Source organism: Hyperoodon ampullatus, assembly GCF_949752795.1.
Source record: "Hyperoodon ampullatus genome assembly, chromosome: 2".
Taxonomy (NCBI): domain Eukaryota; kingdom Metazoa; phylum Chordata; class Mammalia; order Artiodactyla; family Ziphiidae; genus Hyperoodon; species Hyperoodon ampullatus.
Window position 1 is genome coordinate 71,459,817 of NC_136915.1, and position 288,358 is coordinate 71,748,174.

Below are 288,358 nucleotides of genomic sequence, written 5' to 3' on the forward strand. Positions count from 1 at the left end.
TCTCACTTTTCAGAGGCCTTTTCTTTCTTTTCTTTTTTTTTGAGAATGTCAATTGGCACCTTAGTGTTTTCCCCAGCTTCACTGAGATACAATTGACACCTGATTTGGCAGATAGTTTTTGGAGTTTATCTCCCATCCTCTAGCAATTGTATGTTTTACTAAGGTAATTAGGGTTCATGCTACTTCCTATCTGATATGTCCAGTTAGTATAGCATCCTCAATATAATAGCCAAATGTAATGGTCTGTAGGATGGCCAGAAAATCAAGGTCTCTCTGGTCTATTATGATAGAGAACAGATCAGAAATAATCCTCAGGTTAGACAGTAAAAGTATATCGCTTTCCTTGCCAGGTAGATGTAAATGGCTTCTGATTATATTTGCTGGTAAAAATAAGAAAAAAAAAAAAAAAAGCTATACCTAAAGCAGTATATTAGCACCAGTGATTGGATACAACATCTGAACTGTAGCTCTTTTGGCATGACTCCTTCTTAAATTTGAAAAACCCAGTCATACTCCAAGACCCATCTGTCTGACTTTTGTGTTAGCCAAACAGGAGAGACAGATGTGAATGAAATAGGAATAATTACTTTTGTTTTTTTCAAATTCTGATGATGTCAGTAATCTCCAAAATTTCCCTAGGAAAGCAGTATTGCTTTTAGTATATTTGGGGGAAGTGAGATATTCCAGTAGCTTCCACTGTGCTATTTCCAACACTATAATGCACACTTCACCAACAGAGGAACTAATGTGGGTATTTTGGTATGTATTAAATATAGCTATTTTCACTATTTATTCTGGAACTAAGAAAATAATCACAATGAGTTTTACTTCAACCAAGATTCTGTTTGTCTTCTGACCTCTATAAACCACAAATCTGTCCAGTGTGTTTCAAGTTATTAGAGGTTAGTATCAATCTGGTGCCAGTGTCCACAAAACTTAAAGGCAGAGTTCTATTCTTTGCCCAGTGCACAGTCACCTTCATGAATTGCTGCATGTCTCTCTGGGAGAAAATGTGGGGATGATTACCGTGTGGCTGCATTGAAGAATGTTTCCTCGAAGAGAGCTGGCTTTCTCCATAAACACAAACTGGTTTCCCCAGCTATCCTAAAGTAGAGCATTTCTGTGAAACATTTTGTGAGCTGAAACGGCATAAAGGGAAAAGTATTTCCCACTTTCTGAAAGTTTGCATGATGCCACTTCACTTTTTAAAAGACCTACATTAGTATCTCTTTTTGCAAACTGAAAGAACTCCAAAGATTTTTGCTTTTAATAAAAAATCTGTTACTTTTCCAATGTAGGTCTATTGTAAAAATGAAGTGGTATAATGCAAACTTCCAGACAGTGGGAGATACCTATATCTTGAATTCTGTGAAATGTCTTAGATCTAGAACTTGAGTAAGAGAATATAAACCCACTACAGCAATTTGAATCAGGTTTCTGCTCACTAAACCTAGAATTTTCCCATTTATAATTTTCAAAATGTATCTTAATAGCTTCTCCACCTAAATTATTCCTAGAGATCCTATGATCAACCATCTATATTTCTACTTGGGACAGTGCTCTTATTATGATCTCTCTCTGAAGTTTATTATAGTAATTGTCCCTACTTTTTGCTAACAGGTAAGCCTCTCTACTACTTCGGCATATCAGTATTCCACTACTGCCATGGAAACTGGGGAGTCCAGTTTCATAACAGTACCTCCCATCATTATCTCCAGCTTCCTAATGGATATTTACAGAGTTTTGAAGAGGACTTGGGGAAAAGTATGTCCCCCATGACGCCCTAGAGTAGAAACTAGGAATCGATTAAGTAGATTCCACATAGCACCTTCATTCCAACATTCTCTGAACCTTTGGGCACCTTTCCTGTTCAGTAGGATCTACAAATTCCAGCATCTCAATTTCATTGACTATAGGCCTGCCTTTAAATCATCATCTTAGAATGCTACTCATATTCACTTACAGTGCTTGAATCAACACAAATCATAAATGCTGAGTGAATGCATTCATTTCAGTAAATTCAACCCATACTGATTTTGCATTTCATGCTGCTTGGCCTAACAACATTAGAGTCCCTCTCATTCATGCTCTCCAGACTTTTACTGATACAAATTGCCAGGATTCTACAGCTCTTTCCTTCTAGATTAGTATTTGCACTTCTCCATTTAAACTATGTTGGCATCTAGATCATCCTCTACCTGGAAGCCATAAAAGAATTGGGAGTTAGGCCTGAGAAAATTGGCATTCCATTGAAACACAACTTGCTCCAACTTATGTAGACAGCAGTTGCTTTTATTAACAAGAAGTTTCAGGTGTATTGGGGAATTCAAATTTCTCACCTTTACCTGTTTTCTTCCATAATGTGCCCATCCCATATCCCAACCTCCCACTCTTTTACAACCATAACAATTTCTTAGCATAGAGATATGGTAGAATTGCACAATTAATTTGCTCTTTAATTCTACTTAGGTTGTGATTAGGCCCTGAGCTTGATCCTATGTCTTTAGGAGATAAGACACTCTCCAAACTGCCTTTATAAAAGTTCCATTTGTGGGCTTCCCTGGTGGCGCAGTGGTTGAGAGTCCGCCTGCCGATGCAGAGGACACGGGTTTGTGCCCTGGTCCGGGAGGATCCCGCATGCCGCGGAGTGGCTGGGCCTGTGAGCCATGGCCGCTGAGCCTGCGCGTCCGGAGCCTGTGCTCCGCAGCGGGAGAGGCCGCAGCAGTGAAAGGTCCGTGTGCCGCAAAAAAAAAAAAAAGTTCCATCTGAACATTGCAATTGGTATCTAAGACAATCAGTGTTTTTTTTTCCTTTGTTGGCATTCTAGGAATGACCACAGAGGAAGTTAGAAAACCAACAGTGTGCAGTATTCCTCCATCAAAGTTAAAATAAACTATTTCAGAAGGATTGAGTAACCAACTATGTCAGCTATTGCTGGTGGGAAAATGAAAATGACTGAAATTTAACCTTTGGATTTAACAGGTTGTGTCATTATTGACGTTAACAAGAGCGGCTTCAGGGTAAAAGCCAGACTTAAGTGGAGATGGAGATAACAGTAGGAGAGTTTCTGGGAACAGTATTAAAATCATATAGTGTTTTCCTGTAACAAGGAGAAAATAAATGTGGTAGTAGCTAGTTGGGGGAGGGAGAGCAGTACATCATCAGCTTTTACCTGGGTGACTGTAGAGTTCTCCTTGTCTTTGCCCTTAATCTTCTAAAGGGTTTTATCAACACTGCAGCCAGTATTTTGTATAAAAATCTCTCCAATGGCTTCTCATTTCACTGAGAGTAAAACCCAAAGTCCTTATAATTGCTTAGAGGGCCCTGCATAAGCTGGATCCTCATTACCTTTTGACTTTATCTTATTTTAGTCTACCTTCCCCACCCCTCTCACTTAATACTCTCAGTTAAACTTACTTTGTTTTTTTTTCCTCTTTATTACATAGCACTTACCATTTCCATCATACTATATAGTGTATGTTATTTAGCATTATTTAATGTGCTTGCATTTACTTATAAAGTTTATTGTTTATTACCCATCTCCTTCTTCTTATATGTAAATTTCATGAGGACTGAGATATTTGTCTGATTTGTTTACTGATGTGTCCCAAACATCTTCACACAGTAAGCACTAAATAAATATTGAATGAATAACCAAATGAATGAATAACTACTTTATAAAGTATAGAGCTCAAGAATTCAAACAATACCAGTGTGAGTAACAATAAATATCAGTATTAGACTTAGGTTCTTTCCTCCCGTTTCATGCTACGGTATGCCTCATTTGTCTGGAAGAATGCATCTGCTTACAGGAAGCACCTAATAGGGCCAAGAAAATTTCTCGAAATTCAAATTCTTCTTAAGACTTCCATTTTGACTCAAAAATGTTGTGATGAAATTTTCAACCTTAATTCTTATTTTACTCAGCCATGCACTTTTAGAGAGAGAAAAACCAGCACAAGGGACAAAAATTGAGGAGGATAGAAAATGTCCTCACAATATGGCCTTGAGGACATAATTGAACTTCTGGTAAATACCTCATTTTTGCTGTTTTTTGTTTTGTTTTGTTTACCACAAATAGTAGCATAAAAATTCTAAATGGAAGAACTGGGTACACTGCTTTTCTTTAAGATCAAGCTACAAAATTCCAATGAAGCAGATTCAGCCATGGACTAATATGAAAAACTTTAGTTTCCTACAGTTATCAGTAGGTCATGTTGGGAATCTGGTACATATATTAATATTTTATTCTGATTATTTCTTTGCCAAACCCTTAAAGACCTTCTCATAGTTCTTAGTGTAAAGTTCAAGTTTATTGACATGTCTTACAGAACCTTAACCTTGTCCTTGCCCAGTTTGCAGCCTCATCTCCTGCTTCCCTCTTCCTTTCTTCCAACCACAGTGACCTTCTGAATAACATGTTCCTCTTTGCCTTTAGGACCTTCAGTTGTTATGTCTATGCTGAGGATGCTCTTGCCACTATTATTTATTTAGTTAACTCTTACAAATCCTTCTGATCTCAACTTTAAAGTTTCTTAGGAAAGCCTTTTCTGACCCAAAGATTAAGTAAGGTCCCCTATTACATTTTCCTAAAGCACCTTCCACCTTCCCTTTATAATTTTATACATTTTGAAAGTATGTATTTATTTTTGTGATTGCTTGTCTAGTTTTCCCTCACCCAAAAGACCAGATTCTAGGTTTTGTGACCACAAGAACCAAGTTTAATTTTTTTCACCACTCTTTTCATTTTACCTAGCATATACTAGTCCCACAATATACATATTAGAAGAAAAATGAATCAAGTTATTAACTAGATAACCCTTTCCTATAGCCCAGCTCTTGACTGTGTTAGTTGTCCCTGTTATGATCTCCATTATTACTCTATTTTTCCACTAGTTGGCATTGCACTTTATGACAATTGCATATGTGTATACACACACACACACACACACACATACATACACACACACAGAGGACAACATGAAGGAAGAAAACATAACTGATTTCCTCTCTATGTTTTCGTTGAAGCCTGTAATACTGTTTGACACATAGTATACCTAGAGCTGTAGTTTTTGTTTGTTTCAACATTTCCCTCTTATGCCGCAAATATTTCTTACTATAAACCTGTTTTCAGGAGAATCTTTGGCCAGGTTATACTTTAGAGTTGTTGCAGTTTAAAAGGTTAGAGTCAGTATCCAAATTCTGCCAAAAGGAGTTTTATTAATAAATGAAATAAAGTCAATATAATGAAAATAGGAAAATTGGTCTAAACACTATATCCCAAATATCCTTAATATCATCTAGTCCATAAAGACTAGATGGGCAAGAATGTATTAACTACTTAAAGTCTAATATAACTTTTCCTGTAAGGTCTGCCACACTACCTCCTACTACATGAGATGAGTTCTCTAAAATACAATTTGCAACTGTGCCCAGGGACAAAATTCGTGTATTATTCTTAGATCTTACCCTAAGTTAGTGCTTGATCTTCACCTGTGGCTTTTTGCTACTCCCTAAACTTAATGATGTACTGAAGCAACCTCATATTGGTTTGAGAGAATGATCTCACCCTATAACAGACGAATTAAAGGATGGCATTTCTTTGTGGTACCTTAAACTTCTTCATTGTTATTTTTAATAACAATCATTAATGTCATTTCAAAAATAAAGTGTTTTAGCTGTGGGGAAGCCACAGAATCAAGTCTTTTTTTACACTCCCTACCACCACAGTTCTGAGAGGATATCAGTGATGCCTCAGAATTCTTCTCATCTTTGAATCCTTTTTTCTGCTTCCTTGTTTTCCTTAAACATTTCTATTATCTAGACAGGCAGAATAAGAACTAGTGAAAGAAAACACTATAATTCCTTTGTCAATTTTCTCCGGATTTGCTCTTCCTTCCCTCTTTTCACCTTTGAACTAATAAATCCACTAAACATTTAAATGTGCCCTGATTGAGTAAAAATATTAAGAAAAAGGGAGATTACAGAAAATACAAATGTAATCATCAAATTATTATTGTGAACTTTCTCCCTAGAATTGGGAATGAGACAAGGATGCAAGTATCCTCACTTCTATTCAAATTTGTATACTTTATCTAACTATCCAGTACAATAAAGCCTAGGAACAAAGGAGACAGAAACAGTATAATGGTTAGATAAAATGAATGAAACTATTATTATCTGAAGGCATGATTGTTTACATGGAAAATTCAGAAGAATCTACCAAAAAACTTTTAGAATTAATAAATGCTTTAACAAGGAGACCGTATGCAGAGTCAACAGACAAATAAATTGTATTTCTACATATTAGCAATATAAGTAACATTGAAATTTAAAAATAAAGTTTATTACAGTAACAGCAAAATATGTCAAATGCTTAAATAAATCTGACAAATGATATGCAATACTTCTAGACTAAAAACTCCAAAACAGTATGAGATAATTTTTTAAAAGAGATAAATAAATGAGTAGGTATACTTGTACGTGGATTGGAAATTCAAAGTATAAAAATGTCAATTCTTCCCAAATTAATCTATAGATTTAGTGTAGTTCCAATTAAAATGCCAGCAAGGGTCCATATGCATGTGTGTGTAAAGGGACAACCAGGTTCTCATACCCATATGGAAATGAAAAGGGCTAAAAATAGTCAAAGCAATCTTGAAGAAGTAAGAAAAACTGAAAAACTTACTCCATTTATCAATATCTAAGATAAAATTACTGTGATTTAGACAATGTGATACCGATGCAACAATAGACAAGTTTACCATTTAAATAGAATAGAGAGTTAAAAAATAAACCCACACATAAATGCTCAACTGATTTACAACAAAGGTGGCACTGGTGCTTTAAGATATGAATGATCTTTTCAATAAATGGTGCTGGGTACATTATATGAGAAAAATGTATCTGGATTTCTATCTCTTACATAACCAAAAATTAGTAAAAGATCAATAACAGATCTGAATGTGAAAAGTAGAGTAATAAAGCTTTTAAGGAGATCAACAGAATAAAATTTTTATGAGGTTAATAGCCACAGATTCTCAAACGAAACTCAAAAAGTGCTAATCATAAAATAAAAAAATGATAACTGATCTTAAATTTAAGAACTTCTGTTTATCAGAAGTCACCTTTATAACATGGAAAAATGTCACAGAATAAGAGAAGATCTTCACTATAAATATAACTGGCAAAGGACTAGTTTCTAGACCATATCAAGTTATCTAACAAATTATTAAGAAAAACAGAACTTATCCAATAGATGGACAAAAGATTTATGGGGACATTTCACAAAAGAGGGTATCCAAATTACCAATAAATATAAGTAAAGATATTCATCTGCTTTGTGATTGTGTATCAGAAAATGCAGATTAAAATCACGTGATACCATAAAACATACACCATAATAATTAAAGTAAAATGATGGAAAATATAAAGTATTAGCAAGCGTTTGGGGTACCTGAAACTCTCATAACTTGCTGGCAGGAGTAGCAATTAGTAAAATCAATTTGTAAGTCTGCATGGCAGAATCTACCAAAGCTAAAAATTTCCACACATGATGACCTAACAATTCTACTCCTAGATTTATTAAATCTACTCTTAGATTTAACAAATCTACTCTAGATTTACTCCTAGATTTACCTACTATAATGTGCATATGTTTGCCAAAGATATGTATGAGAATGTTCAATGCAGCACTTATCATAAATCACCAAACTGACAATTACCCAGATTTCTGTCATTGGATAAAGTGTGCTATATTCACAAAATGAAGCGCCATACTTCTACAATGAGAATGGATAATTCTCAACTACATAGAACAACATGGATAAATTTCAAACATATAATGTTGAGCAAAATAAGTCAGGAAGAAAAATATACACACCAAGATGCATTCAGATATAGTACAAAGACATACAAAACTAATCTATGCTGTTAGAAGTCAGGGTAGAGGCTACTCCCATAGGTATAGTGACTGGAAGGAAACAGAAGCCTCTGTAGTATTATTGGTAATGATCTGAGTTATTTTTTTGTTTGTTTTGTCTTAGGATTTTATCTCAGAGCAATTAGACAAGGCTATTTAGCTAGAAGTTCCATCAAGCTGTATGTTCATGATATGTGATCCTTTTTGGATGTGGATTAAACTTCAACAAAAAATTTTTAAATATTTTACAAATTTAAAAGGAGAGGTTTTATTTTTTTTCATCATGAGGTACCTAATTTTCATTGTGTAATATATTTCTCTTTTATGCTATTATATATATATTTCTTTGAATAATAAGGTTTTGTTTTTATTACTAGACAAAATTCCAATCCAAGCTGTGCCACATTATACACATCTTGTATTATATAACATGAGAGAGAGAGTACAAGCTATTTAATTCTGATATTTCCATTTCTGGAATAAAAACCAGAAGTTTCAGATTTAAGTAATTTTTATTAGAACCACCCATGGCAAAAAAGCAGGCCCAACATGTGTGCCCCAAATTATTCCTGTCATCACTCTTTTCAACATAGTCAGAATACATAATCTTTCACTTTTATGACAGAAATGCATTAACTTATTCAATTTTGCAAGCTTTAAAAATATTATTAAATATTTAAAGCAAAGACCCATCTTAGAAAATGTTATGCATATTTCTCTAATAGAAATTTTATACTGAATTTCTCTGAACAAGCAAGTGGACTTTCTTTTGAAAGAAGGAGGGGAAAAAACCCACAATATTCAAAACACAGAGACCATAAACATATCAATATATACTGTGTTATGAAAATTGAGATTCGAATTTTCATAATGATATTTATTTAAAATTCACATAAGTTCATGTTCCCATGGACTACCTACCTCAGTCTTAGGTAGGTGTTATGCCCCTGGTTGTCAGGGATGGGAGACTTCTCAGTAATCTATCTCTCCTCTAGAAGTAGAAGGACTCTTATGGTCTCAGGACCACAACAGCAAAGATTCCCCACTCCACCAACCACAAATATTCAATGTTTGATATACTGAAACCACATTTTTTTTATATCTGTAAAAAATTACTGTCCTGGTATGTAAACTAGGAACCTTGTTAGGTCAGATGAAAGGGAGTCATTGGGGTGCCTCTCTTTTATAATAGAAGCATATCATCATTTTCTGATTTAATAACTCCATCAAATACTTCCACATTATACACAGTATTTCACACATAGATACCCATGCACTCTTTCACATGTGCACACAGAAACACATACACTAAAAACATAACCCCAAATAAATGAATCAAATAAAATAACACTATCTTTCTAACTGTCTTGACATACTTATGTTACTTCATTCATATTTCTAACTCAGATATTACTTGTAATTACCAGATTCATTAAATTGTCACTATTGGCTTTGTTTTAGGCATTATCACTATAACACTAACCAAAATACCACCAACAACAACTGGTTAATTATTTTTAAGATCTTGTATTTTATTGACTACATCAGGTACATGATACTTCCTGACAATCAAGTAACTTAAATTTTGAAAAACAGGAATCTCCAAGGGAAAAGTGAATGAGATTACTGGCTTTCCTGTAACAGATGCCAAATGCCATACAAGCTAGAGGAAACATTCAGCTGAAATTTTAAATAAATGGCTAAAAGTTGAGTGTGATATCTCACATGTATAGAAACTTGGGATGTTAAAAACACAAGAGGAACTGACATCCACTTAAAGGCTCTTTTCCACAGGATTCACTATATGTTCTCAAGAAAGACTGATAGAGGACAAGAGTCCAAACGGAGTCTTATTTATGATGCAAGCCTAGAGGATGAGAAAAACTAGTTACTGTGGAAAAGACACAAATCCTCACTGGGATTCTTCTTCCTTATATGTCCCACAGAACAAAAGTCTAAAGCATAACAAACACCGTCACCCTCAGGCCATAAATAAAAACCCATTACAGCTAATGGAGGAGGAACAGCAGCAAAAAGCAGTCCCTACTTCTGAGGTGGGTGCAGGAATATATTCTGAGCTGAGACCATAGGAGTCCCTCTACTGCTGGAAGAGAGATAGGATCACTGAGAAGTCTCCCATCCCTGAGAACCAGGGGCATAACTCTTGCCTAAGACTGAGATAGGACCACAGCAGAAGAGATTCTCCACTCCACCAACCACCACGAACCTAGGAAGGGTTATGTAAAGAGTAACAGCAGTCTAACCCTGGGGAAAAATCAAGAGAAATAAATCTTCTCTAAAGATAGGTGTAATGGGAAGACCTAAAACTAAGGGTGGAACAAACAATAGGAAAACTCTCTGGAAGATCAACCCCAACCTAAACACAGGTAACTCAGAGGCATTTGTAACCTGTGGTACACTGAAGGCAGGCATAGCAACAAATCATATCTAACTAAACCCTTAACTAAACTGACTCAAACTTTGAAATTAAGAACAGAAAAAAGAAGGTGTATACATTTCCAAGCATGAATATTATTTACCTAATTTTCTTCTATTCTATGTAAGATGCCTGGATTTCACCCCCAAATTACAAGACACACAAGGAACCAAGAAAAACAACACATGGTGAAGAGACAAAGCAATCAACAAAACCAGATTCAGAAATGAGAAAGCTGTTGGAAATCAGACAGGGAGTTTAAAACAAATTTAGTTAATACATCAAAGGCTGTAGTGGAAATGGCAGACAACATGCATGATCATATGGTAAACTATATTAAAAAAAAAAGAACATAATGGAAATGCTCAAAATGAAATACACATTAACACTGGTAAAGAATGTTTTCAGTGGTCCCATCAGTAGATGATACATATAAAGAACGAATCAGTGACTTGAAGATAGATCAATAGAAACTGCCCAAACTGAAATGCAAAGATGAAAAAATAAAAGATTAAATTTAAAACAGAACAGAGTATAGTGAAGCCAAGGACTGTGGGAAAATATAAATCTAACATACATGCTAGTAGATCTATAAGAGGAGAAAAGTGAAAAAAATGGGGCAGAAGAAGTATTCAAAGATGACAGTGAATAAGATGTTTTTAAAATTAATGAAAAATTTAAAAAGGCAGTTTCAAGAAGCTTAGAGAACATCAAGCAAGACAATTAAAACAAAAACAAACTAGTCATAAGTTATTCAATCTGTTGAAAATCTAAGACAAAGAGAACATTTTGAATGCAGCCAGATAATATAACATATTTCATACAGGTAAACAAAGGTAAAATTTGCATCCGAAATTTTGTCAGTGAATACAACTAAGTGCAATCTTGATTATGCTTAAGAAAGTCAACCCAGAATTCTGTACTCAGGGAAGATACCTATCAAAAATGAAGGAGCAATAAAGACTTCTTTTTTCTTCAGACACAGAAAAGCAGAGAGCTCTTTACTTGAAGACCTAAATACAATGAATTATAAAGGAAGCTGTTCAGTCATAAAAAAATATAATAAACTTTATAAAAAAACCTTTATCTACACAAAGAAATTGATAATATTGAGAGTGGAATAATAAAGATGAATATATATTTTATTTTTTCTTCTTGTAATTGCTCTAATAGATAAATGACTGATTTAAACAAAAATAGTAGCAATGTACTACTATGTGTTTATAGCATATGTAGGAGTAAAATATATGATAAAATAGCACAATGGATGAGGGAGAGAAACTGTTGTAAGATACTTTCACTATACATGAAGTGGTACAGTATTATTTGAAGATAAACTGGGATTACAGAGGCATATTGGGAAGATTAGGATAACAACCACATTTTTAAAAATATGTATATATAATGAGTCACAAGTAAGATAAGATGGATTTGTAAAAAATAATAATTAATCCAAAAATGGCAATAAAAGAGTGAAAGAGAAGCAAAAGCACATGAAAAAAATAGAAAAAAATCAAAATATAGACTTTAATCATATTAGCAAAAGTAAATGTAAATGGTCTAAACACACATTTATTTTAAAGGACAGATTGTTCAACAGAATAACAAAATAAGGCAAGAGCCAACTCTAAGCTGTCTAAAAAATAAAACAAAACACTTAAAGTAGAAAGACACACACACTTTCCAAAATAGCTGGGGTAGCTATATTGATATCAGACAATGTAGATTTCAGAATAAGGGATATTGCAAATTATACTTAGGAAAATTGAATAGTTATAAATGTGTCATTCTACAAGGACATGATAACAATCCTAAATGGATAAGCACCTAAAAACAGAGCTTCAAATTACATAATTCTCTTTAAACTCTTCTAAAGATTCAATTCCAATCCAAATCAAATTCCAATCCAAATTCAAGCAGTGGTGTGTGTGTGTGTAGAAATTAACAAGTTGATTCTAAAATATTTACGAAAATGCATAGGAGCTAGAATAACTCAAAAAGAAGAGTAAAGTTGGAGGATACACACTATGTGAATTCAGGACTCATTATAAAGCTGCAGAAATCAAGGCAGTATGTTATTGGAGAAAGGATGGACACATAGATCAATGGAACAGAATTGAGAATTTAGAAATAAGTCCACACATATATGGTCAGTTGATGTTTGACAAAGGTATAATGACAATTCAATGAAAAAGAATAGTATTTTCAATAAATGATGATGAAACAAGTTAACGTTCATAGGCAAAAAAGTGAATTGTATTCCTCCTTCATACCATATAAAAAATTAATTCAGAATCAATCACAGACCTAAATGCAATAACTAAAACTACAAAACATCTGGAAGAAAGTCTTTATGAGATTGGGTTAGGTGAAATTATATAGACAGAACACCAAAAGGTTGAATCATAAAAGAAAAAAAATAATAAATTGAATTTCATCAAAATTAAGGAATTTACTCCTTGAAAGACACTACTAAGAGAATTAAATGTGGCAGACTGAGAGGAAATAATTTCAAGCACATATCACATAAAATATGTATATCTAGAATATATTTTAAAACTTCCAAAATGCAATACAAAAATTAACAACCAAAAAATAAATAGATAAATATTTAAACACTATTCCATAAAAAACTGTAAATCAGCACATGAAAAGATGTCCAACATCACTAGCCATTTGAGAAATGTAAATTAAAACTACAACTAGATACCACAACAGCCCAATCTGACAATACCAACAGCTGGCAAAGAGGCAAAGCTACTGGAACTCTCAAACAGTACTTGTATAAAATGACAAATTTTACAACTACCTTGGAAAGAGTTGGACCATGTCTTACAAAATTAAACATACGTTTACCACATAACCCAATAATCCTACACGTGGGTATTTACCCTAGTAAAATTAAAACATGTTCTCACAAAAATCTTTATGCAAATATTTAGAGCAGCTTTATTCATAACTGCCCCAACCTGGAAACCCAAATGTCCCTCTTCTGAGGAATGGTTGAATGACCCATGGTATAGCTATAAAATGAAATTCTACTCAGCAATAAAGAGGAGAAAACTGCTGGCATACACAACGTGGATGATTCCATAGTGCATTATGCAATGTCAAAGTAGTCAAACTCCAAATGCTACATACTGAATAATTCCATTAATAATGCCATCTGAAAAAGGCTACACTGTAGACAAAGATAACAGATCAGTGTTGTTAGGGGCTGAGGATGAAGGTAGGGGTTACTTAGAAAGTGCCTCCAGAAAAAAATTTCTGATTTAATGAAGGTGTTCTCTATCTTTATCTTAATGATGTTTCATAACCATATGCATTTGCCACAACTTGTATAACTGCACACCAAAAAGGTTACTTTTACTGTGTCTAAATTGCACTTTAATTTTTTTTAATGGGGAGAAAAACCTTTCATTTAATAAGGCATTCTCAGACACACCCCCATTTAAATTAGTCTCCTCTAAAAATTAGTGCAATTAAATTAAAATTTCAATAATTTGGCCGTATTAAATCAAATCTAGAACATCCTTCACTTACCTCTATTCTATGAAAAGAAATTTATTTCCAAGTAAGAAGCTTGTGGGTTTTATTTTTCCCCAACAAAACATGTTAAATGAAGACAGTATGAATAAAATCAAGAATATTTATTATAGAGTAAAAACTGCAAGAATATAATATGTAGTTGAATACATGTCCAAATATGCTTCCTCACCACATAGTTGCATTCATGTGACTGCTTTTTGAGTGATGGTAAAGCCATTCTTAGTAACTGACTGTATATAATTACCTTTTCAGTGACAGTATGACAATTAAAAAGGCATTAACATCCCATGACTGTAGCCTTCTGAGAAATTTCACACTGAAATTTTGCATAGCTCTGTGCATTTATCTAACCATCATTTGGATCAGATATATCATTATAGATAATATAGAAACATGAAGGGAAAATGCCTCTCATTTTTTTTTTTTTTTTCGGTACGCGGGCCTCTCACTGTTGTGGCCTCTCCCGTTGCAGAGCACAGGCTCCGGATGCGCAGGCTCAGCGGCCATGGCTCATGGGCCCAGCTGCTCCGCGGCACGTGGGATCCTCCCGGACCGGGGCACGAACCCGTATCCCCTGCATCGGCAGGCGGACTCTCAACCACTGCGCCACCAGGGAGGCCCTCTCATTTTTTCTAAGAACAAATTTTATAAATAAAAGATGTTATGTTTCAATTATAGAACAAATTGCAGCTTATAACCAAGACTATTGGAAGATAAGAAAAAGGAGAAATAAAAGTGTTTAACAGTAAGATACAACAGAGAACTTTTAAGCGAAGAACACTTTCAAGAGGTATAGAAAAGATAGAAGCCTTTAAATATAGGATTTCTTTATTAAAAACCACTGGGAGCTGTTGTAAGAAGACACACGTCTTACTTAATAACCTTTTGGGAGTTAACGTATTTATGTTAAGATTACATACATCTCCTTTTTATTTCCTCTACCTGATTCATCAGTACATAGCCTGCAGTTCTGTAGCTACCATTTTTATCAGCTATTCAAAACATTTTGGTTGTCACAAATTCACCAAATAATTGGTCTTTTTGCCTTAATTGATTTGAAATACATGTCATTTCAAAACTAAAGGACAATGGACTCAATTTTCTAATGACAGGAAAATATGGTTTTCAAAGGTTGAATTGATGGGGTTTTGACTAGACAAATGAGCTATTAAGGTCCTTTAAACAATCCATTAGTTGCTAATGGTTTAGGGACATCTGTTGATGACACTGAAGTTGATCAATTTTAGGTGCAACTTTACTGTTGGGAAATTCAACCACCAAATCACTCAGAAATTTAAATGAGGTTAATGCTTGCATGTCTACCTTCTTTGTAGATCACAGCTTCTGACATTTGCTTGTCACCCTCTGTGCCAGAACAATAAAATGATAAGACATGAAAAAGAAAGTTAGTAAATTTTTTTTATTTTAAATTGAAAAATGTAACACAAATGACAATTTTACATTACTTTTCTATAAATTTAGACATTATATGAAATTAACATTTTTTATAATATGAAGCTTAAATAAATAAGGGGGAAAATATAAAAACTTCATCCTTCCAAATTTAACCATATATGTAAAAATAATGCATGTCTTTATTTTTTCTAAATTATATTAACTTTGACTCTGAATATCCTCTCCACGGTGCTGGAGAAATTTAGCCTTGGTCATTTCTGATGCACCTATCTTCCAGTGAAGGGAAGACACTTGGATCATATCAATGCTGACATATGGGGAAAACCCTCTGTTCATCTTTTATCCGTTCTCATGAATACATTGTCCATGCCCCCTGAAGATTATTTTCCCATTTGGCATGTTCCCTTCAGGTCTGATACCAATGCATTTACCAGGCCTTGATACTGACTCTCTTTTCTCTGAAGCCTTGCTTTCTGTTTGAGAAGTTGCCGGGACATAAAATTCTGGAGTCAGCCAGACCTGGATTTGACCCTTGACTCTACTGCTCATTTGCTGTGTGACCTTGAACAAATTGCTTAATCGTTCCAAGTCTCAGCTTCTTCAGCTCTAATATAGGTAATAAAAAATTACCAGAGTGACTGTGCTGTCACCCTGTTGTGGTACTTAATAAGATAATATATGTAAATCACTTAGCGTGCTGCCAAGCATATTGTAATGAAGTTTGGTTATTTGGTAGCTATGTATATATTTCTCAGCATTAGTTCTTCTTAGAAGATATTGACAGAGATCACTGTAAAACAAAATAAATAAAAAACAAAAAGCAAATCACAGAAGTGATATGAGTGAGTTAGCTCATCACAAGTCTTTATACAGCAGCTTGATACAGCATCTATGATGTTAAAATAATGAGCAACTGTAGTGTAATAAATGGAATAAGAGATATTGTCCCTTCTCTTAAGGACCATATAATATAACCAAAGAGACATACATACAAAAATATGGCTGTGTATGAGCATGTTTAATGTTGTGTGTGAAGTGCTAATGGGATACTTTTGTAGGAATTTCCAGCATAAAGTTCAAAATAATGGTAAGATGTCAGATTGAAGCTCAGTCATAGAAGCACTAGTTGAAGAATATAGAGAAAGAAAAGAAGAATTTTTCTTGATTTGTTGTTGTTTTTGAGGGTCTGAGCATGATACATCCACAAAACAGATTTCAGAAGGACAAAAAATAATGAGTTAAGTAGGTAATGAGTGATCACAAATGTAGGAGAACAGAGAAAATAAGAGATAACAGATTTAATCAAGTGTCAAATGCATCCTAGATGTCACATATGACAAATACAAAAACAAAACAAAAAACAAAGCAAAGAAAAAACAAAACAAAACAAAAATACCCTTTGGATTTTTGGTTGAGTTGCTTAGAGAGCAGAGCAGAGAATCTTTTTCCTTCAGTGCTATTAGCTCCAGGCTGACGAATAGGTTTTATTTTATCAGAAACATTGATTGAGCCCCTACTTATGCCAGGCTAATAATAGTATAGTAACAGTAATGAGAAGATAGCAAAAGCTTAATCGCTCTTCAAGGCCCTCAGAGATAATGTTTTGTGGGATGAGGTGGAAGAAGGGCTTCCTCTTCTTTCAGAAATTCAAATCTCTTAATCCAGGTTCAATGAACATGCTTCTAAGAAGCTATTCCATTAGAAAGAACAGTGGTATTATCACCACAGAAAGGGATACTTTAGATTTTGGAGACCTTTCTGTGTCCCAATATCCACCATACAAGGAAGAAAATTATACTACAACTACATAACTCAGCCTTTCACATGCTTTTTTACTTGAGTCTACACCAAGATATCTGCTCATTTCCTGAAAGGAGCCCTAACTACAGAAAGCAAGACAATGCTTTTAAGATTTTCCTAAACTTGATAGATTAAAGGCTGCTCAGCAGGCTCCTTTGGAGAAGCTATTATGGAAATTAAAATGCCCTTTTAAAAATCAAATAAGTCCCTCCCAGAGTTATGTTCCATTTCTATGCCATCTTGTTTCCCTATGAAAAAACAAATGCTTATGGATAATGTTCATTGTGCTGGGAATATCCAAAGCAATAAATGGCTTTTAGAGTTGATTAAATGCTGAAGTGAAGCTTTTTGATAATCATAAGAGCTGACTATTGTAAGTGTACTCCAGTGTCATGAATATTACTGCTAATACATGATAAGATTTTTAAAAGGACATAATAAAGTATAATAAAGAATAGATCACTTCCTTCCCCTTTGAGCTTTGGAAAGAGCTATCTTCTTTTCCTTTGGTCTTTACAATGATAGCAATAGGGAACTCCTTTTAAAGTAGTGACTTGGGAAGGGAGGTTATATAATGAGATTAATAACTTAAAGGAGTGGACTGTGCAATAGACCATGATGAGATTAAAGATGTTTTAATACCAAAAAGGGCTTTGTGTCTTGATGGAGAGAATATAATTTAACATTTGAGGGCTGAGATTGACAGAATCTTTTGTTGATTAATAATGGTGGGTCGGATCGATACACAGCATTGCAGAATGGAAAAGACAGCAGCCTCATGGAGATGTCCGCGAGCAGCATATCTTCTGCAGGCTCTGCTGTGGCTTCCGCTCTCCCCTCAGCACGACCCCGCCACCAGAAGTCCATGTCCGCTTCTGGTCATCGTATTAAAGTTACACTGCCGACCATTAAAGACACCTCTGAAGCTTACAGACCTGGTACAGCCCAGCGCGTGCCCGCTGCTTCCCTGTCTGCTCACAGTATCAGCACCACCACCCCTGACCGAACCCGCTTACCCCGGGGCAGCTCCAGCCACAGCACCTTCCATGGGGAGCAGCTCCGTGAGCGCCGCGGTGCTGCCTACAACGGGCCGCCTGCTTCCCCCTCGCATGAAACGGGGGCATTTGCACACGCCAGGAGGGGCACGTCAACTGGTATAATAAGCAAAATAACGTCCAAATTCGTCCGCAGGGATCCAAGTGAAGGCGAAGCCAGTGGCAGAGCCGACACTTCAAGAAGTACAACAGGGGAACCAAAAGAAAGAGACAAGGAGGAGGGTAAAGATTCCAAGCCACGTTCTTTGCGGTTCACGTGGAGTATGAAGACCACTAGTTCAATGGACCCCAGTGACATGATGAGAGAAATCCGGAAAGTGTTAGATGCAAATAACTGTGATTATGAACAAAAAGAGAGGTTTTTGCTTTTCTGTGTCCATGGAGATGCCAGGCAGGATAGCCTTGTGCAGTGGGAGATGGAGGTCTGCAAGTTGCCACGGCTGTCCCTCAATGGGGTCCGCTTCAAGCGAATATCCGGGACTTCTATTGCCTTTAAGAACATTGCATCTAAAATAGCAAATGAGCTTAAGCTGTAAAGAAACTCAAATTTACAGGATCAGGGAAGATACATCCATATATGAGGTACAGTTTTTGAATGTACTGGCAATGCTTAATGTGATTGGCCTGTGAATCTCCCCATGTAGATTTTGCCCTTACTGCAATAAGGTTATACATAGTTATGAACTGTAAAATTAAAGTCAGTATGAACTATAATAAATATCTGTAGCTAAAAAAGTAGGTTCACATGTACAGGTAAGTATATTGTGTATTTCTGTTCATTTTCTGTTTATAGAGTTGTATAATAAAACAGATGATTGCTTAAAAACCTGTATAGTTGTCTAGATTTCTGCACGTAAATGTACGTTTGATGCTTTGAGTTGAAAATGTTCTTTCTGTTATTTACATTCTGGTGGGTTTTTAAAATTCTAACCTCCGTCATGCAATTTTGAAAATTGAGAATTGTGTCCAGAATTAAAAGTGCACAGAAATAGTCTTTAATTAAAAAAATAATAATAAAATAAAATAATGGTGGGTGCATCTTTCTGAACACTGATTAGTTTGGGAGACTGTGAGAAGAGCATTTTATAGTACTGAGATTATATTAAAATAAAAATATAATAAGTAGAAGGATTATAATGAAATGAACTATTGCACTTTGAGTCAATGTTTCAAATTATATTTCAGATATAAAAAGTGAAATCTACATATTTAAACAAATGTGTATTCAAAGGATAATTGGTACATAATGGGCAGGGTTTTTTTTTTTTTTAAATTTTGGGACTAGACTATTATGACATCTAAAATATATAAGGTATATTTCACTTTCTTTATGTATATTTCACTTTCTTTATGTTGATGAGATATGTTTATACATTGTATCATATTTATATAACTAATGACATTGATAATCATTATCTATGTTTATTGATCATCTTCCAAGCATTATATTAATATTTGCATTTTACCAGTGTGATTTCATTAAATCTTGCAACAGTTCAATAATGTTCATTAGTAGTAACTCCAAGAACTAAGACTCAAACCTAAACTCTCAAAATTCAAAGTCCAGAAGTATATAATATATACGTGTTTTATATATTTATATTTATAATACATTTTAAATATATATAAATTTCTAAAGGACTGATAATTTAATAAGAGAGAAGTCACTTATCTCTATAAAGCTGTAGTAGATAGCTCAAGATCAAGATGATGGAATAGGAGAACACAGAGATGACCTCCCCCTACAAACACATCAAAAATACATCTACCTGTGGAGAAATTCTCACTGAAAATAAACTTGAGACTGGTAGAAATACTCATATAATTAAGACTATAGTAAACATCCACACAGGATTGGGTAGGAAGGGAAAAGAATTATGTCGGACCCTGTGTTTTTGGAAGGGGATACAGAATAAGAGGGGATCATATGGGCCTGGAGATCCTCCCTGAGGGGTGGGTGGTTCAAACCACATATTGGGTGCCCCAGTCTGGGGTCTGACACTGGGAGGATGAACCCCCTTAGCTGGTTTCAAAACCAATGGGACTGACAGCAGAGCTGTAAGAAACCTAGACTCCACTTATGAAGAACACACACACTCTTACTTACTTTAGAAAAAGTAAGGGAGCAGATTGAAACTGCCTGGGACTCCAGCCAGTTCCCTGTGACTGACCCAGTGTGCTCCCCAGCCCAAGCTGACTACCCACTTAGGCCCACTTGCTGCATGGCACAGATCCACACTAGGTTGAAGGCTGCCACAGCTGAGGAAAATGCATGGCTGTGGTGGATGGAGCTGGCTGAGACCCAGCACAGCATCTGAACAAGGTAAGGTCAGTGATGTTTGGCAGTCATGGGGACAGAAGGTCAAAAGCAGTCCAGAACTCTGGAGCTGAGACCACCCAACACATGACCCACCCCATGCTGAGCACTGATCTAGCCCCTCTTGCTCTGTGGCTCACACCTGGCTCTGGCTGTAGCCACTGCATCTACAGCCCCACTTCCTACCAAGGTGTTAGCTGCCAGCACATCCTAGGGGAAGACATGAGTCATGCTCACATCAGACACAGCTCTCCCACCAAAGCCACTGGGCAGACACAGATTGTATAGGGACACTCTCACATAAGGACACTCCCACATAATGACACAACATCAAGACCTGGATAGGTAAAGTTTCACCTAATTTCACAGAGACAGAAGTTAAGCAAAATGAGAAGACAGAGGAAGTTATTTCAAATGAAAGAACAAGAAAAAAAAACACTGAAGAAACAATTAGTTAAACAGAGATAATTTACCAGATTGACTTGAGAGAATTAGCAATAAAAATGCTAACTGAATTAGGGAAAAGAATAGAAGAATACAGTGAGAATTTCAACAGGGTTCTAGAAAATATAAAAAAAAATCAGAACTGAAGAGCACAATAAGTAAAATAAAAAACACACTAGAAGGAATTAAGAGCAGACTATGTGATACAGAAGAACGTATACATGGTCTGGAAGATAGAAAAATGCAAATCACCCAATCAGAACAGCAAAAAGAAAAACTAATTTAAAAAATGACAACAGTTTAAGGAACCTCTCAAGCAACTATTTACATGCATACCAACATTCACAATACTGGGGTCCCATAAGGAGAAGAAAGACAGAAAGGGGTAAAGGGGTAAAAAAAAAATGTATCTGATGAAATTATGGTGAAAACTTCCTGAATTTGAAGAAGGAAACAGATATCCAGGTACAGGAAAAAAAGAGGGTCCTAAACAAGATGAACTCGAAGAGACCCACCCTAAGATATATCATAATTAAAATGAGAAATTTAAAGAGAGAATCTAAAGGCAGCAATAGAAAAATAGTTATATACAAAGGAACCCCCATAAGACAATCAGCTGAATTTTCTGCAGAAACTTTGTAGGCCAAAAGGGAGTAACATGATATACTTAAAATGCTAAAAGGAGAAAACCTAAAACCTAGGATACTCTACCCAGCAAGACTGCCATTTTGAATAGGAGAGATAAAGAACTTCTCAGACAAGTAAAAATAAGAGTTCATCAATACTAAACTGACCCTAAAATAAAAGTTAAAGTGTCTTCTCTAAGTGGAAACAGCTCATGCAGCTGAATATCAAAAAAAAAAAAAAAAAAAAAAAAGACCCAGTCGAAAAATGGGCAGAAGACCTGAATACACATTTCTCCAAGAAAGACATACAGATGGTCAAGAGGCACATGAAAAGATGGTAAACATCACTAATTATCAGAGAAATGCAAATCAAAACTACAATGAGGTATCACCTCACACCCATCAGAATGGCCACCATCAAAAAATCTATAAACAATAAATGTTGGAGAGGGTGTGGAGAAAAGGGAACCCCCTTGCACTGTTGGTGGGAATGTAAATTGATACAGCCTCTATGGAGAACAGTATGGGGATTCCTTAAAAAACTAAAAATAGAACTATCATATGACCCAGCAATCCAACTACTGGGCATATACCCTGAGAAAACCATAATTCAAAAAGATACATGCACACAAATGTTCACTGCAGCACTATTTACAATAGCCAGGACATGGAAGCAACCTAAATGTCCATTGACAGATGAATGGATAAAGAAGATGTGATACACATATACAATGGAATATTACTCAGCCATTAAAAGGAATGAAATTGGGTCATTTGTAGAGATGTAGATGGACTGTCATACAGAGTGAAGTCATACAGAGTGAAGACTGTCATACAGAGTGAAGTAAGTCAGAAAGAGAAAAGTAAATATTGTATATTAATGCATATATGTGAAATCTAGAAAAATGGTACAGATGAAACTATTTGCAAAGCAGAAATAGAGACACAGATGTAGGGAACAAATGTATGGACACCAAGGCGGGAAAGGGGGTGTGGGATGAATTGGGAGATTGGGATTGACATATATACACTACTATGTATAAAATAGATAACTAATGAGAACCTGCTGTTTAAAAAAAAAAAAACAGCAAAAAACAAACAAACAAAGAAAAACCCATTAGTAGCTTGAAAAAAAAAGAAGAAATAGCTTTTCTAATCTCTCTTCATATAGGTTGCTTGTCTATGATGACCATTGTTGCATAGGAATCATTAATTTTGATAAAAAATATTTTTAATGTAGAAAAAGAAGCAAGTATCTGCAGGAATTAAAAAGCACACTAGGAAAGGCAAATATATAGTAAAGACTGTGGATCAATCACTTAAATAAGCTGGCAGGAAGATTAAAAAACATAAAATTATAAAATCAATTATAACTACAATAAACAGGTAAGGGATAAACATGAAGATGTAAAATGTAATATCAAAAACACAAAACAGGGAGGAGAGTAAAAAAGCAAAATGTAGATATATTAGAATATGTTTGAACTTAAGTGACTACCAGTTCAAAATATATAGACATAGTAATAGATCAACATATACAAACCCTATGGTAGCTACAAATCAAGAACCCACAATAGATACACAAAAACTAGAGCAAAAAAACACAAGCATACTACTAAAGAAAATTTAAAACACAAGGGAAGAAACTGAAAAAGAAAAAAAGAACAGAAAAGAACTAGAAAGACAACCAGAAAACAAATAACAAAATGGCATTAAATACATACCTAAATATGTACTATCACTTTAAATTGTCAATGAAGTAAATGTTCCAATAAAAAGACATAGGGTGGCTGATTGCACTAGAAAAGACCCATTTATATGTTGCTTACAAGAGACTCACTTCATAGCTAAAAATACACACAGACTGAAAGTGAGGGGATGGAAAAAACATTTCATGCAAATGAAAATTATAAGAAAGTTGAGGTAGCAATACTCATATCAGAAAAAAATAGACTAAAACAAAGTATATAACAAAAGACTAATAAGGGCATTATATAATGATAGAGAGATCAATATCTGAGAGGATAAAAGACTCACTAGCAAATATTTACCTAATACAGGAGCACCTAAATATATAAAGCAAATATTAACAGACATAAAGGGAGAAATTGACAGTAATACAAAAATAGTATGGGAATTTAACACCCAACGTACATCAATAAACAGATCAGGGCTTTCCTGGTGGAACAGTGGTTAAGAATCCACCTGTCAATGCAGGGGACTCCGGTTCAAGACCTGACCTGGGAAGATCCCACATGCCACAGAGCAACTAAGCCTGTGTGCCACAACTACAGAGCCTGCACTCCAGAGCCCGCAAGCCACAACTCCTGAATCCTGGGCATCTAGAGCCCATGCTCTTCGACAAGAGAAGCCACCACAATGAGAAGCCCACACACTGCAACGAAGAATAGCCCCTACTCACCGCAACTAGAGAAAGTCCGTGCTCAGCAACAAAGAACCAACACAGCCAAAAATAAATAAATAAAACAAATCAGTTAAAAAAGAAAACAAAATGGATCATCTAGACAGAAAATCAATAATGAAACAGTGGTCTTAAATGACACATTAGACCAGCTGGACTTGATAGATTCCTAAAGGACATTCCATCTCAAAACAGCAGAATACACATTCTTTTCAAGTACACATGGAATGTTCTTTAGGATAACAAGCTAGGCCACAAAATAAGTCCTAACAAATTTAAGATGATGTAAATTATATAAAATATTTTTTCCAACAACAATGATATGAAATTAGGAATCAATTACAAGAAGAAAAATGGGAAAAACACAAACATGTGGCAACTAAACAACATGCTACTAAAATAACCAATGGGTCAATGAAGAAATCAAAGTGGAAATCAGAAAATAAGGCAAATTAAGAAAAAAATTTTCCAAAAGCTGTGGGACACAGCCAAAGCAGTTCTAAGAGGGAAGTATATAGCAATACAGGCCTACCTCAAGAACCAAGAAAAATGTCAATAAATAACCTAACCTTCTATCTAAAGGAAATATAAAAAGAAAAATACGAAGTCCAAAGTCAGCAGAAAGAAAGAAATTATAAAGACCAGAGAGGATGGGCAAAAGACCAGAAAAGAGATTTTTTAAAGAAGGCTAAGGATGGCTAACAGGCACATGAAAAGAAGCTCTACATGACTAATCATTAGGCAAATGAAAGTCAATGCCACAATGAGATATCGCCTCACAAGTGTCAGAATGGTTAAAATCAAAAACTCTACAAATAGCAAATGTTGACGGGGATGCAGAAAAAAGAGAACTCCTGTACACTGATGGTGACAATGTAAATTGGTACAGCCACTATGGAAAGGAGTATGGAGGTACCTCAAAAAACTATAAATAGAACTAACATATGATCCAGCAATTCCACTTCTGGATATTTATCTGAAGGAAATGAAAACACTAACTTAAAAATATATGCAACCTCATGTTCACTGAAGCATCATTTATAATAGCCAAGATGTGGAAGCAATTAAGTGTTTATGGTTGGGTGAATGGATAAATATATATATATATATATATATATATATATATATATAAAATAGAATATCATTCAGCCATAGTAAAGTAGGAAATCTTGCCATTTGTGAAAATACAGATGAAACTAGAGGGCATTATGCTAAATGAAATAAGTCAGATAGAAGAAGACAAATAATATATGCTATCACTTATAAGTGGAATCTAAAAAAATGAAACAAATATATATAACAAAATGGAAATAGCTTCACAGATATAGAAAACACATTAGTGGTTACCAGTAGGAAGAGGGAAGATGGGAGGGACAAGATAGGTGTATGGGATTAAGACTAACAAACTACTATGTGTAAAATAGATAAACAACAAGGATATATTACACAGCATAGGGAAATATAGCCATTATTTTTAATAACTCTAAATGGAGTATAATCTATAAAATTTTTGAATCATTATGCTGTACATCTGAAACTAATATTGTAAATCAGCTATACTTCAAATAAAAAAAAAGATCAGAAAGGAAATGAAAAAATAGAGACAAAAGAAACAATAAATAAATCAATGAAACCAAGAGCTGGATTTTTAAAAAGTTAAAAAAAGTTGAGAAGCTTTACCCAGTCTCATCAAGAAAGAAAGAGAGATGACCCAAATCAATAAAATATGGAAGAGGAGAAATAACAACCAATCACCGAAATATAAGAGAATATTATTAACAGTTATAGCCCAACTAATTGGACGAACTGAAGAAATGGGCAAATTCCTAGAAACATAAAAGCTTCCAAGACTGAATCATGAAGAAATATACAATCTGAACAGAATGATCATGAGTAGTAAACTTGAATTTATAATTTAAAAAATTCCCAGAAAACAACAGTCCAGGACCAGACAACTTCATAAGTTATGGAATACAACTTATATGTATTCCACAAAACATATAAAGAAGAGTTAATGCCTAGCCTTCTCAAACTATTTCAAAAAGTTGAAGAGGCGGCTGTCCTGGTGGTGCAGTGGTTGGGAGTCCACCTGCCGGTGCACAGGGTGCGGGTTCGTGCCCTGTTCTGGGAGGACCCCACATGCAGTGGAACAGCTGGGCCCGTGGGCCGTGGCCGCTGGGCCGGCATGTCCGGAGCCTGTGCTTCACAGCAGGAGAGGCCACAGCAGTGAGAGGCCCGCGTATCGCAAAAAAAAAAAAAAAAAAAAGAAAAATGTTGAAGAGGAGAAAACACTCACAGCTTTATTCCAGGAGGCCACCATTACCCTAATACCAAAACCAGAAAAATACACTACAAAAAAAGAAAATTACAAGGCAAAAAAGAAAACTATAGACCAATATCTCTGATGAATATAGATGCAAAAAATCCTCAACAATATACTAGCAAATAGAATTAAACAATATTAAAAAAAAAAGTTCATACACCATGATCAAGTGGAATTTATTCCAAAGATGCCAGGATGGTTTCATATCTGCAAATCAATCAATGTGATGCACCACATTAACAAAATGAAGGATAAAAATCACATGATCATTGCAATAGATGCAAAGTAAGCATTTGACAAATTTCAACATCCATTCATGATAAAAACTCTCATCAAAATTGGTTTAGAGAGAAGTTAATTTAGTAAAGGCCATTTATGACAAACCCACAGATAACATCATACTCAATGGTGAATGCTGAAAGCCTTTCCTCTAAAACCAGGAATAAGACAAGTATGTTCACTCTCATTACTTCTATTTAATGTAGTATTGGAAGTTCTAACCACAGCTATCAGAAAAGGAAAATAAATAAAATGCATTCAAATTGGAAGTAAAGAAATAAAACTGTCACTATTTGCAGATGACATGATACTATATATAGAAAACCCTAAAGTCTCCACCAAAAAACTATCAGAACTAATAAATGAATTTGCTAAAGTTGCAGGATACAATATTAATATACAGAAATCCACTGCTTTTCTATACACTAATAATGAACCATCAGAAAGAAAAAACAAGAAAACTATCCTGCTTAAAATAACATTAAGGGCTTCCCTGGTGGTGCAGTGGTTGAGAGTCCGCCTGCTGATGCAGGGGACGCGTGTTCGTGCCCCAGTCTGGGAAGATCCCACATGCCATGGAGCGGCTGGGCCCATGAGCCATGGCAGCTGAGCCTGCGTGTCTGGAGCCTGTACTTTGCAACGGGAGAGACCATAACAGTGAGAGGCCCACGTACCGCAAAAATAAATAAATAAAATAAAATAACAAAAAAAAATAACATCAAAAAAATTAAAATACCTAGGAATAAACTTAACCAAGGAACAGAAAAACCTATACTCAGAAAACTATAAAACACTGATGACAGAAACTGAAGATGATACCAAGAAATGGAAAGATATTCTGTGTTCTTGGAAGGATTAATACTGTTAAAATGTCCATACTGCCCAAAACAATCTACAGATTCAATGCAATCTCTATCAAACTACCATGGCATTTTTCACAGAACTAGAAGAAATAATCCTAAAATTTATAAGGAACCACTAAAGACCTCAAATAGCCAAAGCAATCTGAAGAAAAAAGAACAGAACTGGAGGTATCATACTCCCTGACTTCAGGCTATACTACAAACCTACAATAATCAAAATAGCATGGTACTGGCACAAAAACAGACACAAAGGTCACTCGAACAGAATAAAGAGCCCAGAAATAAACTCATACACCTGTGGTCAATTAATCTAAGACAAAGGTGACAAGAAAACATAATGAGAAAAGACAGTCTCTTCAATAAGTGGTGTTGGAGAAACTGGACAGCTATTGATACATGTAACAAAATGAAATTAGAACAGTGTCTAACACCTTATGCAAAAATAAATTCAAAATGGATTAAAGACCTAAATATAAGATTGGAAACCATATAACTCCTAGAAGAAAACATAAGCAGAACACTCTTTGACATAAATTGTAGCAACATTTCTTTTTTTTTTTTTTTTGATCTGTCTTTTAAGGCAAAGGAAACAGAGCAAAAATAAACAAATGGGATCTAATTTAAGTTAAAACCTCTTGCACAGTGAAGGAAACCACTGAAAAAAATGAAAAAAAACAACATATTGAATGGGAGAACATATTTGCAAATGATATTACTGATAAGGGGTTAATATCCAAAATATATAAACAGCTCATACAATTCAGTATCAAAAAAATGACCCACTTAAAAAATGACCCACAAAAATCCAGAGTAGGCTTTTCCCAAAGAAGATATGCAGATGGCCAATAGGCACATAAAAAGATAAATATTTTATTATCAATAATATTTAGGGGTTTTGCCCAAAATTTTATGACTATTTCCTGATAATCCAAAAGGCTTTTTTTAGACGCAAATAAATCTTACGTAATAAGTGAGGTATAAGTAAGTTATCCCTGAAGCAGAGGAAAGGACTATTCTCCCACTCTTGTCAATAAGTGGACGTGTTTTGCACATAAAGCAAAGCAACTTTCTTAAATGGTCATGCTTCTCACTGGTGGAAGGGCATGTGAGGTGTTGCTGCAGAAGTTAAAAAATGTGACCTGTTAAGTATTTGATTGTGACCTTTCCATACAGATAATTTAGTAGGCTAGTTATCAGGAGTGTGAGAGAAGAGAAAAAAGCCTAGAGTTTTTCTTTCTGACTCCTGACCCTGACTCCAAACATTGGTCCTAAAACTGACTAAGTTTTCAAGCTTCTGCAGCTGGTACATAAGGCAATTTTGGCTTTGTACAAATGTTATGTCATACTTATTATTAGTACCCTCTTTAGCTTTTACTTTTTCCTCCTTACTGTTTTTTTTCTTTTGCATTCATTTTTTTCCTTATTTTCCTTTATTATTTTAGCTACTTTTACCATTATGTTCTTTTAATCTCTTTGTAATTCTGTTTCTTTTTCAATTTTTATTGAAATATATTTGATGTACAATGTTGTGTTAGTTTCGGGTGTACAGTTTCGGGTGATTCAGTGTGTGTGTGTGTGCGTGTAGTTATATATTCCTTTTTAGATTATTTTCCATTATAGGTTATTACAAGATATTAAGCATACTTGCCTGTACTATACAGTAGATCCTTGTTGGTTATCTATTTTATATATAATAGTGTGCATATTTTAATCCCAAACTCCTAATTTATCCCTCCCCCCACTTCTCCTTTAGTAACCATGAGTTTGTTTTCTATGTCTGTGGATCTATTTCTATTTTGTAAATAAGTTCATTTGTATCATGTTTAAGATTACACCTATAGCATTATCATATGATATTTGTCTTTCTCTGACTTCACTTAATATGATAAGCTCTAGGTCCATCCATGTTGCTGCATACAGCATTATTTCATTATTTTTTGTGCCTGAGTAATATTCCACTGTGTAGGGAAGTTAAAAGACAAAAGTAGTAAAATCATCTGTATACACAATAAACAGTTAAGGGATATGTAAAACAATTAGATATAAAATATGATATCAAAACTAGTGAGGGGAGGAGAGTACAAATATAGGGTATTTAAAATTCTTTTGAAGTTAAGAGATCAGCAACCTAAAACAATCATTTTTATATATATATATATATATATATATATATATAGACTCCTATACTCAAACCTTACAGTAACTGCGAACCAAAAATCTTTAATAAATATACACACAAAAAAGAAAAAGGAATCCAAAGATAACACTAAAGATAGTTATCAATCACAAGAGAAGAGAACAAAAGAAGAAAGGGAAAACAAGACCTACAACAACAAATCCAAAAAAATTAACAAAATGGCAAGAAGAACATACATATCAATAATCACCTTAAATTTAAATGGAGTAAAAGCTCCAACCAAAAGACAAAAACAAGACCTGTACAGATGCTGTTGACAGGAGACCCATTTCAGATCTAGAGACACATACAGACTGAAAGTGAGGGGATGGAAAAAGGTATTCCATGCAAATGGAAATCAAAGGAAAGCTGGAATAGCAATACTTATATAAGACAAAATAGACTATTTTTTAAAAATATAATTGTTTTATCAATTTCACTATATCTAAAACTTCTGAATTTACTATGTCTTTTCTAGGTACTATATTCTTTCTTTTGTCTTTTCTTTCTTTAGCCTTAGGTTTACATATAACTTTTACCTAATTACCTTCCTAAAATTTTTACCAATTTAAGACTTATCTTGGGGTGTTTAGTTTTATTTTTTGTTGTTTCATAGTCTCTTATTCTTAACTATTTTACCTTATATAAAATGTATACTACTTTTACTACTTTTACTCTTTTTTTTTTTTTTATTATGAATTTACTTATTTATTTTTGCTGTGTTGGCTCTTTGTTTCTGTGCGAGGACTTTCTCTCGTTGCGGCAAGTGGGGACCACTCTTCATCGCGGTGCGCGGGCCTCTCACTATCGTGGCCTCTCTTGTTGCGGAGCACAGGCTCCAGACGCGCAGGCTCAGTAGTTGTGGCTCACGGGCCTAGTTGCTCCGCGGCATGTGGGATCTTCCCGGACCAGGGCTCGAACCCGTGTCCCCTGCATTAGCAGGCAGATTCTCAACCACTGCGCCACCAGGGAAGCCCTACTTTTACTCTTTTAAATATTTTATATTTAAAATTTATTTTCTCAAATTTTCTTAGCTCGTGCTTATGTATTTTAATTGTATTTCTTTTAATTACTCATATATATTTAAAAATGAGCAGAAGTTACACATATGCTGTGACTTCTCTTTAACTCTCAACAGTCAAGGTGATTCCCTGCTCTGGGCAAAGTCATTTAGCCATTTTTTTTTCCTTTCACTTAACATTTAATGGGACTTCCTGGTCCCTGTGTAACTGTATCTCTATTAACAAAACTGAATATCTGATTGTAAATCATTAAGATAACAAAAAATCAGAATTTTGCAAAGTAAATCCACTGCAGTTATCCACACTGATAACTTAGAATAAAGTAATGCACAGCTGTCGCTTGGTATCTGTTCAGGATTGGTTCCAGGACCCTGCATACACCAAAATCTGCAGATGATCAAGTCCTTTATATAAAATGCTGTAGTACAGTCAGCCCTCCATATCTGTGGATGGGAAACCTGTGGATACAGAGGTCCCACTGTATTCACATCATAAACAAATTATTTTCCCCTCAGAATTACCTGGGTATTGGAGACAGAGAGGCTGATTTTTAACAGTGTAATTTCACAGCCCTCATCCTATAATACTCTATCAGAATATTTGGAATGTAGGCCTGGAACTTTTCTTTAACAAGCTACCCTCGGTGATTTTTAAGCACACTCAACTTTGACAACCAGTGTTCTAAATTACTCAGCCACTTAATGAAAAAGTATTTATATGATATCTATAATTCCTATCCTAAATAACTGTTGGATACTGGGCAAATTATTTATTCAGAATAATAAAGACATATTTAAAAAGTAACTCTCCAAATTGCAATGTTGAACAATTAAGCAGTTCTCATATGGTTCCAACACTGTACTAGGAAAGAGCATCTTTAGATATTGTCCTGGATCCTGCTTTATATTAACCTGTACCCAAAGTCACCATTAACTGCTTCACTTTAGTTCTAGAAAGCATCAAGTCCCCCAGTAATCCCTCTGTAGTTCTGCAGTTGTGCATAATATTATCAATATCACTATAACTAAGTTAAACTTGTATCACAAGTTTGTATTTGCTCATACACTGTCCTCTGATATAGACTCTAGGCTGCTCCAAAGGAAGCTTTATGTCTTTGTTCTTATACTCTGTGCTAATAACATGTCTATCATAGAATAGATCTTCAAAGAAAAATTTTTCAATGAATAAATAAATTATAACTATTTATTTAAACATAAATTTGTTTCTGCAGATATTGACTTCGATCTCTAATTAATGAAGATAATATGCATTGTTTTTTATTTTCCTCCAAATATAAAAACTGTTTAAAGTTGTAGGTGGAACATATTTCCCCACCCCAGTGATGCTGGACATGACAAAACAATTCGCTTTTGCCAGTGTAGTTTTAGTGGATGTAACACATGTAGAGGCCTTAAATATGCCCACATGGTTCTGTTTATGCTTGTGCTGTAAGACTTTGCTTTAAAAGTAATATGCCTATGGTAGCTGCTGCTCCTTTTGCTTGGATTCCAGAACAAGCAAAATGGAATAAAAGTGCACTGAACCACTGCCTGGATCCAAGTCTCGTCAATATGCAGTCTGGAGCAGAGCTGCCCAGCCAAGTCAGATCTAGATCAGCTGAACCATTGTCCACCAAGAGACTTGTGCCAGTGGGAACTTATTCTTGTTGCAAGAACTAAGTTTTGGGTTAATTTGTTAGCACCATGTTGTAGCAATAGGTTTTTGATGCAATTCTTCTACAGAAGGGCAAATTTACTAAATACAAAAAGAAACATTTTAATAAAGTTATTTAGAGTCATGACATAATGTTGAAAGATATTAATCTGTTCTCTAATTTAGGTACAAGGTAGTTTCATGCATGGATAATAATCCAAGATTCTTCTATAATCTTCACCTTTTTTATCTATTCATCATCTTTTTGTTTACCAGAGGAATTATTAATAGAGCAATGCAGGTAGAAAAGAAGTTGAAAGTTGGTAATCAATGCTATTTAGATTTTAGCTTTTTGTATAATAGTCCTGCTTCCTAAACTCTGCAAAGTTCATTTTTTCTGCTTGAAGCCTTCTCACAAGAAACTTTCCTTTACTGAAATTGCTATAGCACTATTAGCAAGTACCTTATATTTAGCAGTTAATGATATATTATTTTGTATTATCTTCTAGAGGTACCATAGGTAAATTTTATTTCTCTAACCATACTACTAACTTTTGAGGTTATCTGCTAATTTCATTATGTCATTCCATAGTGCCTGAAACAATCTTAAATGTAAAGTATGCATTTCATAAACAGAATGACTATATACCACAATTTTCCTGGCATATTCTCATTTATATCTTTTATATTCAGAATATCATTAACAGCCCTACTCATTCTTAAAGTATCCCAGCTTGGATAATGAATTATCTGGTCAACACTTTTTTTTTTTTTTTTGGCTTCACCATGCAGCATGCAGGTCTTAGTTCCCCAACCAGTGTTTGAACCCATGCCCCCTGCAGTGGAAGCATGGAGCCTTAACCACTGAACTGCCAGGGAAGTCCCTGGTCAACATATTAATAAATAACTGCTGAATGACAAAACTAACCCTGGATAAAGTTATGTGTGTACTATCTACCTTAAAATGGATTACATTCGCAGACATAGCTGACAAGTGTTAATGTAAATGTATCATCTTATTGTGAGTTCTTCTATTTGGCCTAATAACTGAAGAAAAATGGTGGCTAAGCATCTATTTGCCTTCTGCCTTCTAAAGGACAGTATCTGATCTGATATTCATGTTTGGTTTTTCTTATAATGTGATATGCTGATGCTCTAAATCTTTGTTTGTGTAGCAGAAACTCATGGCATATTTCGATTCTATTTATACTTTATTTATATTTCAAAGGCATCAGCCCAAAGTAGAGTGAGTTCAGTAAAGTATACAGAATAAAACACTTGTGGTTAAGCACTTATCAATGCCTTTGGAGTCAAAGAAGCCAGTGAAAAGCTGCAAGCAGAGATGCATTAAAATCAGAAGAAAACCACATAATGTAACCTAAACTTCTGATTTTCCTTCTCAAGAACTTATATGTTTCTCACTGACTTAAGACTATGGGTTTTAATGGGCTATGGAGTATAGCAAGTAGACTTTAGTCATGAAGATCTGAGTTTAAAAGCTATCTTTGTTTCTTACTAACTAGGTGACCTTGAAAATCTCTGGCAATGTTGTTTTTAATTTGTAAATCAGAGAAGTTCATGTCCTCTTCTTTGACTATTTTATGTATTAACAGTTAATGGGAAAAAATGTATAATACTAAATACAGTGTTTAACACAACTCATTGTTGAGAAATGATGTGATTGTTATAAATTAACACTTTTTTCAATGACTAAATCTTATCCCTAATTCCGAGGAGTTATTGGAGTTTGCAGATTTATTTTCAGTTTCTCTGGCAATGTTTTCACTCTAGATTTCCCCTCTCCAAAGGGATGCTTTATTGATGATATAACTTTTTTTTGCACTTATTTTGACTTTCGTTAGGAAAAACTTAACTGCTCCGAACTGTTTAATGGTTTTAGAAGTCTGTAGATAAATGGGAAATGCAGCAAGGGAGGGGCTGAAGGTCCTCTGTTACGACCAGCTCTTGACCAGAATGCACATGCTATCTTGTTTTTATGTGCTGCTCTGCTACTGCTGCTAGAGGGGAACAATGGAACTGTAGATCAGGATGGCCTGTGACAGACTAAGGGGGATCTGAATGTTGAGCTCACATTTATATAATCGAATGCATTTAGTGAAACCTGCAAAATCACAGCAAGGCTGCTGCATACATGGAAGGCAGGACAGACATGCACACTATGTCCTTGACCTGGAACAGGGCCACTTCAGGGTGTTTTTACAGATCAACTTGAGTCCATTTGTAAACTACTTTCCCCAATTCAAGGTAGAAGCAAATGACCAAGATCTTTACAATTTCGAAGGAAGACAGATGTGCCTTCGGGTCTTCTTCCTTAGACCAATAAGAAATATAAGAAATCATGCTGTCTTAATGTTCAAGCAGCAGTTTGTTCTTTCTGTGAACTCTGAAGGGCTTTTATTTAAAACAATTGGAGGATTATTCCTCTATAGAATGGAAAAGCAGTAACAAATCTACAACTTGAACTGAGCTGTAGATACATTTTTGTTTTTGTCAAAATAATTTTGATGTGAAGTAATTCTAGTCTAAGTGAATCCCCCCAGGGTTTACCAAAAATTCAGCCAGTTTAATATGCAATTTAATCTTCCCCTAGCTTTAGATTTTTCACTCTGGAGTTATAACACTGGTGAGACTTATGAATACACAACATTAATTTTACTGTGTTGAAGATGTGAGGTTCAAAAAATGTTTAAAAAAATCCAGCAATATGTTAGAACTAGAAAACAGTTATGAAATCTTATGAAAATAATTGATGCAGAGAACATCTTTCATGACAAAATTGCTAAAGGAAAAGGAAATAATCAATTTTCAAACTTTAAGTCAAATGTTCTTGCAGGTCAAATGGAATCTCTGTGGAGTACTTTTATTCTTAGACAAGGCAGAGGTTTATGAACAGATCTAAAATATCCTTAAGAAACACAGCTTAATCTTATATAGTTATTAAATACTTAACTTTCTTCATAAATCTTAAGGACATCAGTTGTCAGGATGTCTGTGCTCTATGGGTTTTCAGTTTTTGTTCCCTTTAATAGTTTAGAAAATAAGATATGAACTATGAGAATTGTTAAAGAAACAAAAAAGTCTCTCTGTGTTTTCTTTTGAGGGGAAAGGTAATTTGTTAAGAAACCTCCTTGACAGGATGATGAAACATACTTCTTTTGTTTTTTTCCCACCACGTACAGCCATGAGAATCAAACAGAAAGCTAGGCTTACTGTAACACATTGACTGACAATTAGATTTTAAAACCCCAGGAAATAGGATCTCATAATGGTTCCTAATGGGATTCTGAAATAAAGCCTACAACTCTCAGGTATCATCAGGTAGTGAAATTAAAAGAAAAGCACAGAAACTCAATTATTGCTAGAATTGGCTCGTTAAGTCGGTTGCTGTCACAAGTGGAAGATTCTTTAACTCCATGGAAATAATGTGTATTTTTGGTTTCTTGTACCATTAGAGATCATTATGCCTCTTAAAATTAAGAAATGTGAATCAAATTTTGGCATCCTTTACACATGAAAACCTTTTGAGACATTTTCTGTACATCTTTCTCATAAAACAGGGTAATTTTATTAAGATATTTAGGCAATGGAATTTGATGCAATAGTAAATACCTTGAGTATGATGACTTAATTGTAATGTTATTATTAGAATTTCATATTTTACTAGTGTTTATATAATGCCTTATTTTTACATATCATAGCAAGTTGCACTGAATGAGAACATACTAAGAATCTGATGAAACAGTATTGAAAGCAATCAGTATAAGTAAAACTTAAACTTTCAAGGATAACAAGAATGTAAATGCATGCAATAAAAATCATGGCTTATTTTACCATCACATTTTATGCTATGACAGCAATAGATATAAGTGCGTGATTTTTTTTTTTTTCTTTTTGCGGTACATGGGCCTCTCACTGTTGTGGCCTCTCCCATTGCACAGCACAGCACAGGCTCCGGACACGCAGGCTCAGCGGCCATGGCTCATGGGCTCAGCCACTCCATGGCATGTGGGATCTTCCCGGACCGGGGCACGAACCCGTGTTCCCTGCATCGGCAGATGGACTCCCAACCACTGCATCACCAGGGAAGCCTGATTTTTTTTTTTGTTTGATTAAAAATTTGCCCATAGAATTTTATTCCTGAATTTTCCCACAGTCCATAATTAGCAATGATCCAAAAATTAATTAGAAGAATGAAAAATGTATTATTTGGAATATGAATCAGTCACTAGAGATACACAAGTTTCAGCCAGGAGCTCATTATTCTAAAGTTTTTTCAGATGCATTTTTAAGTGAAGTTCATTAATCACAATGTCCTAATAATTTAGACACATTGTTTTTCTTTTGGAGCTGACAAAACGTAATGCCAAAAGAAAAGCTGATTCTTTTTACAAAGAAAAGAACAAGGTTGACTGTTGACAAATATAAAAAGATTCGTGCCTTGAGACTCCCAAGGCAGAGCTTCATCCCTTATATCTATCTAGGCTTGGTTTGTTCTTCAGAAGCTGAATTCTCCTTAGCTGCGGAAGGAGCTACTTTGGGCAAACTCCCTCAAAAGATGTCCTCATTCTCTTTCACAGGAGAAAGTGGATGTAAATAGAAAGAATAAAGAAAAACTCAATGAATTTAGGAGAACCAAGTTGTACCCATGACATGTGCCAGAATTTTAAAATATAAATCATTTGAGCCTAATCAATTTACAAGTTATTATTAATTCTTTATTCGAGAGACCAAAAACTTAATGAGCTTTTACTGAATCCTGGGAGGAAGAGAATTCAGAAAGATATGTTGCTCCAGACAGAAGAATAGAAAATCGAAAGACTTGATTAAGACAATTTGGCTTGCTTATAAAAAGTCAGGAATGTTTTACATAGAAAAAAAAATGACGAAATACACCATAAAGTTAAGAATATTAGAATTTATGTAAAGAAAATTTATTTCCAAAATACTAGGTGGCTATAGCATATCAAATGAAAGTATGAAAAATGTTAAGCCTGTTACATTTCAGAAACAGCCAAGTTTTTGTCTTTTTGGTTTTTTGTTTCTTTTCCCAGGAGAATAAAGGCATCACAAAGTAAACAGCATGATACAAAAGGATTAACAAGGAAGTTAAACTCTTGACATTTGATTTCTAAATTATCACATTGCAACATGAAGAACTACATTATGAGTATTAATTAATTGAAGAGAAGCTTGTGAGTGGGAGATAGGGAAAGAAAGAAAAGTGAAAAAGCTAGTCTGGATATCATCTTTTTCTTTCAAGTACGAAGATAAAGATACTAAAGCAACAGACTATAATGGTTAAATGTATGGTTTTGGACTCAGGCCTGAGTTTTGAGTCCTGCCTTTGTTACACTCTAAATCATTATTTTAAAGCTTATTTCCTACATTTGCAATATGAAGTTAATAACAACAATTGTTTCATATAGTTCTTTTGAGAATAACATTAGATAATTCATTTCAAGTATTTAGCACACTACCTGGCTCACAGAATACATTAAATAAATAGTAGCTATTCTTCTTATTAATAAGTCACATGTACACATAAAATGAAATACATCACTGCTGCTTGAGATGATGGGTTTTTGTGATCTTCCCTAAAATGTTCTGCTGGGGGATTTTATTAAATTCTGAAATCACCAAGTTCCACTCACAAAGCTCACAAATCTTGAGCCCTAGAACACCGCTCTGGCCCTTCAGAAAGGCATTATCAGCTTTCCAAACTAGTGTGCTGCCTGGGCCCAGGTGGACAGCACTTTTTAAATTCACACAGAACTCTATCTTGTCTCAGTTCTGATCACAGTATCCTTCCCATCCATAGATGTATAGTAATATTTCTTAGCCTTGTAAACAGCTCTGCATCTTAGGTAAAAGGAGTCACCTCATTTTTGATTTATGAATTGCTATGGGTTTATTCATATCCATTTTAATTCCTAGAGTTACACAGCTGAGACTTTTCAATCATTTATTTCTGTGGTTCTCAGGCCAGCATTTACCTGATCACCTTGCTGCTGTTTAGCAACAATGCATACTGCAGTTAGTTTTTAATACGTATTTTTCTTTACTCTTTATAGTTAAAACCTGGGTTATTCACGGAATAGAAACAGAGTGGTCAGGAAGTAATCAGATGATTTTAGGAAGCTTAGAACTTTTAATATAACTCTTTGATTCCAAAGCCAATGATGGTTTACTATTTGTGTGACGAATTGTAAAGGGTCTGGTATTTTACCCTACTTGTGAGTTACAAAGTTAATTTGTTATAGTTTCATGGATGCTGGTGAAAAACACAAGATTCCTAGGTCAGAGACACAAGACCTTTCAATATTCACTGTAATAGAAGTAATACGATTAACAGCATTTTTGTAATGCAAAGATGGACCAGTATTATGGCACATGCAGTGGGTTTCATTACAGGAGAAAAATATTAAGCATGGAGAACCCAAATCTTTTATAAGGGACAGTAGTATGCCTGCCCTTCCTTTGTTCCAGAAGAAGATACTATCTCTAGCATATAAAGCTTTTCTTTATATAAACATCCTTGAAAGGACAGTCCAGAACAAAAGGCTATCTGTGCTTGTGTTTGCAAGATATGTAGAAAAAGGAGATACCTACTGAGAACTATCTCCCAGTGACATGGAAAATGGAAGATTTCTTCAAGGGACATATCACTTTTAACCATTGGATGTAGAGATTATTTTTGTAAATTTGAGTAAGTTGTAATTTTAAAGGATTGGCAATCTTTCTGAAAATAAATTCAAAGCTCATATTCTTGCAGGGAGAAGTATTCAAGGGCAATTTCTGCTCATACAAGAAGTGAAGAACCTGAAATTCTAAGCAAGCTCAACTCTCCCCCACTTTTATCCTCTGTTCCCTTTATACAGACAATAAAAAACACTTTACATGTAACTTTGAGCACAGATAACATGGGCTATTACTTCTTGGTTATTCTTTAAAATAATTACTTTTATAACATGCCAATTTCAATATAGCTGGAGTGATTGCCTTTTAAAACTAATAGTAAGAAGATTATGTTTTGAAGTGAAGAGGAAAAACAGTAATTTTTCAGTTAATCCTCACAGGATGAAGATTGAAAAGATGATAACCAAAAATAAATAAATGAGATAATTATAGCTAAAGAAGTTAATTAAAATTAAATGGTTTTTACAAATATATACAATGAAAGGCAAATAGAATAGAGAAAAATAGATCCTCTATAAGTAGAGGAATAAAATTAATGGTGCTATAACACACTTGAGTTATTGAATTCCTTCCTTTCAACAGACTTCAACAGAAAAAAAATGAAGAAAAGAAATGTAAACAATTGAGAAATAATGAAGAATGTAAAAAATGTAAAAAATGCAATTGTTCTTTTCCTTGGGAGCAGGTATGGGAGATTTTAAAAATCATTTATATTAAGCAGCTTTACAAGACTTGATTCCATGAGCACTACGGAATGATGAGTGTACTTAATGAACCAGAGTCTTTTAAATAATCATGAAGAAAGTAATAGGCATCAAATGATTAGAAAGGATAAGTGTATTCAGTGGAAAACATTCAAAATGAAGGTGAAAAATTCAAAGGACAAGTGGAATATTCCTCCGGTGTAAAACTGACCAAAAAGAAAAAAAAAACACTTGATGGCAAAGAAGTAACCTAGAGAATGTAACCACTCAACATAGAGTATAAAATAGCCCCAAATAAAAGAGATAATTTTTAATAAAAGTAATAAATCAATATTGGAACAGGTAGAATGTACTTTAGTGTATCTTAAATTTTAGCTAAATAGATTTTTTTAAATTATAAAATAGTTAAGCATAATCTTAAAACCAATGATTTTAAAAGGAGAGAATGATAGGAGGCTAAAAATTGATTTTGACAGTATATCCATAAATAAACCTGTGGAAAAATAAAGAGGTGTCATCTCCTTAAAGAATCTAACTTAAATGGGTAAAAATAAACATATATGTCCAAAAGGTTGAAAGAGAGGGTACATAACAGAAAAAAATCTTAGAAAATGACATAAAATAGTAATGTTTGCATAAGGAAAATTAAGTCCATAGGAACAAATATTTTGACAGAAAGAAGGCAACAAAAACCTTACCCATTTAGCTCAACAAACTTGTCTGGGCATCTGTTCGTGAAGAGTTGGAGTGAGCTTGTGCTGCCTGGGGAAGGCCAATTGTTAAGTATCATATAATTTGCAAGATGGATGATAAAATATTGGCAGTTTGATGTCAGTTTGATATCAGCTATAATGGGAGCAGTTACAACATGGAAATCAGCAAATGATACAAAATCAGGATGAGTTTTCTCAAGCGGTTTTTCTCTTTTTCACTAGCCATCACGGCAGTTACTAAGAGAGAGAACTTATTACTGTGGGCTGATTCTGCAATATTAACAAATGACAAATTAATACTAAACTTATCAAATCCTTTTGTGCCTGTCTTCTCTATTCAGAAACAAGCTTTAAAAATTGGAAAGGGTAAACTTACTTGGTTAAACAGGGAATTATGGTCTAAGATAATAAAGCTTGATCCATCTGGAATTTTAAAATGTTATTTTTTTCTCAATTATATAAAGAATGAATTCTTATTGTTATGAAAAATGTAAAAATTTAAAAATTTAAAATTTGAAACATCTATAATCCTACTGCCTAGGGATAAACATTGTTAATACCTCAATATATTATATTCAAATATTTAAAAATAAATATATATTTATATATACTCTGGCAATTTGCTTTTGTATACATTTTAGGTGCATAGTATTTTATTGTAATCATTCTTCTATTTTAATCATTGTAACCAATTTTCCATACTTCATGGACATGAATGCTCATCTCCCCACACCTGCTTGGCATCTATGATTATCATTTTTAGGAAATGGGGTCAAAGAGTCAGCATCTGTAAAAGTTTCCTGAATCTGAGGCTAGAGATACTCTACCACTGAAAGCTGTCTGTCCTCGGGAGTAATATAACATGTACCCAGGTCCGAAATTGTTCATCTGAAGTCCATTAGAAGATAAGTTTGAAATTTTCCCCAGATGCTTCAAATGATCCAGTGTATTATTTATTTATTATTATTTTTTTCCCTGTTCAATAACATTATACTTTCAATTCAGTTTGTATCTAGATGAGGCTGGCTCTCCAGCATTGCAGTTAAGCTTAACATGTGCTAAACAAATCTTTGGTGGTAGATATAGTCAGTGTTGTTGTATACCTTTTATAAGTAACGGAAAGCAGTCATGTTCCTTGATCAGCCCAGACATTTCCCATTTCTTGGATTTATACTCTCACCTGCAACTTAAGGTTTGATCAGAATCCAGTACTTGAACTCTCATAGCTGACAAAATTGGTCTGTTATTTTAATTTTCACATCTTATTTATAAGAATCAGGTTAAAAATAATAAATAAGTTCAATGAATAGCTATTGTATTGCCTCCTCTGGGAGTTGTCCATTAACATCTTTTTTCTGTTTTTCTTCCTGGGAGAAAGAGAAAATTCAGTGTAACTCTCACTTGATATCTAGTTAGTCCCCAAGTTCTATAGGTTTTGCCTTTTTCTTACTCAGATTTGTCTCCTCCTGTCTTTCCCCATTGTCATTTTCTCCATCATCTCCCACAGACTGCAGGCTGGTTCCACTACTTGTAAGCTTTCTGCCCACTGCTGCATGAGTAATTGTTCTAAAATAATTTAAAATGAATCATGATATTCTTTTAGGTTAAATTTTTTGTTGGCTTCTTCTGACTTTACAACTACGATCTGGCTTCTAATCTCTAGCCTCATTTTTACCCTAGATCCATGCATGTATTTTATTCTATCAATACAAGATTCAGGAACTCTTTTCAATTCTGTAACAGTCCAGATTTTTTCCCCTCAATGGGACTTTGTTTCTTTCTCTTTAAAGTACCCAGAACCAAACAGAATACTACAGTGAAAATTTTACAAGGAAATTTTCAAACTTCTATTTGATTATTGATTTCTTACTGACTCACATGGCATGTTAATCTTATTATAATGTCAATCCTCATAATTTTTACAGAAGCTGCTATGATGTTTCTTTCATCATGTACTTGTATAATTGACTTTAGGCTACCTTTGTAGGGTATTGATTCACTCCGTTCAATTTCACCTTATAAAATACAGGCTGGAAAAAAATACAAACAAAACAAGGCCTTGGTACCACATACAGTAATTAAGAATTAATAACCTACTAAGGTCCATAGGGTGCTTTATTACTCATAGAAAATATAAACAGAAATATAATTCCCTAAAACAATGTGTTAATTTACCACAAGATAAATACAAAAATTAAGAACATGTGTTTAAAAACCTTTTAAAACAATTTGACATGTATATAATGCCTCATTCATATGCAATTTTGTGTTAGTTGAATATAATAACAAAATTAGGGGCTTGTAAAAAAAAAAATAGAGCCTGCTATGATTTGTTTTTGAATCCTGGTTATGACATCCCTTTGATATATGTGTCAGTTACAAACTTGGTGAAAATGCCCTCTGAATATTCATCAATTACATTAATGAAAAATGGTGTCACAGGCAAGTCAAATAATACCCATGGTAAATCACTAGAAACCTTCTATGTTGCCGTTAAATCATCATAAGCATCTTATGGATATTTTGTTTAGCTAGTTACTAGGTCTATTTATGCCCTCATCCTCCCCAAATTTCCCACCAGTATATAATGAAGAAAAGTTAAATACTGGGCTGAAATTACATTTCCACATATGCCAGTTCTTCCACATTGCCTGATATTCTCATCCAGTATCTCATACTTAATAAAATGTAATAATACTAAATTTTATACTAGTTATATTTTGATATTATTTTTCTGAGTATTCACATGCCATTCTTTGAATAATTTATTCCACATTGTTTATAATCTCTGGCTTCTTCAAATTCTTATGGTATTTATAATAGTTGTACTCACTTTAAGATTCATTATAAATTTTAGCTACGTGTGTGTGTGTGTGTGTGTGTGTTCCCTGCTCATCCATTTTGTAACCTCCACAGGAATAGGGATTATGCCTTTGTAGTCTCTTAACTAAAGATTTCTGGACAAACTATAAAGTTCTAGACTTGGAATAGATAGTAAACACATAGTTGCTGTTTCATTGGATGTGTTGATCACAATAAAACATTTATTTATCTTTCTTGGACTTCAGGAAGAGGGCATTATAGTTTCATGGTATATTTCTAGGCACAATATGAGTACAGTCGTACTGAGGAAGCTGCACAATTGTCAGTCCTAGTAACTGTCCTTGTGACTACCATATCCAGTTTTTCAATAAGTGAGGAAAAACCGTATTTTTTGTATATGTAAGAAAGAAAAGGAAGACAAAACAGTGTACTATTTCAGTATCAATGAAGAAGAGGATATGATGTAAAAGAAGACTTAACTGTTAAAATACACAGCCAGCGCTGGTTGAGAGATAGAGAAAAATCAAGTGTTTTTGGATTTTCCAAAATTATTAAAGATTAAATTGTTGTACTGGCTTCATGAGACCAAATAACAGTTTAGCAGTCCATTTGAGAAAAATAGTAAAGCCTTATTCTGTAATTTTGGAAGCACTAACATTGTTACATCATTAGCATTAATTGTAGGAATGATCTTGCATTTGATAGATGTTAGACAAACTCAACATTTAGATATCAGGTTTTCACAACAAATGCCTATAGTTGGCCTTTCTGATGAAAGAGGTAGCATACGAACCAAAACAGCAGTTCCTGAGATATAATATACATTGTAGAGTTATAGTGTAACATATTAATTATGGGAACTTATACTTGCTGAAGAAAATGAAATGTTTATAGTTCTTTATTACCTTAAAATATTGTGTTTATTAAAATTTGACCCTGGGTATTCTGTTAAATGGAAAACTGACTAGCCCTAGGCTTGTTATGATATTAATAATATGTAGAATTATTACTCCAATACAGAAGAAGAATTGGTTTAATCTCTAAAAAGAAATTAAGAGTTATTATGTTATGAATACACTCTGAGCAAGCATTAATTAAGCATAACATGAGTTAAGAATGCTTCATATAGTTGTTTGCTTGAAATTTTTTAAAAGTTTTAGTAAAGGACATGACATTTAAAAAAAGAAGGTCTACCTGAAATTATTTACAGGCTGATTAATAAATATTTTAAAAGGACAATTCCACTCAGCTTCCATGTTTTATGTCATGCTTGCATTCTAGTACTTTCTACATTACAACATTTAAAATTATTTTCAGTTGTTTTTCCAAGATATCTTGGATGACAGTTACCCTCATCTCAGCTCCATCCCATTATCCACTCCTTGTCCCCGTTGGCTTCATTGATGCCAGAGTGACCTTTCTGAATTGCAAATTTGATCTTCTAACTCATTTCCTTGTAAGCTTTTAACAACAACCTACAGGGTCAAGTCCAATTCTTTAACACTCATAGCTTTCACAGGCTGCCCTACTGGTTTTCTGTCCTGAGCTGGGACTAGTTCTTCCTGATGCAATCTATTCAATGGAGACAAAATGTAACCTTCAGGGTCTTTAGCGTGATTGGAGCTTAGGTGTCCACATGCTTTTGTATGAGCTGTTATCACTGCCCTGAATGGCCTTTCCCAAACCCACCTTATTGGAAAGTCTGATTCCTTCTTCAAAGCACAAGCCACAACCTTAAAAGTGAAGGCTTCTTTGACTTCTCCCTCTTGTAAGTAGAATTAGTAACTTATTTTTCATGACCCTGAGCTACCACAAAACTCTCTCTCTCTCTGGTTGTATATACAATCACTAAATGATCAGAGCAATATAGAAACTATAAACCTTACAGGGTCTTCGATTATTAATTTAAAAGAAATTCGTTTGTTCCACTCTACGTGTATTGTGTATAGATTTTACTAGTTGACCAGTGACAGGATTTTTTTTTTCCTAAATTCACACTCGATTTAGGTGAAATGGGAGCCTGCCTGTTCCCATTGATGTACCTTCTAAGATTTCTGCTGGGCTGGAAAATCATTGTATAGTTTGTATCTTTTTATCCTAGAATATCTGGATCTTATCTAACAGAGTACTCAGTAGCTGCTTTTCTTCTGTTTAGTAACCTTCTAGAGCTCCCTGAAATATTAGTGGTACTCAAATGTGAACATTTGCCTCCTACAATTTTTCTGAGTCCGAAGTATTCTCTCTTCTTTTTTCCCCTATTTCTTTTGTTTAGTTTAGCCAGAGTCCATTTTTATTGTTGGCTGCCAACACTGCAGATTGATTTACAAGCTTAACAAAAATGGTGAGGCTTAGGTTAGGATCCATATTGACTTGCCTCGGGAATTGTTTAGATCTGATACATTTGGCCAGTCTCTTTACTATAAGTAAAGTAATATCAGAAGAAGGAGTTTGCTTATGGGGTGAAGGTAGTCTCCCTTAAATTCTCAAAGTGGGGAAAAACTATATTGATATTTCAAATAATTGTAATTAATGCCAATGTAAAAGTTTCCTTTTTCACTGGCACTACACCCTGGCAGGATGGCGTTTCAGCCATTTTCTCATAACCTGTTTCTGTCTTTCTTCTTTAAATTCTAAGGTAATATCTTTGTACTGGTTAGACAATGTTGGATTATCTATATTGCTTAGTCTCTGGTTCAAACTCTGGTCTCTTTCAGCAGATTTTGTACTATATACAGTATAGTACCAAGTACTCTCTATCCCAGTAGAGATCACTATATGGAAATAGATCCATGTATACCAACAATTGTTGTTTCATTCAACAAACACCATGATAATATTATACACAGGCACTATAGGAGCAGAGAGTGGAACAATAAACTAATGAGTTAGGAAAAATTTTTGAGGAGTTAGCACTTAAGCTGACTTGAAGTTGTTTAGTCAAAGAGATAAAGAATGGCATTGTAGAGAGAACAAAAGAGAAATGAAAGCTTGACCTTTCATGTCTGGAGCACAGGAAGACACACATGTATGTGGTGGTGGTAGGAGGGAGGATAACATATAATTTTATGAGAAAAACAGACTTTGGGACCTGAACCTAGCCAGGAGAAGGAATTTATCTTAACATTCTGGAGAACCATTGAAGATTTTAATTATCATTTTAATGCAGGTAATAGAGAAAAAGAATTAGGTTTGGACTGAAGCATTATGAGTTTAATTGAAGTTCTGGTGGTTTGGAAGTGGCAATGAGACTTTCTCTGCAAGATTTTAAGTAAACAGATGGATATATGAGGCTGGAGCTCCCAAGTAGGATTGGAGATCTAGATATTGGTTGAAAAATTATTTACTTATAAGTGGTAGTTGAAGGCATTGGCTGAGATGAGATCAGCAGAGGAAGTTGTTTAGAGAGAGAGCAATAGAAAGGGAAATAAAGATATCAATCTTTAAAAGAATCATCAAAGATTTATATCCTTTTACAGAGAAAATCTATATCTGGAAATTTACTTAAAGGAAATAATCCTAAATCAAATCATAATGTTCATCACATTCTTAGAGACAGTCATTGGGATATATGTACAGTCCTTTTCTTAGAACTACTGGCCCAATTTCACAAGGGGGCATATTTTGCTGGCTGCCATGTTTGTATATTGCTGATTAGAGTTAGGGAGACACCTGGCACAAATCAAGGCAACAAGATTTTTCCCCTCTTGAAATTTGAACTGAAGGACATGGAGGTTGAATGTTGGGAGAAGAATTTATGTCAGTAACTGAGTGGAAGAGAGAACATAAAAACCATTTCCTATGGTGACCCTCCTAACTGTCCCAGTCTCAGACTCAACTGAAAACTTTGTTCAGCTTTTCCTTAAATTTCCAGGGGTACATACCTTTTTATTTTTTTCCTTTTTCCCTTTGCATAAGCTAAGTCAAATTGGTTTCTGTTCCATACAACAAGAATAGATTAACTAAGAATACATTGTTCATTACAGAGAAAAAGTAGAAGGAAAAAAAAAACTCTTAATGGCCTAACAATAGAATAGTTATATATAGTGCATTTGCTAATCAAAATATTTTGAAGTTACTAAACATCATATCTATGAAGAGCATGTAACAACCTACAGAAAAACTTATATTGCATAGACATATGAAAACTAGAAGAATACAAAATTGTTTATGTCATAAAATGATAATTATTTTATAACCTAAATAAAGGAAAATCAAGTACTGATAAGAATTGTTTGGGAAAAGATAAAAACATTAACAGTACAAATATTTAATTTGTGATAAGACTAAAAATGTCTATTTCACATATAAACACTACCAAATGTAAGACAGATAGCTAGTGGGAAGCAGCTGCACAGCACAGGGAGATCAGCTCGTGCTTTGTAACCACCTAGAGGGGTGGGATAGGAGGGTGGGAGGGAGACACAAGAGGGAGGGGATATTGGGATATATGTATATGTACAGCTGATTCACTTTGTTATACAGCAGAAACTAACACACCATTGTAAGGCATTTACACTCCAATATGATGTTAAAAAAATATTATTTTCTATGACTTCTGAATATGAAAGTAATACATTTTTATTGTAACAATAAAAGTAATAGGAAACCACAAGTAAAAAAAGAAAGTTTCATACTCTCTCAAGATAACCAGTAGTGTAAGAGCTTAACATAAACACATATCATACCCTTGATTAACCCTTGATTAATACCCTTGATTCCTTTCACAAAAAGAGAGCATGTGGTAAAAGCCATTAAAAGAAAGTACTCTTTCTATAACAATATATTCTGGATAAAACATTATCGTTTTTTTCTCCAGTGAAATCCATCCTAAAGTTATATTCTCCTCAGCCCTAAAAATGCACAGAAAATGGAGACATGGAACCCCTCACCACTACTCTCTCCCACACTCACTCACTCTCTTTCCTGAGCCTTTGTGATACCATCCTGAGCAGCCATGTGCCAGAGGAGTGCCAAGGACAGCTCCGTAGTGGCGCTCTGTGGTAATGTTTTCTTTCTTTCCATGAGTGTAAAAAACTGATAATTATGGAATTAGTAAAAATTCTTTCAATGTATATTTTTAAATAACACAATGCAGATATATATTGCTCATGGATGAATATTTATTTTTTCCATGCAAAGTCATGTAACTTAGACATTAGTTAGGGGTCTCTCTGACTTAATATCCAAAAGACTGACCTGGACCTCCATTCCATGCTCTGTAGACTGTACAAAGCCATACTCCAGAATTCTGTGAATTCCTTTGGATATTGCTAAAGACTTTTTCCTGATTCTGCTAAATTTATCTTTTTCTCAAGTATGCCTCTTTCTACTATTTCTTTGTTTCTCCTCTATGTCATTCCACCATCACACAAAGCTGTTGTGTTTGAGTCAACTATACTAGAAGTTTGCAAGGAGACTGAGAGGAGAGTGTCACATGGTAACAGAATGATTTTTTACCTTAGAGGTAAGTACTAGACACTCTCATTCGGCAGATACTGCCACGTTTCTGGATATTTCTTTGTTTCTCTTTCCTTTTAGGTATTTCCCATGCCTAAATGCCTGATTGTTTTAAACAAAGAACCATTTACCTATATTTTGATATTTTTGCTCCTGTTAACTCAAGACATTACATTTTTACCCAATTGCAATTACCTTAATGAAATCATTTCCAAAATAACACGTTGTCTCCCTAAGAGGAATTTGGATGACAATTTTAAAAGAACCATTTTTGACAAATTAATCCATCAATTTTTTAATCCAAATATATATTTTTCATTTTTAAAACCTTGATTTAAATTATATTCGTATCGTGCTATACCATACAACTTTTAGATCCTTCAAATATTAATTACAGTTATTTTAAAGTCCCTAACCCAACATTTGGATGGTTTCAAAGTCTTGATCATGAACTGCTTTATCTCAATAATGTGTTGTTTTCTCTTACATTTTTGTGAGTCTCATATTTTTTTCTCATATTTTTTCAATGCCGAGCATAACTAGAGACTGAGGTAAGTAGCAGTGATGCCTGGAGGTGGGCACACTTGTTCGACCGGGCTGTTAGTGTGTGTGTGGTAGGGTGTAAAGGGAAGGGAAACAGTCTATTTCTTCAGGCAGTGGTGGTGGGCTGCTGCTCTCCTGTGCTTAGTGTGGGACTTCATGTGCTGGACGGGTTTCTCAGTGTTTCTGTTCCACTCTGCTTGAGGCCCTGAACGCCTGCACCACCGAGAGGGCTCTTTCTCCAAGCTGCTACATGTCTGCAGCTGGAGACCACTATTGCATGTTACTTAATGTGAGGTTTATTTTGCGGGATGGGTGGGAGGTTCTTCGTTATCTTAACCCCAGTCTTAGACAGGTCCTTCGAACCTGCTATTTAAGGATGTGACTATCTCAGCATTCCTGTTTCTCTCCCAACCTTAGTAGCAAAACTTTGCCTTGTGTCTGGGATGGTCTTGGGTAGTAGAGAATGGAAACTCTCACCCTTCCCTCAGTAGTTGCAAACATCCGCTTTATTATCAGTGCAAGATCCTGTACCCAAGTGGGTTTCATGCCCCTTCCCTAGGAACTGACAGCTTTCGCTTCCAATCCTCTTTCCACAGCAGAATACCTTCACCTGGGACCAGTGGAAGGAAGGTGTCCTCCTCTTTCACTATACCAGACTATTACCAACGTTACTTGGTGTTATGAACTGAAAGTTTTCATCCTCACCTCCAGCCAAATTCACATATTGAAGTCCTGACCCCTAATGTGATGATATTAGACAGTGGAGCTTTATGGAAGTAACTTGGTTTAGATGAGGTCATGAGGGTAGAACCTGCATAATGGGATTAGTATCCTTTTAAAGAAGAGAAGAAGGCAGGCGAGTGTTCTCTCTCAGTCAGTGAGGATACAACAAGAAGGCAGCCATGTGCACGTCAGAAATGGCTTCTAACAGAACCTGACCATGCAGGCACCCTGATCTCAGGCTTCCCAGCCTCCAGAGCTCTGAGAAATAAATGTCTACCATTTAAGCTGCCTAGTCAATGGTATCTTGTTATAGTAACTCGACTAAGATACTTGGCATAATGGTTGTGGTTGTCTTGGGGACAGCTAAGTATTCTTCTCTTCTCTCAGAGACAAACAGTTTTGCCTCATATGAGGAAGAGTCTGGAGAAATGAGAAGGGTTTTGTGCCTGTCTACCATCGAGGAGGACTTTCTCAACTCCCTGCTCTTTCTCCAGTCTTTGTCGTAATTACAGAATGAAGGCCCGTGGAAAAAAGCTTTTGAATGAGAGCAGACTCTTCTTACGTCTGAGGCTCCTAGAGATTCTAAACTTTCCCACTAGCTCTTTTAAAAGCAACTTCAGTACCGCAAGGAAAAGTTAGAATTACTATATTAAAATTGCATAATCAAAAGTACCCAAGGTAAGGGATCTCTATTATAGCTAAGTTAAGTAGGAGGAACAGGTAATGGGAAATACTCATGTTTCTATCACTTGCTACAGTAGAATTAATAAACACAGGACATTACAAATGAAACGTTTTAGAAACAATATCAAATTCAATGATCATTTATATTATGCTAGGCTCTTTGCTAAAACTTGGGAACATAAGGATTTTAAAAATCATTTTTTCTGAACTTAGAGCTTATGTAGAATGATGTCTATACACATTGGGGACTGGGTTGAACAAGGCTTTTGAGGCATGGTATTTGAGTTTGATTGTAAAGAATGGTTAGGCATTCGTCACGTAGAGAAGGAGAAATTACAGGCTGAAGGAATAGTCTGTGTAAAAGCATGCAATTGTGAACATTTTTTTCCCGAAATGAAGAAAGCGTCTTGCAGCAGTAATATCTACATATTTGTCATATTTCTGTTTGTATTTTTTCCATGAATATAAAATCTGGAAGCCTGCTGCTCCCAATGTAAGGAGGTAAACAACCAGGCTAAGGATCCCCAAACCACAACATTTGTTTACAGCTTTAAACAAACATAAAAAAATCAGGACACATAAAAGCAGCAATACCTTACACCCTCCTATTTTGCATTGCTTATATATCCCGGACTGTTATAATTAAGTAAAGAAAGCTAGAAGTCACTTGTATCTCAGTGAAATAGCTGATAATTGCTAGGTTAGGCTGAAGTGACAAACTTGAAAATCTCAATAGTTATAAGAATTACATGGCCTACTTGCTTAGCACTTTATCCAGGTGGTAGCTAAGGGATCTAGGCTGCTCTACTGTCCTGGAATCTTTCACTTCCAGTCTAGAAGACAAAAGAGCATGTGCATGGAAAAGGCACACCCACACTTGACAGCCTTGGACAGGAAGTGCCACATGATTTCTATCTACCTGCCATTGATCAGAACAGAAACATAATCCTTCATTTGACGCATGCGGGCTAGGAAATGTAGTCTCGTTCTGAGCCCAGAGAAATGAAATAGTTTGGTGAACCACACTATATTTTCTCCTCTCTAATTACCAATTCTAAAAAAAGTCTTTGTCATTTCATAAATAAAACATATAGAAGAGTAAAAAATAAGTAAATGACTTAGGATCATCCATAATCTCATCCTGAGATAAATCTTATCAACATTTCAATTTGTTTTCTTTCCATATTTTTTAAAGTATGTATTTTTCTAATAAAGACCACATTTTATGAAAAGTTTGGGGTTACTTTTTATTACTTAACATAACATGCATTTCCCATTGTTATATATAATTGTATATATTACATATATATATACATAATTTAATGACTTTATATTATCCCAGCATATGTATACACTATAACTTAGTTAACTGTTCTTATCATTGAGTTATTTGTCTCCACTACTTAGTTATAACACAGGGTATCTCTCTACGGAAATCAATATATGAATTTCAGATTATGATGTCCTTGGGATAAATTCAGAATGGTGAAATTACTCTGTCAAAGTATGTGGATATTTTTAAGGCAGTGTAAAACTATTTCTATATAGCCTTTCAATTTTTTTCAATTTAAAATCCTCCTAGCAGTGTAAGAGAGAGTGAATCTTCCAAACCTATAGTTGGTTTGGATTCAGCAACTTGATACTTAAAACTGAAAATATCCCAGCCCATACCACAGAACACACAAAAACTCAAGACAAGAGGGAAATGAAAATATGAACCCCTTTGCTTATGTAATTAACATGAATTTGATTTTCCTAATATAGATGCTCTCCTATGATCTGATTATTCTTCACCAGACCACCTGAGTGATTGGGTTGGTGAACCATCACTTCCTATAATGTAATCCAACTATTAAAAAAAAAAATCTAAGACTTCCTGTCAAGACCAAAGTTATGTGTCATTACTGCATTCTCTCCCTCCCACTTTGTATATATACACATTCTTTGGAGGGGTTGGAGGGGGAGAATAAGAATTCTGACTCTTCTATCAAGCACCCAGATTCACAAAGTCCTCTGGTTTGCATCACTTGGTTATTGTAAACATTTCGCTTTGCCAAGTTTCCTTCATAAATATTGCTAGACTTGTCAGTAGCTATCATTTCACTCAATATGGACATCTTAAGATCTGCCTATGTTTTCAAGTAATCATAATGTTTGTGTGCTTTCCTGATGGGGGTATAGTTTTTCTGCCCTTGATGATGATTGCAAGTTAGTTAACAATTAATAATGTATGTGCATCTGTTTTACTGAGCACACAGAGTAAGAGTGGGTTTAGGCATATACTAAATGAATTCATCTGTGGTACAGACTCCTTTCCTGAGTTTCAAGGAAAACATCCAGAAAGATGGTGTTTATCAGACAACTGTTAACTATTCTTGAGATACACGTTTGGTTAGGAGAAATATATACCCATACAAATTATTTCACTAACTTTATTTTTTTTTGAAAAATTCAAATTTCATGTCCTGAAGTTATCATTACTGGCTTTCTGAATGCCATTGGCAATTGACATGTGGAACAGAAAATACTGGCTTCAGAACCTACAGATAAATAGTTATCTCCCTCTCCACTTTTCTGGAGGGTCCAAGCATTAATACACAGCTGCTCTGGAAAGTGCTTTTACAACCTAATATCTGTAGCTTGTACTTGATTCCTTTGTCAAGCATGTGTTTCCAAACTGGCAGTAGCACACAGTTATGTGCCTATGTGTTTAGAGGGCAAAGTGGAGGAAAATCCCAGTGTGATGCTGCTGGGGCATCGGCCACAAAGAAAGGTTGTAAATCATGATCAGAAGGAGATTGATGATGTTTGTGAAATATTCTCTCAGGGTGCCAAAGAGGTGTTTGTTCCTGAGGCTTAAGAATTATTTTTGTGGAAGGATTTTATCATTAAGGTTGATGATGTGCCTGCAACCAAAGAGGAGAGACAGAGAGAGAATATGAGAGAAGTGAGGAAAAGAAATGGTTGCAAAAAAACAATGGTTAGTATTCCTTTGCATGACAAAAACTTTCATCATCTATCTCACTGACAGTTATGATTTGTTGAAGTTTTCTTCTGGGTTTTTGTTACAAACCTAGAATTTATTGTTTTGTGATTTGCATCTTTATTTCCAAAGGATACCAAACCTCTAGTATTTGGGTACTCTACAAGCATTAGAACAGTTTACATACAGTAGGAGACCATTTTTAAGCAGAAACCCCTGGTGTACAATAAATTAGATCTTTTGGAAGAGGCTGGTTATTCTTTTTATGAGGTGTTAAGTAAGGATGGCCTCACCCATGCAAAAACATTAACTGGCACATAGCAAACACATTCCTATAATTGAGTGTTTCATTTAGCAACGTGCATCACACATGCCCATGGACTAGTATGTGGGATTAAAAAAAAAAAAAAGGATTTAGGGAAAACACACGAAATTTCTAACTAAGTTTATGAATCTAAAAGCTCTTGTGAAAAAAAAAAAAAAGACTTATTAAAAGAAAAAGAGATGACAAAGCTTTTAAAATTATCGTGAAATGCATCAGAATTTTGTTTGTTTTCTTACTGATTTGTTGGAAGAATTCTAGTTAAAAATTAATTTGTAGCATGAAATAGAAGTTTAAAGACAGCGTTTTTTAGTCAAAATCCACTTTCAGTTATTCCCCCAAGACCAACCTTATAAAACAATGAAACATGCTGCGGAATTGTATTTCATAGACTATGGGTTCCTTAGCTATTAAGTATATATGTGCTCCACAAAGAGTAAGCTATATATTCAACGACTCACTTAGAGGGTTCTAACTTAAAACAACAGTGGTTGTTATCAGAGATTGGTGAGCCTCAAAAATTCTTGATTTAGGTGCCCATTTGAGTTAGAATTAGATCATTTGCCAAGACAAACAAACAAAAAAAACACAGACTGTTTGAGGGTTATCAACAGCAGGGTTCAGCATTTTTGAAGTTCTCACTCCTTACCACGCAATAGAAAGTCACCTATGTATACCTTTATTGGAGCATTTTGTGATCAGGTATGCTTTTTTTCAGACAGCAAAATGTGGTAAAATAAAAGGAGCTTGACAACTTGATTCACTCTTCTTCCGGGTTCCCCCAAATAATAAATGATGAATTTATGTGAACTGCTAGATCGGAAAGATAAATCCAGAGAAGGTTTTTCAACTTAACCCAGAGATAAGACATGTGTCATAGTGGAAAAGCCTTGACTCTGAAGTCAAAAACTCCAGTTCCTTATTTCAGCTCTGCATGTCTTAGAGTGTAATTTAATGTCTGTCTGTGTGTCTCATTTTCCTCACCAAAAAAGGGCTTTGACTTGATGATCATTCAGAGCTAAAAATCTACAAGAGTTACTTATAATCTTTTTATCCATTTATCTGTCTGTCTACATCTATATAATGTGAGAGCTACTTATCCTGATAATGACCTAATCCAATAAGATTTAAAAACACAATGCCAAAGATTTTAGTGTAATAGCTACTATCTTAGGTAGCAACAGCTGACTAACATTTAAATGAATTGGCATAAGTTTTTTTTTTTTTTTTAGTAAGTGAGATATTCATAAATAATAACTTTTAAATGCAAATCTCCTAGCAGAGAACCAAAAAATGAGTGGTGTGAACTTATGCAAGATACAATAATATTTAAAGGGCACTTGAGGAAATTGGATGTTTCTTCATGATTAAATTACAAGAATGTTTTTGCATTGCATTTTTTCTTTGTTTACTTTTATTACAAATGCTATTCTTAACTGTAATAATGCATTCTTAAAAAATGATCCGTACATTACAGATATGTCTGGCAAATCTTGTTTGTTCCAAAATATTATTTAATTAGGTTATATTTGGATATTTATAACTATTTACCTAAGAAAGGCTGAGTATCAGTTTCTACCAAAACTATATTATATATCCATTATGATTAATTTGGATATAAAATTATGCTGACATTTTTTCCCAAGAATTGTATATCTTAAGAACTAGTCATGTAAATTTGTATGACTTAGTACGTCATAAAAAAAAAGTTGAAATCATCAAAACCAAGTTTCAATATATATGTGCATGCGTACAAAGCCTGAGAAAGGGAAAAGTAGTCTATGACTGTTGGGAGTTGGTCTGGCTCTAGCAATCAAGCCTAGGTGTAGCTAGGCTCTAACCACAGTACTCAAGGGGAGGTCATGATGTTCTCCTGTTGCATGTATATAATCTCACAGGTCACCAACACCAGACAAGGTCACTACGTGACCATGATGAAGTGGAACATAAATAAGGCACTCAGTAGTCATGGCTGGGCACAAACAAGATTGTTGTGCAAACCATACACAACAATTACCAACATCCCCCCACCCTCAATTAACATCAATGATTACTGCTACTTTTCCAACTGCAATTTTAGCCCCACTTCTTTCTTCCCACTCTCTAGATAAAACTTAAGATGCTCCATCACAGAATTGTTTCTGCTTCCCGAAGACACCCAACTCCAAGTCCTACTTTCTTAACTCGTTCCCTAAAATTACCTAACAGGAGCCCCAAACCTGTAAGTCCCTTCCAATACCCTCTTACTGAGATGTGCCACCATTCCCATGGAGTGTGGTCTCCACATCCTTCACAGAAATACACAATCAATCCAACTCTGTTTGACCATAGGAGTGTTCCTTGATAGTCTATGAGCATGAGACATTGGCAAAATGCTCATGTATACTCTGAGATATATATTTTATGAGTGAAAAATAGAAACCATCTAAATGTGTATAAATAAGGAGTTTAGGAACAAATACACAATTGAGTAAGATTCTATGCTTTACAAAATTCCCCATGAAAAATAATCCACATAATTTTGTTTTCCTAAATACAAAATCAGTACCCAAATAAATGATGTCTGGATTTGCATAACATTATTTCTTCATTCAGATGCAAATTCTATTAACATTAATTCATCACCTTTTATCTGCCAAGCAGTGTGCTAAGTACTTTTCATGTAAATGCTCTATTTAACCCTCATAGCACCCTGTAAGGTAGGTATTTTTATTTTGTATTATTAATCCCCATAAAGCCTAGTGAAGTTGGAGTTTTAAGCCTCATTTTATAAGTAAGGCAATATTAAATGATTTCCCTGCCACTGAATGTCTGAGGCAACAACCAGAACATGAATTCTCAAACACAATAATAATAACTACAATTTATTAATTCACTTAAAAATGTTCGTGGTTCCAATTTTGAGTCAGGTCACTAAACAATAGATGTGGAAATCTGTCATCCTGGATCTTACTTTCTAGTAAAGAAGGACAAACAATAAACAGTACAAATAACTAAAGTATGCAGATGACAATTAATCCTGTATATATATATATATATATATATATATATATATATATATATATATATATACATATAGTGAAGGAGCAAGTCATGAAGATGTCTGGTAGAAGGGGTTGCAAGCAGAGGGTGGCAGCAAGTAAAAAGAGCTAGAGACTGGAGCCTGCCTGGTGTGTCCACAGAACAGCAAGGAGACCAGCTTGTGTGGAGAAACAGGAGCAAGGGGGAAAGTGCAAACGATGAGGTCAGAGGCATAAGAGAGAAGGATAGAGTGGAAATGGATGTTGAAGACCAGGAGAAGCCCAAGAGGATCTAAGTAAAAGAGCTTCAGGGTCTGACTTACATTTAACAGGATCTCTCTGATTGCCATTTTCAGAATTGTATCAGGGAGCAAGATTCAAATCAAGGAAACCAGTTAGGTGGTTATTTCAATAATTCAGGTGAGAGATGATGGCAACGTGGACCAGGGCTGCAGTGGTGGAGGTGGTGAAAAGTGCTTGGGTCCTGGGTGTAGTATTGTGAAGGCAAAGGAGGCTAAAGTGATAGAGGTGGTAAATCATTCACACAGATTACATGGTCCAGGATTTGAAGCCAGGTATTCTGGCTCTAGACCTCAGTTCTCTTCAGAAGTGCATTGTTATAAACCACAAAGTACCATTATGAATTTCTTTTAAATAATAACTTGTTTATTTTCAGTTTACTTCTAAAATGTGGCTGTTTTATAAAATTACCATGATTTTCCATATGATTACTCATGAGTTAAAAAAAATATATTGAAAAATGATCTCATTTGTTAAGAGCACAGAAATTTTACCTCTAAGTAAAATAAATCACTATCAGTTATGTGTTCTTTCTTCAATTAACTGTCAATTAATTAATTATTTTCCTTAGCAAGCAGACATTTTAACGAAACAATTAGGCTTTTATAGAAGTCAGAATACCTGTTTGCTTGTATACTGTCTATCCTTATAGAGTAATTTTTGGTATATATTTTTCTCTTTATCAGTTTCTATTTTTGTATAAGTTGAAGGCTTTTTTCAATAAGTTCTGAAATATATGTCAGAAAGTCAGTGGGTAATTCTTACTCTTTTTTTTTACCTTCTTTAAAGATAATTATTATTACCATTCAGTTTCCTAGGAAGAAACATTCTCTCTGTCAATTCATTTTCTCCATCTGCTTTCACATACTGCAAAATTATAATCATCCATAATTTGTGATAGATTCTTGCCAAACATTGCTAAAACAATTTGGAAAGTGCCAGACAAGGAGACTTGTCAACTAACACACAGTGCAGTTGCTTTTGTTCTTTATATTTTCCTCCAGAAATGTCGAATACGAAAGTTATTTTTGATGGACTTTTAATTTTAATTCCAAAGTAACTATGACAGTGACTTCATTTTTATCTACCTAGAACAAATGACATATTTCCCCCCAGAGGTGGAAACACAATTGATGTGGCACTAAATTGTACAACCCCAAAATAAGACAAACTCAGAAATAATGAGGAGTAATTAGGGTGCGAGCTCCTTAATGACTGAGGCTGTATCTTTTTACTTTAGACTCTCCAAAACATAGTGTAGTTATTGGTATGTAGTATGAACTCTGTACTTGTCTACAAGTTCCAGCAAGAAAACGCAGTTATTCAAATGCCTTAGACTGAAGTAAGGATCTACTCATCTGAGAACATCATCGTTTTTCACCAAGTTTGTAGTTACAAGTATAGGAAAGAATAGTATACGCAGAAAATGGGATTTACCCATCCATCAAGATTGCCTGAACCAATCCTGAAGATAATACTCTGATAGCTGCTGTGGCCAAAGGGCTTTCCTGTTTTACTTTTTAAGTGAAAAAAAATGAATGAATTTATGAGCCCTTACTAGCCGTTTTTCTGTTCTTCTTCAGAGCCATACTTCTCAGATCTGCCTCTACTCATTGTTTCCACATCCTAACCTTCAATAGTCTCTTAACCACTTCCAATTAGCCTTTTCCTCTCCAAGGTTCTAATTGATACCAGCACAGACTCTGTCATACCAAGGCCAATATGACTCAACCTCACACATCACTTGGTGAGATTTACCACCCATTTCTTCTCAAAATAGTTTCTTTTCTAGATTTGTTTAGTCTCTCAATCTCTTGGTTTATCTCTTATTCCTCTAGCCTCTTCTTCACAGTATTTTTTGCTGATTCTCCCTCTTTTATAGACCACCAAATTTTGGATACTCAAGGTCTTCATTTTTAGTTTTCTTCTCTTGTCTAGCTAATTTTTTCTCCCTAAGTTATTTCATTTACTCCCGTGACTTTATATGCATTCCATATGCTGACAACTACATTTCTCTCTCCAGTTTTGCCTTCTTCCTTCACCTCCGCATTCATGTATTTAATTTCCTTTTGGCTATCTTTACTATGGAATCTATAGACATCTCAAATGGAATGCAGCCCAAACAGAACCATTTATTATATCCTGCCCAGATATTTACTTTTCCCATTTTCAAACAGCAGCATAAGCTCAGTTTCTCAGATGAAAACCAACAAACAAAACCAAAGTCATGTTTGACTCCCTCTTTCACTCTCTCCCATCTTATCCATTAGGAAGGTCCCTCAAAATATATATTCTAAATCTGACCACTGCTTCATAAGTACTACCTTAGTCTAATTCATTATCATCTCTGAGCCTCTTTACATCAGCTGCCAAATAATTTGCCATCTCCCTGCTTCCCACTCTTGCTCTGCTATCATCCAACCAGCAGCCAGAATTTTATTTCTAATCTTTAAATGTAATCAAGGGGCTTCCCTGGTGGTGCAGTGGTTGAGAGTCCACCTGCCGATGCAGGGGACACGGGTTTGTGCCCCGGTCCGGGAAGATCCCACATGCTGTGGAGCGGCTGGGCCCGTGAGCCATGGCTGCTGAGCCTGCGTGTCTGGAGCCTGTGCTCCGCAACGGGAGAGGCCACAGCAGTGAGAGGCCTGCGTACCACAAAAAAAAAAAAAAAAAAAAAAAAAAAATGTAATCAAATTACTACCAATAAGTTTGAACTGCAAGAAAATAAAACCTAACTTCTTGCCAAGACACTCAGGACTCTACATGATCTGGACTTCACTCAAAGTCATCTCCCCTACTCTCTACATTCCTTACGTGCCCCAGGCACGTTGCCCTTTCAGTCTGGGGAATACACCCTCTGCATTCCAGTCTCAGAGCACTTGTACCTATACGTTTTTTTAGAACACTCTTCACAGGGATCGTCAAAAACTCTAAGACACAAAGACTTCCTGGCTGCTTAATGTAAAGCACTCTTTCACATACACACAGTCCATCTCAAGGGTATAAAACCATTTCACCTTAATATTGTTTATCATACCTGAATCATTTATTTCAGCTTTCTGTATGTATGTACTTATTGTCCACCTACACTACTTCTGGACATAAGCACCCTGACGTTAGGGATTTTATCTTGAATAACACCCAGTACTTAGAACAGTGACTGAAGTATATTTGTCATTCTGAAAATATTTGTTGGTCATCCTAAAAGCAATGTTAGAACAAGCAGGGCTTGAATTAAGTCTCTTGTACATAGTATCTGATGAATATTTGTTTTGATATTTATATATAAAATAGATTATATATATATATAATATTGATATATTTTACCTCATTTACTATCTTCATAAGTCCACCTTCAGCTCTAGCCATGATATTTATCACAGAGCCCTATACGCAGTGTGCATCTCAAAAACTAAACATATTTCTATATACACTTGAAATAAAAGAGGTAACTTTATCTACTCATATATTTACTATTTTTAATTGCAAAAAAGTTTCTAAAACGTTTTTATGAAACACACTGAGTGTATAACATAGTTAAGGCTGTGATTGTACTCATGCTGTAGAAGATAATCATTTTTAATGAGAAAATTCTAACATATCCTAACCCTTTATTATTTACATAGATATTGACAAAGAAGAGATTGAAATAAAATTTATTTATTTTTATTTTTATTTTTTTTGTGGTACGCAGACCTCTCACTGTTGTGGCCTCTCCCGTTGCGGAGCACAGGCTCCGGACGCGCAGGCTCAGCGGCCATGGCTCACGGGCCCAACCGCTCCGTGGCATGTGGGATCTTCCCAGACCGGGGCACGAACCTGTGTTCCCTGCATTAGCAGGCGGACTCTCAACCACTGCGCCACCAGGGAAGCCCCAAAAATTATTATTATTTTTTTATTGAGAGGCATTAATGCCATTTAGTTAAAACTAAACATTCTCTTAATTGAGAAGTAGGAATAGAAACAGTCCTCTAATTGCAAAATTTCTAATACCTCTTTGGACATTAATTACAATTGAACTTAGGCCAGGGCTTTAAAGCAAGCTAGAATTAATCTCTATGGCAGCAAAGAAAAATTAGAAATGACATAAGAATCTGGTTTGCATGCCCACAGTAATTGCTATTTAGGGTTCACATTCATTAAAGTAGTCAGAATAAGAGTTTGAAAACATTTAGTACACACTGATTTCATAATCTTGTTTTTATTTCCTTTCTGACAAACACACTCATTAACTTTTTGTCCTAATTTTATGACCAATTTATCTTTATACAATTATATTTTATGTCATAGATGTATTCTTTATAGAAATTTTAAAAGAATCCTAATTCATGAACTTAGTCACTATACTCAGAGACATTAGTTGTCTTTTAATTGTAAACTTTAATTTATAAGATATTTCTAGGGCTTCCCTGGTGGCACAGTGGTTGAGAGTCCGCCTGCCGATGCAGGAGACACGGGTTCGTGCCCCGGTCTGGGAGGATCCCGCATGCCGCGGAGCGGCTGGGCCCGTGAGCCATGGCCGCTGAGCCTGCGCGTCCGGAGCCTGTGCTCCGCAACGGGAGAGGCCACAACAGTGAGAGGCCTGCGTACCGAAAAAAAAATTTTTTTTTTCTATAATGAGAAGTCATACAGAATTTGTATACTAAAATAAAAAAATATGTATATATATATATATTATATATAAGATATATAATATATATATAAGATCTTACTGGCAAGATTATTCATTAGGAAGAATTACTAGGGTTATTTATATCAACTATATACATAACTGTGGTAAAGATTCTGAGTAATAACAGTCAGTGATAATGGCTTGATATTCAACAAGTTTATAATCCAATGGGAAAATAGGATAACCACAAACAGCTTCATTAGTGAAAAATATAAGCATGTATAATTTACCACATATAATCATGAAATATCTCAACCATTGTGTTTATTCCATTACGGACACTGTTCAAGTGCTTTACATATTTTAAGCAATTGAATTCTCATCACTCTATAAAATAGGTATTGCTATTTTTCTTCTCTATTTTTTTCTGAATTGTATTTTTATCTACAATCAATATTTATTATTTGTGTGATTACAAAACCAATTACAGCCATTTATTAAATTTAGAAAAAACTGAAACACCACTCATACCATCATTTTCCTGCTTATAATACCTGCTGACGATTTTAGGCCTCAGAAGAAAATCCAACCTGTTAAGATAGAATTCCAAGGCTGTCAATATTTTTCTACTTAAATTAATCTGATTAGTTTTTTTTGCAAACAAATGATCCCCAAGATGTTACTATTCTAAATCTTAGGCAGCAGATCATTTATTTGCTGTTTGTTTATGGTTTATTTGTCTGTTTAATTTCTTCAGTGGATTATACATCATCACAGTTGTTTTGTGTGCATGTTTGGTTTCTGGTTTTGTTTTTATTTTAATCAGTGAAAGGAGAAAGAATGACCAAGGGCAGCTACCATACTGTGATGAATGGGACTCTAGGGAGATAGATGAGTGAAGAACAACATTTTAGGAATTTTTCTGTATATTTCACAATTTAATTCAAACTTACAGGAGTCTGTTTTTAATTTGCATACGTAATGTTTCATGTATCTAATTCTGTATGTTTCATGTTTGACTAAGCACTTTGTTTTTAACCTCCATAGTTGTTGCTATAAGTAATTACTTATCATCAAGTACAGCATATTATTTGCCTGAAAATGACCCACAGATGGGATGGCATTTGGAACTGGAAAGATAGATTGCATTGTAAGATTTATTTATGTTATGTAATAATTTTCTATGTTTATATTTTAAAATAGAACATAGGTGTCAGGGCTACATTGAACACTCCATTAACAGATAGGAGATGGATTAGATAGTTTTAGAGATTATTTGATTTAATAGACGACATTCACCTAATTTAAAAAATAATATTCATTGACCTAAAGACTAATTTAATAATATTATTCAATAGGTTCAATTAGCTTTATAAAGGTGAATCATCTTGATCCACTTCTATAAAATGTGTAAATATGCTGCCATGAATAGTTTTTCTCCATGTACTGTGAAATATTGCCAATTTTTAACCTCACACTAACCATAAATAATGCTTAAATGAGGCTGTAATTTTTGCAATCTGGGGCTATTCACAGATGAATTATTTGGCTAAAAGTGATATCTCTACTAACATAGTCTTGCCTCATTATCTCATTCCAAGATGAACGGAGGGGAGGGAAAGTGTTAAGCTGATTCATACTATTGCCACAGTTACACTATTCTCTACTCAATTGTAATGTTGCTTGGTAAACTAAGAGTGAGATATTTATAACAATCTCAAATTTGTTTTAAATGCAAGAATTTCTCATAAAAAATAGAATACCATTTTTATTCAAAAGTATTCTATTACATTCTTAAATAATCATCTAGAAGAAATTATATTAAATAACTAAAATTGGAAGCACATTACCTATAATTTATATATGTTTTGAGGTGTGAAATAAGAGACGTGTGTTTTTAAGTTTATCCACACACACACACACTCTAGGTTTAAAGTTAAAACTTTATTCCCAGCATTAGAAATACAAAAGGAATACCTTATTTAATTTAAAAAGCTTTGAAAGATTCATCTTCCTGAAAATATTCACAGGTCATGGTGATATGTTAATATCATCTTCCTCTTTAGGGTATAAGATCATTATCTGACTCTTTGGGAATCAATGCATGAATCTTTAGGCACTACCTGTACTATTACAAAAACACACAGACAGGCAGAACACTCTACAACTCACAATCAATACACACTGACTACACAGTTGGCTAATATATGCATGGGCTTTCTATTTAGATCTCTTCAAGAAACTTCATTTGTTATGAAACAAATATGTTTTCTTTTGTTTTGGAAACTGATATGAAAGATGAGTGATAGCGCAGAAATGATGTCACTAGGAATCTAATGCAAGCCACCATCATCTCTCCCCTGTACAACTGACAGAGTCTCTGAAATGTCCTCCCATGTCCATTCTTAGTCCTTCTAATCCATCCTCAAAGAGTAGCCAGAGTCATCTTTTAAAAACCTGAAATCTGATCATATTGTTACCCCGATTAAAACACTTCACTTGTTTCCCATTGTTTTTTTCAGAAAGACTAGAGAACATAGCAAGTTTACTAAGGCATCACATGGTCTGGTTGCTTATCCCCCTCCTCTCTGGATTCATCAGCTCTTTTCCCTCTCCAGGTTAATAACACTCTTGGGTTTTGACCTTCTTTAAACTTACAAAGCACAGTGCTCCTTCTTTCCACAAGACTTTCAAACTTCTATTCATCTCTCTCATCTCAGCTTAAATGTGGCATTCTCAGTGAAGATCTCCATAGTTCTCCGTATTAGCTTAGATGTCCTTGTCAGACACAATCACAACACCCTGTACATTGCCTTCATTTCACTGGTTACCACTGAAATGGCAGAGAAACTTTTATAATATCCATCCCCCTACCTCTTCCAAACTATCAATACATGCATCCTAATGGACATGCCTGTCATTCTCTCTAATATCCTAGAATAGTATTTGACACATAGACACCAAATAAATATTTTTGAATGACTGCAATAGTTGTAAACATGTCTTAATCAGTCATTTTTACTTGTATATCTTTGTTTTTTTTTAGATGTCTTATTTATGTATTGGTTTATATTTTTCAATCTGTACTGAATACCCATAGAGACCTTCCAGATGGCATTTGCTTTATGATTTTATCCTTGACTCTCCATACTGAGTATGACTGATACTCAATCTCATGGTATGCAACTTTTCACCTTGTATCCTAGATGCTCTTTGTGCCCAAGCTTTAGATTCTTTGGAGGCAGGAACTAAGTGCTATTTATCTTTATATCCCCCATTATACCTCACATAATAGGCAAAAAAGAAACACTTAGATTAAATTAGGGAGTGTTGTAGAAGGAAAGAATTTGAGGAAAGGCCTCAAAAACATTTATGCAGAATCCAGATATTTCTACCACCCTCCCTATTGTTTATAAATAAATATAAATGATTTACCAAGTGATTGAGCTGTTGAGTACAGTTTGCTTCAGAGGAGGATTCTTCTCCTCTCAGGCCTGTCATAAATATCCTGAACAGAGTTCATCATAGGAAGAAAAAATATCCCTGAAGAGGTATAGTTAGACTCACCTCAGGCAGTCTGGGATATTTGTTTTGGGTGTCCCACACACAAAAAAATATCAAAAATATAAAAGGACAACATGGGCCCTTTGTGGGGGGGGGGGTAAGACTATATTTTAAGATCAGTTTTGGGTTTACGACACAATTGAGAGGAAGGTACATAGATGGTCCATCTGCTCCACGTTCCCACACATGTGTAACCTCCCCTATTATCAACATCACTCACCAGAATGGTACATTTGTGACCAAGAATGAACCAACATTGACACATCATAGTCGTCCAAAGTCCACACTTTACGTTAGGGTTCACTCTTTGTGTTATACATGCTATGAGTTTGGACAAATATATAATGACATATAGCGATCATTATAATACCTTATGGAGTGTTTTCACTTCTCTAAAAATCCTCTGTGGTCTACCTATTTATCTCTCCCCACCCCACTGCTGGCAACCACTGATTTTTTTTTTTTTTCCTCCATAGTTCCATCTTTTCCACACTGCCATGTAGTTGGAATCATACAGTATGTAGCCTTTTTAGCTTGGCTTCTTTCACTTAGTAAAATACATTTAAGTTTTTCCTCCATGTCTTTTCACAGTTTGACAGATCATTACTTTTTAATGTTAAATAATATTCCATTGTCTGGATGAAGCACAATTTATCTAGTCACCTGCTGAAGAACATCTTAGCTACTTCTCAGGTTTAGCAATTATGGATAAAGCTGCTATAAACATCCGCATGGAGGTTTTTATGTGGACATAAGCTTTCAACTCCTTTGGGTAAATACCAAGGAGCACAACTGCTGAATCATGGCCTTTGAGTTTTCAACATTTATACCAATAAGTGTATGTCCTGAACAGATGTTTAGCACAGCATGAGATATTACTTAGACTTGATATTCAGATTACTCCCAGAAAATGCAATTGTCTTGTATTTTTCAAAGTTTTCTATGCTTAATAAAATATATTGTACAAGGTGAACTGTTCATCTTGTAAGTAAAGATTAATATACACCTAAAGTATCTGAGTAGATTATAATATTCCAAAAAAGCATTTTGATATAAGGCACCAATGAAAAGTGTGTGTGTGTGTGCGCATATGTATGGAAATCCACAGATATCAATATTTATATGAGGCCCTTAGCAACTTAGCAACTGTTTCCTTTCAAGCCAAGTGTTCACAGGTGAAACTTTAATTTTATTATTAAATGTAACAATGGCAAAAAAAAATCCTATTTTTTTCCTTTTTAGCGAGAAGTTCCTTGTTTATTCATCTTTTTTAATCTAAATTTAAATTTTTAGATAGGAAAAAGAATGATTGCCCTTTTGTTCATAGACAGGCAAATTCTGTTACAAACAAAGCAGATGAAAAACAATTAATTGAGAAAGAATGATATAGACACAGAAGATCTTGTTTTCTTCCAAGTATATTATATTTGGAAAAAACAGTAAAACTTGTTACAAATCTAGCACTTCAACCCTGCCCTACCCTGACAATTCTTTTTTATTATTCATTACTAAGCTGAAATAGAGCTGTAAGAAATGTATGCTTCTGGTTAGCCTTTAAAGATAAATATGTCTATCTAATAAATATGAGGTCCAGCTTTGGATCAATGAACTAAGAGCCAGGATTCCTACAATTAATTCATGAATCTTTGACTGATTTTTCCATAGATCTGGGAAGAGCCAGTTAAGCTCTTTATATCTTCCCTTTGCAATGTGAATAATAACATAGCATATACATCACTGGACCCTGTAATACTTTAATTCTTCACAAAAGCACTTTAAAATACTTTGATGGGAAGTACTATATTAAAGCAAATTATTACTGTTATTCATTTAGCTGATTGTAAAACATTGTGAACAAAGGAAAACATGACCTCATTGTATGTTAGATAAGGGAAGTAGGAAATCATTAAGGTAGCCAGATTTCTCGGAGTAAACGATTTCAGTTCTACAAGAAGTTGTCACTGATAGAGACATGACCAGCCCTACTTGATGTGCTTGCACACCATTCACTATGTTAAATCTAATAGGCAATTTCATTTCCTGCATGAAATAGAATTAAAAATTTACCCTTTCTTCTTGGTATTTTGTATCAAAAGAAGCTCATATTCAAAAATCCTTCATGTTGAGACTTCTTACCTAGGGAGAGGCAACAGGTTTATAAATCTTATAATCTAGCATAATTTTCAACATTAATCCTCCCATTGGTTCAATAAAGACATGACATGTGTATTTTTTTAATGTTTTAGTTGTTAATTGAAGTCAACTTTTGTCTAGTAAGATAATGTTCATTTACTATGTCTTTTCTAATGAATTTTTAAAATGTAATTTTTAAGCTTCATTTCCTCTCTCCTGGCCATTAACTGGGGATATTTTTATGCTCCACAAACGAAGTCCTTATGCAAAAATCAAGCTTAACTTTCCTATGCCTTATTGAGAACATGTATCCCCACTTTCAAAGACTACAAGCCATCAAAGATGTGTTGGCATTTTTTCCCTTAAAAGAAACCAGAAACCTCTTGCTTTTGCCCAGTATAGTCATTGATCAGAGTGTTCTTTTAAATTGACTTGTCATCAGAGAAAACCTCATTTTCTTTCTTCCTTCCTCTCTCTCTCTCTCTCCTCAGTGAAGAGGTCACTGATGGGAACAAGAATATATCACAAAAAAGAGTTTAGAATTTCTCCTTGGCCTTTTCAGAAAGCTACATCCAGCTCAAGTTCACAAAACATCACATTTCACAGGACACAGTGCCTTAAAACAGAAAACCAAGAAACTGCAGGGAATACCTATTATCGTTTTACAAAAAAAACATTGCCTTTGAATGTGAGAAAATTGTAAGAATTTACGGTTTATGAATAATTACAATTTTACTATTTAGTGGGTTTATTTGCCTTCTAGAATGGCCATTTGTTCTGATCTATAGGATTCAGGTCAGGTATTATGATGTGGTTTGATTATATTAGGTAGTATAAATAGACTCAGAATAGACCTGTAGTTGCTTGAAAAAATCTCAAAAAACAAAAACAAAACCTTGATTTATTATGAGAAGATTAGAAGAATTGATTTTTGAAGAATAGATTTAAGAATTAAGGGCACATTTATTAAATGGGCCTAGGAAGAACTAAGAAATAGTCCAACCAATATGCTTTGACAGCAATACCACCTCTCTATGGGCTTCAGACAGTATAGGGCTTCCTGCCTGAGGACCAAGATTTCCTTCCGTTCTGTTCACTGCTATATCCCCAGCACTTAGGGCAATGCCTGGAACAAAGGAACACTCAAATATTGTTTAATGAATGAAAGAAAGAGTGATTTCTGCTCCTCTGATTCTTGAATAAGTAAAAATGTGTCCTTAACCAAGTTGATATTTAGTACTTATGACTGCAATCAGTCTAGCATCTGATTAACAGTAAGTAGTAATGCTCCTCAGGTCTTTCTTGGCTACTGGTTTAACAGGATCATTCCTGTTGAGGTATGATTTTTCATTATAAATTACTGTTTCAAAGTACTGCACCAAGGGTTTCTCTACCAACTAAATTTTCTTTTTTGCTCTTTTAACCTTTACACTTGCCTAGAACTTTTCTTAATATACAGATTTTTCTGCCTCTACTCAGATTTTCACATTTAAAATGCAATGTCTTCATTGTTTGTCATTTATGATATCTCTATTTGATATTTCAAGTAGCTTCTGAAATCCCCATTCTTAGCTAAAGACTACCTGGGATAATTTTAAAATAATCCCCCCCCCCCCAGTGTCAACTCTCTTCTTATATATAACAGTCTATACATTTTATATAGATACATGTTCACCTATTTGTTCAATATTTCTTATTCAGTTTGAGCCTATCGCTGGGAAGAAATAAAAAGACCAGAGTAAAGAAAGTTAATAGAAAATAATGAAAAACAAGCTATAAAACACACATTGTTATTCTCTCATGAATTTGAGTCATACTGTGAAAGACTACTGAAGTTTCAATAGAAACTTCTAACTTTCTTTCATTTGTTTTATCAACTTAACAGTTGAACATTGACTCTTTGCTTGGTTATAAAGACAGAAGGCAAAGGAAGACGAGAGCTAACACTCTTTTCCCAATCAGAAGTGGGTGATATGGGATAAATATCGAGTCATAAATATTGTGTTGTTATCAAAGAAAATGAAAAGAGATAGATTGTTGCTGAAGTCCCAAATTATAGCAGATGGGTGATGAGAAATTTCTGGGCCTCAGTTTTCTCATTTACATTAGGAATAATGATAATGTCAGTAATATCATAATACAAAAAATCAGCATATATGAGTCCTTGAATTCTAACCTGTTATTTACCACTCACAGATTCTAAGAGATACTTGCCACAGGACATATAACACTGTTTTTTTTGTTTGTTTGTTTGTTTTGCTTGGGGGTTTTTTTGGCCTTTATATCTAAATTCCTATTTGGCTTGACTAGAATACTGCTTTGCCACTTCAAATTAAATCCTAGGTTAGAAACTTTTATTTAAATTAGACTTACTTTAGAAGTCAAGAGCACAGCTTGGGAATCAAACCTAACAGGGCTGAAATCCAGGTTCTGACACTTTCTAGTTGATTAACTATAGGTATATTAATTTCAGAAACTATTTTCTCTTCAGTAAATCGAGGATACAAAAATTAACTGAACTTCTGAAACAGTAAATACAATAGCATGTACATATAAAGTATTTAAAAAGTATGAAACATATTATGTGCACAACAAAAGGGACACTACTTTTCTAATCACGTAATCTCTTCCTTGGTCTTTTCCCTCAACACCATGGGAGAAAATGGCATGAGGTGATTAAATTAAAACATTTCATGTAAAAGTGGTTCACAAGTGAACAGAGGATTTAGCCAATACAGTTTTATGTGTATTTCTTCATTCCTCATCCTGAAATTGCCACCTAATTAAAGATTGCTTTAGTTGTGTATTACTGAAGACTTATTTTCATCTTTGATTTTACCTTTCAGGTGGAGTGAGATGAACACCCATGTCTTCCCAGAGTCTACTAGAAAAACCACAGTTTTTGCTTTTTTTTTTTTTCATCCTGAGAGCTATTTTGCCCTTAAAGATGTTATCTACCACTGATGTAAATATTTTGTGGATTTGTTAGTTGATCTCTCTCATTCCCTTCTATTTTTTCTAATATAGTCTGAAGAAATAAACAAGCCTAGTATAAAGTTTAGGCCTCCCTAAATCAGGAAAAACTCTACATGGAGTTGGGCTAAATCAGTTTACCCTGTCAAACTTAAATTAAATCACTCCTATTTTCCAACAGGTTAATCAGTTAGCATATGGAAGTGAATTCTTTGTGCTAGAAAGCCAATAGACATGATTTCTTTAGCTACAACCAAAGTATTAACTTCTAGGAGAATCTCTGCAGTCATGACAACTACTATGAAAATGGATTATCATGGTAGGAAGTAGAATATAAGGAGAATAGTATTGGATTTGAAGCCATGCAGATCTGAGTTTGAATTCTAGGTTTGTCTCCTATTTGATATGTATGTAATCTTAAGCAAGTTATTCAAACTGTCAGAGACTTAATTTTCCCTTTTGTGAAATGGCAGTAATATCTTCACTAGATGGTGGCTATGATTTAATAAGATAATATCCAGAAAGCATAGGGCTTGACACATGGTTAGTACTTAATGATTTTATTTTATTTCCCACCTTTATCATAAGTGATAATTATTACTTATAAAACTCTCTTTTATGTGAATGCTTTCAAAGACAATGTACTAAACTTGACAATTTAATGGCTTTAAGAGTAAAGACCCTGCAAATTTGAAGTAGCCAAAATGACATACATTATCTAGAATCAAACTGATTTTTGTGAATTCAGAGCAGGAACATGAATTTTCAAAGCTGTATTTCTCAAATATACTGAAATGATTTTGAGCAGTGTTTGGAGGAGAAATAAGGGATACAATGCAATTTATCTTTTACTTTACTACATAAATTGCATCTGCATAAGACTCATTAACAATGGATTCTGCCAAGACTATGTAATCACTATGTTTTCATCTAAGTTTTCAGTCTTCTGAGGCCCATTAAATGTCATGTTTGAGGTTCCATGGCTAGACATTGACTCCACTGATATTTGAGCCAACCTGTAATTTCTTATTTCAGCATTCATACTCCAAAAACTTATTCAATAAATATTTGCTGGATGTCTAATAGGTGTAATAAAGACCACCATTATCTGTAAACAAATATCAGTTGATGGACAGAAAATGAGACTTATCTTTGCAATCAATATTTAATAAAAACAAAACAATAATTTCTTTATTTGAGATAAATATTTGTAACATTATGAGTTTCTCTTGAAAATGTGTGAGATCATTAGAAATGTGAAGAATTTCTTTGAATACACATAACAAAATATTTATTTATAGTATCAAGGGTTGGCAAACTTGTTTACACAGGTTTATAAAATCTATCAAACTACATTTAAAATGCTTCCATTTCACAAAAGTTAAAAAGTAGGCCTAGCCAAGTACTTAATTGCTTAATTTCATACTTGTATTTACATTTTAATGCATATGTGTTTGATTCATTTACAATCATTTAAATGTTGCTTTTAAATTTATTTACTTTGTTCTTAGGTAATGTCTTTCTTTGTAGGAGCTCAAAGCACTCTATAAATGTTAATGGGCATTTTCACAATACCCTTATGAAAGAGATGGTAGCAATTTCTGTGAATTTCACTGATGTCATTTTTCAAGGGACCAAGAAAATGTTAATACATAAAACCTCAGAATCTTAGTAGTGCTAGGCCCAAAGAGGAATGTGTAACATAACGAAGCAAGCAGATTTCACTCTGGTTTCTCCTTTGCTGTCATCAAAATGATGTTATGAAAATGGTACACAACTGGTTAGAGAAGCTACCATATGTTTTCCTGGGGGTAAGAGAACCTATTTTCTATTTCCTCTCTGCTTCACTGTTGATAGTCATGACCACTAATTCTTTTCCTCTCCCAACTTTCCTCAGGTTAGGGAGTAGATGATAATTGTGCTCGCTTATAAATTGTCTTCCAGAAGTATGCTCCTAAAAAGTTTGGGGAAAAATTAAGCCACATTAATATTTAGTGACTAAGTTCTCAAGTATAACTGAAAATCAATGTTAGTGAAAAGGACAAAACTAACAAGACCTTTTATACTTTGTGTTCCTAACCTAATAACTACCATGTGTTAGAAAAATTTTTTAAATATTTATGAATTGCACTAAATTTATTAAACTGTACATCACTCCAGACACTCCAACATGCCTTTGATATATAAGGTAAATTGATAATTAATGTTTCTTGTGCTTATGAGTTCAAATGGTTACTTCACATAGCACTAGGTGGATAATTTCTGTTAACAAAATCTACAATTTTCACTTTAAAGGAAATTAAAGACTGGTTCCTAAATGATATATAATCTCCTGTGGAAAAAAATAGAACTTACATGATTTTCTGTATTTAAATTTGACTTAATAAAATGCACTCGAGTACAAAAAAAATCTGAATAACATGAGTTACAGTTATGATTATCAAGTAAAGAAAGGGATAGGCAATCACTGAATTAGTGCCCAGAGAGAATTTCACAGTTCGCAAGAGAGAGGAACAGCACAAACAGCCATTCATAAAATCCAAAGCTGTTGCTATATTGAAAAAGAATAATCTTTACAAATGAAAACAGTGCTCTACAATTAATGGTAATATTTGATAGAAACTAAATTCTCTGGGCCTCAACAATTAGATTATCAACAAGTTGGTTAAGGGATATGAGAGGACATCCACTCATGTCTGTACTCTGCTGTGATTTCTGGCTCAGTCTCAACTTATCCTTTTTCTAGTTAGAAAAAAAAAAATGTGAAATTTATCCTATGAAGATGATTTATTTTTTGTATTCTTGCTCTGCAGCCTGTAATTCTTAATTGCTCCAAAAATATCTTTTGAACAGGTTTCTTCTGATTTTCTTTACCTAAAACCTTCCTTTTATATGCATGTATGAGCTCTATAATAACTTTTACATATAAAATAATGTAAAACTAAGACACATAAGAAAAAAATATCAATTGAACACTTAGGCCATCTAATTCTCATTAAATTTCCTATGAGATAGCTCTATTTTTGTTACAATATTCCCATTTTTTAATAAACCAAGAAACAATATTAGAATATTAAGTAACAACCATGGTCACACATCTTAAAATTACTAAAACCTGGATTCACATCCCAAATTTCCTAACATTAGAGTGAATAACACTAAATGCACATCACTGAAATCTAACTGATCATTGCTGATGAATATGTAATAAAGAAAAATTAGTTAACTTTTTGCTTTTTATTTTATTAGTCTAAATAAAGAAATAAAAAACTTCTTATTAAGTTAAATTATCTCAGAAGAAAAACGATGGTGAATTAAAATAATCTACTAAGAAAGACTGGAAATTTTCTAGTAGAAAATTTACTTAAAAAAAACTATTCTTGAAAATATAATTGGGCACACATTAAAATATCATCAAGGTTATTAGAAGCCATTGTTATGATGAAATAAGATAAAAACTAATTTTGCTAAATGGAATCAACAAGGTCTTTAAACACAATTATATTTAAACCATAATAGGAGCACTGAGCTGTTTTATGAGGCAATAATCTGGTTCCTGCGTGGATAAACTATAAGGCTGAAGGCTGGTTAAAGTTTTGCAGTAAGAGAACTGTATTATTGCCTCATAAAATTGTTCAGCATCTTTTTCATTGTGATTATTCTACAAGTCTTTGAGAATTTGCTTTTAAATAAATGTCAGTACTATAGTAAGTACTTATATGAAAAAAAAATATGACAAAGAAACAAAGTGATGAAGGTAGAGAGCATCCCTGTAGATAATAAATAATTGTCTTAGGCCTAAAGAAGTAGTTTTTTGTAATGTGATAAGGTAACAATTCTCAATTTTTAAGATTTTCTTTATTTAAAAAAATACTTTTACTTTCTAGTATGTCTGGTCACCAGTCTCCATAGGCGGGTAATAAAGAGGTCTTTTGTGTTTGTAATGGAATCATCTTCACATGGATGCAATGTTCATATAATTCCCATTAGATAAAAATATGTACTTCCAACTCTATTAAGTTTTTCTTCAGTTTATTGTCTTTACAGGAACATGTTATTAAATTTCATCCTGTTCTTTCACTTTACAAATGTTTGTCATTTAATAATCATCTTCAGTTAATATTTCTGCAATATATTTCAGTGTACTGAAATATGACTTAGGCTTAAGAAGAATTAAATATACATTATTTGAGATAGGTCAAAGACCTTTTCTGTATTTCACTGTCTAACAGAAATTTCTATGTCTACAGATAAAAGTACCGTAAAGCTCTGGATCTATGACCAGTAAGGCATTTTTTTTTTTCACAGTTAACTCTCACTCCCAAAATATACCCCCTTTTCATGCTGAGATAGCCTGGAAGACTATCAAATCACGGCACCTGGCTCAGTATCTAAGACCTTATGGTCTAAGTCAGATTCAAATGTGGTTCCTCTTGATTCAGAAAACTATGAACAAAAATAAATGAATAACCTGCCCTCTATATATTCAATATATAATGATGAAATAGGGACAAGCCAAAAAAAAATTAAAAAGGAGAAAATTGGAGGCACACAAAAGTAAGTAGTTAATAACAATTCAGAAAGCTTGCTGAGCAAATATTGCCAGAACCCCTTAATCTGGGGTAGGGAATACTTCTTTAAATAGGTCTAGTCCTCCATGGGTATAGGTCTCCATTCTGTTTCTTTGCAACAACCTTTATCATCATCCTTCCTTGGCCACATCTGAAAATAACAAGGCAGACTATGTACGTCTTGAAAATAGAGGAGTATTCCTAGTCTGCTTTCTGCCTGGCCAGTGTTGAGGGGCAGATGTCTTTTTCAATATTTGAAAGTCACAGTCTCATTTAATCCAGAATGGTAATAGAGCTTTGTTAAAAATTTATTTTATATATTTTTTAAAAAATATATTTGATCCCAAGCAACTTCATGTGCCATGAGCACAATCCATTTTTTGAAGCACCTTTTAAAATGCACTTCAAAGCAATCACCTATGTTAACAACATTCTATCATGAAATCTCTTTGTCCAACACTACAGATGAGTTAGGTTTATTTTCTGACTTCCAGATTATCCTAAGTGATAGTTTTAAACTCCACTTGTTTCACCATTGTGTAGCAAAGTTGGCCAGTTCTTCATCCCCCGATAACAGTTTCATCACCGTCTGTCACTCCTACCCAAAGCCAATGCCATTATTTTTAGTTCTCATTATATTAGCAATCTAATCCTGTAATGAGTTTTGATTTTAGTTATATTTCTGCTGCACTTATGCTGCATAAAATAAAACTCAAGATATCAGAGACTTTCAACAACTATCTTTTATGTTTCTTGTTAAAGATCTATGCAGCCTCTGGAGGCATGACATCTCTGTAGTCATCTGGGGAATGCTGTTCTCAGTCAGAGAGCAGATGTACAGGATCCCAAGCCAAATAATACAGTATTTTTACTGCCTTTGTTTGTGCCCATCCCCTAATATAGTGCATGGCAAAAGCAAGTCACATGATCAGGGATATACACTCCACATACTTGACTGGGAGTAAGTGCAATGCCCCAAGGTGAAGAATGTAAATGTGTACACCTATTACAAGAAGGGAGCGAAGAATTAAAATAAAAATATACATTTTAGGGCTTCCCTGGTGGCGCATTGGTTGAGAGTCCGCCTGCCAATGCAGGGGACATGGGTTCGTGCCCCAGTCTGGGAAGATCCCACATGCCACGGAGAGGCTGGGCCCGTGAGCCATGGCCGCTGAGCCTGCGTGTCCGGAGCCTGTGTTCCACAACGGGAGAGGCCACAACAGTGAGAGGCCCATGTACCACAAAAAAATAAAAATAAAAAAATACATTTTAGAAGGAATAAACAAATCCACAATCATGGTGGAAGATCCTAACAAACATCTGACTGGAATAAAAAATTAGGTTGAAAGATGTAAGAACACCAAGAATTCTAAAATATAATTACCTTGGTTTATGTCATATAGCTAAAGATATACAGACTTTATTCCAAACACAAATACCTAGAGACAAATGAAAGCACAACAATCCAAAACCTATGGGACACAGGAAAAGCATTTCTAAGAGGGAAGTATACAGCAATACAATCTTACCTCACAAAACAAGAAAAATCACCAATAAACAACCTAACCTTACACCTAAAGCGACTAAAGAAAGAAGGACAAACAAAACCTAAAGTTAGCAGAAGGAAAGAAATCATAAAGATCAGAGCAGAAATAAATGAAATAGAAATGAAGAAAACAATAGAAAAGATCAATGAAACTAAAAGCTGGTTCTCTGAAAAGATAAACAAAATTGACAAACCTTTAGCCAGACTCATCAAGAAAAAAAGGGAGAGGACTCAAATCCATAAAATTAGAAATGAAAAAGGAGAAGTTACAATGGACACCAAAGAAATACAAAGGATCATAAGAGACTACTACAAGCAACTATATGCCAATAAAATAGACAACCTGGAAGAAATGGACAAATTCTTGGAAAGGTACAATCTCCCAAGACTAAACCAGGAAAAAATAGAAAATATGAACAGACCAATCACAAGTACCAAAATTGAAACTGTGATTAAAGGAACTCCCAAAAAACAAAAGTCCAGAACCTGATGGCTTCACAGGCAAATTCAATCGAACATTTATAGAAGAGTTAGCACCTATACTTCTGAAACTATTCCAAAAAAACTGCAGAGAAAGGAATACTCCCAAACTCATTCTATAAGGCCACCATCACCCTGATACCAAAACCAGACAAAGATATCACACACACAAAAAAAGAAAATTATAAAAGTAAATTTAACCATGTTGCAGGAGAAAAAACCCTCAGTAAATTCTACCTAGAAATCATAGAGACAACATTCTTTGAACAATACGAATATAATAGATGTTGACAAAAGGGGAAAAATGTAAAATAAAAATTGAATACATTTGGAAACCAGAAAATAACTCTTAGATCAAAAAGAAAATAGAAATAGAAATTATACCCTATTTAGAAATTACTGAAAATGAGAAGACTCATATCAAAACTCATCAGTGTAACCAGAATATTTCTCAGAGGCAACTGTGTAATCATAAGTGCATTGTTTAGGAAACAAGAAAAACTGAAAATATCAAAATAAGCTTTTCATACAAGAAGTTATAACAAGAATAGCCAAATTAACCCAAAGAAGTAGAAAGAAGGGATTAGTGAAGACATAAGGTAGTGCTTAATAAAACAGTGAACAGGGCTTCTCTGGTGGCGCAGTGGTTGAGAATCTGCCTGCCGATGCAGGGGATACGGGTCCGTGCCCCGGTCCGGGAAGATCCCACATGCCACAGAGCGGCTAGGCCTGTGAGCCATGGCCGCTGAGCCTGCGTGTCCGGAGCCTGTGCTCCGCAATGGGAGAGGCCACAACAGTGAGAGGTCCACGTACCGCAAACAAGCAAACAAACAGTGAACAAAAGGGGCTTGAATAAAATTAAAACTATATTAAATACTACTTAATACACATAAATTTGAAAAATCCAAATTAAATGGAAGTTTAATAGAAAAATGCAAATTCACTAAAATGGACTCAAATATATGAAACACTCATTAAGATCATAGGAAAAAAGCAAAAATTTCCAATGCATGGTTCAAAGTTGTAATACCAACATCAACACTGGATTAAAAATATATATTATATTGCACACAAATATAAAATATAGATAGCCTTCATATATAATCATACAATTAAAGATTTAAAATATTAGAAGATTAACTACAGTAGTACTATAATAAAATACTAAAGTACTACTGATCATGACCAAGTATAACTCATTTCACAACACAGAAGGTGGGCTCAAAATTAAAAGTTTTGATTCAAATTTAAATGTGTAACATAGTATGACCATTTAAAGAATATATATGGGCTTCCCTGGTGGCGCAGTGGTTGAGAGTCTGCCTGCCGATGCAGGGGACACGGGTTCGTGCCCCGGTCCGGGAAGATCCCACATGCTCTGAAGCGGCTGGGCACGTGAGCCATGGCCGCTGAGCCTGCGCGTCTGGAGCCTGTGCTCCGCAACGGGAGAGGCCACAACAGTGAGAGGCCCGCGTACCGCAAAAAAAAAAAAAAAAAAAAAAAAAAAAAAAGAATATATATATATATATATATATATATTTAAAAGCATTGGTCAATCAAACCTCAATAAAGTGGGTTTTTAATGTGTTGATAAATTAAAAATCATTTTAAACTAAAAACTACTAACACATGCCTTTTCCATATATATATAGACGCATGTGTGTGAATGCATACACACACATATCCACATCTACAAAAGAACAATAGAAGAAAACCTATTTTTATTTTTATTTTAATTAATTAATTTATTTATTTATTTTTGCGGTACGCAGGCCTCTAACTGTTATGGCCTCTCCCGTTGCGGAGCACAAGCTCCGTACGCACAGGCTCAGCGGCCATGGCTCACAGGCCCAGCTGCTCCGCGGCATGTGGGATCCTCCCGGACCGGCGCATGAAACCGTGTCCCCAGCATTGGCAGGCGGACTCTCAACCACTGCGCCACCAGGGAAGGCCAGAAAACCTATTTTTAAAGGAAGTTTTATAGAACACGAAGTAAAATTATTAAGAATAAAACATTAGAAGCATTCTTATAAACTTAGGAACAACACAGGTGTGCCTCCTGTTATAGCTACTATCCCAAAAGCATAAAAGTGATTTAATACAAAATAGAGAACAAAAATGTAAAATATCTAGAGTTTAATCCAATAAAATCATACAAGACCAAATGAAGGAATCTGTAAAATTTAGATAGGGAATTCCCTGGAGGTCCAGTGGTTAAGACTATGCACTTCCACTGCCATAGGCCCAGGTTCAATCACTGGCTGGGGAATTAAGATCTCTGGAAGCAGTGTGGCAAGGCCAAAAAAAAAAAAAAAAAAACCAATCTGTATAGGGGAGAAACATATTTTTGGAAGGGAAGACATGATTTTAGAAAGATAACAGGTTACTGAAATAATCTAGTAATTCAGTGTAATCCCAAAGAAAATTCTAAAGGAATACTTTTCATTTTCGACAAGCTGATGATAAAATTGTCAGGAATATGAAATAATGAGACTGCCAAGAAAATTATTTAAAAAGAAGAATATGAAGAAGGTCTTATTGTATCTGTTAAATAACACACTATAAAATCATTTTAGTACTGGAGAATAGAATTGAACAAGATAGGATAGACTAGAATAGAATACAGTAGCATACAATAGAATTAGAACAGAGGAAAAAGTACCATTGAATTTAGGAATCATAAAGTTGGCATGTCAAAAATTATTATGGGGCCTCCCTGGTGGCGCAGTGGTTGGGAGTCCGCCTGCCGATGCAGGGGATATGGGTTCGTGCCCCGGTCTGGGAGGATCCCATATGCCACGGAGCGGCTGGGCCCGTGAGCCATGGCTGCTGGGCCTGCGCGTCCGGAGCCTGTGCTCCGCAGCGGGAGAGGCCACGGCAGTGAGAGGCCCGCGTACCACAAAAAAAAAAAAAAAAAAAAAAAAAAAAATTATTATGACAGTGACTATCCATTTTTGAAGTATACAGAAAATTTTCCTCAGAGGTATTTAAACTAAATGTATAAAATCAAACTCTGAATATTAATATAAAATTGAATATATATATATATTTTTTTTATTAGATAAGGTCTTAGAGAATATTTTAACACTGCTATATGACTACAGACATACTGTTAGAAATTGAAAGAGAATTAAGAGAATGTGGGTAAACATTATATATATAGATAGATAGATAGATAGATATGTATATGTATGTGTGTGCCTATATATATATGTATCCACCTCTCTAATATTCAGAGAAAGGCAAATTCAAACAATATTTTTTTATCAGACTTAATGAATTTTAAAAGTTTGATAGTGTCCATTGTTGGCAAATGTGTGGGGAAATGAGTTCTGTCATGTTGTTTTGGTTAAAATCGCCTTTCCATTGAGGAAAATCGGGTTGTAATTGCTGAATCCAGAAATGTCTCCTCTAGTTTCTATTATAAACCATCACATATCAAAGAGGCACACAGAAAATGTTCACTGAAGCACTGATTGCCATGACAAAGAATGAGAGACAAGGCAAATGTCTATCATTTGGGGAATGTCTAAATAAACAAAGGTACATCAATAAATAGACAGTATGTGCCCATTAAAATTAATGAGATAGATCTATAAATACTAACCTTGAAACACGCTTTTGATATATTGCTAACTGAAAAAAGCAAGTTGCAGTCAAATATGCAGAGCATGACCCATTTCTCAGTGATGAAATATGTAGAGATATGTATGTATTGCACATGTGTTTGTGCTTATGAGGGTGTATATATCCTTACTACAGTGACATTAGAGTAGTAGAGGGAGTTTCATTTATTAATGTTATTACAATTATTATTCCTTGTTAAAATCAAATTTTATTTCCAGCACTCCTTAACTGTAAAGATAAGGGATTCTTTTAAAAATTTAAATTTATACTAGGCCTGGTTCTATAAGAGAAACTGCAGAGATTATTTTTTGAATGAGTATTAAATTTTCCATGCACAATAGAAATTCAATTATTGTTAAAAATATTTTTATCTAAAGATCTAATTAGATATGAATTTTTATATTGATAAATTTAACTTTTGTCAATTAAAAGAAAGCCTACTTTCTACTGTAACAAAAGCAAAAGGCAGAAATTTCCTTCCCACTTTTTTTAGAAACCTCAAATTTGTTACAATGAGAAGATATAGTGGGTTTTACTTGAAATCTGATAAGCAGTATTAGCAACACTAATGATAACCTATGAGGTTGATACACCAATAAAATAAATATGCTGCTTTAGAGCCCTTCTAAGAAATGGTCATTTTTATATATTTACTGGAGAATTTAATTACTAGGGAAATATGTCAAATAATTTTAGGGAAGTTTTTCCTACAATATAATTGTGCCTATCTCAAAGTCAGGGCCTCTGTATTTGTCCATTAATATATTTTTTTGAACTATAAAAGTCACTGCTCTATACGACTTTCTTTTTGGTCCCTTGAGACACCATTCCTTGCTGCAGATCCATGTTTGTACAAATGAAAAGCCCTTAGGATATTTCTGTGTAACTTCAGTGTTCTATGTCACATTAACAATCTGACTTAAGAGCTTGAGAAGAGAAAGTCTGTGTACAGCATTTAAAATTGCTCACTGTTTCAAAAAGCTAGAGGAAAATTTACAGTAAGCTAAGAAGTATGAATAGAATTTGACTCAATAGTTTTGCTGACATTTTGTTATTATCCAATGTAGAACAAATAGAAATGGGGAAACTGAGTTTGAAGTTATCCTAGAGCTGCTGTCTTTAACTTTCTCTGTAGATGGAGACTGACAGTCTGACCTCCACATGACTAACCAAAACATGGAAACTTGGTACCATGGTTCTCCTCATCACCAACTCCCTCGCCCTGGAACCCAGTTCCTGTGATAATGGCAGGTGTTCCTCAGAAATGACAACTCTCTTTCCTTCAGAGCCTGAATCTAATCTCAGAGCCCCTCTGAACACAAGTAGTTGAGATAACTATCAGCAATGTCTTGGAGCTCACATTCAAAATGAAGTATATTGGCCATTTCTCTCCTACATAAACATTTAATTTTAAGTAATTTTGTCTGCTCATTTTTTTCTCTAACAGTCATATATACTCCTGCTAATATACCTTTACTCCTTTTTTCCACCTTTAAAATGTCCTCTTTCAACATTGTGACCATTCAAATCCTCATGATCTTTCAAGGCCAAGCTCATATCTCACTTTTTTTCAAGAAGTCTCTCAGACAATGACCTGGCAGGTCACTACGAGCTCTGACTCCTCTGAAGTCCTTCTTCAGTATTTCTCACACATAGTAGGGAGTTGATTTTATCAAGAATTCTGTTAATTCTCTAACTTATAAATACCACTATCACAGGGAATATGCTCCATAAAGCAGAGTAAAGGGTTACTAACAATAATTACTGACACCTCTAGGTTTTTAATGATTCTAAGTATAGGTTAAAAGACATTACTGTAGGTGATTATTTTTTCTAGCTAAGAACAAATTCCTTTTAATTTTCTTTTCGGGAATAATACACTGGAACAGGATTTCAAAAACTATTCATGAGAATTAAAAAAGTGCAGATGACATTTCAGAACTTCATTTAAAAAATATCACTTGTAGACATACCAAAATACATGTTATATTCCCATGGGATTTAACATTCAAATCAAATTAGAAAATGTTACTTTATAAATTTTATAATAAAATTGCTTCAGCTTCTTGTCAGTGAGCAAAATCCTTTTAATTCTCCTGGTTTGGAGCATGAAGTCTATACTGGTGTAGATCTATTTATTCTGAATTAATTCTCCCTACAAAATAGATTAACATGTACATTTCAAAGATATCGTACTAGCCGAAGGAAGATGGCGGAAGAGTAAGACGCGGAGATCACCTTCCTCCCCACAGATACATCAGAAATTCATCTACACGTGGAACAACTCCAACAGAACACCTACTGAACGCTGACAGAAGACCTCAGACCCCACAAAAGGCAAGAAACTCCCCACATACCTGGGTAGGTCAAAAGAAAAAAAAGAATAAACAGAGACAATAGGATATGGACGGGACCTGCACCAGTGGGAGGGAGCCGTGAAAGAGGGAAGGTTTCTACACACTACAAGCCCCTTCGCGGGCGGAGACTGCAGGTGGCGGAGGGGGAAAGCTTCGGAGTAGCGGAGGAGAGCACAGCAACAGGGGTGCTGAGGGCAAAGCGGAGAGATTTTGGCACAGAGGATCGGTGCCCTCAGGCACACACCAGCCCGAGAGGCTTGTCTGCTCGGCCGCCGGGGCGGGCGGGGCTGGGAGTTGAGGCTCGGGTATCGGCTTTCAGTCGGAGCGCAGGGAGAGGACTGGGGCTGGCGGCAGGAAGAGAGCCTGAAGGGGTTAGTGCACCACGGCTAGCCCGGAGGGAGTCCGGGGAAAGGGTCTGGAGCTACCTGAGAGGCAAGAGGCTTTTTTCCCTTTTGTTGCCTGGTGCGCGAGGAGAGGGCATTAAGAGGGCTGCTTGGGGAGGCGCCGGAGACAGCCGTGAGCCGCGGGTAAGGCGCGGACCTCGGAGACGGGCGTGGGACGCTGGGGCTGCCGCCGCCGCCGCCGCCGCCACGGGGCCTGTGTGCGAGCGCGGGTCGCTGTCCGCCCCGCCTTCCGGGGGGCCTGTGCACCCCGCCACTGCCGGGGTCCCGGGACCCGGGGACGGCTTTCCCGGGAGGGCGCACGGAGCGCCACGGGCTGCTGCAATGTCACGCCGGCCTCTGCCGCCGCAGGCCCGCCCCACACTGCGCGCCCCTCCCTCCCCTCTGCCTGAGTGAGCCAGAGCCCCCGAATCAGCGGCTCCTTTAAACCCGTCCTGTCTGAGCGAAGAACGGACGCCCTCCGACGACCTACGCGCAGAGGCGGGGCCCGGTCCAAGGCTGAGACCCGGGAGCTGTGAGAGCAGAGAAGAGTCAGGGAAATCTCTCTGTGCAGCCTCGGAGGCAGCGGATTAAAGCTCCACGGTCCATTTGATGTGCCCTGCGTCTGTGGAGTGCATGAATGGACAGCGAATCATCCCAAATTGAGGAAGTGGACTTTGAGGACAAGATTTAAGACTTTCCCCCCTTTTTCCTCTTTTTACAACGAATTATCCCAAATTAAGGGGGTGGACTTAGCAAGATTTCAGACTTCTCGCCCTTTTCCTCTTTTTACAACGAATTATCCCAAATTGAGGAGCTGGACTTGGAGAGCAAGATTTTTGATTTTTCCCCCTGCTCTCTTTTTGTGAATGGGTATGTGTAATCTTCTGTGTAAGATTCTCTCTGTATAGCTTTGCTTCCACCATATGTCCCAGGGTTCTATCGGTCCGTGTTTTTTTTCAATAATTACTTTTTAATTTTAATAACGCTACTATATTTCATACTTTATTCTATTTTACTTTACCTGCTCTTTCTTTTTTCCTACCTTCCCTTCCTCCCTCCCTCCCTCCACTCCTCCTTTCCTTCTTTCTTTTTCTTTCCTCCCTCCCTCCCTCCCACCTTTCTTCTTTCCACTTGCTTTTTCTTTCCTTCCTCCCTCCCTCAATCCTGTCTTTCTTTCTTTCTTTCCTTCCTCCCTCCCTCCCTTCTTCCATTCACTCTTCCTTTTGCTTTCATTCCTCCCTCCCTCCTTTCTTTCCTTCTTTCTTTCCATCCTTCCTCCCTCCCTCCCTCCTTTCTTTCTTTCTTCCTTCCTTCCTTTCTTCCCTTCTTCCTTTCTTTCCCTCTCTCTTTCTTTCTTCTACTAATTCTTTCTTTCTACTTTTTCTCACTGTTATTCTGAGCCGGGTGGATGAAAGGCTCTTGGTGCTGCAGCCAGGAGTCAGTGCTGTGCCTCTGAAGTGGGAGAGCCAACTTCAGGACACGGGTCCACAAGAGACCTCCCAGCTCCACATAATATCAAGCAGCGAAAACCTCCCGGGGATCTCCATCTCAACACCAGCACCCAGCTTCAGTCAACGACCAGCAAGCTACAGTGCTGGTCACCCTATGCCAAGCAACTAGCAAGGCAGGAACACAACCCCACCCATTAGCAGAGAGGATACCTAAAAACATAATAAGGCCACAGGCACCCCAAAACACACCACCAGACGTGGACCTGTCCACCAGAAAGACAAGATCGAGCCTCAACCACCAGAACACAGGCATTAGTCCCCCCCACCAGGAAGCCTACACAACCTACTGAAACAACATTAGCCATGGGGGACAGACACCAAAAACAACGGGAACTACGAATCTGCAGCCTGCAAAAAGGAGACCCCAAACACAGTAACATAAGCAAAATGAGAAAGCAGAAAAACACACAGCAGGTGAAGGAGCAAGATAAAAACCTACCAGACCTAACAAATGAAGAGGTAATAGGCAGTCTACCTGAAAAAGAATTCAGAATAATGATAGGAAAGCTGATCCAAGATTCTATTTCCAAGATCCAAAATCTTGGAAATAGAATAGACAATATGCAAGAAAGAGTTAACAAGGACCTAGAAGAACTACTAAAGATGAATCAAGCATCGATTAAAAACACAATAAATGAAATGAAAAATACTCTAGATGGGATCAATAGCAGAAGAACTGAGGCAGAAGAACGGATAAGTGAGGTGGAAGATAAAATAGTGGAAATAACTAATGCAGAGCAAAATAAAGAAAAAAGAATGAAAAGAACAGAGGACAGTCTCAGAGACCTCTGGGACAACATTAAATGCACGAACATTCGAATTATAGGGGTTCCAGAAGAAGAAGAGAAAAAGAAAGGGACTGAGAAAATATTTGAAGAGATTATAGTTGAAAACTTCCCTAATATGGGAATGGAAATAGTTAATCAAGTCCAGGAGGCACAGAGAGTCCCATACAGAATAAATCCAAGGAGAAATACGCCAAGACACATATTAATCAAACTGTCAAAAATTAAACACAAAGAAATCATATTAAAAGCAGCAAGGGAAAAACAACAAATAACACACAAGGGAATCCCCATCAGGTTAACAGCTGATCTCTCAGCAGAAACTCTACAAGCCAGAAGGGAGTGGCAGGACATAATGAAAGTGATGAAGGAGAGAAACCTGCAACCAAGATTACTCTACCCAGCAAGGATCTCATTCAGATTTGATGGAAAAATTAAAACCTTTACAGACAAGCAAAAGCTGAGAGAGTTCAGCACCACCAAACCAGCTTTACAACAAATGCTAAAGGAACTTCTCTAGGCAAGAAACACAACAGAAGGAATATACCTACAATAACAACCCAAAGCAATTAAGGAAATGGGAATAGGAACATACATATCAATAATTACCTTAAATGTAAATGGACTAAATGCTCCCACCAAAAGACACAGAGTGGCTGAATGGATACAAAAACAAGACCCATATATATGCTGTCTACAAGAGACCCACTTCAGACCTAGAGACACATACAGATTGAAAGTAAGGGGATGGAAAAAGATATTCCATGCAAATGGAAATCAAAAGAAAGCTGGAGTAGCAATTCTTATATCAGAAAAAATAGACTTTAAAATAAAGACTATTAGAAGAGACAAAGAAGGACACTACAGAATGATGAAGGGATCGATCCAAGAAGAAGATATAACAATTGTAAATATTTATGCACCCAACATAGGAGCACCTCAATACATAAGGCAAATACTAACAGCCATAAAAGGAGAAATCGACAGTAACACACTCATAGTAGGGGACTTTAACACCCCACTTTGACCAATGGACAGATCATCCAAAATGAAAATAAACAAGGAAACACAAGCTTTAAATGATACATTACACAAGATGGACTTAGTTGATATTTATAGGACATTCCATCCAAAAACAACAGAATACACATTTTTCTCAAGTGCTCATGGAACATTCTCCAGGATAGATCATATCTTGGGTCACAAATCAAGCCTTGGTAAATTTAAGAAAATTGAAATTGTATCAAGTATCTTTTCCGACCACAATGCTATGAGACTAGACATCAATTACAGGAAAAGATCTGTAAAAAATACAAACACATGGAGGCTAAACAATACACTACTAAATAATGAAGTGATCACTGAAGAAATCAAAGAGGAAATTAAAAAATACCTAGAAACAAATGACAATGGAGACACGACGACCCAAAACCTATGGGACGCAGCAAAAGCAGTTCTAAGGGGGAAGTTTATAGCAATACAATCCCACCGTAAGAAACAGGAAACATTTCGAGTAAACAACCTGACCCTGCACCTAAAGCAATTAGAGAAAGAAGAACAAAAAACCCCCAAAGTTAGCAGAAGGAAAGAAATCATAAAGATCAGATCAGAAATAAATGAAAAAGAAATGAAGGAAACGATAGCAAAGATCAACCAAACTAAAAGCTGGTTCTTTGAGAAGATAAACAAAATTGACAAACCGTTAGCCAGACTCATCAAGAAAAGAAGGGAGAAAACTCAAATCAATAGAATTAGAAATGAAAAAGGAGAAGTAACAACTGCCACTGCAGAAATACAAAAGGTCATGAGAGATTACTATAAGCAACTCTATGCCAAAAAAATGGACAACCTGGAAGAAATGGACAAATTCTTAGAAATGCACAACCTACCAAGACTGACTCAGGAAGAAATAGAAAATATGAAAAGAGCAATCACAAGCACTGAAATTGAAACTGTGATTAAAAATCTTCCATCAAACAAAAGCCCAGGACCAGATGGCTTCACAGGCGAATTCTATCAAACATTTAGAGAAGAGCTAACACCCATCCTTCTCAAACTCTACCAAACAATATCAGAGGAAGGAACACTCCCACACTCATTCTACGAGGCCACCATCACCTTGATACCAAAACCAGGCAAGGATGTCACAGAGAAAGAAAACTACAGGCCAATATCACTGATGAACATAGATGCAAAAATCCTCAAGAAAATACTAGCAAACAGAATCCAACATAACATTAAAAGGATCATACACCATGATCAAGTGGGGTTTATTCCAGGAATGCAAGGATTCTTCAATATATGCAAATCAATCAATGTGATACACCATATTAACAAGTTGAAGGAGAAAAACCATATGATCATCTCAATAGATGCAGAGAAAGCTTTCGACAAAATTCAACACCCATTTATGATAAAAACCCTGCAGAAAGTAGGCATAGAGGGAACTTCCCTCAACATAATAAAGGCCATATATGACAAACCCACAGCCAACATTGTCCTCAATGGTGAAAAACTGAAACCATTTCCACTAAGATCAGGAACAAGACAAGGCTGCCCACTCTCACCACTCTTATTCAACATAGTTTTGGAAGTTTTAGCCACAGCAATCAGAGAAGAAAAGGAAATAAAAGGAATCCAAATTGGAAAAGAAGAAGTAAAGCTGTCACTGTTTGCAGATGACATGATTCTATACATAGAGAATCCTAAAGATGCTACCAGAAAACTACTAGAGCTAATCAATGAATTTGGTAAAGTAGCAGGATACAAAATTAATGTACAGAAATCTCTGGCATTCCTGTACACTAATGATGAAAAATCTGAAAATGAAATCAAGAAAACACTCCCATTTACCATTGCAACAAAAAGAATAAAATATCTAGGAATAAACCTACCTAAGGAGACAAAAGACCTGTATGCAGAAAATTATAAGACACTGATGAAAGAAATTAAAGATGATACAAATAGATGGAGAGATATACCATGCTCCTGGATTGGAAGAATCAATATTGTGAAAATGACTCTACTACACAAAGCAATCTACAGATTCAATGCAATCCCTATCAAACTACCACTGGCATTTTTCACAGAACTAGAACAAAAAATTTCAAAATTTGTTTGGAAAAACAAAAGACCCCGAATAGCCAAAGCAATCTTGAGAACGAAAAACGGAGCTGGAGGAATCAGGCTCTCTGACTTCAGACTATACTACAAAGCTACAGTAATCAAGACAGTGTGGTACTGGCACAAAAACAGAAATATAGATCAATGGAACAGGATAGAAAGCCCAGAGATAAACCCACGCACATATGGTCAACTTATCTTTGATAAAGGAGGCAGGAATGTACAGTGGAGAAAGGACAGCCTCTTCAATAAGTGGTGCTGGGAAAACTGGACAGGGACATGTAAAAGTATGAGATTCGATCATTCCCTAACACCATACACAAAAATAAGCTCAAAATGGATTAAAGACCTAAATGTAAGGCCAGAAACTATCAAACTCTTAGAGGAAAACATAGGCAGAACACTCTATGACATCAATCACAGCAAGATCCTTTTGGACCCACCTCCTAGAGAAATGGAAATAAAAACAAAGGTAAACAAATGGGACCTAATGAAACTTCAAAGCTTTTGCACAGCAAAGGAAACCATAAACAAGACCAAAAGACAGCCCTCAGAATGGGAGAAAATATTTGCAAATGAAGCAACTGACAAAGGATTAATCTCCAAAATTTATAAACAGCTCATGCAGCTCAATAGCAAAAAAACAAACAACCCAATCCAAAAATGGGCAGAAGACTTAAATAGACATTTCTCCAAAGAAGATATACAGACTGCCAACAAACACATGAAAGAATGCTCAACATCATTAATCATTAGAGAAATGCAAATCAAAACTACAATGAGATATCATCTCACACCAGTCAGAATGGCCATCATCAAGAAATCTACAAACAATAAATGCTGGAGAGGGTGTGGAGAAAAGGGAACACTCTTGCACTGCTGGTGGGAATGTGAATTGGTACAGCCACTATGGAGAACAGTATGGAGGTTCCTTAAAAAACTAAAAATAGAACTACCATATGATCCAGCAATCCCACTACTAGGCATATACCCTGAGAAAACCATAATTCAAAAAGAGACATGTACCAAAATGTTCATTGCAGCTCTATTAACAATAGCCTGGAGATGGAAACAACCTAAGTGTCCATCATGGGATGAATGGATAAAGAAGATGTGGCACATATATACAATGGAATATTACTCAGCCATAAAAAGAAATGAAACTGAGCTATTTGTAATGAGATGGATAGACCTAGAGTCTGTCATACAGAGTGAAGTAAGTCAGAAAGAGAAAGACAAATACCGTATGCTAACACATATATATGGAATTAAAAAAAAAAATGTCATGAAGAACCTAGGGGTAAAACGGGAATAAAGACACAGACCTACTTGAGAATGGACTTGAGGATATGAGGAGGGGGAAGGGTAAGCTGTGACAAAGCGAAAGAGAGGCATGGACATATATACACTACCAAACGTAAGGTAGATAGATAGTGGGAAGCAGCCGCAGAGCAGAGGGAGATCAGCTCGGTGCTTTGTGACCGCTTGGAGGGGTGGGATGGGGAGGGTGGGAGGGAGGGAGATGCATGAGGGAAGGGATATGGGAACAGATATATATGTATGACTGATTCACTTTGTTATAAAGCAGAAACTAATAAAAATAAAATAAAATAAAATAAAAACAAAACAAAACAAACAAAAAAAATACAAAGATATCGTACTGTCATCTAATCCAGCGGAGAACAGAAATGGACTTTATTTCAAGAAGACTGTAAAGATTTGGGGGAAAGCTTAAATGTTAAAATTTTGCATACTTCACATATTTGAAACACTCATTAATAGATTTAAGTGTCATTTAAGGAAATGCTAGTAATTCACTATTTTAAAGTTAAACATTTATAATGTAATATATTAAATTTATAATGTTATGTTCAACATTGATATAGAGGATCATGAAGCAGGGAGAGGTGTTCATTCTTTTTCACAAAGGACATTCTTAGTGTCAAACCTTAATTTTCAAAAAGTTTAAAATGTGACTCTCAAATAGAGAATAAATATATGTCAAATATTTATTTAATTCATTCATGAGGGAACTGCAAGATGGTAAAGCCAATTTAATGAGTGTTAAGAGACAGAGTGATGTAAATAATTAATGAGGAGGAATGTCATGCTCAAAGAAGTTTGCTAAGTTAAACAGGTTAATGTCCTACAGGGCAATACAACAGTAAACATTAGTATCTAGGTCTATCCATGGTAGGAATCATTTGCATTTCTCCTAGACAAAAACCCATAAGTTAGCATAAAATATAACAAAATCTAGCTTCTAATCAATAGAACATCAAAACAAGGCACAGTCTCCTGAGGAATAATCATTGGAAAGCTCTGTTAGATAGTGTTCCAGAAAAATATGAAAGATATGAAAGATATGCAGTCATGTTAATGCCTTATTTAACTTTTTGGATACTTTTTCTTAACACTAAGAAACATCACTTTTGGAAGTACTTCATTTCTTACTTATATCACTAGCATTTTGAATTCACTTTTTATTGAAACAATCTCAGCCTCTCCCCCCTTCCTCCCCATCCCCCACCCCATCATATACCCAAAGAAAGCTCCTGTTTTTGTTTTCAACATCTTATGAGAATTATTGAGCATACAGAAGAGTAATATACAAAGAAACTGTGTGGCAGTGTGGATGCTTGACTGGCCTCAACCAGTTCTGAAGTGTTGCAGCAAAATTACAATTTATTACATGTTTTAGATCTTCAGGATTACTTTTAAATAGTACAAAGAAAGTCTTATATAATAAATTATGGGGTAAGCCATACTGCTTTGTGAGGCATCTGGCCCTTTTCTTTCTCATCTTTAAAATAATCTAATAAAGATGTTCGTTACTAAATATGATATGATTGAATTTACAGGCAAAATCTCTTTCAGGATATAGACCTGAAGTGGAAGAGGCCATGGCATCCCTTCACAATTAACATGTCTACATAAATAAACCAGTCAAACTAATTTTCTATCAGTTTGGCACTTCTAAACTCCCATATCCCTTATTAAGCATGAGTAAATTTTACTATGAAAACATTACCACTGATTTCTGGCTTTCTTGTTTTGGTATTTGCTTCAGGCAAGCAGCTTATTCCATTAGCCAGTAGCATTGAATAAGGTAATACAGGTTGTGCCCTGTCTAAGACTCTCGTCCAGGAAGATGAGGGGATGCCGAAATTCAGCCCAAACTTCCCTCTTCAAGCCTGGGACCCATGGAGCTTCATATCTCTGCAGGGAATACCCTGTTAAAAATTCACACAAAGGTAACTTTTGGATAAACTATGGTTGCTATTAATCTGTGATCCACCTTATCAAAGCAATAGCGGCCTCATTCTACCTCTGAATCAGAAGGAAAATTCTAACTGTAGAGGTTTTTTGATTTCATATGTGCATGTATAGCCATACGCATATGAATATGTTTGACACAGCTATTTTCAGGAAGGTTAAATTAAATAACTAAGGATGGGACAGGGTGTGGAGAAGAGACACAGAAATTAGAAATTCACAACACTTAATGAAATTAATAGCTAACATTTATTAAGAACATACTGTGTTCCAGAACTAAACTACATTCTATATATGAATCATTTCAATATTTTGTTGAATAGCAGATTCTACATATACCATAACTGCCTTTGGCTTTGCATGACTGAATGAATTGATCAGAAATTCAAAAATTATACCATATAATAATCTGGAAGCAAACAGCAGAACCTAGACTTTAAATCTTCATTCTGCATAACATATTGCAAAAGTTTTAATTTTTAATTTCAACTAAAGAATCTCTTTACGGAACTTGTTAAGAATATACCCCAGCTGCTGCTCTTTCTTTTCAGTGTGACCCCAAACAAGGACTGTTTCACATGGTTTTAGGTTTCTGCATGGAAGTTTAGCACAGCTGTGATATCAAATGAAGTACCACCTGGCCTAATCACCGTAACAATATGTCCTCTGTCCTGCGAGCTAACAGATGGATTGGGTATCAGCCTGATGTCATAATCTGTTAAGTTTGCAGTATGGAGCATTACCCATCCATTTAAGATTCATCTCATCTTCTCTGATGGCATGTTGTACCCTAAATGGAGAGATGACACTATCATTATATGCCACTGTCACTAGTCATATGGGATCTTCGTTTGCATTACTTAAAGATAATTATATGGTGTTCTAATTCATTTGGTGAACTGTCACTCCACTACTGAAATACTTATGTGGAATTTTAACAAATACCATGACATTCATAAAGCAGATTACTAGTCTTCAACATTTATTTCATTCTTTTTTAAAATTCAATTTCTAAATATCGACTTTCTTAAATGTGTGCTGCTAAGTTTCTCTCTGGAGCATTAAATTGAATCTCTAATTGTATAGTTGAAGTGATTTTATACTTACATCTAGGCTCTCATATGAAATATAAAAGTTATCAGTAACATATGCATCTATAACATCTGTAGTGAACATTTAAAAGAATATGATTACCAATAATTAATTCATCGAACATTTATTGTATCTTAAATGCAAGGTACAGTGATAGGCAATGGGAATACAGAGATAAACACAAAATTATTCCAGCCTCCTAGTTGCTTTTAATCTTTTCAAACCCACCTCTTTTCTCCACTGCTCTTAGAAAAACTCATTATTGGAGCCATGCAAATAGCAGTTCTCCAAGTATGGTAGACCCTGTTTGTTGAGTAGACCAATGTCCATCACCAACCCCTCTTCCATTGTTAGTTACCTCTCTATATAGATACTAGAAAAAAAAAGCATTACTCATCTTGTCATTCTCCCTTGTACCTAGACCTAGCCAGTGAGATGTAAACAGAAAACTGGTAGAAGTAATAGTTGAAGTATGTTGGGGGGCTGTGGGAAAAACTTCATTTTTCTCATAAAATAGAGAGAAATCTATTACCAACTCCAGTCTCCCTTATTATATCCTTAAATGTGGACATGATACTGGGAGTTGCAGCAGCATAAGGTGATAAAATAATTGCTAAGATTGACCAGGTACAGGATAGAAGGCACCTGGGAATGTAATAATATTGTTGAGCTTCTCTGTAGTCCTTGCATGACTTCTTACTGAATAAAAATAAACTTTTTCTTTGTTTAATCTACTGCCAAATAATTTGGTATTTGTAGACAAAAACAATGAATATGCCAATTAAATAAAAATAAATCAACTTCATGAATATATCAAGAATTTTCTAATTAATACCTCCTTTTAAAATTATATTTATTTTCCAAACAGAGATGGTAATTGTAGAGCATTATTACCACAGTTTAATTTGGTTTAGGATGGTTACCATTATAGATATGTGATGCAATAACTTCACTAAAATTATAAGTAGTTCCTATGTAATAAAGTATTAATATATCTCTTTTAACCATATTGATGAACTACTCATTAAAGCTATCTGTAGTACCATTGATTTTTTTTATGAAAATGAGATTTATTTTACATTAGAATATTGAGAAATATTTTATCTTTATTCATTATTATTTATTCTTCTTCATCCATCTTTAAAATGTTAAAATTTCTTCCACAAAATTATAATCTTGTGCACTTTTCTAGTACAATATTTTAATTCAACTAGTGTGTCTTCCTCACATGTGGCTTTGTGTTGGGAGCAAAGAATGTAATGAAATGTGAGAAATGACCTCTTCCATCAAGCTCACAAGCTAGTGAAAGGAAACCAATAAGTCAACTTTTACATTGAACAGCACATCTGTATCAGAGAAGCAAAGTAGTGGGTACTTTACTGCTCCATTCTGATGCCCTCAAGTCCAACACACTCAATTCCTAACTGCTAGGGTATGTGGCAGCTAAAGCATCATTCACAACTGCTTCGATCAAAGAGAATTTCCCTCAGATACACACAACTATTTTACCCAAGGTTATGTGGGATCCAAAGTCTGGTCTCCTGGCCTCCATTTGGGACAACTCTGAAGAATATCCCAGGTTTATAACTACTCATCTGATTGGCTGAAGACTCAGTTACAACTGTTTTGAGGGACAGTTTCTCTTTCCACTCAATTTTGCTTTTCTCATTTTCTTTCAGGTCTATTTCATGAGAGTACCCTCACATAAAGCCTCTACAATGCAACTAGTTCCTGAAGAATAAAATATCTGACCAAAATCTTGATGATGAATAATTGGCATCTGAGAAAAGAAAGACAATATGCCAAAGGGGGGAAAAAAAAATTTGCTAGAATGAACACTTTTAAAGGCAGAGGTATGTTCAAGAAACTGGACTAATGTAACGATTTTAGCATGTATGATGTAGTTTAGGAAGATGGAAAGATATATAGAATACGTTCATAAAAGATTTTTCACAACAAAAATGCTTGAATTTTATCCTGGAGGCAATAGAAAATATTATCAATTAAAATTAGAAGGAACAATCAAATGCCCTACTTAACAGATCAGGGCCTATTATTTTTACCTAACAAAAAGTCCAGAGGTAGTTTGGCTGCTGGCGTTGGTTCTAAAATTTATCTGTAGCAGATACCAGGCCCTGTTTTCTCTTGGTTTTCCTCATGACCTAAGAAATCCGTGGAGGCTCCAAGTATTTGTTCAACAGAGGAATAAACAAGAAGAGGAAAAATGGTAGCAGTGCCAGCCCTCTTCCCTTTTCCTTCCTGAGGAAGGCAAAAGCTTTCCCAACACCTTCCCAGTACATTTCTGCTATGTGTACTTAACTTTTATTATCTTTATGGTGGCAGCAAGCAAGGTAGAAGGAAGATTAGAAGGAAGGTTGGAAGTAGGTATAAACGGAAGCTGAAGAAGTCAACCTATGTTATCCATAAGGTTACTGAAGAATTTAGAGGAGGCAACAGGCAGGGTAACATTTGTATGAGGAGGGAAAATCCCATAAATGGAGCAGTATGGATTGAATAGTATAGTGTTGCAAATAAGATAGGATGAAGGCCTGAAATAAAGAATCAGGGTGATCATGGTAGCAGGCATGGGAAGAAATGGAACAAAATAAGAGATATGTGGAAAGATATGGTCAAGATTTGGAAACCGACATGACTCAGTTGCTGCGAGATGACACCTAAATTTCAGAAGCCTTAAATATCTTGATATTTGTTTTACTGATTCGCATATGCATCATCATTTGGATATCACTGAAATGTAACATGTATTATTCCCATTTTAGAGATTTAGAAACCAATGTTCAAAGAGATCAAAGGATTTACTCAAAAATCCCATGGCTAGTAGTTCTCAGAACTGGAGGTCAAATCTAATTTTTCTGATGATTAAGTCACTCATTCTTACTCTCTGAACGGTGGGATTTAGTATAGCTCTAGGGCCTCCCTGGTGGCGCAGTGGTTGAGAGTCCGCCTGCCGATGCAGGGGATACGGGTTCGTGCCCCGGTCTGGGAGGATCCCATATGCCGCGGAGCGGCTGGGCCCGTGAGCCATGGCTGCTGAGCCTGCGCATCCGGAGCCTGTGCTCCGCAACGGGAGAGGCCACAACAGTGAGAGGCCCGCGTACCACAAAAAAAATAAATAAATAAATTAAAAAAAAAAAAAAAAAAAAAAAAAAGTATAGCTCTAATGAATAATTTTCTTATTATCTAAATTATAAGGCACTAGAATTAGTCACTAATGGTAGCTGTGCTTCTATGAGCAATATGGCTTTGTGAATTTTACAAATCTCCATAAATACAAAATGGATGCTCATAGATAGCAGCTATGAACAGAAAAAAAGAAAAAGAAAAAAGAGAGAGAGAACAAAAAGGAGGAAAGAAAAACTGTCTAGACAGAATGTAGAAAATGGGTAGACATTTATGTTCAGATCAAATATTTAACATTTCAAGAACTTACACTTTGTCAGTTTGATTTTATGGCCATTGTTCAAATATTTATGTCTTTCATTTATTCATTTATTCACAAATGTTAACCTCCTAATTACATCAGGAACTATGTTAGGTCCTGGGTTTAGAAAAATGAATAAGACACAATTGTAGAAACTGATAGTTTATTTGAACAAAAGCTCAATTTGAAATTATTTTTTTTTAATTCTGCAATACCCTTAAATAACTAAAATTTTTAAAATGAGAGGGAAGGCTTCAGTGGGAGAACTAGGAATAATAATATTTTCACAAGTACATGAATTATACTGCTCATAAATGCAGAAGAAAAAAGGTATTCTGTGTCTACAGGAATTACCAGAAAATTCGATGAAAATTTACTCTCATGGAGTATAGGTTAGAATTCATTGTACTTTGTATTTCCCTGAATTGAATGTTATGTGAAAAGGAAGAGTAGTTCTACTATATTTACTGAGGCACATACATTCACAGAGGAGAAATGACTAATTATTCATTATAGTCTATTAATCATAATCTGGGAAAAATAATCATAAGAAGTAGGCCAAACCATTTAAATATTTGTAGTGGTCAAGTTTGGGGAGTAAGGGAAAAGAGTTGCCAGAATTTACCAATTGTTCTAAAATAGCATGAAAATACTAAAATATACTTGAATGCAATGTAGAAGAAAACCAAATAGCATAGAAAGTTGACAAGGAGAGACAGAATAATTAGATGCATGACTTTCAGCAAGTGGGATGGAAGGAGATCAAGAGTTCCAGTGAAATTATTGGAATTTTATTTTAAAAAGGAATACATTACGTCTTTGTAAATATCTGTATGCATTATATTTGACTATAGATCTTTACCTGTGTTTACATTTTTTCATGTGACATTTGCTTTTTCTGACTCAACAGGGAGAAATACAAATATCTTACTTATCAATTTAATTTAAAAATCTGAAAATATTTTAATATTTTTCTCAATAATTTAGAGGACACATATAATGGATTCATAAACATCCTCCTTTCTATGGTCAGACATATTAATCCTGTAGCTATTTGCTTTGCCCTTGTTTTCAGGCATTCCAAAAGTATTACAGTACAGCTAGCTTATTATATTGTGTCTCTCTTCTATAAAGTGATTTCTACAGAATTTATTTTATAAAAATATTGAATATCAGTAACTCAAGATTTATTTGCTAAAGAGATTTGCTATTTACCTAACACTTTAATTTTAACTGTCTCTCATTATGTTACCAACTGTAGAGAAAGCAGATATTTTAAAATGAATTTTGCCACATATACAGAGCAAATATTTTTTAATCAACTTTTTGAGAGGCTTTACACTTGTTACTAATTTAAACAGTCTAACAATGTCTTAATTGTCAGGTGTAATTCTGGAAATTTTTAACTTTAGCATTGAATTCAACTTTTTGTTACTGAGAAATAATGCAGAATATTATGTAAAATATTTTATAAAATTCCCCTGGAAAATAGTAAAGGAATGCAAAATTTAATCAATATTTACTTTAACTTTGACATTGCTTATCTACAATAAATTATAAATATTTTATAAATGAGAAAGACATAGGTTTTAATTACAAGTAGTTTCACCTAAAAGATTCTATAATGTATACTTTAAATTGGATTTCTTCAGACAATTCTACCATATGTTACATGCTTACTATTTAATACTTAATACCTAGGAATTAACCAAAGGCCTTGAAAAATCGAATAGTATTGTACTTTCATGGCCCTTGTCCTTTGTATGTTCTTTTCCCCACAAAAATATAAATACAAAATGCTTAGTTCCCACATTTCTCCTCTCACTAGTATATGTTTTATCCATAGCCAGCTAATTATTATTTCCTGAACACTACATGCTCTTTAAGGTAATTTTGCACTATGTAAGTGGTTTCTTCTTTTCAATATCCTTCTTCTATCCTCTATACATGGGAAACATTTGTTTAAGTTTCAGTGCAAGCATTATTTCCTTTAAGAATCTTCCCTCATTTACCCTAGCAAAAGTTAGCTCCTAATCCTCTATTCTCTATTTTTAGCTTGCAGAATATTTTAACTCTGAGTACTTCCTTGAAATACAGTATATTTTATAGATATCCCCATTTGTTTAAGTCTTCCTTTTATGTCCCAGTCAAAAGGTTCCATCATACAGTTTTATATTTCTGATTAAAGTTAATCCTAAGTTTAAGATAATTGCTATCTCTATAGAAACTGATCTATTTTTCTATTATAAGTTCAAGCTAGCAATAATTATCTCTATATGGGATAGCTAATGATTTGCATATTTGCTTTTTAGTTAGATAACTTACTGAATTATCTTACTTCTGTAACAGTTTTTCAATTGATCCTGATGTGTTTTCTCAGAGGAATAATAAAAAATAATAGAATGCTACCTCTGTTCTAATATTTTTAACTTTTTAAATATTTCCTTATCTAATTGCATTGTTGAGCACTTCTATAAGAATTTTAGACTCTTGTTCTTATGCCAGGTATGTTATTCTACTTCTGAATTGGATGTGTTTCTATTGTTTTACCAATAAAGGATGGCTGTTGATTTAAAATATATATTACTATGTGCTGAATATAATTGCATGCTCTTTCAACATATATCAAGATAATTTTCTCTTTGAACCTTTAGTAAAGGGAACTTTATAATATCATTTTTATTTATAGTGATTTTGTTCAACTGAATTTGGAGGAATTTACTTATGGTCTTTAGAACAATATAATGGAAATAACATTTTGAAAACATTGATTAATGTAATTTTTATTTCCTCAAAAACCTTCTTACCCAGCTACTATTAAGTTTATTGAGGCTTATTGCCCAAGAAGAGGAGGAAAGTTTCAAAAGTCACAGGTAGAAAAGTTCCTACCACCCAACATACAGGAAAAGAAAGGAGATGGATCCTTACAATTACAAGAAAAGTGTCTGAGGGGAGGAGGAGACAGAAAAAAAGAAAGTATGGGACACAGATAAAGTAGGTTTTTGTTCCTCCATCTCCCACACTTCCCTTTGAAATGCAGATAATTGAGATAGTTCATACCTGAACATGTTTACAGGAAATTCTCAGTGGTCTTTGTTTCTCAAAGTATTGTCTAGAAAAACTTTCCAATCAACCTAACGTCATTAAAAGGTAGTTTAGAAATGAATGAGTTACTTTTAGGTGTGTACAATAAATGTCAGTTTCACCATCTTTGACTCTCCATGTTGGTTCTGACAATATAGGTAAGACACAAACTAAGAAGCTGTATATTCACTGAGCATATCTGCGGACCAGATGAACTTGAGGTTGGAGCAAGAATCTAGGAATGTTGTGACCAAAATCTGTGAGAGTAGAGAGGGCCATCAAAGACTTCAAAACACTAGGCAGTATCAGCAGCACCTCTTCAAGAACATATGCCATATATTTATGGACTTACATTCTTCTACCAGTTGTAAAAATGAAATATGTGCATGTGTGTGTATACACATGTATACATACAACCTATGAAAGGGGAGATTTTATTTATCTCTTAAAACTTTTGAATCCCATTGCCTACCCACTCTATATCTAAATTTTCTTTGGATAACTTATGAAGATATACATTTTGTTATTATTATCTTCAGGGTTTTTTTTATCCCTTTCAATAAATATTTTTATATTTGCATTTGATTTCATAATCATTATGACTACAGTTATATTAGGTACTTAATCCAAGTACTACTGCATACATTTCTCAAACCCATTTAAGTACATCTTCCCTATATGTGAGTTCAGACAACTAAATCTCTTCTCCATATTTTTATCCAAAATTGAAAATAAAAAAGATTGTGGAATATAAACTCCTTAAGTCCTTATATCTCTGAAGATGTAATTCTACTATCTTTTTGCATAAATGATTGTTTGGTCCAGTGAATGCTTTTTTGATAATCATGTTTTCCCCTAAACCAAAGGCACTTTTCACTACTGTCTTCAAATAGATTTGTGTGAAAATAAGCATGATGCCACCATAGTTTTTACATTTGTACGTTTTCTGTTTTAATAAAAAATTGTAGGTTGTCTGTTTTAAAAATAAATTATGTGTTTATATGTCTTCTTTCATATTAAATGTTTGTTTTTTTAATTTAAATTTTTACTTTTTTTTTTTTTTTTGCCGTACACAGGCCTCTCACTGTTGTGGCCTCTCCCGTTGTGGAGCACAGGCTCCGGACACGCAGGCTCAGCGGCCATGGCTCACGGACCCAGCCGCTCTGCGGCATGTGGGATCTTCCTGGACCAGGGCACAAACCCATGTCCCCTGTATCGGCAGGCAGACTCTCAACCACTGCACCACCAGGGAAGCCCTTAACATCTTTTTTGGAGTATACTTGCTTTGTAATCGTGTGTTCGTTTCTGCTTTATAACAAAGTGAATCAGTTATATATATACATGTGTTCCCATATCTCTTCCCTCTTACATATCCCTCCTTCCCACCCTCCCTATCCCACCCCTCTAGGTGGTCACAAACCACTGAGCTGATCTCCCTGTGCTATGATGCTGCTTCCCACTAGCTACCTACATTTCACCAGGTTATGCTTACATGTAGGTCTCCTTTTACTTATTTTTCATGGTTCTTTTAAAGGATGCAAACTTAAAAAGTTATTATTTTTTCTTATTACTTTAATTCATATTTTTATTACATTTTTTCATATTTCACTTCTATGTGTACTATTGTTTCCTAGAAATATTATATATTCTTGGGATTCCTGAGTCAGTCTTTCATGTCTTTGATTTTTTGTCATCATCTCCATTTTATATTAATCATTTCCTTGCATTCTGGGAGAATTATTGAGCTGATATAATTTATTGATTCAGTTGTTTGAAGTATGCAGTTGCTTGTTCACTGCTTCCATGAAGTTGTTTTTTTTTAACGTGTTTTTAATCAAGTCATCTTTCTAGATTGCATATTATTTCTTTTGATAAATACCACATCCTTTAAAATCTTGTTGAGAGGATATGTTAGAAGTTTTATGTGTTTGTAGAAGTCTGGTTCATGAAATTATGAGAGAGAGAGTGAGAGGAGGGAGGGAGAGAGAGAAAGAGAGAGAATTTTCCAGAATAGCTCTCTTTTTTTAAACTCCAGGCTATTCTCTGTCTCACTTGGAAATTCTCCTTTGGTTGGTTGTGAAATTCTAAGATGTTACTAAACAGGTGAACCCCATCCTTTGCATATAATGAATAAAGTTGTAGCTAATTCTCTCAATCTAATTTCATCTCCCCATATCCTACACAATTGTCTCAAAATATCTGGTCAATTGAGTATGACCTTCTTTGTTTTCTAAGAATGTTTTAGATTTTTTCCATGTGTTAATATTTACTTGGTTGTTCCATCAGATTCAAGAAGGAATGAGACTTGAACACTTGAGCTGAAAGCTTAATTTTACAGTTTGAAACTACAGTTGAAGACACATTTTGGAAATACCTTGTTTTAAATGGTTAAAGATTTCAGTGATGTTAAACAACATGTGCTAAACTACTCAGCTAGTGGCTCCATTTTCTCAAGTCATTTTATTTGTGTCACTAGAGTTTTTTAAACAAATTTTTTATTTTAAATATTATTCTCCTCAATCCCTCACTCCACGCCTTAGGAAGAATAAGCTTCAGTGTTAACTCATGAAAACCTTTTGATCATACATCAAATCCAATCTTTAGGAAAAGACAGAATGATTAGATTGGTGAGGAAAAGAGGTAAATATTAAAAATGCCTTAAAAATACTCTGTCAGGTGGGATCCTTTGAGAATCAGAAGAATGAATAGTTTGCAGAGGAAAGAAAAGAAAAGGAGAGAGTTTCAAAATGAGAAGAGAGAGCATACCAAACCAAGTTCAGACTCCTTTAGGTAGCAGTTTAATAAGTTATTATAACTTTTGTGGAAGGCTGCCACCTTCAAGCTATATAAGTTATGAAATCTGCACCCTAAGAACGCAAATGACAAACACCCTCCTTGATCAAAACTCTAGTCAGGCTCCTCTAAACCTTCTTCTCAACTGGGCCTCAACCTTGCTCTATAAGAAATGCAACTCTCAGAACAAATGATTTTGTCCATCCTCCACTCTAGGAGAATTGAAGGAACACTAGCACGGTTTCTATCAACTCAAGGCTATCTCCCTAGATGAACCTTGCCTAGGACAGCTAAAGATCGCCAAAGGAACTTACTGTTTGTTTCAGCCAAATCCTGACAGTAGATTCTTGAGCCTCTTCTTGGATAAGATGCTTTAGAAAGCTTACAATTATAAATGCTTTCTCTGCCCCTCTGAGATGTAAATCTTCTTCCATCCAGAACTGTCTCCTTAAGCACCTGGGAGCCATCTCTTTGAAATGCAAACCTCCAGTGAGATAGCTTTTGCTCTCTTACCTCTTAGACCTGTGGAAGGGTAAGGGCCTAACTTTGTTGGGCATCTTGTTCCAATTTGTAAAACTATCTCCTACCCTAAAGATGTGCTTCTTCAAATAAGTATCAATTAACAAACCCACATGGCTTAATCACATTGACCAACCCATTTCCTCATATTTTGTAATTATTCTATATCTCTCATTCTCCCTCATACTGCCTTCAAAATACCTAGTCATTTTAGTTAAGCTCAGGTGACACTGAAGTCTCTCTTTCCTGATGCAGTAGTGATGAATAAAATCTGTCTTACTGCCTTTAACAAATATCCAGCTTTGTTTTTTTTTTTTAACACAATCCAAACCAGTGTTTATCAAGCTTTGATGTGCACAAGAATCATCTGAAAGCTGCTTAAACAGAGATTCCTTGTTCTCAGTTTTGGAAATTCTGATTTCATAAGCCAAAGATGGGATCCAAAGCTTTGAATTTCTAACGATTCACCAGGTAGTGCTGATGCTGCCTGGAGATCATATTCTGAGTAACACTGGTCTAGGTCAGTCATTCTATCTCTGTCTTTGAGAAGAAGGAAAATAAATAGAAAAATAAAAAGTAGAACAACAAAACATATATACATATACACCCAAGTGTTAAATATGTGTGGTTTCTCCTTATTTTAAGATCTTTGAAAAGTGTTCTCAGATGGATACATATCTGATCTAGTTCTAATTTTCTGGGGAGGGAGGAAAGTGGGGCAGGGAGAGCTGGAAGTAAAACAAGTGTTCTTTTGTAGTTGTAATGATGTTGTTCATTAAAAAGCTGTATAATTAGATCAAAGTTTCCCATCAACACAAAATTAACTGGAGTCTGGAACAGTCAGTAATATAAAGTTCATTTATTTTGCAAAAAGAAGAGGATAAAGTTTGTTCCACATAGTAGAAAACAACAGCTTCAAAGGCCCTAAGCAGATAGATATTTATAGAATGTGCAAAATAGAAAGCAGACCAGTGATTCAGGAGGGAAGAGAACAAGTAATAGGAGGAACACAAGATGAGGGATGATTTAAGAGCTGTGTTAACAATTTAGAAGAAAAAAGAGCAGCAAATGGGAATTCAGGAGATAACAGATTGTCACTTCTAGAGTAACCGTCTCAAAGATACATACTCTTGAACAAGTCAGTTTAAAATTCTTGTGTTCTTTCTTTCTTCACCGAGAACATTAAGATGTTCATTTGGCCAGGAGATGTTCACCAGAATTATGTATTGGAATTGCATGGGAAAAATTTTTAAAATACACATAGCCAGCCTTTCCCTGAGAAATTTGACTCAGTAGCTCTAGATATTGTCTTGACTCTGGAAAATTCTCAGGTAGTTCTCAGGTTCTCTCTGGTTTGAGAACCAATGCACTCAGTGATCACTGAAGATCTTTACAATAATATTAGACTCATTCAGAGATAGAAGGTGGTAGTTATCATGCAAGGGCAGACCAAAAATATTCTTAAATACTAAATAAAATCATTCTACTGAGCAGTAATTCAGTAAGTATATATATTTATATAAAATTTAATACTTTAAATATTGAGTTCCACACACTGCTGATCATAACTTTAGACTGGGTTACTCTTACATAAATATAAAGAGTAAGACTCACAAATCCCTATCACTGGGCTTCCCTGGTGGCGCAGTGGTTGAGAGTCTGCCTGCCGATGCAGGGGACACGGGTTCGTTCCCCAGTCCGGGAAGATCCCACGTGCTGTGGAGCATCTGGGCCCGTGCACCATGGCCACTGGGCCTGCGCGTCCAGAGCCTGTGCTCCGCAACGGGAGAGGCCACAACAGTGAGAGGCCTGTGTACCACAAAAAAAAGCAAAAAATCCGTATCACTGACTATTTTATAGATTAAAATACCCTTGTTGGCAATAGCATCTATTGTTTCTGCCTTCCCAGAATAGATACTCCCTTAACATGAAATGCATCCTTACTCTTTCCCTACTCTCTTCCATTCTGCAACCACCCATGGAAGTCTAAGTATTCTGATAAACAGATGTCAAAACACAAATAACTGTACTAGGATTTTTACTAGGGGAAATGTCTGTGTGAAAGCAAATAGGGATGGAGCAAGGAATAACAGGGTGAGGCACCAGATTGTTATGCAAGTTTGAACACAGAATGAAGAAAAGGGGGAGAAAATGTTGAGTATAAGTGTCATAGTCGGCTATGTATTGGTAGATTTAACAAAGCTATAGGAGAGTCCTTAAGCCATCCTTAGCCAACACAGCAGGCATGTCCATCTTAGGAACGAGTTTGTCATGGTATCCCCACCACACTTAGTCACTGACTAGGCGCAGCCCATGAGAGGTATAGCCTTGGTCAAATTTAGTGATGGGTTTCAAAGAATAGCAACTTAATCTTTAATTAATTACACTCTCTTGAGTAGGAAGGAAGTCTTAAAAGTGCAGTATTATTACCAACAGACCATTCCTACCCATTCTCAGCACATGAGTTGATCTGTTCAACCAATCACATGAGTCAGTAAATGGTACCTGACCCTAGCTCAGACAAGCAAGTTAGCTCCAAGAACCTGCTGACATTATTGGGGAAAATAGCATTTTATTTTCATTAGACATTTTAGCTATAAAAATGTTTTAATCTAGAACTAGTCAGGGATATCTCCCTCTGCCACTTTATGGGGGGAGGCTGGCATAGAATGAAGCCAAAAGAGAAAAAAAAAAAACCAAAAAACAGGAAGACATAGAGATTAAAGGTAGATTCCTGATAAGACAGCATGAACTCGAGCCCACCAGAATCATTTAATCTCTTGTACCTTCCAGATAGTTGTAATTACAAATTTTATTAAGATTTTGAGCCAATTTGAGCCATTTTTTGTTCACTGCAGTGAAAGTCTTGTGTAATGCAACATTTTTCTGTAAATTATATAATTAAATCTCTATAAGAAACTTTAGAGATAGATATGCTATCCTCATTTTATAGATGGGAATAAATCCCAGAAAGAGGAAATGGTTTCTCTAAAGTTATCTAAACTAGTAAGAGATTGAACTAGGACTCAAATTCCTGCTTTCTTAATTGAAACTACATTGCCATCCTTTTTTTTTTTTTTTTTTTACTTTTTTTAGCTTTTTTGTGAATGTCTAATTATTGTCTTCCTGTTTTAACATGCATTATGTGGAATCATCTCTTATGTTGTAGTTACAGCACACATGTTTGCATTTAATTTAATCCTATGACTATGTACATGGATGTAGGACTAAGATTTCAAAATCTGAAAACTAATAAAATTACCTATAGTACTCTATATTTGATTATATATTATTGATTTTCCCCTTATAGAATTATACAAGGGGTCTTATATAGTATTACTCTTTATACCATTTAATGAGTACATAGTTGATTTGCATTTTGTCATTTGATGTGTGTTTCTAGTTTACACAGGCCTCATGCATTTATTTCTGTTATTGTTTAAAGTCAAGAATGCAAAAATTTTTATACTTAAAATTGAGTGCTTCAAATTACCTTATTAAAGAATTCTAAGTGAATGCTAAAGAATTGACAGACTGATCAATATGCATTAAAACGTTGTTCTATAGCTCAGGTTAACTATGAAAATCCTTGTCCTTTATATAAATTATGTTCATTTTTTACATAAGTATATATTTTTGACATAATGACATGTCATGTTGACTTTTATACATGATATTAGCAGAAATATTTGTTCTTCTGGTATTTAGGGTGGTGGTGGCGTCTATAAATCAATTTATTCAGGAAACCCTTAGAAAAACTTTTAAAGCAGGAGTTAGTCTTAAACATCTAGTCTAACTTCATTACTTTAGGGATGTAAGAACTGAGTTCTATAAATTAATGTCACCTGCTTAGAATCTACCTCTCAATACTTCCATTTCCTTACTCATTCCATTGAATCTACTCCACAAAGGAACAGCAAAATAGTATTTGCTAATTTTTCCTTGGGTATATTTGTTTGGTTTCCAATTATCTAAATTCTGTATTTGCTTTATATTTCACAAAATTATTTGCTTTTATAAATTGTACTTTATATTGGAGCCAGGTCCTTGCTTGTAACTCCCACACCCAAATGTACCACACGACCACAATAATATGCATATTACATATATATGTATGTATATACTCATATAAAAGTATATGCATATATATATATATATATGTGTGTGTGTGTGTGTGTGTGTGTGTGTGTGTATCTGATTCTTAGATCCCCTCTTTAGACACTAAGGACAAAAATAAGTTATTAGGTATTGTCAGAGTATGTCAGCTATGAATGAAGACAACTGAAGATACTACATTTTTCATGTGAAAGATAATTTAAATTAAAAGCTTAGGTTGGGCAATGCAGTTAATTTCAAATACCCCATGGCCTTGTATAAACACTTTGTATCTCCTCTCTCCCAATTTTCCACATGTCTATTATTTATATGCAATATCTCAAAAATCCATCTCCTGTCTAGTTGCACCACAACTTATTTAGACCAGGGCTCATCCTTTCTTGCCTGAGTTACAGAAAACACCTATAAACCAATCTCTTTTTCTGCAATCCTTTTACCCTCTAATCTATGTCCTACTCAGCAAGCAGAGTGATCTTTATAAAAGTCAAATCTGATCAAGTCACTTTGATAAATCCCCAGAGTCCTTAAGAAAAGTTCAAACTCCTTAGTATGGGAGAAAAGGCCTCTAAGGTCTCTACTTTCTTATCTCTCATCACTACCTCCTTCCTGCTTTATCATCTACTATCCTGAAAGTTTTTCTATTCTCCAGAGGTCTCACACCACTATACCTTCCCAGAAGATACTTCCACAATCAAAATATTTCTTTTCCTATTTATCACCCATAATATCTCATACTTCCTTCAAGACAGCTCAGATATTACCTCAAATCCTTTATTAACCACACACGCTAGGTTAGGTGCCCATCCTCTGTTCTCAAATAGCATCCAGGTAATACCTCAACATAGATGATTTCTATATGGTATGATAAATGTTATTTCTGTGCCTACCTAAACTGTACATATTTTGGAAGTATATTTAATTTTTTTTTTCATTTCCAGACCCCACCATATTCTGGTTACCATACATGTAATAGTCAAACGTTAGTTGAATGATGGTTTCCCTGACCTCCCTCGAGGGGCAGACCCAGGTTCGTAGAATCTTCAGCTTCTCTTCAGATCCTGGGAGTACTTATCCCAGATACAGGGAGTACACACATATCACTTGCTGTTTTATAACAGACTCTGTGAATTTTTTAACCTCTGCTTCAAAAAGTCTACCTTTACTATAAGTGAAATTAAAGCACATTTTTGCAGGCTTGGCCCCTTACTTGAAAGAGCAGAGGCACTAAGGGACTGCAGGCAGCTGCACTCGAGTTACATGTGAGCCATGTTCTAAGGAAGTCACCCTTTCTTTCCAGCCTCACAACCTGAGTCCAAGTTATTCCAGCATAACATTGTACTCTTTGAACTACCCAGAATAGTAACATTAAAATAACCTACGGTAATAGTCCTAAAGTCTTAGTTTACATGTAAAAATGACAATAAAATATTTGCTCTTTGAGGTCATTTTGTAAAGTAACTTTAGAAAGCACTTAATTTAGCTTCCTTCTTCAAGTTATATTTAAATAAGTTAGTCGGACTAACCCCTCCTAATGATTTATAAAATCTGAACAAAATAGTAAAAAATACTTATTAGATGGCAGTGGAGACTGACTAAAAACATTTAGAACCTGGAGAGGATTTTACTATTGAAAGACAATTAGCAACTTGTAAAATGTGAGCGTTTTCAGCCTTTCACCTGGGGTCAAGTTTAATCTTCACTTGGCTCCAAGAGAAGAATGCTGCAGCCTTAACAACTTAAAGAGTCCTATAAGGGAGAGGTTGAGATGGCAGAGCACCCAGAAAGTTAGGAGTATATCCATGAAGTAAGGGATCAGCAGAAGGTGTTAGCCCCAACATCTGTATATAAAATCTACACAAATCTTTGACAGATCACTAAGCTATTAATTTATAACAAAGATTTCAGGGGCATGGAAACAGAAATAAAGCATCAGTTCAAAGCTGAGATAAATTAGCACAAATTTAAGCTGTTGTATATTCAGAGGAGAATGGTTATAGAGTTTGAGTTCATCCAAACTAAATTGGTAGACTACTACTGCTTCAGTAGGCTGAAGGCTCTACAATGACTCATTCATGATGTTAAGAATACAATAAAAACTAATCAGATATGCAAAAAGGGAAAATAATATCATATTTCTTTTAAAAGCACACAATAGAAAAACTCCCTAAAAGGACCTACATATTGCACAAGCAAAGATTTTCAAAAAGCTACAATAAATATGTTCAAACTCAGAGAAAAATTATGTACAATGAACAATAGAGAATCAGACAAGAAAAATGGAAATCATAAAAATGAACAAAACAGAAATTCTATAGTTACTTTATTATATATTTTAAAGTTGCTAAGAGAGTAGGTCTTAAAAGTTCTCATCACAAGAAAAATGTTTGTAACTATGTATGGTGATGGATGTTAACTAGACTTATTGTGGTAATAGTTTCACAATATTTACAAATATTGAATCTTGTACATATGAAACTAACATGTATCAATTATATCTCAAAAAATTCCAGAACTAAAAAGTACAATACTATAAAAATTTTGAAATTACTCTATGGACTTAACAGAAGATTAGAATTAGGAGAAGGAGTTAGTGAATTTGCAAATATATCAGTAGAAGATTAAAGAAAAATTAATGAATAGAATTTGAAGGACCTATGGGACAATATCTGGTCATCTGACATCTGTATAAATAGAGTCCTAGTAAGAGAGGGGGAGATTGGAAGAAAAAAATGGCCCAAATTATGCCAAATTTGGAAAAGCATTAACTAATATAACCAAAAGCTCAACAAAACCCAAGCAGGATAAATAATAAGAACACCATACCCAAATAAATCATAGTCTAACTGCTGAAATCCAAAAGCAAAATGATGCTCTTTAAAGTAACAAGACTAAAGTCACACATTAAATACATGGAAAAAATAATACAACAACAATGACTTTTCAAAAGAGACAATGAAGCCAGAAGATAGCTGTCTAAGGAAAATAAATATTTTCACACTTAAAAGAAATGACAACATTATGATAATAATACCAAAAAATTGGGGGATAGAATTGTAATGATGTAACATTCCTGTATTTTAATATTAACTCTAAGTAGATTGTGATAAAATTAAGTTGCATATTTTAATACCTAGAGCAACCTGCAGAAATAATACAAAGAGATAATAATTAAAAATAAAAATTTAAAAAGGAAATATTAGATTAACCTAAAAGGAGGTAGGAAAAGAGAAGCAAAGGAACAAAAAAACTCATGACATAATAGAAAAAAAGAATCTCAGACCTAAATACAATCATATCAATAAATGTATTAAGTATAAATTGCCTGTTATAAAACACTAATTAAAATGACAAAGATTTTCAGTCTTGACAGAAAAAGCAAGATTGTCAGACTGAATAAAAATGTAAGAGTCAACTATTTGCTGTCCACAAGAAAGGCATTTTAATATAAACACACAAATAGATTAAAAGTAAAAGGATAGCAAAAAATAAATTATGCAAAAGAGTAAGCCTAAGAAAAAATAAATTATGCAAAAGAGTAAGCAAAAGGGTAAGCCTAAGAATAAGCTTAAGAAAACATCATAAAAATAAGATGATAAAAAATATTATCACCAAAAAGGTCAGCTCTTAATGATGTCTGTCAATTATCAGAAAGACATAATAATTATAAATGTGTATGCATAACTCAGCTTCAAAATAAACACAGCAAAAACTAAGAAACAAGAGGAACATTATTCAAATAACTTTCAGAGTTGAAGGTTTTATTATCCCTCTCTTAGAAGTGCATTTTAAAAATTAATAAAACTGATAAATCAATATAAAAGACTGATCTAGAGAGAAAAAAAATACAAACTACCAGTATCACTAAGGAGGTGTCACTACCCGTACTATAGAAAAAAAAAAAAAAGGATAATAAAGAAATATTCTGAACAACCTTATAACAATAAATTGGACCTTAGATGAAATGGACAAATTCCTTGAAAATCACAACTTACAAAAATTGACACAAGATTAAATTATTTTATGACTCTGTATCTATCAAAGAAATTACATTTGTTATTAAAAAAATACTTATCCCCTTCTCACCAAAAATACCAGGACGAGTTGGGTTTACAGGTGAATTCTATCAAACATTTTAGGAAAAACTCATTCAGAAAATAGAGAAAAAGAAACCATGATAATTGTATTTTAGGAAGCCCTGATACCAAAACTTCACAGGTATCACAAAAAATAAAAAGAAAGAGATAACCCTCATGGACATGGATGTAGAAATCCTCAACAAAATATTAACAAATTGAATCTAGCAATATACAAAAAGGATATTGCATTTGAACAATATGCAATTTATCCTCAGAATGCAAGACTGGCTTAATGTTCAAAAATGCCAAAAAATGTAATGTAATATACCACATTAACAAAATAAAGGAGAAAACAACACATGATAATCTTGATATAGCAAAAGTTGATGTAATTTAACACCAATAATTTTAAAATATTTCTCATCAAACAAGATATGAAAAGGAATTTCCCCAATCTAATACAGAACATGTATAAACAACCTATATTTAACATTATACTTAGTGGTAAGGATTGAATACTTTCTTCCTAAGATCTAGAATAAGGTAAGAATGCTTACTTTCATCCCTTTCATTGTATATGACTGGATGTCCCAGCTAGTGCAATAAAGCCTAAAGTGAGTAAATAGGACATTAAAATTTCAAAGAAAAATGGCAGTCTCCTCTATTCACACAGCATAATTGTTTATATGCAAACTCCTAAAGAATCAAATAGTACTTCTAAAAATAACAAAATTAGCAAGCTCTCCAAAAAAAGTTAACATACAGAAATCTCTTTTTACAAAAGAGCAGCAATTGAAAAAATAATATTTTATAGTAGCATCAAAAAGCAAATATTTGGGAATAAAATTTTAAAAGGCATTTAAAACTTCTACACTGAAAACTAAAAAAAAAATAAAAATTATTGCTGAGGGATTGGTATGCCAAGTTCATGGATTGGAAGTCTAAAATAAATATCATTAAGATATTAATTCTCCTCAAAGTGATCTACAGATTCAATTCAACAGCATCAGCTTATCAACTTTTTTGTTTAATAAAAATTGACAAGCTGTTTCTAAAAATATTTATGAAAATACAAAGGTCCTAGAATAGCCAAAATAATCTTTAAAACAAAGAGTAAGCTGGTGCAGGAAGAGCTTTCAGTAGCTGACTGAGTTACACAGAATTCTAAGATGGCCCTCATGATCCCCTGAGGTACACACTCTGTGATTGTGACTTTGATAGATTTTACTCTAGTGACTGACATATGTTATATTATAAGTTGACTTTTAGAAAGGGAGATTATCTGGGTGGCCATGACCTAAAGACATGAGTCCTATAAATCTAAGTCTAGACATCAGAAACAGAGGAAATCAGATATTTGAAGCACAAGAGGAATTCAACTGAAAGGAAATTTCCACTGCTGGCTTTGAAGATGGAGGAGCCATATGTCAAGGAAAGTGGATGGCCTCTGGGAACTGAGATTGGCCCCTAACATCCAGCTAGAAAATGGATCCTCAGTCATACAACCACAAGCAACTGAATTCTGCCAATAAACTCAATTAACTTGGAAAAGGATTGCAAGATCTAGTTGAGAATTCAGCCATCTTACACCTTGATTTCAGCCTGTGGGAACCTGAGTAGAGAACTTAGCCATGTAATATCTATAGTTCTGATCTACAGAACTGTGAAATATTCATGGCCGTAGTTTCAAATCTCTATGTGTGTAGTAATTTGTTATGCAGCAATAGAAAACTAATACACTAATTTAATGACTTACTCAAAATTACAATAATTAAGGCAGTGTGAGGTAGGATAGACAAATCAATGAAATAATAAGCAAAACTTGTCTGACATATAAACAGCCATTTTATTTCCAAAGAGTTTTACAATTAATTAAGAGAAGAAATATTTTCAACAAATGAAGCTGCTATAAGTGTATATGTATAAGAAGAAAAGATGAGCATCTATACCTACTTCTACTACACTCAACATTTTTTGTGAAATGTATCATAAATCTAAATATAAAATCTCAAACTAAAATGCTTTTATAAAAAAGTACAGGAGAATTTCTTCACAACCTGAGGGTAGACAAAGATTTCTTAGACAGACACAAAAAACAATGACCATAAAGAAAACAGTTGGATTGGGTAATGTCAGCAAAATGGTGAAATAGTCATATCCATACTTTCCTCCTTCCCATGGACATACCGATTTACAACAATACACAGATCAATTCCCTCCATGAGAAGTTGATAAACAAGTTGAGAAGTCTCTGAACCCTGGGCAAGTTCAAAGCCAGCCAATTCAAAATTGGTTGGTAGATTTGAGACACCGTCTCATCATAATCCCCAGGGGTATAGCACCATAAAATTGGGAGGAAACATCTAGCTCTTGGCTTCTCCATGGGGAGGAAAAGAGTTGGAATACACACATCAGAAATTTCAACTTATCTGAGGGCTACCTGAGGGACTGACTGGATTTGTCTCAAAGCACTGACAGAACTTAACATATTCTAGAAGGCTGAGGGTCACTGAGAAGAAAGATGGTGGTTTGAATTAGCACAGAGGCACTTGCTACAACCACTCCTCCAGGTCAATTATAGAGCTAATGGGTGAAAAATACATCATCTAGCTTCTCCCTTCAGAGGGAAAGAGTTTGACTATGCATCCAAACTTTGATCTTCTCCAGGTGTTGCTTGAGCAAATAGCTCTGTCATACTTGTCACAAAGTGGTGACAGAACCCAGCATACCCTACATACCTGAGGACTACTTCAAACAAACACAGCAATTTGGACTTGTATGAAGGTTTGAAAGACCCACAGAGTTTCTGGCTCAGCTGATTGGTCTTATACAGAACATGACCCTCATCAACCCATGAAGATTGAGAGAGATGGCAATTTCTTCTAATGTATAGATACCAACACAAAGACTCAAGGAAAAATAAGAAACTGAAATATGATCCAAACAAAGGAATGAGACAAAACTCTAGAAAGTGACCCTAATGAAACAAATACAGTTGGCCCTTGAACAACATAGGTTTGAAATGCCTGGTTCCACTTATACATGATTTTTTTCAATAGTAAATACTATAGTACTACACATTCCTCACTTGGTTTAACCCATGAATGCAGAATTGAGGATGTGGAGGAACCCTGGATACAGAGAAATTGCATATACACAAAGAGTCGACCATGCATGGATTTTTGACTGCACGAAGGGTTGGTGCCCTGAACCCATGTATTTTTCAAGGGTTGACTGTATATGAATTATCTGATAGAGAATTCAAAATAATCACTATTAAAAATGCTTAATGAGCTTAGGAGAACAATGCATAAATACAGTGAGAATTTCAACAATATAGAGAAAAATTTTAAAAGAACCAAACAGAAATCTTGGAGCTGAAGAATATATTAACTAAAAAACTCAATAGAGGGGTTCAACAGCAGACTAGATCAAGCAGAAGAAAGAATCAGCAAACTTGGAAACAGCTCATCTGAAATTATCCAATCAGAGGAGTAAAAAGAAAAAAAAAGAAAAGAAAAAAAGAAAGTTTGAGGGACTTATGAAACACTATCAAAAATAACAATATACACATTATGGTAGTCCAAGAAGGATAAGACAGAGAGAAGGGACCAGAAATTTTATTTAAAAAAAAAAAAAAAAAAAAAAAAAAGGCTGAAAATTCCCCAAATCAGGTAAAGAAAATAGACACTACACCTAGGAAGTTCAAAGGATCACAAATAAAATGAGCTCAGAGAATCCTTACAGAATTCATTATAATCACATTTTCAGAAACCAAAGACAAAGAATTTTGAAAGTAGCAGGAAAAAAGGTAATTTGTCACATACAAAGGAAACCTCATAAAACCATCAGCAGACTTTTCAGCAGAAACCTTGCAGGCCAAAAGGGAGTGGAAATGATATATTCAAGTGCTGAAAGAAAAAGTCTGCCAAACAAAAATGCTATTTCTGGCAAGCCTGTCTTTCAAAAAATGAAGGAGAGATTAAAAACTTTCCCAAACAAAAGCTGAACCTGCCTTAAAAGAAATTTTTAACATTAAACCTGACTTCAAAGAAATTCTAAAGGGATTTCTTTGAGTTGAAATGAAGGGATGCCAAACAGCAACACAATAACATATAAAAGTGTAAAACTCATTGGTAAAGGTAAATATATAGACATATATGAAATATCATGTTACTGTATAGTGGTAGGTAAATCATTTATAATTTAAGTATAAAAGTCAGAAGACACAGTATGAAAAATATAACTCAAAAATATGTTAATGGATACACAATATAAATAGATGTAACTGTAAATTGATTAAAGCATATGGTAGCTGGCTCTGTGGATTAAAAAACAAAACAAAAACACAGAACCAAGATCCAACTATATGTTGTCTACAACAGCCTCACTTTAGATAAAAGGACACACATAGTAGAAAGTAAAGGAATGAAAAATGATGTTCAATGCAAATGGTAACCAAAAAAAAGCAGGAGTGACCATATGTGTATCAGACAAAATAAACTTTATGTCAAAAACTGTCACAAGAGATGTATCTTAGACCATACAGAAATCAACTTAAAACTGATTAAAAACTTGAAGGTAAGGCATGAAACTGTAAAACTCCTAGAGGGAACATACTGGGAAATATTTATAACATTGGGTTTGGCAGTGATTTCATGGATATGACACCAGAAGCACAGGCAATAAAAGGAGAAATGAAAAAGTGAGACTACATCAACTAAAACATTTCTGCTTTTTATAAATAATCAACAGAGTGAAAAAGAAACCTACAGAATGGGGGAAAATGTTTATAAACCATATATATCTGTTAAGGGATTAACTTCTGAAATATATTAAAAACTCCTACAATAGCAAAAAATAATAATAACAACTAAAAATTGAGCAAAGGACTTGAATAGACATTTCTTCAAAAAAGATATAGAAATAGCTAACAGGTATATGAAAAAAATGTTTTAACTCACTAATCATCAGGCAAATGGAAAACAAAACCACAATAATATATCACCTCACAGCTGTTAAGATGGTTATTACCAGAAAAACAAAAAACAAGTGTTGGTGAGAATGTAGAGAAACTGGAACCTTTGTACACTATTGGTGGGAATACAAAATGGTGCAGTCACTGTGAATAATAGTATGGAAGTTCCACAAAAAGTTAAAAAATATAACTACCATATGAAACAACAATCCCACTTCTGGGCATTTATCCAAAGATTAATATCAGAATCTCAAAGATGTGTTAGCACTCCTGTGTTCATTGAAGCACTATTCACAGTAGCCGAGCTGTGGAAAAACACCTAAATGTCCACAGTAGGATGAATGGTTAAATTAATGTGGTACATATACATATAGTGGAATGCCACTAAGCTTTAAAGAAAAGGAAATCCTGTAACATAGGACAACATGTATGAACACTGAGGATATTATACTAAGTGGAATAAATCAGTCACAAAAGGACAAATACTGTCAGACTGCACTTAAATGAGGTATCTAAAACAGTTAAACTCAAAGAATCAGAGATAGAATGGTGTTTGACAGGGGCTGGTGAAAAGGGGAAATGGGGAGTTGCTATTCAATGGGTATAAATGTTCATTTGTGCAAGATGAATAAATTCTAGAGATCTACTATAAAACATAGTTTCTATAGTTAATAATATATATTGTACATTTAAGAATTTTTAAGAGGGTATATCTCATGTTAAATGTTCTTAACATAATAAAAAAAAGTTAGATTCCATCAAAATTTATATAGTCTAATCAAAGAAATCATTATGGATATAAATAGGCAAGTGACAGGAAGAAAATATCCACAAAGTATATATCTAACAAAGGACTTAAGTTGAGAATATATAAAGGACTCATAGCTCAATTATAAAAAGACCAATAACACATATTTTTTAAACAGGCAAAAAAGTTGAAAAAAAACACTCCACAAGGAAGATATATGAATGGCCATTAAGCACATAAAAAATGTCCTCAACTTTGTGGGTCATTCGGAAATTTCGTGTTCATACCAAATGAGATACCACAAAATACAAAAATGTTTAAAATGAAATTTTTGAAAATATAAAATGTTGGCAAGATTATGGAGCAACCGTATCTCTCATGTATTGCTACTGGGAATGTAAAATGTTACAGTCACTTTGCAAAATGTATTATTAATTTCTTTTTTTACAGTGTTAAAACATTCATTTATCCTTTGACCCAGAAATTTTACTCTTAGATATTTAGCTAAGAAAAATGATAATATATGTCTAAAAATAACATGTACGTGAATATTCATATATGAAATTCTACAACAAGCAAGAATAGTCTAAGGTTTAAAACAGTGAGAGAAAACAGTGGTTTCCAGGCTGGGTGTGTGGAGGTGGGTAAAGACTGGAGATTGATTGGTAAGGAAAAGGAAGGAACTCTGGGAAGTGTTCTCAGTCAAAGCAGAATGTGGATCATATGGGTTTATTCATTTGTCAGAATTGTAAACCTACTATTTGTGCTTTTCAGTGGATGTACATTTTACCTAAATCATCATCACTGTCATCATCATCATCATCATCTTCGATCATGTGGCTGGTGGAGAGTAAGTGGAGAGAGGTAGAGATAAAACAAGAATGTCTGAATATTGGTAATTGTTTAAGCTGTGTTATGGGTACACTGTTTTGATATACTATTCTGTTTACTTTGTATATTTATGAAATTTTCATAGCTAAAAAATTGTGTCCAGGAAAGAAAAATCTCTTTTTCCTACAACTCTTTTCCCATATCACAATCTTTTCTTAAGAAAACAAAAAATTGGGCTTCCCTGGTGGCGCAGTGGTTGACAGTCCGCCTGCCGATGCAGGGGACACGGGTTCGTGCCCTGGTCCGGGAAGATCCCACATGCTGCAGAGCGGCTGGGCCCGTGAGCCACGGCCGCTGAGCCTGCGCGTCCAGAGCCTGTGCTCTGCAACGGGAGAGACCACAACAGTGAGAGGCCCGTGTACCGCAAAAAAAAAAAAATAAATAAAATCTGTTATCTCCTTAGTGATAGAAAATGAGCAAGGTATTGTACATGTTACTTTACTTAATGCTTTTTAAAATTCTATAAATCTATCATTACTATTCTCATTTGGGGAATACACAGAAAAAAACTATATGAGTTAAGTAACATTCCTAAGATTTCAAACGAGAGAATTAGATTTGAGCCATATCTATCTTATTCCAAAACCTATGTTTTTTCACTAATATCAATCAACTTTTCTAAGTAATGACAAATCTTGTTTTTGAAGAAGTGAGAAATCAGAAATCAGGATGAGGGCAGAAGATACTGGGCTTAGTTATTTTATTAAAAAAATTTATAGGAAGGTATTTAGCTATGCAATAGAGATAAAATATTATTTAAATTCAAATTAAACTGTTGATACATTCACCTTTTGAGGGAGGTGGCATAATTCAAGTCATAGATGAACAAGTTCCTACTGAGAGCTCACAGAGACTGGTGAGGCACAAAGAAGAGAAAGATGAAAGATCAAAGTCTCTGCCAGCTACTCTATGTCACTAAACTTTTTGGATCTTGCAGTTAATGGTTCATTAGCAAACAGAAAACAATAATGAGTGTTTTGATATACAAGAGTAGGCAAAGAGCAGAGTAGGAATTAGAGCACCACTTTATACTACATTGAAAAGTAAGAAAAATGAGTTATGGGGAATGAGTTGTAGAAGGGAGGATTATTGGTTAGAGTACAACAGAGAATAAGAAAAAATAGAACATAAGTAGACACATAAAGAAAATTGTATTTTAAGGAATTAGATCCTATGATTATAGGGCTGGAAGGTCCAAAATCTATAAGCTTGGAAACATCAGGTAAGAGTTGAATTTGCAGGTTTGAACCTAAAATCCAAAGGGCAGGTCAGCAGGCTAGAAACTCAGGCAAGACACCTAAGCTACCGTCCTGAAGCAGAATTCTCTCTTCTTCAGAAAACCTCACTTTTACTCTTTAAAGTTTTTATCTGATTGAATGTGGCCCACCCACATTTTCAAAAGTAGTAACCTTTATTTAAAAACAACTGATTCTAAGTATTAATCACATTTACAAAATACCTTCCACAGCTACATCTGGACTAGTGTTTGACCAAACAACTGAGTCCCAGAGCCTAGCCAAATTGACATGTAAAATTAACCATCACATAATCTGAGAAACAGAAAGGCAGGGAGGTCCAGAGGCTCATTGGCAGAAAGATTAAAGAGCTTTGTGAAAGGGAATATCTAATCTTCTGTATTTACTTTTATGCTATATAGTGCTATGCTATAAATTGTATCACCTCGAGCCATTGTGCATGAGACACACATTTCTTTTGTGAATAACATTTGGGGAATAAATTAAGTGACTGTATTCATTGTTTAGGCCAAACAATGAGAAAATGGCATAGAATATTCTCTATGACTGGTTGATCTATAACTGTAATATTTCAGCAGATAGAGGAAGTCAAAGAGAGAGAGATCTAGAAAAATATGAGACAACCCTCTCCACGAGAATCCCCAGAGATATTAGGAAGAGCACAGGGTTCTCATGCACATGGGATGGGATGTGATTCAAGCTAATTATTTTGAATCCCAAAGGTCAGTGTACATCATCTCTAAAACAGCTCAGAAAGGCCAGACTTCAGATTATGGACCTAAAGCCAAAAGTTATTTAGAGATTTTGTGAGGTTTCTGGGGAGTCAATGGGATCTTCCAAAACATCCAGAAACTTCGAACACTGAAATAAGACTTTACATTTGCTTCAGGTTATGAAAACTTTATTACCTAGGAATTTATCTTCTTCCATCAAAGTGTGAACAAAGATAAGGAAAGTGTTATGCCAGAGCTTGTTTTGTATGCATCCCAGAGCCGAATAAAATCTGTCCCATTAGGGGAAGGATTAATAGATCCTCTGCTTGAAGTGAAGTTAAAAAAAAAAAAAAAAAAAAAACCCAGAAAACAACCTCTAGTGAAGGATTACACTCAGTTACAGAAACCCTTAACTGTAATTCACATTCCCAGTTGGAAGTAAAGCTCAGCAAACAGTTTCAGGAAAAATTCCCCTGCTCTACCTTTAGCAAAACAGGAATTTGTCATTTCTCTGTAAAGTTTTTCAGGGTCAATGTCAAAGTAACGTTTACTGTTTTCTCAAAATTTACTGAGGCATATCTTCTATAGTGGTTATAATCTATAATCCAACATGGTGTTTTTAAGTAGATATGTGTGTAAATATTTGAAGACAGACTGATTGTTCCTGTTTCCATTTAGAACAGAAATCTCAAAGTATTTAAATTTAGTATGTTCATTTCTCTAAAGTCTTAAAAGCATCATTGTGGTAGGTGATTATTATAAGGAACCTAAGCAGGGCTGGCATTGCTATCTTGATGGGCATCTTGGCATGCCAGACAAGCAATACAAATATGAATTATTATTATGTATATGAGGTTGGCACTAAATTAATTTGCAATTGTTTTATGTTGATTTTAAAGGACTCCAGCTTTCATGCAGTAGAATATTCTGATTTATCAAGCCAAATATAAGCTTCTCTAAGGCAAAGCATTTTCTGTGAGCATACTTTTCACATAATATAGATGCTCCATAAATGTTGTTGACTCATTAGCAAATGAAAGAAAGTTTTACACAGTGATGGAAGAAAAAAATTAAACCAAAACTTATTGCCAAATGTAACCAAATATATACTCTTGAGATCTCTAGTTTTTATGTCATATTCACTCTTCAAAAATGGAATTCATAAGGGATCACAAACTCTAATCATCACATCATTATCATAATCTTACAATATTTATGGAACAGTTATTATGTAAGAGGATTTTCCCTGTGCACTTAATAGGGATAACCTAATTGATTCCTCCCCAAGCCCCTTGAGGTTGCTGTGCTGGAGGTATTAGTAGATTTGGGTGGTCAAAGCAGAAGCTCTGGACTCAGAGAGGCTAGATTAGAAATTTGGCTCTAATGCTTCCTACAATACATGTGGTGATTTGAGCAATTTAAATCTGTCATGATATCTTTACCAGTATATAATTTAAGAATAGTATCTTTGTCCTAGGGCTTTCTAAGGGTGAAATGAGGTAGTTTATCTAAGGTGGTTAAAATAGTGTCTGGAATATTGTTTTTATAAATATTAGCTCTTATTATTAGACTACATTATTTTTCTATTTCCTTTTGTCATACATGTAATTTTTATTAACATATATAAATCTAATGTGTACAAATTAAGAGATCTATTTGAGTCTAAAGTTCCAGAGTAAAGGGAATTATTTTTTTTTTGCTTTCATTTTTTTCAATTTGAGTGATATTTATTTACCTTGTCTTTGAAATAACTTTCATATAGAGACTCATAATTGAAAGTACATCTATTCACTTCTTAAACTGGATAACAAATTTAGGATAAGTGTAATTTGGAAATAATGAGTACATTAGTAGCTATAAGAATGATAAAACAATGAATGGTATGATTGCTTGAGTCTTCATCCCAGGAGAAATGTAAGAAAGGAATTGGCAACTATCTGTCCCTTAAGACAGCCAGAATATGAAATTAGCTGATCCCTGGTGGCAATTCCTAGCTCTAAGATTCTGTGATTTAAATAACTCAAAATGAACACAACATTTTAATCCCTTTGTCTGTGGGTTTGTGTAAACGAGGCACATATTTCTATGAAAAAATACCATGACTTATTACACCGTACACTTGCATCTGATTATATAATGAGCTTCTGTTGGATTTTTGTTCAAATTTCTCACCTCAGGTTTAATATTACTTTTAGTTACGATGTATAGTCTCATATGGCAATGACTCAAGTTACTGCTGGTGTGCTTGAGATATTATACTGCTATTTAATTAGTTATCTTAATTGGGATTTTTAAACGTCAAAACATTGACCAAATCCCATTTGTACTGGTATGGCTCTTTGCAAATTTGTAGTATACATGCAACAATGTAGTATGAGCTTCACTCAGAAATGATCTACAGCAAAGCACACAAAGTATTCAGAACCTCCCTTCTCTATTTTTACAGCATATCAGTAACGCTTTCACTTCACTAATGACTTTAAATGTTAAATTAAGCCATATTTAAATTTCTCCAAATCTGCTTTAGTTCTTATCACCTTCGGCAGCCAGTTTACAAATCCTCACTCTTATACTACCAGAATCCTCTTGTGTATTATCTATTTGACAGACGAGATGAGTTTATGGTGATCCCCTTCTCTTGGTCTCAGAATCTTAAGTTTGAATCTAAGCATGGTTTGCAAATAACCAGGGGGACTTTTCCAAACATTATTTAATGCACTGAGCTTCAGTTTGAACAGTCGAGTATCTACTCAGGAAACAGATTGGTTTGCTCATATAAACCACAGCTATGCATTTTTTATAGTCTCCTAAATTACTAACCTGCAAGTTAGACTAAAGACACATTTTTATTTTATTTAAAACACATATCATCTTACTTTTCTCTTTAGGATTAAAAAACATTTTACAATAAATCTGAAAGGAAATATAATTTATGAGCTATAAATCTGTGTGGTTTTGTAAAGCATACTGAAGGCTAATGATCTGGGGACTGGGGTAAGGATAAATTTCAAAATAACTTCCTAACTCCTTATTAAATTTAAAATAAAATAATTCTCCCCACCACCTAATTAAAATAAACAAACTGGTCTCCATGTAGACACTCTGTTTCTTTCATGCCACCCACGTTCCTCCCCCCTTACTCCCTGCTGCATAAAAAGCATCTAAAAATATGCTGAGACACGATATATTTTCACTTGTACAAAATGGATCGAGGAATGATGATCTCTCTGTAAAGCAATATTTAAATAACTGATTCATTCAACATTTACTGTGCATTATTTTTCAAAGAATTTAGTTACCAAAAACATATATACAACCCCAACTATAGCCTCCCCCATTTATATGATTCAGTTGAAATTTTAGACTTTTCAGTCCCATTATAAACCTCATTCTGAAGTACCCTATTATCTTATTATATCACCAATTAAGAGAATTGATCCATATACATATGCTAAAAGTTTGATTACCTAAATAAGTCTGACTTAAATTTCTCCAATTATCCTTTTTTAATCTTTCTCATACAAGCAGAGAAACAGATATGCAAGATAAAGATGATCACATTGCTTTTCTAATTATTTGGGATTCCAGAACCGAAAAAAAAAAGAATTAGTAACCCCATATAAAAAATGTATTTGTTGTTAACTTTGACTTCCAAGATCTTCATTACCATATTCCTATTTATCTGTGCAGTGGGAGCATTGTTTGTAGCTTACTAATTCATGGAAATATTGAAGCATTAGTCAATACTTTAAAAGCTCTTTATAAGGCCACTGTAATGTGTAATGAATTCTTCAAAGCCTTTTATTGATTCACTTGAAAAAGAATAATTATGATATGATGTGGATTGTGAATATAATTAAATTTATGGGAATTATTCTAAAACAAAGGATATTGGTTCATCCCAGTGTATTTATTTCAGCACTGAAACATATCATCAGATATTACAAATCGCTCTCATATATTGTGATTATTTTGTCTTTATTTATTTATTTATGTGGGGGTACGCGGGCCTCTCACTGTTGTGGCCTCTCCCGTTGCGGAGCACAGGCTCTGGACGTGCAGGCTCAGTGGCCATGGCTCACGGGCCCAGCCACTCCATGGCATGTGAGGTCTTCCCGGTCCGGAGCACGAACCCGTGTCCCCTGCATCGGCAGGCGGACTGTCAACCACTGCGCCACCAGGGAATCCCTATTTTGTCTTTAGATAATGGTCCTTAATTGAACTCAATTCATTCAGTCAACATTTATGCATTACATGCCCAATATGTGCCAAACACTCTTTTTCTAGTGGGATGTGACAATGAACAGAGGCAGACAGAGTTCCTGACTGTAGACTCATCATTCTGGATAAGAATCTAAAGTTTCTGGTAATGACTAAGTATCTTCTATCTTGCCTTTACCCATGTGATAAAGTCCAAATGTTGGAATCTGGCCCCTTGTATGTCATTCCAAGTATAAATTCTATTATATCTCACAGTACAGTCTGCATGCACAACCAGATTTTTAGAGTCTCTGTAACTTTGTCTCTTCTTTAAGTGCTGCATACAAGCTTGTAGCTGGTGAATGTTTCCTCATATAAATTGTTTCACTACTTCTATGAACTTCTCTGTGACTTCTTTAAGAAGTGGAATATTTTTCATGCTTCCACAGCACTTTGTAATATATTCCAATTGTAACTCATCATATCACATTGTAAATACCTATGCCTGCACTCTCCACTGGACTGTAAGCTTCGTGAAAGCAAAGATTACATCTTCTTCATTTTAGTGTTCCTGACAAAAACCTCAATATGTGGTACATAGAAAACATTCAAAAAATGTTTGATGAGTAAGTTAATCAATTAACTAGCTAAGCTAAATTCACAATTAGCTAAGGCCTAATTGGATTTCTTGATTAGGAACTGTTATTAAAATTCTCAGTAAAACGTACAGCTACAGAACAACCCAATGTTTATCTTTAAGGCTATTAATTATATAATAAGAGATGATTCTAATCCTCTTACAAATGGGGTGAATGAGCTAAGATATCCAGGTGTAGCCATACTGCCTATTTCTCTCAACAAAGGACCCAGGTGATAATTCTGGTCAGAACCAGCTCTGCAATAACTACCTTTGGTCACACAATTACTAATGGTTGCCCTCCCTTACTATAAACAGGTAACATTTCCCACCAGTCACTGAAATTCAATATTTTTTTTTCCCGTTTGTCCACAGGCACCGGAAATCAGGAAAAAAACAAAACTGTTAAGGGAATTAAAAAATGCTTTTTTTTGAAATCATCAATGTAATAAATGCCACTTTACCAAACCTAATAAAAAATAATATTGCTAAAGCTCACAAAATTGGAAGAGGCTAGACACAGAAGTTTTTAAACAAATGCAGTATTTTACTGCATAATTGAAGCTAATAAATTTTAAAAGTTAGATAAATAGCTCTCTGGACAAATATTTTTCAAAACTGACTACCTTCAAAATATGGTCCAATAGTGTAAAAATTTGAAAATCATTTATAATTTAATCAAAAGAAATTTTCTGGTAGAAAGAATTAGAGTCAAATGTACCACACAAGTTTTTTGTCCAGTATCTCAGAGTAATACCCCATGTAGTTTAAAGTGTTCCTGGTCAAACTCTCCTGGTAGAAAGTTTAATACTGAAATGTATATGTTTATGAATCCAGATATAATTATATAACTTATGGTTTTATTTATCAGAGGAAAAAAGTTAGTGTCAAATAATAGGGATTAGTTTTAAAAAATTATGGCATTCAAGAAAATGCCAAACACTAGAAGTTATACTGTAAAATTAGCTCATAACATGGAAAAATGTTTACAAATAATTTGTTTTGGAAAGTTACAAAACATAAAAAGGATACCAACTGCGATAAAATAAAATTTGAGTGTGATTATATATGTGTATAAATTGACATGCACTGAGAAAATTTGGTAAAGTTTTATTCTATAATGTTAACATTTTTATCTCTTGGGAATAAAAGCAGTAGCAGCCTAAAAACGTTCCTAGGAAAAAGTGATATAGCTTTTAAGCTGTTTAGTAAAATGCATCACATAAAGTGAACTAAATCTAGACTTATTTTTATTATAAACTACAAAATATTGTTTATATACTGTCATTGATTTGCATCTCTATACTTTCTTCATTCTAAATTTTCTAGAGTTTATATTTCTTTTGTTGCTAGAAGATTGAATATTTTAATCTTTATGAATAAATTACAAAAAAGCACTCAGCTAACAAAATGTTACAAATATGACAAACAAAACATCTAGGAAGCAATTATCCTATAATTTACTCTGTCTCACAGAAATCATCTTTCTCTGGGAATCCCTCTTTATTTATTTCTCTTTTCTCCTTCCTCTTAGGCACGATTTGAAAGAAAATAGATCATGGAAGAAAAAATAGCCCCATCAGTATAATTAAAACATTACCTACACCATGTAACTTATCATTATATTGATCACTTTAAAATTTAAAATTAACTATTGGTCAACGGGCTTCAATATGGTTGAGAATAGCGTAAATGTTAGGTCCAGTGATGCATGTCCCATGATCCTAAGACTATGTCAGACCTATAGGTGTCCTCCCTACGATGACCATTTTTCCAGACAATTTATGTCCTCTGCTTGCTACTGTGGATGTTATTTTATTAACATCTGCCATTCCAATACAACAAATATCTCAAAGCATTTATTTGGTGCAAATTAGATTAAATTGAAGGAGGTAATGTCCACACTAGAAGCCCATACCCATTTGTTAATTTGAGTGCCTGCCACTTTTCAGTAACCCATAAAACTAATAGTAGTTGCACCAACCTGGAAGGAAAAAAATCTGTCTCTCCCTCTGGAAAACACTTCTGAAATTATACAGTTCCCCAAGTGGTACTTTTGGGAAACACGCATACTCAGAGAAAAAAAGTCTCTTGACTGTTATTTTTCAATTTTATTTTGCTTTTCCATTGTGTTTCCAAATTGAATTCCAGTGCTAAGATATTTCTTTCTTGGGTAACTTGAAGATAGAAAGAGTAGACATTTTCTTGTAAATCAATTTTGAGTGCTATGGATATTGTTCAACCTAATTATTTTATGAAATTGCAACAGTTCATATATTTTATCATGAAACACAACATTAAGCATCAGTTGGGAACACTGTGGAAAAGTACTTTTAGGAGAATCTTTATGAGAAAAATTATAATTTTTCATCACAGTAGTTTTTCTGGAAAAAGCAAAGGCTAATTACCTTGAACTTCAAAGGATTTGGATAATTTCTCAGTAAGAGAAACTGTGAAAATGGAAATGTTTCTTGTTAAAAAGAAAATCAGGGGCTTCCCTGGTGGTGCAGTTGTTGAGAGTCCGCCTGATGATGCAGGGGACACGGGTTCGTGCTCCGGTCCGGGAAGATCCCACGTGCTGCGGAGCAGCTGGGCCCGTGAGGCATGGCCGCTGAGCTTGCGCGTCCGGAGCCTGTGCTCCGCAACGGGAGAGGCCACAACAGTCAGAGGCCCGCGTACCACAAAATAAATAAATAAATAAATAAATAAAATCAGTGTACACATGCAATACAGTTGGAAAATTAGGATTCATTTTCAATATTTGGCTACCAGCCTGTCAATTTTAATTGACAAGATGTAGAGTAAGATACTTAAATAGGAAGATTTGGTGAACTAAGGAAAGAGGCTCAAGTACATCATAGACTAACAATGTTCAAGTATAATAACTTGGATTTTTAAAGTGACAATACTACAGATCTTGCACACTGTGGGCAAATGCTCATTAAACCTTACTCATGGATCTTTTCATTTAGCTATACCTGCTGCTTTTTTCTACCTATTTTCCTCTTCAAGAAAGTTGAGAAAACAGAAATGTATGAGGTATTTTGCTTTGTTTTTACTTAAGAGAAATGAAAAAGATTATTTTTATTTAAATACAGCTGAAATTACAAATATCAGAGCCATGCTGGCATATTAACAATATGCCATAACTCAGTCCTGAATGGTTTCACAATGGGGCACTCTACTCAAGGCCATTCTGCAAGGGCTCTCCATCAGTCTCCTTGGGTTTGGGTCCAGCATCACTGAGTGCAGCTAGGAACACATTCTATTCAACTCAAAGTATACAAAGGCTATTAGTGACAGTGCAGCTACATTGGAAGACAAATGGAACAAAGAGATTATGAATATATTTAGCAGGCTAAATTCAGAATGGAACTCAGTTTATCTGTACATCATCAGTTAACCTTCTCTTGACCTGGGCAATGGATACACCGTTCATTTGTTACTAGCCTAAGGTGTTTTTGTTGTTGTCTTTAAACAAACTTAGTTGGGTTCCTTTCTTTCAATATTAAATACTTCATCTTTAACTTTTTTTTCTGTAGTAATTGACTCTTCACTTTAAAAAATATCCCGAGCACTGAGATTCAGATGAGTGCTCCAATCACTATAATTGTTGCCTTTGCATCCCAGTTTCAGTTTCAGATTAATTTATTATCTTTATGACCCATGCAAATACAATCTGTCCCCGTACATTCTGACTTTTGAGAAGAATAGGGAAAAATTGGTGGGAGGAAGTTGAATTGACTGGCAATTCCATTCCCTCTATAGCTGTTACAAGTCATTTGAAATATGTCATTTGAAAAGCTGTAACTGATGGTGGCATTATCATATGACCACTCTAAAACCAACTAGCCATTACATTTAATGCCTTAGATTTCCAAGGGTTTCAACATGAATTCATATTTCTAGGTGTTTACACAATAAATACGGAACACATACATTTCTTTTTAGTCAGATTCTTTCTGCTCAAACCCTACACCTGTCTCCACCATATCTTATCAACTTATTTTCAACAGTCTGCTTTTCCCTGTAAAATTTTAAAAGCACAAGTCTCTTAAAACATCTCTTAAACATTATTTTTTAACTTACCTATTATAATAAAATTATGAGGCGAAAACTTTGCTATTTTCTTGTTTTTCATTCAACCCAAATGTTCACGGGTTATTACTTAGATTTATGCTCACAAGCAAAAGAGGAATTTTCCACTTGCAAAGAGAAACTTTGTTGGGGCTGAGAGGAAGACAGTATATAAAATGAGCACTCAGTAGAACATTTCTAATTGTTGAGCTTTTTTTTTTTTTTTTTAGATGTTGGGGGTAGGAGTTTATTAATTAATTTATTTATTTTTGCTGTGTTGGGTCTTCGTTTCTGTGCGAGGGCTTTCTCTAGTTGTGGCAAGCAGGCGCCACTCTTCATCGCTGTGCGCGGGCCTCTCACTATCGCGGCCTCTCTTGTTGCGGAGCACAGGCTCCAGACGCGCAGGCTCAGTGGTTGTGGCTCGCGGGCCTAGTTGCTCCGCGGCATGTGGGATCCTCCCAGACCAGGGCTCGAACCCGTATCCCCTGCATTAGCAGGCAGATTCTCAACCACTGCGCCACCAGGGAAGCCCTAATTGTTGAGCTTCTAATGTTGCTCCTTACAGACTAAGCTGTTCAGCTGAAACTTTGTTCATCTGCCTTCTGAAGAGAAAAACAAAAATTGGGCTAGGAAGATTTCTTAGTACTTTTTCATGTGCAAATCTGTTTTATAGGAGTACAACACATATGTTTCCATGCTTATGTTGTCATTGTTTCTTTTTTTCCTTTTCCAACTGGACACACAATATGCACCCAAAGGTTCACTGAAAACTCATGTTTTATAGTCTGCCAAAGGAATGTCTGTATTAAATTGCTTCAGATGGAGAAAGTTTCATTGTGATCAGAACCCAGAAGAAATAAAAGGGCCATAAACTTTGGGTCATAATTTGAGTTTATAAGCCTGGCTTCTACTTAATTTAAATTATAGTGGCAATGCAAGAAACTGTGGTTTACCACTAGCACTAGGCCTCAGGCCAAATGATTTCGTTCCACTAGTTGCCTTGATATCCTGCCTCTGTTGGAAAGAGTTAATATCTATGCCTTGCATAGATATTTCTTGTAACTCGTCATCTGAGCAAAATAAAACTTAGTAATCACACATAGGCACATGTATTACTAAGGTTTACAATTATAAAGCAGCAAGTATAGTATAGACTCCATTTCATAAACTTTTTGTTTTTTTGGTTTGTATTGCTCTGCTTTTTTGTTCCTAGATTAGTGCCAGCATTCAAATACCTGCCTGAAGCTGGTGCATAAGCTCTAGAGAGATTTAGCATCCCCATTTACCTTATAAAATTAAAGTTTACCTTATAATTTGGTCCAATATGACTGAATACATCTGTGATTTTTAGTTTCCAATATTGGATACTACAAATCAAAATTACATTTATACTAAGATAAATCATATTCTTGTTTTCTACTCTGTTTGATTTTTAAAGCATACAGCTTTCTGTGCAAAAGATGCTGGAACATAACAGATAAACTCGCCTGCCTAATCTTTGACCATATCTGTTTGGTGAGTTTTTTAAGAGATGAAAATAACAAAAGATCTTTGATTAAATCCAGTCAGCTTTAGCATTTATACCAGAGTCTAATATCATAGCACACTAACAAACTCTGAAGAGAAAAAAAGTAGGAAAAGGCACTTTATTTTATTAGTATTTTCCCAATTAAACATATAAAATTGTATGTAGACTTTTAAAATATTAATCGGAAGATATATTTTTATGGTGTAAAATAATGTCAGGACTACAAAAAAGGAGAAATGATACTAATATCTGGACAGGAAACACAGTTTAAACATCATAATGTCTGCATGTATGTTTCAATTATTTTGTAAACGAGATTTTTATTGTGAATTCAGTTTTGTAAAATATTTCTCAAATAGATATTTCATAGTTAAAATACATGGCAGACAGTGAATAATAGCTTATAGGTACCACAGCAGGAAAAAAAAAGGCATATCTGAATGGTATATTTAGGTAATAAAACTTGTATTATGGCAAAGCTACTGCCATATTAGCTGTGTATTCACATCCATGGTGCCTAACTCCTGGTCTTAACTTGATTCTTGAGATAATGTTGCAACTTGGAAGGAAGCTGAGAGGTTATCTAGTTCAATCTGTCACTTGGTGAAAGACTCTTTTACAATGGTAACTTGAATTTCCACTACCTTCTTATATACTTTCAATGCAAGTAGATTCACTGCCTGGAAAAGTGGCTAGTCTGCTTTTTAAGAGTTCCGGTTAATGTGTCCCTTTTATTGGATCAAAAGTGGCTTCTCCCTGACTTCCTTTCAGAAGTCATATACCTACGTGGGTCAAATTTTATCTATTTTCCATACATGATCCCTTTAAATAGCTAAGGCGGCTATTATGCAGCCCCAATATCTATCTTTCTACAGACAAAATGTTCCCATTTTCTTCAAATGTTTATTTGACATGTTTTTAGTATAATGTTCCCCATGTAATGTGACTGGTGTGCTCAGCCCCACTGTTCTTTTGTTTTTTTTTCTTTTGCGGTACGTGGGCCTCTCACTGTTGTGGTCTCTCCCGTTGCGGAGCACAGGCTCCGGACGCGCAGGCTCAGCGACCATGGCTCATGGGCCCAGCCGCTCGGCTGCATGTGGGATCTTCCCGGACCGGGGCAGGAACCCGTGTCCCCTGCATCGGCAGGCAGACTCTCAACCACTGCGCCACCAGGGAAGCCCCCCACTGTTCTTTGATCTGGGATAATTCCCTCTCTTGTTTTAGGCTCCCTATTATTAATGAAGCCTATGATTGGATTGCTTTTTTTGGCATAACAACTCACTGTTGACAAATATTAGGCTCACACTCAGTGAAGCCACTACGTATGACAATGTGGAACATTTTTTTTTTTTTCTATCCTATATTTACACAATAAATATTTTGAACCAAGTCACCAGACTTTACAATTATCCCTCTAGGATTTTATCTCATTAATTTCATTCCATTCTTTCAGCCTGTTGAGATCTCTTTCAGCCTTGACTGTCACGTGCTAAGACTGCTCAGTAGCATGTCAGCAGTGTCTGCAGACAGCAGTCTTGGCACACCACTGACGTTCTAATGGTTGACATCTATTTATTCATCAGTCCCCTGGGAGTACAGTTTAAGCACTTACTAAATCAACCATTTGTTTTATTAACAAGCTCATACTTCTCTGTCATATTTAGGAAACAATATGTGAGATATTGCTAAATCTCTAGCTTCCCTCTGATCTACCAATCTGATATACCTATTAAAAATAAATGACTTTAAAAAGCAAAGTTTTGGGATTTGGTGTTTTGCTTCCTGATTCAGTGTACAAACCATTTTTAAATCTTTCAGCCATTCAAGAGGTAAAATGATATTACATACATTTTCTATTTTCATTCCTAACTATATATAGCTTTCTTTGTATTCTTTACTTGAGTGGTTAATTCTCTTTGAAAAATAATTAATATGAAAATAACCCAGGTATACATTGAGTATTTCAAACTCCATATCATGTACCTTAGCTTATTAAAACTAATAATATTTATTTTATTTCATTTTATTCATTTTATTTATTTATTTATTTATTAATAAAATGCAATTAGACTTGTCAAAAGTTGCACAACTTTAATATCTAGAAGTTGTGTACCCAGGGGATTATGTTGGAATAGTATCTAGGATGGTATGGGGGCTGTTGTTCTTTTTAATGTACTACCATTTGGGGAGATTAAAGAAAAGCATTGTTGCTATTTAAAACAAAACAAAACAAAACAACAACAACACAGAATACTAAGACGTACTCTATTCTGATTTAATTCCACTTCAGTAAACTATATGCCACTTAAACTTTCCTTCTAGTTACATTTGGAATGGCATTCTTTTCTTTCTTCTCTGACTTTTCATCTGAATTCCAGATTCCATATCTTGTGTTCAAACCACTTTTTTTTCTACGTCTACTTTTGTGTATGTCACACCGTGGATGTAGCACCACGCATAATTTCTCTTAATACTATAAGCAAAAGAGTAGAAGTAAGTGCAAATGAAATTCATAATGGACTCCTTCAATGAGAGGTGAAGGAAATAAAGTCATCAAAATATCCTGAAGTTTCCTTTATTAATATTTCTTTATACATTTGTTTTCTATAAATATATTTATGGAATATTATATATTATTATAAGGGGATTATTAACAGATGATCCATCCAGAGTATAAACCATAATTATCTTCCAGAACCTGATTTCTTTGCAAACAGACTGAGAAGATGGCCTGTAAGATACAGTTTGAGAAACAAGTGTACTTTTATGCAAAGATCTCTTTCTTGCCGCAGGGCCAGTTACAGCAGTCACATGTAAATTGGTGAAAGTGAAGTCCCTAACGCCATTTATCTAGGGTTAGCTTTGTACCAGTGCTGTCAAGGGGGAAAAATAGGTATCTTCCTTCATGATCTATGACCCACTTTCTTCTCTGCCTCCTCATTCTGATCCATTATCATTGTAAGAGCATGGCTAAGCTTATGTATACTATATTATAGTGGTTAAGGCATTAAAATTAGATAGGTCTAGACTTGAATACTAGCTCTGTCTGTCTGGCTGAGTGTTATCAGGAAAATTTAAACCTTCTACTCCTCTATCCAAATCTAGTTATATAACTTGTGGGACTCAGTAAAATATAAAACTGTGGGACCGTCATTCAAAATAGGAAAAAATTGTCACTAAAGACACAAAAACACAAGACTTTTTTCTTTATTTCATGCTCTTTCTCTCTAGACGTCATTTTTTAAAATTTGCTACTTAATGTCATTCTAATTTTTAATATAAATATTTAAATTATTAGCAAAAATTTTACCCTACTTTATGTTGTATTATGCCAGTTTTAAATGAAAATATAGGAGGATTTAACTCATATGTAGAATTACTGAAATTACATTTTGTATTTCATAGCTTATACATGCTTGTGTATTTTGTTCTTAAAATGGAAACACCGCACAAATCTGTTTTATTACACTTTTTGGTACACACAAATTCTTCTAATATTCTCTACCTCCATCTTACTGATGAGTAAGGAAGGACTGACAGAGGAAGGAACCATGAGTTGCCCTACTTTCTCTTCACTTCTTTGTCATCACGTTCAAGCAAGTGGTTGGCTAATACAGGGAAGTAACAGGAGAAAAAGAATATGATAGGGTCCCTTAATCATTCGTGTTTCTTAGAACATTATTCTAAGATAATGTCCTTTCTGTGTTTGAGGCAAGTTCCTGTGGCTTTGCAGGACTCTAGGTGTGCTTACTTACTTAGTCATGATGTAACACAGTTATCTTGTACTCTCTGAGTCTTGAACTCTCATGCATAATAGACCCACCACAGGATTCTGTGCTCGGGGCATAATAAATGCTACATGCCAATGGAGAGGCAAGAAATGACAGCAGACAGGCATATTGCATGTATCTCCTATACTCACATTTATCCTCCATTGTTCTAATACACTTCACATAAAAAATACAAATTTGAAAATAAAATTAAGAATTTCCAGACAGTGAGAACAGAATATTAAACCAAGCACAGGGTCTTCTGAGCACATGGCCTTGTGGGACTGCACAGGGTGCATATGAATGAAGCTGGCCCTGTCTCTATAGTGGGCTATAACTTTTACATAGAATTATCATCCCAATGGCAAGCCCAGTGCCTTAGTACGCACTCATAATTCAAATGAAGTAATAAATGAATGATGCTTAACCCATCAAAGCTTCAGTTTCTTCATTAGCAAACAGGAATTTAAAAAGAAAATAGACAGATAAAATGATTAAATGAGGCATTATTAAACACATCAAAATTCCAGATTAAAAATTATGTTCAATATGATAAAATATCAGCTAGAGGGAAACAATATAGTGAATTAATAAAGGGCAGATATTCTGAAGTCATGTCATTGAGTCTGAATGCAGATGCCATGTGATATATAAATAGATTAGTTGGATAAGCATTTTGAGAAAAGGCAAGTTCCATGAGGACAGGGACTTATTGTTCTTTATTTTATTCCAAATACCTTTTCCTAGATATGGTGATCCACAAATATATGCTGAATGGAATATACAAATGAGTGAAAAAGTGTGACATGATGAACAAGAATAATTAATGTGATTAAATTAATATCGAGATTTTGTGGAAAAGGATTCTGATTTAAGTGTTAACTATTAAATTAAATGATAAAACTGAGAATTTCTCAGTGCACAGTATCTTTCTCTTCCCTGAATATAAAAAGTGACTCCTTATTAGGAAGCCTCTCACTTTCTTGAGTTCCCAGAGAACATTTTCTATAAGATCTACCTCTGAGAAAGGCACGGTGAAAGAATAAAAGGAGAGGGTAAACTCGACCCCTTAAAGCTCTGAATGATAAATGCATAATTATTTCTTTTTAGCTAGCCATCAATTATTCTGAAGAGAGAAGTCCTGTTAATATTTACTTATGTCATTACAAATAAAGTAATCGACTGCCCATGACCTATTGCCCTGCTTATGTTTTTAGAGAAAAGCTTTGTCCAGATAGTGATAGATTCCTTCCCTGTGACTCATACATTACCCAGAGACTTCTAGCTTCCTGGAATTTCTGTTGAAAATTTCAAATTTCTTGGCAAAAACTCCCTGTTTTTGTAAGAAAGGCTTTAGTTTTAAAGAAAAATAAATATTGTAAAAAATTAGTCAAAAATGTATTTCTAGTTCTGGGCGCCAACAAATATTGATTGGGCCAAAATAAAATTGCCAACTTTTGACATGCAGTTGAGTCTTAACTCTTTATATGTGTGTCATCTGTAACAGGCTATCCTGAACTCTATCATCAGTAGGTTTCACCTTCCTTACCAAAACTCATCCTCTGTATTATACTATGTTACACTTTTTCATATCAACCTTAGCAATATACAATTGCATAAAAATACTAATAGTACACAGACATACTCTCAACCCCACTACTCTGAAGTAACCAAAGTTATAAGAGCTTAGTAGCTATCTCTCCAGAACTTGTTTATCTAAAGATCACAACATTCAATATCCTGAACTCCACATCTTGTTCTTTTCAGTTATGTCACAGACATTCCTTTGGGTCAATACATGTAGATCCAACTCATCCTTTTAATAGGTGACTAATATTTCTTCACGGACATGTACTGTTAACATTTGTGTGTGTGTGTGTGTGTGTGTGTGTGTGTGTGTGTGTGTGGTACGCAGGCCTCTCACTGTTGTGGCCTTTCCCGTTGCGGAGCACAGGCTCCGGACGCGCAGGCTCAGCGACCATGACTCACGGGCCCAGCCACTCTGCGGCATGTGGAATCTTCCCAGACCGGGGCATGAACCCGTGTCCCCTGCATCGGCAGGTGGACTCTCAACCACTGCGTCACCAGGGAAGCCCAACTGTTAACTTTTTAATCACTCTCCTATCAATAGACTCCCAACATGCTTCTAGATTGGGAGCCACTAGAAACAATAATGTATTAAATACCTTCACATATATAATCTTCTATATTGGTGATTTATATTTTCATTAACAGCTCCTAAATGTAGGGATGCTGTTTCACAGATGTGTTCATACTTAAATTTTAATAGATGCAAGTAAATTTCTTTCTAAAATGCTTGTCACATTCTGCTGAAGGGGAGCAGAATCATGTCCCCCAAATGTTCCACTTGGCATGCGGATTATTTTGAGCTGAAATCAATTAAGACCTAACAGACTCAAAAACTTTTATCTTTTCCATTAACTGCCTTAAAGAATTTAGAGAGGGGACCTGACTCAGAGAAAGAGACCTATTACCAGAGATTATTTTTATCTGAATGACCTATCTGTATGGCAGGGCAAACATCTAACTATTAAACATCTGCTCTTCTCATTGTCCTGTGAATTACCTTCTTCCCCTTTGAAGCCCCAGGCCCCCATTCCATTCCTTATCTCAGAATGGCATATAAGCCTCAATTGCCCCACTTGACCTCGGGCCTCATATTCTTATGAGACTCCCGTATATACGTAATTAAATTTGTTTTTCTCCTGTTACTCTGTTTTATGTCAATTTAATTAATAGTCCAACCAAGTGAACCAAAAACTGTAAAGGAAGAATTTTTCTCCCCTACACTACATTCTCACGAGCTCTATTTAAGCAAGCATTTCTAATGCTCCTCTAAACAGCGCTGAAAATATATTAATACTGCTAACTTTTCTTATCTGATGTGTTTTTGCTTTATTTTTATAAAATGGCATGCCATTATTTCAATTTGCTTTTCCCTAACTAGGAAGGTTGGTATATTTTTAATATGTTTAATGTCCATCATGGTTTCTAGTGATAATCACACTAGAACCCTATACAGAGGACTAGCAGAATTATCACCCCTTCCTTGACAAAGAGCAACTCTAGACCCTCTTTTACTATTTTCTTTCACTTGGTCCTTAACACACCACATGTAAGGAGTTTATCTGGATAGCCTACAGAAAAGGATTTTATAAATTCATCCAACCTAGGTATGAATTGGTAATGAATCTTTAATGTATGATGATTTGCAGTTATATTTGCATTTCAAAAGGGAATGACCCATAGAAATGAAATGCTAGTGAAAGCATTTCTCTGTGTAGCATCAGTGTAGTAAAGGCTTTTAAGTTTTCCTTAAAAGGAGGAAAGATGAGAGGTAAAGAAGAAGAAATACAAATGAGGAGTTATATGTTAAAAACAAACATATAAATAGGAGAGAATGATTAACCAGGGGAACTTCACCTTCTCCTAGTTGCCCTCCATATACTTGTATGTATTAGAAGATAACAAAATCATTCAAAATGACAATTATGGCTCCTCTGTAAAGAAAGGAATTAATACTACTTTTAATAAAATAAAGTTTATTCCAGTCCTTTCTTAGTTTATACATGATTACTGAACTACCAATTATGTTTTCATATTAGACTGAATGAGTTAAACATAGATTTATAAGACTATAAATGGATGGATGGATGGATATATTCATGGATAACTGCATTCTTAAGAATTATTCCATGTAATTTTACATATACTAAATTTTGAGAAGTAAAATATTAGAGTATGCAAAGCCATATAATGTGGTTTGCTGTTTCCTATAGTTACCATTCCTACCATTCCTTGCCTTACTGCCTTTAAAAATGTAATTCCACTGCCAATAATATCCTTACTTTCTTCTGTCCATCAAATTACCACTCTTTTATACCCAATTCATCAGTTTATAACTCTCTCCCCCATGAATTTACAACATTCTGTACATAGATAGATAGGCTTATTCTAGCACATGTCCAATTATACTTTGACTATTTCTTTACCAGAATAATATCTCGAATTGCTTGAGGAAAACCTGCCTTTTATTTATCTTTGTGATATTATACTTCCACATTTAACCAATTACCATCATTATTATCCTCATGGTATCTACCATATAATCAAGAGCCTACATTTTTTCAAGTTTTATACTATGACTTTCACATGTGTTATTTTAAAAATTCCCAGTAGGTTCCATGTCACAAACAAGGAAATGTATTTTACCCTCAAAGGGTAAAATCATATGTTCAAGTTAGAACAAATAGAAAATAATAGAGCCAGGATTCAAACCCAGTCCTATCTGATTCTAAAGCCCATGCTCTTCCCATGGTATTTCAATAAATGTTGGTTAAATGATTGATTGCATTATATTCTAGCTAATTCTCTAAGATTCAGCAATTAAACAATCATCAGTCATTTCTGTAAACCTTAAAGGATCTATTAAAAAATGCTTTCTTTTTCCTCAGCACACACTGTCAGTAATCTTTCCCACAGAGATTAGTGAAAGAAAAAAAAATGCTACTTTACATCTTAAAGAGCTATAATCCTATCCTGGCTTTAAAAGGGTCTACAAGTTCACCTGAAAAATGCCACATTCTCATAATCAGGAAAGAAGAATTAGATGGTTACTGCTTTATTTAATGAAGGAAAAAACCTTAACAGAACCTAAATATTTAGATTAAAAATAAGGAAATCAGTCATAAATAAATTATAATTACCTTTTTGAGCATCTACTTGATGCCATACTTTACATACAAATCTCTCCTTAGCTTCACAGAACCACTGGAAGCTACATGTAGACCCACTTTAAACACTATGGAACTGACTCTCAAAAGACTAAGTTGTCCCTACTCACAAAGCTGGAGGTTGTTACAGACTGGTTTGCCATCCAGTTCTTCCTGACATTGCAGTTTAACATTTTCTCCCCAAATCTAATATAATTTTTTTTTACCCTGCTGCACTGCCTGTGGGCCATTCACCCATATCACTGGGTTCAACTAAAACCCAAATATACTGCTCACACGTTAATATCATAACCAAATGAAACAGGCAAGAAGATAATTTGATGCATGTTTAACAATATCTAAAAATCATTTTTCTGTTACATGGTTATTAGATAAATGTTAAACAGCCATGTAAATAACTATAATCACTTTTATTTTACCCTGTCAATTAAAGTATTCCTAGCCTAATCTGAAATAACAGGAAAAGTTTGCCAGAACAGACACTTTTTCAAATTTCAAGGAAGACATATGTGCCTCCACTTCTTCAATAAACAGTAGTTATAGCCCAAGTCTTCTGTCTGGTTAGGATTATAAAATGTTGCTTCTTCTTTCATTCCCAGATATCATTCACACATTTCAGTGGAATTCCATTTATGTGGAATTCTCCAAGCCCCAAGTAAAGCTCCTATTCCTAAGGTGTAAATTAAACAGACTCCTCTCCTCAGACTTGGCATTTGGAAGTAAGTAAACAAAGGCCACAAAAACTAGTTACATGGGGATTTTGTTTACTAACTCTAATCAATTTTGAATTATTAGAATTCCAACACTGTGAGGGGAGATAAACATAGATTTGAAGGAGATAAATCCAGTTGACTTGGTCTCTGAAATAAGGAATTATAGAACCAGGAGCAAACAACTTACCTATTGTACATTGCATTTGACAAAAGAGACCAATTTCTACCTCCTACACCTGGTCTTGCCTCTAAAAATTAATTGTCCAGTTGTTACCATCTGGCTCTATAAACCAAGGACTCTGGCCCCCACCTCCCACTTTTCATTCCCTGAAATGCACATATTTCCAGCTCATCTTTATTTCCAACTGCTTGATAAAGTGAAATTGTTTCTGTACTTACTATAGATTATAACTGAGTACAAATGAAGGTAAGAAAAAACCTCAAATAGAAATACACTAATCAGTGCTCTAAAATTGTTAAGGATAGATAAAAACAATTAGACATGATGAATTTGAACAGAAGTGCTGTTCTTCCTGAGAAGGTAAGATGTAGTATGAGAAGGAGAATTAATGGCCACTACTGAAAACTGAAGACAAGCCACATACTCTGATAAGATATTTGTAAAATATAAACCAGACAAAGTGTTACAATCCAACATATTTTACTAATCAATAAGAAAAAAAGTATAAAAGTAGCAATGGCTGGAACTATTGGCAGTGTTTTCACAGAAAAGTGATCTCAAATGGCAAATAAGTGTATGAAAAGATGTTCAACTTCATTTGTAATCAGAAAAATCCAAACTAAGAGCATCATGAAACACCACTGCACACCCACTATATTGGCAAAGTGTATGAAACATTAAGTGGAGGAGAGAATGCACATCAATACAGAGTCTTAGACATTCTTGGTGGGAGTATAAATTTGAAAAATTCTCGTGGAAAACGGTTTGGCAGCATCATGTAGAGTTGTACATTCTCATACTCTGTAACTCACCAATACTACTTCTAGTTCGATGTTCTGCACACTAGAAAATATACCTGGATGCAGATTTCTTGAGCCCAGAAACATACACACAAATGCTCATGGATGGGAAAAATTAACATGGCATATTCAAAGACCAGTGTGTTTTAGAGGAGTAACAATGAAATGACCTTTAGCTGCATGTTAAGCCTGGATGACTCCTAGGAACACAATATCGAGTTTTCTAATTTGTGAACTTTAAAAAAAATGATATCATATTGTATGACATTTTCTGGTACATGCTTGAGGATGGGAAATTTAGGGCTGAACAAATTTCACTTAAAACAGTTGGTGATTCTATTTAACCTACCCATGTGTTTGAATAGTTTCTGCCCAAGATTTCTAGCTGGTTTTGATATATTAAAAATATATCTATTTTAAGGCAAGGCAATGACAAGCACTAAATTGAAACAATAGCATCTCTAGAGGAGAGGTAGAAAAAGGGAAGTAGTTACGATTACCTTGGCAATGCCTTAATTATTGAGTAGTGGTTCCTGGGGCTTTATTATATTTTATATATAAATTTGTATTTTTATTTATCAAATATTACCTTCAAAAAGATTGCCAAGGAAGGAACAAAAGGAGGAGGAAGAGGTGGAAGAGGAGGAGGATAGGGGAAAAATGGAGAGACAAAAGGAGGGACAAGAATCGGAGGGAGAGAGAGGAAACAAGGAGAAAAGCAGGAGCTGCAGCATCAGACCTCAGCTCAGATCCTGATTCTAATGATGAATGAATGTTTGAAATTAGTCTGGTTCTTTAACATCTCTAAGACTCTGTGTTCTCAACTGAAAAATGAGAATTTTACTTCAAGTTTTGGGGTAAGAAGTAAATGAGATTAATTCATACAACATGTTTAGTTATTTCTGCTACACACTCCCATTCTCCCCTGCCCACGACACCCCTGCATTCTCTACTTAGAAAGAATAGAAAATAGAGGGGTGCAGGGGAAGAGGGGGACAGAGATGCTGGAACTAATCACTACTATCCTCCTATCAGTCATTCTTTTAGGCAGTATACTACCCGCAATTGCAAAATCAGTGATGTCCATTTCAGTGGCCTTCCACATCCCATCACATCAGATACACAAAGACCTTAGGTTCTAGAATACAACACATCTAACTTTTACCTTCATGGCTTGAACTAAAACTAGTGCTTTCAAAGACAAAATTTTTTTCAAGGCCTAGTTAGGTAATCATAGTTAGGTGCAATATGGTTTAATCTTCCCCTGGGGAGGGGATTACATTCTAAAAATGAGTTTGCTAACTAAAATGGATCTTTGAATGGTGAAATGTTAGCTGGAAGTAGTTGTGAGCATGGTTACACCTAAGCCCTTACTCGTCCTTACCTAGTCTGCCACTGGAGAGAAAAATAAAAGAAATCAAGTTGGCAGTTCCAAGGACCCACACCTCTGGCAAGTTAAGCCTTAAAGTTTCAGTAAACAGAAACATTCATAAATCCAGAAACTCCAAATGTCAATGGTGGGTGATTGCTGCTTAATCATACTGCCTTGATACCCAGGTTTAATTTCAGTGGTTTGCAACTGGGGGAGATTTTTCCCCCAGGAGAAATTAGGCAACTCTGGAGACATCTATAGTCTTACAAGAGATGGTCAGTAATTACTGGCATCTAGTGGGTGGAGGAGACATAGATGCTGGTAACTTACAATGCAGAAAACAGACTCAACAAAGAATCATACAGCTTCAAAATGTCAACAGTACTGCTGATGAAAACTCCTGGTTAACTATACATGAGCTGCAATGAGCTGCCTTCCGTCTGACCTGGGAACCTCAAGCTAGCTGTGTAGTGTAAAGGAATTTTATGTCATAGGGCTCAGAATAACTAATGCTGGGGTTATTAAGCCAAAAATCCATGGATTGGCTTAATGCAGTTCATAAAGCCCATGAAATTATATGCAAATTTTGTTCATATGTGCAGTTTTTTAAATGCAATTCTAAGGTTAAAAACATTTTGGAAGCCTGTCCACAAGACTCATATGTCTTTTACTGTTTTACCCCACAAGACTGTTAAAGTATCTAAAATTCTTAAACCAATGAATTTCTTAAAAAAATAGTGAGATTTCATTTTGGATGGGGATTTAAGAAGATGATGTTTAGGGCTTCCCTGGTGGCGCAGTGGTTGAGAGTCCGCCTGCCGATGCAGGGGATGCGGGTTCGTGCCCCGGTCTGGGAGGATCCCACATGCCGCGGAGTGGCTGGGCCCGTGAGCCATGGCCGCTGGGCCTGTGCATCCGGAGCCTGTGCTCCGCAATGGGAGAGGCCACAACAGTGAGAGGCCCACGTAAAAAAAAATAAAATAAAATAAAAAAAAAGAAAAAAAAAAAAAAAAAAAAAGAAGATGATGTTTATATTCAGATCTAGATTTGAAATGCAGCCACATGACCTACTAGTTTCAGTTTCCAAATCTATAAAATAGAAAACAATTATTCAAATTTAATTAACACTATTTCAATCATCTAGCCACAGCTGGCATTTAGTAAACAGCAGCTTTTGTTGTTTTTTGTTTAAAATAACTTGGCAAAGCTTTTAAGCCTTAGAAGATTGTGGATGGAATAAAGCATAGCCATCCAGTAATATTTTAGGGCATATTTATTTGTCAAGTGACTTATTAGGAGGAGGAGGAAAAACAGATTTGTATAGAGATTTATGAAGTATTTCAGTACCTTATCTCCACCAAAAAAAAAAAAAAAAAAAAAAAGTGGACTGGGTGGGCATTCAGATGTGAAAAGGGAGGCAAGAAAAATGAGATAATTACCAATAAGCAGAGGCTCAAATCCAGACACTCAGATTCTAGAGCCTAAGTTCTTTTCTCTATGCTGTCTATGCCTTCTAGAAAGAGTAAGGCCTTTCGGTATTCAGACACAGAGCAGAGATGTTTTGAAGGCAGGAACAATAGCCCAGAGGATGAATTGCTTTTTTAGGAAGGTACCCAGACAATTATTGAAGCTGAAGGTTTAGAGAGCTTTGTAGAAAGGAAAAGTCCCACAGAGAGGAGACTTCTGTTGAAAATGGGGAGATTTAAATGTCTACACTTCAACCAGTTCCAACTTCTTTAAAGCCAAGCCTGGCTTTTCAACCTTGAAAGCCACCTCTGCTCACTTTCCTCTCTCCAAACCCTGAGGCTCTTCTCCTAATCGTCACTGCCATTTCCTTTCAGTTTTCCCTTTTTTGTGCTTACTCAGAGCTACCAAAGTTAAAGGAAAAGAAGGAACTCAGAGAGGAACAATATCTGATGTCTCTTGATCTTCCAATGTGGATTGCCCAACCTAGTTATGTTAAGTAAGAAAGATTTATTGAATTGATCCAGAAAGTCACTTGAAAATACGCCTTGTCATATTTTAGAAAGTTAAGGAAAAGGTTACTGAGGTTTTTATTCATTCATTCATATATTCAATCATTTTTTCATTCATCAAATATTTATTGAGTGCTTTCAACATAACCAGGATGCTGCTAACAACTAATACACATAAGACACAACTGACACCATCCCAACCCACTTAAAGTGTTGCTTAGTGGAGAAGACAAATATTAAACAGATAATCCCTGCTTATTATTGCACACCTAATAATTACAATTGTAATAGGATCTATGTATTAAAATTAGAAAGGTCTATGAGGCAAATAGGAGGGGCACAATCTACTCTTAGGGCATCTGTTTTGATAGGGAGAAAAAAAGAGGGATAAAGAAAGATAACTTGTTACCAAGTTTCACTGTGTGGAAACATTTATGGGACCCCAGATGTTTTACAGACTTCAAAGAGTTTCTTAGCTTTTCCCTCTGATAAAATGCAAAATAAAAAATGAGTCCTTCCACTCTCCACTATCAATAATTTTGTGATTATGTGAACCAACATCAGGGTTAAAAGGAAAACCACAAGTTAAAAAAAAAAGTCCAAGAAGGAAATAAAAACCTTCAGTAGTGTATTGAACATATAAGCCTATTTAAAAACATGTTTCTGTTTCTAATCATGGGTCATTTTCACCTGCTCCTGAGGGCCCACCTGGCCTTGGCTGGGCTGCTGCAGCTCATTGGAATGAACTGTCATTGCAGTTTGGTCCCCAGGATCCGGAGGTGACAAAGGGTCAAAGGAACAGAAACTGGGCCATTACAGAAATGGGTAGTCCTCAAACAGGAAAATCCATTCCCAGACCATTTGGAGCCAAATGGAAACCTGCTAGGCTCAGGGAATCACCAGCTGGGTTTGTATTTGAAATGTGTAATCATCAGATACACTCAAAGCCAGACCCCACACGGAAACCTTGTGGTTAGCCATATGTTTGGGGCACCTTTAGTGTTTACTAATGCCCCAGGACTGTGAAGCAGAAGATCCACAAGAGAAAGCGCGAGCCCTCTTCAGAGAGAACGCAAGGAGATTGGAAGAGAGCCCTTTTTGTTTGTGGATAAGTGATCAAAGCTGGAAGCTTTTCAACAGTGAGCTACTGTGCTGAACACAGAAAAACTAAACCCTTTAAAGTAAGGCCGTTCAGGTTTCACAGTACATTTTAGGAATCGGTCTATTCTTAAGTAATTGTGTGACATTGTTTCATATTTTACTTTTCCTAGCCAGCTTAGTTTAAAAAAAAAAAGAAAGAAAGAAAGAAAAGAAACAGAAAACATGAAAAGACCTTTAGGTAATCATGACAAAAACTGACACAATTACTTTGGATTTGAGAGGACTGATTATAATCATTTCTGAAAACAGAGATATTTCCTTTTTTTTTTTTTTTCCTCCCTAAAAAGACTGAGGGAAACAGGAGACTAAATATGTTTCCTGGACACAAGGAAAGTCTGATGAAAGCCATTTTTCATTTTGTTTCCGTGCTGTGAATGAATATTCAGGCTATTCAAACTACAGCAGCAATCTGCTTCTCAAGTTAAACCACCAAACACCAGTCCGCAGGGGTGAAAAAGCTATTTTTATGCGCTGTGACATTTTTAACTTGTAAAACATTGCAAATGTAGGTGGTAGTTCTCACAGTCTGGTGTATTTTTAGAGTTTCATAATCCTCCTAGCCAGAGTTTTGGGGCTGCTTTTTGTCAACATTTTGGCATGTCGTGGTCTTTTCTCCATAATTGCACATGTTTAAAAAATAAATCTTTTTTTCCTCACTGCTCTTCCAGTCCTCCCACTGAAAGGCATTGGAGTGAGAAGTTGAACACACACATATTCACACTTGACCCTGCCCCATCCTCTTCCTTTCTCTCTTTATCTCTTCCCTGTCCCTTCTCCCTCTTCTCTTTCCTCTCTCCTCTTTTCTTTATCTCTTACTTTCTCTCATGCTATTTTTCTCTCACATCCTTTCTAAGAATAAACTTCACTTTCAAAGCTCTGAAGTTATATTTCAAAATAAAATTTTTGGTTCCTTCTTCTTAGTTATGCTTGCTGGTGAATAGTTAATTAGATCATATTTCATTTCTATTTTATTATGAGTTATGTGTTCAAATCATGTAAGCAATTAAATATTGGAAATGCTTCATTATCAAGATGGTGCTAAGATAACTGGTTGACACATAAGAATTTTTTTCCTTTATAGAACCCAATAATGCATGATTTATTTTCTCTTAATTGAACCACAGTTTGAAGGAATTGATCAAATTCACTATTTGATGAAAGGAAAACTAAAGGTTATAAACATAGGATTCTTAACTGTACAATGAGGCTCTGTGGGCCAGATATAAGAGAGCTCTGTGGACTCTGTGGGTCTAACATAACAATCAAGAAATCAATACCCAATATTTACCTGAATGATTTCAGTGATCTCCAAAAGTAACTTCTATTGTTGACCATACCCCAATAGAAAGTTATTTCTTATATTAAAACCAGTCTCACTTTCCCACCACTGACCTCCATTGGTCCCAGTTCTGTCTTCTGCAGAAATTCAAGGTGACACAAAGCCAGCACGCTGAATATAAGCTTCCAGTTTTTTTTTTTTTTTTTTTTTTGCGGTACGCGGGCCTCTCACTGCTGTGGCCTCTCCTGCTGCAGAGCAGAGGCTCGGGATGCGCAGGCTCAGCGGCCATGGCTCACGGGCCCAGCCACTCCGCGGCATGTGGGATCTTCCCAGACAGGCGCACGAACCCGCGTCCCCTGCATCGGCAGGTGGACTCTCAACCACTGTGCCACCAGGGAAGCCCAAGCTTCCAGTTTTGTTTTTTGTTTATTTTTTTGTTTTTTTTGCAGTACGCGGGCCTCTCACTGCTGTGGCCTCTCCCATTGTGGAGCACAGGCTCCGGACGCGCAGGCTCAGCGGCCATGGCTCACGGGCCCAGCCACTCCGCGGCACGTGGGATCCTCCCAGACCGGGGCACGAACCCGTGCCCCCTGCATCGGCAGGCGGATTCTCAACCACCGAGCCACCAGGGAAGCCCAAGCTTCCAGTTTTTAACCTCAGACCAGGAAGTGTTTTGCTTCATTCCCTTACCTCTCATGATTTTAAGACCCTCTACTAGTGGGGTAGCCTTCTTTTAAGAGTGTTTTAGCTTATCAATATTCTACCTGTTGCCATGTCACCATCAGAACAAGTTGCTCCAGGCACACCTATTATTTGTCATCTCTCTGATATTTTAAAAGTATTGGCTAATATTTACTTTGTGAGACAGGGAGAAACATTATTAATGAGTATAAGTTATATATCATTTTTCTTGATATTTGGAAATAACGTCAGTGGTCCCCTTGTTCTTTTCTTTGAGTTCTCCCCAAAGTAACCTCCACTCACTAAAGAGTGGTGTTTAATGATTCAAAGAGTTGTTGAAATTAAAGAGAATATAACCTGAACACATCACAGTATTTCCCTCGCAGTTGCCCAGTTAGACAAGTCTTCTCTCGGCCTTGTTGATACCAGTTTTCCTCTCTCTCTCCTACTTTACTCAACTTGCTAAGCTAATGCCTGTCTTTCTCTACCTCTGATTTTTCATTCATACCTCCTACCTCGCAAATCCCTCTCCCTTTTCTTTGTCAAACTAATTTAGTTCTGTTTTGCTTCAATTTCCAACACCCTACACCACACCCCACTACTGTTTTTAAGAGTGCCAGAGACCATTAGGATGAAGATGATGATTCTGTGGGTGAATGCTCAAACAAGAGACCAGAGTTAGTCAACTCACCAGTCTTAGAAAGATTATAAATAATATTTTTTTCCTGTCACATGTTCAGATTCAAATAAGAGATGTCTTACATGTTCTGGCACTGTATCATTTTCCTCTTTGACAGTTATGTTAGCACTTGCTGGTGCAAACCAGAGTTAACTAGAACCATATTTCTGGCTATTTCCAAAGGATGGACTTTTAACATCTCTCATAGACTGGCTGTTCAGGAAGTTGCCAAACTGGTGTATTTTGGGTCAGCAATTACAACATAAAACAAAGTGATGTAATCTGATCAGTGAAAAATACAAAGGGATTCTTTACAATTGGCCATGATATTCCAGTAACTAAATAGTTGTTGGATTAGTTTTATCCATTTGTATCTCTTGGTTTTTTAATGTCAATTGATGACACCATTATGCATTCATGAAACTAATTTTTAAACTCAAGTGATTATTTACATCTAAGCTTATCCTGTTTCCCTTTGGTTTGGGATTTAAAGTCTAACCTAGAGAGATTGCATTTGATCTCATTTCAGAAACTGTCATAGTGAAGTAAGTCAGAAAGAGAAAAACAAGTGTCATATATTAATGCATATATGTGTAACCTAGAAAAATGGTACAGATGACCCTGTTTGCAAGGCAGAAATTTAGACACAGATGTAGAGAAAATATGTATGGACACAAAGGGGAGAAAGCGGCGGGGGGACGGTGGTGGTGTGATGAATTAAGAGATTTGGATTGATATATATACGCTAATATGTGTAAAATGGATAACTAATAAGAACCTGCTATATAAAAAAATAAATTAAATAAAATTCAAAAAAAAAAAAAAAGAAACAGTAAATATATTTGTTCTCTTTCCCAGGTTTGGGTCATCACAACTTTTAACAGCAGAATTCAGTGTTTTTGTATAAAAGCCTGATGTTCTTTTAATGTTCACCAGGACAGGACAAAGCATTCTCATAACAATTAAGGCTGCTGTCCAGTGTTACACCCATATACCAGTAGAGAATCCAGCTACTCAAAAGCACTGAAGATGATATTTGTAGATATAAGTGTAAAAAATTTGATTTTTTAAAATCCTAAGAATCTCTAAGACATTCTTAGAGATTTATACACTGCATTAATTTTTTTTTTTATTGAGTAGAGGAGTTATTCTATACCTCAAAATCCTCAAGAAGAGGAAGAAAATGACAAAGCAGTTTACGTGCCAAGTATAGTTCTTACTATGTTTCAAAGCTACCTAAACAAGTGAAATATGAACATGGCAATCTTGAAAATGACACAGGTAGCTCTGCATCAGAATTTTCACATATACATCATGACACTAAAGAAGATTGGAACAAACTAGAAATGGTTTCTTTGAAACCACACCTACAGTACACATCCATCCCTGCCAAAAAAAAGCAGAAGGCTTTTTCAAAAAGATTTTTCAATGTATCAAATAAGAGATGGGATTATTTGAAGATAAAGAAGTCAGTAGAAACTATTTGGAGTTAGCTTATAAATATCCCTTCAACATTCCCCAGGCAAGAATAGATTTGGAAACAATTTATCTGCAGCATCAAAAATGTACACAAAAGTGTACTTGGGACTCAATGATAATACTGTAGATGCACTTAGTGAAATGAAAAAGACTTTTAAAATAAGGTTAAATAATATTTATTTTTTTTCAATTTTTCATGGCTACTTAAATTTTCTGTTTATAAAGTGTTTAATTTCTTTTTAATAATACTTTAGTTTCTGTTAATTATATGCTAAAATTATTTTAAAGGAGGATGTACCATTTAATATTTATTGTTTTACATTATATTTTAATGCTTATGTTTTATACTGAAAATGTATTGAATATCTTAAAAATATTTTAAAATAAACATTGAACACTTTCTTTCACAGTGTGTAATATAAATGCCAAATTATCAGTATTGCTATTTTGTGTAGCTCTAATGATCACTAGGATATGGGTTGTTTGTTTTTCACTAACAGCTGCCTATTCAGTGAAATGCGTTATTCAAATTACATACCATTACCATTAAACTGAACATAGATACTGCAAAAAATTGTTAAATGCGGGGAAACATTGCTCATTTTCTTGATTTTGTAAATTAGTTATCTTATCACACAAATTAAGGGAGGATTAATTGGTTCCTAGTGGTCACTATATTATTTTTTTAATTCTTACAAGCTATCTGTAATAATCAATTTTATATGGAAAAAAATGCTCAACCTCACTGGAAGTTTTTTAAAAATGAAATGCCATTTTTAATGCATACATTGGAAAATATTTAAAATATGGATAATACTTAATGTCAGTCACCATAAATGGGATTATTGTTACTTTTTTTTTATACATTGAGACTTTTTTTTTTTTACATCTTTACTGGAGTATAATTGCTTTACAATGTTGTGCTAGTTTCTGCTGTATAACAAAGTGAATCAGCTATACGTCTACATATATCCCCATATCCCCTCCTTCTTGCATCTCCCTCCCACCCTCCTTATCCCACCCTTCTAGGTGGTCACAAAGCACCGAGCAGATCTCCCTGTGCTATGTGGCTGCTTCCCACTAGCAATCTATTTTACATTTGGTAGTGTATATATGTCCAAGACACTCTCTCACTTCATCCCAGCTTACTCTTCCCCCTCCCCATGTCCTCAAGTCCACTCTCTACACCTGCGTCTTTATTCCTGTCCTGACCCTAGGTTATCATAACCATTATTTATTTATTTTTTTTAAGATTCTGTATATATGTGTTAGCATTTGGTATTTTTCTCTTTCTGACTTACTTCCCTCTGTATGACAGTCTCTAGGTCCATCCACCTCACTACAAAAAACTCAATTTTGTTTCTTTTTATGGCTGAGTAATATTCCATTGTATATATGTGCCACATTTTCTTCATCCATTCACCTATCGATGGACACTTAGGTTGCTTCCATCTCCTGGTTATTGTAAATAGAGCTGCAATGAACATTTTGGTACATGACTCTTTTTGAATTATGGTTTTCTCAGGGTATATGCGCAGTAGTGGGATTGCTGGGTCATATGGCAGTTCTATTTGTAGTTTTTTTAAGGAACCTCCATATTGTTCTCCATAGTGGCTGTATCAATTTACATTCCCACCAACAGTGCAAGAGGGTTCCCTTTTCTCCACACCCTCTCCAGAATTTACTGTTTGTAGATTTTCTGATGTTGGCCATTCTGACTGGTGTGAGATGAGACCTCATTGTAGTTTTGATTTGCATTTCTCTAATGATTAGTGATGTTGAGCATCCTTTCATATGTTTGTGGCAATCTGTATATCTTCTTTGGAGAAATGTCTATTTAGGTCTTCTGCCCATTTTTGGATTGGGTTGTTTGTTTTTTTGATATTGCACTGCATGAGCTGCTTGTAAATTTTGGCGATTAATCCTTTGTCAGTTACTTCACCTGCAAATATTTTCTCCCATTCGGAGACTGCCTTTTCATCTTGTTTACTGTTTCCTTTGCTGTGAAAAAGCTTTGAAGTTTCATTAGGTACCATTTATTTATATTTGTTTTTATTTCCATTTCTCTAGGAGGTGGGCCAAAAAGCATCCTGTTGTGATTTATGTCATACAGTGTCCTGCCTATGTTTTCCTCTAAGAGTTTGATAGTGTCTGGCCTTACATTTAGGTCTTTAAGTCATTTTGGGTTTATTTTTGTGTATGGTGTTAGGGAGTGCTCTAACTTCATTCTTTTCCATATAGCTGTCCAGTTTTCCCAGCACCACTTATTGAAGAGGCTGTCTTTTCTCCACTGTTTATGCTTGCCTCCTTTATCAAAAATAAGGTGACCATATGTTCATGGGTTAATCTCTGGGCTTTCTATCTTGTTCCATTGATCTATATTTCTGTTTTTGTGCCAGTACCATACTATATTGTTTACTGTAGCTTTGTAGTTAAGCCTGATTCCTCCAGCTCCCTTTTTCGTTCTCAAGATTGCTTTGGCTATTCGGGGTCTTCTGTGTTTCCATACAAATTGTGAAATTTTTTGTTCTAGTTCTGTGAAAAATGCCAGTGGTAGTTTGATAGGGATTGCACTGAATCTGTCAACTGCTTTGAGGAGTGTAGCCATTTTCACAATATTGATTCTTCCAATCCAAGAACATGGTATTTCTCTCCATCTGTTTGTATCCTCTTTAATTTCTCATCAGTGTCTTATAGTTTTCTGCATACAGGTCTTTTTTCTCCTTAGGTAGGTTTATTCCTAGGTATTTTATTCTTTTTGTTGCAATGGTAAATGAGAGTGTTTCCTTAATTTCTCTTTCAGATTTTTCATCATTAGTGTATAGGAATGCAAGAGATTTCTGTGCATTAATTTTTTATCCTGCTACTTTACCAAATTCATTGATTAGCTCTAGTAGTTTTCTGGTAGCATCTTTAGGATTCTCTATGTATAGTACCATGTCATCTTCAAACAGTGACAGCTTTACTTCTTCTTTTCCAATTTCAATTCCTTTTATTTATTTTTCTTCTCTGATTGCTGTGGCTAAAACTTCCAAATCTATGTTGAATAATAGTGGTGAGAGTGGACATCCTTGTCTTGTTCCTGATCTCAGTGAAAATGATTTCAGTTTTTCCCCTTTGAGAATGATGTTGACTGTGGGTTTGTCATATATGGCCTTTTTTACGTTGAGGTAAGTTCCCTCTATGCCTACTTTCTGCAGGGTTTTTATCATAAATGGGTGTTGAATTTTGTCAAATGCTTTTTCTGCATCTATTGATTATCACATTGATTGATTTGCATATATTGAAGAATCCTTGCATTCCTGGGATAAACCCCACTTTTTCATGGTGTATGATCCTTTTGATGTGTTGTTGGATTCACTTTGCTAGCATTTTGTTGAGGATTTTTGCATCTATGTTCATCAGTGATATTGGCTTGTAGTTTTCTTTCTTTGTGACATGTTTATCTGGTTTTGCTATCAGGGTGGTCGTGACCTCATAGAATGAGTTTGGGAGTGTTCCACCTCTGCTATATTTTGGAAGAGTTTGAGAAGGATAGGTGTTAACTCTTCTCTAAATGTTTGATAGAATTCACCTGTGAAACCATCTGGTCCTTGGCTTTTGTTTGTTGGAAGATTTTTAATCACAGTGTCAATTTCAGTGCTTGTGATTGGTCTGTTTATATTTTCTATCTCTTCCTGGTTCAGTCTCGGAAGGTCATGCTTTTCTAAGAATTTGTCCATTTCTTCCAAGTTGTCCATTTTATTGGCATATATGCTACCTCTTTTGATGTTATTTTGCATTATCCAGTATACAATTTTAAAAGGTAATATCTTTACCAGGAATGATCCTGCTGGGTTGATGTATCAGTAACACTAAGGGATATATGGATGTCAGTTCCTTGCAGTGTCATTGGGAGCAATTTATTAAGCCATGTTAAGCCATGCTATGCATGGCTTTAAGCATTCAGAGGACCAAAGGAGATGCACATAAGCATCTCAGAGTAGTATGAATGGTAAGATCCTATAGTGTTTTTGAGAGCAATTCTACCCTGTGGTATCTTATTTCTCCCTAGATATATTCTGGAGTGTGGAAAATCTAAGAAAAGATGTATCTTCAGCTGAGCCATCGTTCAAATTATACTCCTTAGAGCTTAGAAGTCTACCAAGTGGTTACTACTAATGCCCTTTCATGACCAAGGACAGAGGTTGTGCCATATTCTACATCCTGTCTCATTTGCCTTTCTCAAAAGTGGAAGCACACTAGATCCCCAATAATATTTAAATTATTCTTTACTGAACAGGTTTAAGTGATTATGTAAAAGCTGAACAAATTCAGTAAAAGGGGAAAAAATAGGCTTCCTATTAATCCAACTGTTGTATTTCTTTGTACTACTTAAGGGGCAAGTCTTCATTATCCAGGCATTCTAGAAATTTCCCAAATGGATAATTGTCAGGTCTTTGGAGCCAGGTCAATGGGCAGTCTTTATTTCAGAATATCTCCCGCCCCCTTTAGTTGTACAAACCCAGTGGTGACAAAGGCCTGTAGAAATTAGCTGGTCCACAGAGATGTTATTTGGTGTGCTCAGTGTTGACCTATTCTGTGCTATAAACAAACATACAAATAAACAAATACACTTAAAGTTTATCTTCATCAAAATATGTATTTAAAAAAACAAATAATATTTTTAAAAGTATGAGATTCCTCATTAAATCTGGATTTCCAGTTTCTCTTGCAAGACAGGGCAGATCCAGGGTCACATACTTAAGTGGTGGTAAGTACCTGAACGGCCTCTATTAGACAAAGAACATATTCTCCAGTTTGCCGTGATACCCAAATATCCTTTTATTTATTTATTTTTTAATTGCTGAGACTGTATGTTCATCATTGCCATTTACTATCTGTTTCTTTATGTATTACAGAGTTAGGTGCCAATATACCTCTCAAAAGCAAGGGGATAATAGCAGTATGGTACTATGATTCAGAGAAAAAAAAAACTGGGAGAAAGTGTTTTTCAAACATCTGCATGACTTAATTTATGTTGCATAACAGCCACCCTCACCACCTTCCTCCATGGGCATTTGAGTTCGTAAACCTTGCTTTATGTATGATGTTCCCTTCTCTTTCCTCTTTCTCGTTCCTACTCAGAAAGGTAATCAAGTTACGGTGTCCACTATTCCTTTCTACAAGAGTATCTTGCAAATGTGAGACTCAGGAAAATGTTCTTGCTCTGAAAAAAAAAAATGTGTTGTACAATGTCTAATTTGAAGGCTATTCTTCTGGGAAAACATGAAAGCAAGATAGCAACTTTACCCTCTGGCTAATGATAACATCACTTCTACCCTAATAAGCAAACCTCTTCTTTCCTTGTGGTTCTGCATGTAGTTTTTTCAAAGATCTCCTTTTCATCCTTGGAGTTTCTATTTAATGCAGAAACTTTTGATTTTGATCACATTTATTGTAAGTTATCTTGCAGACATCATCCCTTTTCCATCAGATCACACTCCCAACTCGAATGCTTCTCTAGCCATTTCAAAAATAAATAAGTAAACTTGTCCTTTGGGGAAAAAAAAGTCACATTATGTAAAACAACTTGTCTGGGATAAGTGAAAGAAAATACCTTCTATGTCTCTTTGATATACTAATGATTTTCCAAGTTTGAGATGAAATGAATTTGCATTTATTTCTACAAGCTTGCTCTTTTAAAATGATGTAATGGGCCACTGAAATAATGGCCGTGGGGTCTGGGGGACCTGTCTTCTGGCTGATATGTTCATTGACAATGTTTAGAGCTCTGAAATGCCTCAGGGAAATGAATACTTTCAAAACAGCCTCCCTTTAATATCTCTTTCAAGGGAAAGAGGGACATTGGCAATGCTGCGGCGAGGAGATTTTTATTTCCATAATTTAGTTTGAGTGTCTCAAAGCACAGTTAGTTTGATTTGTCTTCTTACGTTCTGGACCACAGGTGTTTCTCATTAAGACAAAAAAGCTGACTTTAAGGGAATCCAGCAGAGCAGTGGGCATAGAATGCCTTCTGTGAACTGCCAATAATTATTTGTCCTGGCTTTGTTTCTGAAGATTCTACTTAAATTGGTTCAAAGCTGATAATCTGCTTCATCCCTAAAGATTAACCCCTTAGAAAAATGAGTGTGCTTCCACGTAATTGGACTGAATAAAAGAACTCTCTTAATATCGTTGTTAAATTAGAGAATGATTTTGAAAATGTGATAAAAGGAGGTTTTGGAAGAGCACTCAATATGTAGCACTGCTAATAAAATAGCATCATCAATTCTCTAAGTCTTTGCAGCAGACAATGAGATGAGTAATAAATCTAAACTGGCTAGTACCTAAATGCTTATATTCTAAAACATGCTGACTGCAGAGTCTGCTCTGGAATAGGAATTTAAACTTGAAACATCATTTACAAACTTATTCTAATTTGTAGTCCTCTGTGCACCAAGATGCACTTTTTAAAACTTACTTTTCAGCATTCCATTGGTCCTAAAGTGGTCTTAGTCTCTTCTCAAAGAAGAGATAGATGGATATACGTCAACACCCATCACAGATTTGGTGAGACAATGACAGTTGGACTACAATACAAAATATTTTATCATAACCCCTCTTCCCCCTCCCTTCATTTAAATTACATTGCTTAGCATCTTCTACAGTGTGCCTGAATGAATCCACTCTCTTTAAATATAGCTGAACGTGAAAGGAAATCTGTGCTTATTTACCGTCTCAGAAAAGAGAACAGATCCCACATAGACAACTTAGTTTGTTTAGGATATTAGAGTCACCATTGCAAAATAATCATTTAAAGTACAGCTCTTGGAGGAGCCCCAAGAAAACTGACCAGAACAAGATAATGCTCATAATAAAACTAAACTGAATTGCTTTAACATTATTCCTTATTTATAATTTTCACTAATAAATTTGCATTAACATATATGACTAATATATATTAATTACAATAGCCTTCAAGGGTATAATTTTAGTTTGAAAGCATATATTTTAGTCTAAGAAAATTAATACATTTTTCATAAGAACTACAAAGGTAAAAAACTAATTTAGAAGCTAAGAAGACATGGTATGTTTAATTCAGCTGCTATCATTTATTTTGTAATACATAGTTCACAGAGATGCTTAAGGAGACATTGGACCCCAGGATACATGGGAAGATCAGAATAAAGCACCTAATGATTTTCCATTAGTTTATTTTTCAGATACAGAAAACTTCCAGGAGACTTAGAATCAGCAAGAGTTACCAGAACTACTGCAGAGAAACTTGGAATCATAGAGAATAGCATTAAAAACAATACAGAAAGGCAGATGTTCAATTCTTCAAAACAAGGGGGAATAGAGGATCCTGAAAACTATGAACAACTATACTTACTATGTTTTTTGTGGAAAAACAATGTGATGTAGTTATTAAGCAAATGGTTTGCATATACTAACAATGTAAAGAGGTCATTAAGAATAAGAGACATGGAGAGGAGTTAAGTCAAGCTAAGTTAATAGCATTTCCTTTTTGACAGGGTTACTAGTAGGTAGTCCAATCAATACTGGAGAATATTTATTTTGCTTTCAACAAGAAACTTATTGTTGTTTCTTATTATTATTCTTAGAGATTAGAAAGATTTGAGGCTGTATGACAATTGTCATTAAAAAAGTTAACATCTAGGGCTTCCCTGGTGGCGCAGTGGCTGAGAGTCTGCCTGCCGATGCAGGGGAAACGGGTTCGTGCCCCGGTCCGGAAGGATCCCACATGCTGTGGAGCGGCTGGGCCTGTGAGCCATGGCCGCTGAGCCTGCACGTCCGGAGCCTGTGCTCCGCAGCAGGAGAGGCCAAACAGTGAGAGGCCCGCGTACCGCAAAAAAAAAAAAAAAAAAAAGTTAACATCTAAAACTCCCTGTCCTACTTTCTTTCTAAACTTTGTAATGCATGACTTCAGATGTTTGAGTTTATCTGTTCCTCCTTCCAGCAGTGGCTGCAATGGCCAGCTCCTACTGGGCAAAGCATTCACCTCTGGGCCTTAGGAGCAGAGTGACAAATACCCACATTTCGTCCTAAGATGCATTTCATACAGCTTCTCATACTCTTGTAGAGAATCAAGGAATTTTTCACCCATTGTATAGCTAAACTGATAATACCTTCTCATACTGGCTCTCCCACCTTCTCTGCTCTGTGACCCCTTCTTTCCCCCAAACCTTACTAGGCTTCACACTTTCTCCTTTTGTATCCTAGCTTAATCACTTGAATTGTACTCAGCATCTGGATCTTTCCTCTCAGCCTATAAACTTGTCCAAATTTCTCTCACCCCAAAAAATAAATAAATAAATAAAATGAAAAATAAAAAATAATATGTCTTGATGGCACGTTCCTATCTAATTATTGTGCTCGTCCCTTCCCATCAAGAATCTCAGAAGAGTAGCCCAGATTTAAGTTCTTATACCTTCACCATCCACCTACTCATCAAACAACAAGAATCTTACTCTGGCCCTGACACATCTCTAAAACTCTTCCTGCTAACACACCAAGGGCATCTAATTGCTAAGTAAAATAGACACTTGTCAGTTATCTGACTTGTCTTTTTGCTTCTTTGATAGTGTTGAGTAATCTTCTTAAGACTATTTAGGTTTTGCTGAAACTATGCTCTTCTTGCTGTTTTTGTTGTTTTTAACATAGTTAATGGTTCTTTCTAGGTTCAGTATTGTATTCCCTCTCTGTCTGCCTTTTCAATGTTATTGCCTTAAAAGTATATATCTTTTCTTCTTCTCCAATGGCAATATCATTCACACTCCTAGTTTAAGCAATAGTCTATCTGGTCTGTTTATACAATAAAATCTCTCTTTTAGGACTTAACTCATGGAAGAGTTTTAACTTCATACATCTAACTGTATGCCCCACAGACAACACAAAATTTACTGTGTTCAAAACTCTACTCATGATTTTCCCCATTCTGACTCAGAAAATTGCTTTTCCTCCATCTTTCCCATCTCAATTTTTTGCCTATTATCACATAAGTCAAGCCATTTAGAATCACTGGAATCTATGTAGAGTATTCTTTTTCTCTCATCATAAAACCAACTAAACTAAAGATTTAGAGATTTGTCTTCTAAATAGGTCTTGACTACATTATCATTACCACTTCCCTGATATTATCTTTACTACTTACATTATTACAACATATTCCAGAGGTGATAATTATAATATTTATCATATTCATCACTTTTTCTAAGGGAAACTGTCCTTATAATGGGGCAGCTCTATGTAGGGATATATATAACCCTGTTTCATTGGACTTGGTGGGAATATACAACCTAAGGAAAAGAGCACATTTTTAAGGGGTCTAATATGAAGACCCAAGGTCAAACTGGGTCATCCAGATTACTAGATTACCAAAATGAAGAAATTGTAGAATATGAAGGGAATCAGCCAGTAAGCCAGAGGAGCAGAAACTAAAAGATTACCAATGTTGGGCTTCCCTGGTGGCGCAGTGATTGAGAGTCCACCTGCCAAAGTAGGGGACGTGGGTTCGTGCCCCGGTCCAGGAAGATCCCACATGTCGCAGAGCAGCTGGGCCTGTGAGCCATGGCCGCTGAGCCTGCACGTCCGGAGCCTGTGCTCCGCAATGGGAGAGGCCACAACAGTGAGAGTCTCGCATACCACAAAAAAAAAAAAGATTACCAATGTAGAAACAACCTAGAGGACAGGATGGACTATTACTAAGCTGAAGTTATGAGTAGGCCAATGTGACAAGCACAGAGAAAGCATGAAGCAGAGGATAAAAAAACAAAACAAAAAACAGGTGATAAAATCTCTGAAACCAAGATTAGATACACTGAGATTCATATTGAATATGACACTGCAGAAGAGTTGAGTTACATCATTAGTGAGGTATTTCTGTGAATTCTTGACACTAAGGTCTACAACACCATCTATTACAGTTCCTGTTTTTATATGTGCACCCATGTCAAACCCCAATTATCTAAACTAGACTTTGTATCTTACAAGTGAATACGTTTAACAAGAGTATACTCACTATCTTGGCATTATCTAGTCTCTCACTCCCAAAATCCAACATTAATACTGTGGTATTAAGTGATATATCTAAAATCATATATTGTTCCCCTGCTTTCCTCCCCACAGTCACAAGGCAAAATCTAAGTTCCTAAACTTGACATCCAAGACCTTCTGAGATCTAACCTCTACTTGGCCCTTTTGACTCTTGCCACACCTTCCTACACTTCCCTTTATGAGTCACATGCAGGCAATAATACATTACAACATGCTTTTTCATCACAATGTGCTTTTGCTCCTATTGTTCATTATTACTATCTGTTCAACTCTTTCTTCCAGATTATTTGACTCACGTTCAAAACACTGTTCATGTGTAACTGAATTCAGCCCTTTCCTAGCATTTGTACATAACCAGTTTTTAATGGATACCACATTTTATTTGAATTAACAAGCTTCCTCCATCTCTGTCCATCTTTGTTAGAATGTGATCTTATGATCTCTCTTTTTATCTCCAGAGGAAAGCGTAAAACATGACATACAAGAGAAACTCAGTACATCTTTCTTCCCACCAACTACGTAAGGATATACAGACATAATGGGTGTCTTTTGCATTTGGTATTTTTTGTAATTAGTAATTGTAAATTGGTAATTTTGTTAAAAAATCACAAAAAACTCAAACATATGGAGGATAAGCAATATCCTACTAAACACACAATGGCTTACTGAAAAAGTCAAAGAGGAAATCATAAAATACCTAGAGACAAATGAAAATGAATCTAAAATCAATGGGACAGAGCAAAAGCAGTTCTAAGAGGGAAGTTTATAGTGATATAAGCTTACTTCAGGAAACAAGAAAAATCTCAAATTAAAAACCTATCCTGATAACTAAAGCAACTAAAGAAAGAAGAACAAACAAAACCCAGAGTTATAGAAGGAAATCATAAAGATCAAAGCAGAAATAAATGAAATAGAAATGAAAAACAATAGAAAAGATCAATGAAACTAAAAACTGGTTCTTTGAAAAGATAAACAAAATTGATAAACCTTTAGCCAGATTAATCAAGAAGAACAGGGAGAGGACCCAAATCAATAAATTTAGCAATGAAAAAGGAGAAGTTACAACTGACACCACAGAAGTACAAATGATCATAAGAGAATACTATGAGCAACTACACACCAATAAATTGGACAACCTAGAAGGAATGGACAAACTCTTACAAAGGTACAACCTCCCAAGACTGAAGCAGGAAGAAATAGAAAATATAATCAGACCAATAACCAGTACTGAAATAGAATCAGTAATTACAAAACTCCCAACAAACTAAAGTCTGAGACCAGATGACTTCACAGGTGAATTCTACCAAAAATTTAGAGAAGAGTTAACACTTACCCTTCTGAAACTGTTGCAAAAAATTGCAGAGGAAGAAACCCTCTCAAACTCATTCAATGAGGCCACCACCACTGTGATACAAAAACCAGGCAAAGGTATCATAAAAAAAGAAAATTATAGGCCAATATCACTGATGAACATAGACACAAATATCGTCAACAAAATACTAAAAAACCAACTCCAACAATACACTAAAAGAATAATCAAGTGGGATTTATCCCAGGGATGCAAGGAGTTTTCAATATCCACAAGTTAATCAATGTGATATCCACATTAACATATTGAAGAATAAAAACCATATGATCATCTCAATGGATGCAGAGAAAGCTTTTGATAAAATTCAGCATCCATTTATGATGAAAACTCTCCAGAATGTGAACATTGAGAGAACATGCCTCAACATAATAAAGTCCATATATGACAAACCCACAGCTAACATCATACTCAGTGGTGAAAAGCTGAGAGTATTTCCTCTAAGATCAGGAAAGACAAGGATGCCCAATCTCACCATTTTATTCAACACAGTTTTTGGAAGTCCTAGCTACAGCAATCAGAGAAGAAAAAGAAATAAAAGGAATCCAAACTGGAAAAGAAGAAGAAAAACTGTCACTGTTTGCAGATGATGTGATGCTACACATAGAAAATCCTAAAGATGCTACCAGAAAACTACTAGGGATCAATGAATTTGGTAAAGTTGCTGGATACAAAATTAATATACAGAAATCTGTTGCATTTCTATATACTAACAATGAAATATCAGAAAGAGAAATTAAGGAAACAATCACATTTACCATTGCATCAAAAAGAATAAAATAAGTAGGAAAAAACCTACCTAAGGAGGCAAAAGACCTGTGCTTCAAAAACTTTGAGAAGCTGATGAAAGAAACTGAAGATGACACAAAAAGATGGAAAGATATACTGTATTTTGGAATTGGAAGAATCAATATTGTTAAAATGACCATACTACCCAAGGCAATCTACAGATTCAATACAATTCCCATCAAATTACCAGTGGCATTTTTCACAGAACGATAACAAAATATTTTAAAATTAGTATAGAACCACAAAAAGGCACTGAATAGCAAAACAATTTTGAGAAAGAAGAACAGAACTGGAAGAATCATGTGCCCTGATTTCAGACTATACTCCAAAGCTAAAGTAATCAAAACAGTATGGTACTTGTGCACAGACAGACATATAGATCAACAGAAAAGGAGAGAAAGCCCAGAGAAAAACCCACACACCTATGGCTGCCTAATCTATGACAAAGGAGGCAAGAATATACAATGGAGAAAAGACAGCCTCTTCAATAAGTGGTGCTGGGAAAACTGGACAACTACATATAAAATAATGAAATTAGAACACTCCCTAACACCGTACACAAAAATAAACTCAAAATGGATTAGATACCTAAATGTAAGACCAGCTACTATAAAACTCCTAGAGAAAAACATAGGCAGAGCACACTTTGACATAAATTACAGCAATGTTTTTTCAGATCTATCTCCTAGAGTATAATAAATAAAAACAAAAATAAACAAATGGGACCTAATTAAACTCAAAAGTTTTTGCACAACAAAGGAAACAATAAACAAAATGAAAAGACAACTCATGGACTGGGAGAATGTATTATAAACAATGCTACTGATAAGGGATTAATTTCCAAAACACACAAACAGCTGATATAGCTTAATAGCACAAAAAAAGACCTAAATACACATTTCTCCAAAGAAGACATACAGATGGCCAAGAGGCACATGAAAAGATTCACAATAGCACTAATTATTAGAGAAACGCAAATCAATACTACAATGAGGTTCAAATTACAATGAGGTTCAAATTACAATGAGGTGGCACCTCACACCAGTCAGAATGTCCATCATTAAAATGTCTACAAATAATAAATGCTGGAGCAGGTGTGGAGAGAAAGGAACCCTTCTGCACTGTTAGTGGGAATGTAAATTGGTGTAGCCACTATGGAGAACAGTATGAAGGTTGCTTATAAAACTAAAAATAGTGTTAATGATATGATCCAGGGACCCACTCCTCATCATATATCTGGAGAAAATTCTAATTCAAAAAGATACATACACCCCAATGTTCATAGCGGTGCTGTTTACAATAACCAAGACAGGGCAGCAACCTAAATGTCCATCAACAGATAAATGGATAAATAAGATGTTGAATATATATACACAATGGAATATTACTCACCATAAAAAAAGAATGAAATAATGTCATTTGCAGCAACATGGATGGACATAGAGATTATCATATTAAGTGAAGTCAGATAAAGACAAATATTATATGATATTGCTTATATGGGGAATCTAAAAGAATGATACATATGAATGTATTTACAAAACAAAAATAGACTAATAGACATAGAAAACAAACTTATGGTTACCAAAGGGGATAGTGGGGTGGAGGGGAGAGATAAATTAAGAGTTTGGGATTAATATATACACACTACTCTATATAAAATAGATACACAACAAGGACCTACTGTATAGCACAGGACCAACTGTATAGCACATTTCAATCCTCGTAATAACTTATAATGGAAAAGAATCTGAAAATATATGTATGTGTACACATATATGTGTGTGTATATATATATATACACAAACATAGACACACACATTATATATATATATATATAAAACTGAATCACTTTGTTGTATACCTGAAATTAACACATTGTAAATTAAATATACTTCAAATGGCTAAAGAAGAATTCTTGTAAATACATTATTATCCTTACACCCAACTGTTTCTATAGGATTATGCTTTAAAATAGGGACTGTACTAAAAAGGCATATAGAAATAAGAAGCAAATTTAGCGTATCATATTGCAGTTTGGCTTATACTAAGGAATTTTCTTGCATTTTGGATGCCATGTAACATTATTTTGAATTTGAAATGAAGCATCTGTATTAACATAAATTGGTTTTATGAAAAACAAAAGTGAGCAGAGGACTGAATAGATATTTTCCCAAAGACATACAGATGTCCAACAGGCACATGAAAAGATGCTCAAAATCACTAGTCATCAGGGAAATGCAAATCAAAACCACAATGAGATATCACCTCACATCTGTCAGAATGGCTATTATCAAAAAGACAAAAAATAACAGGTGTTGGCATGAATGTAAAGAAAAGGGAACCCTGGTGCACTGTTGGTGAGAATTTAAATTGGTATAGCCACTATGGAAACAGTATGGAGGTTCCTCAAAAAAGTAAAAATAGAACTACCATACAGTTCAGCAATTCTACTCCTGCGTATTTATCTGAAAAAACTGAAAACACTAATTCAAAGAGATAAATGTACCCTGTTGTTCATTGCAGTTTTACTTCCAATAGCCAAGATGTAGAAGCAACTTAAGTGCCTATCAACAGATGAGTGAATAAAGATGTAGTATGTATACAGACACACACACACATGCACACACACACACATATATACACAATGGAATATTACTTAGCCATAAAAAATGACATCTTGCCATTTGTGAAAACATGCATAGGCCTAGAGGGTATTATGCTAAACGAAATGTCAGACAGAGAAAGACAAATACCATATAATTTCACTTATGTGTGGACTCTAAAAAACAAAAAGACAAATATAATAAAACAAAAGATTCATAGATACCAAGAAGAAATTAGTGGTTGCCAGAGATGGGAGTGGGAGGATGGGCAAAATAAGTGAAGGGGATGAAGAGGTACAAACTTCCAGTTAAAAAATAAATATGTCAAAGGGATCTAATATACAGCATAGATAATATAGTCAGTAATATTATAATAACTTTGTATGGTAACAGATGGTAACTAAGCTTATAGTAGTGATCATTTCATCATGTATAAAATACCGAATCACTGTTGTACACCTGAAACTAATGTAATATTGTAAGTCAATTATACATCAATAAAAAAATAAGGGGTTCCATATCTGTTCTAGTGCTTTTATGTCCATTAACCTAATAACTCTGAAATCTAGTAATTAACCAACCTATGAAGTCACAAGCCAGTGAATACATGAACTTTTTAAGAGTGAGCAAATCATTGATTTATGCTCAGCAATTCCATCCTTAGGAAATGCATTCATACCTTGAATTTTGATTGAAGTTATGGGAATTATACAATTAGGCAATATGTATTTAGCTACAGTCAACAGAGCTCTGATTTGACTGCCAATTAGGGTTGCATGTTGACTACCACTTAAGTGAAATATGATGTGGAGAGTAAAAGATTACCTCATCAAGTCTGCCTCTGTCTTTTTTTTTTAATATATAACAGATTCAAGCATACATTCAGTGTGCAATTAAATCACAAAATACTCGACACAGTGTGACCTCCATGGCAAGCATCAGTGTATATATTCACTTTCTAGTTGACAAGGGGTATAGTCATTTTATGGAACTTCAAGTGGCGCTCAGTTCCAAGACTCCTACAGAATTATGCATGATACAAACTCCAAGTAGTTCTGGGTTTGACTAAAAAAAGAAAGAAAGAAAAGGTGGGGCTAGAAATGCTTGATTGAGGAACAGGTGAGGTTAAAAATGAATGAAGAGTTACTGAACTCATTTTGACATGTTTTAAATAAGGACCGAAAAATACAAGGGTATGTGCAGTGCAGTTAAATCTTTCCCACTCGTTAATAGAGGGGATACAGAGGTCACTGCTGTGCAAAGAGAACTGACTAATCCCTCCGATGCATGGTATATCCAGTACCCCTTTATTTAATTTTGTGGAGGAAAGCTGGTCTGAATTAGGCCTCCAATAACTATTGCAGAGACCTGACACAAACCTTAACAAGTCCCATAATGGTCTATCTATAGATCCAGGCAACTTATTACATACTGACTCATGCCGTTGAGCTGCAGACTTTCTGCTGTTCACTCAGAACCTCTTCTGAATTACTTTACATTTTACAAGATGCAAAAGAAAATAGTTGTGTAAATTAGAGAAATAAGAAGAATAGCACCCATGGGGGTGGGGATGGGGGGAGTTGATTCTTAATGCTATGTCTAAGTAAAATGTGAGCCATTTCATCTTTGAAACTTGAATTTGTGTTTGAAGTCGCCAGTATACTCTTCCTGGCATGCTAAGATATTATAGATCGAGATGCAATATGTGTCTTAAATAAACATGAGGACAGGAGGCAGCTTTCCAAGTAAGACCCAGAGCAGCATTTTATTCCAAGAATGATAGCAAAGTTTTAAAGGAGTAGACACCCTCTCTCTGGGAAAGTATGAACAGAAAGAAGAGAAGAAATGAGTAGTGATCAGTACAACGTCAATTCCTGCCAGAAGATTTTCAAAAAATTTCAAGAACAAGACAACCTTATAAGTAACTCTTTCTCCCCAAATACTGAGCATTCCTAAATAAAATACATGCATTGGTTTTTAATTTATAACCCTTGGTGTAATGCCAAGCCCAGGATATCTTGTTACAAGGCCACCACTATCAAATATTTCTCTCATGTCAGTAGTTAGGGAGCAAGTATTTCTGCTTTTGTATTTGGAGGAGACATTTTTTTTTCTCCTGTTTGCTTATTTATCATTAGAAGGTTAATGTTAAAGTGACACTTAGTTTTGCTCCTTTAGATCAAATTCTTTCCACAACCGTTACTTGAATTTCCTATACAGATTTTATTAAAATATATGAAAATGGAATCAGTGTTAAATGTGACCTGTATGTGACCTTAAGTATAATGGAAGTATAAACCATTTCCCTTCTTTTTGTTACCAGTTTTTCACCCACTGCTTAACTAGTCATTTCAAAATGTGCTATTCCCTTCTTGCAAAACACATCTTTGTGTCAAAAATGATGAAAATAGTGTAATGTTAAAAGAATACAGAAACTCACTAGCAGTATTAATTTATTGCTCAACACATGCTTCTCTTACTTTTGTTTTGTAAATCTTATAGATTTAAAATAAACTTCTAAATGGGGAAGAGACATTGCAGTTCTCTATCTATAAATAATGCAGCTTACTAATTGCAAATGTTTCTGTAGTCCAATGTTTCAAGGAGTAAACTTTTGCAGCTCTTTTGGGAGAAAGGGGTTTTATATCTTTCCTTTTGATTTTTTTTTTAATTTCCATGATTTAATTTTTAAAGAAAAATATTTATAAGTTGGGTCCCATATGTCTGATTTGCAAAAGAAATACACTAACTATTATGTTTTCAGCGAAGAGTATTGAAACTGGGGTAAGGATGTACTTGAAATTTACTTTCAGCTTGCAAGTTTTATAAAAAAATATTTAGCCTCTGGGGGTAATGCAATCTCTTTCATGACATTTCTACCCTAAAATATAGTTTCTAGATTTAATCTATGCAATCCAATCAAAACCATACATCCAAATAGAGCCTTTAAAAATACATTTTTTGGACACTGTCTATAGAAAAATTTACTAAAAATCTTCACTACATTAAAAGAAGTTAGATTCAAGGAGAAAGCAACCTTGAATAAGTTAACCTGAACTTTCAAAAAAAAACACAGTACAACACAGAAAACGATTTGGTCTCCAAAACCTGTCTGTTTATTTCTGTGTACCTAATTTTTCTTTTGTATATTTTTGGGCCCAAAAAAAATACTGCTGCTGCTGAAGGGAACCTTGCAACAAATTCAGTTACTAGAAGTCCCAAGGTCACTTGAAGCAGAACCACGACAAACTTTAACAGTAAATGAAGAAAATTATAACACAAATAGAATTTTACTGAGAACCAACATAACTTAGGAACAAAAATGATGCATTCTGATATTTGTTTCTGTGAGAAAATCAACTAAAAGAAATTGTAGAAACTAATCAAAATGGAATTATTGATACAATGGGTGTGAGAGAGAAGAAAGGAAGAAAGGAAAGGGGTAAAAGAAAAGGAAAAAAGTGAAGGGAAGAAGAATGGGAAGGGATCTGGGGGAGAAGTAAGCAAAATAAGTGAAATACAATGCTAATTTTTATTTGGATATTTGTTCATTGAAAATACTTCATATGTCATTACAGGTAGTGATAGGCATGAAAAACACATTCTTGTTTTTGATTCTTGTTAGTTATGATTTTTTGGAAATGACTTTTATAGAGACATGTCTCTGTACTAGAACTAGAAATACCAGGGAAAAAAGTGAATAAAGTAAATATTAGAATTTTGATTCAACAAATTGAAAGAACTCTGAAATTCATTATTTAAGTGCAATGTTTCTTTCATTCACAGAACAGTATGTAGGCTCCAGGAGTGTTGTTGCTAGTGACAACTAGTGTGTCTAGTTTCTGTGATCCTTCTTTAGGATGTATGTAGGCTCCAGTAGTGTTGGTGCTAGTGTCAACTAGTGTGTCTAGTTTCTGGGATCCTTCTTTAAGATGGGCTGCAGGGAATGAGGGTGGCAGATAGCCTCCAGCTGTCAACAACCTCAGGGTCTGCTGCAGAAAGCCACTTGCTCAAGGTCCTGCTCTCCGTTCCAGGGCCAGCTGGCCCACCCCACATAATGATAATGCTGTCTTAGTCTACATTACGTTCAAACCTCAGAAGAAAACAACCCTGACCACATCCCACTCTCCCCCCACATAAGCACACAGACCATGCTACAGACCCCTGCTAGCTGTTCCCACAGCACTCAAAATCTTTCCACTGTGAGCATATACCATCCTTTATTATTTTTGCTTAACCCTAATTCTTCCTTACGAGACCACAAAGATCCATTTGGCAGGAATCATCTTTAGCTCGCTCTCCATTGATGGAATCCCCAGTGCTTGGAATTTAGTAGGTACTTAGTAAATATGTGTTAGGTGAGTGAATGGATGGAGGCATTGCTCATTGTCATTTATTTCTAAAATTAAGAAATATTTATGGAGTAGCTACTAAGTTCCAGACACTGTGCTAGGCCTTGAGATGATGTGGTCACTGCCTTAAAAGGTATGTAATCTAATAATTTAGTTTCAACATAGGTACACACACTTATTTTTTTCACAATTATTGTTTAAATACCTGTTAGTAATTATAAAGGACTCGAGATCTCTGGAAGGTCTAAAACTAGAGGTCAGAATACTAGAATAAAATGTCATGAAACCAGTGCTTCAATTGGATGAAATGGTTTATATAATGAAGAAACCTTTCCAACATCCAATTTAACCCTTTATAAAGAAAGAAATACATGGAAGTTTCCAGAAGGTATAGTAAAAAGGGAGTAGACTTCAGATTAGGTTAAAGGTGATTTAAAAATTCTAGTTTTGCCACTTAGAACTCTAAGAACTTGGGAATGTTAACTTAAATAGATTAGCATTCATTTCCTCACTTATTTTATTAATCAGGTTAAGAATTCTCATTCCCAGAGTTCCTTGTGAGGATTACCTCATGTATCATGTGTAAAGCACTTAGCATACCTCCAGGGACATAGTAGTTATTTAACTAACGTCAATTTCCTCTGCTAATTCTTAGGCTAACCAAAGAACCCCTCAGGGCTAAGCACAGCTTCCTTACTCTAAACTGTCTCCTCCTCTCCTGTCATGCAATATTAAAATGATTTCTCTAATGACACCCATAATTTTAGGAGAACTTTCGAATAAACACCAAAGTGAGTTTTATAAAATGTTTTCTAATACTCTAGCTAGATGATATATATTTATTTGTATATTGATATACAGACTAGATGTTATTCTATTTATGTTTCTCAATAGAAATTATTTGTACTATTGCTACTATCTTGCTATCTAATAAAAGACTAAACAGAGATAGCTTAGTGTCTTGAAAGATGAATTAAAATTTACAATATGTGTTCAATATTTTCTCCTGTATATATGTCTGGTGAAGAGATCACAAATCTTATCTAGTCAACTGGTTCCCTAGTTCACTAATATTCAACTGTGAGAACTGGCAGCACAATCTAAAATACTAATAATAATAATAATAATAACCAACAAATGACAGCATTGCAGTAAGTGCATGAGTTATATTGAAAAGCATGACTTGCGAGATCTTTTCAGCCATTTTGTTTCTAACTCGTATTCTTTTAACACTTACTCTTTGGGTCTTGATCCTTTTCTAGCATACAGATGCAATTTAGGGTAAGTTCCATGATTTTCTGCTTACTCTCAGTTAGTGAAATAATCGTTATCCAATAACTTTATCTACACTTGTAACAATAAAAACTTTACATGCAATTTAAAGAGGGGTCCTCTTACCCTTAACATCTAGGGCATGACTCATGCTAGGCACCTGCACTGAGGGAGGAGAGTGTGATTGGCATTTTCTTCCCCTAGCCCCTACCTTGTCCTTCCACCATTTTGCTCACTGATATTTTCTAATTCCTATTGGGAGGGGGAGGAAAAGAGTAAAGGGAAGAAAAGTTCTTTCTTGTTAAATCTGCTATTATCCACTGATTGGAGTCATGTTCTCTGGGCCAGCCAGAAGTCTAAACTGACCTCTTTATTTAATGGAGAACAGTCATAAATTAGCTGAGACATTCCCATCCCTAACAAGTTTTTGCTGGCATTTCCCTGGATGAGGGCAAATTATCACTTCTGGCTCTTTTCGTTCTTTCCTTAGCTTCTTACCTTACTTACTCCATGATGTTGGAATCATAGGCAGTCTCCTGGATAGGACTTAGGCTGGCTCTATGTTGGTTCTTTTTCATATGTGTGCTGGTGTATATAGCCTGTATCTGGTCCATGGGAAAGCCTTACACTTTACTTTTTGAGGGATGCGTATGGCCCAAGTAAGGCATCTCGCCCTTGTCCTGTTTTTTTGATGGTTCAGGCATTCATAGTTGGCAGTACATTGTCTCCCAAGCTCCAGGGTACACATTTCAAACTCTGAACGGCTCAATTGAGTATTTTTCCCAATATTTGAAATAGGGGTCAGACACCACACACTCTCAAAAACCTCCCACAAGGAAGTGGGATGGGACTTAACAGCATAGCATTTTCCAAAAATCCCTTTCTTATCTCCACTTTTAATATTTTTATACTTTCAAAGTGGCTGAGAATGTTTACGTTCATAAAACTGGTCTCCATAATTTCTTCTACAAATCCTTCATGGTGATCTCATAACTCAACTTGTAACGTGACATCGATTGTCCTCAGTTGAAACTGATACTAAAATATTTCCATTCTATTACTCCATCACATGAGTTTTTCATAAAGTTAAATTTATTTAATAAAAAAGACTCCTCCTTAAGATTATATCTTTCTTGCTTTTTCGTGGTGTGAAAAATTTCTTTTTAATGAAATCCTAGGGATAGTGTACTGTGGTTCTTTTTATAATGTGCTTCCTTGATAAAATAAAGACTTGGCCACTGACTATGTTGGCCCTTTATTTGATTTTTAACTTACAGGTTGATTTGTAGATGACTTGAGATTATTAATATAGGTTAGCACCCTAATTTTCTTTTAAGTAAGAAAATTAAAAACCTGAAGTGACAAAACAAACTTCCCAAGCAAACATAACAATTAAGTGACATATTCAGGACTAGTGCAGAAAACATATTTTTCCTGACTCCCAGTCCAGTGCTCACTCTACTACAAATATTCATTTAAAGAGCTAGGTAGATTGTTTCAAAAATAAAGTCTAAACTAAATAGAGGTCAATTACAAAAGAGAAAGCTTGAAAAATGGTGATGATAATGCTACAAATAAAAACGAACACATATGGGTCTTAAAATGTGTCAAGCACAGAGCACCTGCCTAAGATGAACTCATTTAATTCCTACAACAGCTCTATGACATAAGCACGGTTATTATCCCCATTGTACAAATGAGAAAACTGAGGCATAGAGTGGTTTGTAGCTTACCTGTGTCCTCCAAGCTTATGATGCCCTTAACCACTATAATTTACAACAAACTCCTGATGAAGAGTTGGCTATACCTAATCTGGAAATAATTTCCATTTATTAAAATAAAACTACAGAAAGTTAGCATAAAAACCATTAGTTAGAAAGATGGAATTTTAAAAGCAAAGGAAAAAATGAATATCCGATTGAACTTTTAAGACAGTTATAAAATATAATTAATTATAGGAAAAATGTATAGAGGGATCTGAAAAATATCAGGAGATTATAAATGAAAATGGTCCACTAATAAAATTTTAACAGGTCATAATTTGTATTTCCACATTCTTTTCCTATGAAACCTTAGATTTTTTAAAAGTCTACCATGTGTTAAACTTCACATACTTATAATGTAGGATTTTAGAGTCAGATGATATTTCCATTATAGACTTCATATTCCATGAGTTCAATACAATTTACTTACAATTTGTTTCAAGCTTTCAAGCTCTAAAAATACATGCTTTTATGAAGATTTTAAATCAATTGGTAAAATAGGAGGCAGTCACATAAGGTTCATAGTTTCTGCTATGCATGGTTTTCCTTCCCCCAATTTTTTTTTTTTTTTTGTAAGTAGCATAACAACTTGATCTTAAACACTGACACTGTACAGGCTTTGCTAGACTGTTCTTTTCCAATTTAAACAAAACGTAAGACAGAGGAGATATTTATCTTTGAAGAGTGGCTCTCACCATTGAGACATCGCCTTATTCTCTGTTACACTACAGGAGTTCTAGATGTAGGCAAAAATATATGGCAGGGCTTGAACAGCATATTTCAGTGAAAATAATTAATTACCCACGGAGTCAAAGATTGCTTGGAGCAGAATGAGAGACTTTGGGAAGCTTTCCTATAGAGTTACAATGCTGAGAAACAGACTCCATGTTGAGAGGCTTGTCCATATTATATTTTACCTAACCTTTGGCTGAAACCATATTCAAGCAACGTTACCTTATTATCCCTAAAATGTCCTGAAATCATGTTTTTTTTTTTAACTTGCCTCTAGCTAAATATAAATTTTTTTTTGGTCCAGAATAAAACAAAAATATCCCAACAGTATGTCTGTCCTTGGTTTCTCCATTACAGATGAGAGTTTAATTCTTTCACCAATTTGTATTAAATTTCATCGGAGTAAGAATTATTTTCTGAAACAAACTAACAGTGAAATGCCTTTCAAAATACTGTTTTGGCTTAGAACTGTCATTCTTTAAGCCTAATAACCCCAGGGCTGAAAAGTTACACTAGTATTACAGCTGTTTGGTGTAACATTCAAATAATGTTTGCTATTGATTTAGAAGATTCAAACAGCTTAGATTTTGTTCCCTTTCATTTACATTCTTAGCATCAAAGTGACAGAGTGTCAGGGTAGTACAGTAAAGCAGTTAGAAAAAAAAATTAACTCTGCTGACCATAGGATCTAGTTTTCATTGCTATGGCTGAGCAAACTTTGTGTGTTCACCACTCATCAGTAAATAGGAGAATGCCATTCGTTAACCCGAAACAACAATGAATTATTCTGACAGTTCATTCATATGGAGAAGACCTTGGCTAAAACAGAGATGCAATGCGCTCCCTGTTGACTAAGGCCTCTTTTGTAAAGACTTAACCTTGTGTTACTTAATAAAATTCCATACTGATATGGGTCAGTATACTATGCAATGAACATCTGAGAGCAGGAATAACACTTTAATAGAAGCATAAAATAGAGCCCGCTTCTTTCTATTTCACAAAATTGGAGTAGGGATTAATGAGATAATGTGTGTAAAGCAATTTGATCTCCTGAGGGAAAGGCATTAAAATATTATCAAAGCATTATTACTAATAATTATTCCAGTTGACTTATGTGTAAAGGGTAGAGGAGTCTGACTCTTCGGGTAGCATAATTACATAGGGAACAGGTTTATTTATTTATTTATCTGCTCTCCTCAAAGAGCAAGAAGTTAATTGTGTTTTGAACCTAGAAGACAAGATTGTGACTTAGACATGGTAAATGGTTCACGTGAGCAGCTACTGAATAGACAGTCACAGTGTGGTCCATCTGATTCTTTGGGGTGGAATGTTGGGAGTTAATATGTAAGCAAGGGAAACTTCCAAGCAATGAATCATTATCTTCTAAATAGTGTATAGAGGTTAGAAAACGTTTATTCACCCAGAAAGAAGAGTGTTAACAAGTACATTCCCCCAACCCCTATCACCAGGCTATTTCATGACCTTGGCTATTTAGTATGAAATGCAAAAGTTTAAATAAGAATTTACTTTTAATATTGTCTGCCATCAGCCAGAATCTCTTACTCTAGCAATGAGAGGCATAAGCAGGGACAAAATAAAGAACTCTCTAACTGTTTTTTTTTTTTTTTCCAGCCGACATTAACTAGCATTCTGACTTTAGTCAAATACATTTGTTCATTTATTCATAGAATATATACAGGCATATCTACTTTGTTTTAAGCATTGTGCAAGATTTTAGGGGTACAGGAGAAGGAGATATAAATTTTCAGGATTCTGAGAGAGAGAAGTCAGGCAGAACCTCACACAGGTGGTAGCAGTTGGGTCTTGGTGTAATAGAGGTGGCTGAGGTTCATTTGAGCCATAAATTCAGGAAAGTGCAGTCAGTTATGGCTAGAGCATAAAGACCTTGAAGGGGAAAGGCAGAACACGAGGCTGAAGTGACAGTGTGGGCCAGCCAACATCAGTCAGGATGGCTCTGGGGATGAGTCTGAATACTATCTGGACAACCAGTGATTCTCAATAGAGGATGTGACATGTCACACTGAGAGCAGGCCAACCTCTTCCCCACTGCACATATTCTCAACTCACTGTAGTCAGCCACAAGGATTGATTCAACTGACAATTTGTAATATCTTTAAGTGTATCTAAAAAGACAATAGGAGCCATCTAAGGATTTTAAGCAGACAAATCACTTGTCAGGTCTGTGCTTTACCCTATATACTTCTATAATTAAATACACAAGAAGAATACTGTTTGCACAGTTGTATCCCTCCAATAGTAGAGGGATATGTTTTCTGGATTGGTCTCCAGTGCTTCTCAAAATTTCAATGTGTGCTTTTATTTCCCAATAATGCTTTTGATCCTAATAATAATTAGGTATATGTGTACTATATGAAAACATAATTACAGTAAATATATATTAACAAATGATCCAAACGTCATGTCCAGAAATTCTAAAACTTCAGAGAAATTTTCTAGCCTACAATCTCTGGTTTGTATATCACAACTGAAATCATCAATAGTTATCAATCCCTTGGCACATTTATCTTCTTGGCTTTATTTAGTTTCTTGATTATAGAGGAAAAAGGACAAGGAATGAAAAACTGAAGCTGAAGATCATAATTCTATTCTCAGCAAAGCAACTTACTAGCCATGTTACCTTGAGACTGTTAATTGAGATAATAGTGCCTGCCTGGCCTAACTTTTACAGGTTTTACCAGTAGCACGTGAGACAATGAATATAAAAGTCATTCGACAACATATAAGCATAGCAGACAAAAGGATTTAGCAGACAAGGCTTAACTGGACTCCCCAGTTTGATTGAAGAAGGGCCACAAAGTGCCAAGTGTTCAGAAAACTGTGAGTGGGGTCAGGACCTAGCAATGGCAAAGAAATTTGGGTGTCAAAAGTGAACTGCATATTTTACAGTGTCTTTCAGAAGCTCAGCTGAAAATCCCTCTCTTATAGAACAATGTGATGGAGTTTCATGAAAGAAACTTTTTTCAATGTATAAATTAATATCAAACAAAGGATACACAATTGAGCCTTTATAAAATATATTTAGTAAATAAGACTGTTAGAGGTGAAATCAGGATAAGTCACAGAAATTAAAAATACCTTCTCTTTGTGCTATTTACATTGACTGATTTCTTTGTGAGCCTTCTTTTATTTATCTCTGTATTCCTAAAAATGCATAGTACCTGGCTCTTAGTAGTTATGTAATTGATTTTAAGTAAATTAATACTTAAGACAGCTTTCTGACACAGGTATAAAGTATCGTAAATACTAAGTGAACTAAACAAAAGAATACAATTTTTCCAATATTATACCTAAGTACATCAACCTACTATCCTGCAAAAAAACTGGGATATACAGTTTTCAATAAGAATTTAAAATAAACATGAATGACATTAAGCTTAGTTTATATGACTGTTTAAAATGGAGGTAAAAATGGAGGTAAAAGTGATTAAATAAGCATCAGTTTAAAATATTTTATACCTTAAAAAAATCATTTCTGGCATCTTTCTAGAACAGAGAAGATTCTATATGCATATGACAGAAAATTAAGAGTTGAAGATTTCCCAGTTAAGCCCTTATAGAGCATTGTGAGAAGAAAAAAAACCAAGAAACAAAAAAACAGTCAAATAATTGCCCTCCCTATGGTCAAGAAAATGCCTAAAGGGAACAAAACAATGATTAAAAAAAATAAAGTTTCTTGCAACAGACCAAAGATAACCCAGGACAGAGAAAGCAATTGTTTCAAAATTAGTTTGCTCTTAAATATATATTTTAGAACCCTGAGAAGGGAATCAAAGATTGAAAATTTAATTTCAAGTGGGAAAAATATACGAGTGCCTATTCCACAGAAAGCATTGTATCTTCTACTGGAAGAAACAATGAAGAAAACTACACAGCCATTTCCTTCAAGGAACTCAAATCAGGGAAATTATTTTCATACAGGTAAACAAATAGCTATAATATGAGAGAATATATTAAGTACTGTAGGTATAAAATACTATGGACTCTCAGAAAGATGAAAAATTAAGCTTCCCTCTCAACCCAATTTCTATTATGTTGAATTTGTTTTGTTTTCAGTCTATTTTACACACTATTCCTAAACAATCTTATACATTCCCATAGTTTTAAATAACATTTATAGTCCAACAATTCCCAGATTTCTTTTTCCAGCCAAGACTTCTCCTCTGAGCTCCAGACTTGTATAGCTAACCCTCTATTTAGTGTCTTCACTTGAATATCCCACAGGCGTATCAAATTAAATGTCTTTATCAGTCATGTTCTTAGTTGCATGCAACAGAAACTGATTCTGGCTGAAAAATCAAAAAGGAATTTCAAAAAGGATATTGAGAAGCTCACAGAATGGTTGGGAGGGCTGGAATACCAGGTTTAAGACTAAATTTCTAGGGAAAATAATGAGAACCACAAAACAGAGCTGGCCTACTGAGAAAACTACTGCAGTCATTGCTGTTATTACATTCTGGAAGCTACTGTTTGCATGACTGCCACAAACCTGTTTTCCACAGCTGGCCAACAGCGCTGAATGTCCTAACCCAGGAAGATGATGTTGCCATCACTGACCCCACCCTGATAGCTGGAAGCTAGTAAGCTCCGCTAGCAGAATGGAACCTCAAAAGTCAATCAGCCTCTCATGTGAGCTTATGTGATGCATGGACATAACACCATGTTGCAAAGAAAGCTGGGAAGAATACTGCTTGGTTTCTACCTTGGGAAGGCAGAATTTATAAAGCAGAAAACTTTCCCAAATGTCACAAGAGACATGTGTCTGTGTCCCTGCACACAGAGACAGGACCTGTTGTGTACCACAGTACCCAAAACAGAACTCTTCATTTTCCTTCCCCTCAAATCACTCCCCTTTAGTCTTTTATGTTTTATATAATGTTATTTCCATTGGCTCAGTTGCTCAAGTCAGAACTTAAACATTTTACTTCAAATTTCCTTCTTCACACCCACATCTAATCCATCACCAAATTTTGTCCATCCAGATAATAAATCTTAAAGCCTTCACTTCTCTACATTTCCACAGTTATTATTTGTCTAGATCAGGGGTCAGCAAGCTGTTTTGTAAAAGTCCACATAGTAAATACTTTAAGCTTTGTGGGCTACATACAGCCTCTGTCACATATTCTTTATTTTTCACAACCTTAAAAAATATAAAGACCTTACTAGCTTATGGGTCATACAAAGCAGGTCACGGGTAGGTTTGTATCCACAGGCCATAATTTACTGACTTCCAGTCTTGTCCATGCTGCTATCAACTAATTTCTAGACATACACTAAAAGCTTTATGTTAATTAATCTCTGCTTCTTTATCCATATTCAGTCCATTCGCAGAGAACAGTCCATTTGCATAGAACAACATGAGTGGTATTTTGAAACCATAAATCTGATAGTGTCATTTTCCTGCCTAAAGACTTTTACTGGTTGCTCACTGCACTTACTTAGCATTAAAACAAAACTGTTAAGTGGCCTTCAAGGCCTGTAAACATCTGGGCCCTGCCAACCTTTTCACCTTTACTTCACCTTCATTACATTCCAGCTGTATCTGCCTTACTTCATTTCCCTGAATTGCAAGCTCTGTCCAAGTCAGGACCTCTGCACAGGCTCTACTCTGACTGGAATGATCATCTTGCTTTTCCTTCATCTTCAGCTGAAGACTCAGAGTCACTTCCTCTGGGTCTTTTCTGACCATGCACCCTCACAAGTTAGGTTCCTATTATTTTTCTCTGTTAGAGCACTCCATTTATTTTTTTTCCTGCATATCACATATCTCTAACTGGAGTTATATAATTGTTTGATTCTTTATGTCAATCTCTTCTTTTAGAAGGTAAATTACTTCACTGCTATAAGTTCCACACCTAGCATCTTTTATTCTCAAATATTTGTTGAATGAAAAAATAAATGAACATATGAATCCAGCTGGAAATATTCAAGAAAATGTTCATTGGTCTAGTGAATTTTGCAATAAGCCTTGAAGAACATGAAAAATTCAGAAAGGAAAATTAGTAAAGTTCAAATGGAAAAATCTAAGGAAGAGTGAGTTATACGATGTACTGAGTTATGTGGTATATAAAGGATATATAATGACATCATCCTAAAGAAGTAGGTTTGAAGCAAATTATTGAAGGTCTTATATGTTGAGATAAGGAGTATATTTTACCCTAATGGCCTAATAGGGTATTCCCATATGATGTTCTCAGAGTCTTTAATGTGTCTACACCATTGCAACTCTCTAAGGGAGAATTGTGGTAGAAAGAATCTAAGGTGGCCCCCAGGATCCCCACCTCCTTCCTCCTGGTATTCAAATCCTTGTGTATTTCCCTCTCCTTGAGCGTAGGCAGGACATGCCACATAACAAAGGTGATGGGATGTGACTTGTATGGTTACTCTACATAAGACTGTAGCGTAAGTCTTACCAGGGGACATTGTCTCCTGTTGGTTTTGATAAAGCCAGTTGACCACGTTAGGAAGACTCATGTGGCAAGTTTTGAAAATGGCCCCTGGAGACAGCCAGCAAGAAACTGAGGCCCTCCATACAACAAGCCACAGGGCCTGAATTCTGACAACCACTTGGAAGCAGATCCTTCCCCAGGAGAGCCTTGAGATGATATCACAGTCCTGAGTGATACCTTGATTGCAGTTTTGTAGGAGACCCAGCTGAACTATGCCCAGATTCCTGAGCCTCAGAAACTGTGAGATAATCAATGTGTATTGTTTTAAGCCTCAAAGTTTGTCAAAACATTGTTATGCAGCAATGGATACTTAGTACATGGTGTTATGGAATAAATTTTGTCCACTCAAAAAATTCATATGTTGAAGTCCTAATATCCAGTGCCTCAAAATGTGACCATATTCTGGAGACAGGGTCTTTATAGGGGTAATTAAGTTACAAGGAGGTCATTAGGGTGGACCCTGATTCAATATGACTGGTGTTCTAATACGAGGAGGAAATTTGTCTCAGACACATAAGGAGGGAAGATAATGTGAATACAAAAGAAGGAGGGAAGATAATGTGAACACAAAAGGAGAAGGCAGCCACCCACAAGACAAGGAGAGAGGCCTCAAAAGGAGCCAACACTTGCCAACACTTGTCAACCCTGCTTAGACTTCAAGCATCCAGAACTATGAGACTAATTTTTTGTTGTTTAAGCTACCTTGTTTGTGGTACTCTGTTACTGCAGACCTAGCATACTAATATGCAGGGGTTATATTAGGTAACATCCCTTTTTTAAAGAACATCTATTACCACTTGAAAGACTACTAATAATCTGAGGAACCCAGTTTAAGGGACATTGCTGTGGGGAACAGAGGTGATGAATTGTTGACCAGCCCATTAAAGCTAGTTAGGCGATTTTCTCTGTATTCTGTTTTTCCCCTCAGTAAAGATATAATAATTATATCCTCAATGAGGATATAATATTCCTCAATAAGGATATGCTTTTTTCACTCTCCTTTGCTCACTGGGTCTTTAACCTATTTCCCTTGAAGGATTTGCCATTACCAATTTCTCAGAGCTACGCTCAATGTCAAGGCAGTTTCTAAAGTTACTTTCCTTATCCCTTATATTTCATAAAGGATAATTCTTAAAAAAACTATAAAATTTAGTTTAAATATTATAAGATGCAAAGAAGAGTGAAGTAAAGCCATGTTAAACACTTAAGAACACTGGTTTCTTCACGGGGAAACATTAACATGTGTATATAAAATGAGAAACAGTGATGTTTTTAAATGCACTGGATATTGGGTTTGGCAATATCACTCAGTAGTCTGATGTTTGGAGAAACTTGATTGAAATTATTGCAAATGTCTTATGTTTCCCGTTCATTTCGGTTCAGATCAAGGTTGTGTATTCTCTGATGTATAATAAATGTCAAAGTGCCTGTGGGTGGTTTTTAGACAATTAATGTGGTTTTCAAATACTAATTGCCAAGTTTTGGTTGCAAAACTAGGCTTCAGAGACAGGGTTCTCAGAAGCTTTGATCACATATTTTTAGCTGGATGTGTTTGGAATGGCTTGAGAAGTAGTCATTGCTTACTGGGGGTTCCTCTCCATCTCCCTGACAGCCATACCCTCCTCCTTCATGATTTAGTCCTTCCTATGAACCTCCTACATCAGGCTCATGGTGTCCTTTTGTTGACCTCTGATTGGTCCCTAATCTTAGTTATCTACAGGTATCAATTTATAGGTTATTGTGCTGATCCAAGGTATTATTTAATCAAAGAAACACACCCTCTGCTTTCTTTGCTTAGGAAGAAATCCAGCTCTGTCCTAGGGAAAAGGATTGTACTCTATGACAGATTCCTTACCTTCTATTAAGTTTTTATGTATTTATTTTTATTTTTTATTTTTTGGCTGTGTTGGGTCTTCATTTCTGTGCATGGGCTTTCTCCAGTTGTGGCGAGCAGGGGTCACTCTTCATCACGGTGCACGGGCCTCTCACTGTCGCGGCCTCTCCTGTTGCGGAGCACAGGCTCCAGACGCGAAGGCTCAGTAGTTGTGGCTCACGAGCTTAGTTGCTCCACGGCATATGGGATCTTCCTGGACCAGGGCTCGAACCTGTGTCCCCTGCATTGGCAGGCAGATTCTTAACCACTGCGCCACCAGGGAAGCCCTATTAAGTTTTTAATTATTCAAATAAGGTTTCCCTATTCATCACTTCCCTGAAAGAACTCTCCCCAGGCACCAATGATCTAATTGCTAAATCCAGTAGACTCCTTTCAATATCCATTGTATTTGGTGTCTGAGCTATTTGCATCTCTGGCTATTTGACATCTCTGAGCTTCTTTCTTTGGCGTAGTGATACGGCTGCCTTAGTTCTCCTTTTATCTTTTTAAACCTTCTCAATATCCACGGTAAGATTCTCTTTCTCAGCCTATTCTTTAAAACTATTAATGTGCCTTAGATTTTCTCTCCTAAGAAACCAATATATTCTGCATGCTTTCATAAGATTCTCATTTAATTCCATTATTCCAAAGACAGCTATATGATAATTATATGATAATTCCAAAATTTATATTTCCAGCTCAGGCTACTCTACTGAGGTCTAGACCTGTATAGGCCCAGGAAGCTCAGACTCCCCATCTCCAAAACAGAACTCATCAACACAGCTTTCCCTCCCTACTTCCCATCAAACCTGTTATTTCCCCTGCAATCATTATCTTGTCATCTCAATGAACTATTCCAATATTTTTTTTTAGGACCAAGGAGACATTCTATAAAAAAGTGTTTGCATCTAATTAATCACCTTCACAATTTTCTTGTCCAGTTTATCACTCTCCACCGCTGCTTACTACCTTAGCTCAAGGCCTCATTATCACCCACCTGGATTACTGCAATCATTTTCATCTAAGTGTTTTTCTGCATCCAGTCTTGGACCACTTTGATTCATCTTGTATACTACTGCCAAATAACCTTTCTAAAACATAATGCTTATATTATATTATTGCTTACATATTACCTAAAGAACTATTTATATTATAACAGAACATCATTTATGAGCTGGCTCTTGCCTTCTGTTCTGGCCTTATCTTCCCCCACTCTCCTGCCACCTTTATTCCCATATGTTCTTCCCTCCAGCCATACACCCTTTTCTTGTTTTATTTTTTGTTTGTTTTTATATCCCCTTCATACCCATGTTTATTCTGCTTAACCTCCTGGAAATCCGTTTTCTTGGACATGTCCACTTTTATATATCATGTGCCTGAAAAATTCCTCATCACTGTGCATGACTCTGCTTAAAGATGTGCTTTTTTTTGACTGCTTTCTGAAAGCACTAGGTAAAATTGATCATTTCTTATTGGGACCCACTTAATATTTCTATAACAGCATACTTTATTTTATTACACTTCATTTTACTGTGCGAACCAGATACTGCATTTTTCATTAATTGAAGGTTTGTGGCAACCCTGAATTGAACAAGCCTATTGGCAGCATTTTTCTAACAGCATTTACTCTCTTCATATCTCTGTGTCACATTTTGGTAATTCTTGCAATATTTCAAACTTTTCCATTATTATTATATTTGTTATGTTGATCTGTGATCAGTGATCTTTGATATTCCTACTATGACTCACTAAAGGCACAGGTGATGGTTAGTATTTTTAGCAATAAAGTTTTTAATTAAGGTACGTACATTTTTTTAGACATAATGCTGTTGCAAACTTAATAGACTACAGTATCTCCAAGGTATGCCTGTATAACATAATCACTCTAAACAGTTCTGCTGAAGGCATGGTCCATGGACAAGCATGACCTGGGAGGGTGTTAGAAATCCAATTCATCCCCAGTGTACTGAATCAAAGTCTCCATCAGGGAGAACTTAGGACTTGGTGCTTTAATAAGCTCTCCAAATCATTCTCATGCTCAACAAAGTTTGATGTGCTGCTCTGCAAATTTGTTGCTAGAAGTTTAAAAATTAGAGATTTAATATGGCAGGTAGAAGTATGCTATTATGATGACCTGAAAGATCATGGCCATTGGAGGACCCAGTGGGAGAACTACTCTCTAGCTAAGAAACAAAAATTATATCAAGAAGGAAATAATAGGCTAATATACATGATTTGACTCAGTTCCTCTCTCCCTGACAAAAATAGAGTGGATTCCTACTATGTGGACTTTGAAAAAAGAGTATGCCAAGCAGGTTTCTGGGAGGCCTCTGTTCTTCTGGAAAAAAGAAAATAGAACAATTTTGGCCTGAGCTGTTGGAGGCAGTACCACTGCCAACAGAGGATCCAGAGAGACATTAGCCCAAGATAGAGCTGAAAGTACCTGCCCAGCCTTTTCCAGTTTTGCCCATGCATATCCAGTGAAGAATGGGAAAAACAAGATATCTACTCTCAGATACTTTTTTCTTGAAAAAAGAACTCTTAAATGTTTACTATAAGCTTGTATAGAAATACTTGTCAAGAACTTCCCAGTATTGTGAGAGAAAGTAGTGACAGGAAGAGTCAGATGAAGAAGTAAAGTGGTACAGGAAATTTCCACAAATCCAATTGCCTAGGGGAATTCATGAAAGATGACAATAAATATACATTTAAAAATATATTATATATTCCACTGTAATAAATGTAAAGTTGTTAAAGATAAGAATGATGGCTTTTCATCTCCAATGAGGAGTACAGTTCCTTGGCATATAGTAAGCACTCAGTGAAAGCTTGTTGAATGAATAGTGAGAAAGATTTTTCTACCAGCATGAATCATAAAATTATCAAATTTTAGAGGCAAAATTGTTTCTACAGAGGTGATAATCTGTTAGCTAATTTGAATATTGCTTTTTACAATCTACACACCATGTCCAGCTTAACTAAATTATTTCTTACTATTTTAAAAACTCTTCCAACATCACTCCTGGCAATACTATGTTTTTAAACACCAAATGGACAAACTGGAAACATAATTGTCTTCTAGATCCTATGAGTGCTGGCCTATGCACTGAGTGGTCACCTACAGCCTTCTGCTTATATTCTATTGTGTTCAATTATCTGAAATGTATCTATCCATGCATAACATCATCTGTGCAAAATAATTCGATTATTGAACTCACAATAATACAGAAATTTATAATTTTTAAAAATGCATACAATTCAAAAGTTAGCTGATGTCAATACTGTGTTTCTAATTCAAAGTGATAGCCTATTCTGCTATAATTTAACAATATAACAATTATAATTTTCATTTCCTCCTACAAGGCCCGTCCATGGACATTTATGTTTTGATCTGATTACCCAAAACCCAGGCATGATACTGTGGTGAGCCATGGAAATAAAATTCTCTATAAATTATCTATTTACAAATTTAACCCTTTTAGAGATAAATGAACATAGAGGGTCACATTTTCTCTGTTCCATTTATGTCATCATTTTAAAAATTAATACCAATCTTAGGTGCCCCTTTTTATCTTTTCATCCTTAATTCCCTAGTTCACAAAGGCTCAAAAGTATTCAGTGTTTTGTTTGCATTAGCCATGCTATCAGAAAAATGCTGGCTATTTTATTATATGCTTGTGCTAAAGATGGAACAATTACTTTTATGACTTTTTGTTGAGCAGTAAGAGCCATGAAAGCTGTGAACAAAATGACAAGAAAGTTGAAAAACTGTGAGATATTTCTTAAGTCAGTGAGATATTTAAATGTGTTTATTAACCATGAAAATACTGGGAGAAAAAAGTAGATAAAACTTCACTGATAAACTTGTTCAAAGACACTGACTTCCCCTCCACAAAAAAACACATTTTGTGTTTGTGTATATATGTATACATTCTGCATTTATACATGTATGTATATATCTATACGCATACACTGTATATCTCCCATCATGGCTGATATCTTGTCTTTGAATTCTACTTTTGCCTGTATATTTTCTCTGAGTTCCTCTAGGACAGGTAATACAGGAATGATGTTTTCTATTATTTCAGGTCGCTTAAAAAGTGCCTGACACTTAACAGTCACCCAGTAAACATTTGAAGAGTTAATTTATTAGATTTATGATAAAACAACATTTAATTTAAGCATAAATCTATGTATATTATATATGGTATATTGGTTTTAAGTCAGAATTGTGATACAATTTACTACAGTTGTATGTGGTATATATATACATATATATATATATATATATATATATATATATTTCAGTCTCTTGAATATTCAGTGAGTTCAGATAAGAAAGGCCTGCCTCATGAAAATTGGATTATTGGAAAGATAATACTTTAAAATAGCAGTTTATGAACTATAATATGCTTTTATGACATATTTTTGATCATAAGTCTTTGATCAATAGCTTATCTCTCAATTATAACACCATGTCTGTGGGGAAATACAACCAGCTTTATGGTGATGCACTCTGAGGTGTGGTTTATTAAAAATCATTGTGGAAAAAATGTGGCAAGTGGATTATTTATGTTGAATCTGTAAAAGCTGAACATTTAATTCATTAAAAATAGTAACTAATTTTGTTGTGGTGAACACAGATCTATACCAAACATTATCCTATTGTGTTGAGTTAATAGAACAATTTACTTGAAAAAAGTGATTATTTCATTCCCAAATTCATTTTGTAATTGTATTTCTAATAAGCAAAGTAGAAGGAAACAAATGGTGCCTAATAAAGAGAATGACAGGCTTAAGATGAGGGATGCTACTGACTGTGACTCTTAAACCACCCAAATGCTCAGGCTCACATGAGGAATTTGATGCAGAGGGAATGCACATTTCTTTATAACATTCAGATAATCATACCAAAGCCTTGGAGGAGAAACTCATTATTTTGTCTGTCTAATAAGAGAATCAGCATCCCAAATATTAGGGAGAATATTCCCCCATCCCAACCTTGGAATTTGATTTAGAGTTGCCATGCATTTATAGACTGTACCATTACTTAGTTGATTAATCTAGATGCAGACACTTGATCCAAATTGAATCTATTTCATATTCCTGACAGTAGTAAATTTGTTTCCTGTCTAGTGAAAAAATTAGAGCCCTTTGCTAGGGTTATTATTACTTTTTTTAATGTGAGACTAGAGATGAAGCATATCCTAGGATGACCCTACTGTACTATCATTATTCCTAAATGAATCATGAGGCCACTGAAGCAGAGACACAAAGTAACTTATCCACAGATCACATCTCTAGTAAATGCTGGAGCTGAAGTTCAATTCAAACAGCCTCCAGATTCTGACAATCACCATATTCTGCTTCCCCTTAGTACACTGCTGTCTTACTGTACATGATATATGCAGAGACTCTTTAATCCCTCCTTTATCTCAGGTTCAAATCATGAAATAATATAACCTATACAGAATTCACAGGGTAGCAGAAATTTGCAGATGGATTCTCCAATCCCTGAGTATTCCTACCTGCAGAGGTCTTAATACCAGACTCAATTTCATAGCAATACAAGATGCTTTGGAAGAAGGCATTTATTGAACAGCAAGCACATCTTGTGCTTGCAGTGTAATACTGTCTTAACATCTAAAAATTCTTTGCCTCAGCCTTTCTCATCATTTCTATTCTTCCTATTTCAATCTGTAACTTCAACCTCAGCTGTCATCTTTGCGTTTTCTTTATAGCTTCCGTGTAACACCTTTAAGTCTTAAAGGGTCACTTAAGAGTGAATTGGACCTTTCTCAATTTCCCACTCAACTTGTCTAAGAAAGAATTATACCTTTGCCACATCTACGCAATGGAACTGCAGCAACATGACACAATTGATGAGTGTCTTACTAAGGACATTTCCTTGAAATGAATTTTGCTGAAAAGTCTGTACATTTTTACCTCTCATAGGTTTTAACGAGCTTTTCTGAAATTGCCATATGGCTACACAGTGCTAGTACAGAGTTTGAGGATTTATTAGGTACCTGTCCTAAACTTAGTTTCAGATAATCAGGAAACAGAGCACTTATAGTTCACCTATTAAGAGGTAAGAAAGAGGCATTGGAAAGGTCAGCAATTTTCTGGAATGAAACTCAGGAAATGAAAAAGATACAGAGCCCTAAGAGTGACCTAAATTTCAGAGGAGAACAGCTGTAACAACACCCTCACTGTCATCCCACTGGAGAGCTAGTCAGCATGCACACATTACACCAGCCCCCATCCCACCCTCACCACTTAACAGAGCAAATTTATTCACACTGTCTGTATCATCAACAATGATCTAGTCAGCCATTGCTTCTCTGGAGAAATAATGATATAATAAGCAGTGGGTGGAAAATTTGGTAAGAACTGTGGTAATTGTAGTATTCATAACAGAAGATGGTTCCCATTGCTTCTACCAACAGGTAGAGACCATTTGAACCATCCTTCCAGCCATCATTTTAATTCTAATTGCCTTACCCTCCCTACGAATCCTCTACATGATAGACGAAATTAATAACTCTTCCAGGAAGCTATACTGGAAGTAACTTTATTTCCACTCCTGATTCATCACAAAAGTTCTGGTTCCTTGTGATGAATTTCTCAACTGCACCATTCCACTATATATTTTTTTCATTTCTAAAACTTTTGCTACATGTTATTATAAAAGATACTTTTATAATTACTTATAGATATCTCCAATGATTATTAATTCATTGTGAATACAAAGGTTACTAAGGTTATTAACTTTAAAAGACATTTGTTCCCACTATAACTAATTTTATCAATTACTTTTGGCTGACTGAAAATGAAATTACATTCTGGTATCTATAGCTACATGCTGATTTATTTTTCTGACTACAAGTTACTCTCAGTATATTCACGGGATCTCATTTATTTTTTCATTTCCTTTCCAGTTATCCATAAGTGAACTGTCATTTTGTAATATCAGAAATCTATTTAGTATTTGGTCACCATGAGAAATGTATGCAACATATACATATATATATATATATATATATATATATATATGTATATACACATATAATAACTAACATGTATCAGTACTTTATTCTTCCTCTTCATCTTATAGCCCAAATAATAAATAATCCACTAAGATCTCTCCAATTCTCACACAATGTTGTCGTCCTTCATTCCCAAATCATAGTTATTGGTTGAATGACTCAATCCCAGAAGGAAAGAGAGCTTTAGCTGCAACATCAGTTGGTAGCTTGCCTAGTTTCAATGCCATACATTAAAAACCGTGTATTTCTTCATATAGAATAGCCTATATAGCCAGTCCTTAGAGAACTCTATGGCTGACATATAATTAAAGCATTCTTTCTTCCAGTTTTATCACTGGAAGATACTCAAAGGGAACAAAAGAAGAGTTCCATATTATGTTGAATTGGGTTTCCCAGAAAGTGCCCTCTGAGCACAGGAAGCTAGTATTTGTTAAACACCAGCTGTGAGCCAGATACTGGGAAAAGTGCTTTATAGGCACTTAATCCTTACTACAATTCTTGAAGAAAGAACAATTATTACCCAAATTTGACATATGGAGAAACTGAAGAATACAGAGGTTATGTTACTTGCCCAATGTTATAACACTAGTACATGGTAAACGTAGTATAAAACCCATGCAGTTCAACATCATTGTCTGTATGTTTTATGGAAAAACTAGACTGTTTTATGAACTTTGAACCTGAGTCCTAATGAAATTAATTTCCAGTTGCCTTTGGAATGGTGCTATAAAGGTGTTAGAAAGAATACTTAAACTTCCTACTTATGGTATTAGCAGTTGAATGGGTATGACAGGCATTATTGTTTGTCTAACCACAAATCCATTTCCAGATATACATTTTCTCACTTGTCAGTCTTCACTATAAGACCTGCCAAATCTAATTACTTACCCCACCACCCTTCCAGTTTACCTTACACAAAGAAAGAGCACGTGACACAGTTTAGTCCAATAATGTACAATTAGAAGTTACAATGAGCTTTTGGGTATGCTTTTACTTTTTCTGGTAAAAAAAAAAAAAAATGATAGAGAAACAGGATTCTCGGAATAGTGGAGGAGAAGCTTAGCAAATTCTCTCCACAAAGTGTGTTGATAAAATTGGACAAAATTGTCAAGAACAATTTCAGTTCTCTGGAAATCAACAAAGGGCATACACCAGATTGGAAACTTTAATTCGAGAAAAGCTACAGAAATGCAGATAAAAACAATGGAACTTTATGCTGTTTTAGCCTGAAATTGCTCCTATCCCAGCCCCACCTCCAACTCCATCAGTTCAGTTGTTTAACCAGAATAAGGCAAGCTGTGAAAACACCTCTTCTGCCAGAGGGCACTGTCTTGACTTGGAGCAAAGCCCATCCCCAGGGGTTGTTGAAACAATAGTACTCCCAGTGGAAAAATTCAAGGAAACCAACATCACAATAGTCAGAGGTTTCAATACCAGTTGTGTCAAGCAACAGAACGGCATAGTAGCCAGAACTTCAGTAGTTATATCCAGAAAGTAAGACAACTATATTGAGTCTTGATATACATTCACACATTTTTATGGTCTGGAAGGCTGTACATATACCCAAGAGTACGTACATGCTAAGGAGACACCAGGGAGGTGCCTAATTGTCTTTTGTCTATGACTAAATGTTAGACCTGCTGGGGGGAGAAGACATGAGAAAGACTAGCAGAAAGTAAAAGCTAGGGCACACTTGTAAACTACCTAACCTCTGAATGCATATCCTAATTCACACAGAATTCACTGACAAAGGATGGAAGATTTATAGACTCAAGATTTATTTGACCAATCAATGTCAATCACTGAGCTATGTTGATTCATCTCTAGGGTGTCAAGCTTAGAAATAAAAGAAAAATATGAGCAGAGACATCAGTGACCCCAGTCTTAGGAAAAGAAAGACTGTACACAAGTAGTCCATACAAGTAACTAAAAAAAAAACTTAAAAAGAAAATAAAATATCAATAACCCCTGAGAAGAGGGGGTATCTGATCTAGATTTGGTACAATGTAGTTTCCAAGATTGTAGTCAAAAATGGGAGACATTCAAAGAAACAGGAAAGTGTGATACATACAGAAGACAAAAAAAAAAAAAAAAACAGTCAATAGAAACTGTCTCTGAATAGGATGTTTAACTTAGGAGACTCCAAAGCAGCTACTATAAATATGTTCAAAGAACTAAAGAAAACCATGATGACAATGACACATCAAATAGAGAATGCCAATAAATGTAGAAATTATAAAAACTAATTGGAAAGTCTTCAGCTGAAAAGCATAATAATCAAAATTAAAAAGAATTACTACAGAGATTCAAGAGCATAGGTGAGGTGGTAGAAGAAATCGAATTTTAAAATAGGTCAGTTGAAACTATCTAATCTGAAAATCAGAAAAAAAATACAAATAAAAACAGAGCCTTAAAAACCTGTTCAAGGCCAGCAAACACATCAATATGTGAAAAATGGGAGTCATGTAAGGAAAAGACCAAAAGGGCCAGAAAGAATATCTGAAAAAATGAGGTCCAAAAACTGCTTATATTTCATGAAAATTTACTTGTCCAAAAGCTCAACAAACTCCAGGCTGGATAAATTTAAAAAGATCCATACCACACATATGAAATCACACTGTTCAAAGTCAAAAACAAAAAGAAAATCTTGAAAGCTGAAAAAGGAAAATAATTGATCACATAGAGAGGAACTGAAATGAGATTAACAGCTGACATTTCTTTAGGAAAAAAGTAGAGACCAGAAAGTGCTGTGATGACATATTCCATGGACTAAAAGAAAAACAAAACAAACCAAAAGTCTGTAAACTAAGAATTCCATATTGAGCAAGACTATTCTTTAAAAATGGAAGTGAAATAACTCACTGCAAGATATGCAAAGACTAAGATAATTTCTTGCTAGTAGACCTGCCTTATAAAAAAACAATTAATGAAATTCCTTCAGGCTGAAAGAAAATAGTATTACATAGTAACATGAATTGACACAAAGAATTTTTTTTAAAACAACACTGGTAAAGGTAACTATGCAGTTAATATAAAAGGCAATATATGTTTTATTTTTCTTAATTTTTTAAAATTATGTAAAATAATTATTTTACAAATGGCATTTTGGGTCTCTAAATATAAAAATGTAATGTATATAACAAGGCCATCATAAAGGAAAGGAGAGAATAAGCTATGTTGGAGTATAGTTTTATATTTCACTGGAATTAAACTTCATTAATTAAATTGATAAAGTATTAATCTAAAGCAGAATGTGAAAAATAAGATTCATATTGTGATCCCTACAGAAACCACTAAGAAAGTATGTTTAGTAAGATAACCAAAAAAGAAATTTAAATGCTATACTAGAAAATTTCTATTTAACACATAACAAAACAGTAAAAGAACAGAACAAAAAAGAATGAAACATATAGAAGGCAAATAACAGATATAAATGTGAATGGATTAAATCTTCCCAAAAAGACAGATTGTCAGACTGGATAAAATAAGATAAGCAATTATATGAAATCTACAAGAGACACTCTTCAGATTCAGTGACATAAATAGGCTGAAAGAAAAGGGACAAAAATGGTATATCATGCAAACAATAACTGCAAGAGATTTGGAATGACTATACTAATATCAGACATATAGATTTCAAGACAAAATTGTTTCTAGAGACAACAGAAAGATTAATTAATCAGGAATATAACAATTAAACATATACACATCTGACAATACAACTCCAAAATTCATGAAGAAAAAACTGAATTTAAGAGAGAAATAGACAATTTATAAGAATAGATGGACACTTCAATATTCATTCTCAATAACTGATAGAACAGCTAGAAAGAAAACTGTCAAAGATATAGAAGACTTGAATGACATTATCAATTAATTGGACCTAACCAATATCTATAGAACAGTTCACTCAACAATAAAATTCACATCTTTCCAAGCACACATAAACATCTCAAGGTAAGCAATATGTTAGGCCATAAAACAAGTCCAAATAAATACAGAAGGATTGAAATCATACAAAGTATATACTTAAACTATAATGTGAACACATTAGGTAAAAGAACAGCAGAAAAATTGGGGATATTCACAAGTGCTAAGAAATTAAACTAAACACTTATAAAGAACCCAGGGATCAATTAGAAAATAAAAAGATAAATTATAGTTTCTCAAACTGACTGAAAATAAAAAACACAATATATCAATTATGATATGCAATTAAAACTTTACTTAGTTGATATATTTAAATGTCTATAAAAGAAAAAAAAGATCAAAAATCAATAACGTGTTACTGTGAAAACAGTTTCTCAGTTCCTCAAAAATTTAAACAGAGAGTTAACACATAACCTAGCAATTCCACTCCTAGTTATTTACCCAAGAGAACTGATAATATGTTTACAGTAAAGCTTTAACACGAATGTTTAAGCAGCAATATTCACAACAGCAGAATGGTAGAAACAACCCAAGTATCCATCAAATGATAGATGGATAAACAAAATGTGATATATCTATGCAGTGGAATATTATTCAGCCATACAAAGGAATGAAGTACAGATACCTGTGACAACATGGACAAACCTTGAAAATGTTATGCTAAGTGAAAAAAGTCAGACACAAAAGGCCACATACTGTATAATTCCATTTATATGAAATGTGCACAACAGGAAAATCCATAAAGATAGAAAGAAGATTAGTGATTTTCCAGGGACTGTGTAGAGAAGGGAATTGGGTCTGACTGCTTAATAGATTTGGTGCTTATTTTTGGATGACAGAAATGTTCTGGAATTAGATAGCACTAATAGTTACATATTATAGTGAATGTGCTAAAACCCACTGATTTATATACCTTAAAGTAGTAAATGTTGTTATGTGAATTACATCTCAAGAAAAACCCAATAACATAATAATCTGCTTATAAAACCTAAAAAAGAAGAATATTAAACTAAAGCAAACAGAAGAAAATAATAAATATTAGTGAGGAAATCAGTGAAATAGAAAACAGAAAAGCAATTGAGGAAATTAATAATACCAATATTTTTTTAACTGTCAAAAAATCTGACAAACCTTTTGTTAGACCAAGACAAAAGAGGAAAAAAATAAAATTGGCAATGAAAGAGGAGACATAACACAGCTTAGAGAAATTAAAAGGATTTTAAAGGATGTCATGAATAACTTTGTCAGATTAGACAACTTCAATGAACTAGATATAGTTCTTGAAAGATACAATTAACCAAAACTGACTCAAGCAGAAGCCTGAATACACTTAAAATAAATCATGATATTGAATCATTAATTACAAATCTTCTCACAAAGAAAAGCTCAGGGCCAAGTGGCTTAACCAAGCAATTCTGTCAAATAGCTAAAGAAGAAATGATACCAATCCTTCATAAACTCTTCCAAAAAAAATAGAGGAGGCGACACTTTCCAAATCCATGAATTCAGTATTGCCCTGATACCAAAAGCCAGCCAAATAATAAGAACACTAGACACCAATATTCTTTATGAATACTGACATCAAAATATATTCCTAGCAAAATAGATTGTAGTAACATATAAAAAAAGATTATACACTCTGACCCAGTGGAATTTATCTCTAGGACACAAGATTTGTTTAGCATCTGAAAATCAATTAATTTAATATACCATGCTAATAGAATAAAATACAAAATCATTCAATCATCTCAATAGATAAAGAGAAAACATTTTTAGAAGTCTAATATTCATTCATGATTTAAATTCTCAACAAATTACAAATAAAAAGTACATCCTCAACCTAAGGGCATCTATAATCCTATCCAAACCAGGCAAGAACACAGAGGACAGGCAAGAACACAGAGGACAAGAAAGCCAAGCTTAAATATTTTTTGAGCAAAGGATTATTGCTTCACAAGTCTTTTAGTATGATGGATGCTTTCTTTGTGTGTACCCCCAATTTCTAGCTTTACTAATATTTTTCATTACTAATAAATTGTGTGTAAAAATGTTTCTATTGATAACTTGCATTAGACCACGTACTTTACATTGGGTTTTGCTTATTCATAATGATATTTTGTTTTTACTAAACTTACTACAGTCTTTTGATAGTTCCTTTTCAAATCAATGGCAAACATTGGTAAAGTATTTGACCAGGATAGCTGTGCAAAGCATGGCTGTAAAACCAAAGCAATCCAAGTAGTATATGTGGGAACTAGGTCTACAATATTATCAAAGACTGATTCAACCTGCTATCTAAGTGCAGATAGCTCTGGTTTTGAATCAAGATATTTTTAATACCTACGTTACAAAGAGAGCTATCCACAGATGCATCTCAAATATTGTCCCAAATACTTAACATTATGACCAATGCAAAAACTGATTTCATTCTCCCTAAAATTATGTTTAGATAAACAAGCAAATAATTGTTTAGATATTCAATAATATATTAACTTTTGGAAACACATGAAATCTTTGAGGTGAGATTGAAATAAACAGGTGATTTTTAAGTAGGTTAAGTAAAATGATTTACATATGAAAATCCACTCTCAAATTTCCCAAAAAGTCATTCAAATTTCAAGTCATGACTTTAAAAATAGCAGACTTTAAAAATGCAATGATGTTTATTATACAATGACTATAAATCAGCTTTTATATTTTTCACACTGGTATATCATATTCATGTGATTTTATTATTTACACAAAGATTAGTTATAGTTACTAAGGGAAACATAACTTGGAAATTTTTGACTTATACATTTAGAGAGCTTGCCCTTAATGTTCTATTAATATAAGATTTTGCAATTAATTCCCAAAACAAAAAGTAAATAAAATAAAAAGGCCCTGCAAAAAAAATTTAAACTCATAATTCACTTGTAATGGGTTTTCTCTGAATGTGCGATTTTAAATTCAGTGAACAAAATTTTAAATGACTAATTATGTATACTTTTATGAATGTGTTCTCATTATAATAAATGCAACTGTTATACTTTTCCCTTTAAATAAAAATAAATTCCACAATTTAAAGGGCCAGACTATTTAGTACAGAACTCCTGAAAGAAGCCCTGTGAATCCATGGGAAACAGTGATGATGCATCATTATTGCACAAAGTCTTGAATACCCTTTCACCCATTTCTTCATTTTACTTCAGGGGCTTCATCAAATCCTTGTTTCTCCATTATGCTTTCTTTGATTTCAATAGCAGGAAGCAATAGTTCCCACTCTCTTCTTTTAGAACTGCATTTGTTGCTTCTTCAAGGCATTTATCACATTGTACTTTATATTAGGTTCCTTCTAGAGTTTAGAATTCAACTCTGATACTTCTACAACACCTTGCAAAGTGATTTGTGTACATGGTCAGTAATATTTATTGGACTCTAATGAATAATTTGCTATATTCTGCCATCAAACCCTGTGTTCTTATTTGACAAAATCTTACAACCTTCCCTCAATCCCCTGATCATCAAGACAAATGGAATCCCATGTCAATTGTAAATCCCAGTACTTAGGATACTGTCCTGTTTATTTACTACTACATAATATATGTTTTGAATGTGATAACATATGTTTTGAATGTGATAACTTTTCATTATTTTGCCCAGACAGAACAATGGATAATTTCACTTCATAAGGGAATAGAGCCATTAAAATTCCAGTCAAAATCCAAAAGTTTGTCCTGTGAAACTGAAAAAATTAAAATATACAAATGCAAAAGGTCAAGGATAGACAAGACATTCTTGAAGAACAAGGTGAGAAGCCCACTGTACTGATCATGGAAACTTATAAAGTTCTGGTGATGAGGACAGTGTGATATTGGTGCAAGGATTACATGGAAAATAATAAATATGCTGTAAGGTCCACAGATAGATGTTGTTTTATTGCAAAGGTGTGTGATAGAACGTGTTACCAAGGTTGTTGCCCCAGAACCACATCATTGCCCCTCTCTCTGGGTAAACTTGCAGAAAAACAGAACTAACCATATCCTCTAGCTGTGTTTACATCACAGAAACAAGAGAATCTAACCACAAGAAAACCGGAGCATACTGGTTCAGCTCGAAAAGTGGGACAAAGGTTGCCCTGCAGGTCATTACCATCTCGTTATAATAGTAAGATCTCGGCCATCCCACCATGATGGTTCAACCCGCTTCTGACCCAGATGCCAAAGGACCATACGAGAGCAGGAAAGAGACGGCACCCCAGTTCCAGGAAGAATACCACCTTTTCCCATAAAACCATTACATACGCCTCCCCCCCTTAAACCTTACCTTTAAAATCTTGCCTTAATCTCCCCCATCCCCTGGCCCTCGCCCAACGTGAAGCTGGGTTTCGGAACTAAGTTTCCACTTCTCCATTCTCTAATCATTGAATAAACTTGTGTTGTTTCTATCTCAGCATAGGTTTCTTTATTGGCTGTGGGAACCCAAGCTAGGAAAAGGAACCCTCCCCACAGGGTTAGGGGGCTTCGGACAGGCTAGGGCCCAAGTAGGGATGCATATGACAAATTTGGTAACAGAATGCATGAGTATTCACTAAAATATGCTGGCCCTCCCAGTAGGAAGATAATATGTACACAAAATTGTTGAACTGCTGGCCATGTACTAGCTTTGGGCAATGAAATACGAGAAGTTAGTATCATACCAGGCCAAAAGCTTTAAGAACCTATGCATGCTTCACCTCCTCTCCCTTCTACCACAAAGACAAGCAATGTTCCAGATAGAGGTTTTAGCATAAAGCCAGAGCCCAGCCATGATGAGCATAAATGAGGACTAAACTTTTGGTTTACCACTACTAAGACTTGGGGATTATTTGATGCTATAGGAAAACCTAGCCTTTCTAAACGATAGAAGTTGTGCTGTAAAATAGTAGAGAAATTATCTATAGTCTTTTCAGTTAATTAGCCTGAGATAAAAAATAGCTCCATACGTAAAATAATCTTTAGGAACCCTCCCCTACCTCACTCACATCATACACAAAAATTAATTCTATGTGAATTGCAGGTTTACAGCAAAACAAAATGCTTTTAGCAGATAATCTAGGAGTATATATTTATGATGCTAGCATAGTGAAAAGCTTTCTTTAAAAAAACACAAAAAGCTTTATCTATAAAGGAAAAGACTAATAAATTGGCCTACATAAACATTAAAACTTCCCTTCATCAAAATATACTATTAAAGACTCCAGAGTTAAAAAAAAAAAAAAATGCAACATATACAACTGATGAAGGGCTTTCAAACAGAATACATCACATTAAAAAAAAAAATGGACAAAATCCTTAAACAGCCACTTCACCAAGAGTTTATCCATCCAAGTGGCTGATAAACATATGAAATAGAGCATAACTTCATTAAAAATTAGTGAAACACAATTCATATCCAATTATAACACCATTACAGACCCACCAAAGCAGCTCAGATGAACACAACAGACAATACCAAGTGTTAACATAAAGATGAAGCAACTAAAAACTCTCTTAAAGCTGTAAACAGAACAACCGCCTTGGAAAAGAGTTTGGCATTATGGGCTGAAGTTAAAAGGTACACATATTCTCTCCCACAGAAAGTCTATTTTGAGGTGTACCCTCAGAAAACACATACCTTTGCTGGACTTGGAGATCTGCCGCCAAGACCTTCCAAAGGAGGAGCTGCCGCCCAGAAGCATTCAGTGACTCAGCAAACAGCCTCCAGCTTCCAGCTCCTTCATTATAGGCTTCAGCTGAGAGAGCTCATCAAGCCAAGCCCCTCCCTTTCCAGGGTAGCAGTTCCTATCCACAACCAGTTAGTGGGTGAGACAGAGCTCAAAGCCCTGGCCATTTGAGCCTTATGTACTTGCTCCAGACATGCCTTCCAGATGTGCCAAGACACTGTCAGGCCTATACTTCAGCTCAGCTTCTTTCTTTGCCCAATCCTGCTTCAATCCCCTTTCCTTTACAGGTGTTAGTCCCTAAAAGCATTGCATACCCTACGTTCCATCTTAGCATGTGCCTTCTGGGGAAATCAAACTGTAACAGCTGGTGTTAGGAATGGTCTGAGAAAGTAGCCGAGAAGTTAGGATTTGAGGCTAGCTCATTCACTGCCCAACTGGCAATGGAAACTCCCTCAAGAGTGGTAGGTGGTAGAGTGCATTACACACAAGGAAGTTCTCATCAACTCTCTTGGTAGGGTTGGAGAAACTGAGGAGCAAGCCCAGGACTTAATAGTCAGAGTAGCTGAACTTCAAAGAGAGTTAAAATGCCCAACTAAAGCAGTTAGCATTTTGGTTGAGTAAACCTCTCCCAGCTGACAGCCATATGGGGATGATTAGCTAAAGGAAGAGGAAAATCTCTGAATTTGTTTCATGGATGGTGCTCTGGGCTGAATTGTGCCCCCTCCCCCCAAATCCATATGTTGAAGTCCCAACACCCTGTACCTCATAAAGTGACTATTTGCATATAGTGTCTTTAAAGAGGTAATTAAGTTAAAATAAGTCACTAGGATGGGCCTTCATCCAGTATAACTGTCCTTATAAGAAGAGATTAGGACACAGGTACAGTGGGAAGTCCAAGTGAAGATAACAGAAGTCAGACATCCACAAGCCAAGAAACCAAGTGTTAAAAGACACTTCTGCTGACACTTGATTTTAGACTTCTAGCCTCTAGAGTTGTGAGAAAATAAATTTCTGTTGTTTAAATCACCCAGTCCACAGTACTTTATTATGACGATCTTTGTAAACCAATACAGATTTTGGTACCAAGAAGTGGGGGACTGCTGTAAAAAATACCTAAAATATGAACACTGAGGTGAATGTATCTTTTCAAGTTAGTATTTTCATTTTGGGGGGATATATACCCAGCAGTGGAATTACTGGACCATAAAGTAGTTCTACTTTCAATTTTTTGAGGAACATCCATAGTGTCTGCACCAATTTACATTCCTACCAGCAGTGTATGAGGGTCCTCTTTTCTCCACATCCTCACCAACATTTTTTATTTATAGACTTTTTATATTAGCCACTCTGACAGATGTGAAGTTATAACTCATTGTGGTTTTGATTTGCATTTCTCTAATAATTAGTAATGTTGAGTATCTTTTCATGTGTCAATTACCCACCTGTGTGTCATCTTAGGAAAAATGTCTATTCAGGTCTTCTACCCATTTTTTAATCAGGTTGTTTTTTTTTTTTTTTTTTTTGCGGTATGTGGGCCTCTCACTGTTGTGGCCTCTCCCGTTGCGGAGCACAGGCTCCAGACGCGCAGGCTCAACGGCCATGGCTCACGGGCCCAGCTGCTCCGCGGCATGTGGGATCTTCCCAGACCGGGGCACAAACCCGTGTCCCCTGCATCGGCAGGCGGACTCTCAACCACTGCGCCACCAGGGAAGCCCCAGGTTGTTTTTTTTTTATCTTGAGTTGTATGAGCTGTTCATAAATTTTGGATATTAACCCCTTACCCATCATATTATTTGTAGATATTTTCTCCCAATCAGTAGGTTGTCTTAATGTTGTTGATAGTTTCCTTTGCTGTGCAAAGCTTTTAAGTTTAATTAGGTCCTATTTGTTTAGTTTTGCTTTTATTTTGCCTTAGGAGACAGATCCAAAAAATATTGCTATAATTTATGTCAGATAGTGTTCTGCCTATGTTTTCTTCTAAGAGTTTTATGGTTTCTGGTCTTACATTTAGATCTGTAATCCATTTCCAGCTTATTTTTGTATATGGTGTGAGAAAGTTTGTTCTACTTTCATTCTTTTACATGTAGCTGTCTGGTTTTCCCAGCACCACTAATTGAAGAGACTATCCTCCATTGTATATTCATGTCCCCTCTGTTTTAGATTAATTGATCATAGATGTGTGGGTTTACTTCTGGGCTCTCTATTCTGTTCCATTGATCTATGTGTCTGTTTTTGTGCCAACACCATGTTGCCTTGCTGACTGTAGCTTTGTATCATAATATGAAGTCAGGGAGCATGATGCATCCAGCTTTGTTTTGTTTTGTTTTGTTTTTTCTCAAGATTGTTTTGGCAATTTGGGGTCTTTTTTGGTTCCATATACATTTTAGGATTATTTGTTATAGTTTAGTGAAAAATGTCATGGGTATTTTGATAGAGGTTCCATTAAATCTGTAGATTACTTTGGGTAGTATGGCCATTTTAATATTAATTTTTCAAATCCAACAGCACAGGATAGTCTTCCATTTCTTTGAACCATCTACCCAGTTCTGTGTGGATCTTTCTGATAACCTTAGTTATACAGGGGTCTTTCGTCCAGTTTCCAGTTAGTTTTCAGTGAAAAGTATTCCACATATAGATGCATTTTTTATGTGTTCATCAAGAAAGGTGAGTTTATATATATATATATATATATGTATATGGTAAAACTACAAAGAAAATCAAAGTAAACATAAAATATAGATAATGGTACCTTTAGTTATAGGAATGGAATTGGCATCCAGAAAGGACACACAAAGGTGTTGGCAATGTTTCACATATATATTGTCTATAGTTGCTTTTAGACTATATCAGCAGAGTGAAATAGTTGTGACAGAGGGAGTATGGCTCATCAGATCCCTGCTGCAGGCTTAGAAGATGTCTTATCCATGGTTACCCTTTCCAAAGACAGCACCCAGCTAAGATTGCTGATGCAGGGACATAAATATCTGGTCTTCTTCCCTCAATTAAGGACAACTCTGAAGGCTGTACCCACTGCAGATGGGTTGAGAACTCAGTTATAATTGCTTTGAGGGTCAATTCTTTTTTCCACCCTGTCCTGCATTCCCCACTTCCTTATAGATGTCTCTTCTGAAAGTACCCTCCAATAAACTTCAGTATGCAGCTCTCAGCTTCAGAGTATTTCCAGACAACTCAAACCAAAAAATACACATACAATGATTTAGTGGAATCCATTCTATAATACAAATATTTCATATCCCTGTGGCTTCCCTTATCCTGTTTTCTTCTCTTAGCTTGAAATTTCTTTTCCAACATAACTGACAAATTCCTACTCATCCTTTAAGGTCAAGATTCAAATGTGTTCGTGTAATGAAATAAAATTAGTTATTCTATCAATTGCAATCCTACAGCACTATGATGGCGATTCTTTATATTCTTCTTTTTAATTGTGTGTGATAAAATAGTAAAAAGTAAAAAACAAAAACAAAAACAAAAGAAAAGAAATAGAAAATGCATATTCTCATCTACAACTGCAGGGACTCTGCAGTTTGTTGTATGGGTGCCTGTGTGTGATATTGAGAGTCATGGCTGAGAAGGAATTCAAAACTTGGAAATATTTCTGAATAAAGAAAAAACTGTGTTTAATCATTTAATTAATCAATTAGTGTATGGTTGTATGTATGTACAGGCTAAGTTGCTCTTTTCCATCATTCTTTTCTTTCCTTCTCAACATGGTAATGAGTAAATTTTTAGTAAAATATGCAAATTTAAAAGATATACTATTGATAATACTGCTACATCAAGCATTTCTTAAGCATGAGGCAATATCTTAAGAGCCTTACATATATTAACTTATATAACACTCCCATTAGCCACAAGAACTAGGCCCTATAATCTCCATTTTGTAAATAAAGAACTGAGACTCAAAGGGATTGTGTAACTTGCTACAGTCACACAACTGATAGTGACAGAGCCATGATCCATGTGTAACAACTTTTTAGCCCTTCTTAAATTCTTCAAAATTTACTTCCTAAAAAAGAGTTAATTTTCCATCTTTAATAATATGATCATGGTTTAAGATGTCATCACTATGGTCATCAAACTTATAAGAAGAAAGTTTGCTTGACTATTAGATAGACCTCTTTGAAAAAATCTGTAAGTTCTTGGTCACTTATTGCCATCATCATCAGAAGATGAAACACCTGTGTGCTTCTGGGATGGAGGCAGGACCATTAAGAGGAAGAAGAATTAGAGAAAAAGCGAAGGAAACTTGGAGTGATGAGGGGAGAAGGAAGAACATCATCGCAGTAGGTCTTGTAGACACTCATCACAACTATGCTGTACTCTGGCTTGGAATATAAAGAAATGTTTTTGCAACAGCCTTTGAACTCCATGTGTGCATGTAATCAACTAATAGCGACATTAATTTCTTCCTGGTGATAGAAGAGACCTGCTTCTCTTCCCAGACATGAGGGGTTCAACCTAGGGGTTACACATGAATGCAAGTTTACCAACAATGTACCATGCCGGTTTTTGCACAGAGTATCTAATAAATGTCTGTCTCCTTTAATTAAATTATATCACACACGATTTTTCCCATGTGAAGTTTAGCCTTTAATTTGATGGAAATAATAGGAAGGAGTCAAACTAGTAAGATGTCATTATAAACAGTTAATCTGTTTATTGCAGTGGACTGAATGATCAAGATAGATAAGATAATTTTTAGACAATGGAGAGAATGTAGAAGAATTTTTACTTTCAGTTAGAGGCAGAGAATTAACTTTCATTGGGGGGTAACGGAGCATAGTAAAAAGACTCCTAGAGTGGTAATCAGAGACTACATTCTAGTCCTTGAACTGCCAGGAAGAGGTTGTATGATCTTAGGCAAGTTTTGACTTTCCTTAGCCTTCTCATTTCAGGAATATCATGAGACTCCAATAAAGTTGTCACAGCCCTACAATAATTCTGCCATATTAAAAAAAAGTGTTATTTGATTGTTGATCACAACACCTTATGCACATTAGGCCTTTCATAAAAATCTGCTGATCAAAATTAAGTTCCTTCATTTTAACATTTCAATGACACGTATGTGTGTCCCTTCTGATACATAAAAGTATAACAATAAAAATAGGTGAAATGTATTAACCATGCTATATACAATACTGAATTCTTACAACGACACTGTGAGGTTACTGTTCTTGTTAAACCCATTTCACACCACAGCATTACAGAGGTTCCATAACTGGTTATAAAATGTCACAAGTGGTAGGTGCTAGAGAAAGGATTCAGCATAGATCTACTGGACACCAATATTCCATGTCACTTTCATCATGAAATATCCTTCTGTTTAATATACAATTCTCTCTGAGTCCATAAAAGAGATATTCTTAGGGCAGAAAACTTATACACTACAGGATCACAATTACAAAGTAAGTCCCCTCAAAATTCAAATCTGTTTTAAAGACAAATGCAGGGACTTCCTTGGTGGTCCAGTGGTAAAGAATCCACTTTCCAATGCAGGGGACGTGGGTTCTATCCCTGGTCAGAGAACTAATATCCCACGTGCCACGGAGCAACTGAGCCTGCACACCACAACTACTGAGCTTGCACACCTCAACAAGAGAGCCCGCGTGCTGCAAACTACAGAGCCCATGCGCTCTGGAGCCCAAGCACCACAACTAGAGAGAGAAAACCCGCACACCACAACTAGAGAGGAGCCTGAGCACTACAACAAAGAGACCACGTGCCACAACTAAGACCCGACACAGCAAAAAAATTAATTAAATAAATAAAATAAATATATTTTTTAAAAGGCAAATGCACACGCGCACGCGCACACACACACACACACACACACAGAGAGATATATCCATATGATATTAATGAGTGCCATGAAGATAGTTCATGTCTGTGCTGAAATGTCTATATTCATGGAGCTATTTCTCATTTTCTAATTTCTTTGCTCTACATAATTATCATCTCTTGAAAAAATGGATGTAATTTGGAATGTTTCAGTTAGGAAAGTTTCTTTTTTTTTTTTTTTTTTTTTTTTTTTTTTTTTTTTTTTTTGCGGTACACGGGCCTCTCACTGCTGTGGCCACTCCCGCCGCAGAGCACAGGCTCCGGACGCGCAGGCCCAGCGGCCATGGCTCACGGGCCCAGCCGCTCCGCGGCACGTGGGATCCTCCCAGACCAGGGCACGAACCCGTATCCCCTGCATCGGCAGGCGGACTCTCAACCACTGCGCCACCAGGGAAGCCCGGAAAGTTTCTATTAATGTAAAGAATGTTCTGTTTGCAATACCACTAAGATAATCAGAACTGGTAACCGAAAGGAATAACATTGTGGCAAACCACCCCTCCTGTCATAATACTACCATTCCCCAAGCAGCAGTTCTTCAAAAAAAAAAAAAATCAAGGGTTTTATTCAGGTGGCAATATTTATTTTAAATAGATATAGAAATATGTGCTGAACTCTTCAGAAAAGGTCTGATTACCTGCAAACCATGGAGGCAGCCATCTATACATTAGCATAGATGATAATTGCCTGCTTCCTGATGCTGTGTACAAATTTGACGTTCCAGCTACCTGTTTCCATGAGCAAGTATAAAATATTTACCACTTCTGGCACCTGACCAACTAATTACCTTCAAATATTCAACCAGAGTCTGCTAAAATATAAAATTAAAACTTTAAAGATAGTTTCCTTGCATTCTCTAACTTTATATTCTCTTTTAATTCTAAGTAATCCTTGGGGCTAAAAATCTCAGGGTGCTGCGAAAGTTATTCAGTGATCTTAGAAATATAACTAAGGTCATGCCAGCAGTTTTTAAACACGCTTTATATGTTTAATTGAAAATCACATTTCCTTTACCTTCTTCCAGCATATATTGTACTTAACACTCTGAACATTAGCCCTCGGAATAAAGAAATGAATAATATATGAGTTGCTCTTTATTAGGATTTTGAAGCCTGACTTAAAATTAATTTTCAAGACAATTATGGAACACCAAATGTCGTATTCACTAGTACCTGTACGCTGCTTCCCAACTGCAATGTGCTGTTTTCCACAGCCATCTGTTCATATACTCTCTCTTCCAACTTGAATGAATATTGACAAAACCTCTTTCTAAAGGGAAAACTTAGGGTTTTGAAGTTCTTCATGTATTTGCAGAAAGTTCACATAAAAGTTGCACTCTGTAGCTAGGAACTGTACAAAAAGTACAATTACAGGAACTCATGTAAAGTCATTTGTGATATGCTTGAGTATGCCAGAAATGCCTGATATGGTATTTAAGCAAAAGGTCTTATTGCACAAATGCTCATAACGTATGTAATATGAAGTCTAAAGGGACTATGGACTAAAGGAATGCAATGAATAACTATGGGATATAACATATTCTAAAAAAGTCATACTGGAAAAGAGGATTCTTATACAAATAGATGCTAAATGCCCAAACTAAAACCTTCAGCACATAACAACTATACTCATCAAGCAAGAAAGACTTCTTAATGTTTAAAATAAGCATTTCTTGGTTGGTGGATACACCAGTGATTGTGAAAGTGAGGTCCTTTGTAAGTATTATTGGACAATTTCAAACTTGTAAAATTATGTCTATCCAAACAGAATAGATTTGTACAGTGAACAACATTATGTGAATCTACTCTATATAGAGTACTTTACTAACTTGGGGAACTGGGAAAAGGAGGAAAGAAAACACAAAGAAAATAATTGATAAAGTGCTTATCCTCAAATTAATTTTATATCTAATAGGAAGGATATACAGGTTAACACACTGTCAGGAGAAAGAGAATAGACTATCATAAAATCCAGTAACAAAATAAATAATACAAGCAGCCCTCATCTCCATCAATCTCAAAAGCAATGTACTTTATATATAAACTTTCTTTTTGAAAAGAAATTAGATATTCTAAAGAGAATAACCCATGGATAGGCCATCATGCATTTCTATCCTTCCAAAACAGATCGAGGAGACGAATTTGGCAAAGTTTACTGTGTAAAAATAGCAAGCATGAGACGCTTTCCCTCTCCTTGCTGATCAATTGTAAATAGAGCTTTGTTCCCTTCCCAGGTCAACTGCTCACGCTTGCAATAAATTCCAGAAGTGAAAATGATCCACCATGACATCTTAGTACCACTGATCACCATGGTTGATATAGCTCATCAGGCCGGCTCCATAGGCATTCTTTTTCTTCTTCATCACTTCATGTGTGTCCTACTAAAGTTGCAATTCTCAATCAATTTCCAGATAAAGATCATTCATTCTTAAAGTGAGGCTATATGAGAGGATGAGTCCTTTTGCTGAAGGCTCCAAACAAATAAACTTTATTTCCAAGATCTTTACTTAATTCAACTAATTTGAGATTGTTGTTTTTATTATGTATACAATTTATTATTTTTTGTCATACCTGTAATATCATTGAGTAAGGCTGGATCCTATCTCTGACAGTCATGTCTATAACTTTTCCAATTGGCTTGAGATGCCAAACTAAATCAATACTACCACAGTCTTGAACAATTAATGACATGCTCAAATGTATTTTGACTGACTGAGCAGCAATTTAACTGATTCTACTCTACGTACTCTACAATATTAAACCTTTACTTTAATATAAGTCAAGGAACAACTTGAATTGCTAAGTCCCTACAAAAAAAGTATTGTTGGGGTAACACAAGTTTGGTAAAAGGCAGAGTTTTTGCCCAGGTGTGGATGTGGAAAGCAAACATAAGTGAGAAACATTTAGGAATGATAGCAATCAGATATTATTATAAATAAGACCAAACACCTCATTCCTTAGGAGAGAATACAGCACACTGTTTTATTAGTTGGATATTCCCTGGGATAGATATCAAAGACATAAAACATGTGTCACACACACACACACACACACACACACATATATATATTTAAAGTTATTTGTCCATTACTGAAAAGAGATTACTCTAAAATGTATCTAAGAGAGCAAAAAAAAAAAGGAGACACTAATATCCTTTTTCCTTTCCCAGACAATCATGTACGCCAAAATAAAGAGCTTGATGTAGCAGATGGGGTTTTAGCTGAATGTGTCAACACAGAATACAGCACTGGAGCAAAGGAGAATGGATTACATGTTTTCAAAACCAATGTATATTATATAATCTACCCTGCGGTGACCGTGGTGTGAGACACATCAGGTGGGGATAATCAAACAACATTTACCAGTAAACACTTCCATGTAGACTTTTTTCAGTTCAAACTACATGTCCAAGGATAGCTTTTATTCAACTCAAAAAACTTCTGTCTTTAATAGCTCATTTAAATGTTTTTTTGAACAATTCATTATAGACTGCAAAAGGCTCTGTGCAGCATTTTGAAATGGGCTTTGCACTAATGTGATAAGAGATATCTTTTGAAAAATAAAATAAAAGCCAGCAGAGCATATGGTGCTTCCACTCAGACATTTCTGTTTTTTTATACTAAAATTCATCAGAGAACACTGGAGGTTTTAAGAAACAAACAAAAACACTTCCACACCTACAGGGATGCTCTTGTTTCTCCCACATTTTAAGTGACTTTTAAAAAACGATATCATTACTTATTTTAGAAGCAGCCTTAAGAGTTGTGTAGGAAAGAAACTAATGTTTATCACAAACTTGCTATTGTGTATTATGCCAGGCATTTTGCACTATCCCCTTAGAGTTTTGCAATAAGTTTTCAAGGTAGGTACCATAATCACTTTACAAATGAAGGTTTTGGAAACTTTCTCAACATCTCACAACTTTGACAAGTCATAGGATATATACTTAGATCCCTAATTCATTAATTCAAAAATCACATGCTAAGCAAAATGTTCTAGAGAAACCATAGTCGACTGAACCAACATGCTCCTGCTTTCACAGAAGTAACAGACTGCCAGGACAACAAACAGTGAGGTCCCTGGAGTCTTTCATGAGGATCCTACTTGCTAAGTACATTAGGGCCTCTAAGAAAACCCCCAAGCTATCCTACCACATTGGTACAGTGGGAGTTCAAAGAAGCCATTCCCAGAGAAAGACCTAGAAAGATTTCCAAACCCAGGGCCAAGAGAGTTTATTTTTTTCAATCCTTTTACTCTCTGGTCCCCTTTGAGGGTGATATTCAACTTGTGCCGTGTAGAGGAATTAGGAATGGAGTAAAAAGAGGGAGTCAAATTTGTAAAAACCTTATTCCATTATATCTTTAAGGTTAGATTCTTCTTCTAAATGTTTCCACTTGATTGGAGAGAAGAAAATTACAAACAAGGTGTTGAGAGAGAGTGATAGAAAAGCGAGTCATTTGGAGAAGAGAAAGGGGGAAATACATTGCTTAAATGACTTGAAATATATGTTTTCTTCTGTGGCTGTGCATGACACAATAAACTTTTGAGAAGACCAAGAGGCTATGAAGAATAAGAAAGAGGTCAAAGGAAAGCTGTTTGCCTTTACAATATGTATACATTTTACCAAGTGTTTCTTGCATAATTTTCATATAATCAACCCAATGCCTGGAAATAAAATAGTACCATTCAGGTTTTACAGAAAGGATGGGTAATCCAAGACTCAAAGTGTTTAAACAACCAGCTCGAAGTAACACAGCATTTTGGACAGGCTTTTGCAGCCAAACAACCTGACCATAAAGCCATGCTCTGGACATTACTGCTATGTTCTCTTGGCCTTAATAGGGGGGAGAGATTAGTAGAGTACATGTAGCTGTACATGTGCCTTTTTATTATGCAAATCCCAGAGATAGTTACAAATAATTAGGGACATTTGTTGGCATATCACATAGTCATAGTGCTGCCCATATTTCCTCAGGAATCATGCTTTGCCTCCACTCCCACACCCTCTCCCCCATAGCTCCCTACTGTATGCAGCTGGACTGCCATTGTGGCCATTGGAACTTCTTCCCTAGGTGGGGCTAGGGAATTAATGATCTTCTCCCTACTGCCTAGCAGCTCTCAGCTAATGGCAGTTATGAGTCAGGGGTTATGGCTTAGCTTCCTTGTCCCCAGGTGGAGCAACTCTGAGGCATGCTCTCTGCAATCTCCCAGGTGGCCCAGAAACATGGAGCTTCAGTTGCCTACACAGGTACCTGATCATTAACATACCCTGCATGAACTCATACCCTTTCCTTTCTCACTTGCCTACTCATGCTTCGTGGGACGACTTCCCAAATATGCCTCATACATTCAGTTCGTATCCCAGGTTCGGCTTCAAAGGAAACCCAAACTCGCACAGTTGGGGAGACTTTAGAGAGGAGGCAGAATTTGAATTGGCCCTTGAAAAAAAAAATGCAATTGGGCTTTTAAATTTAAATTGGGCCTTGAAACATGCACATAAAAGTTCATTGCAGGGCTTCCCTGGTGGCGCAGTGGTTGAAAGTCCGCCTGCCGATGCAGGGGACTGTCAATGCAGGGGACACGGACCCATGTCCCCTGCATCGGCAGGTGGAGTCTCAACCACTGCGCCACCAGGGAAGCCCTGCAATGAACTTTTATGCTCATGTTTCAAGGGTGCAAGTGAAGGGAGTTTTTCCTTAAAGCAGAAACAAAATTGCATATCTGCATTTTATGAACACAAATATGAGGGCACTGGAGATGCCTAAAAATTTGTTTGTAAATAAATAGCATAATCTGTGCATTTCTTTTCTCATTTAGGGATTAATTTTGAAGAGCATAAAGTTTTATATGATTATAATGAACCATAGTATTTCTGATCGTAACTAGATAAAATCTCTAAAGATTCAATGTTTCTAATTCAGTATTACGGTAGGCAGAATAATGGCCCTCAAAGATGTTCATTCCCTAATCCCCAGAATTTGTGATATACTGTACAGCAAAGAAGAATTAAGGTAGCATATGGACTTAATGTTGCTAATCAACTGACCTTAAAATAAGGTCCAGAGTTATCTGTCTGTGCCCAGTGTAATTACAAAGGTGATTTAAAGTGGAAAAGGCTGGAGAGGAGGCCAGAGTCAGAGAGAGATTTGAAGATGCTATCGTGCTAGTTTTGAGGACAGATGAGGTTGCCACAAGCCAAGGAGTGCAGGCAGTTTCTATAATCTGGTAAGGTCATGTTCCCCTAGTACCTCCAGAACAGAACACCGCTCTGGCAAGTCTTGATTTTAGTCCAGTGAGACTCAGTTTGGAATTGTGACCTCTGGAGCTGTACAATACTAAATTTGTGTTAAGTCACTAAATTTGTGCTGATTTGTTACAGCAGCAACAGGAAACTTATACAAGTGTTAATCCATGTTTTTAATGTAAAATTAATCTATTTTATCAGTGTGACAGACATTCCAAGGTATTTTTGGAAGTATAGGGAAAATTTGGGTGTCCATGGAAAATTACATTCTCTGCAAAACACTCCACTGGATTATCGGACTATATGAGAGCTATTTAAAACTCTAAATTGTAGTTAAATGATAGAAATGCAAAATAATTCTTGGCTGGGCACAGGCAAACTCTGTCTCACAGGTTCAACTCACTTTCCTCATCCACTGTGGAAGAAGCTAATTTTGCCTCAATTTACACATTCATTTCAATATTCCTGATCTATAAATGTGTTTGTTCTTTGGATTCACCTTTGAGTTGGTTGTAATGTCTCATCAGCTTTCTTATTAATGAGTTAAATAAGATCTTTTATTCATGTTCATCTTTATATTTCTGGGCTGGTCATGATTTTACTTTTTTTGAAAATTATCTTTTAACAGCAGTGACAAATGTATCTCAGGCTAAAATAAGAAAGAGGAAGAGAAGCAGGATGAGAAAAGAGAGGAGGAGAAGAAGAAGGAGAAAGAAAAAGAGTAGGAGGAAGAAGGAGAAGAAAAAGAAGACAAAGACAAGTTGTTAGTTTCACTTCTCTCATGTTACCCAGGAGATTGTTGGCTTTGGGTACAGCTACGTGGCTGTGCTCACCTGATGCTCTTGGAAGTATGTCTCCTGTTTTAACTTTCTCCCACGTGGGCACTATTCTTAGGCAAGCTTTCTCTGCAATAAGGAGGGTGTTTTTTGGCATCACTATGCTACTTGATTCTCACGATGTGTGATTCCAAACACAGACACTCTCTGTCCCAATGTCATTTTTAATTCCATAATTTATTGAAACAAATATCTATTTGCTATTTATAACATGACTTAATACTATATCTGGAATTCGGAATGCATCAGTAAATACTATAAAGACCTTCATCCTCACAGAGCTTACATTCTGTTGGGGGAGACAGAGCCCTAATAACCAAAATAAATGTTATAATAAATATATTAAAAGATGATAAGTTCTATGTTCAGAGAAAAAGTAAAGTAGGGGATCAAGAATGCTAGGAGGTAGGCGCCAGGTTGTAGTATTAATTAGGGGTCAGATAGGCCCCATTAAAAGAGTGAGATATCAACAAAAGTTCAAAGGAGATGAGGATGTGAGCAATGAAAATAACTCAGTGGGAGAGCGTTCCAAAGTGTAGAATAGTTAGTGCAAAGGGCCCACTGCAGGTGAACGGCTAGCATTTTCTAAGAACCAGAAGAAGGCGGGCATGGCTGGAGAAGAGTGAAAAAGAGGGAGAGTGAAAGGAGATGACTGAGAGGGGCAGACATGTGGGATCTCACAGGCCATTTTAAGGACTTTGGCCCTGCTTTATATCAAGTGAGAATATATTCAGTGTCACAAGCAGAAGGATGACATCATCTGACTTACATATAAAAAAAAAAAATCTGTCTGGCTGTGTGTTGGGAATTGATTTAAGTGAGCAAACACAGAAGCCAGGTCAGAGGCTATTGCAGTAATCCAGGTAAGATTTAGTGATGGTTCTACCCACAGTGATAGCAGTTGAAATGTAGTAGTGGTTAAAAGTTGTCAGATTATGAATACATTTTGAAAATAGAGTGAAATGGATTTTTGTGTGTGTGTGGTATGAGAGAAACAAGGAATCAAATATGATTTCACAACTTTCTCTCTAGACAAGTAGAGGAAAGAATGACCATCAACTGAAATGGGAAAGGCTGTGAGAATTCTAAATATTAGAAGATGGTCAGGAATTTCATTCTGCACATGATGAATATGCATTGTCTTAGACAACTGGATGGAGAAATCAAGTAGGCAGTTGGATACATGAGTCTGGGGTTTAAAACAGAAGTCTGGGCTGGAGATATAATTTATGCATCATTCACATATAGATCTTATCTGAAGACTGGATAAGACTGGGCAAGAGAGGTTAAGAAAAAGAAGAATTAAAAATGATGACAAAAATTGAAGTAGGAGGAACTCCAAGAGAGTGTGGTATACTGAAAATCAAATGGAGAAAGTGTATCAAGAAGGAGGGACACTGCTGTATTTAAAATAAAATGCCTTTTCATGAAAAAAGAAAAAAGAATAAGGAGGGAATGATCAGCTGGATCAAAGGCCCCTGAGAGTTCCAGTTAGGATTAACATTTGGCTATTGGACTTGGCAGATAAAAGGCGATAGTGGCAGGACTGAGGGCAATTTTGTTGGAGTAGTGTATGCTAAAGACATATTCAGTCACATTTAATAGATAATATAGAGAACAGGAAAAGGGGACTGCATAGCAGTAACTTGAGACAGTCCTTGAGTGTTCCTGTAAAAGTAGCTGGTGGTAGATAAGAGATGAAGAAAAAGGCTTTGATTTTTTTTATGGCGGAAATAACTTTATGTGTATACTGTAATGGTGATTTCCAGCAGAGTATGAAAAATAGGATGATGCAGGAGCTAGAAGGATGACTTGCTGGAGCTATTTCTTTGAGAAGCTGTGAGGGGGCTGAAGCTAGTGTACACAGGGAGGGATTGGTTTATGTAGATATAATGTTATTCATTTCCAGAACCAAGTAGGAAAGCAGAGTGTGTTGTGAGTGCAGAGGCTTTGTAGGAGGTTAGCTGTGGGTAGCAGTCATTATCATCTGAATGCTTGAATTCTCTCACGGAAGAGGGAAGGAAACAAGCTTCTTCTTGAGAGTGTGGATGAGGGAGGAGGTGTTGAGGCTGGAGAAAAGAACCGGGAAACAGTCCTGAGTGGGAAAATTAAGAGACTCGGGATGCATTTTGTGATGCCTGGCCGAGACTAGTCATGAGGGTTGTGTGTTTTCCTCTAGCTCTGCTTGGCTGCACAGGGACAGGTAGATAGCAGCTGAATTTCACTACGGTTTTATCTTTGTTAAATGAGTTTAAAATTCCCAGGACACATGGGATAGGTTTTACTTGTCTAAAACATGTAAAGTTAAGGGAATTTTAAAACTCTTCAGTACCATATCAGGGAAGAAAAAGTGTCTTATTCCTAAAGGCTTATTTATCCAGGGATTTTTAAGGCTCCCACATATCTGGCAAGAATTCAGCAGCATATTAGTTGTGAATTTGAGCTTTAAAAGTTCTTGTATTGGCCAACTTACTGAAAGTTATTTACAAGGGGGAAAAAAACCTATACTGAAGCAGTTCATTCTACTACAACAAATAATTCAACATTCTATTGTTGTATCAGCATAAATTGTAGTTATATAAACAGCTATCATTTTCATTTATTGTTAGAATGGTCTATGTTTTATTTCCCAACTAAGGTGACTGCTTATTTTAGGCAGATACTGTGGTTTTATTCTTTGTATTCCTTACTGAATTTAGCATATGACAAAGCACATAGAAAATTCTAAAAACAAAACAAAACAAAACTATTTATTGATTGAAATTATCAACTATATTGTTTTAGGAAGATAAGGTCTCCAGTGCAGTTCATGCAACATTATCCAAAGATTCAAATTTATGCTGCAGAATTTAAATAATCTTTAAAGTATATTCTTCAATTGGAGTCATTTCTGAGTATTAGTTAAACAAAAGAGTTTAAGTTCGGTTACTAGCTGGTTTCCAAAATTTAAATATAATTCAAATAATTTTTCACACATACAAAATATTTAGTTTACAAATAAAATATATTATCAGGCCAGGGCCATGTCTACTATGGCCCTAAACACACACACACACACACACACAAACATTAAGGTAGGTTTTAGGACTGAAATATAAACCTTGAAAAATAGTGTTTATAATGGAAATGCTGACAGACCCATAGCAATAGCAGTGCTAGCAGGCGCTGATATAATAGAACATCATGAGCCAATTTACCTCTTCATTCATGTCTGTTGCTAAGTGTCTAGTTACTGTAAATGCTTTAGATTTTGCATAATTTATGTAAATTATTAAACACCTGTTCTCTTCCCAGAAAACAAAGATATGGAAGAGTCTCCTTAGTTTAATTGATTCCTGGCTTGAGTTCTGTCATTGTTTCCCCAGCAACTACAAGGGAGTTGTAGTTCTCTAAAGGTCAAATACTGTTGGAAAGACATAGATGTTAAGAATTGATCTTTCAGACACATATATCTGTATGGTTTTATGTGTGGTTGGGTGAGCATGTAAATGAATAAATGAAAATATCATTGTTTCTCTTGAATGCATTTAGAAAAGAATGTGTGCACTATCAACAATACTTAATTGCAAATCACTTTTACTTTTTTTTCTCCCTATACTGACTTCTTCTACCTTTAGGTTCACCCTTAAATTTAAAAAATAGGTCATATCTTCTTTAATAAGGAAATCCATATTATTTTCTGAATGCCCAACACAAGTGATTTTCTTCAAGGATTTCTAAACATCTAGTTCAAGAGGATTGCACGTAAGTGTAGAGAAAATTCATTGTGGGCACTTGATGCTTATTAGAGAAGCATGTCTTTGTGAAAAATCACTAATCCTTATTGTTACTCTCCTTGTTTAAATACAAAACTTCCTGAAATAAAATATTATTAAAATTACCCTAGATAGTGCTTTAAATTATCTCTCCACTAAGCAAAAATCCAGTATAACCTAAATTTATTTAGTTATGCTGCACCAATTTGAGATGTAATGTATTATTTGTAAAATCTCCCCGTGAAATTATTTTCTTTGATACAGCTGATTTTGAAGTTATTTTCCTTAGAAAGGCATTTTAAAAATTACTTGTAAAACATAAAAGTGGTGAATCAGTTGCTCTACCTCTGAAGGTCAGTACTTCTTTGACTACCAGACAAATCTAGGTTAACCAGCAAAGAAAGTCATGAGCCAGGAAGCAGTAAGTAGAGAAAGAGCCACAAAAAAAGTGTTTAAAATTTCCCTCTACTTGACATTTTTCTATTATTTACAAACCTTACCCATAATTGTTTAAAATTTTCAGTGTTTGAAATAGAGATATGTATATATAATTAATAGGTAATTAATTCTTAATTAGGATTGAATGCATTTCAGCTACAAATATAGTAAACCCTTTCTTGGACATAACAAGAATTTGAACTCAGAATGACTTTTAGTCAACCTAAAAAGAGAGAAAAAAAAAGAGGCATAGTGACAATGCACATAATAACACATTTAAAGCAGACAAGTTTAAAGTATTCACTAGTCTTTTAACTTAGAACAAACTTAATATGAGCCCACAGTGTAAGGTGGGTAATCAGTGAAATAATATACCTAGTATACGGTAAGTAGGCTGTGTATCAGTCATTTTTTCACTGACTAGCAAACATCACACAATTTCAGTAGCATTCAATAACAAACATTTATTTCTTCCTCACTTGCTTGTAGCATAGCTGGGTTTGGCCAATCTTTGCTCTGGGCTTGATTTCAAGCTGTGGGATGGGTCCAAATCTTTACTCTATGTCTCTCATCACCTTGAATCATAGGTACCAAAGTAGAAACTCCTCACTGTCAAAAGCAGGAGCACAAGCCCACCTCCATAAGCATATACCAAGCCCCTGCTCATATGTTGTCTGCTAATATCCCACTGTAAAACAAGTCACATAACCAAGCCCAACATCAGTGGGATAGGATATATGTTCCTATCATGGAAATGAAAAGGAACAGAGTGAATATTTGCTGAACAAAATTTTAATCTACCATAGGCAACTGTTATTATTATTTTAAATGCAGCTATAAACTGAGGCTACATTAATAGATGTCTAATTCCTGGTTCCAAGGGAGCATATATAGTCAGGTAGCAAAAAGAAAAATTTACCTAGTCTAATGTAATTGACCCCACCCCTGCTCACCAACACCATATGTGTTTATGAGTGAGTGTGTGTGTGTGTGTGTGTGTGTGTGTGTGTAAAGAGAGAAAGATTTTTTTTCAGAAATAATTTCTAAGTTTCATTGTTATTGTTCAGAATGCTTGCTCAGTCTGTGGCGTACCCCATGTATTTTTTAATGCTGCCACTCAGGGATGGTCCTTCTACATCAAGTTTCTCCAATATGACCTCATATAATGCCCAAATCCCACCTTCCCACCCATCACATTTGATTGACCGAGGGATAATACCTCCATCAATTTGGGCTAACCAAATAATCTTTCCTGTACATTTATAATTAAATGTAAAATGCATTGTTCAGCTTACATTGGTCATCTGATGGAAGGACATGGTACACACTAGGGCTAGCCATGTATTACAAAGTTTGCTTCAAAAAAAGAGGTGAAGCAGACAGTAAAGAAACTTTGAAGAGAGAAGAGACCTGACTTTGTTCCTGGAGTTTTTTTGTTCCTAGTTCTGTCTCTTATGAAGACTATCCCTTCTTGTGCTCTATGAGATAACCTAGTTCCCTTCCTATGCATGGATCTTATTGTGGACAAGCTAAAGTAATATTCTGTTTCTTACATCAAAAATAACTTTGGTTCAAAGTAAAAATTCTTCTTGTGTTTATGTTTGAGTTCGGTATATCAAAGCTTACCAATGAAGAACAATAAAATGATCTCTGAAGTATTGCGAGTTCATTGTCATTTATAGTATACTTACATTTATGTGCCCTAGCATTTATAGCATCTCATTTTATTCTGAACAAAGCAAAACTGAATGAAACTAAACTAAATTCAACTCTGTGAAGTAGGTAGGGTATATACAGGATTATCTATATTTAACTTACAGTAAAAAAATTAATGAATTCTATAAAAATGTATCCGGAAAATTTTAATAAATGTATATAGTTAATGAATTTTAGAGAGCATGTCTATTCCCCTTATTTACCAGAACCCCTAAAAATACCAAAAATTCAGGATGAGCTCACTTACTAGTGCCTAGTATTTGTGGTTTAATTAACAAAAATATTATGTAACACATTTCCTTAATATGCATAGCCCAGAGCTCCCTCTGTTTCCCTAATCTTTGGAAAAAAAGGAAAGATTTGATGTTGTCGTTTCCTGTTGCTTTTTCACTAATGTTGTTGTTCTATTCCAGATCTAGCTTTGCAGTGAGCTGTCGTTTGCTACTCTCCATGACCAGCAGAAACTTATGTCATGGTCCACATGACAGGGTGCTATCCCCCTGGCCTGATTTGGGAAGGATATAGAGTACAATATACTGTCCTTTTAGTTTCCCCAAGCCCACCATACAAGATTTTGATGCACATGTGCATTTATTTACTGAAGGCTAAGATAATTTCAAAAGGGAGTTTCCATATAAGCTGGAAAATCTTGAAATTCTACCAAAAATTCATAAAATCTTGACTTTTTGTGAGTCTAAATATGGAAGGAGTCTAAATACTGAGGACTTCCATAAAAAAGGAAGCCTTCCATGGACACCTCCTCTAACCTTCACTTTCTTCACCTTTTTATGTGCATGTACCTTCTCAAAGAACCTCTTGCTTCAGATCTTTCCCTCCAAATCTCACTCCTATTCATCACCATTATTATATTTTTACATAGCAGAGTGTTAACAGCATAGGCTCAGGCTCCTAACTGCTTACCTGAATTTCCTGGCTTTACCACTCTGAGGCCATTGGCAAGTTAATTTAACCTCTCTATGCTCACATTTCTTTATCTTTGAAATGAGTATAGTAATAGTACCTCTATCATTAGATGGTTGTGAAGATTAAACAGACTGTTATATACAAATGCCTGAAGAGTGTCTGTCATGAAATAAGCAAAATGTTTGTTATTATTTTTAGTAGTAGTAATAGTAGTACCCACATACATTATGCCATGTCAATGTCCTGTAGGCTGAAGTTTGCTCAAATGATAATGATATCCATCACTACCCAATGCTGAAGTTTGACTATGGACATCAGCCCCATGGATGAAGGAACTAAGGCTTACAATTAGCATTTCCTGATTAAAATTCTCACCAGTGCAACTCTGGTCTTCTACTTGCTTTAACAAATGGGACTATTAAAGTAAGCACATCTGCCAGGATAGATATTAACTTACCTTCCAACTACATTCTAAATCTATACTGAGAAAAGGAAAACATTTTTTTTTCCACTTGGCAAGAGGCCTGTCTGCTCTTCAAGTCAATGGCTCCCAATTAGTGAGTGGAGAAGCACTTGAATCCTGCCCCACCCCAATGGGCCTACATGAATCATAAAAGAGATATGTTAGCTTTTATTGTGTGCTCTACTGCTTAATATAGAAGGGCAGGGAAGTCAATACTTTATACCCAATTGTCCTCACTGATGGAAAAAGTATGGAAGAATTAACAATCACTCCTACCAATTCTAGAAAATACATAAACAATGAGAAATCTCAGATATTTGAAACTTCCAGGGCTACTTTGCCTTTTTCCTACTAGTCATGTAAGTCCTGTCAATAAATTTTACACTTGAATGAGGTCACCTGCAAACTTCCAATCTAGTTTAAACTAGAACCTAGTTTTCCTAAATGCTGTCTGTTCAGAATTATTTACAAGATTTTTTATATCCTTAAAATAAGTGCTTTAGTTCATTATTAAGAACACAAAAACATTGTGTTCAATTTGTCTAATTGTCTAAGACCAATTTTAATTTTCTGCTTCGAGTATACCTATAAATTGGAACATAGAGTAATATAAATGAAAAGATTTTGCCATGAATATAGGCAATTTGAGGACCTTATTTAATTCACTGTAGCCTCTTCCAGTAGAATATTTCTACAAGATGCCTAAGCTGTACTAATATGTGTTGCTAAGAGATCAAGTAAAAATGTTTGCCTAAGTAAATTTAAAAAATTAATTGTAATTCTTTCTTCATCTTGTTTTTTCACCTCTACCACCATTAAAATTTTGAGGTTTAATTTAATTTTGCTCAAGCAAATTGCAATAGAAATGATTCAGCCACTCAAGTAATACATTCTGGGGAACTGAAGCTCACAATTTTTGTTCTGAGATGTAAATATGCCTTAGAAGGATGCTTTAGAATCTCCTCTAGTTTGCCAGGTGTTCCAACTCAGGTATACCCTTGACTAGCATGTCATCTAAACACACGGCCAAATAGGGCTCTTCTATTAGTAGCTCTCCATGGCGCTCTGCAACATAATATAAGTGGTTGAATAGAAAAAGAAAATAGACTATACTCACATGATTTTCATCTATAATAATAGTGGTATATTTTGTCAGACCATATTCTCAGTAATACCAGCAGATAGCACACAAAGCTTATGTTAAGTAGAGGAACTATTTTCTCCCGATAATTTGCCAAATGTAGTAAATTTCACTGAGCATATATCCAGCCTGGTTGTTTTCTTTGCAGACCATAAATCCTTTATGTCCTGATGCTTGTAATAGATTTAAATATCAAAACTATGATAGTCAGAAAGTTACATAATTTTTTAAAAAATTTCTTGGTTGTTGAGGCTATCTGGTTTCATACTATATTTATCTACAAGAGCTGAATCTTATGTCTGTAATTGTCCCAAAATCTGACTTCTAGTACTAATTCCCCTGCAGACTAATTGCAGAACTTATGCAAGCCACTTACTATCCCCTTTCTTTCAATTATATCATCCTTCAAATGGGGATTATACAATTTATCATTTCTAGTGTGTTCCAAAGTGCAATGCCTATCTGTGGACAAACTTAAGTATATTAAATATTAATGATTATGTCATTATCTATACAGAGTTTGCTCTTGTGATTTTTGGGTTTTGATTTGTCCATAACTTGTAGGATGAAAGAGACACTAAGTATCACTAAATATGTTTCACCTGGTAACCACTGATAATGATGCTCTCTAAACATTCCTAAACTGTATGGAACTTTGTGTGCAAAATAAAATTTTCTAAAGTCCTTTTCCTTAACTCTTGCTTCTCTTTACTTTTCCCAGCAGTACAGGTGGTGCTAAAATGTTACTGCTTCCTAAACTTAGTTCTATATTTTTCCACAGATTTTACACAGATTCATTTATAAATGAACTGGGTTACTTTTGTTTGTTGTTTTACTCATGATGTCATTTATGTGTTTTCTTTATTCTAGATTTTTCTTTCTGTTGATATTATTGCAGTTTTGAATTTTTAATAAATAATTACTACTCAAGTAACATTAGAGAAACAATAAGCTAATTCTCATAACCTCATTGATACTATGCCATAGGTAAATTACCGTTCAATAGTTTCAACATTCATAAGTTGATAATTGTAAGCACATATAAACTTAAAACTAACTCTTAAGTCAAACATGCTAAACAAACAAGTTTGCAGGGCCCCAAGGCTTATATAAATTAGGGCAAGGGTCAAAGGAAAGGAAAAAACAAAAAACAAAAATGAAAAAAAAATGCCATCTCCTCCTGGCGTAAACATCTGTCTAAAGAAAATAATTTAGGGGCATCAAAGAGAAGATAAAGAATTTATTCAGTTAATGTGCATGAGGGAACACATGAAGACTAGGTAACTCTCCAAGTTGAAGTAAAAGTGGAGTTTTATAGGGTCTGGGGAAGAGAGCAGTACGTGTCCTTGTGTCTTGGCTCAGGTTACACTTTTTGTCTTCAACTACTCCAAAAATTGTGGCTACAGCAGCTGGAGATAATTCTGTTTTTTCCTGCCCCTTTCTTAGTAACACTGGTACAATTCCATCCCAATAACTGCCAGCATACTTCTTTTGAGAGCCATCCTTTGTAAGCCTTGTGTTTTGTTGGGTGGTCAATCTTCAGGAGGCAGAAGTAGCAAAAACTAAAAAAGGGGGAGAGGGGGAGGACAGAGAGCAGAGAAGGAAGGGGAAAAATGGAAGAAAGTAAGGGTAGAAGGTGAGGGAAATGGGGAACTCTATCATGTCTAATTTAATCCTTTTACACATCTTTCCTAAAATTCTGAATTTCTTTCTCATCATATAAATATCACTTGGGGTCTGAGAAAACATGTCAGGACTCAGTGAAAGGCTATGCAATTTATAAATTATTTGAATCTTTCTCCACAATTGAATTTTATAGCCCCTTTCAATTACTTTATTTATTTTTTTAAAGAAGTTTTTTTTTTTTGATGTGGACCATTTTTAGAGTCTTTATTGAATTTGTTACCATATTGCTTCTGTTTTATGTTTTGGTTTTTGGCTGAGAGGCATGCAAGAACTTAGCTCCCTGACAGGGATTGAACCCACACCCCCTGCATTAGAAGGCGAAGTCCTAACCACTGGACTTCCAGGGAAGTCCCAGCCCTTTTCATTTGTACTCTGTAACCCTGATATCAATAATGTCATTTATTCACAATAATCATTTGCATAACTAAAGTTTTTATGCTCAGACATTTATACGAAAGAGAAAACACCCAGTTCTGGATATTTATTAGAGGGAAGTTACTATATGGTAAAGCTAGCAACTCAATTACTGAAAAACATTTCATCCCAAAAAGGATTATAGAGACAATTCTTCCTTTTCTGTTTCTGGTAAATTTCAGTAGTTTGAATGGATTAGAACTCACATATGGTTTCAATAAATCTAAATGATAGAACATTATGGAATGGATTCATTAATGACTTTGGAATGAACTACTTACAGTTTGAAAGTTTACAAGGGTCTTGGTGGTGTTTAGCTTTACTCTCTGGAGCTCAAAGACAATTATTATCTGCATTGAAACACAATGTTTTAATTTGCAATCTTCTTCTACCACTATCTCTATTTTGGTCCAGCTCTCTTTGAAAGAATGAAAGGTCCTTGGCATCGATTCCTATTTTTCTGTTATATGGCCAATACATACTGACCCTATTCCTTCCAGAACATTTTTTCTCTTGTCTTCTCTCAAAATGTTACCTTACAATTCATTACTGACACCTCAATTTTTCAAGTCCAAAATATGACAAAAACATCTGGACACTTTATTGGTGTTTACCCAATTAAATATGCCTTTACTTGATTTCCTTATTATAAAATGTAATGTTTTTCTGAATATTACATTAATTGTGCTGAAGCGTGCTAATTGGTTAACTGTAAAAATGATCTCAACTCTATTCTTGTTTAGAATAACTAGACTTTGAACCAGAACCTCTCTGGAGTTCTTGCTGTTTCAGAAAATGTATGAAAAAGATAGCAATTTAGCACCATGCGTATTATAATTAGCTTAATCGTTGTCAGCACGTAGCTATAAACCAAATACCAATTAGTCCTAGTTGTATATCCATGGGCTTTTCTGGTTGTCTTTGAGTTAACGTTTCTTATTTGTGCAACTTAACAGCTCCCCCAGTGTGCAAGGGAAAATGTTTTTTTAATACATTTTTATATGTGCAAATTAACTGCATATTTAGCTTCATTATGCAAATAAGCTGCACTGATAAGTTCTTATTAGCAAAAGACAGGTTTTGTAATGCTTAAAATTCAACAAATGTAAGAAAGCAATCTGTGATATGCTTCAACAGTCCACGAATGGTGGTTAGGTTTTATTAGAGATTCAGTTACTGTTTGACAATCATTTAATCCCTACAGCTTCCTGTATTTAACAAAGCCTATTTTCCGAATTGCAGAAAGTATATATATCAGAAGGAGCCATGTTCACATATTACGATAGTCAAGGAGAAAAAACAGAACATATATATACTGAGAGAAGTACAATATCCTGAAAAAGATTTAAACATATATTGAGAAAGACATCCTTAAGCAGAGCAAGTCACATACTTACAGAGACCCACAAAGATTCAGAAAAATATATTCAGAAAAAAAGAAACATACTTGGATCCAAAAAATGGATCTGAATGCCCTACAGAAGTGTAATAAATATTCACCCAAATCTGTTTTCTCATGTTCGGGAACACAGTTAGATGATGTTTTCCAGCCTTGTTTGCAGATGTGGTCATGTGACAATTCTAGATGATGGAAAGCAAGAAGGTAATGAATTCCACTGCCATGCTTTTCCCATAATGACATCTTATGTGCTTTCTGCCCTGGCTGAATTGGGTGGACATAAGCTCTGTGGTGACCATGGTAGCTCTGTGTTAAAAATGGCAGAGATGCTGTTAACTCAGATCCTTGATGTGGAAGTGAGTCCTTCCTTGAGGTCCATTATCCACCACTTTGTCATCTACCTTGGACAATTAGAAAGATATGAACATCCTGGAATGTTAAATGAAAAAAATATATATTTCAATGGTATTTGAGTCATTATACATCTTGATCTATTACTTTGGCCTAGCATGCTTAATACAGTGAAAGATATAAACATAAAGGACACCTTCCAGTTTTTTATCAACTTTGAATTTTTCCTTCAAGGACTGTCAGAGTTTGTTTAGTTGAAAAAAAGGCTTTGATGTACTAGACTTCAGTTACCATGAAGTCTTGTCTTATAGGCCAAATATCAGGGCTTAATGAAAGGGATAGGAGAGTATAATTTAAGTAGCAAATGACTAGAAATTAAAAGGTATTATTTATATTCATGACATTATTACTTCTAGCTGGTGATATAAACAAGTGACTTTTCCTTACTGGAACTCCTTTTTCCAGATCTGAAAGATGTGAGCGCTTAGATTAAATGACCACTCAAATTCCACCATACCATAATTAGCATTCTGTGATTCTATAATTCAAAAGGGCTCAAGGTATTACAGAGGTTCTTCTCTGTAAAACAGAGACTAAAATTAAAGTAGGTGAAAAATTATACCATGTGCTTTGTTTTCCTTCTATTTTTTTCTGGGATTTTTGGCACTTGAGCTCTAGCCCTGATATAATCCTGAGCTAGTACCTATCAACTGTCTCATTTATTACAACTCAAAAATGATAAAGTCATATAGACAATTTCTAAAATTATTTCAAAATCTAACATATCATGGCACTGGGAGATAGAAAGTGTTACTCTCCAAGAATAATGTGTTTATTGGAAGCTTTGTTAATCATACCATGCTTCTGTGAACAAAAGAAAAATTTACACACTATTGGGATTTTGAAACAGGATCTGTGTGATAATGAGCAAGTTGTTGAACCTCTCAAAACTTTATTGTCCTCAACTGTAAATGGGGGTTAACATGGGCCTCCCACTGTTGTTATGAGGATTAAATGAGGTTAGAAATGTGGATGTTCCTAGTTTAGCCCTTGCCATGTAGCAAACTTTCTGCATGTCTGTTGGCTTATTCCCTCGTTTTTTGCACAGTGTAGAAAAAGTATGCTACTTTTGCCTAACTCTGACCCAAACACATTCAGGCCACTGTGAAATATTCAGGATGGCTTATGGCTTAAATATTGGCAGAACATGCAGGTTGTGCAAAAAGACAAATGGAGATGTGACATTGTAAATTAACAGTAATCATTGGTTAATATTTTCTTAGAGTTGTATTTGTGCTTATAGATAGAATGAAAATAATTTCTCATATTGTTATTTTTTTAATATTAAGCAGCTGTTTGCATTCACTTGATCTTAGCCAAAAGGCCAAGAAGCGATACTGTATGCTTTCAAAGTAGTAAAGGTAATTCACATTTCCTGATCATATACTAAATGCCAGAGGTGCGTTTTCTTTGTTAAAGAATTTAATCCTCATGATCAAACTTTCAACGTAGGTACCCCCCCTTTATTATCTAGGTGAAAAAAGAGGGATCAAAGAGACTAAGTCATTTGCTTGAATCATCTATTGAACTCAATGTAGAAAGGAAACCCACGTACAGATTCAAATCCAAGTTTGGTTCCAAAGCCCATTTTCTTTTTACTATATCATTTTAACTTTCAACAATGAAGTCTACACCACCTCCCAATTATCCTGCTTTAATCTGTCAACTCTTACTGTACTCATCATTCCTGTCAAGGGAGTTAATGTATTAAAGCTCAAAAACACAAATTGTAGGGTAGAGATGTAGGGGAAGCATAGCATCTCAGAGGCTTACTAATCCTCTCTAAATGTTGCTTTGCTTTGTGAAGGGCACATTTGTCCCAAAGTATTTAAACATATATATTTATGGACAGAAAGTGAGGAGGCAGCAGGAGCATTCTGATATGTGGTCATGGCAAATACAACTTGGTTAGAAAAGAGGAGAAAACAAGAGAAACTTTGTTGTGACAAACACATGATGTGTATGATGTCATTTGGTTGTTGTTGGCAAAAAATCTATAAATGACATCTGTTTATCTATTTGTGAACCAGACACAGCCAAATTTTGTACAATGTCTCTCTGTACAGTCTCCTGAAGGAAGGTCCCTTGTAAGTGACAATGTGTCAAAAGTCACCAAAAATCTGTTAAAATTTAACTTCTGCTGAGAAAATAGTGTACTTGATGAATATGTGTGGAGAATGTATTGAATCCAGATGAGACTGGTAATTCTGTCTCCATTAGCAACAAACACCCAAGAGAATGAAATGTTTAACTTAAAGAAAAGATTGTCTGTGATCAGAATGGCGATTTCCTCGAGAGAGGACAAAATGCAGACAACTACACCACCTGGATATGTTTCAAAATTTTAATTCCCACCATCCTCCTGAATCATTATATGTGCACAAATCAATGACCTCAGAAAATGTTTTACTGTTGCGTCTGGAAAGAATTTCTTCATTTTTTTAAACTGTGTTCTTTCAAGGATTGTTATTTATAAAACCTGTAAGAATTGTCATCAACCCCCCTACAAATTAACTTTTATCTTTATTTGTTGTTTTTTTTTAGTTTATCATAGGTAACTTCTGAAATACTCTTGTATCTCTGGCTCACCTCAGCAGAGTTTCTATATACGAACAATTTGTATACCAGTGAACTCTATTCTTAAAGAAGGAAAATTTCCCGTGTCCATTGTATGCCTCTATTGGAAGACTCAGTGGAATTGAGAGGACTCAACTCAGTGGAAGAGTCAACCCAGTAAAATCTGTGGGTAAGTATTATAACTGAAATGATTGGTTGCATATACACTGATCTCAAAGCATTGAGGTTTTTTGACTTACAACTTGCTGAAAGACAGAAATTAAATAGAACAGTTAACAATTCTATGAGATAAATATATGCTAATTCTTTCAGATATCATTTGCTGTGGAAAAAAAAAAAAACCTCATGACAAAGCAACAATTTTATTTGCTAACAATTGCACAAGTCAGCAATTTGGGCTGGGCTCAACTGAAAAATTCTTCTGTTGGTGTCACCTGAGATCACTCATGTAGCTGCCATGATCTGGCAGCTCAATTGGAATTGAATGAACTAAGATCCCCTCACTCACATGTCTAGTGGTTGGTGCTGGCTACAGCCTGGAGCTGTAGGCACAATAGGGCTATTTGTTTTCTCCTATTTCAATAAACATGTCCAGGCTTCTTCACAGGGCAGTCTCAAAAGAGCCAAAGCAGGACAAACCCCAAAGTGCAAGTGTTTTAAACTTTGCTTTCTTTACATTTGTAAATATTGTATTAGCCAAAATTTACCTGCTAAATCCTGTTCCTTAATGGAGGTTCAGGAATGTCACATTGCAAAGGGACTTGTGTGCAGTAACAATTTGTCCTCTAGTCACAGATTATTCATATTCCCCCTGCATGCAAAATATTTTCACCCCCCATCAAAAGAGTGACACCAAAGTGTTCGCTATTCCTGCAAATACTAATTTCTACTCATCTTCTCATTCCTTTCTATTGTTTCCACCTATCCCACTAACATTTCTTTTCATATCTTAGAGTGCTTTGTGTTCCTGTCTTCTGTATATGGTCTCACCTTCCACCAGAGGAGGTAGTAGAGATTAGTGGGCAGTTGATTCAAGAGAAAAATTAGGTTATCATCTATTTGAATTATTTATATCATCTGATTTATTTGGAGAAGATAAAGTAGACTCCCTCCTCTTTGTTTTTCTCCTACAACTGCTTTCCTACTACATCTTCTTTCTTATGCACTGGATGAATCTTGGGTAAATCTCCTAGCTTTCAGGTATTGGATGAGCAGCAATTTTAGATATCAGAAGTCTAATCAGATTGAATTAGAGTTTTTCTTTCACATCTAGTTTAAAGCTTTTCCTTTTCCCTGAGTTTAGACCTGAATCTCAGATTCCATATATCAGCATTGGATAAGGGGCAAAGGGTGAATTCCTGCATCCTCCAAGGATGGAAAGGAAGATGGGGAAACTGAAAGTGAGGGAAATGGCAAGATCTTTTTGACTGGTGCTGCTGTGATCTGAGTTTGCTCCCAAATGTGTGGCAGGTACTAAAATATCAGTTACTTCTCTGACAAGGCAGCCTTGTAGATTATTCTCCTTCTGGGAAAACTTAGCTCAGCAATTCTCCAACAGAACCAATTCCTATTCAGCTGACTTCTACAGACCGAGCCCTTAATTTCTGCTCCTATGATAATAACCCCTTTTTTTCTAGGATGAGTCCACTTTGTAGCTATACTCTTGAATGTGGTCCTCTCAAGAAGGCTAGGCTTGATTGCTTTCTGAACTGACCATTCTGACCCATAGGAACCCTGACCCACCAAATCCTGGGGCCCACTATCTTCAGAGGCAATGTCAGACAGGGCTTTTCCTTTAACATGTTAAAGAAAGAGTCAAGGACTGTCCCTATAGACCCCTAACTTAGACAAAGATCAGCTTTTGCAAGATCTCCTTCACCATGCTTTCCTCTGGTAGCAGCATGAGAAGGGCCCATGAGTTTCTGAAGCAGAAAAAGCATCCCACTGGAGTAAATGTCAATATTCCTTTCTGGTAAGCAGTTTACTGTCTTCCAAGTGGTTCGTAGCTTTCTCCCTGGTTTGGTTTGTGTAGGAACACCTCCATTCCCACCTGCAAAGAGAGGGGAAGGGAAATGCCTCAGTGCTTTAAATGGGAAAAGCATATTGAACAGCCTATTACTTAAATATTTATTTATTTAACATTTTCCCCCTCTACACACTTAAGGTCAATTTCTAACCTAGCAGGCCTCTGAAGTATCTATCTCTACTGTTCTTTGTTTATCATTTGTCTATTCTGTGTGGATTTACATATTTGTTTGTGCAGGATGATGGTACCAGGAGACACTCATCTTAGCCTAATCAGAAAAACAGAAGACTCTTCTTTTCACTCTGCTGTATTTTGTGATTGGTGCTGCCAGCATTCATCTCCACAAGACTCAATTTTCCATTTCTTCATTAACCAAAGTCCTGTGCTTCCAAACACTGTTTGTTACGATTTTTTAGCATTACTGCCTCAAGAGTGCTTTTCTTCTAAGACCACCAAGTTGGGACAACCAGGCCTCCTCAGGGAGCCCCCTCATCCTGAAACAAGCCCCACTTGGAAAAGGATAACGGGTTGGTGATCTCAATTTTTACACAGTCTTTCTGGCCTTGCTTTGCACCTTGGCTACCTGAACCCTTAGCCATCCAGCCAGCCTGGTGTCTTACTGCTGTCATATTTCTCTGCACTACTATCAACCAGGGGTCATGATTTTTCACATCTTTCTTGACTCTTGCCAGCTGTCGTCTGAAATATTCTGGGAATCCTTATTTATCCTGCTCTCAAGAATTCTAACTTCAGGTAGAAATGGATAGGATTTAGGCTTCAATTTTTATTTTAGGACAGCACATTGATTATCCAGTTTTGTTTTGTTCTGTTTTTCCTTTACAGATTTTTTCCTTCCCCAACAACGATAAGGCAAGGGATGGAAAATTCATATTTAATACACAAAATTTCTAGCTTGCATTCAAAGAGTCACTAAAAACAAAACAAACAGATAAGATCAATTCACGTTTTTAACTTAGCAACAAATATGTGTAGATGACACTACTATCTAGGACCATACCAATAGATGAGAATGGGCTCTTAATTTTCTATTTTAAATGTCTAGTAGCAGAGGATATTGGCTGATCCATTATAAATTCTACCACTCAATCCTTCTAAATTCTTCTAGTATGGACTCTACTGAAATTAATCAAATTTGTTCACACAAGTACCCAGATAAGACCAAAGGTATAGAAAATATCACCGCAAAGTTTGTAGAGCCAGTTGATTTTTCCACAGTCCTTTGCCTCTTCCAGGCCACTTTTTTTTTTTCCTTAGATACAATCTACTGTAAAAATGTAAGTGGAAACAGCTATTATACTCAAAATTTAAGTAAAATCTCAAGATTTATCTAAGTCCAAAGTAGCCTAAATCTATGTCTGAATGTAGAGTTGATTACATTAATAGGGGGAATAGTATTTTTGAAGTGGCTTTCTGATCCTGGGTTCCCTAGGCAGAGATGGACCCTCATTTGAGTCATATACTTCCAAGGCCCTTGCATGGGCTCTAACAGTGTGTTCACATTGTTATACATAGTTTTAGAAAATGACAAAAGTGCTATTTAACCACAATTTAATATATTTGCTATACTCTTACACTCCAATATCCTCTTAGTCATGTTTCATCTATTGCCTGGTGGCTTTGGTGTGGCACAGGCATAACTAAAGTGAGTTAGAGGTATGAATTTGTTTAGTTTGGTCTGGTGGTTTGCAGTCACTTCTGTATATAGTTCAGGGATTGTTAACTATCCACCCAGTTGCAGGAATGGCTTCAGAACACCCACTGCTGCCCCCCTGGGATTGTGACTGATAGTGCAAGGTCAGAGGTTTGGAGAGCTGTGTGAAAGTATCCTATGGCACCTGATATCAGCAGGAAGTAGCTAACAATCAATGAGTTTGCTTCTAAAACTATTTAACATTAGTTACTGAATAAGAACCTTTGAAATGCTCTGATATCTTACAGCTCATATATAAGAGAATCTTGAGGGATATTTTTTCCAAAGTTGATAATAATTCTAATAATGTATTAAAATGTATTTAAAATTTAAAATCTAATAATGTATTTAAAAATAATGTATTTAAAATACAGTAATAAGGTATGAAGCTGAAATAAACTTTTCTAAAACTATCAATAATAAAACATTTCAATCAACAAAAGACTGGATTATCTGAGAAAAGATTGAATTATTTTACTATTATTTCTAAGGTAAATAATAATATAAAATGTAGTCACGTGAAGGGGTAATCAAAGAATAGGCAGCCAAATATCAGGAAAAAATGTAGTAAAATATAAAACAGAAATGTTTCCAGTAGTTTATGAATAAAAAAATTTCTATTTCTCTGGATTTTTTTATGTTTATGGTTAAGTTTTTAAAAATGTATAGTTTTTCATGATTTCATTTACAATTTTATGTATAATTTTTATTGTAATTATATATTTTTTAAAGAGGGCCCCACAGATTGCATAAGCTTCTGGTCCCACAAGACCTGGATCTGCCCCTGCCCATAGGGTATATAGATTAGATAGATAGATGGATAGACAGATAGATAGATAGATAGATAGATAATCTAGAAAAAGTAAACAGCTCTCTCTAGTTCATGTCAGCTTCTAGGAAATAATATTAGTGAAGGCAGACAATACCCAAACCATACAGGACTTTATGGGTTAAAATCAATATTTCAATGCAACCAGCTGGCACTTAGGCGCTAACTAGGAGCCAGTGCAAACACACAGATGACTCACATAAATAAAGCAAACGTCCTAATGCAGGACATGTGAAAATTAAGACAACAACATGCCACTTAAGAAAATTATCTGAAGAAGCCAATCCCCTTTGTAGGGATGGTACATTCTCAGCAAAACCTTAGGACACATTAACAGGATGGCTTCCCTACCCTTTCCCGTAATTGGCTCTCTGGCGCTCTTAGTGAAGCGGAGATGGATTTAAGAGCCATTTGGATTTGGAGAGGATTTGTCTGAAGATAGATTTACAATTAGGTAAAAAATGTTTCAATCCGAATATTACACTATTTGGACAAAATAAAAATCCCATTTTTAAAAATAGGAATTCAGATTCTGTTTTTTTGCTTTTTAATTAAAGGCCTTTCATCATTTCTGGGTTACTGCTGGCTATGGTATTTGAATGAATTATCTCCATTGTTTCAGGTTTTTCGAATTTAACAGCCTGTTCTGAAGCAACATGCTTTGGGATTAAATCCAATTTATAAAGGTGTACCTGAGAAGGTTTTCTTTAATATTCTTGAACAAGAGAATTTCAGTCGCTAATAAGTCTTGGGCAATATTTTTATATTTTTTAATAAAAAATTAATTTTCGTTTTCTTCTTTTTAAATAAACAATCTTTGAAACAGAATTCCCTAAAATCATGAACACACAGTGCAAAATTCCAAAAACTCTGAAGATAACCAAACCTATATTTGTATGCCAGCATTACCCCTTCTTAGATGAAGGACTATTGGCAAGTGGTTTCAACTCTCTGAGCCTCACTAACTTCACCTTTAAAATGAATCTTGTATGGAGCCTAAGTTCTCATCCTGTGGTGAGGGTTAAATACGATCCCAGGTGAAAACATTTTAACACAGGCCATTATAAAATAATTAAAGTCATCTTGAAGCTCCCTTTCGACTTTTTATTTTTGAAATTAATTGAAGTTAACTTGCTGCTAAAATGCTGGTCCCAAAATTCTGGGGAAAAATTCTTAAAGGAGCTAAGAAGAAAGCCTAGCACAATATTGAAAATACATCAAATAGAAATAAAGTACAATATCTGCTAACACTGATGAGTTAGTGTGGGGGGGAGGGGGGGAGGTGTTTAAGAAAGAGGGTGAGAACAAAGCAAGATTATTTTCAGTGTAGAGTGCCTCCTCTGTTTTATAGGTGACTTTTAGTGTACTAAGCAAGAAAATCAACCATGCCTTCCATATCCTTTGTTTTGTTAGGGGGCCTTTTTAAGGTCACACTTCAGATATTCCAATAAAGAAATCAATACTGTATCCTACTCTCAAGGACTTGAAAACAAATTGTCTGACTTAAAATATCACACACACACACACACACACACACACACACACACACACACACATATACTATCTCTATTTTTTTATTTTTTTCCTATAGTGACAGAAAGGGGATGAGGCTCAAAATTTTGCTGGTGGTGAAGGAAATGACAATTGATGAACTAGATTTTGCTTTAATTGTTCTTTTTGTCTACTATTAATAATTGTAAGTTTATCTTTCTTTTCATTGAAGGAAACAACATAAGTGAGTTATTACTATCTAATTTGTAATTTTTATTTTAAAATTTAATAATTTCTTTCATGCGCCTGAACACTTTTAAGAAAATACTAGAATTCTTAAACAGTAATAATCCAAAAGTCCTAAATTTGTCTGAATCCTATATTACTGACTGATAATGGCAACATCTACATAACAATGAGTAATTATTTCCATTGTTTGTGTGCTCAAGTGCTAGATTAACTATTTTATTATATTGTCTTCATTATTTCTTAAAATAGGCTTATGAGATATTATTTTAACACTTTAAAGATGAGGAAACTGAAACTAAGTTGAAGTAAATCTCTTGTCAGAGGGAGCTATCCAGAAATTGATCAAATTAAAACTTACATTTGAAGTGAAGTATTTCAATTTTTCAAAGATTATCTAGAAAGAACCATGCTCTGAGCCACTGTTTGACATAATGAAAACAATATTGATAGCTCATATTTTAAAACTTTCACTATGCCTAGAGTTCTATCAAATCCTTTATCTATATGGTTTTTTAAATCGGTACAAAAACCCTATGATTTCAGTGCTTTTATTATCTTCATATCTTCATAAAATCTGAATCTTGGAGCGGTTGGCAAATGTACTGAAAAGTCACTAAGTTTTGCCCATCAAACCCTAACTTATTGCATCACTCTACAAGATGCCTTCCTTATGCAGATTAGATAGGTATTGATATAGTGTAGATTGAAAAATGCCATAGTTTGCCCATAAACTGATTCACATCTAGAGCCTTTGGGTTAAGTTATTGTGTAAAGGCAAATGACAGGTGATTTACCTATTAAGTTATTATTACCTAATCCATGACATATCTAAGGCCACCCTGGATCATCCAGAGAGGGGACTAATGAAGAAACACAGAGGGCTGTTGGTAAGGGAAAATCTTACCCTAAAAGAACAATTCAACCACAGCAAAGCAATAAAGCTGTGATTTAAGCTTTGTGACAAAATAGAGAAAGAACAAGTTTAAGGTACTAAAAACAAGCAACCGAAAAACTTGCAAATGACTAACGTGCAGAGAGCAATATCTGTTTTAGGTGTATTAATAAATATATTGTTTCTTCAAAAGAGGTCAGTACACTTTAAAAAGCAACATATCTCAAGACTTTCTGTCACTTGCAATTTTTCAAATGGTTAACACTTTTATTATCATTTTGGCACTGTTATATCTTCCAATATGATTAAAAATTTGGAGATAAATCAAGTTTTCCAAAAATTGCATAGATTTTGCTTAGAGCCACCTATGTGCTTGCTGTGATACTCTCTACTAAGTTGTTGATACTCTCTACTAAGTGCAGTAGAGATCTTTATAGATGTAAAATAGATGAGCTCCAGAAAGGAAGTCTTTAAAGTAATATTCATGCCTTAAATAAATAAATCCACATTAAGTCACAAGATATTTTTGTCCCTCAGAAATGTTCAATGGCAGAAAGGAAAGAAAGAAGTGGAAAGTTAGCCACCACAGTAGTAAGCATTGTGGTTCATCTGGGGTATATTTTGTGGACCCTTCTAAAGTGTCATAACAATTTTTTTCCCTGAGAACCCAAAACGTCTTCTTACATCATTGAGAAGCAGGCTTATCTGTGGAGTTTGTGTGCTCATTTTACTGGTTCTGGGAGTCTCAGATGTAGAGCTCTCACTCTCCCTCCAGCTTTGACACTTTCTCCCTATTCCCAAATGAGAAACTTATGATGGGCTTGGGAATGCTATGTTCTAGAGGAACACCACTGTAGAGCCCTTAATTTATCAAACTAAACACATCAGTCTTTCTTTCTTGTTTCCTGGTTCCTGACCTCTCTTCCTGACTCCTGTCCATAGTTCCCTTTCCCCTCCCCTCCACATAAACCAAAGGAGGAAGATCTGAGGAGGAATTATGAATGGTCTTCTCTTCTCATCCCCAACCCACATTCCTGGTTCAAGTTTTCCTTTTTAAATTCTTTTCTGACAAGGTGATTTCCTTTCTTCTCTAGTGTATTCCCTGGTAGGGTCAGACCTGGTCCTTGAAAACTGATCCCTATCAGAGGATTGCAGGTCTAGAAATCGATACCTAATGGGAGGGCTATTTTCCATCCCGATGTCTTCACAGTCAAAGAATCATTTTTTGGCATGTTTTTATTTCTTAACTTCCAAATATGTATTCAATAAGCATATATTATGTACCAGTACCTGTCATATCTTGTGCTCATTTCTAGGGATATAATGATGAATTGGATATGGGCTCTGCTCTCAAGTGTCTTTCCATTTAATATAAATATGACTGAATACATCCAGGTACACATTGGTTATAGTGATTGTGTTTCCAAAGATGGTCACAACATTATCTCTCATCCTGTGTGTTCTTTTGCAGTGAGATTTTGCCATTCTTCTATAAAGACGTATAGTTGATTTCCCCTTTGTTTGAATTCAGACTTGCCCTGTGAACTGTTTTAACCAACAGTATGTGAAGAAAGTGATGCTGCATAGTGTTCAAGGCCAGACCTTAAGTGTCTCTTTGGAACACCCTTTCTCAGAAACCAGTCACCATTCTGTCAGGAAACCTGAAAGGTAAGTGCAGAGGCCCAAGTGGAGAAAACTGAAGCTTCCAGCTAACAGACCCAACTGAGCTCGCCCTCAGAAGCTCACCCCAACTGTTGACCATGTGGATGGGAGCATTTTTGGGTCTTCCAGTCAGCCCAGCATCCCAGAATACACCACATGAACCAAAATAACTGTGCAGACAACCCATAGAATTATGAAAATCATACATTATTTTGGTTTAATCCACTAAGTTTGGGGTGGTTTGTCATGAATCAATAGATAATTTAAGTAGGTGTGTAGCTTAGATTTTTCTTTGAGACTGGTCTCTTATACCATAATACATAAATAAATGAATGTGTATATATGAATAACATACTGTAATTAAGTAAACATGAATTTCATTTTAGTTCTCAAAGAAGTAATACTATATACACAATAAGTTCCATTGTACTTCCATTGTGGGGAAGTATTATTTCACTTTTTATTTAAGAAGAATTGGGGAACTCTGCTATAAACCAGGCACACTTCTTGGCACTGAGGAAGAAACTAGGGACCTCACCCTTAATAAGTCTCAGTCTAGTGAAAGAGATGGACAATTACACTTAAGAAATAAATGATGTGCTCCATTGAAGAATGTAGCTGACTCCCCTGATACCTCATCTTCACATCACTTGAGCCCACTTCTAAATTCAGCCTCATTTATGCAGAAGTTTCCACGTGAGCTCAGACTCACATTGCCTTGGCAGGGATCTGCCTTAAGCTCCTGGCCTCCATCTTTCTGCTTTTTGCCTTAGGAACGTCTCCATCACAATGGAAGCCTCTGCTTGAACATTTAGGGGAGTTAATTCTCCCAGGGGCAACTCTCAACCAATGAAGGAAGGCAGGCAGTGAATAATGGAAGCCAGCTTCCATCCTTCAAATGGACAATTTTGGGAAACATTCTTCATGTTTCTCAGATATTCCAAGAGAATTAAGTACCTGGTGCTTTCTGTGGCACTCTCAATAATGCACACTTACATAAAATTTTCTTTCTTCCAGGTCCCACTCTCTTTTTCCTTCTCTCTTCAAAAACAAACTACCTGCATCAAGCTTTGTCTCAGCCTCTGCTTTTGGGTGAACTCAAAACAAAACAATGAGCAATGGTCTGGGAGCACAAAGGAAGGGCACTTGAGACTGGAATAAGATAAGTAAGTTGTCTTTGGACTAAAATTATGTTCAGCAGAACACATGTTGATTGAATGATTGATTGATTGAGTGATTAAAGAAAGGAGCTATCATCTTTCTAATCTGAACAATAGGCATTTGATGACTTTAAATCTACAGTACCCAAATTCAAGTCCCCTTTGGCTACTTGGAAAGGCAAAAGAAGAAAATCAGAGAGAGTAGGATGGTTAAGAATCAGATGAATAAATGCAGTAACCAGATGTTCATGTTAAATTTAAAATTAATGTGGTGAAAAAGTATGTAGTTTGTCAAGAGAGTCCATGGAATGGAAAATATTAATAACAAGAATGTCTTATAAATGATATACTTCCCAAACAGCTGAATATACAAGATAAATTCAATTTCAAAGCCCTTGTGTCATTAGCAAACTACTCATGATTTTCTCACTAAGTTTATGGATTCTCCAGGACCTTCTGTGCATTGCCTCACATGGTAAAGATTCATTAACTTCTCTTCCCTATTTTGTTATTGTTTGACCTCTGAATTAATCTGTCTCTGTAGAATTTCCATCACTATTGTTTTCTCCAGACCAAATAAAAGAAGAGTAAATTCAATTTGAGTGAGAAATGTTGCACAAACACTCACTACTTCCAGTTTTATTAGGAGTTATTTGTAGGCCAGCAAAAGTAGCAAGGAACAAAGCATTCCATTTGATCAGTAGTTTTCATGTTTTAACAAGACGTTTCACGGAGAGTTGTTTTATTGGTGCAGGAGGAATGAGGCAGGAACTAATTATTAATTTCAAATTTAGGTAAAACTAAATTAAACAAGTGCAATCAGGTTTGAGTACAATAGCTCAGAATAGAAATGAACCCTTCTTAAAAAAAAGCCATTTGCCTTCCCTTGTTGTCAGTTACAGCATGCCTAAGGAGAAGGCATAAAAATTCATCTACTCATTTCCCTTTGAATTAGGTTTATTCATATAGCAAAGTGTGAGGAATCAGGTTTGTGAATGTGTGAAGTGAATCAGAAACATACATGGGCCATGTGTATCTTTAACTACTCCATTGTGTTGGCACGATTTCCACTTGTGAGGAGTTTGATCTTACAGTGATACTCAACACAAGTAATATTTACAGATAAAATTTACAAGTCATGCTAATTGTTATATTACAAAAAAACCAAATTGGTGAATTGTGCCACATATTTGAAGTTTAATCTGTGTATCTCTGTATATTTGAAAATATAATCCTATTATAAATTATGTAGTAATCTGTTGTACGATGTTTTCATTAGAATTTCTATAAGTCATTTGTAACATATATAACAATCTGTTCTTTAAATGCTATTTCTCTCTTTAACATGTTTTGCCTGTTTTCTGTTTCAAGCCAAGTAGTAAAGGCATTATTTTTTTTAAATACCTGTATGTACTTTTCTCTTTGTATATCTCAGCTCTTTCTTAAATTTTATTTATCATATTTCTTTCAAATCTGCCTTGTGAAACATAATAAACCTTTGAATCTGTAAGTATGCTTCTCAGTGGTTCCAGATTGCCACTTAGCTCCAGGCTGGATAACTAAAACTGCTGTAATGCACAGCATTCCCCAAAGATGCATTTAATCATTTGCTTCATTCTTGTTTTTACCTATTCTGAACTTCTACATCTTAGGTCAGGAAAATTCCACCTTATTTAGTGGTCTAAGAATAACAGTTCTCACCATTATACAACCCACCCAGATTTCAGTTCCGAACAGAACTGAAAGTCAGGGATTTTATTCTGCTTCATTCACCGCCATATCCCCAGTGCCCAGAACAGTCCTGACACAGAGCTGGAACTCAAAAAAATATTTTTGAGCAAATACATAATCATTAATTGTGGTACAATATTAAGAAAAATTATCATTTTATTAATTTGTGACAAGTACTCCATAAAAAGTATCAGGTCTTTTCATTTTAATTTTGAGTTGTTCAACTGGACCTCTAGCCAACAGAAAGGCCCTGTCATTTGTTAAACAGTTTTGAAACTTTCCAAACCCAAAGCTCAGCTGGTAGGCTGAGCTTGGTAGAGCTCACCACAGTGATACGCTTATACCTCTCTCACCACAGCCCTCAGGGTAACCAGCATGAATCTGGTGGTCAGCTGTCTGGGACAGTTTGAAACATCGTCAGAGCTGCTGGGCATATTTCATTTTATCTCTGCACCCTACCACCTCACACATCCCCTCCAACCCCTACCCACAAATTTATGCCAGATTTGAGTCTGATCCTCTTCACAGAGTCTGATGTGTTGTATCAACCAAACACATGCTTAGCCACATGAACTACAATAATACATATATTCACCAATGCTAATTTGGAGTATTTCCTCACCAAAGAGTAAGTGTTAATGATAAGTCAGTGTGGCAAAGGAAGAACCTCTGTCCTGACCTGTAAGTGAGGAGCATTGTCTGCATATAAAAATCATATTGGAGATATTTTAAAACTCTCTGAGTGGGAAGAATATCTAAGGGTAGGCTAGATGGCAGAATCAAGAAAATAAAACATATATAATGACCTAAATATAAGAGAAACATATTTCTCACTCAGTATTAGTTCTTTTGGTCTAACTGCTCTGAACCATGTTCTTCTATACATGACTTTCAAGGTTGTTTGGGGGGAAGTCTCCATTCTAATCATTTGGAAGAAGAAATGCATGACTGTGAGGGATATATTCTTATTGGTCATACTTGGAAATTGTAGCTCAATTCTGCTCACATTCAATTGGTAAGAACTCAGTTGCTGTACCTAACAGCAAAGAAGACAAAGGAATATGGTCCAGCTGAAAGTTCATTAAGAAGAAACAGATTGTGGTGTCTATGAACATTCACAGTTCAGGTCTCCTGCAGCAGAGTGTATAATTGACTATGGTCCCCAGCTGCTGTGCCTCTGGGCCCACCACTGTATAATGAAAATTATGCCAAGTCTAATACTATAAGTCATCAAGGCACACACTTTAGCATACCTTCTTTCTTATCTGAAGCCTCATCCATGAAACGTTAAATAAAGACATATATGCAGAGTAGAGTGTAGTGGTTTCAAGTATAGACTCTGGAGCCAAAAGGTCTGGGTGACCTTGGGCAGATTACTTAACCTCTCTGTGCCTGTTTCTTTATCTTAAGATGGAGTGAGTAGTATGTATGTTGCACAGTTAATGGGAGGATTGAAAGAGTTATGCATGTAAAATACTTAGAAGAGTGTGTGGTGCTTATCCACTATAAAACAATTAGCTATTATTATTCTGCCACTATGCTCTATGGGACTCTGGGTTTTTTTGAATGATCTTCATAGTTGTCAGGGTGAGGTTCTAGATGTTTTACCCCAGCTTTCAGGAAAGAAGCTTCAATTTTATCAGTTTATTTATTGACTTCTTTGTGGGACACAGGTCTATATCAAGGTTTCAAGGTTTGCCTCAGTTGCAAAGAGCTACCTTGGCTAAAGATATATCCCTCCTAGGAGTATATCTGATGGCTATTCAAGGCAGAGGTATAAAAGCCTCACCACGTCACCCACTGCTGGATAATTTTGGTAGACCTTATCTACTACAGCCCCTGGTGGATATAGGGAAGGCTTGGTCTAGCCTGCAATGCGGACTTCCTTCCTTTGCCAAGGCTTTCTTCCTCACTCTCTCTTTCATTGGGGTCATTAGCACTTCATGAATACACTGCTCACAAAACTTCCGCTCAGCACTCAGTGTCTGCTTCTGGAAAACCCAGTCTTGAAAGCACTTCTGCATGAGATTATTTTTTTTTTAATTTATTTTATTTTATTTTTATTCATTTACCTATTTATTTATTTAATTGGAGTATAGTTACTTTACAACGTTGTGTTAGTTTCTGCTGTACAACAAAGTGAATCAGCTATATGTATACATATATCCCCTCCCTCTTGGACCTCCCTCCCATCCCCTGCCCCACCGCCATCCCTCCCATCTAGGTCATCACAGGGCACTGAGCTAAGCATCCTGTGCTATACAGCTGGTTCCCACTAGCTATCTATTTTACACACGGTCATGTATATATGTCAATCCTAAGCTCCAAAAAATCTACAAGCAATAAATGCTGGAGAGGGTGTGGAGAAAAGGGAACTCTCTTACACTGTTGATGGGAATGTAAATTGATTCAGCCACTATGGAGAACAGTGTTGAGAGTCCTTAAAAAGCTAAAAATAGAACTACCACATGACCCAGCAATTCCACTACTGGGCATAGACCCTGAGAAAACCATAATTCAAAAACACGCATGTACCCCAATGGTCATTGCAGCACTATTTGCAATAGCCAGGACATGGAAACAACTTAAATGTGCATGAGATTCTTAAAAGCAAACAACAAACAGGAGAAACCACTAGTCTAGTCTAAACAGTTTAACATCTTATAGTGACCTCTAATTGATTTATGAATTTAAGATTTTTCTGCAATAAGATTATAAATTTCTCAAAGGCAGGAACTTGATTACATAGATGGAGAGGCTTAATGCCTACTTACTTGACTCCATTGTTGGTTGATCGATTAATTGATAGTCTCATGGAAACTTTTTATTTTAAATACATTAGCAGTATACAAAAAAGTTAGCACATAGGTTTATTTCTAACTGCTTAATATAGGTACCCCAAGTAGAAAACTTCAAATGTGCAGAATTTATCCTAATTGCAAAAAGGAAAGAAACAGGAAAAGATTTCCTAAGTTTACAAAATAAACTGTCACATGTCTATTAACCAAAGCTTTTAGCAGTTATTTACTACCTTGCCCAAATTCTTTGGCCTTCTCCATCATAGCCAGACAGATAATAATCTACTTAATACAGCCTCATATGTCAGTGTTTGTCTCGGCTTTGAGCATTCAGGCCCAACCTGGCAATGCCCCCAGGAACCAGTGGAGCCTGCTGAAACAGGATCTGCTTCCAGAGATTCTGTTGTTGGCTCTAACAGTTGAATCTTCTTAATAGTTAACTGAGGAGACCTTCAAGATGGTCGAGGAATAAGACATGGAGATCACCTTCCTCCCCACAGATACACCAGAAATACATCTATACATGGAACAACTCCTACAGAACACCTACCGAATGCTGGCAGAAGACCTCAGACTTCCCAAAAGGCAAGAAACTTCCCACGTACCTGGGTAGGGCAAAAGAAAAAAGAAAATACAGAGACAAAGGAATAGGGATGGGACCTGTACCTCTGGGAGGGAGCTGTGAAGGAGAAAAAGTTTCCACACACTAGGAAGCCCCTTCACGGGTGGAGACGGGGATGGCTGGGGGGAAGCTACAGCTTTTTTTGCTATCAAAAAAACAAACAACCCAATCCAAAATTGGGCAGAAGACCTAAATGGACATTTCTCCAAAGAAGATATACAGATGGCCAACAAACACATGAAAGGATGCTCCACATCACTAATCATTAGAGAAATGCAAATCAAAACTACAATGAGGTATCACCTCACACCAGTCAGAATGGCCATCATCAAAATATCTATACACAATAAATGCTGGAGAGGGTGTGGAGTAAAGGATACCCTCTTGCACTGTTGGTGGGTATGTAAATTGATACAGCCCCTATGGAGAACAATATAGAGGTTCCTTAAAAAACTAAAAATAGAACTACCATATGACCCAGCAATCCCACTACAGGCATAGACCCTGAGAAAACCGTAACTCAAAAAGAGTCATGTATCACAATGTTCATTGCATCTCTATTTACAATAGCCAGGACATGGAAGCAACCTAAGTGTCCATCGACAGATGAATGGATAAAGAAGATGTGGCACATATATACAATGGAATATTACCCAGCCTTAAAAAGAAACGAAATTGAGTTATTTGTAGTGAAGTGGATGGACCTAGAGTCTGTCAAACAGAGTGAAGTAAGTCAGAAAGAGAAAAACAAATACTGTATGCTAACACATATATATGGAATCTAAAGAAAAAAAAGAAAAGAAAAGAAAAATCGTTCAGAAGAACCTAGGGCCAGGACAGGAGTAAAGACACAGACATAGAGAGTGGAGTTAAGGGCACAAGGAGAGAGAAGGGTAAGCTGGGATGAAATGAGAGAGTGGCATGGATATATATACTACAACTGTAAAATAGATAGCTAGTGGGAAGCAGCTGCATGACACGGGGAGATCAGCTAGGTGCTTTGTGTCCACCTGGAGGGGTGGGAAAAGGAGGGTGGGAGGGAGAGGCAAGAGGGAGGAGATATGGTGATATATGTATATGTATAGCTGATTCACTTTGTTATAAAGGAGAAACTAACACACCATTATAAATCAATTATACTCCAATATAAAAAAATAAAAAATAAATTATACTCCAATAAAAATGTTCAAAAAAAAAGTCAATAAATAAAAAACAGATTTGGAAAACTACATGTAATGTAAAGGATGAACAAAGGGTTAACACAAAAAGAACTCTTGGGCTTCCCTGGTGGCGCAGTGGTTGAGAGTCCGCCTGCCGATGCAGGGGACATGGGTTCGTGCCCCGGTCCGGGAAGATCCCACATGCCACGGAGTGGCTGGGCCCGTGATCCATGGCCGCTGAGCCTGTGCGTCCGGAGCCTGTGCTCCACAACGGGAGAGGCCACAGCAGTGAGAGTCCCGCGTAACGCAAAAAAAAAAAAAAAAAAAAAAAAAAAGAACTCTTACAGATTGACAAGGAGATAAACACTGCATGGAAAAATGGACAAAGGATATTCAGAGGCAATTTGTGAAAGAATGGAGATGCTCAAACTCACTAGAGCCTGAGGAAATGCAAATTAAAGCAACAAGGTGATAGATAGCCTTATAAGTAACAATGTCAGAACTTTATGAGTGACATCCACTCCTGCCAGGCATGAGGGGAAAAGAATATTCTCATACTTTGCTGATGGAAATGTGAATTGTTATAGGTTTTTTTTTGAAAAGAAACTAGAAATAGCTATTAAAAATTAAAAATACATATATCCCTTGACTTAACAAATGTTACTTCTGAGACTGTTCTAAGGAAAAGCATCAGGATTTAAGATTATATGCTCAAGGATATTTCTAACACCAGTAACTGGGTAAAACCTGGAAGAAAATGAATGTGTGTCAATAGGGCAATGGTGAATAAATTATGGAACATTCATCCCATGTAATATAATGTTTCCATTAAACAAAAAAGAAAGGGATTTCCATGAGTTATTGTTGCATGAGTAAAGGAAGGTTCAGAAAAGTTTGTAAAATAGATCTTATCCTTATAAAACAAAAATGCATTCCCTGCCACATGTTTATATATGGAGAGATGTTTACATATAATTGTATAAGCATGAAGATAAATGAAGGAAGATAAATATTCTAGGTGTTTAACATGGATAGCAATGAGAGAAGGAGGGAAAAGGAGAAAACCAAGCAATATAGAGAAAGAAAAATTGAAAACACTGCACTAGAAACAACTCTAGTATGATCACATCGATGCATTTATAGAAAACCATATTTGTGTATATGTAATCAAAAATTTTTAAAAAGACTTCTGACTTTCATGAGAGAGAAAGATATTCGCACAATAAATATCCTTTTTTTTTTCTTTTTCTTTTTTTAATTGAAAAAAAATAGTGAACTGAAATCTGCCTCAGTAAAACTTTCAATGGGCTTCATTTTTTTTTACCCTTTGGAGAAAAAAAAAATCATAGGTCTGCCCTCTTATAGATTACACTCCTTCAAATACTTTAAGACAGCTCTTGAAATCCTCTTATGATGTTTTCTTTACCAAGCTAACAATTCTTTGTTCCTTTAAGAGATGAGTTTCTCAGACTATTTGCCATTCTGGCTTTCTTTCCCTGGATGCATTTAGTTAGTCAAAGTCTATCAGAAAATTGTGGCAGCCAAAACTTAATATCATACAACACAGTTCATGGGTATTCTTAGTCTCCTTGTTTTGGACACTTTGTTTCTATTACTGCTTTCTACATTTGCAGTAATTTTTTAGTTCCTTGTTATATTATGAGGTCCATTGCAGTAGCATTTCTGTCAGATCTTTATAATTTGACTTCTCTCCAGCTTAATTAGCCATTTACAATATACAGAATTCCTCTCCCCTCACCCTTCCACCCTCTTGTCCCAACAAGGATAGAATTTCCTCATTAATATCATGGAAAATGTTTCCCATCTGGCCTTTTTTAAGAAACCATTATAAGTAGGAATCTTACTCAGACTTTGAGTGACATTGTTCCACTTACTGAATACTGGCTCTATGTGTATACTTTATAGGGTCTCTGGGATCACTGCATGTAAAATACAATCTATGAAATAGAATTTTTATTTTTTCTGTTAAAATTTTATTTTTATAAAGGTAAATTGATTCAGAAAAAGGGAAAATTCCCCCAAAACCTTCTGAAAATTCACAGCAAGGTTGCTATTGTTATTGTTTGTGGATTTTGTTGTTTAGTCTAGATTTTATACTTTGTTTATATTGGGCTGAGTCTACACACCTTTATAATTCCTGGGGTCTAGCTTCTTCTGTAATTACCTCAGAAATGCTGTCCTGTGGGACACCTGGCCCAAGAAATTGTGTAAGCTTTTTTTTAAAAACAAATCTGAATCTTATGCAGCTTCACAATCTTGTGTCAGATAAAGCCAAGAATTAATTTTGCAAATTACTGACACAAATATAATATACACTATAGTGGTTTATTTCCTGTAAAAATTTGATTTTCATTTGCATTATTTATGAAGAACTGATTTTTCCAGAGGTTCAACATACAATGCAAAAGTGAAAGAAGTTAGTGTGTACTCACAGATTGTTACATATAAGCAGTCAATAGCCTTGAACTGAAGTTTCATGAAATTTTGTCTCTCACCAGAGCAAGCCATATGTCACTTAGGAATTCATGAAACTAAGATGAATCTCATAAGAGATATTTTCCAAAGCAAATTTTGCTTGGGGTTCAGAAATTTTTAAATGAAAACAATTGTTTCAGGCTTTAAAATTCCGATGTTTCCCCTATAGAACACAACTGGAAATTCCTTGAAGGAAGTGACTGTGTCATGTTCATCTTTGTAACCTCAGTCCCTAGTACCATGTTGATAGTGAGTAGGCCCTAAAGAGATGCTTGTGGATTGAGTGAATAATGAATGAATGAATAATAACCTGGGCCAACTGTGAAAGTGAGCATCTTATGACAATCACAGGCATTACATCAAAAAGACAGCAGAAGCAAGGTGAAGAGATGATCAGAGGAGCTACAGAGGAGGAGAAGTAATTGGAACACTGTTTGGAAGACCAGAAAAGAAGATGTAGCAGGAGGATGAGAAATCACCACGGACCACAGTATATGGCAGGAATGGGAGGTAATCAGCAACATGAGCAGAAAGCGAGCCAGTGTGCTGCTGGGAAATCTGTACCAGGGAGGGGATGTGCACAGTGTGTGGAAACAATGTGGGAAGATAGTTCTCAATACACAGAGCATATGTAACTTGTTAATTGGGGGATTTAAAATTTATATTTGATATATAAAATTAATAAATATGATGAAAAATTAAAACGAAGAACAAGAAAATAGATGCAAAGAAGTCCTTAACTACATGTGTTTAATGATCATAACAATTTATTATAAAATGCTTAGAGCTATAGTCATGCTCATGGGATGAATGATTTTCACGGAATAAAAACAGCTGTGGGGAAATCACAAACTGTAACAGTATCAATAAAAGCATTAAAATGAAAAGATGTACCTTGAAATATTATTCAAGTAGACAACATATATGCAGTTATCTTTTATGCTCTACATGGCTCCATTAAAATTTAATTATTAAAAAACAGACCATATTTTGTAAACAGTCAGTATCAGCCAACTTAACCTACCACACGAATTTTTTTAATGCATTGGTATATCTTAATAAATATACACTTAAAAAAAGATCATATGGCACCTTCCGTATTACAACTTGTTATAGAACAGGGATAGAAAATGCCACATAGCTAGGTTGGATGACTCTGGGTTTCACATGAGAGCATCTGCACTATGACTATTAGAAATGGATCAGATGTAGAAGGAGTAAAAGCCAGTGGTAACATGGGCTATAGACACAAGGAAAATTTCATAGTAAAATCTAAAAAGGATAAACATCTTATTACATATTGTTACCAATATTTATAGAAATTCTTTTTCTTTAATTTTGTTTTTAAAATTTTAAATTTATTTTAAAAAAGAATTACCCAGGATGTGCAAGATGGATGCGTTTGACTTTTCTTTGAGAGTATGTGTACATAATAGCTTTTTAAGTTCTATAAGTATCACATTTATTGCTTTTGAATATATTTTTGTTTTTAATTTTTATCTAATTTATGATTTCTAACAAATTCACATGCTTTATTATTTGTGGAGGGCCACACTAACCTAAGTTATTATAATAATGTGATATGTGACTCAATTAATACTGTATTTTGCGTTTACACAGAATTATTTTTTTTAGTTAAAATTTTTCTCATACTTTATTTCTTTTCCTCCCAGCAATTCTATGAGATAAAAAGATTAGGTAAAATAATCTCCATTTCAGAGATAAAGAAACTGAGAAATAACAAAGGTAAGTATTTTGATTAAGGTCATACAATTACTTGATTTCCTAGGGCTCTAATTCAGTTTTTCCAAATTGTCTTTCTTTGAATCCCTCTAGACTTTCCTGCCTTCCATTTCTACATGTCCCTGTCACAAAGGACTGAACAGAGCTGCTAGTCAGAATGTTGATATCTGAGCAGAAGACAGACAAATCAGGGTAATACAGACAAATAACTGCCATTCTTAGGTTCACATCTCTAAGGCCTAAGCAGGATACTTTTCTCATTTCAAAAAATGATAAAGTATTAACACTATTTAGCCATAATGCTCACATTAACTGTCTCAAAAATAATCATCTTATAACTTAGATTAGGCAATCATCTTTTGGGGAAGAAATAAGAATTAAATGGTGGGATTGTACTGGAAGAACTTAAATTAAAGCACTCGACTATCATCTTCCTGATGAGAATGTTTCTAATGCATTTTATAGATTTTAGGAATATAGGAGGTGGCATGTCCTTCTGGACAAAAGACCACATATCATTCCAGTAATCCTGATCACCTATCACCATAAACACTCTCCTTTTCTGAAGGTTCCAGCTCATGAATTTTTTAATACCATTCTTTTTCATAATAGTTTTGATTTTTTTCTTTGACTCTCCATTATGCCATTAATATAATTCCACAGAGGCCTTTTCAAGTAGAACAAGAGCAGCACTTAATTACTGGAATTAGAAATGACAAACATCACAGTTTTTATCTAGTTGATCTCCTCTAAGTACTTCTCTGTGTAAATTTGATTAATCTTGAATCTGTGACATTTTAACTTTTTACAAAGACGTCTGAAATGATTTTTTAAACTCACTCTTTCAATTTCTCCAAGAAAAGGGAAACTTTTTTCTTTCTTAATATGAGCCATTGAGTAGTATGATAAGAATAGTAGCCATCATTCAAATGTTAGCTTTTCTCTCCACTAAAGAATTTTCCTTTTTTCCTTCTCTAAGGTTGTTTCCCATTCATTAATATCAATAAAAATTTCAGCTAAATAAGTTAGGGCAGTTTGGTTCTTTAGATGCAAGTTATAGAAATTGACTATGGCTGGCATAAGCACGAAAACTTGTTGGAAGAATAACAGGTAGTTCCAAGAATAAATGGAAAGATAAACCAGGTTGTGAAAAAAAGACAGGAAAAAGGTCAACTGTGAGGGTGTAAGTGTCAGGAACCACTCAGCTATCTCATCTAGGCTCTCCATTGAAATGAATATACTTAGGCCATTTTCTCTATTGATTGTTTCAGGAGTGAAAGTACCAACAATGAGAATCTATTGGCCAAGATTGGGCCACGTACCATACCTCAATTAGTATAAGTCAAGACAGCTTGATTTCCAGTCTCATTAAGACTGTATAAAATGAGGGAGAGGTAATTCTTCTAAACAAAAGCAGGATACTCTTAGCAAAAGTAGGAGGAATAGGTAATCAGGCAGAAAAAAGAGCAGCAGTAACAACACATGTCCAGAACTATAAATCATAATGCAAATTCTTTTTAAAAATGAATATAAAATCAGAGGCTAATTAAAATGCTAGACACATATAACTTTCCTTTTTTCTGTGGCCAGATTTCTGGAACTCAGAATCTATAGTTACTCTATTTACTTCCTAAACACTGGCTATTTTTTTAATTTCCAGCAATCAGCCATCAGCACTTAAATCTTTACCAAAATCGCTATCCCTAAGGTGTCTAGTCATTTCCTTTTAGCTGAAGCCAATGACCTTTCCTCGCTTTTCCATGGATTTGCATTCTCGGTAACACCCATTTCTAATGACCACAATTTACATCACTTCTTTATTATTTCACAAAATTTTTGTTAAGTACTTATTATGCAGCTGCTACTCCCTAAAGTGAAAATTACAAAGACTGTTCACATTTAAATCGAGCTTAAAAAACTATGATATTATGTACCATGGGATCATAGAATAAGCACTTATTGGCACACAAAAAGATGAATCTTACTGAATAGGGAAAGATAGTGTTCTGGGCAGACGAAAGGATGCATACAGAGAAATTAAATCATGTTATATAGCAGGGGAATTCATAGTACTGCAGGAAAGTATGCATGTTTCAAGTTAACAGTGTAAGGAACTAAATTTGTGTAGATAGAGGGGACTTCATTGTAAAGGTACTTGTATGACCTATAAAGGAATTTAAATGTTAGCCTACAGTCAATAGGAAGCAATTTAAAGGTTTTAACACAAAGTAATAATCACATGTGTATTATAAGAAGACTAACCTAGTGACTGCAATGATGGAACTAGGGCAAGAATGGGGGGAGGGAGACAATTTCACAACGTTGCTACAAGCTAGGCCAAAAAAAATTATACAAATTAGGGTAGTTATATTAATTTCCTGAAGCTTCTGTAATAAATTACCATAGACTTGGTGGCTTAAAACGACAGAAATTTATTATCTCACAATTCTGGAGGCCAGAAGTTAAAGGCCAGAGGTATTGGCAGAGCTGCTCCCTCTAGAGATTCTGTAGGAGATTTTGTTCCTTGCCTCTTCTGCCTTCTTGTAGCTGCTGGTTTTCCTTGGCTGTGGCCACATCACTCCAGTCTCTGCCTTCACCTTCACATGACCTTCTACTTTTCCATCTTTCAAATTTCCCCTGTGCATCTTTTATAAAGATACCTGGATTGTTGGATTTAGAACTTACCCAGATAATCCAGGATGATCTCTTCATCTCAGCATCCTTAACTTAATTACATCTGCGAAGACTCTTTTTCAAATATGGCAACATTAATAGGCTTCAGTAATTAGAATGTGGACATATCTTTTGGGAGGCTACCATTCAGTCTACTATAGCAACACAATGAAAAGAAAAAAAAAATAGAGAATGGCAGATTTGATGGGGGATTGATAAAAACTGTTGAGTAATTGGTGTTCTGAAGAAGAGTCCCAAAGAGTAACTTAAAGGAGATTGAAATTTTGCGGATGACTCAGATTTCCACCTTGGAGGATAAAAGAGAAGCTGTTCTTTTCCTGCCCATATCTTTTTTCATCTTTTTCTTAACCTCTACAGCTCTAATTTGGAAAGGATGATTTTGTGTCCAGATGCTATTACTTACTTGCTAAGACTCTCTTGTAGCTGTGGTTATCCTTATGGCCAAATTCTATAAACAAGAGTCTTCTGGATGGGATTTAAGAATGCTTTTGAAAGAGATTTAACTGAGCAGACAGCTTTCTTCACACATTTCACCTCCCACCTTCCTCCTAATAGGAACAGTGATACAATCAAGTCTCTAAGTGAAGTGCCATCTTATGACCATGAGGCTGAAAGCCAAATGCTAAGGATGGTAGAACAGGAAGATGGAAGGAGCCTGAGTCATTTCTGGAGACAATACAGAAATGTTGCTGCAGTCTTAAGACCCAGACTTTTTGTTATATGAGAGAAAAAGAATTAAACAAAAACACGAAGGGAGAAGAGGGAGGAAAAAACTGGAAGGAGCCTGAGTCATTTCTGGAGACAATACAGAAATGTTGCTGCAGTCTTAAGACCCAGACTTTTTGTTATATGAGAGAAAAAGAATTAAACAAAAACACGCAGGGAGAAGAGGGAGGAAAAAACAGGAAGGAGCAGGTAGAAAAAATAATTCACAAAGATTCACAAGGGGGTTCAGAGAGGCAAAGAGAAAGCAAGAAAAGAGTGATGCTTAGTAGCAAATATATATATATATATATATATATATATATATATATATATATATATATATATATATATATATATATATATAATTTCCAAATGTTTCTCTCCTTTTCAGAGATCTCTTCAATCATTGACAACTTAAACTAATATTTATTGAATGCCTACATGAATATATGTTTATTGATCATAATATACTTTTCTCTATATATTCCCATTTACTTCTTGGAGAATATGATGGCTCTAACTGGAGATCCTTAATTCTGATCTCTCCCTTTCCAACTACCTACAAATCTTTCCTTTCCTTTCTTCCTATGACCAGTGACTAAAGTTTTTCATAATCTTTTAAGTTCTGAGAAGAAGTTTCATCACTTTCATTTGTTTGCTGATACTTAGGCTCAATTTTCTGTTTTGTCTAACTGCATCTGAAGTTAGAAAAAATATTAGAAATTTCAAAAATAAGTTATATAAATTTACTTTAAAATAATAGAAGAATCTCTTAATGAGAGTTCATATTAATGTTTGGCCCTGTCTTATCTCACATGGAAAATAGTCAAGAAAGCAGAAAATATCCTTTCTTATGACTAGATTACAATGACTTTGATAACTTGAATCCCCCCGTACATAAAAAAGAACAAATCAGGTGTAGATACTTCTTCCCCAAAATAACATAAGCCAAAGTAAAAGTAAAGACTAAATTAGAGCCTGTGTGAACTGTCTCTGTTTCCTGAAAGGCATGTATTTTGAAGAAATTTGCTCTACAATTTTTCCTTCTTATAAAACTGATTTCAAATAATTTTAACTAAAATTCCTAATAGCATTGTTGCTGAATTACTCTAAAAGTAGTGGCTTATGGCAGGTATTTGAATGGGTTCATGAGATATGAGTCAGAAATTCATGAAGGAATTGGCCAGATAGTTCTTGCTTCAAGTCCTTTATGCATTGACAAGTCATCCCTTGGTTGGGGCTACAGTCATCTGAAGGTTTGACTGTGCTGGAGGTAGAGATGGCAGGCTCACATGGCTACAGTTGATGCTGGCCACAGTGCCCCCATGAGACCACTCCAGCATGTTAGTTTCTAGGTAGTTGAACTTCTTATATGGTAGCAGGCTTTACCCAGAGTGAGCAACCAAAGAGGACCAAGCAGAAGTTGCATGACTTTTCCCCAATCTTGCCCTGAAAGCCATCCAGCATCATTTCTGTAGCATTCCTAGAGTTACAAACAAATTACTAAGCCCATTCCAGATGCAAGTGAAGGGTCATAGACTTCATGTTTTGATTTTAAAATGCCTGAGAATTTACCACTATAAAAATATACTTTTTTCACTTTCTTAATGAGTAATGTTAAAAATTTTTAGAACTAACATATACTCCAAGATATTTACTATTATCTCTTTTTTATGATTTTGTTTATGAGAAATAGAATAACTTATTAGTGTATTATATGTCTATGATGGTAAATTTAGTACATAACAATGAAATAATAATATAGACTGTTGTGTTTTGCCTTTCAACCCTTTACCCTTGAACCAAATAAAAAAAATAGTTTTAAAAAATATTAGGGTTAAACCCTCAATTTATTAAAGCAAGAGGCCACCTCGAGGGAGGAAAGAATTAAGTAGTAAAGGTCTTGTTCTTTCAAGCTGTGAACAGCAGTTACTTTAAGTCGTGTCTCTGTAGGAAGAAAAAAAACAAACATGCCTTCTTAAAGAGGAAGGAGAAAAGTGAGGTCTTATAATTACACTGGGGGTGCTTAAAAGATCTTTTCTCCAGTCTGGGTTAGTCTTCCCAGACACTTCCCTTAAAAATAGGCAAAAAAAAAAAAAAAATTTAAAAAATTTAAGGACAATTCATTGAATATCTTTTGTTGATTTATTTTAATTCACTATAATTCGTGGCTTTAGATTTTCATCTTGAGAATATTTTGGAAAATTTTAAACAAAGTGATAAATTAATTTTTAGAAAATCTTATTAAAGCAAAGTTACTTTTACTTTTATCATAATAACAGAAGCAGTTGAGACCTAGCTTTTGTTTTGTAAATGTCTGTCCATACAATAATTTCAGCTTCTTTTAAAAATTTAAATCCTCTCCAGTCCATATAATTATCACCATTGTCTTTCATGTTTGCAAAATTAACTTATGAAAAATTATTTATCATCATTTTTATAAGGCCCCATATTAGATGGTGTATGAAAAGTTCAGATTTCTGTGTCTTGTTTTGCTTCAACAGCCATAATGGAAATTAATTAAATTTGTAAAATATTCCATATGTCTGTCAAAGTTTATGTCTGTAATAGTGGAAGCTGCCAGTTGACGAGGGTACTGCTGTTTGTTAATGTGGCTGGGAACAATAATTGGACTTTATTTCCATCATAGACAAATGATGATTCCAGTTTTCTGCTTTTCAAAGTCATAATACCTGAAAGAGCTTCTTAAGATAATAAAGCAAATAGACCAAGGTGAAAAGCCAACGTTCAGGAGACAGAAAAGAGAAAGTAGAGGACAGCCTTGGCCTTTAGCATCTTTGAATAGCTAAACCAATGCTTTCCTACTTTTGAGCTCCTTCATATATGAGATAAATAAATTCCTATTTCTTTCTTTTTTTTTTTTTTTTTTTTTTTTTTGTGGTAAGCGGGTCTCTTACTGTTGTGGTCTCTCTCGTTGCGGAGCACAGGCTCCGGACATGCAGGCTCAGTGGCCATGACTCACGGGCCCAGCCACTCCGTGGCATGTGGGATCTTCCTGGACTGGGACACGAACCCGTGTCCCCTGCATCAGCAGGCAGACTCTCAACCACTGCCCCACCAGGGAAGCCCATAAATTCCTATTTCTTAAAGAGATTTTAGATGGATATTCTGTTACTTGAAGCAAAATGTATAGAAATGACTGCATTTCATTTAATTGCAGCATTTAGGTACTCACGAGAGCAAAACAATTCTATTTTCTGTGTAGTAGAAAGACTTTTGGATATTGGATCTAATCATGCTATCCATTTCTGAAGGATCACTTCACTTGAGTCACCTACTTTTCTCCACAAGTAGAGCATCTTTAGAAAACAGTGATGGGGACCAATTAATCTAGGGAAGATCAGAGCCCTGTTGGGGTGAAAAAGAAGCATAAGGGCTAAAAGAAGATGGCAATGACAATTGCCTTTGGAAATATCCTTATTTTTTAAAGTCCTGAGGCTCAAATGCATACTGTCAGCCCATAATCCTACTCTATACATGGAATAATGCTTAAGACAAAGATGTTAGGAAGCTGTTTCTATTTTTATCATATTCCCTTCAGGTGTGACTTCTTTTTGCTTTTAAAGTTCCCTTTGGTGTTGCTTTTAGATTAATAGCACTCATCTATCTACAAAGGTCTGTGAGATAAACACACAACACAAAGATGTGTTGAAGTCCACCCCAAACACATATTTTTCTCTGTTTGGGTTGGGCTTCAACAAGTGTGTGCATTCTTTAACCTATACATTCTTAAAGCATCCATTGATCACATATTATGTGTCAAGCACTGAGTTGGTGCTGGAGATAGAAAGATGACTAACACATAAATTCTATGCTCACATGCATATAACTGAAGTCCCTTGTCATAGGATCTATCCATAGTGTCATGTATAAATGCTACATATGCACAGAGTAAGCAAGACTTTTCAGAGCAACTTAGGGAAGGTTCCACAGTAGACAACTGAATTGGGCTTTAAAGGAGGGTCACAAGGGGGAATTCCCTGGTTGTCCAGTGGCTAGGACTTAGCGCTTTCACTGCCGGGGCCTGGGTTCAATCCCTGGTCCAGGAACTAAAATCCTGCAACCTGAGTGGTGTGGCCAAAGAAAGAAAGAAAGAAAGGCCACTAGGCAGAAAAAGACAGCTGGAGATGCCTGGCAGAGGAAAGTTGTGTGAGTCCAGGCACTGAAGTATGAGAGTGTTTTGCCTATAAGGGTGACAGAAGGTCTAATGTGTATAAAATCCAAATGTCTTCTAGTCATGGGAGAGAAATCTTAGTTGGTGGATAGAGTCAGGCAGTTCTAAAATTTTAAATGCTTTTAATTTAATTTTTTCCTTCCAGTTTTATTGAGATCTAATTGACATACAGCACTGTATAAGTTTGAGTGCAGTATAATGATTTGACTTAACATACATCATGAAATGATTAGCACAATAAGTTTACTGAACACCCATCATCTCATAGAGATACCAAAAGAAAAGAAAATGAAAAATAAATGTTTCCCTTGTGATGAGAATTTTTAGGATTTACTCTGTTAACAACTTTCATATATAACACATGTACATTACAAATATTAATTATATTAATCATGTTGTACATCATATCCCTAGTACTTACTTATCCTATAACTGGAAGTTTGTACCTTTTGACTTGCTTATTTTAAATTTTATTTTGAATTTGAATGGAGAGTCACAGAAGAATTTTAATGGTGACATAAGATAATGAAATTTACATATCCAGAAAAAAAATAATCCTGGCAGAAATTTGGAGGATAGCTTTGAAGTATATGTTCCTACAACCTGTTTAGTCTCCTGTCCAAGAGGGAAAAAAACTCTAAAAAACGTTTTTTGCAAGGGATTACCCAAATTGCTTCTCTTCTTTCACTCCTAAATTTGGCCTTCTGATTATTAAACAAAAGTCCTTACAGATCCAGGCATTCCAGCCAGCAATTTGATAGCTGCTTCTCCCCTTCGAATAGTTTTCCTTGGTATTTCATTCATTAAGCAAAAAACCCATTTTTCTAAAGGAACCAAGTATTTTTGTCTTCTTTGAGTATTTTAAAGCATTTTTAACAAATTGAAACTGAAATTAATAGTAGTAAGAGTTATTGAATATTCAAAACAGTGGATTTTTTTCACGTTTTGATTACATTTAAAGCCTCATTGAGTCCATGATCTTCTTGCATTTGCTAAATTATTTGAGAATACTAAAACTCTTGTTACCAGAATTGTAGCACTACATGCAAATTTCCTCCTCCTCTGACCTGTTAACGAATAGGTCCTTTCTCCATTTAGCACCCAGTATTGATGAAACTTAACTGGATGCCAGAGCATGTCATCGCCTGTCTTCCCGTTTCATTTTTTATAGGTAATCATCACAGAAATATTAGCTTATGTGGGAAAGAGCACTCCTTTCATTTCTGTTTCATTTTTCCTCATTTTGTCTTCCTCTAATCCTAGAGATTTCTGGGTTCATGACAATAGGAATTGCATAAGAGAACAAAATGATTCCAAAGAGTAGGATAAATTTGCCATAAATGGGCAAATTTATATGAACAAAATCCTAGTGGGGATTCCTTCAGCTCTGTGTCATCTTAGTTTTTATGGGAATTAGCATAACTTAGTGGATTATGTTCAGGTTGACTGACAGTCATTGTGCCTGTGCTTGAATATCTGTGACAGTTCATCACAGCAGAGCATGATATAATGGAAAGAGCCCATCATCTGAGAGTCAGAAGGCCTTTGTTCCATCCTGGATCTGACAAAAACTTTCTAAGGAAATTTAAGGAGTTATTTTACCTCCCTGTGCCTCCAGTATATTATATATAAAATAGAGTTCACTAGATAATTCAAAGTTCCAGTCCCTTCATGTTCTAAAACCCAATTATTCTTTGAATGCATTTTAAATTTAACACAGAGCTGTAATCATTTTAACTCTGGTTTGCTTTTAAAGTTGTAGTAACTAATTATTTAAGCCAAAATCTGTTACTAAGCCATCTAGGTATCGAGAGGCCTCACCTGAAATTTGCTAAAATGTTGTTTATTCTGGAATAATATGTTGTTTATTCTGGAATTAACTGTTTAATGTCTATCCTTGCTGTATCTAGAGTTTTACCACATATTTCAGTTCAATGCTATTCTCAGAAACTTCATTAACAGAAAAAGAGATAACATAGAAAAGTAGGAAAAATAACATAGAAAAGCACCATATATATAGGAAGCAAGAGTCTTTCATAGTCATCGCAATGTGAGTTGGGTTCTACCACCCATAACTTTCTCAACGTGCATATAGCTACAGCCCTATGTCTAGGGATAAGATAGCAAATTGCTGTCTCCTGGGTATCTCAGCAGACCATGGCCTTGTCTTGCATCTCTCCCTGTAGCTGGGTGACCCAGAATCCATCTGAGGATACCAGAAGCCCCACCATACTCTCCATACTTCTGAACTCAGACTAACTTGGTAAAAGGGAGTTTTGTTGCTTTTTCTCAGAAGACTAATGCTAAGTGGGGTATTACTGAGTGTGATATACACGAGGTCAAAAGCAATAAGCACATTTAACAATCTTTACTAAATCAGTTCAGTTTTAGCATACAAACATCAATCATGGTAGTAAACAAATAAGAGCTAACTTTTTGTTTTTAAATGGATGAGAAGATTTTTATTCCCAGGAATGTGTAAATCATTCTAGATTTATTTTCAGGAATAAAAGACAAACCTACCTATAATTGCTATCATTATTTTGCTATAGATTCTTCTAGTCATTTTCCCCCTATTCACTCATTTCTATTATGTATGTATATGTAGGTATGGGTGTATATATTAAATACTATTGATATGTACACTTTTATATATGTCCTTATCATTTACTATTATGTTGTAAGTGGTTCTTAATATTTTAATATAATTATTATAAATATAGCTTTAAAAGTCTATCATGTAGCCTATCATAATAATATTACTGAATTTAAGGATACTTTTTAAAATTAGGATAAAATGTGACATAATTAACAGAGTTTCAAAAATGTCTTCCTGTTATTTAAATAGAATATATTTCCATATGAAATATAAAATGCAAAAAATATTAAAAGACAAAGCTACCATAATTTAAATGCAACTAAAATAATACTTATATTTACAGTAATTGTCATGTATATTATTTTCCTATGGCTGCCATAGCAAAGTACCACAAACCGGGTAGCGGAAGCAACAAAAAATTACTGTCTCGGAGTTCTGGAAGCTAAAAGTCTGAAATGAAAGTGATGGCAGGGTCATTCATGAACCCTCTGAAACCTGTAGAAAAGAAACCTTTCTTCCCCTTTGTAGATTCTGGTGTTTGCTGGCAATCTTTGGTGTTTCTTGCCTTAGAGATGCATAACTCTAATCTCTGCCTATATCATCTCCCTATGTATCTTGTTCTCCTTTTATTTTAAGGACACCAGTCATATTTGATTAAGTGTCCACTCTAGTATGACTTGCTCTTAACTAATTGCATCTGCAATGACTCTGTTTCCAAACAGATCACAGTCTGATGTAGGGGTTAGGATTCCACCATATCTTTTTTAGGGACACACTTAACATGTAACATGTAATATAGAAAATGCCATTGCTGCTTCTGCACGTGCTCATGCAATTCCTCCTATGCTGCAAACACTTTGCCCTTTCCTTTTATTTCTATAACTTCTCCTTCTTCAAGGACTAAATCAAGTACAGCTTCTTCCAAGAAAAACAACTATATTCCTCATTTATCAAGTGCCTGTGAAAAACCAGGGACTTTAGATATGGAACACTTTATATGGATTAAACTTCAGCCTATGGAGATTTTTCTTCTGAATTCCTATAGTGATTACAATTTATATTTCCATGTATTGTTAGTTATTTTCTAGTCATATATCTTAGATTATAAATTCTTCATTGGTAGAGACCGTGTTTTTTTTTTCATATCTTTCAAACACATAGTTGAGCAAAATGTATAATAATTAAATAAATGAATAAATGAATGAATAAATAGATGAAAAAAAATTCCCATGTGTGAGATCTCTGTCAGTTCTTGCGTTCTCAAGGGCTGACTCCTCTAGGAATACCCTCTGTCTGTTTTATTTTCAGCTTTCCTCTCCCTCCTGTCTCATTCATATTCAAACATGTTTGAGAATCTTCCATCTTTAAAATGTTTCACCTGACCCCATATATCTGCCTCCTGTATTTTCTCTATCACTTTGATTTCTTCACAGTCTAGCAGTAAAAAATATTCATGACTAATTATTTTAACTCCCATACTTCCCATTTATTCTTTAGAATGAAAGTTATTCTATAATATTTAAGCTTACAAAAAGATAATAACTGTAGAAGTTAAGAATTCAAGACACATGCTGTAATCTGCTTACTTTGATTTATCTGTCTTCATTATATTACATATATATTTGTTTACTTTTTAATGCCTCTCAACTAAATATATACTTTTTGAATTCAGGACTTTGACTGTCTTCTTTATCATTGTACACAGAAGCTAGACTGATACAACAAATATGTATTCAATAAATAAATAAATAAAGTGTTCCCTCCTAGACTATAAACTGAATGAGAGAAGGGACTTTTTTTTTTTTTTTTTTTTTCACCAGTGTATATCCAGTATCTGGTATACAGAAGCAGAGAAGTAAATATTTTTACAAAATAAATGAATGCATCATTAAGAATACTTAGCATGTATTATATTATTACCCAGTTTAAAATATTGATATAAATAACAAATACTGTAAAAGACGAATTGAGCTCTTTTTCCCTCCTAGAAAGAAAAGTACATAATCTTCCTGAGAAATATAAAAGTCCTTCCTGAATTAAAATAAGATTTAAAGGGACTTTGTAAAGTTAGTTATGGAAATACATTTTTTTTTTTGTCTTTCAGATGTCTAAAACTTCTATAAATTAGGAAAATTTCTACTCTATAAATTGGGAAAAACAATTTAAAGTCTTTTAAATTGTGGAATATTTTATGGTCTCTGTAAACAAAGGCCTCAAGTATTAACAGAGTTGAAATTTGTCATGCTTTTAAAAACAAGGGGGCCTCTACTTTTAGTGACAATATGTAGACAAGCTCATATTGTAAGGTGTTAGACATTACCACTGATGGTCAAATTTCAGGTGCAATAAACTTATCTGTATATTCTTCAGTCTCCTTATCTTCATCTGTGCCCTGAGGTATTGGTCACAGCTAGGATGCTATTCTTGAGGGATTCAATCTGGAATGATAAATAAGAAGAAATAGGGCATGATAAACCCCTAGAAAAATCAGGTTCACCAGCACTGCTCTTATAAGAAAATAACTACAGGCTTCCTAATTGCTTTACAACTTCAGGGACACCTGCCAATTATAATTAAAAAATCAAAGACTAAATATTCCATAAATCTTAATAAGGAACCATGGAAAACAGAAGTCAGCAGGAAATATAAGTTACAGACTTTCCCAAGAGTTCAATGAAATCTCTCTGTCCGGGCCACTTAATATTATGTACAAACCATAAATCCATAACAAGTATTACCTAATATAAAAGGCAATATCTCTTTGGCAACAAATATTATAATTCACGGTATCAGAGATACACTATATTTTAGGATGAATTATTATCAGATAAAAAGACTTTCTTTCTAATTTTGCATTGGTATGCCACCCAATGTGGTTTCTTGTAAAACTTATTCTTTGGAAAAACTATGTCTCTGATAGCTTACATTTTGTGGAAGGAAGGAAGGAAGGGGCGGGAGGGACATGGATAATCATATTAATATTTTGCATATTAATGTTCTTATTATTATTGTGAAAAGGTTATGTTTTCTGACTGCATTCCTCTGTTAATATCAACGACGTTTTCCCATTCCCAGACCCTCTAACCATACGCAGCCAGTAGTGTGTTTTGGCTATGCATTCAGATCATTCCTCCACCTGAAGAACTCACCACATTTCTACTCTAGGATATTTGAGTTGCAGTTGTCTTGATTTAAAGTGAGGTGATAGAAGGTCATGCAAAGAACACAGGGTCAGGAGACAGACATATCTGCCTTATATCCTGGTTTTACATGACCTTGGGCAAATGAAGAAACCTCTCTAGGCCAATGTTTTGCATATGTTGTTGTATTTGCAGTTCTTTTGCTCTAACTTCTTTTCTTAGATATTTACATCATTCAGTATTTTCTTAAGACTTCCCACGTTGAGAGAGCTTTCCAGTAACTTGCATATTCTGTACAAATACTCTTATCCTCTCCACCACTATCCTCAGTGACTCTCTGTCCCATTTTGTGTTTCTCACTATTTGAAAGTGCATTACTTATTTGTTGAATGATTCACTGCTTGTCTTCCTTCCACTATTATGTAAATCAGTGGTTCTCAATTTGGGGGCAATCTGGTCTCCTAGGAGACGTTTGGCGATATCCAAAGGCACTTTTGATTGTCCCAACTTGCAGGGGCGTTACTTTCATCTAGTGGGTAGAGGTCAATGATGCTGTTCAATAACCTACAGATGCATAAGATAGCTCCTGTAACAAAGAATTATTGGGCCCAAAATGTCAATACTGCCAAGGTTGAGAAACTCTTACATAAACTCATGAGAACAATGACTGCTTAAGTTCTTGTTAAATCCCCAAGAGCTAGAACATTGCCTGGCATAAAGTAGCCTCTTGAAAATATCTGTTGAATGAACCTAATCAGAGGGCTATTGAGAGGAGTCAACAAGATAGGCACATAAACCACCTAGCAGGGCTGTATAAGTGTGAGTTTGCTCCCTCTACTGTATTCTCATCCTGCATTCTTAGTGGAGATGTCTTTTTTTTTAACTGAAGTATAGTTGATTTACAATGTTGTTTTAGTTTGAGGTGTACAGCAAAGTGATTCAGTAATATATATATATATAGTGTGTATATATATTAAAAAAGTATATATATATTCGTTTTCAGATTTTTTTCCATTATACATTATTATAAGATATTACATATAGTTCCCTGTGCTATACAGTAGATCTTTGTTGTTTATCTATTTTATATATAGTAGTGTGTATCTGTTAATCCCAAATTCCTAATTTATCCCTCCTGCCTGTTCCCCTATGGTAACTATAAGTTTATTTTCTATGTCTGTGAGTCTATTTCTGTTTTGTAAATAAGTTCATTTGTACCATTTTTTAAGATTCCACATATAAGTGATATCATATATTTGTCTTTCTCTGTCTGACTTACTTCACTTAGTATGATAATCTCTAGGTCCAACCATGTTGCTGCAAATGGGAGATCTCGACTACATGTGTTAAAAATTGTAATTTGCCTGGGCTCATCACCCACTATATGCTGAAACCTCCAATAATGTCTCAGACTCTGACAACTACATACTCACATGGATATTCTGATATAAGGACCTACTTTGTGACCCCACTTTTGTTTGTATGACTGATAGTAGCAAATATATTACTCCTGCCTCAAGTAGTGTGTAAATCACAGATAATTTGCACCATCCTTGATAGTTATAAGACTTCCACTCAACGTTCCATGGCCAAATCATTGTAATATTTTTTCCAAGAGCAATATAAAAATGCACCATGGCACAGAATTTTATCTATATCAGATTCAGAATATGATGTCTGTGTTTATGGATCCTATTTCTTCAATCTATCCTCCTTCAAAAAATAGTCAGTTGTCAATTTGTTTAATCAAATTAGGTGTTTATCTTTCCTGACATTTGTATTGGCCAAGTAGATTAATACTAAATGTGGCTTTGGCATAATAAATTGGCAAATTATTGCAATTTAAGCTAGAATCTGCTGCCACCAGAAATTTCCTGGGAAACACATAAAACACTAGCAGTTCATTCTAGTATATCTAATGTAAAAGTTTAGATACTAAAGGTCAACCAAGTTAAAATACACACATCTATATCCACTTATGTTATAATTAAATAACTTATACCATAAGAACAAATTTTTGGTACCTCATATTTAGTATGTAAGAAAATATCATATTTTTGTGCTATACAATCGATTCAGAATTATGTGTTAAATTATGTAGCATGTAGTGCATGTTTTGCCTTTTTGCTCCTAAAGCCATATCAGAAAATGAAACACATTCCATAACATTTTAAGTGTGAATATTTTTTATATCTGGTGTATTTGGTATTTTGCATATAATGTATACAAATGTAGTATCACATTTACTTGTTTCCTTTAATCAAGTAATTTAAATATAACAGTGATCATGGTGGAATCATTATTAAAGATATTGCCATAAAGTAATGGTTTTGAGTAATTTTAACTGAAGTATTAGAAGTGAAATAGAAAATTGTTATATCCCTCAAAGATCTTATCTTACAAAGCCATCAGTTTATTCCAATGTGGTTGTCATTTTAATGTCATTTTTTATTGACCATCAGAATCCTTGGCTCATTACATATATATCTTCAGATGTTTTTTGCCCATAGATTAGATTTTAGAATTAGCCAGAATCCCTTGGGAGTTAATGAATATCTGAAGGATTTAAGTGTTAATATTTGTTTTGATTTAAAATTAAAATAAAAGTGAAGCATGGCTTTCCTACATGTCTTATAAATTGTTCTAAAGATAAGTTCAAGAGAGGAGTTTCAAAAATTCACAGCAATATTTTTGGAATATATGGTTTCCTAAAGTGACTGCTTGTAAATGCAAATAGTATTTAGAAAAACAAATTTTGGTACTTTTTCTTGAAAAAGACCCTTACTTAATAAGTATCCATCAAATAACTATTATAAACAAAATTTTTTAAAACTGTGATAGAGTATGGTAGATAGGTAGAGTTCAAAAAAGTAAATAAAGGGCTTCAAAGGATCTTACTGGAGAATAGGCAGAAATATTCACAAATGATAAGAAAAGAGTAAATAATAGAGAGCATACACATTTTGAACTCAATGGGACATGTGTAGCATTTTTTTTTTTTTTATCAGTAGTCTGGTAGATAGCAGGAAATTTTATCCCAGACTTCCTATTTTGTAAGCAATTTTGCTTCATAGAGAATAATCTTAATGATTTATATGAAATATTTTAGTCCTATACAAATGACTTTGTTGGAGAAATATAAATGCAGTTGAAAATTGTGTTAAAAATGACAAAGACTGTACTAAATACTACTGGTTGTATACTTTTTGGTGACAAAATTTGGGAATCTTAGCACTACCAATGACAGAATGAGCATCCTTAAGAACACTCTAACCTATTCTATTAAATATATCAACGACAGAGCATACCTGTTTTTTTTTCATTATTTATGTCAGGAAAGTATATTGTCACCATGGTGAGTTTTGCTTATGCAAAAAATAAATTGTAAAATTTACCCGTGGTTTTCTCAAAACTAACATTTTTGCTTCTGGGCACAAGATTGGTAGTATTTTACACTTAAGATGAGTTTTAATTAAACAAAGACCACTGTGACAAACTCAAAGAAAACCAAAGTAGTCACGTGGACATTCAAATTTAACAGACGGATGGTGGGTGTGAGTGTGTTAGAAGTCCAAGAACACTGGTGACCAGAATGAAGAGGGTGAATTAGAGAGAAAAAACAGTGTGAAGATAAAGCTGATTGAACGAATTTGAAATAAAACAACCTGGCAACATATTTTTTCTTTCTTTCTTTTTTTTTTTTTTTTTAATAAAGCACACCAAGGAAATGTAAAAAAGCAATCCTTGGTGATTCATTGGTTCTAGGTGGTCATCATACCCTCATGCCACATCCCATCCTAGATGAGATGAGCTAATGAGCCTGGGGCCCATGAGATTACACAGTAAATTGAGCAATAGCTTCTTAACTAAGTAGAAAAAAGCTCTTTTATTACATGATATCACCAGGCTTTTATGGTGAGCTTTATGAGATCTCACATAGTGATTTACAATTACTCTATGTCACCAGTGTGGCACTACTGTTGCATTGTTTTGGCTATTAAAGTAACTGCCTCCTGAGCCAATTTATTAATGGAGACAATTCACAAAGCTGCAGTGCTTTGTACTGTAAAAATAGATGCTAGAGATAATTGGGCAAGGTGGTGTCATGTCACTTGTGTGCAGTTCATTAATTAACTGCTTGAAACTGCTATAAAATAATAGCCATGTCATCAGGATGAAAGTACAAGAGTGCAAAGGAAATAAAACTTCTCAAGTAAGAAGACAGAAATAGTTGTTACGAAGAAAACTCAAATGTTTTCTTCACTTTTAGTACCCAGTCTTATTTCCCTGTAGTTACAAACCTGCACTTCAACGTTTCTTATCATTACTTGTTAGCGTTTATTGGGTGCTAGATGATGCACGTGATTTATGTTTCTCTCCGAACCATGGATGCTGATGGGTTGTTCACTAAAAGAGCTCAGGGATCATTGCCAGAGCAATATCCAATGATTTTCCTCCCACAATTCAGAAACAAGGTCCATATTAAAGGCAGTCCCGAACGTGTCAATAATGGTATCTCTAATTTCAGCAACAACTAGATCTATAGCTGCTACAGTCATGAGTCAGGAAATAAACGCATTTGGAGGAATTACTTTGCCAATAGTAAGGGTCTTTGCATATGTAGTGTGTCATTTGTTAAATTATATTAGTAGGCATACTACTATTCTTTCATAACCAGACTGGTTAATTGGCAGCTGCATCAAAAGAAAGCTACAGAGTTGTAAGTCAAAAAGTGGTCAGTGAATAGTATTAAAATAGTAACTGTGCATACCACACCAATAACTATTTTTATCTACCTTCCGGTTGCCAGCTCTACAGTGACCTTAAACCTGAAGCTATGAGATGTACTTAACAAGTGGAAAAATAGGTTTGGGGAACCTGGCTGAAGATGCCTCTGGCTAAAAGAATATGCAATGCCATTACAGCACTACACATAGCCTAGAAAAATATAGGACTGAGTACTTAAAGATATTAAGTTTATTTCTCTATCAGGACTCCTTCTCTACAGCAATAATGAAGAAACTGGGTCACCTTGCAACGGTAATTTTCTCAGAATTATGGTACACTTGAGTCAATTTGATCTCCTTTTGGCTGAACATTGAACTAAAGAGGGCGGTGGTAAAAGAAGCAACCCATCATCCTTATCACAGAGTGTAAGGAGAAGGGTGCCTACAGAATGGCCTCCAAGGTCTGTCCGTGATTGTTCAAGGGGTTAGGCTGATGAAATATTTCCTGTCAGGGCTTATTCCACACCTGACATTTCTCATATTTGATCTGTTAATGGTTATTGCCCACTACACTAGTTTAAAGGTCAGATTCATAAAAAGGTTCTATCTCTACCAATTGAGCCCTTCTTTAGGACTCTCGTTCAAATATGTGTTATGAGCCATGGTGACAAGTGTCTGATCCTTACCAGGAACACACAGGTGTGATGGTTCATGCCAAAAGGATAATTTGTTTCCCTGTCCTTTGAAGAAGGTATTAGCAACGTTGTTTCTAGAAGTGTTAAGAGTAAGAAAAAAAAGTAAAATTGTGGATGATTTTTTTCATGTGTATTTCCACATCTCCTTATTAGATATGATGAGAAATGTTACAAATTGTATTAACAAGGAATTATAACAACTTTGTTAGGACTTTGATAGATATTTACCATAGTGTATTAATCTGAAATCATGTATTTGCCAATAATAAAAACCTAAAGCAAACTAAAGTGCAAGAGGAAACTTTATTAGCTCCAGAATACAAGGACAGTTAGAACAACCAAACAACAGAAAAGACAAGGATATGGATACAACCGGAGTCACGGAGTTGAATCTCACCAGGATACCCTCATATCAGAATCTCTAAGGGTCTGCCTCATTTTTCTTACTGCAAACCAACTTCTTCCAAGTAGTGTCCTTTATTTTCATCATAGGAAAAGAAATAATTCTCATTTCCAGTTTTAAAAACTGGAAAGACTCTGATTAGTCCAACTTGGATCTGTCATCTCTTAAACAAGAAGCTAGGGGATGAGGAAATTGTATGAATATGGCTGATCCCCTTGAACAAAATGGTTAGACTGGAGGGTGGGAGTGATAGCAGTTCCCCAGAGGAGTTGGGGTAGGAAGGAGAAAAGGATGAGAAGAGTCTGTTTCCAAAAGAAGAGAAAGAGCTGCTGGTCAAATAACTGTGTTAAAAATTTCACTCGAAACATTACTTGAAAGTTAAAACACTATTCCAAAACTCAAGTATACTGCACTTTATCTCTAAAAATCTGCATCTTCAATAAGAGAACAATTAAACTTGCAGGGTACTACTGAAATAAAATATTTATGTTGGTTATTATTTTATATACATAGTATATATATATATACATTTATATATACACATACATATATATAAATATATATTATATACAAAATGTGTATGTATGTAGGTATAAATGTGTATATTGCATGTTTACATATATATATATGTATATACACATATATACTGTTATATATATACATACACACATATATATCACTAAAAATGTCCTTGACTTTGTAGAGCTTATATGCTAGAGGAGATATTCAGACAAGAAACAAGTAAATAAAATTAAAATTATGTATGATCTCAGCAGTACAGAGAAAAATATAGCAGGGTAAGGGGATGAGGACAGGCAGGGATGAGGGAATTGTTTACTGTTTTATGTGGAGTGGTCGGGTAATTTTTCTCTAAAGGTGCCTTTGAATTGATACCTGAAGGGAATGAATGAGTCACGCATGAATCTGGGAGAAGAGACAAATATTCTTGAATATAAAATTTTCTGTAAAAAGTTTGAATTTGAGACTGATATGAAGGATAATGAAAAGATCACTGACCTAAGAGTCACTTTACCATTAAGAAGTTGTGAAAACTTAGAAAACTATTTTAATCTAGGCCTCAGTTTCCCCATTTGTAAAATATATTTTCTGTATTTTTGCCAAATATTAAGATTTTTAATTTGAAAAAATTATTTCCTAGTACCTAGCTCAGATATACCAATACTGAGCAGTTTATAGGTGAGTCAAAACTGCTTAATCTCTTGCTCAGACTACATCCATAGCTTCCTAAGTCATGTCCCTCTCTCTATCCCTACCCTGAACACATGCGAGAGTTAAGACATAAATCAGGTTATGTCACTCCTCTGCTCAAAGCCTCCAATGCCTCTTCATTTTACTCCAGTGAGTAAAAGCCCAACTTTTTAGAGACCTACATGAGTCAGGACACAATACCTCTGTTATGGTCTGAACTGTGTCCCCCTCAAATTCATATGTTGAAGCCCTAACTCCTGTATCTTCAGAATGTGACTGCATTTGGAGATAGGATCTTTAAAGAGGTAATTAACTTAAACTGGGGTTCATAGGGTGGCCCTAATCCAATATGACTGGTATCCTTGTAAGAAGAGGAGATTAGCACACAGACAATTCAGACTGAGAGATGACCACAGGAGGGCACAGTGAGAAGGGGGCCATGTGCAAGCCAAGGAGAGAGTTCTCAGAAGAATCTAAACCAGCCCACACCTTGATTTTGGACTTCTGGAGTCCAAAATATGAGAAAATAAATGTGTGCTTTTAAAGCCACCCAGCCTGTGGCATTTTGTTATGGCAGCCCGAGCAAACTAAAGCACTCCTTAAATTTATCTTCTAAAAGGTAACATTCTTTTGCTTGCCTTGAACAGATAGACATGTTCCCCCCTTAGGTTCTTTGCTCTGATTGTTTCCTTAAATGTTCTGTGCTCACTCCCTTAGTTCCTTGAAGTCTTACTCAAAATGTTTTCTTCTCACTGTAGCTGCCCCTAACCACCTCCATTAAAAGTGCATCCCCTCCACCCCACCACACCCCACACTCTTAATCCTATAGAAGGATCCATTTTTCCCTATAGCACTTAATCACTTATAATAGGAACTGACTGGTTTTTATGTTGTTTATGGCCTGTCTCTCTCCAGTAAAAGGTAAACTCCATGAGGATAAGGATGGTCACCCATGTGGCTCACTGACATCCCTCTGTAGTTTAGAACTGTGTGTAGCACATAGTGGATTCCCAAGAAATATTTCTTAAATAGATAAATGGAAATGATAAACTGGACAGTACCTACATTAGTACTTAGTCCAATTTCTTTTTGGATTAAGTAAAAATCAAATTTTTTATATAGTTTCCCTTATCTAGTAAAATCTATAATAATTATTTCCAGACAGTAAACATTGACCTACTTGTAATAAATATCATGTTTTGTTCACTGAAAATTAGTATCTAAAATATGTTATTTACACATTTGTTGTTAATCCATAGATGCAGCTTACTGTGACTTTGCATTCAGTTTTCATGAGTCAAGGAATACTAACTATAATAACAAATATCCCTTAAGTTTCATTAACCTAAGACTTAATAACAAGGGTTATTAGTCTTAATAGTTATTAGTCTTAATAACAAGACTAACTAACCCTTAATAACAAGGGTTTTGGTTTTGAGTTTTTAGTTGCTCACTTGTTAGTGGACAGTGAATGCAGGTTGGAGGGCTGGGAAGTGTTCTGCTTCACACAGTCATTCAGGGGTCTATTATTTTCTATCTAGTGTATCGGCCATTTATTAAGTCCTAAAGACAAGGAAAAGAGAGTGTGAGAATTTGTAGGAGGTTTTAAAGACCAGAACTGGAAGTGGCCAAAAGTAAGCATTTGGCCTCACCTGCATGAAGTGTAATTGAGCAAAGTGCCAAGGAAGAAGAGGTAGACACAGATACTGGGGGGCAAGTCTTTCCCAAACATGTAACCATTCTCTGCTACAAGAAGAACTGAGATGGAACCTCCACACTGGTGCTGCAGGCATATAACAAAGAGAATCTTTAATTTTCATCATAGCCTGAGATCAAAAACAGAAAACTAAGAAGGCTTCCTATCATTTTAATTTTGTTGTTTTATTCAGCCTTATGTTCTAGTGCAAATCACCAGAATATTAAATGTATTTATTCATATGTATACCATTAAAATAGAGTATAAGTATAAATTATTTTATGTGTCCACCACTATTTTCACCTGAACTTTTCCACATAGGTGCAGATAATTAAGAATTCATTATACATCAAAAAGCACTTGAAAGCACAAAGGAAAATTTGAAACATGAATCTTAAAATCTACCACCAAATTGTTATCATTGGGCTAATGAAGGGAAACCATAAAACTACATCTACTTCATTCTGAGTATTCTTCTACTAATAATGAATTGAATTGTGCAAAATGGTAGAATTAACTGTGTTCTTTTAAAGTCAACTCTTTCTAGGCGTAAAGTAAATAAATATAGCTGTGTACCCAGAAGTTAAAAGACTTTTTAAATTAAAACCTGATTTCTGGACTTCAGTATCTTACAGTCTATTTAAGTTGATAAATACGTTATTTTTTAGGCTTTTAATAGAAAGAACATGGGTTTTGGAGCCAGTGGTGAGTACCAGCTCTAACACTCACTAATTATGTGAGTTTTGGCAAATCACTTAACTCTCTGAAACTTAGTTTTCTCATCCGTAAAACAGAGAATAATAATTCTTACTTTTGCAGGGCTGTTAGAATTAATTTTTGAGAGCAACTAGTTCAATTCGTGACCCATAGTAGCAACTGAGTATGCTATAGCTATTATTATTATCATTGCACCTTAAGGTAATAAATTTTAAGCACCAAAATAAGTTATGCATACTAACTGCATTGAAAATTAGATATGGGAAATAAAATGTAACCGTAAACAATGGGTAAGGAAGCTCAGGTGACACTTGAGCTGACTTTTAAATTATTGGTAGTGTTTGGATGGAAAAGTGGAGCAGCGAGAACAGAGTAAATTTTAAATCGGAAGTAAATATGAGCTGTTAGGAGAATAAGTGGAGCAACTTGAACAAAGAAACAAATATTCACCCAAATCAATGAAGTAAGAGTACACGTTCACACCATACACAAAAATAAACTCAAAATGGCTTAAAGACTGAAATATAAGTCACGACGCCACAAAACTCCTAGAAGAAAACATAGGTAAAACATTCTCTGAGGTAAATTGTAGCAATGTTTTCTTAGGTCAGTCTCCCAAGGCAATAGAAATAAGAGCAAAAGAAAAAAAAAAATGGAACCTAATCAAACTTATAAGTTTTGCACAGCAAAGGAAGCCAAAAACAAAACAAAAAGACAACCTATGATCTAGGAGAAAATATTTGCAAATGATGCGATCAACAACAGATTAACGTCCAAAATATACAAACAGCTCATACAACTCAATAACAAAAAAACAAACAACCCAATCATAAAATGGGCAGAAGACCTAAATACATATTTCTCCAAAGAAAACATATAGATGGCCAATAGGCACATGAAAATATGTTTATCATCGCTAATTATTAGAGAAATGCAAATCAAAACTACAGTGAGGTACCACCTCACACCACTCAGAATGACCATTATTAAAACGTCTACAAATAACAAATGCTGGAGGGGGTGTGGAGAAAAGGGAACCCTCCCACACTGTTGACAGGATTGTAAATTGGTATAGCCACTATGGAAAACAGTATGGAGGTTCCTCAAAGAACTAAATAGAGTTGCCATATGATCCAGCAATCCCCCTCCTGGGCATATATCCAGACAAAACTACAAATCAAAAAGATACATGCACCCCTATGTTCATAGCAGCACTATATACAATAGCTAAGACATGGAAACAATCTAAATGTCCACCAACAGTTGAAATGGTAAAGAAAATGTGGTATATACACACTATGGAATATCAGCCATAAAAAAGAATGAAATAATGCCATTTGCAGTAACGTGGATGGACCTAGAGATTATCATACCAAGTGGTGTAAATCAGAACAAAAAAGACAAATACCATATGATATCACTTATATGTGGAATCTAAAACACTACACAAATGAACATATCTACAAAACAGAAACAGAGTCACAGACATAGAGAACAAATTTGTGGTTGCCAAGGGAGTGGGGGGAGGGAAGGATCGGGAGTTTGGGATTAGCAGATGCAAACTATTATATATAGTATGGATAAACAAGAAGGTCCTACTCTATAGCACAGGGAACTATATTTAATATCCTGTGATAAACCATAATGGAAAAGAATATGAAAAAGTATATACATATGTATAACTGAATCACTTTGCAGTACAGCAGCAATTAACACAACATGGTAAATCAACTATACTTCAATAAAATTTAAAAAAACAAATATTGAAATGTTCAGGGTATATGTACATATAGATTGCTATCCTGCCTTTAAATACTCTTAGAGATGGATATCAGGATTGTCGATGTCTGAATTTACAAAAAGTTTAGTTTAATAAAAATATTCAATAAGTATATTGAATATTACACTTATTGGCTAAAATGTTATTTTAGAAAACTATTACTAAAACATTTCTGTAATAATAAAAATCAAAAGGTGTGCCAAGCCATTTATAGATGACTGTTATAAGAACATTTGAATAATAGTTTAATTTTTCATATTAACTTTTATAATTTGAACAATATTTAAAATTAAATGGTAGGCAGGATGTATCAAATTTATATTTAAAACACCAAATATAGGTAAGTTTTAGAATTCTTTCACTTTTTAAATTAAAGTGGGTAGAGATGATTGATTGCAGTGGTGTGAATTCTTATGCTTCTGATTCTTTGATCCTAAATCAGAGAGAAGACATATATGAAAATGGACAGATTGAATATGGTATAACTTTCCCTTTCATGAAATGCCTTCTGATAACTTGACTTTAAAGAGATGAGAAGTACATACAAATAACATTTTGTTTTCTACAAACTGTTACTTCAGAAAATATCTTACTTAAAATAAACAAAATAAAAATAAGAAGGTCTACAACTTGTCATACCTTGCTCAAGTATAGCCATATAACCATGGGTGAAGAAACAAACTAGAAAGTCGCTTAGTTTAAAAAAAGAACATATTTTTAGCATTTATAGCAGTGAGTGTGAAACTGTATTTCAGATCCAGATAACATGTAATTTCAATTTGGCGTCCATTTGCTATCTCCTCTGGGCTACCCCAGTGCCATTCAGTGCCTGTAACTGAGACCACTGAGCTGTTGCATACCCTTGGTATCACACACACACACACACACACACACACACACACACAGTGAGGGAATTTAAAGTCTTATTTTCTAGGACATGTGAAATAATTTTAACAACTCAAGGGTATTCAAAGTTTGATGGTTAAACAAACAAGCAAACCAGCCTGACATACCACTTTGTATTTTTTTTTTTTTTTAATTTTTTACTCCACTACATGACTACTTCATCACACCTGGAATGTCCTGTGAGCCAAAATTTCAGTCCCAGCTTAATAGTTCATGAATATTTGAGAGGGGTCATTTTTAGCTCAATGATTTGTACCACAGAAACATCATACTTACATACATTTGTTACATACAAATTAATATAATGTGAGGTATTTTATTCACAACCATATTTTCATATAGGAATTAGTGGGCCAAAAGCAGTGAACATTGAATTTACCCTAAACCCATTTTCCATGAGTATATTTATATTTACTAGTAGAAATAAAGTCTTAAAAAAAAGTACACCAAAAATGGGGATATATAGCAATGCACCAAATAATTAGGATAACATAAATGTAGGCTTGATTTAAATGGAAAGTTAAATTTTGATTTCTCCTCCTCCTCCTCATTACTAGTATTGGTTATCATACACTGTTTTCTCATATTATGTCTAAGTGAACATACATTGTCAAGCATTGCTTGCTGGACCATCATTTCTTATCTACTCTAAAATATGATGCTATTTGTATATCAAATGAGAAGGGAAAGAAGAATATCAAATCCCAAATTCCTTGTTTGGTGAAAGGAGTAGAAAAGTAGGAATAGAAGGAAATAAGGGTTAGAAGAAAAAGAGAATGAAAGAGGGTGGCAGGGAGGGTAGGAGAAGAGCAAAATAACCTAATTTTGTTTGTGTAGGAAGCTGATTACATCATTCTCTGAAATAACCTGCTTTATAAAGCAGAGGCACTAAAGTGGTGATTCTTGTATTTTAACATTTTAGAAAAGAATAATTAAATAAATGTTAATTACTTCTCATCAAAAAGTAACAAAAATGCTAGATCATTAAACTTTACTGAAAATGCTCTTAAACTCTGGCCTAATAGAATGCTTGACCGGAAGTGTCCTATCGAATTATGCTTGGAGAAGAAGTGGTGGATGAGCAGAGTGGGGCAAGAAGTTACAACAATTTCAGTTCCAAGTAATGAACACAGAATTTTTTTAATCAAGTGCTCTTTCCAGTCTTTTTCCATACTATTTCCTCAAACTTCAAACTCTTCATGTTATTTATTTTTTAAATGGCAATCCCTTCACTATCTTTAACAGAAAATTCACATCACTTGCCACAACATTCATGGACCATCCTAAACCTTCCATTGATACAAAAACTATTATTCCATGCTTTCTGTAAGCAAGAAACTTTGCTAAATTCTATGATTATGAACATGAAAAGACAGTTATTTCCTTCTTAAAGTACACAGTCAAATGAGGAGACAGGAGTAGAAATAAGCAAATTGGTTGAGATAAATTCTTAAACAAACTTTAGTTGCAGTGAAAACAGCACCTAATACCTCTTTGAGCAAGTCTCAGCACAAGTGCTTCCTCTCCTTCAAAGTGACCATTACGTATTCATGCATTCATTCAATAAATATTTATTGAGTTATTACTGTGCCAAATATTGAGTTAAGGACTGGAAAATATAGCAATAATTTTTTGGTGAATGAAAAAAAGTAGTGAAAAAATTGTAGGTTGACTTTCAATACTTTTATATTTCGTTTATGAATCTTACAGAAAGCTTTTTTTATTGAAGTATAGCTAATTTACAGTGTTATATTAGATTCAAGTGTACAGCAAAGTGATTCAGTTATATATATATATATATATATATATATATATATATATATATATATATATATATATATTCTTTTTCAGATTATTTTCCATTATAGGTTATTACAAGGTATTAAGTATATTTCCCTGTGCTGTACAGTAGGTCCTTGCTGTTTTTCTACTTTATATATAGTAGTATGTATATGTTAATCCCAAACTCCTAAATTATCTCTCCCCCCTGCCCTCCTGCTACCCCCTTTGATAACCATAAGTTTGTTTTCTATGTCTGTGAGTATATTTCTGTTTTGTAAATAAGTTCATACATATCATTTTTTTAGATTCCACGTATAAGTGATATCATATTACATTTGTCTTTCTCTGTCTGATTCACTTCACTTAGTATGACAATCTCTAGTTCCTTCCATGTTGCTGCAAATGGTATTATTTCATTCTTTTTTGTGGCTGAGTAATATTCCATTGTATATATGCACCACACCTTCTTTATCCATTCATCTGTCAATGTACATTTAGGTTGCTTCCATGTCTTGGCTATTATACTAAATAATGCTTTTATGAATACTAGGTGCACGTTTCTTTTCAAATTAGAGTTTTCTCTGGATATACGCCCAGGAATGCAATTGCAGGATCATACAGTAACTCTATTTTTGATTTTTTAAGGAACCTCTAATAATTAGTGAAATTGAGCATCTTTTCATGTGCCTGTTTGTCATCTGCATGTCTTCTTTGAAGAAATGTCTGTTTAAGTCTTCTGCCGATTTTTTGATAAGTTTTTTTTTATTAAGCTGTATGAGCTATTTGTATAATTTGGAAATTAATCTCTTGTTGGAAACATTGGTTGTAAATATTTTCTCCAAGACTGTAAGCTGTCTTTTGTTTTGTTATGGTTTCCTTTGTTGTGCAAAAACTTTTAAGTCCAATCAGGTCCCATTTGTTTACTTTTGTTTTTATTTTCATTACTCTAGGAGATGTATTCAAAAAAATATTGCTGTGATTTATGTCAAAACATGTTCTGCCTATGTTTTCCTCTAAGAGTTTTATAGTATACAGTCTTATATTTAAGTCTGTAATCCATTTTGAGTTTATTTTTGTATATGGTATGAGAAAATGCTCTAATTTCATTCTTTTACATGTAGCTTCCCATTTTTCCCAGCACTACTTGTTGAAGAGAATGTCTTTATTATATATTCTTGCCTCCTTTGTCATAGATTAATTGACCAAAACTACATAGGTTGATTTCTGGGATTTCTATCCTGATGCATTGATCTATATGTCTGTTTTTGTGCCAGTACCATACTCTTTTGATTACTGTAGCTTTGTAGTATAGTCTGAAGTTAGGGAGTGATTCCTCCAGCTCCGTTCTTTCTCAATATTGTTTTGCCTATTCAGGATCTTTTGTGTTTCCACCAAATTAAAAAAAAAAAATTTGGTCTAGTTCTGTGAAAAATGCTATTGTTAATTTGATAGGGATTGCATTGAACCTGTAGATTGCCTTGGATAGTATGGTCATTTTAACAGTGTTGATTCTTCTGATCCAAGAACATGGTATATCTTTCCATCTGTTTGTGCCATCTTCAATTTCTTTCATCAGCATCTTACAGTTTTTGGAGTACAAGTCTTTTGCTTCCTTAGGTAGGTTTATTCCTACATATTTTATTATTTTTGGTGTGATGGTAAATGGTCTTGTTTCCTTAATTTCTCTACAGAAAGTTTACAGAAGCCTGTGGTGGATGACATGATACATCAGGCAAATTCCCCTTCAAGACTGATAGCTGGTTCCCCCGAGTTGTATGTAGTGCTTTGAGCAGACAGCCCTCAACTGTAGACATTTTGTTATTGCCTTGTCTAAAGAAAGTTGCCTCACAGAAGATGATGCCCTCTTTTCTAGGCAGCCCATATCCAGTGACTAATCAATATGAGGAGATGAAGGCTCAGTCCCTCCCCCAACTATCTTAATCTCAGAGCTCAGCATAGGTTCAGCTGAGGCCTTTGTTGAGACTGCAACTCAGCTTCCTTACTGCCCAATCCTGCTTCCTTCCCTTTCCTTCCATAGATGGGGACTCCAAGAACATATCTTAATAAACCTCCTGCACATCAATATTTAACTAAGAATACACTTCCCAGAGAAACTTACCTGTGGTATAGGCACATCATTTTTTCCCTTAATTATCAATTGTGAGTTTACCATTCAAAATTTCAATATATACTTTAAATATGGCAATGAATTCACAAAACTCTGAATTGGCTCAAAAGAATATGATTCCCAATGGGCTAGAAGAAGCAATTATAAAAGTGTAATAGTTATCAAAGGTTGTCTTTATATATTCTACTCCAAATTTAACTGCAGAGATGAGGATAACATAGCTAATGTTCATTGTAATATACCAAAAGTAGTAAATGAGATTTTAACAAATAAAACCCTAAAGTTATAATTGTTTATGATGTCTTCCTTTGTTCTCAATTATTAGCAGTTGAGTAGTATTAGAAAATCCAAATCTCTGCAAATACAATAATTTAAACTTAAAAATTTTAATTGAATTGTAAAACATGTGCAAACCACTAAATGTATTTTTTTGCTTATTCATATTATGGAGGCTACTGTAAACTTGTACTGATTGAAATTTTTGAAAAGCAAAGATAAATAAATACAGGTATGTTCATTTGTTATGTTTACTAATATGAATGCAGAACCATATAGATTATTTCAATAATATCCACCTATTTTGAAATATCTTGCCTTTTTGAAAATAATATGTTGTATTGAAAATTATAGTGGGTAATGAAACAGTACAAATTTTAAAATATATATATCACCAAAAAACCCTAAAAAAATTAAGGCCTGTTTATAGTGCTTTTTTCAAAAATGTTACTACTGTTCATCCCATACTTTATATATATATAATTATAATAATTTTTAGAACTGAATTTCACAGTTTAAACCTTCACCTCTAAGGACACTAATAAATTTAATTACTGTTGCTACGTGCTAACTTAAATCCATGTGCTGTGTTTATTGTAATAGAGACGTAAAAGCAAATCTCCATTTCTCTGGATTATTTCTTTCCCTTTGGTCAAACTGTTACCCAAATTTTATTTTAATGTTAAAATTTGCTTCCCTTGAACACCAAAAATTTTTATTCTTGAGTTGCTTTATGATATTTTAACATGTAAATTTTATCATATTTTAAGAGAGAAAATAAATCACCTCGAGGCATTCACCTATTAACTAAGTGGATTATGGACTTTGAAACTAAGCCTGAATACATCTTAAAAAGGTGCCCAAGCTTAACTATCTTGTCCTATAAATATGGAAGGCGCTTTGACAATAATTTTATCTCCCTAATACCCATATGGATTCCAATATTGCAGAAAGGAAATGGATTGTAAATGTTGGCAACTGAGCCTAACTATATTTCCATATGTATGCTTTACCAACCACAGGACTTGGAATTCAAACTGTTGTTACAAACCATTTGTTGCTAATTAGAAGCGTCTTCATTTTTCACCTTCACAAGTAAAGCTGCAAGAAGCCCAATGTTTGCCTTGTTTATCTCAAATTCCCATTTGGCAGGCAATGTGAAAACTAACTACCAAAGAGCTGTCATATGCCTAAAGTCTTCAAGTTGGCACAACTACTAGCTTTGACCTCAGGGAATTTTCATGTGTGAGCCTTCCTGTGGTTTACCTCTGAGAGTTCTCTCTAAATTGAAAAAGAGCAAGAGAGATGGGTAAAACAATAGCTCAACAAGCCAGGTTTATTTTAAGTGGTACAAGAAAACAATTCTCTTGCAGGCCCAAACTGTTTCAACATGGTCTCAGATAATCACACTTACAAAGTAATTCAGGAAGAGCAAGGACAATTAGCTTAACAATTAAAAGGTGTGCTAACAGTGCAACACACATTCATCAGAATTAACACCCACAAATGTTTCTCTAGACATTGCATCAATCAAAGTGGAAGAAATATAGATCTTGGTAACTATGCCCTATTTATCTTCACATACCATCCACTGTCATAGGATCACATCATTTCCTGTTAGTTATGGCCACCACAGGAATTCTGTCTTACTTGCCTCTTTGTAAACACACCACGATGACTGGACCAAACATAAAGGAAATCTAAAATACAGGCTTTAACTAGTAAAAACTATTTATGTATTTCTCGATGCCACAGGGATCTCAATATTTGAACTGTGTAACATGTTCTTTCCACGAATTCTTCTGGAGTATTTTCCATTATTGCTGAATTGGTAGTAGTTTCTGCTTTCACTTACGGTGGTAGAGAGCCAGAATCTGGTGAGTAGGCTCCCTGCTTCAAGTTCCAGCTCGGCCATCTACTAACTCACTTTGGAAAACTGAATTAAATAACCGTTTGTGTGAGCCATTTGCCTATTGGCCCTCAGATCTATTTCCTGCTCTGCTCTTATTCTGCTTTTCTATAGCAGGAAACTACCTTTCCTAGGCTCCTCTACTTTCTGATTTCTGGGCAAGTGCAGCCAGTGGGAGGAACTATGGACGACTAGAGGACAAATTGAGAGGAAAGAGCCTGATATTTCTCTGCTTCTTGTGGACTCTGGTAGATTTTATGCCTCAAGGCTCCATTTGGACAGCCAGTCACTCACTGGGCACCCATAGGTGCAGACCTATTTTTGTTCTGCAAGGCAGCCCCAGATCCAGATAAAGGTACCATCTCTCTGCATCACTCTGGAGTTGGAGGTAGCTTCTTCTCCCATTATTTATGTAATCAATTTCCTTTATTAAATCCCCTCTTTTTGAAATACATTGAGAGATTCCTATTTCCCTGATTGGACCCTGACAGTTATAGCTACATACCACTGCTTCATGTCCCCATCTATTAAATTAATAATAATAAGGAACCTACAGACTAATTTTGAGAATTATTAATGCAGTTGTTCTCAAGATTCAGGTTGCCCCAGAATCACCTAAACAGCTTGTTATGGAGCTGATTTCAAGGCCTTACCCTCAGAGCTTCTGATTCACTAGGTTTAAAGTGGGGCTCCCAAATTTTGCATTTCTAATAAGTTCCCAGGTGATCAGGTGCAGCTGGTCTACAGACCACACTTTGAGAACCATTGTTTGTAAAATGCTTCCCTCATTATAAGTACTCGATGAAGTTCTAAGAATTAGTACTGACTGTCATCTTATAATTTTCTTTTATCCTTCCATTTATGGTTGTAGCCAGGATTTGAAGAAATTCTCAAATTCAGAATACACAAATGAATCTGAATATAATGAGGGAATTCTATGTATATGTATTGGTGTAATTTTATGTAGGATTGAATTGTTCAAACTTTTTCTTTTGAGTGTGGTGGTTATATGTATCTTTTTATATAGATGGACAGACAGATGGATAAGTGATAGATGATAGATAGATAGATAGATAAATAGATAGAAATAGGGAAATATATTTTTTGCTTGTACATACTGAACATGACCAGTAAAATCTTCATATTTAATAGAGTCCTTTTGCTGAAATTAAGACACAAGTTTGGGTTATATGCAAGGAAAAACTTTCTCCTACTAAAGAGAGTATACTGAATTTTTTAAAAAAGTATTATTATTTTATGTGTGACCTATTCCAATATGTAAAACAACATGTCATTTTAAAAACGTCTTAGTTTATTATTAGTAATAAGTACTACACAATTCACTACTGTATGGCTATCCTGAAGTGGAGTATCCAGTTTTAGAGGCTGAGCATATCTTTGTCCTGAAACTCCAGTTTCAAATATAAAACACTTGTCTTACTTGCTTTTCAATAAATATGGAAAATCCCTTATACTCATACAGCTAATTAAACAAAATTGATTGAAATGGGGATACATAAATATATATACCTTTTATATGTTTATATATCTAAATATCAATATCTATGTCTATCTTATAGCTCTTTAAAATGCAAAGGGGACTTAAAGGTATATAGAAACCAATCTTATTATAGATTTCTTTTAGATTTGAGGTATTTTCTCCCATTCTAATCTTTACAGCTGACTTATCTATAACTAATTGACAGAAATTATTTTCTTTTAACCTAAATTTTACCTCAAATAAAGTTTTTACCTAAGATTTTACCTTAAGTTGTTTTTCCTAAAATCAAGGTTTTGTTCCAAATCGTCTATATGGTTTTAATAGAAACAACTCTTCTCTAATTTATGCTGTAATATTTCATTGATTTATACACAAAATAGGAAAAGGAGGAAAGACTTTAGAAACAATTGTAACTGACCCTTCTCACTCATACAGTTCTATTGGTGAGATAACGATAGTGTGAATTTGCTATCATGTAGTCCAGTCACTAGTGTTTGGTAGCTGTAGTTTTCCATTGCTGTGTAAGAAATTACCAGAAATTTAGCAGATTAAAACACCATATACTTGTTATCTCACAGGCTTCATGGGTCAAGAATCTGGGACAGGTCAACTTGGTCCTCTGCTTAGGGTTTCACAGAGCTGAAATCAAGACATTAGCCAACTACATTCTCATTTGGAGTATCCACAAGAGAGGGCTCTGATTCCAAGCTCACTGAGGTTGACAGAACTCATTTTCTTGTGGTTATATGACTGAGGTCACCGTTTTTCTGCTAGCTGTCAGCCAGGTATTGCTCTCAACAACCAGAGGCCACACACTGTCCCTTGTCACCTGGCTGTCTCCATACACAGTTCAAACCATGGCTCTTTGCTTCTCCAAAGCCAGCAGGTGACTCTCTCATGCTTTAAATCTCCCCTTTCAGGAAGGTCCAGCTCCTTTTAAGGGCTCACCTGATTAGGTAAGGCCCACCCCAGATAATTTCCATTTTGATTAACTAACAGTCAGTGATTTGAGACCTCAATTCCATTTGCAAAATTACTTTACTTTTGTCCATATTGCAACCTAGTCACTGGAGTGAAATCCATCATAGTCACAGTCCTACCCATAGAGAAGGGGAAGGGATTGTACTGGACATGTACACCAAGGGATCAGAATCTGAGGGTCATCTCAGAATTGTGCCCACCACAGTGTCTATGAACATGAGTTAGTTTGATTTACAGAGCTAGGGGAAAGTGTTGATTAATCTAGCAAGTGGGATAATGAAGGTGGCTGAGAGTTTGCATTCTAGTTATATTTAGATGGTATTGCTGATTTCTTATGGGACACTGATAACCATATACATAATTATTCATAATAGTTATCAGGGACTCCAGAAAAACTCTCACAGAGATCATAATTTTATGTTAAAATATTATTTTAAAAATGGTGAAAAGCTAAAATCGTCATTTATAGTAAAATGCTAATATGAGTGAATATAAGTTGGCTAATGAATATAGATATATTTATTTGTATATCCATTTTCTATTAGTTTTCTTTTGCATAGGCAAATTGCAGAACACTCTGAACCAGGGCTAGAAACCCTGGTTTCTATTTTTCCCCTCCATACTAAGGTCTCAAGAGTTATACTCACACTAACATTCCCCAGACAATTTAATCAAAGGAAAGTAAGTGACAAATTCTCTAATTTAGGTAACAGATTTGAAAAGTCAGCAGAATCTCTCTCCCTCTCTGTCTCTCTCTCTCTGATCTCGTGATTCTCATTTGGTAAGGAAACTTTTCCTAATATAAATTCCCTGCTGGTATCCCTTGCCACCCCTCTCTATACCTTGTTCTTATGACCTTATTTTTTTTGTGCTCCATGGACCTGTGACCAAAACTTATGGAATGATCCTCCCAAATATCTGGAGAGCAGCTACAAATCTCATACATAGTAAGAACCTATGAAATGGGAGCCAGATTGAGCTGGCTTCAAATTTTAGCATCACAAATTTAATTGACTGTAACAATTTACTCAATTTTTCTGAATTTCAAAATTAAGATAATTAGACACAGAGTATTATTTAGAAAGTATCTATCAAATATTTAATAGTTGAATAAAATTTACTACTATTTTCAGTCAACTTTAATTTTAATAGAGCCTGTTTCTTGTTAAAAGTATATAATATATATATATATATATATATATATATATATATATATATGTTTTAATACTGTTTGGACTATTGGGCCCATATGATGCTTCTGTGAAAGAAAAGGGAAAACATAGTAGTAAACGTTGGGGAAAAACTGTATACTCAACAGTGATGGAAGAATCATGATGAGCTTTTGCATAATAAGACTGATATGTCTTACAGTAAAGATAAATGTTTATGATTTTTCTAAAACTTGCTAAAACTCCACAGGACAAGCTTAGGGAAATGTTTTAAAACTATTTTGAATACCTAAAGTCTAATAGAGATTTATTCAGTTTTCTCGCCAGACCTAAGGAAAAAGATATAAATGATTCACACAGCAAGGGAAGAAATAGAGTCACTACAGGTAATAAACAAAGGGAAGATGTGGCTTTGATTTGCTCACATGGCAAGAGGTGATCATTCTTACTGTCTTTCAGCGATAGTAAATATCATCAGTGACATTAAGGATAATAGATTATTGAAGAAAAATAAAGCATATTTGCCATTATCTAAACTCGGTGATACATTGCAACATGTTATGGCTTCGTCTTACTGTAGAAATGTCTAGAATCTGGCTCTATGGAGCAAACAGGGAGGGGGTGGGGGCAGACATCTGTACCTCCAACAGTAAAACAAAGGAGAGAATTGTAAAGATCTTTTTGGATAATTACCATCATGCTTAGAGACTAGTGAATGGAATTGCTGATGAGAACGCTAGTCGACAGATAGGAAAACAAAATCTCAGTTACATGACAGAAGAGGAGGGCAGGCAAACATTTCATAGAGTGGTCAGAGGAGGTTGGAGGGTAACATTAAGAAAAAAATAGACCTTGTTTATGATGTCCAAAGCTGTCCCCTGGGGTAGAGTAACACATTCAAGTCGAAACTTAGAACAAAATTAAGTGTTTTAGTTTATGCTGGAATAAATCTAATTCCTAGCACTTCCCCTGTTATGTCCTAGACCAAATACCAGGACAGCCTTTCTCCCTCAGTCACATTGTTTTTTGCCTGTTGTAAGGTGGCAAGGTAAAGTAAAACTAGTAATGATTGATAAACAGATGAGTAATCTTGTAAACCTTTTGAACGTTCCAGAGCCACAGTTTTCCATGTGGCAAATGAGTATTACATATCTCTTTAAAGTCATGTGTAAACTCAAATGTACAAACATGTGGTGTTATTGTAAGTCTGACAGACTTTGATGTTTGATGTAGGCAGCCTGGGCCCTACCCACTGATTTGGGCTTTGTTTGGACCTTGCTTCCATCTTTGGTCAAACCAATTTGTTACCAGCCCTGAGACATGATATATTGGATAGACAATTGCCCCAGATAACCAAGAATGTAGGTTTTATGCTTGACGAATCTGAGCTATAGAGATAAGAAGAATCTTTCCCAACTGGGTGGTTCACCTAGTACATGATAACTTAAAGCTTAGGTTTTCTGATGGTCTAGCTTATGTTCTTCCCACTGTACTCCCGTGTCTCAGGGGGAGTCAGTATGGACAAACACCAATGTTAGGTGCAGCCCTTTTGAGCAGTATATTAAAGATGGGATACTATGTCAGGGTGGATCTTAAGGGAATGGAAAAGAAACTAGTCCTGCAAGGACAGAGTCTCCACAGAGGAGAGAGAAGAAGACATTTCTGGAAATGGAAAAACCTTTAACAGAAGAACATGTTAGGAGACTCCCTTCACAGGATTTGTGTGAGGAGGGGTGAAAAATCATGATAGAGAATTGGGAGAATTAATAATAATGATGACCTTTTTTTTAGTGTACACTCACTATATGCCAAGTGTTATGTGAATACTATTTCATTTATTCCTCCCCATAAACCAATGAGAGAGGAATTATTATTCTGATCAGGAAACTGAGGCTCAGAGAGTCTCACGGTCACACTGATAGGAACTTTTTAAAAACAAACCCATAACATACTCTGTACTAATGCTATTCTAAGCTCTTTACAAATACCAAGTAATAACCCTTGTAGCAGGATTATGAGGTAAGTATTTTTATCCCAAGTTTACAGAGACATTTCCAGCAGGTGGTAGAGTCAGGATTCATGCACTCAACCACTGTGTTATGCTGTCTGGTAGGTAATGGAGCTGGAATGCACATTTGCCTCAGTCTGACCCCAGGGCAAAGGCTCTGAAAAACTAAGGTTTATGTCATTCCTTAGTTTCAAAAGTCTACAAATACAAAGGCTATCAAAGAAGTATGAAAACATTGCTTTAGATGTATGATTGGAACACTTTGGTAGGTAAATGACAAAATATTTTGTGACACTGTGTTTTTAAATTATACAGTCACAAATAGACTCCATATTTCTGTATCTTGATGTTTATGCCATAATTATAACTGTAACAATGAATTATGATTGCATGTTTACAATGCTTTAGGTACTATGGAAGTATTTTTTGTGTTTTTGCTCAATTAAATTCATACAACAAACCGCAATAGGTACAACTCTCACTATTTTCCAGATAAAGAAATTTAGATAAAGGGAGATTAAGTAATTTTCCCAAGGTCACACAGCTAGTAGTAGTTGGTAGATTTGCACCTAACCCCAGGCAATGTGACTCCTGAGCCGACATCTCTAAACCCCTAACCTACAGTATGGCCATGATCATGATCCCCCAACATGTTTGAGCCCCTTGTCTCTATGCATCAAACCCACAAAGCCAGCCCACACCTCCCTTCACCTCCATACACACAGACTTACTTTTAATTAATGTCTGTTCCTGCAAATGATTCTCCATGGTATTTTTTAATCAAAATGAAAACACCTCAACCAGTAGGGAAAAGAAATTTATATATAATGCGAATGAAACCGTGATCATTTTCTAGTTTATAATTGAACCTCCAGAAAATAATCATAAAGAAAGTAATACTTTGTAATTCAAAAATTAACTAACATAATATTTGCATCTTTTCTGGGTCCTAAAGGGCTGTGGAATCATAGTTTTTTTGTATTAAAAGATAGTTCCAAATATTAACCATAGCATTGGTATTAATTAACATATTATATACATACACACACAGAGTACATGTATATATACATGTATACATGTAGAACATATAGAAAGTACTTGTAGAATATACACATGTAGAACAAAGGAAAAGACATACTTGATTGAGGTTTATTAAAGGTAATGTGCAAATTCCCCATTTATATTTACACATGACTCATTTTTTAGTCGAAATATATGTTGTTTTGAATACTCTGTAAATGCAACTCTTACTGTCGTTCTAACAATAGCTCTAAATGCATCATTGCCACATTAACTCAGAGTACACACATGAGAATAGAGTTATGTTCACTCCTCTCGCCTTCCTAAGGATGTACTGCAGTAGTGAGAGGAGCTGGCCATGGAATAGAGTCTCCTCTGCACCTCGTTGTCGCTAATATGTCTTAAGATCCCCTGAAAATGTATTGCACATGAAGAAGGAGAGTAAGGAAGTTGTTAGGGGACAAGACTAAGAAAAGAAGCTGAAGGTTAAGATGATGATAAGAAAGTTGGTGAAGGAAAAAAACATATAATTAACTCTGCAATTCAAGAGCACAGCATACTCCGGTAGCAGAGGAAATCACGTGAACAAGAAAGGACTATAATAAAATTAACTAAAACGTTTTTTTTGCCATTGTGTGAACTGTTTTAAAGAAAAATGCATACCCCCCGTAGTTTGGGTGGAAAGTTGAAGATTTATAGGGAATACCTTCTCTGTTTCTATCTGTATACTTTTGTTTATTCCTACTTGCCTCTGTACAAGAAAACTTTGACACTGAACAATGGCCTCAACAAACTTTTTACAAGATTTTCTTTTTAATATAAAAATACAGTAATCCAATAACACAACAAGATTGATAAACTGTCAATGGACACAAATCACTCCTCTTCCTCACTCCTGGGATTGAAAACCGTTAACTTCCCCAGCGTCTGCTCCCACCCAGGCAGTCAGATTCCATCCCCATCCTGGTGTGGAATCTGATCCCGTAATATATTAGAAAGTTGCTTCATTCTACTAACATTTCTTTGTAATTGGCAATGTGTCTTACATGGCATAAATTATCAGTGCTTATCATGAATTGCTTTCCTTTCACCAAATTGCATCTTGACAGATCCAGACAGTTTGAGTAATTTCCATTACCTGATCATCAAAACACCTATTTGTATTAAAAACAAAGAGCTTTTTAATTCAGTGGTTTATATTTCCAGAGCTGAGGTTCTGTGCACATTCTGAGGTGTGGACGCGGCGAGGGGACAATGGCAGATGCTAAGTTCTATCAGCAAAGTAATCTCACAGGCTGGGACTCTGCAGTTTGAAAGTATGGTGCTGGTGAAACATTCTGACTCTGTAAATTTCAAGTGTCCTTGTACTGTGACTGCCAGAAAGTTAAAAATGTTAAATAATCTCTTCAACTTGCCCTAGAAACTCAAGTTGGCTTATTAAAGTTCTTTTCCCCCCGTTTGAAAAACTTCTTTGTTTCACTAACGGCAAGTCTCCTGTGTTTTGTAATGTTGTTATTGAACAACTTTAACGATTTGCTGAGGACCTCATCTAGAGGTATTATCAAGTAGCTCGAGATTAGAAACGTATGGTGGTGGAGGCTCTCCTAGAATAAATGAAAATATTTTATTCAGCTACCGAGAAGGGTCTCCAGAGATCAAATTAGAAGCTAGCTATGAAGGGAGATGTTTAGGCATGCTCTGGAATTATTTATCAGCATTTTCTGCTTGTGTGAGAATAAGCAGACATTAAGTTTAAATTAAACAAAGGGGGAAAGAAAACATGTTTTTTCAGTAATTTGACTGCTAATGATATTTCTGAATTATTCTCAGCTTAATAATTTAAGCAATTTGCAATGATAATAATTGTTCCTGCTAAAGATCCAATAGTGTCAATTTTTTTTCCTTTTTGCCAAGATTAACACCCTTTAAAATCTTTAATGGACATGTAATTGCAGATTTATTGTGGGCTTTGTTAATTTTTAAATTTGTTTTCTTCTTGACATTTCTTTTAATTTAATTTTATTACATTCATCAACAATTTGAGAAACTAACTTAAAAGTCCATTAAAAAGGAATAAATGTTCTTTATGTTGCACTTGTTTGTCTTTATTTATAATGAGGCTGAGCTTGTAGATAGACTAAAGGCAGTTTAATTATTACTTTCAACATTAATGTGCCTTTCTCATGCACTCATTGAAAATAAGTATGCTTTTAGGGTTTGTTGGAAAGAAGTAAACTGTTAATATGGGGTTGCAATCATCCCTTAAATAATTAAATAAAAAAACCAGACCATATCCCAAATTAACACACAAGCTTGTATTTTAAACAACATCTAGGTGATGAAGTTGTGTTAAAAGCAATTAAACTGTTCTTAAAACTCTGTGTTATCACAAATAATCAGTAATTGAAAATATTTTCATGTGAAATACAGCAGGTTAATAAACTAGAAACTGAAACCCTAAGTGCTATGGGACTGCTTTTCATACTGAGGAAATATAAATATATAACTCGACATTTTGTCAGCCAGTAAATTGTATTTCCTGTGTCCTGAACTAAGTCACCATATCAATCATCTACACAGAAATGACCAGGACTGTTAAAGCTCCCCCTGACATTGTTTCAAAAGTGAAATGCCTGATGGAAATGATAATCTTTCTAGAAACTCATGTTGCATATTTAAATGTTTTGGGTTCATATAAAATATTTTTAAAAGGATTCGGTTATCTGTTCTCAAATAATTTCCATTAACTTATTCTTAATTCTTGTGACAGAATTAAATTGTACCTTAAATTTTTTAAAGAAGTGAAAAGAGAAGAAAAAAGAAAAAAAAAGTGAGCTAAGGTGAACTGAGGATTCAATAAAAGCATAGTTCTCTCCTGGCCAGAAGAAAAAATTCTTAAAATTTGAAAAAATATATATATAGTAATATACATATTGAATATAATTTGTTAATTCCCCATTTGTGTGATTCGAGAGAGTTAATTTGGTGTAAAGTTTTCTTAATCTGAAATGCCACAAATGTTAATGATTTTTAAACACTTTGAAGTGACATTCTCAACCCTGTGCTAATACTTTCTCAGGGCTTGGGAATCAAATAATTACAAGATGTGGCATTAAAACAGTCAAGAAGGCAATGTAATACTGTGAATTAAAATGAGAAAAAGGACTCAGTTACTGCCATAAAGGAAGGGAACAATTCAAGTAGACATTATTAGGAAAAATATAGCAAATGATTTAATATTAGTTTCTTTAAAAATATTCTTCAGTATTTTTACATTTATATCTGCTTGTGTTTTTACCTAAACTGCTTAATTTTCTGAAATTCCAGATATTGATTTTTCATAAATTTTCTCTAGTAGTGACAAAAGTCCCTCAGATTACCCCCAAAACATATATTTGTATTACATGTCTTCTTTATAACTATATTGTTGGTATATTATCTCTTTCAAAAATATAAACAATTGCTTTGCAGCATTCATTCAGGTAGTGACAACTACTTCTGAATATTTTCTACCTATTTCTTCAATAACATATTATGTGGCTTCCCCTTTTTCCCTTTACTTATCATAGCGCCTGTTGCTCCAATAATTCAATAATTCTGCTCCTGATGTGCAGAAATTCCAACAAGGGCATATTCTTAGTATTCATGATATAATTGATAAACTATTATGCACACCACCATTAATAGGACAGTACTGGTGAAGGATGGGCTTGAAAAGCCATTGCAGATAGCGTCAGCATTCTGGATAAAGATTTAAGAGAGAATTTTATTGGTTTTAACTATTGTATATATATTTATTTTGAATCCTTAGATGTGAGGTACTCCTCCCATGATAACCTTACTAATACATATGCCTATGTGTTTGTCTAATTTATGACCCACAAATCCTTTCTTCTTCTCTATCTAGCTGTCTAGATTCCTTGTTCCACCTCTTTAACATTTAAAAATTTTTTTTCTATATCTTTCATCCCTTCCATCTCATCTCAGGACTTTTTATCACATCTGCTTGAAGAAAACCCTCCCTATTTCAATCCAAATGTCCCTTTTATCCATAACTGTATCTGGGATGCTGAGGATTGAGGGATGTGGAGGTGGGGAACCACACAATCCAGCTGGTTGATGCCATTCTAATTCAATTGTCTACAGACTTTTGTAAACCTTCCTTTCACACTGTCTTGTTTCAATTTAAATCTTCTCTACTCTCCTCAAATGTTTGGGGCCATCATTTTTCCCCTTATTTTGACAGATGAATAGATTTGCACTCCATAGAAATCAGTACTAGGGAACTCTCTCTACATCTCATCACTAAAATGCAAACTTTCCTTTCTTCCATCCCTCCTATTACAAATGAGGATGTGTCCTCCCTTGAGCTGAAAGATAATCTATCTATATCTGCACCAGATGCCCACCCTTCCCGCCTTATCAGAAAACTGAATCTGCTTTCCCATTTTACTGACTTCTTCCCTATGGCATTTAGATATACTAACTCTTCTTTCACC